Source organism: Lepisma saccharinum, chromosome 21, assembly GCF_977018435.1.
Source record: "Lepisma saccharinum chromosome 21, izLepSacc3.1, whole genome shotgun sequence".
Taxonomy (NCBI): Eukaryota; Metazoa; Arthropoda; class Insecta; order Zygentoma; family Lepismatidae; genus Lepisma; species Lepisma saccharinum.
Genome location: NC_139249.1, coordinates 13,712,689 through 14,001,046, shown reverse-complemented (window position 1 = coordinate 14,001,046; position 288,358 = coordinate 13,712,689). Strand labels below are relative to the sequence as shown.

The window sequence follows — 288,358 nt, the reverse complement described above, 5'->3', positions numbered from 1 at the left end:
ACTCACAACTCAAATATGATATTGGGATTATGATAGTTGTCAACCAGTTTCAGTAGAAGAACATTTCGGTGCTCAGTATAGTTAATACGAGGACACGGTATCGGGTCGTGGCCCGGCGGTTGAAAAACAATGCACTAGAGTACTTTACCATGTTGACTAATATATTTTGGACTAAAGTGCCCCCATAAGCTGACTTTTTCAAATAAAGGCAGTCAGGTAAATGGCCAAAACACTGCCTCTTTTCACGATGTTGAAGGCAAATTACAGTCAATAGATAACTGCATCAAAAAACTTGATAAAGCGAAATGAACATCGTTAAAACATTGTACATATCGATACTTTATTATATCAACATGTTAGAGGTTCAAACATAATGCCGGTTGGGCTCTCTTCTAGAGTCTAAATACAGCTTGTTGGAATGAAGTATTCGCTGCGCATGCGCGAACAACAAACTGAAGCAATGCGATGCACGGTATTGAGAAAACGGCACAGTCCGAGAAGCACGTAAGCGACACGCGACATGTGCATCTTGCCGTGTCTCTTTGGTTTGAAAGGTTGCATTGATTACTGAGTGTTGGCTTCCAAGAGACACGTGTTTCTTCGGTGTGAATTCTCCCTTAGATTTCGAATTGTGTCATTGTTGATCCACATGACTTTCATAAATCAAATTTCTTTACAAGCATCATTATCTGAATTTCTGGAATTGTATTAAAATTTCAGAAGCACAGAGATAACATTGCAGGTGGTGGCCACTATGCCAAGGGGGGGGGGGGGCGGGGGGGCATAGGTGAGGCCCTTCACATAGCCCCAGAGAAAAAAATTCTCAAGGGGTTACGTCTGGTGAACACCATATCGACACAGAATTGCTTGCACATTCGTTCGCTTGTAATCTGTCTTTAAGACCTGGATGCCAAGCTGTCGTCAGAGGACTTGTCTTTTTATGGACTTCCAGGAACTTTGCACAAATGTGTCCTGAACCTGCTCAACTATCTCGTCCGATACTGGTGGATGTCCAGATCCTTTTACCCTGCACAGACAGCCATCCTCTTGGAACTTTTTGTGCCATGTCCATATCTGCATGCAGTTGGTGCATTTCTGGCAAATTCCGTCACAAACTCACTCTGCAGTCTTCTTCGACTGTGTTCGAGCATACTCTAACAATCAAAATGCCTTTTCTTTTCCAGTGAATCACATGTCTATTTGCAATTAAAATTTAGAACAGGTGCAAGTGGATTAAGAGGGAAGATGAAAATAGTTTGAGAATGAATTAATGTCAAATGTAACCAGAGAAAAAAGTGGACATGCTAATGAGTATAGCCTGGTCATGAAATCGTGAATATTATTATTAAACCAGCCTTTCTCTTTCAAGAAAGAACTGCAACGATATGTTCACAATTTTCTCCTCCCAGCTTTTCAAGTACAGGTCAATTTCAATTCCTTTATTTTCAAATAATTTCCGAGAACCCCAGTTACAACATGACGTGAAGATGATACAGCACTGCACAGGACAACCAGTGCGTATACATAGTTTCGTCTGCATTTTCCGTGTTATTTTTGCCTATCATAATTAAATGCTTCGTTTTCAGTACAGCCTCACATTTGTTAGAGTACCTGGAATTCACATCGCATTCGCAATATTTAAAGAGAATGCGTAATTTAAACGTTTTCTACCATACCAGTCATGACAACATGCTGCAATTTTGTACTACTGCTGAATGTAAACAAAGATTTATCCTACTTAGAGTGGCCATATTGGAAGCGACACTAGCGCTTGGGTGGTAATTTTAATCGCGAGTAGCTGTAAAGACAAAAACATATCACACTATACCTGCCGCAAAATTACTTATAGTTTGGTATTGACGCTTGTGAAGCACGTGGAGAAAGTGGGTCTAGGCAAGGTCTACGTCACTGCGGGAGGGTGGGTTGCTGGCATGTGAGCCAATCAAAATCTTCCCAGTGCTTCACCCAAGCCCTGGTTACCTAGCTACAGAAAACGTTTATCTCGGTGTTGCCGCTCATCGGCCGATTCTTTCTGCGATCAGTTTTCAAGTTGTTGGGAGAGGACGTGTTGTTTGTTTGTTGCATTGCTGTGATATTTCAACCGATCCGTTTTTTAGTGTTTATTGAATTTAAAGTATTCTTTGTTGTATACATAAGCATTCCGAAAATTGATTGTAGTTTATGTCTCCGCCTACGTAGTCATCGTACGCGTGCTTGAGGTTGGTGTGATCTTGACGAAACAAACAAATGAAATTAGCGTTGTCGCGTAGTAACTGTTTTGGAATTTTGGAAAATCTTTGAGCTAAGTAAAAACAATCCATTCCTTTTTGACGACCTTGAGTGAAAAAGTTGCGAATTGCATTCTGGTTTTCCAGGATGACGTCGTCGAACACCACGACAGAATTTTCGTGACAATCGCCGAGTGGTTTTATTTCCGAAGCGAACGTTGCAATGTCCAGTCATCATACAGTTTCATCAGTTGCTGGTATTTCGTTTGCTCCAAACTTTCTGAGAACACATACAGGTGCCTGTTCTTCCAATCTTACCAATTCGGGGAGAGGAGAAAATTGTCCACCAGCAACGTGGTTTTCCCACAATCGGAAGGACCTACGATTAGACAACGGATGCTGTCGGGAAGCAACTCGCCGTTTTTTTTAGTTTGACGTTCCGAATCGGGTAGATGCTTCACCATGTTTCACGTACTCACAAGATCACTTCGTTCGCGTCCATCCAACTCTTTTCCGGAAGTCCCAGCCATTTGACAAACAGTTTGTTGTCTTTCCTAAGCAATATTTTCTCGATGAGGTACGTGTCGGCGTGTTTTGTTTTAGAGAGTTCCTCTTGGTAAAACCTTCCGCTACTATCCTTTATTATATACGTGTGACGGTTTCTGGGTAAAACTCGAACCACGGTAAAAGTTCCGTGCTCCAATTTTTGGTGAATCCTTTCTCGAAAGTGCATTTGAATTTGCTGATCCTCACCTGGTCTCCAACTTTGAATTTTGATTTCTTGGTCGTGGGACTGTATTTTGGACAATAAACCGTAGAAATTAATCGCTCTTCGTCGGATTGTTTAACGTCCGCTGGTTTCATGCGTATCGTACTGTGAACGGTGTGATTGTAATCGTCAACGAGTTCCGGCAGGATGTCGACCCACTTGTAATTTCCCCGAAGCGTGAATCGTTTCCACATGTGCGTTTTCAAGGTTCGAGGAGAGAAATCTGTACGAATCTAGACACCTCATCTCTACGGTTTCTTTTTTCCTGGAATCTTAACTTTCTTACTTATAGAGATGTAACGTTCTTCGTTTTGAGCAAGAATATCTATATTTGCGTGTTGTATCCAAGATTCCTAATTAAGGGATGGAAGTCGTAATTGTATCCATTGTGAAAAAATATTGGTACGAATTTAGGCTTCTGGATTTTAAGGTTGCAGGTGTTACAGATTCCACTGATGTAGTGTCCGGTGAAATGATTATGCTGAAATACTTTCCGGTTCTCATCAGTGAAAGGTTGATCACACACCGGACACATTTCAGTGGGCCCGTTCCGAAAGTCGTACGAATATAACGCGTTAAGCGAGTTAAGGAAACTGGCCGTTCCATAAGTGCATCCGTGCGTTTCGTGAGGTTCATTATGCTGTCCCAAAAGTCGCATTCCGTGGGTCTCGTGCAAGAACGAGATTCACCAAACTCACGGACCAGGAGGCTGGTTTGTTCAGTGAGAATCGTCTGCTGCCTGCAGACACCGCGGGTGCATGATGGCTTCAAACTGCACTAGTTCGGAAATTGTATTATAATTTTAACAGAGAGCGTATGAAGCAACATGCACAAGATGAGTGTGCCTCAACTGTTCTTACAATGTGATTAAAATGAGTAACAGTATCCGCAGTAGAGTTTATTTCTGTCAGAAGGAAAGCCCTTCCGCTGGACGCCTAGCGGACAATTTTTATAAACAAAACGCTGCGCCTGCGCTTTTGTCTAGAGCGTCCCATAAGTCTGTAAAATAACTGGTTTCACCAGGTTCACGAGCCCAGTTACTTTCGTTCGATTCGTTCGTTTCGTTATGACTTTCGGAACGCACCCAGTGTTATTATAAGAATGAAGTTCATCGCTGGATAATGGAAGCATTGGTTTCGATATTTGCAAGCAGCTGCCAATTTTCTCCACCTCTTCAACCATTTTTTCCAAGACGTTTTTGATTACGTCTGGTCCTCGGTATATGTATGCTTCATCTATTCTATCCTGCAACACGACAACATAACCAAAACTATTTGGTTCATGAAGCTGGTACGGTGTTGTGGAAGAAAGTTCTGGATCAGGATTACAATACGAAAGATGTTTGAGGAAGGCCTCAAAATCTGCAATAATGATGAATGGATGTTCCAACAAGGCCTTATGCATTTTAAATTCTTCCACTTCATTCGCTTTGGGCATCAACATGCGAGGCGGTCTGTTTACACCGCAATAGACTTTATGTTCGGCAAGTCTTTGAGCAGCAATTTGACGTCCGGTGTATTTTCTGTAGTCGACTTGTTTTTGATCGTCGAACGTGGTCAAGCACCTTGGACAGACCTCGATGTTGTTTGCATGCTTGCTTGTTTGACTTCTCACCAACCGTGACATTGAACGAATGAGACAGTAATGAAACTTGTCATCGTCAGCAATGAGTAGCAGATTGATTTCCACGGCTTCGTCATCAACAATATTAGTTATCCTGACGGGATGTACGAAATGCTTAACTGAAGTATATGAATAAACATTTATAGCTAATCGTTTTCCTGCCCTGTTTTCAAACTTTGTTATGTCAGAAATAGCAACAGGGTATTCGATGCCTGTCATAGCATATTCAATCTCGTCGATATATTTTTTATAGTGACTAAACCCCTTCGGATGATCTATCCAATGAACCGGGTGAAGTGTCGCTAAAACGCACCACATAAAACCATAGAGGAGTGATAAAACACTTATTGTCGGTGTTATGAATGTTCAGCACGGCTCTCTTATGCTGAATTTCTACCGAAAGTGGAACGTAGCTCGAAGCAGAAAAAGGCGTAAATTTGTTTAAATAAGCGATTAATGTGTGAGGACTTCCGCATAGAGACCAACATGATCCCTTAGCCTCGAATTCATCGTGTTTCCTAATCAATTCATTGGTAAGATTAGAATAGAAGTCGTTCAAATTATCAATGTCTGCCAAATAAAGAACTTGGTTTTTCGTTCTATGGTAAAACATATTCGTTGTACCCTCGGCTTTCTCGTATTCGGAGAACAGATAAACATAAACATTATGGAATTGTTTTTCAGTTTATTTTTCAGAATATTTATGATAGATGTTTTCATTTCACGCAAGAAACTAGAAATGTCACAGCCTGGTTTCGAAGTAAAAGAGAAATCTTTAAGCTGGCAGTCGAATGCAGATCTAATTGGTTTATGTTCATTGGATAACTTCATTTGCTTGGCAGTAGAAGCTTGCGTTTCTGAATTATCGATTTTCCTTTTCGTTGCGGTCGATGGTTTGCAAATTTTCAGATGCCTACTTAAATTACGAACGCTAATCACCTTTCCGCATCGAGCACAAGGCTTAGAAGGTAAGGAACGATTTTGAGTGAATTCCATTTTTGTTTCTAGAGGACAACAACGAATAATTACAAAATACGATAGAATTCTCAGGTGTTTTTTAAATAGAAGTTTCTCGGGGACAATCGATCAAACTTAGTTGAATGTAGCTTTAAAACTATGGTTGTAAAAATACTCGGGCGACAACACGTAAAACACTCGATCAAATCAAACTTGGTTGAAACTATGGTTGTAAAATTTCTCGGGCGACAACACGTAAAACACTCTATCAAATTAAAAAAAGTTTTTACCTGCACCAGGGATCGAACCTATGACCTTTTATGAGTATGGAGCGACGACACTACCACTGCACTATCGGATGCTCTCCACATCATCGCATTACGTCATTTTCAACCAATCACGTTATCGCAATTGCGCAATAGACTACGCTAGAATTAGGTCAACGTATTACGTAACAATATTGCGCAAGTCATCGCATTACGTAACATTGTGCAATAGATATGAGGCATCACATTACATGCGATAGACGTTCCAACATTTGCGCCTAGATGACTCTGTCATCCCTGACCAGATGTGCGTTCAAAAAGGGTGGGGTAACATAACACACGCACAACCTCTGAAAATTTTACAAGTCCAGCGTTAAATTGCGAATATCTCGAAAACGGTGTGAGATAGAGCAAAAATAAATCGAAAAATCTCCCCCGTTGGCCCCCTTGTCGATTTTGGTGATGTAGGTACGAAATTTTGGAGTTCCTAAAAGTTCAAGGGTGGACCAATTGCCAAAAATACTTTTTTTTTTTCATCGTCCAAGGAATGATCGTACCAAAAATTGATGTGGGTCGTCTCTGAAAATTTTCCAAGTCCAGCGTTAAAAATTGCAAATATCTCGAAAACGGTGAGAGATAGCGTTAAAATAAATCGAAAAATCTCCCCAAATAACACCGTTTGTCGATTTTGGTGATGTAGAGTACGTGTACCAAGTTTGGTGGTCCTAAGTTCAAGGGTGAGCCAATTGCCGATTTTTTTTTTTTGATCGCTCGTAACTTTCGATAGGATCATCGTAGAAGCATTAGGTTTTTTGTGTTAGCATCGGCTCGGTTATCATGGTTCCATATTTGACCCCTCTGTCGAAAGTTTTCCAAGTCCAGCATTAAATTGCAAATATCTCGAAAACGGTGAGAGATAGAGAAAAAATCTCCCCAAACACCACCCCTTGTCGATTTTGGGGATGTAGAGTATGTATGTCAAGTTTGGTGGTCCTGAGTTCAAGGGCAAGGGGTGTTTGCACCCCCCCAAAACTTTGATCACTCGAAACTTCCGAACATGTAGTCGTAGAGAGGTCGGGTTTAGTGTGTTGGTCGAGTCTCGGTGTCCTCTGTCCGCTCATACCAAAATTAGTATAGGTCATCATAGAACCATTTTTTTTTCATCAGTCGAAAATTTTCCAAGTCCAGCATGAACGTGTGCCTGTAACATCTCTCTTTGTCAACAGGTGGTGGGCCAAAAGGGTTTGGGGGGTAGAAAAATATCGTGTACCTCTCTTTTGCAAAAGTTTCACCATTTTCGAGATATGGCCCATGGTGATTCGGTAACTCGTAAAGTCCCGTAGACCACACTTAGGTTAATTTAGACAGAGAAACAAAAAAAATGATCAGTGAATAGGTTAAGTTATATCACGTAAGATCGTGGCACGAGGTGCGTGCCATGAAAATTGCACAAAAAAATCGTCATGAAAGGCTATCTATCACTGAGATTAAATCGTGAAAAAAATGACTTTCTTTTTCTGGGGTTGAAACAACTAATACACACTAATGTTATTACATTATGAAATGATATCAAATTTATTGAACACCCAGTAGAGTAAAGTGCTCCCCTGTGCTTTGCACCATGCCAGGAAGGTGTATAGAGGTGTGTGGAGTTAGGGCCCCCACACTTTCTTGATCACGAGGCTTCCTTTACCCCCCAGTTTCATCCAGGTACCCACTTTACACGACGCTGCCTGGGCACCAGAGCGCTTGAACAGTTGGAAGAAATCTCGTTTGTAATACATGTTTTGTTATGAATGAATCCTGTGACTCTCATGTATGAGTATGCATAACCAAGTTCATTAAGAAGCTTGTTCAGTACGCATTGATTACCATATTTTCTTTCGAGCCAATATCTAGTCGGTATTTTTCTTTTTTTAGTTTTTAATAACGGCAGTAATTCTTCAACAACGTTCTTCAAATTGCTCGTCCATCTTTTTAGATTGCTCTGCGCAATGTCTTGTAGAAACGAAAGTATACCGACAAATACGGTTACAAGTATCGTGAGAGGCGACAACTAGGAGAGTATCCAGTTCAGAGCCAAGATGCCAACTAGGGCATTCCTACTGAAAATTCAGTTCCGTGTGATTCAGGCCTTAGTCAAGAAACAAAGTTTGTAAATTTTCAAGAAAATAAATTAATATTTACTGGTAGCTCAGTAGGCCTGAAATTTACCTGTAATAATAATGCAAGAATGTATGCAATATAAAGCTTGATTATTTTACGTTATTAATTTTGATATTATTTTACTCTCGAGAGAGTACTTGACTCGTCGTTTTTATTCTACTTTTGGCTAATCACAACGATAAGAATATGTGGTGAAATTCTAGAAGGGACACTCACTCGAACGTGGCCGTGGTGCACTGTGCTAACCACTCCGCCACGGAGGTAGGCTGATACAAGGTAGTGTCTGCTGCCACGTTCTTTTTCTGCTGTAACCCAAAAGAGACATGCGCGTCGCAGCAGACTTGGTCTTTGTTTTATCGTGATTTCATCATGCTAAGTTATGTATGCAATTACATCTGTAACACATACTGCGAAGTTTTAGCGATTGCTTACACAAAAATGTTTTAAGATTAGGTCCCTTAGCATTCTTCTAATAATAAACCTAAATGCTCTCGTAGCTTCTAAATTACCTCCACATTCATTCCCACTAGTCATAAACTTGCATTTTTCTCGTCTTCATCTCTTCTTAAGATTTGTAGCATCCTCTTAGCAGAAGAATTACGTGGCAGGAGCAAATTTGACGCTTATTCTTACTGTTGACAAGCGCGTGGCAGCAACTCGGCCATTATAAAATTCTTGTTTAGCAAACATTTAAGAACCCTTAATAGACAGGCTGGGTTGACCGAGCCGGCCTTAAATATCTTAACAGCAGTATGTAGAATTCGAGTTTTCATATTGTCTGGAAATCGTTAACATATCACAAGACGAAAAATATTCTCTAGATTTTAAGATGTTGGTTTGGTCATGAGAACTGCGAAGTGGCCAGGAAAATCCGGACATTTTTATCTCAACTTTCTTCTTCTTTCAGATTCCGGATGCAGGAATAAAATAACTGATCACTATCACAGTGTTTCATTTACCCTTCTGCTTGTGATCGTGAATGTGTGCGCTGCACTTGTGTGTATTGAATTGAGTGTTTTAAAACTAGTTATCTGTCGGAAAAGATCGACTGAGATTTATTGTTTACAACGTTAATTTAATATTTAATTTTCTTAAATGGGAATTACAGTGAACAATGTAATCTTGGTGTGGTTATAATGATTATATACATGGTTATTTCGACGTAACCGACCATGTATCAAAATAATTTTGGGAGGACGCTACTTCAGTGCCAGTGGCAAGTGAAACCCCGATGGAAAAGTGATTATTACTTCTTCACACCTGCAAAGACCCTTAGGAACTACAATCGTTTAATTACTAAACATGGTCTACGTTCATTTCAATCTCATACTGTGGCAAGAAGAAATTTATCTAGTGGCCGTACAAGTGTAGAAAGGAACAAAGTTTTGGGGAATGCTTCTGTCAACAATTTTTGTTATTCTGTTTTTGAATATTTTAAGAGAGGATTTTTCAAGATACCGGCAATATTGAAAGACCATTCTGTTAACATCGTAAGACTGTGTACGCAGCAATGTGAGTGTGTAGTTGCACAGAAAATTAGAAGAGGGCAGCAGATGTTTAGTTTGTATACTAAACTTTGGGATGAAACTGCATTAAAGGAAATAGTGAAAAGAATGAGGCAACAGTTATCGAAGAGGGGCAAGGAATTTCTGTTGAGTGCATGTGGATTATCGGCCTATAATTGGGAAAATGGGAAAATACCAGATGAAAAATTGCTAAGGTGCGTTTGATTAACTGCTTTTATTACTTATATCCTATCTGCCGAACACGTCTCACTCGTTTATTTCGTCACTTTTTACGGCCTCACTGCAAAACATGAACTCCTTTTTTCCTCTAAATAGACTAACAAAATTTATATCCCCTGAAAGTACGTACCTTCTATTTCCATTTTCTGGTGTTACTTTTCCGATTACTATTATATTATTGCGCATAAAAAATGTTTTTCTTGCTGCTAAAAGCAATGCATTTCTCCATTCGTTCGTGTCCATATTGTTTACGCACAGTTGCTGTCATTTGTTTCGGGGTCTTCCTCTCCGCACAAGAGTTTTGCTACCTTGTGTTTCGACGTCAGACGAGAAATGCCTTCGAGGTTAGGTTGGGGAGGCCTGTTAGGATAAATACAATGAAAAATTATTATTTGGGCTAAGAGAACTAAACCAAGCTAGCCTACAATAAAAATGCTTTTTCAGTAACGGTTCCGATTGATGATTTTTTTTAAAAATTCTCCTAGGTACTACTTTACTATACCGGAGACACCTATCAATGATTTATTTCGCAATTTTTTACATTGCATTGCAGAACATTTCTTTAGGTGAAATAATGAATTTATAACGAAAATAATGTCTATTTATTACATTAACGAGTACTTACTGTTGTTCCTTATTTCCCACAAACCATCCACGGGTAGCCCCAAAAACCATTGACGTTAGCCCAAAATTCACGATAGCCTCATGAACCATCACGGGGACGAGGTATGCCTACTAGGTTAGGTTAGGCCTGTTAGGTTAGGTTCCATTAGCACTCCTTTCATTCAATTTAGCATATACGGACAACATCATGGTGGCAGCAGCAATAGCGCATCGGAAATAGATTTTCGTAGAAAACCACATGCATTCGCATTAAAATGGATCAAAACTACATTCCCGAACATCAATGACACTACAGATAATGATTTGCGTAAGTACTTTCTCCTGTAAATTTGAAGAAATCCATCTCCGGTATAGTAAAGTGTTACCTTCTCCTAACAGGAAGACTCATTCTGGTAGAATTTTGCCAATCATTGTCATACAAAATTTAAACATTACTTAAAGTAATGACCACTGTTTGGATTTTAAAATAAAAAACATTATTTACGTTGAAAAAACAACTTAAAAATTACCTTTCGCAAGCATGCACGCTTCTCATGGACAATGTTTTTTCCGTTGACAAGCGACTTAAGTATCGTAGACCAGTGGGAATTAATGTAGATGTAAATCAGAACCTTAGTACAATGCATTTAAGGAATTCATTTAAATGCTAAGAGAACCAAACCTAGCCTGCCTAACATAACTACGAAAGCATATACTGAAGAAAATCTTAAGTAATCGCTAAAACTCTGCAGTATGTATTAACAGAAGTAAATCGAAATGGAATCATGTTAAATTTGCATTCATAGCATGATTAAATCGCAATAAACCAAAAGGAACTTCGGTCGCTTTTTCCCGTGACGTCAGAACACAAGGTTTCTCTCAAGTGTTGTGCGATAAGTGAGACCCTTCGTATCGCGGAATTTGAGTTGATTTGTCGCTCCGGATTCCACCCACACACGCACAGTTTCTTTCATTATTTCAGACGAGGAATGCTTACAAGGTTAGGCTAGGCCTGTTAGGTTGGGTTCCAATAGCATTGAAAAATGTTTTTCCTGCTACTAAAACAATGCATTTCTCTATTCGTTCGCGTCCATATTGTTTACGCACAGTGTTTTTCATTATTTCGACGAGGAATGCCTACAAGGTTATGTTAGACCTGTTAGGTTAGGTTTCATTAGCATAAATACAATGACAAATTATTATTCAGGCTAAGAGAACTAAACCTGGCTACCTAACAACATAGGCATTTTTTGCATTCACTAGATTTGTGCAGGAATGTGCGCCACCATGTCACTTTTTCCTTCCAAGAGTGCCCAACCTGGATACGTATTTCTCGTTCTTTTTTAAAGAAAAATATTTTTCCGCACCTTCAAACTTACTTTTCCCGATTACTAACTACAAGACATTACCAAAAAATTATGAACCACGTTCCTCCTAAGCAGCCTATATTCTGTAGTCTTACCCTTTTTACATTCGTACTTACCTATTGTGCATTGTGAAACATTCTTTTAGGTGTAATTTTGCTTCTTTCTTGAAAATAACTTCGATTTATGACATTAACAGTTATTATTGTTCTTCCTTTTTTCCGCTTCACTAATACACAATATGGCTCCGCAGCTTGACTTGTGTAGTGGATATGCAGTGTTTCCAACATTACTAACCGAAAAATGCCCCACACACCATTCACGGTAAGGTTAGGTTAGGCAAACGTAGTTAAAATTTGGGGTTATAACTGGAAAATACCCCACACCATTCACGAATAGCCCCAAACATCATTCCTGCATAGCCCCCAAACCATTCACGGTAAGGTTAGGTTTGGTTCGGTTAGGCATAGATAGTTAAAAAAAGGGGATGTCATTTTCTTGTAAAACAACGGCATGGTTGGAAACAATGACAGGAGATTACGTCATGAAATGTGTGCGTTGGGTTCATTTAGAGGAAGCAATGGCAATTGGGCATCTGAGAGATATTTCTCTTCAAAAATACATGAATTCCCAGTCAAACAGATTCAACGATGAAAGAAAACACCTCCACGAACCTTCAAAATGCTACAGAAACTCATTTCGGTAAGTAGTTTCTTCTGTAAAAATGAAGAAATCCGTTCGGCGGATAGGATACTGTTACCCTGCTTTTTAGTAGGTGATTTGCATATTGGAAATTTATTTTGTCATTGCACGGTATACCGTCATGATTCTTAGTAACATTTACAGTATCTTCTGTACAATTTTATTCGCAAATGAGAGATATCACTATGTTGAAGCCAGTAATGATAGGAATCTGTAAATGCAGAGGTTGCACATCATTTCTCATCACTTGCTCTTTGGTTCAGAACCAGATGCTTGTAACTTAGTTAAATATTATGCACTATTTCTCCACATAATTTTTCATCATGACCCATCCTCTGCAGCAGTGTTTAATTTTTGTGTCATAGTCCATTCATCTGTGTGTAACCTGTAAACCTGTTTCCAAGCAAGCTACTATTCATAGTTATTTCCTGTGTTAAATCAATTCTTTAAATAAAATAATAGTTCCTCTAGGTTGTTGATGAATCTCCATTTAATCAGTAAATTAGCCTACCAACAAAATGCATACAAACATGTTACATAAATACCAGGTTGGATTCCTATCTGAGAGTTTCCTTGTCGGCAGACCTCACAGTTGTGGTCAAGATGATTCCCAATTAGTGTTGGGTGATATATCATCCAGGCAATATCAACTAGACGATATATTGGCGAAATATATCATCACAATATTTGACTATATATATATATATATATACTCATCACCTCCCCCACCCTCCTGATCCCTACAGCGGCAGGTGAGTTCACCCTTCACCCTAAGGGCACCTGCCACTCATCCAACCTAATTTACACCCTCATCTGTCAAATCTGCGGCAACTTCTACCTAGGCGAAACCTCCACCCCCTTGAATCTAAGGATAAATAATCACCGTTCCTCCACCCAAAACTCCGATTTCACAGTTGCCATCCACACCAACAGCCATAACACCACCTTCAATAACTGCTTCCGTGTTGCCATCATCCACCTTTTACCCCCCCGCTCTGACACATCTTTCCGCAGGCGATGGGAAAGGGCCTATATAGCAGGCATGCACGCCACTATCCCCCCGGACTCAACCTAGCCAACCAGTAACTCTTTCCTCTCCTCCCCGAAACTACCCACCCACCTTACAGTAAACACTGGCTAAAGTATTTCGTGTTTCCTTTCAACTGTTTCTGGCAACACTGACCGTCGCTCTGGCAACACAGTGTCGTCGATCTTTTATCTACAGTCTTGAAAATGCGACTCAGATCGCGAAATATTGAATTATTTCTATTCGTGTGGTGTTTACTGTCTCTTCCATTTGTATTTATCCGCCCTTCTGGCACCATTTCTAACCCTATTTCTGTGTCTTTTTATATATATATATATATATATATAACTATATATATATATATATAGCCAGCTTATATTGTGTTGGCAATATGTCATCACAAAATTTTGGCAATATATCTCGTGTCAGCAATATATCATCATGATATTTGGTGATCTATATCATGGAGATGATATATCGCAAATATCATGATATGGAAAAAATATCGTATTATCTGTGACATTTTCTTGACGATATATCGTGATATCAAATTCTGATATCGTCCATCCCTATTCCCAATAAATACAAAATTTACCCACATACATCTAGACCAGTGTTTCTCCACCACCGGGCTGCATCCTGGTACTGAGCCCCCCTGGCGATAATGATACCAGGCCGAGGGAAGCTGTAATGTACTTGGCAACAACCTGGGAAGATGGCCTTTCATTCAGGGTTCACAGTGATGAGAGGAAATCCTTTCTTGCCAATGGTGGTGAGAAATCAAAGCTCTTGAGAGGGGGCAGTCACCCGTTCAGCCTCCAAATTTTAATTTTAATGACTGGGTCGTTCTCCATTAAAGACTTTACTGTGTTTCTTGAAGATATACGTTTTGTATGGTCTTGTGTCTACAACAGTAATTTATGTTAATTATTGTAAGGGCGTTGAAAGAACATGATAATTTCAGACTGAAGCAGTGTTTTCGAGGGGGCATCACTATTATAGAGATACACATGCCTCCTTTGCCCTCCCCTGGTAAAAAAAATTACCTTGCTTGCCCCTCCTTGAAAAAAAACCTGCGGACGTCCATGTGTGTTGTGTGTCTACCTTTATATAAGCAAAGTACCTTAATGTTGAGAGAAAAATTGAAAATTCAGACATTTCTAGTAATCTTTGCAATTATGGAATGTATTACATAAACAAAGCACATTGTAAAGAATAGATTCTGAGACTATTGCATCTAGATATAAGTGAATGAAGAGCATCAAGTTATTATTTGTATTAATATTGTTCTAAATGAAATGTTGTATGGCTTAATTGTAACCCTATTGAGATAATAAATAATAATAATAATAATAATAATGGATATTTTGGCTGTTATGCATGGAAGTGACAAAGACAAACATTTAATTAATACAACAGAGAAAATAAACTTCTTTATGACGTTATAATATATTTTCAAAGAATTATTTCTTTTTCAGGCACATGAATGAAATTGATTCTGTATATACATTGACAGACAAAACCTTAATGTGTCATGCTTGTGGATGTCGATTGGTCATTGATAAGCCATTACCAAATAAGGAATACTGCAAGTGTGGACAGAATAATTCGTCCAACAATGGATCATCATCTGAGGAATGCTCTGGTATGTTTATTATTATTATTATTTGAAACTAAATTGCATATTTTTGAAATTTGATTGAAGCCACAGTTCACAATTAAAACCAAACTACATGTCATCAGTTCTATGTAAATATGGAAGACTGTGTGCTATATAATTTAACAAATATATACTTGACATAGTTGTATTTTTGTATTTGTGTTATTTATTTTATGTCACAGTTCTGCTAATTGTGACAATGAGGATGAGTGATGATTTGTGAATCATGTCCTTGCATAAAGTGCCTCTGGTGCTCGCCCAGTTTCTTATCATTGGGTGTCTGGGGCATGGGAAAAATAAAGTTGGAGCATGGTGCTGATCACATCATGTCCACAATGATCGAGAATGTGTGGAAATGCCCACTTCATGGCCATGATACAGTATGCGAGGGATAGTTTTTTTTTTACTTGTTCTAGTAGAAAAAGGAATTCTGTTAATTTTTGTTTAAAATTTTTTTTAAAAAATATTGTGTGTGTAAGGTGCTAATTTTGTTATACCTTGGTTTGCAGGTAATGAATGGCTTCCTTTCATCGAAAGACAAGATATCTTAATCTGGCGGCAAGAACATGAAAGCTTAAAGGGATTGTATGCTTATAAAGGTAAGCAAAAATGTCATAATGTGCTAGTTTTTCTTGTATGTACGCATTGCTTGCATGATAGAATTATTGTTATAACTTTATCTTTAGTCAAAATGAAAATAAATGTCTGATGAAAGGAGCGTGTGTTCTCCTGAAACGTCACAAAGAAAAAACTGTTTTCTTATGCTTGTAATAACCGTAAACTACAGGAAAATAATTAGTCATAATGTGCATTGTGTGTATGTTATTGTTTTGCATTCCAGGGGATCTTTAATACAGAATATGTAAGGGCATATTTATTTCAAAATTTACTTGATGTGCTTTGTGTCCCTGTGGACTCTATTTGGTTGATTTAATTTTACAGCGTTTAAAGTGTGTGCTTGTTTTACCTTAGGTAGGCATTATTTAATTATGAGTTTCTGAGGCATAATCATACTTTTTTCATATGTGGGGCGAAACTTTAATAGTAGATATCATGTTCACCATGGGCATCGCCAGACATTTTCCTAGGGGGGTCGAATCGAAGATGTCGAGAACACCCCCTCTACTAAAGAATATTGTGATTGAGACCAGTGGCATATGCAGAAGTTTGTCAGGGAGGGGTTCATTTTTAAAATTATTGCATTATCGGTATTGTAAATTATCTTATTATTATTATTATTATTACTACTACTAGTAGTATAGTAGTAGTAGCAGTTTTAGTTTAGTTTATTTTAGCATCCAATAAGTTTATTAAATGAATAATATAGTACTTGTTACAACCAAGATTACATAATAGTTACTTCTAACAGCAGTAGCAGCAGCAGCAAAAAAATGCAGTAGTATAAGAAGCTTCGGAATGTGTGAAAGTTACAAATTAATAGAGTTTCAGTGATGCAAATTATGGAAGTTTCATACCAAATTCGATATCTCAAGACCATTTTTAAACAATGATGCAAAATGGGGTAAAATAAAGTGCTTTGTTTATAAATTGCCATAAATTGAAAAAATGTAGATGGAAATTTTCCGGGTGGGGTCAACCGAACGTTTTGAGACCCCCCCCCGTGCTGACGCCCATGATGTTCACTCATTATTGTACATATTATCAGCAATTTTAATAATGCAGTACTTTTATAGAGACTTATTGAGTTGGCATTGTACCGTGTAACCAACTAGATGCACAAGTGCAGAGAGAATCAAAAGCTTCTAGATTTGATTATCATCGTGGGCATGGGTACATTTTGTGAGGATTTTTTTCTCACTTGCATCTAATGTTACTCTTTGGTATATAGGGTTATACTGTGCTACGATAACAGAAAAATAGGTTCCAGAGTATTGAGATGAGGTTTCTATGATGAGCAGTAGAAAAGACAATATCAGAAAATCCACTATCAGAGATCAACTGAAGCAAAAGAAAACGTTAATTAATACAGTTGAGGGGAATGCATTTCAATGCTTTAGCCACAGAGGAATATCCTAAGCCCAAATAGGTTCTAGAAGCCAGGGTTAAGGGCAAGAGAGAGGGATGGGTCAACCACGTATACAGTGGGAAGTGTACGTGGAGTTGTTTGTAAGGATAAGAAAACCTTATTTGAAATCTGGATCAAACAGCATACAAGAATTAGTTATTAGTACAGGCATGCATATTTCGTTTTTGACAAAAACACGAAATATGAAATAATACATTCTAATGTAAATTTTTCACGTTTTTGAAAGGTGTGAGGTGCATTTTCCTACCCTGTTTTGTCACGAAATAGTGCGAAATGAACTGCAAAATGCGAATAGACTCTTACACAGGAAATTTAGAGTTTATGTACCGACACTTTCTGAAGTCAGAATTATCCTGTAAGTTATGCAATTCACGGAAAATTGATTGACTCTGCTGTAAATATTTGAGATGCATAAATGGACCCTTTATACAGGAATAAATTTCATATTCTGGTAACAACATAAATGTGCTATTGGAAGGGATGTGTTATTTTGTGTAGTAAGTGCAGTTTTAAAATCAAATGTGGGATTAGCTATATTCACGTTTTTAAAACCAAAATGTCATTTCATATACTGCTTTTTCACAGCTATAACCGCAAAATTTTATTTTATTTACCGCTTTTGAACCCGAAATTGACTCAGTTCTTGTACCGAAATTTTGTTTTTTTATTTACCAAAAATATGTGCCTCTAGTTATTAGGGAACCCGATGTCTAATAACAAGGGAATGGAGAAGAGAAGTAGTCTAGCTATATTGAAAGTTTAAAAAATGTAAGATACTTGTGTATATTGTCACTGCAAGATGCATGTATATACTGGGTGGCCACAATTAACTCAGAGCCCTCCGGAGCCCTTTCGAAGAAACAAATTCTGCTGAAACATGATAGAAGCTATGTCCACCATGGGGAAGCGAATATTGATGAAAAAAAAGAGTAGTTCAAATTGTCAACACCAGGTTGAAATTGGCGCTGAAGTAACAATAACCAGTATGAAACATTTCCAGTGATGTTGTTATTAATGATCAAATGCTGTCTTTACAAGTCTGCTTTATCGATGGGCCAGCCAGAAGTCACAATCGGATACTATTTATAATGCAAGAATGTATTTTTTATAAGTGAAATTGACCTAAATAGTTGTAATTGGTTGAGAGGAAAGTTTATCCTCCTTACATACATTACAGGGTTATAATTTGTCTGTTTATCAATAGAGGGCATCCCCAATGGCACAGTGGTGGCGTCATCGCCTTATAATCAATGGGTCCCGAGTTTGATACTCGGTGGAGGCTCATAGTGGTTCGGATCCCAGTTTAAACTGTAGGTCCAGTGCTGATTATAACACCAAATCAATCAATCACTCAAACCAATAGAGGATAGGGGTGGTCGATATCGGAAATTTGATATTGTGATATATCATAAAGAAAATATCGTCACAGATGATACAATACGATATTTTTTCCATAGCATGTATCGCCAACATGCTACATCACCGACACAATATATATTGCCAAAATATCATGATGATATATTGCTGACATGATATATTTCGCCAAAATATCATGACGATATATCATTAGTTGATATTGTCTGGACAATATATTGCCCAACACTAATAGAGGCCCATTGAGAGCAGCACTGACATTAATCTTACATGTACTCTATTTCACTTATTAATGTATCTTGTTCAGTTCAATACAGTTTCTGCATTGATTACTGTATTTTCATTCAGAGTGGCAATGTTATATCAATACCTTATTGTGATTTTTGGCTCATCCTGAACTTTATGTTCATTGAATACTTACATTTTTTTATTGCCATTGCATACATGTATTTATATCCTTTCTTTCCATAGTGTATGGCAAATATGAAGACGTATCAGCTGAGGATTTTCTGCAGGTTCAGATTGACATAGATTTCCGAAGAGAATGGGATGACACTGCAGTTGAACTTCAGATAGTGGAATCAGATCCTTCGTCCAACAGTGACATCATCTATTGGGAAATGCAGTGGCCTGTATGTGTAGGCTTTTTCATGTTATTGCTTGTTTTTCATTACATAGATTGTACCTCACTCAGAACCTTGTTTTTTCTATGGATCTATGAAGCCATTTAGTGGTTCCACCAAATTTGCACTTCTGCTGTGCTCTGTATTATTGTTGAAATGTTCTGATTTGTACAGAGGTTGTTTCCGATCTATGGTGATGAAACTGCACACCTTTTGCAGCACCACCAAGCGTGAAGAGAACGAAGCTGCCAGTCGTGTGGGCACGTTAGATCGTTAACTATGCGTGACAGGTGTGGTCATTGCGTATCGGGAAGAATGCCGCCGAAAATCAGTGCCATTATAAAACTGTACAAGGAGCGTGGATTCACTCTGTCCAGAAAGGCATTACAGAGGTGTTGAAAGGGGCAGGTATAATGAGGCATGGGATGATTCCTGTGGGGCAGAAACAGGCCAACTCCTGGCCTGCCACTAACTGCACACCAGCTACAATTCGGGATGTCAGGGTGCTGGTCACCAGGGAGAATCCAGCTACATAGAGAAGTATCGCATACCAGCTACAAACATCACTGAAGAGTGCACACCATCATTGACCACGATTTGGGTTTGGAAAAACGATGCAAGGGGCATGTTCATAAGCTCTTGCCAAAACACATCCAGGAACGTCGCTCCAACTGTCGAAAGCTTTATGAGCGGCACCTGTCAGGTGAAAAATGGAAGTTTCTTGTTACATTGGACGAGGCATATGTTTATCTTGATGACCGTCACAAGCCACATGCAATGTTTTATCGATCGACAGGTTCGAGGGACTTTCAAAGATGGTTCACTGAATGTAAGGAAAGTTTTGGCACAGGTTTCATGATCATTGCTGGATACTCGTACAATGGCAAGCTGACCATACATTGTGTTGCCAAAAATACGAAGGTTAATTCCGATTATTATCAGGCTAACGTCCTGACACTAGTTTATCACCATGACATTCTCCATCTCTACGGGAGGGATCAGAATCGTGTGTGGGTGCATCAAGACGAGGCATCAAGTCACACATCTCGCTCAACCCGCCTCTTCCTCCAACAAATGGCAGAAGAAACTGGAATTCGTGTAATTCCTTTCACAGACATTCCAGTGAAGTCACCTGATGCTTCACCGATGGACTTTTGCACCTTTGGCCTACTGAAACGAGCCTTGTCTCAGAGAAGACCCCGTACCATTGAAGGGCTATGGAAAGCCTGTCAGGAGGAGTGGTTGAGGCTGGGCATGACTACACTTTGTGCCAGTCTCCTACAGTGGAAACTTCACTGTCTGGCAATTGCCAAGATGCAGGGCCACCAAATAGAGCACTCTCGATGGTGGTGACATGGTTTCTCTTAAGGTAGGAGCAGTTTGAAATCATCACCATAGATCGGAAACAACCTCTGTATTCATCCTTCGGAAACCATCAGCTTTTCTTTTCTTTTTTTAAAATTATTGACATGTTGTTGTTAAAAGGTGATAATGAGATGCATGCTTGGGATATTGATTTTTTTTATTTTCTGTACCATGCTTTCTTATAAGTGGGTTTCGTCCGTCACCATAGAATATACCGTTACCATGTTTGTGAGGATTCACCCTCCACTTTGCCTGCTCTTCACACTTGCTTCTATGCTTCCTGGCAACTATCACACAATTGCATCTTGTTGTGCAAGGAAGGATTTAAAGTGCTGCACTCCTAGGCCAATGTGAAATTGTTGCCTCTCCAAGGCTATTTTATTATTATTATTATTATTATAGAGGTGGGATTGGGTGGATGTGAATTACTGATGAATTAGTTGGGTGATTGAAGGGTGTCAACCAGTCTGGAAATCCTGGAAAAGTTGGGGGATTTACCTTTTCTGGAAAAATCATCATTTTTGTAGTAGTGCACTAGAAATAGGTTTATGAACAAGGGAAGAATAACAAACAAGACATTTTAAATTTATTGCAGACAAATTGTTCTTCCTTTTGGTTTACTGAGTGTTGCCAGTAGTTACAGGAGAAATTGCATATTAAATACTCCAGAAAAAAGAAACCTGTTTTGAACTATTTTCAAGCAAAAATCTACCTCAGTAAGTGGCTATTGGAATTTACCACTTTCTTGTTGGAACAATATAATAACCTGTGGCTCTACAGCTCGTAAGGGCCTTGGCCTATCTCCCGACTGCCAGTCTCCCTCCCACAATCCTACCTAGAGGTGTGGAGATCTTCAACCAGTAATGAGGTGACGTGGGATCAGCACATCAAACCCCCAGCTGTTATAGGAGATTTTTGTGACCAGGTTATGCTACTCACTCGTAGGTCCCCAGTTTTCTCACGATGGTGGGTTGCCACCGGTCCAATACCCAGAGACAACCCAGGCAAACATGAACCCATGCCGTCCCGCAGCCGCAGCCCAAAGCACAACACCTTCTATCGCACAGTCACGGAGTAGGACACAATTATGTAATATTTATGCTGTAGTTATGATTTTTTATGAGAAGGAATTCTTTGTTTGCCATTAGTCAAAATGTAACAACTAATATGCATAAGTTCATCCCTGATGTCCCTATCTGACAGTCGATTTATGTTCAATTTCCCTTCTTATTATTACTTGTAACATGTGATGTGAATATTCTAAAAATGTGGTTAACTGGGATGCTAAGTGTGGTGTTCATTTAAGATGTAATGACCTTCTTTACACATGTTTAAATCATGAATTGCCCTAATGACTTGGTGTGGAACATTTTGATTCTTGGCCGCCTCAATGGCGTAGTGGTAGCATCGTCACCTTGTAATCAAGGGGTCCCGGGTTCGATACCAGATGGAGGCACATAGTGGTTTGGATTTCACTTTAAACTAAAGGTCCAGTCCCGATTAGCCTTACTGTGCATAAAGTGTACTTAAAACATCAAGTCATCAATCAATTTTGATTCTTGGTCTCGAAAACCTGGAAAAGACGGGGAATTTTGTTTTACAAAATTGTAGACCCCTGTTGATTTATAATGTAGCAATAATAATGTGTACCATTGGATGAACTGTTAGTTGGAGACGGTTGGTTGATTTGGTGTTTTAAGTTCAGTTTATGCACAGTAAGGCTAATCGGTACTGGACATACAGTTTAAAGTGGGATCCGAACCACTATGTGCCTCCACCGAGTATCGAACCTGGGACCCCTTGATTACAAGGGAACGACGCTGCCACTGTGCCATCAGGGAGACCTTAATTGGAGACGGGAGTGTCCTGACCCTCGTTGAAGGTTCTCTAGTAGCATTTACCTGGAGAGACTGAAACAAGCCACTGAGAAACATCGGTCAGGATTGATTGATAGATTAGAAAAATAAAATTCTCTCCGAGCATGTTCTATGAAACCAAGACTTTTCGTATGGTTTGAAAGGAGCAGCAGCATTTTTACTATAGCTGAACCCCTCTTAAAATGCACTTGTGAATTCTCGAAAATACAGACAAGGGAAAGAAAATGCATATATGTGATTCTAATTTCAATTGTTTCCAGTGCCTCCCCAATCACAATGTGGCAACGTCGTCACCTTTTAATCAAGGTGTCCTGGGTTTGATACCTGATGGAAGTACATAGGGGTTCAGATTCCACTTTAGACACTAGGACCAGTCCTAACTTGTCTGTCAGTGCATAAAGTAAACTTAAAACTCAACTCTATGTTTTTTTTACAATAACGTGATCTGTAGCCAAATTGTTAACAGAAGAACTTGCTCCCTCATACTCACTTGAGTTTCCCACCCTTGCACGTATACCGTAACTTAACCTTAGGTATGTGGGATCGAACTGGGTGATGTAGCTCTCTGATTATTCGTCCTCTATAATGGAGCAACTCGCTTCACCATGGTGAGCCTGATGGTAAGGTGTGAGAGGTAATAACTACACACATATGAATGGCACAACACAACACTTGAGTATTAAATCCCCATAGACTGGATCAGCATGGTGAGTGGAAATACCTCTCTCACTGTGTGGAAGTGCTCCCTCGAGGTGTCGAACCACGTACTCCTTAAGACGAGGTGTCTGTTTATGGTGCTAGTCTGGTTGCCCAGACTTCACTCCCTTCTCCTAGACTTTTAGCTCATACTTCTGCACCCCTTGACTGATAGTTTAGAACTGCCCACTGACCTCTCTCTCCCCAGATATTTATTCAGATTGCTTTTGCTAAACAAATGCAGAGACACCTGTAGTCTCTTCCTTCATTGCCATTGTTTACATCTGTTTGCAACGATGGCGATCAAGGAAGCTCGGCAGTGTCTTACAGGACATTCCTTAGATGGTTCTAGCAATTTAGAAAGGTGATGGCTAAATGTCTGGGATTTTAGAGTTCGTTGTACATTACATTTTGAAGATTTTACAGATTGTTACGATACAATCGAATATCATTTTAATGTGACAATAATTGTACACACACATGCATAAAATATCTGCCTTGGTAGTTACAACACACAATGATCTGTTTAATTTTCATTCATAATGGCAGATTGACTAAACTACATTTTTACATGGAGATGATGACTATGTTCATCACTTCACGATCCATATTTGAGGGCCCACTACTGCAGACAAATTACGGTTATATGTGTACTACTGTACTTCGAGTGTACACCGTTCATTTTGCCTGATTGAGCATTATTCACTTTCAATTCCCTATGCTATCTAGCGTCGTCCGTACAATCTATTTGGTGCTCGAGCAAAATTCTGTCCCTGCAGCACTCTAAAAATGTTTTTAAGAAATGTCCCTATTTTTTCCCATCAAAACCTGATTTTCGGTACACACACTTAGAAGTAAAGTCTTGGACACTGTAATCAATCTTTCCAAGAGCAAGTTCATAGTTACATTCACTGATATTTAAGTCCTTAACCATTTCTACACAAAACATGAAACTCAGCACCACTGCAACTAATCATAAAGATAGGTTGAAGCAAAAATAAAATACATAAATGGAAAAAGTATCCAGATCACATTACGATGGGGTAATTTTGCCACCCCTAGACCTAAATGTAATCCTGTTGTCAACATAATAACTGGGAACTTTTATAAGTGTTTTTTATCCTTGCCTTCAACCTATATTCCTATATAACACTTTTTTACGTGATACCATGTTTGGTGTTTAGACATTCATGTGGACCTGAAGAAGGAGGAAGTATTGACCTCCGAAACGTCGTTTGGATAAATCATACTCACTCACATAAGTTGTGAATTCCCGATACTATCTAACGTATTTATATTTTTATATTCCTTTTGTCAATTATACAGGGTTAGCCTAAAGAAATAGACAGTTTAAACGCTTTATAAATTGAAATTTTTTCGTTACATCAGAAAGCATTTAGTACTGTTGTATAGAGAAAGTCTTCAAGTTTACGACCTCCGCTTTTCGTTTGTCTTCGTGATGTCAGCATCACGTAAGCACCCTTGACGTAAATCAAGCAGCCGCTAGCCAGGTGGAGAAGGCTTTCTGTATGATTGAATTTTCAAAACCAAATTCTGTTACTATCGTTCAGCATCATTGTAGAACACTGTATGGTAATCAACCACCCACAGGGCAGTCAATCTACTACTGGAGCAAGAAGTTGAAGGAAACTTGTTGTCTGTGCAAGGGGAAAAGTCCTTGGAGACGAGAACGGATCTATTGCATTGATATCTGTTGAGTTACAAAAGGGTCACACGTAGAACACTTGTAAATTTAAACTTCATGATGTACTCTTCAAACCATGTAAGCATTCCATCCCTATTATGATAACTCTTCTTTCTGTAAAACTTTGAAAGTGTCTATTTCTTTTAGGCTAACCCTGTTCAATGAAACTGCATTTTGTTTTTCAGCACATGTTTGCAAACAGAGACTATGTGTTCAACCGTCGGTACCTTGTTGATAAGAATAAAAAAGTCATTGCCATATGCAACGAAGGAATAGAACACCCTGGTGTTCCAGAAAAGCCAGGCAATCACAGGGTTAAAGACTACTGGTCTTACATGATTGTGAAGCCATTTTCAGAATTCAATCAGGTAAGAATGCCTTTGTGCACTGTTTTATATGTTAGATATCACTACTTACAATCAGGGTGAAAAATCATTGAAAACTGGTGGGGGGAGATAGTTCTTCATCTACAAACCCCCTCCCCCACAAACATATGTGTAAATTATATGATATACATATTTGTAATGTTATTAAAAGTAAAAATTAATTACTCAATTAAAAATATATTATTATTAATTACATAAAAGAAATTAATTTGTTACTTTTATACATATCAGATATTCCAAAGCAGCTAACGAATTCCTTTACTAATTGGTTAAAGATGTCAATAAATTATGAAATAGTTCAAGTAGTTTTATTATGTGTAAGTTTTTGTTTAGTTAATATAAATCAATTAGATTTCATAGTTATTATTTTCTTGCATTCTTGTTTTTCTTTTATTGTGCATATTGATGTAGATTTGTTAATGATCTCTTGAGAGAGATTGCATTCAATACTCACAATTACACTTTATTTGTGTGTTTTCGATATTATTGTTAGTAAAGTATATTTGAAATTAAAAGTAATTGCTTGTCTTTTGTTTGTTATAGCAAAAACTCTCACCCCAGGAAATTTTTGGTGGGAGGGGGGATCCCCCCAGGATTTCGCACCCTGCTTACAATAGTATCATATTTCCAGGTTCAAGTCCCTATCTGTGTATGGACATTCCTTTACGAGTGTCCATTCTTCAATTTCACATAATCATCATTCATCCTCATTGTTATAATTAGCCTAAACAGACAGAAAAATGAAAGAGTGAAAAATTAGGCTTGGTTCGTAGTTGGACCAGGATCTGGGCCAATGCTGTACTACTGGTTATCAAGCCAGTATTCTAATAGCTAATTCAGATTGGAATTTCTCTGACTACTAGTAGATCATTAACCCTAGGCTACCCTTGCCATTCGAGAAATTTACTTATCTGTAGGGGGATGGTGGGTGCTCACAGCCCCACACTTTTTTTATCAATAAAATTCAAGAAACCATTTTGTTATTGAATCGCTGCTTCCATTGTTGATTATTATAGATGTGTAGTTATTTATTAATTATAATAATTACAAAAATTATCATCATTAATAAGAAATAATAACCAATTATTGCATGATTATCATACACATATTTTACCATTCACTAAAACTCTCAAAAACAATAATTTTTCATTAATGCTTTTTTTGTTTTACACACATTCAAAGGTTTCAATTGTGCATTTTGCCTCGTATTTACATTACATGTTTATATGAATGAAATTAATACAGAAATATTGTGAACAACTTAGGGAACAATGTAATTTAAAAAAATAGAGGTGGTGGGGTTGGCAGTCTCCCCCTTGTTCCCTTGGGTAAGCTAGGGTTAATACTAACAGATAATGTAGTGAACAAATATTAGGACTGAGCTAATACTGATTCAGCCGATACCAGTGGTATTCATATTTGATGGTTTTGTGGAGAGTATTGGTTTGAATTAACCACCAATGCCTTTTTAGAGAGGAGGAAACTCTGGACCTCAATATCATGGAAATGCATCATTTTCATAATTTTTGGAAAGAGCTTTGTGGGAAGAAATAGATTTTGTGATTAAATAATCATATAATATTTTAAAGCAAAACTTTGATGTTCAATTAAATATTTTCATTTCAAAATTTATATTTATTCTGAAATACTCGTAAGTTGTAGTTTACATTCACTCATCGCCGTCAGTATCTGTGGAAGTTTCGAAGAAATGGCATCTGTATAGGGTCAGAGTGCTATTGATTCATCTATATAAATGATCAGTTGAGCAGCTCGGGAGTAAAATGATAACTCACATTCCGTTCAAAATTGAGTTAACATTAGATGCAGTTGATGCTCAATGAAGGTCCTTCAGTTGCCGCTGATGGCCAGAAATGCACCTCAACATCTGGCTAACCCATAAGCCATAATGTAATGGACAAACTTTGGCGTTTTTCAAGGTTTCATACTTTTGTTGGTTATGAAGTTTTACTCCCCAGCTGCTCAATAATTTTATGTGACCCTGACAGAAAAAGCTGCATATTTATAAAATTTTTAGTCATTCTTATTTGTTGTGTAGTTGTGTTGAGTAATTGTTCTTATGGATGCTCATTCTTTGTTCGTCATGCACCCGACCCTGTGGCCGAGTGATTAGCACACCGCGCTGCGATGCCAAGGGTCCTGGGTTCGAATCCCGGTCGGGCTTGGTTGTTTGTGAATGTCCATTCATCAATTTCATCATTTCATCACTCATCCCCATCTTCGCAAATTAGCCAAGAGGCACAAAACGCGAAGTAAAATAAACTAAATCAATCAATCAATCAATTTGTTCGTCATGCTTACCTTCATAAATCAACAATGTTCAATACTCCCTCAGTATTTCCCAAGTGTGATAGATAAGAATTGTTACTTGTAACATTTTTTGTTGACGTGACATGACAGATATGGGAATTGAAACAATGCGAATTTAAGAAATACAGTGCTTGTTTACATAATGTATGTGCGATTTTCTATTGTTATGAAGTATGGTATTATTAGGAATGTCTTGTTTTTCCATAGCTGCTTATGTATGTTATTTTGTGAATTTCAGCCTGGAATTGAGTTTGTATTAACATACTTCGACAATCCTGGAATATCAATACCAGCAACTGTATCTGGATGGGTTGCCATGAGTGGTAAGAATTGCTATTTACATTATTTATAGAAATAGCTGCTAAACCATGAGTCTGAATTGTAAGTTTGCTGCTTATAAAATATTTTTTGAGATGAATTACTTTGTTGGCTGGCGTATAAGATGCACTTTTATGCTTTAAAAATATGTCTCAAAAACAGAGTGCATCTTATACGCTGATACTTAGTTTCTTAATACCTTCATTTCTAGAATTTTTCTCTTGTTCTTAGGCGATTTCTTTCGTGCTTCCTTGCAGTGTGTGGCGAAGAAGATTAAAATGTATTCTTTCCTAGTTATATTAGATTAGATAAGTTATTTGTTGAAAGTATACCTACATATTTCTGTATATTTGAAATACTGTAAATTAATTATAAATTCAGTGATAAAGCTTTTTCCTCAAAAATGTGTACAAAAAAGAGGGATGTGTCTTATATGCCGGTGTGTCTTCTACGTCGGCAAATATGGTATATTGTTGAAATAATAATAATATAAATTATATTAGTTCACATATACTAATAAGATCCTGCTATTTACATTGGTTGTGGTGAATTTTACTTGGTAGTAGGTGATACTATACTTAAATCTACGAGTACATATCCTCCAATCTATGTAAAAATTCTGCACGAAAATGCTTGACTTGATTGGTAAATTTTTAAATTCCTACCCAGTCACCATAGTTATCGAGTGATTTTTAAATAGGGCACATTCACATATCTTCAGCAGTCAGTTCACTTGTTTCCAGACACTTGACACTGCATTCCGCCAATGAGTTTACCATGTTGCAAGTCATATGACGTTACTGCTACTCTCAAGCAGGTAATCAAGTGATCATCAGTTAATCGATTTCTCTCCTTTGATTTTATCACATTCATTGTAGAGAATGCTGACTCACATAGATATGTAGATCCGAAGAATGCAGTCAAATAAAATCCCACTTTGCGAATATTTGGATAGAAGTCTTCACACAATATACTATGACAGAGCACCGTGGGCTACCTCTCGCGGCTTGCCGGTCGACGCTTGGCCACCCCTGTAATAGGCAAAGATTGGAGAGTTTCTTTTTCGAGTATTTCTTCTTCAACACAGTGTCAGCGCCACTATTTTTGGATTAGGGTCTCATAGGCTTGTCACAGTCACTACACAATCAAAATTACTCATGATACACATCAAAAGCCCAGGTATCATACAAACTTAAATCTCCAGAATATTATCTCCACTGTATGTTCCCAAAGTCGACTTTAAAATTTCATTACATACTGGAATATACTGATATCCTAGATGGCATAGACACAAATCCTAACTGCATATATCCCAGTTTGTTAAAAGGTTAAAGAATATTTCTTCATTTTTAGGTCTTCCAAAGTTCTGTGAACGCCTGAGAGAGGCTGCAAAGAAGATAAGCCTGAAGAAAAAGAAGCATCCCATAATTGGGGACATGCCTCCTATACCTCCTCAGGAACCTGTAACAGGTGGTATCTATTTGCAGCATTTCCACGGATGTCCTTCTTATGCATGACAAAAATAGGTAAGTAATGTAATACTGTTTCAATTTAATGTTTTGAGGTTTATGTTAGCACAGACAATTAGAAAATATTGATATTATTTTCCCGACTAACTCATTTTCAAAAACTTTTATTTTTAAATTGATCTAGTCTTTGTAGCATGCAGATATGTAGAAGAGAGTCGTGGAATATAGGAAGTGGGTGGTATTAAGATGATTCACAGCAAATGCCCATTAAATTTGGACAGTGGACATTTTATAGTGATGTGTTTCTTGTTTTTATATTATGTGGCTTATTTTACTTTGCTTTTCTGCCATTTTGGCTAATCATGAAGATGAGGATGAGTGATGATATGATGAAATTGATGAAGGGATGTTACAGATAACACCCAAATTTGCATTTGAACCCAGGCCCCTGTTATCGTAGAGTGTTGTGCTAACCACTCTGCCACAGAGGTTGACTAAACTGATGTGATTATAAAAATTGCCTTATTGAATTTGACAATGTCAAGTTGCAGATTACTAAATAAAGGCCATTTTGTGCCATTTCGATGTGCAAATTACCTTACTAAGGTTGAGAAAGTTACGTAGCAAATTCACACATTAATTACATAACAAAGGCATTCTTCATTTCGAACATGAATCCAATGCATCAGAAGGTGAGGTCATTACAAAGCCCCTTTAATCAATGATTGCACCTAAACTGGAAGGGGTGAGTATGTGTAATTTTATGTTGGCAAAGATTATGAAATGTTGACACCAAGGCTTCACACATACAACATTTAGATTATGTACTCGTAGTCACATTAAGGCCATTTATATCACCGTACAACTTAAAAAAGCATTACACAATTGGAACAATGGCATCATATTCTTCGGTTGCTTTTGATTTGCAGTTACTTTTCTTAAAGCTAGGAGTGACCTTTTGTAAAGACATTCAGTGTCAACTTTCCTTCCACGTAGTACAACCTGGGTTACATTTTGCAGACTAACGATACTATGGCGTCCAGACCTACAGTATAATCATCTGGGAGTTTTGTTGTGTTTAATCAATCTCTTAAAGGTACATTGTAAATGTATTATTTTGCATTTCAGAACTGATATTACTTGTTTTTTTTCTTATTGTTATAATTTACATATTTCAGGTCGTTACGTGAGGGTATATGTATCAGCAGTGCACTGGGTGATTTGAACAATGAAGTTTGGTCATCTTGTACGGAGGACAGGTGCATCTAATGTAGTTTGAATATTTTGTACTCTATCCAGGATTAGTTATAAAGGAAAGAATTAGATGTGGGTATTAGAAAAAGGTACCTTCAACTTGTCCCACAACATTGGCAAAAAATACAGATTTGAGACATTGCTAATACTCAGGAAACTATCTGCTTGTCCGCCATTTGGATTGATGCTAAAAATGATCCATCTTTTAAGACACTGTACAAAAGTAGAATGTATTGTAAAATGAAATAAGCATTTATGTAATTGCCCCTGGTGATTTTTTTAGCATTGTAGCTTGGTTATAATGCTCTGATTTTTTTTATATTACTATTATCAGGATGAACTAGAATGTTAGGCAAGGCAGAAAATGTGTAGAAATGAATCAGGCCATTATTATGCAATACATTTTTATGTGTTTGCTACCTGAAGTAGTTGAACAAATGAAGTTGCTAGTCATGTTTTGAGTGTTGACTGTTATTTGTAGCTGTGATAAGAACAATGTTTAGTAAAACAAGAAAAAGAATCCTATTGAATTTGTTACATGTGCAGAATTTTTAGAAGGCAATGCTAATGAAGTTCATAGGCACTGTTAGTAAGGTAAAAAATATTCTTCTTCCCCATGTACTTTTCTATTTACTTGCTCATAAGGAAATATGTTAACCTAAGGAATTTTATAATAAAAATATCTTTTGTGCAGTTTGTTGTTAATCATGCATGGCAAATTAAGTTCAATGTGGTCAAGAAATATTGAATTTTTCAGCATGGAAATTATGTGAGAGGGTTTTCTTCTTTTTTAAAGCATTAAGTCCGCAAGGAACCTCAAAATGCATTGAGACAAAAAATCTTCAAGAGTATTGCAATTATCTCTGATATCTTCATTTTATTTTTTGCAGAGGTGCTGTTATGGCTTTCATTTTTCTGCCCATTCATCCTTCATGTAAGAATGACTGGTTATACGGTCTCCATTAATACAGGTTGCTGTTAACAGAAGTGAATAGCTCTTCTTACTGTCCATCATTGCAGAATCTTGTGTTAGAATACTTGCCTTTGTTAAATGTATTGCATTGGTAAAGTTGCCATGTTGGCTGCTCTAGTTAACTAGTGTAAATCATCTGTAGCATATCACTGTACAAGCCTCTTCATGTTAACTGCTGCCGGTAATGAAGGTTTGTAAAGAACCAAATTTCAGATCGAATCTCAAAATCAATCCACAAGATTACAAACAAACATGAAAAACTTTTACTCTGAATAGAAATGTTTCGTTTACCCTCATGAACATAAAAAGCCAAATTTATGTGTTGCTTCCACAAAAAGCACTTTGTGGAATTGTGGGAAAATTGTAGTTCCTTGCTAGTCTAAATTAATGAAAGACAGTTTTCAAGTGTTACTCATAATTTTGTGGATTAACTGTGAAAGTATCAAGCATGACTGAAAACAGCATAGTGCAGATACCAAACGTCTGTGTTTTGTAAAACTGCTTTGGGAGTCATGAATAATCAGTGTAACAACAAAACGATAATCACTTTGCATTGTGATGTCTTTGTATGTACAAGAAATGGAATTTCCATATAGATGAAATGACATCTGACCTTCATTCATAACTAGCATGGTCCAAATTGCAAGTGACAGTTCAACTAATACATATATTTTCTTCATTCTAATCTCTTTATCCTCTTAACTTGTTTTTCATTACATAGATGCTTACGTACTTTTTATGATGCCCTACATTCTCAGATATTTATTATAATGTAAGTTTTATTACATCTTTTATTAATTTATATAGGGTTACACTTTTCTACTATTTTATATTGTAGTGGAATTTTAGCTCAAAGGTATGAATCCAGTTTCAAGAAGTAAGGACAGTGATGAAAACTGTCAGGAGTATTGGCCCAAAAGGCCTTTTGTACATTGCAGTCAGCACGTGTATTCTTCATTATGAGTTTGACTGTAGTTTAGAGGAAGTTGTGGAAATATATGTGATTTGTTCGAATTATTTTGGCTTTAATGTGAAGAGAATCATATATTGCAAGAGTCCAACGAAAACCTTAAAAAGGCCAATAAATATTGTAGGGCAGGCTGTATACAGCTCAAATTTACATAAGGTATCAACTGTTATTTACAAAACAACCACAAGGCTGCAATATTAATCAAGTGAGCTTCAAAATACCATTTTTGTTATTTTAAAGATGGTGCCTCTTATACACACTTGTACCAGTGAAGAGGGGTGGTTACACAGCAATATCTGTGCATGCTTACCACACCAGCAAGTTTACTATTGGAGGAGAAAGTTCGACAATGGCCTCAGTTTGCAGGCAGATGGGTGGAAAGGCCTTTGCAGTGGCTCATAAGTGACTGCACGTGGACCCCAAATACTTATTCTTCTTAATGTATACAGGCACTAACTCAAAAGTTGAAAATATATGTAGATCAGCAAAAGGTCTGTGCTAAAATGCAGCTAAACTTGTGCAACCCTACATACAGAAATCCACTAGATAAGAAACAAAACAAATTAAGGTCTTCAGTTGACTCTTGCTTGTAGAATTATTAGAAACTTTAATGTGTCCCTAACAACTACGAAAGTGGTTGAGGCTTTTGCTCTACAACTGGAGAATAAGCACGCTGTCTCCAAACAGAAAGTATAGTGTGACCACGATCAAAAGAACCTGTGCATAGTACTCACGTGTGAAGGAAAGAGAGCGAGCAAGCCTCGTCGTGGGCCGAGCTAAAGAGACTGAGGGAAAGATGCACAATGGCTTCTGGTTAATTTTTTTTTGTTTGTGGTTTCACTATAGCGACACTTGCCATATGCTAATATTTTAGCACAAAGAGTGCAACTTTAGTGCTTGTTTCATGTTCACCTCCCTCCAAAGAAACGAGGCTAAAAAATTTACAACAGGGGTGGTTGTTCATTACCACCTTTATTTTTCCTTCCCATGTATGATCTCGTGGGAACATTTCTGCTAACCACTTTCCTTGTTGACAAGCTTTTTCTTAGGAAGGTAAAAACTTAAAACTTTATAAACTTCCTTTCCCATGGGGTTTGACAGTTATGTTGAACTGTTTGCACGAAGAAAACATTCACTAGTATTTTCTTTTATTCTTCAAAACTATGAAGTTTCAGTCAGTTTTAATATACAGCAGGTAAAGACCAATTAGAAATTTCGTATTTCCGCGTTGCACAATTTAATGGTTGATCCTATTAATTTCGAAGATCCTGTCTTTATTCAATAAGGGTATGGTGTCTCGAGCGGAAATTTCACGTAAGTAATTTTAAACCTTGTTTACTGCATCCTTCATGAACTTACTAGTCTGTTATCATAGTGAAGAATTTTAGCATTACTATATATTAGTAATAGAGGATAGACATTATCCTCTTTAAACATATAAATTATACATCAAATAACTAGAATAGAAAATAATTGTTTGCTTATGCTAATAGAATTCATTTTCTGTGTAGAATGCTCTAGTTGCTGCATATATGCTTCAATTGTAGCATAGAGATTGCAGCATAATGAATGTTATTTCAAAATTGTAGAATATAGAGGATGCCTCATGCTCCATGGATAAGCGTAATAAGACTTTTCTCGTATTTTCTGTCTCAAGGTTAAGTGTAGCAATATGTATACACGATAAGATGACCAAATAGATAAAAGAACAACATGGGGAAGCAACCGTGTCCCACTCAGGTCTAGGAAGGCAGTGAACAGTGACTAAGTGACTGCCATGAGAAAATTTCAAGCATGATTTAAAAGATGAGCAGAAATATTTATGTGAATAAATTGATTATTGCAGCTTGCAATATAGTAAGGAGTTTTACAGTGGTTTTTGTAGCAGATTTTGATACATACATCTATCTCCACACAGTGTTCACGATTGTTTTATGTCTAGGACTGTTCCACTTTCTTCCCATAACTGGGTGTATGTTTATGTTATGTATTGCACATGCAATTTTACATACTCTGTACTGCAGGAAGTGAACAGTAAACATCTACCAAAATATATATTTAATAACGTACTATATATTTCTTGCTTTTTATGTACATAGTTTGAGTCTATTACTTTCCGCTTTTACTCACCGATCTTGGAGGGTAAAGTTAACCCTCCCTTTACTCTACAATTTACCAGACGTTTCTGTTGATGCAACAGATATTCAGCTGATTCGTGGGTTAGCTGTGAGTTTACTCTTACTTGTGAGTAAATTGACATTGGTTCAAATGAACGTGAGTGAACCTTTTTCTATTTATTTTTCTTTTGGTTATTTTATATCGCTTTTCTACCTCTTGGGAATGATAAAACATGATACAACCATTTCTTACCTATGGTTTAAACCTTGAACCTCTGGCTTCATAGCACTGTGTGACCACTCCACCATAAAGGCTGGCAACATTCAATGTACCTTCATGTTTGAAAAATGCTACTTAACCCTCTGTTAGACCAGTGTCACCCATTGATATTCATTGCGAGTTTGCAACACTGTGAACCATACTGCACATGAGTGCTTTTTTGTAGCTGAACGTTCTTTCTTTGCTTTTGTTCTAAGCTCAGCTGCGTTATTCTGCTGCACTTCTACGCCACGTAATATTATGAAGTTAAACGTCAGTCACATGCTTTGGGGGCAGTTGTCCCCCACGTGCCTAAATATGTAACAAAAATATCTAAGCTTCGAAAGACAGAGCGCACAGCAGATTCAGATGTGAATTAGTAAGGAAGCGGAGGACAGGTGTATGTGACGAAAGTGAACATGACACTCCTTCTGTTGGTACATATTTAGGTGCGTAAGGGGCAACTGGCCCCGAAGCATTAACTTTATACTATTACGTGGCTTAGAAAGTGCAGCAGAAAATTGCAGCTGATCTTAGAAGAAAGACATAGAAGGAACGTTCAGCATGCATGTGCAGTATAATTCACGGTGTATTTGACACCTTAAAAATAGTTAAAGGTTTGGGTGACAGATTTACCCCACGTTCCTAAGAATGTTACAGGAAATGACACGCCTAAAGCAGGGTTAAATCTAAAGCTGAACCGATACTGATGTCGATAATATCACTGATTTTGTTGCTTGAAAATTTGTATTAATTAACAGTTATTCAAAATATTGATAACATTTGTGTATATGTATTCCACTCAAATCATATGAATCAATTTACCAAGAGTTTTACTTTAAAATATTCAAGAATTATAGCAGAATATTAAATTACATATTACGTTATAAAGAAAATTCATTTTTTCATACAAAACTGGTGCAAAATAAAAAAACTACAAATATTTCACAATTTCCAGGATAGTTTACACTTCGTAGCTTGCACAGTCCGTGAAAAATCAAAATGCCAGAAAAGGTATCGGCTCGTATCGGTTAATAAATTCCAACCGATACTAATACCACTGCCATTGGCTGATACATCTGGATCAAGTTAAATCTCATCTTTCTAACTTACTTCTTAGTAGAAGAAGTAACTGCACATTTGCTTACAAGGCATTCTATCTGAAGCGCAATGTAAAACCAAGTCATGTAATGTAGACTAGTAGTTTACCCTTAATATACTTACGGCATTATTTGCATGGAATGTGTAACATTTGTAAGTTCCCTCTTTAGAGATTGAAATTTAAAAATAAAATAAAAATAGCTCAATGTGGAGCACTGGCCCAGAATGCCAAAGAGTCAGGTTTGATTTCTGGTTGAGTCAGTTTTAGCATAACTTTTCAATAAATTATAATGTATCTTCCATGCCCATAAGTTATTTCATATTGCCTCATTTCCATTAGCAATGTGGCGTTATGTAAGAACTACCAAGCATAGAAAGTGAAATGATAATGCACACACAACCAAGACTCAAACTTAGTCATTGCTCTAGCAAGTGAGGTCAGCCATAGTTTTTGCTTCCTCTGTTTTTACCTGTGTGGAGTAGTCTCTTGTCAGCACTGCAGCAACAGGATCTGTTGCTTTAGAAACAGATAATGACGACGGTGCCTAGTATTTCCCAGCATGTATTTCAGTGTTTCAAAGGCAACAGATCCCGTTGCAGTAGCACTTAACAGGGACAATTCCCCACAGTAAAACAGCAAAAGATAAAATACAGGCTAAATGAAGCTGGTTCGGAACAGGAATAGGATGGTATCAGTGACATTGTCACCATGTATGTAAATAACTTATGGACTGGTTAATGTATGCCACTGATCATTCTTCATCGCACCCTTCTCACGACCGGGTTTCCTCCCCGAGTGTATGGGGAGAGGGTGAGGGAGTGGAAGAAAAAGTGGGTGGGTGGCTATTTAAAAACACACTGCTTGCCAGAGCTAGAAACAGCGTTGACAGGAGAAAACTGATTGTTCCTTTCTCTTTCTGTGACACCCTTGGCAGAGGCAGTGTTGCTACATGAAGATAAATTTCCCTTGGTGGATGTAAATCCAGGTCCAAATTTTATGAAATATTTCAAAATTGCCGGAAATTTGAAGTTGTCAGATTTTCCCAAGAACTGAAAATGTTCTCACATTTTCCAGTTTCCAAACCAAATAAAACTTATCGAAACTTTTGGTATTTAGACTCCTGTATTTGTTGTACTTGCATGCCTGCATTGGTGTTTTTTTTTTCTATTTTATAGATAGGAGATGTATATTAAACATATACAATATGTAAGAATTATTGTGGTAAGCCAGGACAAATTTTCAGGATATACCCCTGTGTGTAATGCCAAACCCAGGCTGTGCCTGCATTTTTCACTTAAATGTCTATGTAGTACATATCCTGCATGTGTTCCAAGTCATAAGGTAACTATAAAGCAGGTTTGCAAAGTTGTTATACGCTGAACAGCATATGGATATGGATTTGCATCTATTATCACATATGATCTGAATCAAAATAATTCAGCTTGACTTTGATAACTGTGCCAGAACCACAGTTGCAGCTGATATAAAGTAATTGTTATTAACGAATTACTAACTTGTGAAAGATATAAGCATTGATTGACTATCATATCTTTAGTATGAACTGAAATATAGTGAAAAATAATTGTTTGTGTGCTTGAATTTTTTTGTGTGTCTTTGTTTAACTGTAGAATTGTAGTCCAAGGAAAGACGAAATTAGGATTGAATGGAATTGAATGTTTTAACAAGGGTTCCTTGATTTCTGTGGAGTTCTGGTCCATACAAAAATGTATTGAGTCTCCGCAAATTGTTAATTGTGTTGTTAAAACAATTATATAACGTTGTTACTGTTAAGACCTACTTTCAGAAATTGTAGGGGCAATTTAACTTGTCTGTTTATTATTGCTCAAAACCAGACTTTTATGATTTATTTTCAGGGTTAACCTACAAGGAATAATTTTACAGTGTAGCATTCTTTATGATATGTCTTTTGTTTTGGTATTGTGAATTATTTGCTTTTTGAATAAATTTCACTCAGAGTACAAAGTCTATAATGCATTTTTCTTAAAAACTCATCTGAAGTTCAGTTACAGCTTGTAAAGCATGCATCCACAGTGGAGTGCCCAAGGGGGGGGTGAGGGGGGTTAATTTCCCCCCTTTGGCTCATTATTCCTAAAAAAAAGAAAAGGAAAAGATGGCAAAATGAGGGATGACTACCAAAAATAGTGTACGTCCCTTTTGAAAATCCTGGGCATGCCACTGCATGCATCAATCATTGTTGTTTGAAGTTATTGATTGACAATAACTGAAATGCTTACTATCTTTCTCTTCCTCTCTTCTCTGGTCTGAAAAAAAGAAACTCCCCTTTCATCTCTCTCTGGAAAAACTGAGGGGGAGAAAGAAATATAAATTATTATAGATGTTAAAAACCAATTATAGTACTGTATAACTGGGTGGATCAAAATTATGATTTTTATTTAATAAGTCATTTTTGATAATTGTGATAACTTAAATGTCCCCTTTAAGGGCGAAGCATGTGGCAACAAGGCAATGCCAGTTCTCGCTCGTACCAGTGTACAGCCTCAACGGTGCATGCTACGAGGGTCACTATTTATATTTTGAGCCTTGGCAACACTGATTGAAGTTAGGCGCGATTTGACGTTTGCACGGAATCGTCTGGCATTATTGACCATAACCTACTTAAAATGTTTTGTCAATAGCTTCATTTGTGTTGTTTATGTTGCCTTGGAGATTGCGCGACAACAATAAAATGGAATTAACTCGTGAACATTTTCGTGCGATGATTTCTTACGATTTTCGACGTGGATTATCAAGACAAGAGTGCATCGATCAACTTACTTCCACATTTGGCGATGAAGCCCCATCCTTTGCCACTGTGAAACGCTGGTGTAACGAATTTAATTGTGGCCGCCATTCGCTCACCGACGAGATTCGCAAAGGTCGTCCAAAATCAGTTGTTGTTCAAGAAAACATTGATGCTATGTAAAACCTAATACTGCAAGATCGTCATGTGACATACTGTGAGATTGAGGCAACCATAGGCATTAGTTCCACCAGCATATATAAAATATTACATGATAATTTAGCTGTGAGAAAGGTATGTTCTTGTTGGATCCCACACAATTTGACAAAAACTCAAAAAGACGCTCGCGTCAATTGATGCAAACAAATGCAATAAATACAATCGTGGTGCTTCAAAATACATATATAAGATTGTAACAGGTGACGAATCATGGATATATGCATATGAGCCAGAACGTAAACAGCAGTCGACTGTATGGGTGTTTCAAGATGAACCCAATCCAACAAAAGTTGTTCACGCTCGAAGCACATCGAAACAAATGGTCGCCTGTTTTTTCGGGAAAACTGATCATGTGGCAACTGTGCCTTTAGAGGAATGTAGAACGGTCAACTCTGAATGGTACACAACAATTTGTTTGCCAGAGGTCTTCGGTCAAATACGGAAAACAAACAAACGCCGTCGGATCATTCTTCATCAAGACAATGCCAGCTGTCACACATCTCGTCTAACAACCGACTTTATGAACTGTCAAAAAATCGAATTGATGGGTCATCCACCGTACAGTCCTGATTTGGCACCCAATGACTTCTACTTGTTCCCGAATGTCAAGAATAAATTGCGTGGACAACGATTTTCGTCGGCGGAAGATGCCGTTGATGCGTTCAAAAACCATATTATGGAGGTGTCTCAAGAAGATTGGAAAAACTGCTTTGACAAATGGTTCGAACGAATGCAAAAGTGTATTGACCATAAAGGAGAATACTTTGAAAAACAATAAAGCAGTTTTCAATGCCAAATTCCTGTTTTATCATTGTTAGGCTCAAAATATAAATAGTGACCCTCGTATGTTTAAAATTTAAGCACATTTTATATAAAACCTCATATTTCCAACAACTTTCCCATCTTTCGCCATCTGCACTAATAATGCGGTTGTCCTATGGGGTCGGACTTTTGAAACACCCTGTGTATGTATAGAGATTGTCAAACATTGAACTATTATTATTCCATGGGCTTAGTCTGATACTATTTTGGATGCTACCGTTGAGTTTTGAAACCTCCAAAACATAAGGTTTGATCCCAACATGATCACAGGTGATAGGGTTATTTTTAGGCTCTTCATGGCCATATTGGTCGCCATATCTAAAATTATTTGATAAAGTGGGTCTTTTTCATTTCTTATTATCATAATACAGTTATAAACTGCGAATTGGGTGGAAATAAGATGTCATGAATGATAAATAACTGCAATTAAGTAAAGAGTTTTAAGGAATAGAATCTTTACCATGACTGCCATTACAGACAAACGAGGGCTTAAAAACTTGGGGACTGGGGAATTTTAGGTTCAGGAATTAATGTAGTATACGTCCCCCAAAGGGCACGTTCTACGGCGGAAGTGAAATATTCTTCCATTATTTCTTGCTTTCCAACCGCACTATAAGCAAAATTTACTGAAGAACTATTTGCACTATTTATCATCAAAGTAAAATTTCCAGTGTAATACAGAAAACTTTGCCCAGGCCACGTGTGCCCTCCGCCCCCCTTAAAAGACGTTCCTGACCATTAGCAAATGTTCCAGCCTCCGTGGTGGAGTGGTTAGCACAGAGCACTACGCCAACAGGGTATGAACTTTCCAGCCTGATCATTTCCAGTGCGTAGTTAGAGATCAGTTACTTCATTGAACTCTCCAGCCTAACTATTGCCTATTTTTGGGGGGGAACAGGAAAAGGTTTTATAAGCTCTTGCCTTGACTCATCTCACCCAACAGACCGTTATATGTCGAGGCTTGCCCCGAGTTGATAGCTTCCTGGAGTTGAGGCCTGCTCGAAGAAAAGGTTCTTAAAGTTGCCAGGGGCCCCAGGCTCGAAACCGGGTCTAGGTAGATATGGGCATGGGCGTCCGGAAGGGGGGGCCATGCCCCCCCCTCCTTCCTGGACATTGAAAGTTAACAAAAATTATGTATTTCACACATATAATTTCATTTTAGCCACAATAATATGTGTTAATTATTGCATGAATACAATAAATTGAAAATTAAGCAATGTTTTTTTAGAAAACAACACTATTTTGGGGGGAAATGTGTTTTTTTGCCCCCTCTCAGAAAAAATATACCTTCCTTGCCCCTCCCTGGAAAAAATCCTGTGGACGTCCATGGGTATATGGGTGTTCTTTGTGAGCGGAGTGTCCCTTCATCTTCACGTTTAGTCAAGAGTGGCACAACAGTGAAGTAAAATAAATCAAATGAATCAGTCATTAACAAATGTCAGCCAATATCAGTGTGTAAAATAAAATTTGAACCATTTGCTAAAGGAATCCATTTGCTATTACATAAAAATATCGATACATATGGATGTCCGCAGGATTTATTCCAAGGGAATTTTTTTTCAGCCATATTACTCCCATAATAGCGTTGCCCCCCACAAAGAAATACTCCTCTGCAGTTTGAAGTTATCATGTTCCTGTAACACCCTCATTCATAATATAAAATAAAGTGTGTTCCCCTGTGCTTTGCACCATGCCATCAAGGCGTATAGAGGATGTAGAGTTAGGGCCCCACTCTTTCTGGATCACGGCCGAAGGTGGGGGTGATGTGATCAGCACCATGCTCCTGGCCACCTTTACCCCCGGAGTTCCCTCCAGGTACCCACTTTGTATGATGCTGGGTCAGGCCCGTAGCCAGGAATTCTTTGTAGGGGGGGTGAAGTCAATCCTAGAGGGAGCAATTTTTTTTAATATATTGTGTCACCTTAGCAATATAACAGGGTACACAGAGGCTCTTGCCCCCTTCCCCAAAAGAGATAAGTAACAGAAAAGGAATGATAACTTGAAACTCCAACGAACCAAAAAAACTTCGAGCAACATCAAATAGCAATATTTCGATAATCACCTTTCCAGATTGCCAAGGAATATAAAGACAAAGTTTAACATAAATAGGCTAATAGAAACTGTATCTACTAATCTAACGAGAATCCAACAACACCTTTATGTTGTGTTATGTAAGAAAAATCGAATTAATTAAATAATAATGGTTACATATTATCTACAGTTTGATGAATTGTGTAAAAATTTGTAATGCGTTTTTCTTGGACTTGCTAAAACATTAAAACATGGGTCCCATTAGTCTACCATGGATTCTATCTCCTTCAAAGGGGAGACTCTTGCATCACTACAGACAATGTTTGCCTACTGGTTACGTCAGCCATTTTGCAAAATATAGTATTAATTGTATTAAAATAGTTGAAATACATGTTTTGAAACATGACAAACAAGTAGGAATCCCTTGATTGATCACTGACATCTTGGATTACAGTGTCATCATTAATATTGTATATTAAGTTTCATATGAAAGAAGTTATTTTAATGGACGCAAATAATTTTACGGGGCACGATGGCATTCTCTTTATTTTCTTTTTCATATAGATCGTTTGGCTCCCAGGGCCGACTCCCGCCAAAATGTCACAACTGTTCTAGATACTGAAATTGCGAAATCATTTCCCGAAGTCTGAATCTGGAAGGGAATTCCCCCCCCCCCCAAATCCTGATACGACATTATACGGAATCCCATACACCCTAATAAATCACAAAATCAGTAAGTGTCTTTGTTATGTTGCTAGAGTAAGTAACACATGATGTAATTGCAAAGATTATTGAGAATTTCAGGCAAGAATGTTCAGTATTTGCCCCCCTGCCCCCTCTAGCTACGGGCCTGCGCTGGGTGGGCGGCGGAGCTTCTTGACCGGTTAGAAAATATCCCGGTTCTCATTCATAATAATTGATTGATTTATTTGGTGTTTTAAGTCCACTTTATGCACAGTAAGGCTAATCGGGACTGGACCTACAGTTTAAAGTGGGATCCGAACCACTTGTGCCTCCACCGTGTATCAAACCCGGGACCCCTTGATTACAAGGCGACGACGCTACCACTGCACCATCGGGGAGGCCCTCATTCATAATAAATAACACAAATTAGTGTTTAATATATAATTTTAGGTTGACAATTTTCCAAGTGGGCGTGCCCCCCCCCCGGAACGTCCATACTGATATACATACTGACACACACATACGATAGTAGTGTCGCCATACGAACCGGCCTCCATTCACAGTGCAGAACGATTATTTTGACAAAATGCTACTTCCCTGTTGGCTACTTTGGGAGGAGGGATTTTAATGTTGTCGCTTTTTGCGTGGCAACAGCGAGTGACTGCCATAAAAGCGTTCTCCGCGCTGGTTGTTACGGCGGTCTCACTATAAATACAGGTGTTTTTTTTTCGGGAAGAAAGTTTCCAGTACACTTCAACTTGGTTTTGTTATTGTGTTCATCATAAGAACTTACAAGACGAGCTCATGTGCGTCTCATTCGAATAAGGAAAAATTGCCTACTTCCACCCTTTTATTTGTAACTCTTTCCTTCCTTTTATCTTGTTTTCAACTGTCGACCATTTCTCACTTTTAGACTTTTAGTACCTAATCGATCTTATTTACTTCATCTCTTCTAGACCATTCGCCGCTCCCCCGTGGCGCAGTGGTTAGCACATCGTGCTACGACGCCAGGGATCCTGGGTTCGTAACCCGACCTGAGATGTTTGTGAGTGTCCATTCATCAATTGCATCATATCATCACTCATCCCCATCTTTGCAAATTAGCCAAAAGTGGCACAAGAAGCGAAGTAAAATAAAGCAAATCAACAACAACAACAATCTTCTAGACCAGTGGTGCCAAAAATGTGCGCCGCGAAATGCTTCATTATTTTCACTGAAATGATATGATTGTTCCAAATATTTGCTTATTTAGTACATTTTACAAGTACAATGTTTCTGAATTTGTAATATGTGTATATAACCACACTAACTGAGCGGTGCAAGCGTTAGGGCGAATTCACACCAAAGAGACTAGATGCACGCGGCAAGCGACACTGGTTTCCTTGCGATTGCATGATGGTAGAGTACAACACACATAAATTTGCCGTTGCGTGAATACCAATTTTCGTTTCGTCTCCCTCTCTCTTAGTATCACGTGTTCTACCCTGCACGAAAACCTTCGCTATTGTTGCCATATTGTTATTCCATTCCTGGACACACTCGCGCAAACATCATTGAAAACAATTGAATAGCGCTCCAGCTCGCGGTTCACACCGTTCGGCAGGGACGGTAATGTGGCAATATAGCACGGCGTAGTGCTTGCTTCTTTTATGCAGTGCATGTTCATTGGCTAGCTAGTAACTAGTGTTGCCAACTGTAATAATGAAGCACTATTTCTGTCACGGAAGGGGAAAGGCAGGTAAAATGACGGTGAGTTTTGTTGGATTGGAAGCAGTGGCGTAGCGTTATAGTACGCCCGTACGCCCGGCGTTCCCAGATTTAAAATTTCAAAAATGCTAAAATGCTGTGATTATAAAGTAAAACGTGACTAATTTCAAATATGTTTGACCTTCATGGCATTATAATAGCTATTTTTCGCGATCCGCTTGCAACGCTCCACTCTCAACACTCGTTCTAGCATCTCTTTTCAATGCCTTTCCCGGCCGGACGCCGATCAGGTTCCGCGTACAGGACTCCTATATTCCTTGCTGCCTTTATGGAGGGAAAGCTTCCATTTCTACAGCACGCGCATAAATGGGCTCTCTTACGCTGGCGTACGAGAGGTCTGCCGTGATTGGTCCATGTGACCCTTCCTGCCTTCTGAAGCAGACGACAGCGGTAGAATTCCTACCCGGTTCTTCGCTCTCATGCAACTCGTGCTATGTGATGCTACAATACGCAATATTGACTGACGTAACTTTACCAATCTCAAATATACTGCTTCTTAATGGTCACTGCATTGTATGATTTATCGCACGAACAGCGATGTGCATTAGAAACTAAAAGATCAACACAGTTTTTGTGAAGTAAGTTGGTGAAGTCCTCGTGGTAGAAATTCAACGTGTTGCTGCTCTACCACTTAACCCGCAAAACTATTATTTTTTTTATTGTATTTTTTCGTTATTATCTAACTGCTTAATATTGTGTTAATGGAAATGTTTAGCATTCATTTGAAAACTCTTAACATCGAATGGTCTCTGGACAAAATTATTTTAAAATGTTTATCAGCATTCTCAAGATGTAATAAACAGTGGTCTGAATTACTAATCGGCACTGTTACGTCAGTAGAGTGTACGATATTTGGATCATCCACTCTGCTTTGCACAGTGCGCCAAGACGACAGAGGTCCCTGGTTCAAATCCCAGCGTGAGCACGGGTGTTCTTTGTCAGTGTTCCTTCATCAATATCATCACTCATATTCATATTCGCGATTAACCAAAAGTGGTAGAAAAGCGAAGTAAAATAAACCAAATCAATGAGTAGTTGGATCAACCACAACAATGACGTCTGCTGTTGTTCAAAGGCGCTTGTGATTCAGGTAGGTTTTCTAATGACTTGCGTCATGCAGAAAGGTATAAAACACCAGAGTTCAAAACATTTGTGGCATAGTGAGGCATCAAATTGTCTAGCTAAAACATGCATGGATGATGTTTTATTGAAAACCCAGCTGACTTCAGGCAAATAAACAACAATACCTGTGGCGACTAATACCATAAGTAAGTTATTAAGCAAGAAAGGGCCGACCCTTCCTTCGGACTTGGCGTTCCCACCCGAAATGTCCATGCTACGCCACTGATTGGAAGCACCATATTTTTATTTCATACTAAGTATTTTACCGGTTTGACGTCGTGTGGGTGTATTGCGTGTGTGTATGTGAAAGTGTGTGTTTGTTAATGAACGTTAAATTCCATAATGCCTCCAGTTGTGTCAAAGTTGAAATCAAAAACCTTGCATAGGCAAGCTCGGGAAATTCTAAGCAACGTGCACGAGTTCATGAAGGAGGAAGCCAGTGAAGGTGTTATAGCCTGACAAGTTAAGTCCCGATATGCGCAGATCGCTGCGGAGCACTTCGTATTACGTCATCCTCCCCACCACTCTTCTACTCTCTGGTCTGGCGTTGAGAGTACCAGTGGTGCCAATTCAGCAAAATGAAGCTAAAACAAATATGACAAACAATTTTCACTGTTTAGCGTGACGGTGCATGCAGGCTCCTATTATATCAGTGGCTCATTTTATTTAATCCGACCTTTGAAAGTGCTTGCGGTGCGCTGATCGTAAACTGTAGTATTCCGCACGTGCGTTAAGGTTTATAACGAAGAGAAACTACAGGGCGAATGACTTTACTTTCTGAATGCGACATCCAGCAGTGTCCTTTTTTTTTTTTAACCTAGTGGGGTGGTGGTTCGTTTGTTTATCGTACAACAATCACCACGAGAAGGCAATCTGATAACACGCTTGCCTGTGTTCTTTTCTAAAGCAGTGAAATGTTCTTGCTCTTTACTCTTGGCTGCAAGATTCTTACTTTGAAAGAGATGGACTTATGGACGAGCGTGTAGATGAACTGATAATTAGACTTGGTGAAGCCGATTCAGACACGGACACAGATTCATCGTTAGACATAGACTCGGATGAGTTGGAGAGTGAAACTGATGAAGGAGAACTTGAAAACATTTAGAAGGTGAGCTCAGTTCTATCGTTTATATATTTTTCATTTTTCTATCGTTTTATTTCATACATTTCTTATGCTGGTAAGAAATATCCCTAATATAACTTAATTCATTTAAGGTTTAAAGGGAAAATATCAAAATGTATTTAAAATTTAGCGCAATCAATAGGTAGCGTAGGTGACGGGATACTAATTCATGCCTTTCACATTCAAATTTCGTTGAAAATTCTCAGAGGATTCAGCTCCCTCCAGTTTGCAACACTGCGAATGAACGTCGCCGCAGACAATGGAGTGGGGAAATGTGATGTGAGGTGCGCAAACAATGGATTGCAGCGTCTTGTTTTTAAACTTGTCAAGTTATAGCATCCCAATACAGCATTTTGGCAAGAGAACAGCGGCTGCGACTGGAGTTCCTGAACGAACAATCAGGGCTATCATGAACGAAAGACAATCTCTTGAGATGTCAGAAGGCCCTTCCACATCATTCCACACTCCCGGGATAGAATGACAAAGAAGTGCCGACATTGAAAAAATTGCATGTTAAATTACAGGCGGACATAAATTTTGCGGGAAGTCAAGAGAGTTCGCGACGTTTGCTGCGAAAGATGGGATTTAGGTGGAGGAAGAGGAGGCTGTCATTTTTGCTGCTTAATGCGATGCATATTGTTTTCTGTGTTAAAATTGCCATGCTTTGATGGGTGACCAAGTTCATAGCAGGGCCGGCGGAAGGGGAGGGCGAACCCGTGCCACCGGCCAGAGAAGAAAAAAATAAGCCTATTGAAAACTGTGGTCGAGCGAGATATTCTTTTGCGCTTAATAGTATTGAAATAGCATAAGAAGTCTCATTATTTATTTTATATTTTGATGTTTTACTTAGGAATATATTGATTTTCAATTTCCCGTTGCTGCGTAATGACGGGGGGGGGGGGTCGAAATGGAGCGGCATCTACCGCCACCGCCCAGGGAGGCAAAATGACTAGCGCCAGCTCTGGTTCATAGCAAAAGAAAAAGCCGCGCAGCTTATCGTCTAGGCAGTATATGTACTTGTTATTGTTGTGGAAGCCGGCATCGTTTGTAAATGTAGAACAAAGGCAACCGACTTTCGCCGATCACAGAGAGGAAATAATAATACTGCTTGAGGAGGAGGGTTGTGGTACAATTGTCGCGGTTTAACACGTTGGCATGTTGTTATCTGCCGTTGCAGTTCCGTACCAGTGTATACGGGTTTTGGGAGTGAACAGTTAGAACGCCACCAGTGCATTAATGCAATGAAAAATAATATTTTTTTATTTTGTTTGAAATCACTCAAATAAGGAATCGTATGAAGAAGTCTTCTTTGCAGCATTTTTGGTAATTTTACGTATGTGTTAGTTCATATTTTGTAATTTTTTAGTCCTTATATATGTAGCTACATACAAAGCCACTTGTTAGTACATATTAATCCTAGTCCTGGTATAATGCATGACGTTTAAAACTCAACGTTAGATAGACCTGAATTCTCTAATTTCCTTGTTGTACGTAACAGCTGTGCATCGGCGCACTGCAGCGATTTTTCTATCTGCTCCATTAGCAACACTGCTTCTTTAGTTCTGTCGCGCATCGAACGGCAGAAATATCTGTGCTGGACTCTACAGATATAATTGCATCAATCAGTTAGTCACCCGAAAAAAAAAAATGTAACAAGAGACATTGTTACATGTAAATTGCGTTGTAAAATTTGTGCAAGTTATTGAAACTTGGGAGAGACATGTTATGAATAATATGTAGGCTACTGACTGCAAACTCTATACACTAGACTTTTCAGCCTGAATAAAGCGAATACCTAAACACTAGAGAAATGGTTCTCAACATTCGTGAAACCATGTCACGGCATTCTTTTTAAGTCAATGCCCTTAGCCGAAGAATTTTCCTCGTAAATCTTTGTGGTATTTAAGATTTTATGCATGAATTAACATGTACGTATGAAATAAAATATTGATAAATATATTCTAGCTTAATCATAAAGAGTAATAATAGTTTGATTGCGTGTGTACGATTGTTGACAAATATAAAAATATGGAAGACAAAGTGGTAACGTCGTCTCCTTGTAATTAAGTGATCCCAGGTTCGATAACCGATGGAGGCACCGGGCAGATCCAATTCTGATTAGTCTATTTGTGCATAAAATGGACTTAAAAACGAAAACTCACAAGTTTAATATGATATATGGATTACGATAGTTGACAACCAACCACTTTCAGCAGAAACTTTCGCTGCTCAACATAGTTGATACGAGGACACGGTATCGGTTCGCGGCCCGGTGGTTGAGAATCAATGCACTAGAGTACTTTACCATGTTGACTAATATATTTTGGAATAAAGTGCCTCCATATGCTGGCTTTTTCAAATAAAAGCAGTCAGGTAAATGGCCAAAACACGGCCTCTTTACGCAATGTTGAAGGCAAATTACAGCCGATAACTGCATCAAAAAACCTGATAAAGCGAAAAGAACGTTGTGTTTAAAACTTAAAACATTGTGCATATCAATACTTTATTATATCAGCAAATTAGCAGTGGCGAAGCTCCTATGAGGCTTTTGAAGCTTAGCCTACCCAAAAAAATGTTGAAATTAAAATGTTCTTGTACCCTGTAACAATCAAAGTTCGTTAAAACGAATTATATTATGTAATCCGAAAGTTTGGTTCCGCCGATCTTTCCAGATATCTCGTCAGTCAGGCCAGAAAGAGGAGAGCGCCTTCGGTCCGAACTGTGAGGCTTTTGACGAAAAGCTACAGCGTGAGCTCTGCGTAGGTGGAAGGGGAGGGGACTGCCGATTCGCTGGGTGAAAGGTGTGTGTGTGTGTCACATAGTGTATTTATGTTATAAAAATATATTACTGTGAAATTTTGTGTTGAAAACTCTAAGATGATTTGCAGTGAAATAAATGTAAGTGAACAAGACTTCGTGGCTCTCAGATGCTTAACCTACGAAATCTTGGACACACTGACTGTACAAATGGAAATACGTTTTGGAGATCTTAAAAAGATAAAATTTGTTGAATTGCTAGACCAAAATAGCTTTGGGGGATATAAACTACATTTTCCTGTGATGAAATTAAATAACCTTCTGTCCACATATCCATTTTTCAACAAAGAACGATTAGAAAATGATTTAAAGAATATCTATGCTGATGAAGAAAATCATTTACCTCCTGCAGACCTTCTAAAATTCATAATTAGCAATGATCTTCAAACAATCTACAAAGAAGTAACACAACTTATCAAGTTGGTCTTGACATTCCCTGTTAGTACAACAGCTTCCTCCGAAAGAAGTATGAGCACCCTCAAGAGAGTAAAAAATTATCTCCGTAATTCAATGAAAAATGAAAGATTGAGTTCTCTCAGTACAATAGCCATTGAAAAAAAAAACTGGTTGAAGAACTTTCTATTGATCAAGGCTTCAAGGAAAGAGTAATTGATACCTTTGGGACCAACAAGAATCGGCGCATGGACCTGCTGTATAAAAAAATATAAGCAGATTTTTCAGCCTACCCAGTATTTACGCCTTACCTTCGCCACTGCAAATTAGAGGTTCAAATATGATCCCGGCTGGGCTATCTTCCAGAGTCTGCAGTGAAGCATTCACTGCGCATGCGCGAACAACAAACTGAAGCGACACGCTGCACGGTATTGAGAAAACGGCAGTACGGCACAGTCCAAGAGACACGTAAGCGACGCCCGACACGTGCATCTCGCCGTGTCTCTTCGGTTCGAAAGGTTGCATTGATTACTGAGTGTTGGCTTCCAAGCGACACGTGTCTCGGTGTGAATTCTCCCTTAGAGAAGCCCACATTCTGACTAGGGCGCCGCGGAAAAATCTTGAAACACTAGGGGCGCCGTAGAACGAAAAAGTTTTGGAACCTCTGTTGTAGACCATAGGTGCCGACTCCATGGGGCTTGGGGGGGCTCGAGCCCCCCAATGTTAACGATGTGGGGGCAGAGCCCCCAAATAATTTTGCTTTAGAGGATCTAATGTATTATTTTGCTTGTCTTGTAAAGTTTACTCAGAATTGTGCCACATGAACTTAACTTTAAATACACATTTGAAATGTTCTAGATCATCAATTTGGGGGGCTGAGTCCGCTAAACCATTAACTTTAGAGGGCTGATGCCCGGTTCGCTCAACCATCTTTAAAACGTTCTTAACGAGTTGATAGTTAACGCATCACTAAAATCTTAGCAGCCTGTTAAACTTTTAATGTTCGCTCAAGCGATTTTATAGGCCCGTTAACTAACGACATGTTAGAGACGTTTTGCTTTGATGCCTTGCTATTCTCATACTTTGATACGAGAAATGCAACGTTTTCATTGGTTGCACCGTGGACAGTAGACTGTGCGTAAGCGAATTTGGGCTTTTTTGTATGAAATCCCAGGAACAAAAATAAATAAAGTAATGTGTAACACATAAATATATGTTTAAGAAATGAATGTTAGTTAGGTATTTACGTCCGCACACCGAAAATGTTATGTATTAGCATTAACAGTTACATTGTAATTTCGTAAGTTAGATTTAAATGAGTGTCTACCGACCGCCAATAAAAGATCATAAATATATAAATAAAAACTACTGTTCTAGGTTAGGGTAATCTGTTTGAAGTTTGATAAATTTAATTATATTTAATGGCATTGCAAAAGAGGCCTAAAGTTGGAAATGAACGTGTGTTTGCTATAATAATTTTCCTCAACAAAAGAGAACATTTCACGAAATGTACACCATGCATAACTTAACTTACTGTGCCATGGCAATTAAATAATATGTAAATATTGCAAGTCACTTCTATTGGCATTGATGTGAATGTGACATTGCAAACAAGAAATCTACTGTTTCCATATAATCACTGACAAAAAAAGAAGGCACGTAAAATGTTTACCAGTATGATTACCGTTCATGCATATGTACAAGGGACGTTTCTGAATGGTTGTGTTTGTTTCGTACAAATATTTTTCAAAGAAAAAAAATATATATAATACAATACGATATTTTATATTTGATTTATCATAAATGGTAAAAAGGACAAGTACACTGTTAGACAGTATCCTCACCACTTGTACGAACGTACCGTGCAAAGAATAATTTCCGAATGCGTGGTAGTGTGTTTTACAAACAGATATGCATACTTTTACAATGTCCATGCACGAAATTACATTACCAGAAACAGCTTAGGATTAAGCTTTTTTCTTAATGAAACATACATGTGTAGTACGGTACTTTACATTATGTTTGATTATTCATTATGTGATGAAATTGTAGTCATTCAGAAAATGTACCTTGTACATGGAACGGTTGATTAATATATTTTACATTTGATTTATCATAACTGGTAAACAAAACAAAAAACAAGTGCACTGTTAGACAGTACCATTACAACTTGTACATATGTACAAGGAAAAATTTCCGAATGGATGGTAGTGTGTTTTTCAAACAAATATGTGTACTCTTACAATTTCCATGCACGAAACGACAACACCTTTAAACTGCTTAGGACCTGAAGATTTTTTCCTTAATGCAACATACATGTGTAGCACGGTTCTCTACAATATGTTTGGTTATTCATTATGTGATGAAATTGTAGTCATTCAGAAAATGTACCTTGTACATGGAACAGTTGATTAATATATTTTACATTTGATTTATCATAACTGGTAAAAAAAAAGTGCACTGTTAGACAGTACCATTACCACTTGTACCTATGTACAAGGAAAACTTTCCGAATGGATGGTAGTGTGTTTTTCAAACAAATATGTATAGTCTTACAATTTTCATGCACGAAACGACAACACCTTTAAACTGCTTAGGACCTGAAGATTTTTTCCTTAATGAAACATACATGTGTAGTACGGTTCTTTACAATATGTTTGGTTATTCATTATGTGATGAAATTGTAGTCATTCAGAAAATGTACCTTATACATGGAACGGTTGATTAATATGATATTTTACATTAAATTTATCATAACTCGTAAAAAATATAACAAGTGCACTCAGACAATATCATTACCACTTGTACGTATGTACAAGGATAATTTCCGAATGGATGTGTTTTATGTCACTGCACAATGTCAAAATGTTACAATGTCCATGCACGAAACTATGTACATGAAACTGCTTAGGACCTCAAGCTTTTTTTCTTAATGAAACAACATATGTAAGCTATATTACGTGATGAGATGGTAGTCGTTCGTAAATGTACCTCGTACATGTAACGGGTGATTATTTTTTTCAATTTTTAAGTGCTCTTTTAGTTTGTTATGAATACGATTTAATTTCCATTTGCACCGTTATATGTCAGCCCATTTTCAATATACTGCATAATAATTGTTTTGATTTTGTGATAATATTAAGACTCACGTTATATTAAACAACATGTTTTATTCTACAGTACTTACGTACAGCTACGAGCTAAATAAGTAAATAGGTTAGGCAGGTTTTCTTTATTTCTGTACTTGGTTAGGTTAGACAGGTCAGGTTTGGTGGTTTTAGTATCTCCAGTTTGCTACAGCTGTCCCTAGCCGCTTGTGATTCAGAATATAGAATGATGAACATTTGTGTCGAGCATTCTCGTCACTGCAAAATCATTTTTTTCCATTATGTTAATTGGAGTAGGTGGATAATAATTTGAAAAGTTCGAAAGAACAATTCCCTACTACTTTGAAAGATTGCAGGCTACATTGTGTAATGTCACAAACTTATTTTACATTAAATGAGAGTACAGGACGTGTATTGCCTATTTCTAGGACAGTTGCTTCATTTTAATTTTATCTCTTACGTTTTCTGACATTTTTCAGTTTAAATAACAACATAAAATTGGAATGGTAGTTATAAGCAGACATAAGCATAAACACAAGAAACCACGATTTTCTCCATTTTCTATGTGAACCACTGGAAAACGGCGTGGACGAAAACACCGAATATTTTGGTGAATAACTTCACCTTATATAAATTGAAATATGTAAAAGGAGGTTACATTATTTTTTAAAGTCATGCGATATTTTGTGTTTATGGTTACAGTGCATTGAAGGTGGAAGCCCAATATGCATTTTAAAAACATCAAGTTCGTATAATTAACTATAAGCATATATTTTTGGCTCGACAGGCAAAATTAATAAAATTTGAATAATGTGTGATGATCACGATGCCATTATTGACAAAACTTTAAAAAGTACATTGATACAATATTTCTCATTTAACTTACATGTGATTTCTGATTTGCAGTACGAATTTATAATATGAAATACGAAATGGGAAAATTATTTTTGCCGTAGAAAGAAATCGAACTAGTGTATGTTTTGCGATGGTATGCAAATAATTTGTTCAAATCGGTTTGGGATAACCTTTCAACACAACAGCTGGCATACGCAATATCGCCATCTTATTTCCGACACAACACAACGCGCTGTTAAGCACTTTAATGAAGCAAAAGAGTGCCTTTAGATTTAACGACGACATTAGAGGTCTGTTAGCCTTAACGAAGGTTGGAGAAATGCCTCAATGTGCTAATGTGGCGTTAACTTGATTTAACGCTTCTTTAAAATTTAACGCGTGTTGAGAGAACCGGCCATCTGAGACCGCTAAACCATCAACTTTGGGGGGGGGGGGGCTATGACCAGAGACAGCAAAGCACATGACTTATTACTATATACTAAGTATGTAATTATGAGTATTGTTACATTTTTTACTAAAAAGAGTTTCAAAAGACGATGTGTATGAACTAGGGGAGTGGATGCGACGTTCGGGCTACAAATGGCTCTCACATGACATTCAGAACGAGATCATTGATATATTAGGGAGATCTGTTTTGAGCTCCGTGGTAGCAGATATTAAAAGTCGGGAATATTTTGCTATTATGGTTGACGAAACTTGTGAAATATCCATTCGATGACAATATTAATATTCTGCATTAGAACTGTGAATAAAAATTTTGATAATTTTGAGGAATGCATGGGCTTTTACGTGATTCCGAGCACTGAGATCAAAACTTAAAAAAGGGAGTGAGTGAGTCACTCATTAATTTATTTCAGTGATCAGAGCCCCGCCAATAATTTTGACAAGTCGGCGCCCCTGTTGTAGACCATTCCTATTTCTACATTTTCTCTCCCTTTTTCTGTCAATTTCTTCTTTATTCTCTCTCTCTATCGATTTTCTTTCTCTTCCTTCCTCCTCTCTCTCTCTCTCGATCGCTTTTCTATTTCCTTCTTTTAGGCTTCTCTACTTCACTCTCTCTCGCTTCCCTATTAATCTCGCCCTCTCTATTTGTTCATATCTCGCTCCCTACCCCCCCTCTCTCTCTGTCTGTGTTGTCTTGCTTCTTTTACTTCTCTTACTTTATCGGTTTTCACTTCTCTTTTCTTTTCTGACTCTCTCTCTCTCTCTTTCTCTCTCTTTGTGGCTTCATTCTCTTCCTACCGTTTCTATCCCTCTCTTTTCCATCGCCCTAAAAACGTTTCTTTATGATGACATCGACATGTGAACATGATTCCAATATAAATCTAACTTAAGATAACTGTGTAAGAACCACTCAAAATATTGTGGTTTCCTCATTGCATGTAGACACACACACACACACACACACACACACACCATCACACACACACACACACACACACACACACACACTGATGGCGTACTGTTGCGTACCGCCAGAATAAGAGCACTGTATGTACATACAGGATGTAACAAAAATATGAGGCAATACGCGATTAAAATTAACCGATATGCCATCTGGTGGGATTTTCAGGAAGTACTCTAAGTAGGATACGTTGTGTTGGTCGTTTAAAGCATGGGGAATATGCGAGAGAGTAAAGGTCTACTGTTCAGGTTTTCTTTTGCTCTAAATCGTTTTATGGGTCAGAACAAATTAAAAGTTCTCATGTGTTTGCACCCCATGGAATCAACAAAATGAAATTTGTTAATAAATCAGGGAAAACGTAATTGACAGAAGATTGGTATGGGGGATATAACACTGTAATTCGGCAAGGAAATTACGAAGAATGCACGAGTCTGCTTACTTTATTTTCCGATAGATAAATATATATTACCATGAAAGTAAAGTTTCAAATTGTACTTTATAAATATAGCTATTTTTTTTTTTTTTTCAAAAATCATGAAGCATCTTACCCAATGCGTTCATGTATTACCGGTATTACGTATGTGTGAAATTTGGAACAGGTGCAAGTCGATTAAGAGAGAAGATGAAAATAGTTTGAGAATGAATTAATGTCAAATGTAACCAGAAAAAATGTGGACATGCTAATGTTACTGTTTCATTCAGTACGATGTCCTTTTTCAGTGAGTACCTATAGCCTGGTCATGAAATCGTGAATATTATTATTAAACCAGCCTTTCTCTTTCGAGAAAGAACTGCAACGACATGTTTGCAATTTTCTGGTGTCCCAGCTTTTCAAGTACAGGTCAATTTCAATTCCTTTATTTTCAAATAATTTCCGAGAACCCCAGTTACAATATGAAGTGCAGATGATACAGCACTGCTTTGGACAACCAGTGAGTATACATAGTTTCGTCTGCATTTTCCGTGTTATTTTTGCCTATCATAATTAAATGCTTCGTTCTCAGTACAGCTTCACGTTTGTTGCAGTACCTGGAATTCACGTCACATTCGTAATATTTAAAAATAATGCGTAATTTAAACGTTTTCTACCATACCAGTCATGACAACACGTTGCTATTTTGTACCAGGGGGTGCTCGTTGCTATGTGTACGTATGCATTACGTCATCTGGGAGGATCGGGTTTGACGGTGCTCGATCTGTGGTGCTCGTTGCTATGTGCAGTAAGTTTGGTGCGGGGTACATTTAGCTACTAACACGTCGCAAAAATCGGAACAAGCAGGTTGTTGATTTTGTAGCGTTCGATTTATTTTTATTGTATTTTTGTACTTCTAGACTGCAATCATGTCTAATTGTGCTGTAGCAAGCTATGAAAAATATAACCAGAAAACTAAAGGAACTGACAAAATATCATAGATTTCCAGTCGATAATTGCGTAAGTAAACAGTGGATTCATGCTTGTAGACGAAATGGAAAAAAATGCAAGTGTGCAGTGCCAATTATTGTGAAGAGGACTATGTGCGAGATCTAAAAGCAGAATTTCTGTATTTTCCACCAAAGAACGTGCTGAAGCCAACTGCAGTGCCATCGCTAAAATTACATCCAATTACTTTCTCACCGGGACCTTTGGTACATGACCTCTGTTTGACACTTAGTCCGGAGACCGAAGTCCCCTTCCTAGGTGTCGGGCCCAGCTAACGGTTTTGATTCCAGGGTACGTGTGACCGGATCGGTTTTTACCCCCGACGAATAGCCGACTCGTGCATAAAGTGACGTTGAATAATAATAATAATAATAATGACGTAGATAATAATAATTGATGTTAGCCAGCAGAAATGCTTTCTGACTTAACGTTGAACTAAAACATAAATACCAACAGTTATGAGGATTAGTATACTATTTGTTTGAACACAAATCATAGTCAAATCATAAATAACAAAAATGTATATTATATAACACACAAAAAATAGACACATTACACAACCCCTCACTATCATTCAAGCATTCACACACTCTCTCATACCGCAGGGGAAAAATTACATTAACATAAATACATTGGCCCTTTTTTAGACACCATGCAATATTTAGTTTTTCTTATGAATATTAAACTGCGCCCGAAGACGTTAATTTGCTTAGAATTAAAGATACTAAACTTTCATCTGCGCGTGCTCAATACATTCTGCCAACGGGCATGACACGTAAACTTTTTATTCTTGCAATTTATTTAGACATTTAAATAATTGTGGTAGAATTATCACTAATGCGCCTTGGAACTTCAATAACATTAGGCTTAGATATCAACTGCAAGGCACACATGTTTACAGAATAAAAAGTGAAGACACTTATGTATGAATATATTAAAAATTGCACGAAGTTAACTTACTTCCTCACTTAGCAAACTTGTGAGGTGATCTCTGCAAGAGATACACGATTTACGCAGTTTTAATCAAATATTTACCGAGTAAAGCATATAAGGTAACATAAATAAACATTATTACTCAACAGCTCGGCGCAGAGCGTGGAAAACAACAGTATGCTGTGAATATATCTTCCGAATTAGCAATTGTCGTGAAATTTAGATGATGCTGGCGAGAAATAATTATAATCAATACCTTCGCGACTTTTAATTTTAAATACTGGTATCTTTTCGTCCGACGGCCGATCTTTGGAGGCTTGGGTAGATGATCACTCACACATATAGAAAATTAACAGTAGTATACTATACCATCTCGACGTTCTAGACGTTCCAGCGACGTTTACCGTAGTCCTCTAAACGGCGGCGGGACGTCGATCCGCGGTTCTCTTTGCGACACTAACACTTCCCCACGCTACTTCTTTGTAGCGGCACTTCGCAATCTTCTTGGACACACCTTCCTTCTAAGCTTCAACATCACGGCGATCATCTTGTCGGCCTCGTAATGGAGCGATTAATTGCTTCGCATCGTCTCTCTCTCTCTTTCTGGGGGGACGGCGAAAAACGGGCGAAGTTCCTTTACCGGGGGTACTCGTGGATTCTCGCTGCTAATCTCACGCGGGACGTCGGCGTCGTCTCAAGACGCAGTAGGTGTCGCTTCATTATCTCAATCTTCTCTTCTAGACGGTAGATCTAAGTGTGGGCTGGTGTCGCTTCATCTTCCAATTTCTCTCTCTCCCTCTCTTTCTCTCTCCGTAGAATTCTCGTCGGGCGTCGGCGTCTCGACTGGCAGCTTTCGGCGGTATCATTTCATGACTTCTAATCGGGCTGTGGGCGTCGTTTGTGGCGATGTGGCGTTTTAGTGGTGTGACGTCGCGACGCTGAGCGATGATCTGCTGCGTTGTCGGCTTCATGCAGGCTAGGAAGACCCAAGGCCCTCCTTCTCTCGTGATTAGCCCGCCATAGTGGTATTAATGTTCCTCGTCACAAAACGAATAACGCGAATCCAGTGCACAGGTCACTAATTAACACTGCGTATTCGTACAACTAGTCACTGTCACTCACTCACGCAGGATAAAATACACGGCGCGGTAGAAAAAAGACAAAGTCCCGAATCTTTACTCCGACTGTCGCAGAGGTGTTGTCGGTTCGAAAACTGGCGGTAGACTGTACTTGTTTGTTCGTTCTGCCACTATATAAAGACAGCTTGAAACTTCGAATACAACGGACTGACTTTTAGGCGCGGGAATCTGAAGTTACGACGTTGGTGGTCAAGCGTCCATTTTTTGCCTGGTCCAGCTTCTTCAAGCACACGTGTTGCTTTAGAATGGGGTGAAAAGAATAGTTCTACCCTCATCCGGTACGTAACATGTTCCTTCAGTAATTGGCCTCCCAAGTTGACTTTCCGTCGCCAAATGCACAAAAGTCGCTCAAAAAACAGTGAAAGATTTATCACAGCACATTGTTGGTTCCGAGCTCCTACGACCGAAAGGGGGAAAAGTCGACAAAAGCAGAGAAACACAAAAGGTTCAGAAACGTGGTGTTTTTCTGCCGAAGCTTCAAGAGGATACGAAGGTTACAGAAAAATATAAAATAACGAAAACCTAGGATAAAAAAAAGTAGGTGACAAAAACTGATTGTCATAACTTTAGTACCAAATAATCGAGGAAATGGTGTAGTTCTCCTAAACACTTATCTTCACAATATGCTTCGCTTGTAGGACGTGCTGATAAGGTTTGCAGAGCTGTACGCTACGAAAGACACGCAATAAGGAAACGTGCCCTAAACAGGCTAAAGACTATGCTGCCAAAAAAGTGAAAAATATATAGACGTTGGTATATACACAAACTGCAAGCAATGTTTCGTTGTTGGAAAACATATTCGATCTATTACAAAGGAGAAATACACATCTGCATAATGAAGCAAATAAATTAAAGATTACAAACAACCTCTTTCAACCGCTTTAACCAAATAAAAAAGTTCAAAATCTAGAACGTAACCTAACCGACAGTACTACAAGAGAAGTCATCAATATCTTGAAAATGTGTTCAACTAGTGCGAAGTACGTAGTGAGCCTAACTGATTTGTTAAGTACATTTTATGTAAGTCGGATTTATAATTATTAACAATTTCATTTAACACACACCGATGTTGATTGTGATTTGTATGTTCACATTATTGTGAAAAACGTTGTCGGAAATGGGCATTTCCGTGTACTAACTTTCACGCTATTCGAAATGAAATTCACTTAGTACATCTTCAATTCGAGTTACATAGCGTTGTATGCACGATGGTAAATATTGCATAAGTGAATATTACACCCATCATTAAAGTGTTTGCAACTTTGTTCAAATTTGGTATTTCACAAATATATTGTGAATAATTTTGTACCCTTGTACTCAATATAAACCAATGGATGTTACATTATTTCTTTGTAGTACATTTCTGTCAAAAAGAGCAAGATCTAAGATTAGTGTAATGCAAGTTACTTCGTTTATATACAAATGTGTGTCGCATATCAGCCTTGGAGTATATTTTCCGGTTATACAACTCAGACACACATGGGAATGGAAATGGAAAATCTGCGGACAAAGTCCTTTAACGAATAATGATTCGTACAGTTGCACGGTCAATCATTGTGGGTTCATGTAACTTTTCTCCTTTATTGTTTAATTAAACTAAGATATTTTCATCGATATTCTCAAAGCGTTTCATTTACCGTGTGATCAAAAACCTATTTCTATAGGCTTGAATTAGTAGGTTAAGACATTTAAGTTTGATGCTCCTAGTACTCATCAAGTATTTCGAGTAGGTTAACTTAGTTAAATTAGTACTTGTACACTTTGACTCATCTTCTGCACGCGTTTGTATGTAAAGTTCTTAATACGAAAAAATACTTTTTAGAACTATGATAACGATAACTTGCAGCCAAATTTGAACCAGAGAAATTAAAAATATCTGCAAATTACAAACTGGAATTGCGTTTTCAAAGTCTGAAACTACTATCTTACAAACTATTTCATCATTCTTCCTCCACATAAAACTTTACAAAAAAATTTTGCATTTGGAACTTTGATCCGTACGTAAATTATTGTACAGTAAGTAAATATATGAAGAAGGTTGGGAATTCTTTCGAATTTAGAGTAAGTATCAAATGCAGAGTAAAATGTTATCTAGATTGTATATTGCTTCTTTCACTTGATAACTTCAAAAATAAAGTTACATTATGGTGAATGGTAAAGATTGGATTTTAAGTATATCAGTATAATTTTAATACTTTCTGATGTTCTGTAAAATTTGAAATGTTCCTGGAAATAATTGCAACGTTCTGAATGAATAAGAAGGAACTATTTAGTCAGAAAACTAAATATTAGGCATTTGTACTGCGTTGTGTTAAATGATGTAAATAGATTATACCGGACTACTATCGGATTAGAAATTACGGATATTCAAGTTTGGACTCCAATTAAAAGTTAATCAGTAGAACCACATAAAAACAAGTTACATCAAAATTCAGCTTATTCAATTCTGTGTCAATCTATAGTTACCAATTTATTTTTTATTATGCCTTCTATTTTTATTATCGTGAGAACAAGATAGGATTATTTTTTAGTTTGGCAAACTATCGCTCTCTTTGAGATTCTATAAATAAAGAATGGGTGTTTTTTTTATTTATAGATTATAGATTATATAATTTATTTATTTATTATCTAAACTCTAATATCCATAATTTATAATCCGATAGTACTCCTGTGACGTTCTGTGAGCCCGTAGTACCTCGGAGGCCTCTGTCGATCTCCTTGGCGTAGTGCTTAGCACATCGCGCTTCGGCGCCAGGGGTTCCGGATTCGAATCCAATCGGGCAAGATATTGATTTGTCCTTGAGAATTTAGTAAATGTGATAGTATATGTGAAAACAAATATTGATTGATTGATTTGCTTCATTTTACTTCGCTTCTTGTGCCACTTTTGGCTAATTTGCGAAGATTACTCTCTCAAACTCTCAAACTCGCATAGAAATGATAGCGGCCGTTTGCTTCTGCCAAGCCCCGAACGAACATAACCGAAGGGGCACCGAGCATAACTGATCCTCCCACATGACGTCACGCGTTCGTTCATGATCGGCAATTTTCGGATGGCGCTACCTTATACCGTGCGTCCATTTCGATCTGCAGCCGAGAGATCGGGAGAAGCGTGGCGGGCGGCGCTGGCGGAGATGCCGACATTTGCGGCCTGTAATGCTCGCTTATTTTTACGGACATATCCAGACATTTATATAAATATTGCAAGACGAGCACTAACCTGGGTTATAATTCATCATCTGTAATTCATCCAAGTTCTGTAATTATATACACAAAAAAATACGCTTTAGAAGTGACGATAAGAGTCACAGATAATAAAACATTTTAATCATAGTTTTGACCAGCAACGTCCTGCTTAAGTTTATATCCTTGAAAGAATTTTGTGTCGATGGGGATCGTTTGGAGGTTTCGAATGTGCAACACTGTATCAAGATTACGCTGCCTACGAAACCATTAAAAGTCAATGGTTTTCGTGAGCTTCCTCGATGAACTCGATGAAATTGGGGCAGCGTTAGAAAGTTATCCAAACAAACCTCTACGCCGTGTTTCACAGGAGATGGGAGTGTCAAAATCATCAGCACATACAGCCACTAAGCTACTAAAATTAAAACCATACTCTTATAACACAGGTTAGTGCTCGTTTTGCAATATTTATATAAATGTCTGCATATGTCCATAAAAATAAGCGGGCATTTCAGGCAGCAAATGTCGGCATCTCCGCCAGCGCCGCCCGCCACGCTTCTCCCGATCTCTCGGCTGCAGATCGAAATGGACGCACGGTAGTATATTAAGTTACCTTGATTTTGTACTACTGCTGAATGTAAACAAAGATTTATCCTACTTAGAGCAACCATATTGGAAGCGACACTAGCGCTCAGGTGGTAATTTTAATCGCGAATACTTCAGGAATGGATTCTTAATGCTTAGAGAAAAAAAGTTGTTATCAACATGTAGCCGGAAATGCATAAATTCTGAGTAATAAGACCTCCAATTCTAACAGGTGGTTACAATTAAAGTGCTCGTACAGAGCCTTCTGGAGCCCGTTGCAAGCATCGGATTGCGTTTAATCTTGGCGAGGACATGAAGATCATGAGGAGAATGCTGAATGAATGAAAATAGTTTACATTTTCACCACCAGGTGGAAATATGGCGCTCAAATAACCAGAAGTCGGACATGCAAAATTTTATTTTTAGTTTATGTCAGTACAGTATTCGCGATTAAAATTATCCGATATGCCATCTGGTGAGATTTTCAGGAACCACTCCACGTAGGACACCTCGCTGCACTTCGCCGTGTTCAAGCCGTTCAAAGCATGGGGAACATGCGAAAAAGTAGCGTATACTGTTCAGTTCTTTGCTCTAAATCGTTTTGTGGTTCAGGACAAGTGAAAAGCTTACACGTGTTTTCCACCCCGTGGAATCAACAAAATGAAATGTTTAAATAAATCAGAGAAAACAACTGATTGACAAGATTGGCATAACTGAAATGCGGCAAGGAAATTACGAAGAATGTTCGAGTCTGTTCACTCTATTTTCCGAAATAATCTTTCGGAAAGATGATTTTATTGCCATGAAAGTAAGTTTTAAATTGTTCTTTATGAATATAACATTTTTTTCGAAAACAATGTATTATGTATGTAATTTGGAACATGTGCAAGTCTATTAAGTGCAAAGATGAAAATAGTTTGAGAATTAATTAATGTCCGTAATCATAAAGGTAAGTCAGAAAAACATAATTGACATGCTAATGTTGCTGTTTCATTCAGTATGTTAATTTTCAGTGAAGACTGAAAATAGCCTCAATGAAATTGTTGTTATTGTTATTATTATTATCATTATCCGGTGTTATTAAACCAGCCTGCCTCTTTGGGGAAAAAACTGCAACAGCATGTTTTCATTTATTTCCTCCCAAGCTTTGCAATACAGGTGAATTGCTTTATTTTCAAATCATTTCTGAGAGCCCCAGTTAGGCAGTGACGTGCACTGAGGAGTAGCTAGTCTAGCAGAGATAGATCAATCAATCTCACATCTCGAATTATATTCAAATCACAATATTTATTGTCTTGTTAAAGCCACCACAGCTCATATGCAACACCTTTTTTTCCACGCTCTTCTCGTCCATCGGTGTTCTCCGCTTGCAAAGCTGGCTGGATACCCTAGCTCGCTCTTCTTCTGCCTGACCAGTTTCCAGGTAGAAACGGCGGCCCGAAAGAAAAGGAAGATTTCTACTTCTACCTCCCTTGCCCCCTCTCCCCGCTGCAATGGTTGAAAGCCCGTGCTTTCAGGTCCCCCAGTCTATCTCCTATAGGACAGATAGGGGATTGGTTTGTCATAGATTTTTTTGTAAATCCTCTAAAGAACTCAGGGTAAAATTTTCTGCAGTTCTCTATATTTACACAACATTTTACACGTTGTACAATATGTATGTATAATATGGGATGTAATTTTATTTTTTATGAAATGGGAACGTATTATGTGCAGACAGTAATGTTATGCTTTCTTTCTTTTTTTCTATCAAGTATGGAATATATAATGATTAAATTACAAATATGTGCTCGGACTCTCTCTCGCTCTCGTTTTAGTGGTGTTTTATATAAATATACTACTCTTGGCCTCTAACAGTCATAGATACGGATGTATTTATTTGGGCAAGAGAACGCGTGTTCATATTGTTGTTGGTTTGGTATATTTCACTTCGCTTTTCTGCCACATTTGGTTATTGCGAAAATGAGGATTACTGATGATATGATGAAATTGATGAAGGGACCTCATATGAACAATCCAGGCCATCCAGGCAGGATTCGAACCCGTGATGAGTGCACATTCTTGTCCTATGTGTTGTACTCTGCAGTGAATAATGAAATAATTTGGAATGAAAAATGTATCTCAGAACTCAAAAAGCCAAATGAATACGAGGGTCACTATTTATATTTTGAGCATAGCAATGAAAAAACAGGAATTTGGCATTGAAAACTGCTTTATTGTTTTTCGAAGTATTCTCCTTTATGGTCAATACACTTTTGCATTCATTCGAACCATTTGTCAAAGCAGTTTTTCCAATCTTCTTGAGACACCGCCATAATATGGTTTTTGAACGCATCAACGGCGTCTTCCGCCGACGAAAATAGTTGTCCACGCAATTTATTCTTGACATTCGGGAACAAGAAGAAGTCATTGTGTGCCAAATCAGGACTGTACGGCGGATGGCCCATCAATTCGATTTTTTGACTGTTCATAAAGTCGGTTGTTAGACGAGATGTGTGACAGCTGGCATTGTCTTGATGAAGAATGATCCGACGGCGTTTGTTTGTTTTCCGTATTTGACCGAAGACCTCTGGCAAACAAATTGTTGTGTACCATTCATAGTTGACCGTTCTACGTTCCTCTAAAGGCACAGTTGCCACATGACCAGTTTTCCCGAAAAAAAAACAGACGACCATTTGTTTCGATGTGCTTCTCGCACGAACAACTTTTGTTGGATTGGGTTCATCTTGAAACACCAATACAGTCGACTGCTGTTTACGTTCCGGCTCATATGCATATATCCATGATTCGTCACCTGTTACAATCTTATATACGTCTTTTGAAGCACCACGATTGTATTTATTGAGCATTTGTTTGCACCAATTGACGCGAGCGTCTTCTTGAGTTTTTGTCAAATTGTGTGGGATCCAACGAGAACATACCTTTCTCACAGCTAACTGATCATGTAATATTTTATGTATGCTGGTGGAACTAATGCCTATGGTTGCTTCAATCTCACAGTATGTCACATGACGATCTTGCAGTATTAGGTTTTGCACAGCATCAATGTTTTCTTGAACAACAACTGATTTTGGACGACCTTCGCGAATCTCGTCGGTGAGCGAATGGCGGCCACGATTAAATTCGTTATACCAGCGTTTCACAGTGGCAAAGGATGGGGCTTCATCGCCAAATGTGGAAGTAAGTTGTTCGATGCACTCTTGTCTTGATAATCCACGTCGAAAATCGTAAGAAATCATCGCACGAAACTGTTCACGAGTTAATTCCATTTTATTGTTGTCGCGCAATCTCCAAGGCAACATAAACAACACAAATGAAGCTATTTACAAAACATTTGAAGTACATTATGGTCAATAATGCCAGACGATTCCTTGCAAACGTCAAATCGCGCCTAACTTCAATCAGTGTTGCCAAGGTTCAAAATATAAATAGTGGCCCTCGTATTATTGAAGAAACTACAAAAAAGTGTGTTTTGTTTCTGTGCATAAAGTGGACTTATAACATCAAATCAACCAACTGTGCGGGAGTGGTTATCATAGCGCGCTACGACACCAGGAGTTCCGGGTTCGAACCCCGTCCTGGGCATGGGTGTTCTTTGTGTTTGTACCTTCATTAATTTTATCTTATCATCTTCGCAATTAACCAAATGTGACAAAAAAGCGACGCTAAGTAACAAAAATGAAATCAAATCATTGATTAATTGCTCGATTTGGTTTATTTTACTTCGTTTTTCCGCCACTTTTGCCTAATCGCGAAGATGATACGATAAAATTGATGAAGGGACACACACAGAGAATACCCATGGCCAAGCTGAGATTCTAACCCAGGATCTCTGGCTTAGTAGTCAAATCAAATCGTTTTTTTTTTCGAATGTGGGTGGGGTTTACATGTACTTTTTTTTGGGAACTCGTTCATCATTTTGTAATCTTTTCCTGTTATTGACATTCTTTTTTTAAGAATAATGGGTCCTAAAGGGGGAAGGGAGTGACTCACACAAACCCCACCCCTCCTTGAGCACGCCACTGTCTGCTACCCCATGTGTCGACGTCACTGCAGTTAGGCAGTTACAACCGAGGTGCAGTGCAGATGAAACAGCACCGCTTTGAAAAACCAGTGAATATACATTAGTTTCGTGCAGTGGCGAAGCGTCCTATGAGGCCAGGAGGCCGGGCCTACCCACGCCATTACTCTTTTAAATGTGTATTTACTTATTTCGTCAAAACATATGTAATGTAATGGAAAAGTTTGGAATTTTCATTTATGATAATTACAAAAAGATTCTAACCCTGTCCAGTCAGTATACGAACTTTCCACGGAGTGAGGCACATTTGCTGGGGCCTCTTCTCTTCACATTCCGTCCTACGGTCGTATATGCGGGAAGCCTAATCTTACGAGTACTGTACGTATGCTTATAACGTGCTCCTGAGGCCGGCCTCGCGGTGTTACCCACTAGGACGAACAGCATATCAGCAACGAACAGCATATCAGCAACACTGCATTTCCGCCAGGGTTGGAAATTCGTGGTGTACCGGCATTTTTTATAAACATTAGCCTGTGTTCGTGCAGAGAGACTTCTATTTCATTGTACATTCTCCATATTTTGTACGAAACTTAGGTTTCAAGTGTAAGTGAAATTGAAAATTACGGAGTAGGTGTAGTTCTGACTTCGTTTTCTGGTCAGAGTGCTGATTGTCTTGTCGATTCACCCAACACCGTAGCGTAAACAGAAAGTCCAAAGAACTTATATTTGTAAAGTAAGTCTTCATACCAAATTACGTAAATTAAAATGATAGTTACGCCTTATATTTACAAAGTAGTTTTACTTTCACTGGGAATAGAATAATTTATTTTTATCGTGAACGGGGATTCCCCTCTCGTTCACCCTCAGGGAAAACTTGCCTCCTGTTCACGACGCTAGAAGGGAGCTTGGCGCTTGGCTCGGAGCGCGAGGTTCGTGCCGGTAGAGCTTTCTTTGTGATTGGTGTCGTGTGCAGCGATCAGATTTATGCAAGAAGTGCTGGACTGAAATGCAAGAACAACAAGAACAATCGAGTTCTTAATTGAGTGAAGAAGTAATCATCGGTAAGGTAGGACCCACTTTTGGTCTTTCATGTTTCCTTCTTATAACAATCATTTCTAAAATGTTTTCAAGTATATTTTCCTTTGCAAGTAGCAGTGGCAAGTGACAGCAAAATATTTTAAAAAAATTCAAAGTTGTTGAAACGTTATTTAATGCGTTAACACTGTCGTTGAATAAATATTACAAGCAGATATTTTTTTATGCAGCCGACACAAGCGAAGAGGTAGGCAGTTTCGTTTACCCTGAAGGGATAACAAGAGCAGAGGGGGCCCAAATAAAGTACAATGCAAGGGAAGACTTTTTTTGGGTTTAGGACAAAGAGGGTTATGGGGTTATTGCGCGGGCCATGTCTGTTTCAGGTCTGGCGGAACATGCCAGTGTTGTCACATTGGATTGGCAGAAAAGAGCTAAATTGCACCTAAAATTGGGATTCTATTCTCTCAAGCAACTACATTTATTATAACCTGTTTATATGTTACATAGTAATCTGTCGTGTTGCCGGGTCCCAAACAAGGATCCTATGTTCTGTTATCACGTAAGGGTGTCTACTAACACAAGGGGTAGAACAAACTAGGATGCGAAGTATACACACTGAATGAGAGAGGTCACCTTTACTTATGTTTTTTTCTTCAAAGCCCCGTAGTCGTCATCCTAACACGTTACGAAGCCAGGTGACCTAATTGTGGTCATGTCAATGTTTCCTGGTCATCTTTAATTCATTCTCCATACATTCTCATCGTCACGATTAGCATAGATCAGAACAAATGAGACGAAAATATTCAAAATTTAAATTATGTTTACTTGCACATACAGGTGTCAGAAATTCATTTATCTAGAAAGCCAAGACTGGAATTAACTACAACCATTCCTTTAGTTAGACAACAGATAACAATGGTGTTTTCCTCGGTGCGAGGAAGTCTTGCTACAAAAACTAAGTTGGCAGCAATAGAACATACCAAACTGACAGTCGCTGAAAGTGCGGAATTCTGTCGTCTGCTCACGGCACAAACGTCAGACTGACCCGAAAATTATGGGGTTCTTCTAGCCCTTTTCACCTCAATTGCAAAATAAATAAATACATTTAGAAAAAAGTGATGAAGAATTGACAACAGGGCTCGAGCACTATTCGTTGGATTTTCGCGATGTCTCATGATTGGTAGTTCTTTCTGGAGTTGCGTGCATAAATCAGGGGTTGAAAAAATACAAACAAATAAAAAAAACAGAAGTGAACAAAAATCTAGATCGATGACATCTGGTGGGTGGGGGAGAACGTCTAAGACATAATTATCGTGCTGATGGCCGGTAACAACACTTTTGAAAACGTCACGCCACTGGCAAGTAAAGAAGCGATCTGGAGAGACATTGAACCACTCTCGATGACATAACCCCCCCTCCCTTTCTTTTTACAGATTTAAGCAACTAATGGAAATTATCGTACTTCTGTGCCTACCCTGCTAGGAACTCTACGCTTCGCCACTGGTTTCGTGTGCGTTTTCCGTCTTATTTTTATTATCATAATTAAATGCTTCGCTCTCAGCACAGCTTCACCTTCGTTATAGTTCCTGGAATTCACATCGGATTCGCAATATTTAAATATAACGCGTAATTTAAGCGTTTCTTCCACACGCTGCTATTACGTACTACTACTGAATGTAAACAAAGATCTACCCTACGTAGAGCGGCCATATTGGAAGCGACACTAGCACTCAGGTGGTAATTTTAATCGCGAGTAGAGCGACCACAAGGAAAGAACCTTGGACGAAAAATCTCCGCGCAGCTTTCCCTTCTTCCGTTCAGCTCGGCCCATAAGGAAGCATAGTCCACTCTCCCCCTTCCCTCCAAGCGGAAGTACGGTGCAAAAGAGTCGCGGGTCTGCGCAGGTTTCTTTGCTTGTGGTTCCACTAATGCGTTCAATATTCGCCTTGTTAACGTGAATGACTTTCGAAGCTTAAGACACCGTTATCAGTAATTCATCAGCAGCATGTTGTTCACTGTGCAGTGCATCATGCCAACCTTCGTGGCGGAGTGGTTAGCACAGAGCCAGAAGTCCCAGGTTCGAATCCCTTCATCAATTTCACCCCTCATCCTCATCTTCGCGATTAGCCAAAAGTGGCAGAAAAGAGAAGTAAAATAAACCAAGCCAAATCACTGTGCATTTATATTTCAGCGACACATTTCCACCTGGTGGTGAAAATTTGAACTTTTTTCATTCGCTTCACCATGGTCTCTATAGCCTCTATGCCAAGTTTCAGCACAATTCAATGCTTCCAGACCCATTTTGATGTAAACTTTCTTATTTGCTCATGAGGAATTCATCCATTACATATTTTTGTTACACCCTGTATGCAATGTACACACACACACACACATAATGAAACTTAATTTCTTCATATATTTGATAGTATATTTATTAATTTGCTTATATATTTTATAGCCCAATAAATATGTGTGTGTGTGTGTGTAGATGAAGATCCTCCTCCTCATCAATCATTCCTCATGATTTCACAATGTTCTATTAATGCGAATAAAAAAAAAATTTCATCTAGACATTACATTGTTCTAATTTTCTCTTCATTTTAGGGTGTACTGTCAATTCACGTAAAGTAGACAATAATTTTTGTCAGGTTTATATAATTTGACTCTAATACAAATACTAATGAGTTTTCCTTTCATTAGCGTGTCACGTAGGCCAGTTACGTGTCGAAAATTCCCAGAAAACGCCATATTGTTTCTTGCAGTTATGACCTATTCCGATTTCCTTTATAATAAATGGTCAAGAATATATCCATTGAATGTTGTAAGTTGCACATTAAAGTGTTGAATGGACTAATATTGATTTCTTAAGCCAATTTGAGGAGGTTATCATTGACAAAATAGGTATATTTGGTCGTAATTTTGCTGTACGCATGCGCACTGTCGAAATACACGCTACATTCCTGAAAAGCCCTAATCAACTTCACGAGAGCGGGTAACCTTCACGCTGAGGGGGTCTATAATTCTCCCAGCCAATATGGCGGACTCTGGGACCTGCTCACAAACAAAAATTGTGAAAAATTCTAAAATTTTAGTAAACGTGGAAGAAGTCCTTCAAGATATTTTAGTAGTGTCCTTCACACATGAAAGTAAACTATACCAAGGTGTTCTTCTGGACTCAACGAAGAAGTAAGTAGAAATTAATTCTTAAGTAAGGCACGGCCACGAAGACAAAGTTGCTTCAATGACAAAAAGTGAGTCAGCTGTTGCTATCTATTATGCCAAAATGGGCTGATTGCCACTGAAATTAATATGACAGAAAGAATCTATACATTTTTGTGCACTTGTAGCAATATAAATTTATTTGATTTCATGCGAAATAAGGAAAATAGATGTTTGGCGTTTTATTCACCTTCTGGTAACTTTCCATTTGCCTCAAAAAGCAGCCATGTTTACATCTCGGGTGTTTCTCCGTAAGAAGGGCGTGAATAATTTTGTAACTTACCAATAACCCATCCTCTGAATTTGAAGCTTAGTGTTATGAATAAGGTTTTCAAGGAATGTGTAGCAATATCATTATTATTTTAAACGTAAGCGTATTAACATTCATATAGAAATTTACGTTAGAAGTGGACCGTGCGAAATCTCGGAAGTCGGAAAATTCATTCATTGCGTGCGCCCCCGTGAAAATCTTTTTTAATAATAAAATGCATTACACACACTGAAGGTGTACTTTTCTCCTTGACTAACAACACTAGAGTTTACTGAGAACATTCTTACATAACCAACATTTGAATTTTTAATATTAAACATGCTTGGAAATTAATATTCCTAGGTCAATTAAATGCAATAAATGTGGATGACATGTTCTGTTCTCGTAATTCGTAGCTCGCATGCCTTACAATGCAACCTACAGCAATTTGTTTGTATTTTTTTTACATTAAATTGCGTATGTCAGATTTTAAGATCTATTTCAAATTCTTTTGAGTTGAGTCATCATGATTAATCATGTGATTAATCAGACATTAATTTGTAAATTATCGGACGATGGGATTGAAGGTTCAGATATATCACAATATTCAGTGGGTGGGACAGAAACAATTTGATTTACAGAAAATACGGTTAATTGAATTTGACTCAATATGTTTTTAAACTAATTCCCACTGTATTCTATGATCAGAAGCATTTGTCAAAATATTCAGTATTCAGCATGTGGGTGGGCAATCCTAAATAGGTACGGAGGTAACATTTTGATACTTTGAACTTATGTGTTCTTTAAACTAATCATACAAAGCTTTTATTTTTCATGCAAAGTTAGTACTGACATGTAATTTACACAGGCATAGTTTGGATTTTTAGGCTGTATTTATACTTTATACATCGATAAACAGATTCTAATGTTATGGGTGTAACTTCGAAAACATACAAAAACACACTCCCATTTAATAACTATCATGTTTATGTGTGATGAGGAGGCAAACAGAAAAAATTCTGACAGGAAAAGCATGAGAAATATCAAGCTTTTATGAATTGGATAGTAAAAATATTCAGTTGTTGCAACACAAGTAAAATGTTACAGATGTAATGTTTCTGGTGACAACATTACAGTAGCAAGAGATACTTATAGAAATACATATCACATAGTTTTATAGAAACATCTTTGTGAACAGAAGCACAAATAGAACAGATAATAGCAAATTTTTCATTTAGAAATTAATTTTTTCTGTTTATAATATCTAGTCCAAAAGTTCTAATTTAATGAAATACTGGTATCAAACACACTGAATAAACAAATTTTGCAAATCATAGGATATATCTTCATCAGATGTACGGTTGTGGAAAGAAATACTTCCCCCAAAAGACAACTGGTATTAAGGCTCTATGGGGGAAGTATGTTTTCCCATGACTACATTTTTATTTTTATTAGAGCAGATATACATTAAAATTATTTGAGCTATGGGGATGACACGATCAGTTGTGCATTTACTGCAATGCAGGACACTTGGATTTGATTTCTGGAGGGTGGGTGATTTTGGGCATAAACTTTCTGTTGTAGCCCCTCTTTAAGGAGCCTGAGCCTCACCAGTTTTCTTATTAATAAATACCCAGGAGGAGGAAGCAGCTGAAACATGGTGCTAATCACATCTTCAATGTGTCTGAGATCGAGACTTAGTCATAGTGGAGCAGTACACCCACTGACCCCTGTTGAGGAGTGGTTAGCACAGCAAGGTATGATGCTAGGGGCTCCAGGTCCTAATCCCAGCCTGGCCATAGGTGTTCTTTGTGAGTGTCCCTTCATCAATTTCATCATATCATTACTGATCCTCGTTGTCCCAATTAGCCAAAGGTGACAGAGAAGCAATTTCTAAATAACAATCAAATCACACTCACCTCCTATTAGTGCCTTCTCGTGTACCTTTTTCTATGTTATGTACAAAAAATTAGTGAAACAAATAAAATATTGAATGTAACATTGCAAGGAACATTCTTGTATTTTTACTTGTGCATTTATGAAATATATAAAACACAGGATGCTGTGTCTTTGTAGTAAAACTAATTAAAATAATAAAAGAAAACATAAAAAATATGGTATCAGCTCGTTATATCGGAGACACTTTAGAATCTGATATTTTGTGTTTCGTTTGGTTCGTACTTACCAATTGTGTATTGCGGAACATATTTGAAGGTCCCATTAAGGTTTTCACACGATTAGAAACATTTTTTACAGTAAAATAAGCCAATTCTTGAAGTGTTACGGAACGCACGTCATGGTGCGAGCCCCAAAAACCATTTGGGATCGTATAACCATCCACGAATTGCCCCAAAAACCATTCCCGGATAGCTCCACGGACCATTCACAGAAGGTTAGGTTAGGTTGTTAGGTTAGGCAAACAGTTAAAAAATGGCATGGTTACGTTTTCGCTAAAATTGAAACAAAGGGAATTGAAATAGATTGAAAGATGAAAGAAAATACCTCGAAGAACTTCGACAGTGCTACAGAAACTGATTTCCGTAAGTAGTTTCTCCTGTAAATTTGGAGAAAAGTGTGTCTGATATAACAAACTGTTACGAAAAATATTAGTTCTAAAACTAAAATGTCTTTCTTATAAATATAATGTGTGTGAGCATTTACACCCTTGAGGATTACATCAATATTTTTTAATATTTTACGTAATATAAAATGTTTCAAGGCATGGAAACCCCAAACAACTGGGATATTTGATCCCAAAGTATATCCCACATAAGAAAATAAAACCTCCTATCTAGAGTACTTTCACCATTGCTTATTCATTAAATAACTACTTGGATGCATGTTCAAATACTGAAAAAACACATGTAAAAGATAGTTACACCAAACTTAGCACTCCTAACCTACTGTTGTAAAATTTGACACCAATAAATCTAATGAAGGCCTCGCTCCTATATAAATTTAATTAATTTTAATCTTCCCTTTACTTTATTTTATAATACATTTTAATAGGAGAACAATATTTATTGTAAATTTATTGATTTTAGTTATCAATGTTTACTTATCTGAACCAGGTAAGCTAAGGTAACAGAGGTACATTACTTCACCAGAACACATCTCTTCGAGCTAAAAAAGAATAGCAAACATTCATAAACAACATAGTCTGCACAAACCATGCAGCATTTTCACTTTCTAGCGGGTATACAGAGAGTCAAGGCAACCAAGCCCTCTTGCTGTGTGAGAATGATTTGGACACTTCTATTTTGTTGACAGTTGTTAAAAATCTCTTTGGAAGAAAATCACAACTTGAGGTAGTTTTAAGTGAGGTTTTTGCAAGATTTGAAAATGTGAAAAGAAATAAACTAGGAAAATTGGTCTCCCTAGATTCTCAATTTGTCATATCCATTAATAATGTCAACTTGAACACCAAACATTAAGCACTTAATATAAAAAACTTCACCCACAAGAAGTATTTTACAATAGTGATTTGTATAAATTTGGTTGTTACATGGACTTGTCTAAATTCGGGAGGTGAGGTACAAATGTGTACCATGACCATCATAGATTTCACTGAAAGAAGTAGATGTACGTTATAGGGCTACAGACATACATTAAAACTGGATATTTTTTGCCTATGAGATGGTAGTTACATGCCTGTAAAGAAGAGAGGTGAAGTGTGTAATTCGGAAATAATATGAAAACATGCTAAGTTATGTCATGGAGGATGAAATGACACCAAGACTTGTAGTCTTCTTTTATTTGCTATTTTATAAAGCTACTACATGGGAGTAACAGAAATACAACTTTAGAAATGATGCAAGAAACTGGAAAAGAATTTAAAAAAATTACCCCCAAATATACAGGGTGACTGGTAATTCGATGTATTCCCTGAAAGGGGTTAAAGTAGAGACAATTTGCAATAAATTTGACCATATGATACCCCGTCCGAAAATTAGTAGTTTTCGAGATAATCGAATTTCAATTGTTTTTTAAAAAAATGACAATTTTCCACATAAAAAGATGAATTGAGAAAAAACTACTCATTGTATGGAACTTATTTCAGCGTTTTCTGATAGCTAACAAATAAGTGGTTCCTCTAAAAAAAAGTTTTTCCCAAATAACGATCACATGTAAGTAACGGGTGGGTCTAAACTTACAAGTCATGATAAAAAAAATGCACTCTTAGTTTACTTGGCAACGTATTAATAAAAAAACTGGTATGACACGAAGCGTACAAATTACTTAAATTACTTCCTTGTGTCATCTGCTATCCAACAAGGTACAAATGTTGCTAACATTCACATTTGTGTACAAGAAATAATACTTCATTCATCTTCATGTGCATGGAATCAATGAACAATACATTTAAAGAACATTACACGTCTTGCTCAAAGTGGGCACCTCCGTTACGAATGCAGGCACGCAGGTTTTTACGAACATTTGGTCTCTTACCTAGTGATGTGATGGTGTCCTTGATGTGTTGACCAGCTGTTGAGATCCTCTCCCTGAGCTCTTCTTGCGAGTTTACCGGTGCCTTGTCATGTGGCTCCAAATGTAAAAGTCGCAAGGCGTCAAATCGATCGGGGGATCGAGCTGGGCAGTCATCATGCTGATAAATCATGTCACATCTTGTAGCTAGAGGCACATCCTCCAACAACATTGCCATCCCGTTCCTCAAAAAATGTTCATAAGTGATGCCATTTAAGATTTGGGACAGGAGAAATGGCTGGATCAAATGATTGTTGATGACGCCCATCCATACTTCTGCCTGGGCGTGCGACAGTGGCTGGATGAAAATTACCCAAAGAAATGGATTGACCGAGGCTGCCCGATTCGCTGGCCGGCTCGATCCCCCGATTTCACGCCTAGCGACTTTTACATTTGGAGCCACATGACAAGACAACGGTAAACTCGCAAGAAGAGCTCAGGGAGAGGATCTCAACAGCAACACATCAAGGACACCATCACATCACGAATTAAGAGACCAAATGTCCGTAAAACCCTGCGTGCCTGCATTCGTAACGGAGGTGCCCACTTTGAGCAAGACGTGTAATGTTCTTTAATTGTATTGTTCATTGTTTCCATGCACATGAAGATGAATGAAGTATTATTTCTTGTACACAAATGTGAATGTTAGCAACATTTGTACCTTGTTGGATAGCAGATGACACAAGGAAGTAATTTAAGTAATTTGTACGCTTCGTGTCATACCATTTTTTTTATTAATACGTTGCCAAGTAAACTAAGAGTGCATTTTTTTATCATGACTTGTAAGTTTAGACCCACCCGTTACTTACATGTGATCGTTATTTGGGAAAAACTTTTTTTTAGAGGAACCACTTATTTGTTAGCTATCAGAAAACGCTGAAATAAGTTCCATACAATGAGTAGTTTTTTCTCAATTCATCTTTTTATGTGGAAAATTGTCATTTTTTTAAAAAACAATTGAAATTCGATTATCTCGAAAACTACTAATTTTCGGACGGGGTATCATATGGTCAAATTTATTGCAAATTGTCTCTACTTTAACCCCTTTCAGGGAATACATCGAATTACCAGTCACCCTGTATAAATAATATATTATGCATTGAAAGTACTCTAGGGATTGTGATGGATTAGTGTATTTCTGTGATTAGTGCAATCTTGCCAGGGAATTGGATTGGATACATTGTAGGATTGAGTACAAATATTCTTGTATACAAAGTATCAACCCAGGACCCCTTGCCCTTCAGTCGTGGCATGCTGTACTAACCACTCCATAATGGAAGTCGGCATGTCATACACACAATTACTTTTGGGACCAAATTATCTTAACTTTCATATTGTTGTTGCACCATATTCCTATATCAAGTATAACAGTTCCTGCGTACTGCATCTATAGATAACACTGCGCTGCTTGCACCAAAATGCTTTTGCAGAGATTGAGCCAAACAACTAATATGAAGGATTTTTAACTTATTTTGTGCCTTTTCTCATAATCTGCACACTCATCTCTTTAACTACTGTACTCCACTGCTGCACTGCCTATTGATACAAACGCCACAGATCACTCCGGAACTGCTCCACCATACAAAGCAACGACAGCACAATGTAGCTTGTCTATGTGGCTTGTGCAGGTTGAGTCATGTCTGGACAGGCACGGATCTGTTTCAAGCAGTGTTGCCAGCTCTCAACTTCATGACTCAGCTAAAGCTGGCTGCAAAGTGTGTGTGTGAGAGAGAGAGAAGAAAGAGGGATATAATCTGTCTTTTCTCATGGACACACATTGCTTGTGTCACTTGTTATAGTCTAAATAGGCCTATTTCACTATTAGAATGTCCTACGGTGCATGCACCAAATTTATAAAAAAATCATTTAAAAAAATAGAGCTACTTTGATTCCACAGTAGGAAAGTGTTGAGAATTTATTTCCTACATTTTTTTTAAAAAAAATGAAATCTTTTTTTGAGACCTCAATTTCAAAAAGTGCATTTTTTAAAAAAAGAGACATGTATTTTGGCCAAGTTATTGTTAAGGATAATAATTGTACTAATTGTGGAAATATACTATCCATACTCCAATCCGAGAGTACTTTCCATGCATAATAGTTTCTTTTTTGGGGGGGGGGAAATTTTTGATAATGGGAAAAAATATAATATTTCCCAGCTTCTCACATTGCTCCTACAATTTCCAAGAAGTAGTATTGTAGCTCTTTCAGATATAAAAAAGGCTGCAACTCTTGATCTCTTTTTCATTTCTTCATGGCATAACTTTGAAGAGAAGCAGGTTTTCATATTATTTCGAAAATATGCACTTCTTTACAGGCCTCTAACTTTATCTCGTAGTACAGGAAAATAATATTTCAGGTTTTAATGTTTTGTGTGTACATCCTATCACATAGATTTCTTAAAGGAAATTTATGATGATCAAGGGGCATCCCCAGCCTGATTTGAAACAGAATGGACCAGGACTTATTTTCATGTTGAAATTGAAATTGATAGAAATCATTTTGTCCTCTGGCATTCTTTCAATCTGTATATTTCATTATTTGGCGGAGTTTTTGGCAAACATAGTTCATATGCTGAATATTTTGTATTTTTAAATTGTTAATTTTTATCTCTTTGCAGAAATCTACCATGTGGTATTACTCCTCCCAAAGAATTCCTACAACAGAGTGGTTCAAAAGCTGAAGGTGAAGATGACAAACTATTTGGGCTTGGCCAAAGGTTTACATATTTTCAGGAGAAAGGAAAGCTTGACCTAGTTTCTCCTGCCCACTTTCATTTGCGAAGGACTATCCGACCCCCTGCTAGATATAAAAATTCTAGAATGACTGTTCGTCTCCGTCCCCGCCAAGTGTTGTGTTCAAAGTGTCGCAGCATTTGCAATGAAAACTCAGAAAATGTGGATCTTTCTAAAAAAAGGAAAGGAGTTGACTCGAATTCGCAGACAGAAAATGGAAAACTCGGTAAGACAGAAAACAAATTGGGTGCAGGGGAACTTTCCTCAAGAAGCCCTCGGCCATTACTTTCGGAAAACCAGAAAGAAAATCAACCTCGAAAAAGTCCTCCTGGTTCTACTGAACCCACTACAAAATTGTGCCCGTCTCTCATTCCTAAGATCCCGAGACTTCAACCTAATGAGATTTCCAGTGCTCTAAATGGAAATGTTAACAAAATAAAGATTGTAGGTAACTATTGGATTAGACCCACATTGGAAGCTCAGGGAGCAGGCAAGGATAAACCAATAATATCAACTTCGGATAAAGCATATTGTCTTTCGGTTGATTCGAAATCTCCCCTTGACAGGCACGATTCGTTGGAACCAATTTTAGAACATTCCACTGTAAATATGTGTGTGAGTGGGAAACCTGAACTTATGGATGATAAGTGTGTGTTAAACTTATATTCATCCTTGAGTCCAAAGTCTACGGCAAGTTTGCCGACGAGCAGTCTTGCTGGTGCCACGGCACCGCAATTTATTCATCACAGCATGTCCGACACCAAAGATGATAGCAACGACAGCGAGAGAATGGTGTTGCGGAAAAAGAGGAGCGTGGGATCGATGGAGGATTTGTGGGATGAAAGTGTTTTTGAAGATAGCATGAAGAAGGCACGTTCCGATGCAGAAAAGAAGGCGAAAAATGCAAGGACGACCCCGGTGATAAAAATATCATTTGGAAATTCTCAGGGGAAGGGGACAGTTCTTAAAATTCCTGCCAAGCTGCAAAATTATAATCCAAGCGAGAGCGAAACCGAAGAGAGGGTAGAAGAGAAGAAAAAGCAGAAAACAAAAGATGCGAGTGCAAAGGCTGCCAAACGAGCTTTAAAAAAGGCAAAAAAGGAAGCTAGACGAAAAATGTTAAGCGGTGCATCCCCTCGCTCAATAGGGGGAGCATCCCCAAGATCAATTAGCGGTACGTCTCCGGCGTATGCTTTGGGAGGTACGTCTCCTGCATACGAAGCAGCTCTGTATCGACGGAGGCATAAACACAAAGTGAAGCATAAGAAAAAGCACAAGGAAGAACGCAAGCATAAAGAAACCGAAGAAACCAAGTGCAAACCGAGTACGGGCAGTGAAGTGGTGCTTAAGGAAGATCCGAACGGGAACGAATGCTGGAACGTTGCTAGTGATTCATATAGTGCCATTAAAGAGAGATGCTTGAAGCAAAAATTGTCTATAAGTTTGAAAAGACTGAATGCTAATGCATACATGCGCTGTGATTCTACTTCTAGTTCAAACTCTAATTCGTCTGCGGTCGTGACCGGTACGTTCAATGAAGAATCCAAGAGCCCGGGAAGCTGCACTTCCGAATTTTGTTCCCACGATGATCAGTCAGACGAAGTTCCAAACTTTCCACTGGCTGCCTCTCCGTCTATTGGTGAAAAGAGTCACCCATTGATGATGAGGATTACCACTCAGGCAGTTAATTCATGCGTTATGGATGATGGCCGGAAAATGGCAGTTGGTGATGTTGTATGGGGAAAGATACATGGTTTTCCATGGTGGCCAGGAAAGGTAAATAACACCAAGCCTTTAATGTAAATGGGAATTGAACTTGAAGTTTATATTCAACCTGGTTCTTTAATATAATGTAAATAACTATTTTTCTACAAAGGATTCTTCATTGTACAGGAAACAAGTTTTTTTTTTTTTGTAATACATAATGTTAGTGTCTTCAAATTTTCAACACCCATCTCATCATTGGAAATATGTATAGAATAGGGTAGTTGTCATCACCAGAAGAAGTGCAATAGCTACACTAGCACCTTATGAAAGTGGGCAATTTATATTTAAAAATTGACCCCACCTTTAAAATGCCACATTTATTGTATTTCTACCTTGTAACTAAGTGTGTTACTTCAGGTTAGAACCAATGAAGCTAGTGGTGTGCCTTTGTAGAGACATGTAGAAGTTGCGAGTGTAGCCTTTTTTATCTTATATCTTACAATGTAATGGTGTATTTTTGATTTCCTGACAAGATAACAAATGTGACTGACTTCTGGCCATTAGTGTGGTGAAGATTTTCAAATCTATTTGGAAATTAAAATAACTGAAATAAACTTCTCGTTTGAAATTTGAACATTTAGTTAACCCTTTGTGGTCAGTGAAGACATTTTTAAAGGAAAATGTGTGTTACATTTCTGATCTCGAAAAGGATATTGTCACATGACAAAGCTCAAAAAAGATTATAGCAATACCAATAAGTATAATCACCATAGAAGTTTGGGCTCCACGCTGCAGTATTGAATGAAAATGTGTATATCCATGTATGTATGATGCGTATAAGTGACTACTTGGTTACAGTTGTCGGATAGAAGCTAGTCTTCATTTGTTTTCTAAAGTGGTGCTGCCATCTGCTTGATGTGGACAATTTATGTTGTTTGCTCATGCTTGTTGTGTAGTGGTAAGTGGTTTTGCATTTATCCATCCACAGTGGGTTAGGTTTTTCATAAATATGCACTTTTTTTTTCTCTTCTTGCACAGGTATATAATAATGTACCATAATATCCACCAATCGTACAAACATGTCTTGCGGAAAATTCACAATATAAATATATATATGTGTGATCCATGTTTTTTGGTTTTTTTAATTTATTTTTTTAAATACGGTAACATGTTTAGTTACTCAGTAGAAATGCAACGAATGTGGCATTTTAAAGGTTCCAAGGTGTTTACAGGTGTTACTCCTCTTCTTTTCCCTCGTACACACACATATACATATATGTAATGTAACTGTAAGTATGAATTAGATTACTAGTCAATAGAGGATAGGATGTTACGTAAAATTTCTTCAAATGTGAGATGACACTGTGTGCAGAAAAGTACGTGCTCTTGCTCCTATTAAATAAAAATTGTGATATAACACAATAGAGAACAAAGTATGAAAATAAAAAGAAGCCACAAGTGGATATCATTTCATAGGGTATGTTAATGACACAGAAAAAGCTTTTTGTTGCAATGATACCATTGGCGATGTTTTCTATAATCAGAGTGAGAAAAGCTGAAATACAGATTACACAGTAAGGACATAATGATTTTTGAAATCCTTATTTTTTTTTCTTTCTTTCCATCATCAAGAAGGGCTATACAAGATCAGACAATTTTACACTGACTACAGAAAGCATCAACATTGCAGCAATTCAGATTTTCCTATGCAACTTCTGGTAACTCTTGGACCAGATTCTACCGACCTGGTCTAGTCAAGATACTACCATGGTTGTATGGAGCAATTTGGAAAATGTTATAAGTTAAATCACTGCATGAATGTCAAGAATTTAGTTGTCCTGTGGATTGTTAATGGTGAAATTCCATCAATACTCTTATTAATATTTCTTTAGTATAAAATTACATTACCTTTTCAAGGTAAAAAAAGAGTTAAAATAGCTCAAGAAATGTTCACAAAGTCTAACTACTTTGGAGCGAATTTACAATATAGAGATTGTCTCCAATTTCATTAATATTTGGTATACTAACTAAATTTGGCCTTCTAATCACGAATCTGTTGTTAAAATGCAGGGGTCACATGTGGAAATTGGGAAAAAAGCCGATATAAGTGGAATTTTTTTTAGAGCTGTATTATCGCATTGTTTTACAAACAAAATTTTAACAGCTTGCCTAACCCAACCTTACCGGAAATGGTTTGGGGGGCTATCCGTGAATGGTTTGTGGGGCCACCCGTGCAAAATGTACAATTTCTACACGTGACCCCCCGCATTTTAACAACAGATTCATGATTAGAAGGCCAAAATTAGTATACCAAATGTTAGCGAAATTGGAGACATTCTCTATATTGTAAATTCTTACCACTACTTTTCCTAACAACTTCCATGTCATGCTTTATATATAAGCTATATAAAGATATATATAAATTATTAATAAAACTACTATTAAAAATGAAAATATAAAATAAATATTGAAATAATTAGAATTAATTAATTGTATATGTAAAGAACCACTCTTTATAAATTTATATATCCCTTGCCCACCAAGTAATTCACTTCACCCACAATTAATAGACTTAATATAGCCCCCTCCAGTAACAAATGAACTATTAATTAAACCACCAGAAGATGATAGGAGTTATTTCTCCTATCTTTTTTTTTTTAGCCTGACCACCAGGATATGTCCTTGAAACAAGGATAGCCTCTTGTCGTTTTATGTTGTTATGCCTTGCGAATTGTTGCTGATTTTAATAGCAGCAAGGGTATGTTACATTAGTGTATATAATATGAAATCAAAGATCAAAAGATGTAAATGTATCAGAATATTCAAAGAAACCTTAGTATTGTTTGTGATTAATTTTAAAGATGTTTCAAAGATCCACTTTCTTGTATGTTCAGATAAACACTGAAACATGTCCAGAAAATGTGGAAAAGGTGAACATACAGGTGGTTGAATTCAGATCTTTCTTACCCTCTTTCAGTGTTATCAAAGGGCTTGGTAAGGTCCTCAGCTTGTGAGCCAGTGTTGACTTTTTATGACCAACAGCATGATTCTCATTTCTCTCTTTTATAATTCAAGTAGGTACTTGTAAATACACCTTTCTCACATTTTGGTGTGGGGGTGAAATAAAAATTTCCATGTAAAAGAAGTCAGTCAGTTAGTAAACGAAATTTACTCTTGTACAACATAAATAATGATTATGAATATGTCTATTCTAATAGGTATATTCATAATCATCACCTACATTAAATGCATGGATTATAAAGTTTATTCCTTAAAGAAGCTCATTTTTCCATTACATATTTTGTCGTAGAATTAAATAATTTTCCTGGAACCTTGCACAATTTACAGTATAATGTAGACTTTTGAAAGTGTTGTGTCTAAATAAATTATAAATTTTATGTGTACAATCAAAGTTTTTTTTTGTCTTTGAGCTCCATTGGTTTTGGTAATTAGTCGAAAAGTTTGTGAATGTTGGAAATTAGTGAATGATGATGCATTTTCCAGCACAATACGCAAGAAAAGGGAAATTGTTTATTTTTTTACAAATCAACAACAAAAATTAAATTTTTGATCAAGTTTTAGTTGCAAATGTGATTAAGAACATAAGCATGTATTTTCTTAACCTATACTACAGTATCATGAGGGTAGTATGGTTTATGCAAGCTATATATCTTTTGTGTTTTGCAGGTTTTAAGTATAACAGTGTCAAGGAAAGATGATGGTGTCTGTTTAACACCTCAAGCCCATGTTGCATGGTATGGTTCTTCTACCTCGTCTCTTATGCCCTGTGATCAATTAAGCCCATTTCTGGAGACATTTAAAGTAAGTTAGCGCACTGTTAATTTAATATGTTGCATTTCACATTTTGATACATTCATCTTTTCCACAGGTATCACAATTCATAATGTTCTTCAGTTCTTCTAACAGACAAAACTTAATCTGATGATTTTCATTGCAATGTATGAAGCTACTGTGTTACTACTTCAGTATAATGCCCATTACAGTATGTTCATTAGAGTACTGCATTGGGCCACTTTCCCTCGCTCAAACTCGTTCGAATCTCCCAGGCTCGATCATGCTGCACTTGTAGAGGAATGGTTGGCAACGTCCCGTATTTCAGAACCTCATGAGAAGCACTGTCAGCCTAAAACCCATACATGGAAGGAAACCACTCTACGCATTTACAATTCTAAGTCATAATTTTGTATATTATTATGTAAGACTCAAATACAGCACATATGAAAGTATGCAATATCTACAGACAGAAACGTAAAATGGATACACATGCTGACAATTACAAATATCGTATCACAGTGCAAGAAGTACGTGCACATCATTGTTCACTTACCGAAAAGGATAATCATATTCTAAGAAATAATAAAATGCAGTTATAACATTCAATCGAACGTCATTTCAATTTGACAATAAACGTAGAAACATAAAATGTCAGCCTAAGGAGTTTCAGCCCATAATTATCTATTTCTTTTTCACATATTTCGGTAAGATACACACAACTACATTTTAACATTGAGATGATGTTCACTTATTTTTTAATTTCACTTCGTATTTTACTTCACGATCCATATTTGAGGTCCCACTACCATAGACAAATTATGATTATACGAGTGTTTTTCGCTCGAGTGGAAGAACTATCAATTCTGTATGCCATCTAGTGTTGCCCATGCAAACTATTTGCCACTCGAGCGAAAAACACTCATTGCAGCACTCTTAATGTTCATAGTTTTGATTAGTGAGACATATTGCATCCTTAACTGTGATTTAATTTTTTTAAAAAAGACCTGATTACCTGCAACATCTGTGGGGACTTTAACTGGGGAAAACATCCACAGCCCTCAACCTAAGGATCAACAACCACTTCTCCTCCAACCAAAATCTAGACTTCACTTTGTCCACACCAAGAACCACAACACTCCTTTCAGCAACTGCTTCCGGGTAGTGATCGTCCACCCCTTATCTCAAACCAGCAACATTAAAAAAAGTAAATAGTAAAGTGCTCCCCTGTGCATAGCACCATGCCATGAAGGCGTATAGGGGGTGTAAGGGTAACGCCCATACTTTCTTGATCCGGTCATGAGTGGGGGTGATGTGATCAGCATCACGCTTCAGTACATAATAGATGAAGAGTGCCTGCATATTAGTCATGAGTGCAACCAACTTTCCCAACCAACCCCATCTTCCTTCGTCCATTTCCACCCCCCCCCCTCTCTTCACATTGCAACCCCCACTCACCACACCCTACCACTCACAGTTTTCGACAAGCCTGGTGAGGGAACAAAGTTTTTCAGTACCAACCACAGTGGAACTCCGATTTTGAGTTCCCAGATTTTATTCCTCATTGTGCATTTAATCTTGTTGGTCCCAACATAGCAAAATGTTCTAAAATTTTCCCTCATTTTAAGTTTTCTCAGCTTGGTCCCCTGAGGAAACATAAAATCGAAGTTCCACTGTATAAATTTGTATAAATTTGATCTGGACCTGGCAACTTTGCAAGTCGAACACTCACTTCCGTTTGCACCATCATTTTTTCTATGTCTGAAGATGCAGCTCGTGGTCGCGAAAACTTAAATTTTTTCCAGTGTCTGGTGAGTTTCCTATTTCGTTCTTAGCTCTTCTGGCCCTCCTAACTTGAATTCACTATACAGTGTGTACATAAACTCCAGACCCACTTTGAAAAATTGATATGCAACTACCTATGAAATTTATCACCATCAGGAACACAAAATATTGTAGAGAATACATGAAAGTTTTTTTTACATGGCAATTTGGTTACAAATGCTCTATGTGGGAACCGTGGGTGACCCGACAAATGTCTACACGGTAATCAAACTCCTGCCAAACACGGCTCAACATGTCCTCTGTAATTGGCTGTTACTTGCTCAATTCTCCCCCTAAGTTCTACAACATCAAGTGGAAGAGGAGGGACATAAACAAGGTTCTTCACATATCCCCATATAAAAAGAATTGCAAGGGGTGATATCGGGGGACCTAGGGGGCCACTTCATCACCTTCACTCATGCCTGGACTACCACCTCCTTTCGTCGCACATAAGCACCCAGTGTTAACAAATTTTCGATACCAATAGAGGATCGCCTTTCTGGTAGGAGGTTCTTTCCCATACTTGGTACTAAATTTCTGTTGGACATCTGTAACACTTTTTGATTTCTCAGATTGTGGCACACAAAAGGCCTTCTCAGGTTGAGAAAGTGCCATGATGAATCTGGCACTCTCTAGCGGCAGAAAATGGAACTACTAGAAACACCTGCAATACAAAAAAAAATTCAACTTGACTCTTTCAAATAATCTACTTTGTTACTCGATAGTGCTAACATTTTGCCTACAATAAATTTTTCAAAGTGAGTCCAGAGTTTATGCACACACCGTATATATGTTTGTGTGTGTACAAATTATACACACTAACTATTTTTCCATTACGTTGAAGATGTTATGTGTACTTGGACCATCTTACAGTTCCAAGAATTGGTCACATTTGTTGCCATTTTTGGTGGTGATTTATAATGATGAAATAGTATCAAGACTATGTGTAGACAGGGTGGCCACTCACTGAATTGTGGGAATTATGCGTGAATTACTGTCTCTGGGAATTCTACGTGAATATTTCTCCGTAGACGTGAAAAATTGTAACAGTCATTAATCTAAACCCCATTGAATTTATACATATTTATAAATGCCCTGGTCAAGTTTTTCACAGTTTAGTTTTTATTTTTATCAAATAAGGAAAAGAAAAGAAAGCTGCGTGGAAAATGAAACTTATTTTCTCTCAATCCATTTACTTGGTTAGTGCCCATTACAGAACAATCTATCTGAAAGACGTAAAATTATTGCAGTTCAAAGTATATTAGGTCAATTTGAGTGGAATTCTTAAACAATTAACACTTTTTCATAGATTTTATATGTATATGGAGATGGATATATACAGGGTGTCGCAAAACTCTTCCAACAATGCTTGGGTGCTGGTAGATATCATAAAAACAAGTAACTTTTCCCTATAAAGTTTACCTCGAAAGCGCTTAGTTTCTTCGCTATAAGCTTAAAATATATCCTGTACATATGCAACCCAACACAGCAAACGCTTGCTCTGACATAACTACCAGGGGCGCGTGGCAGGGTTGCCACTAGCGTTCCTCGCTAAGAGAGATCACTTGAAAACAACAACTTGGGAGTCTTGCCTGAGCAAAATCCAAAATATTAATGATACTTGAGATGTTGTAAGAAGCATTGACAGTATTTATAAACTGACCAAGAAAAATAATGGGCAGACTGAAATTCAAGATTACTCATTCTGAAATATCTCCATGATTGATTGATTGATTCGGTTTATTTTAATTCGCTTTTCTGCCACCTTTGACTAATCACGATGATGAAGATGATATTATGAAATAACAAATGATACCAATGTCTAAACCAGGATTTAAACCCGACGACACCTGGCGTCGTAGCGAGCTGTGATATCCACGTCACCATGGAGTGTTTCGTGTATCATGCAATATCAACAATTGCAAGGGACACGTGAAGTAGGGGAAATCCACGAACGAACAAATGTAAATAATACGCAAATGTGCAATACGAGTGCCCTTTACAGTTTGGCGCTTGATATAAGTATGCATTTCTTGGCTTTGGTCTTTAATAAGCACTAGTTTTAATGTGTGAATTTAAAACGACGTTTTTCATTAAATTGAAAGACGGCCCCCTGTGGCGGAGTGGTTAGAACAACGCGCTACGTTGCCAGGGGTCTTGGATTCGAATCCCGGTTTGGGTATGGATGTTTGAGAGTATCTATTCATCAATTTCATCATATCATCACTCATCCTCATCTTCGCAAATTAGCCAAAAGTGGCACAAAAGCGAAGTAAAATAAAGCAAATCAATCAATCAATCAATCATTAAATTAAAAGAGCCTTGAAATTACTTCCTTATGAGACGAACACGATTTGCAATAACGCTAGCACAGATAGGAATAATTTTCAAATAAATTGTAATAACATTACAGTCTGCGTGTTCGAAACGAGGCAGCAAACACATCATGTTGTTCGTTCGTGGATTTCCCCTACCTTACGTGTCCCTTGCAATTGTTGATATTGCATGATACACGAAACACTCCACGGTAACGTGGTTAGCTCAGCTCGCTACGGCGCCAGGTGTCCCAGGTTTCAATCCTGGTCTAGACATTGTTGTCATTTGTTATTTCATAATATCATCTTCATCTTCGCGATTAGTCAAAGGTGGCAGAAAAGCGAATTAAAATAAACCGAATCAATCAATCAATCATGCAAATATTTTAGAATGAGTAATCTTGAATTTCAGTCTGCCCATTATTTTTCTTGACCAGTTTATAAATACTGTCAATGCTTCTTACAACATCTCAAGTATCATTAATGTTTTGGATTTTGCTCAGGCAAGACTCCCAAGTTGTTGTTTTCAAGTGATCTCTCTTAGCGAGGAACGCTAGTGGCAACCCTACCACGTGCCCCTGGTAGTTATGTCAGAGCAAGCGTTTGCTGTGTTGGGTTGCATACGTACAGGATAGATTTTAAGCGCTTATAGCGAAGAAACTAAGCGCTTTTGAGGTAAACTTTATAGGGAAAAGTTACTTGTTTTTATGATATCTACCAGCACCCAAGCGTTGTTGAAAGAGTTTTGCGACACCCTGTATATATAAAATCAGAGAAGGTAAAAGGAAACACTCACCGGACAGTAGAAAAATTCAAAATTTTCGCTAACTTCGTAGCATCATCGGTCTGAGGAGAAAGAGACGGTTCAGTCTCTGAAATTTTTTAATTTTTCTACTGTCCGGTGAGTGTTTCCTTTTACCTTCTTTGATTTTTACTTAGCCCTTTTGGCCCTTCTTGCTTTTATCCATTATATATATATATATATAAAAAATTTTATTTCAATTTTTGATAAATTGGAATCGCACAGACCCTTTATATTGTTAATATTTGTGTGGGTGGGTGGTGACAGGGTGGCTGAAATGGAGAAAACATCTGCTTGTACCCTTGAATTTTTGGAAATTTCACCTTGAAAACCGGGAATTACACTTGAATTTTATCAAGGTCCTAGAGTGGCCACCATGGTAGTGTGTGCATGTACATATAATTGTAAAAGCAACAATAGGCCATATTGGTTTGTGTGCACCACTCTTAAGTACTAACTTGACATGTTCTTTCCCTTGCAGACTAGATATAATAAAAAGAAGCGTGGTCCTTACAAGGAAGCAATTAGACAGGCAACCTTTGAAGCACAGCGTGAACCACAAAACGTGGGGATTCTTCCTGTAAACAGTTCACCACGTGAGGTAAATGTTGTGTCGTAGGACATCTGAACTTGTAAAAGGTAAGAATCTTAGCTACAAACTTGAAAGTTAATGTTTGTCACAATTACTGGATATCAGGAGTGTTGAAAAGTGATGATTTCATATTGTACGAGGGCAATTCGGAAAAAAAAACTCCGTTTGGTTATCAATGACATACATTCGTAGATACAGAACTTGTATTATATACATTTGAAACTTAAAACATGACATTACTTTTCAACATAATCACCATTCAAATTGAGGCACTTGTCATAACGTTTTACAAGGTTTGAAATTCCTTCTGCAAAAAAATCTGCCTCCTGGGAATGAAGCCACCTGCTAACAGCATCGTGAAGCACATTGTCATTGTCGAAGCGGTGCGATGCAAGCCACTGTTTCATGTGCCTGAAGAGGTGGTAGTCGCTCGGTGCCAAATTTGGGCTATAGGGAGGATGACCAAAAACATCCCAGTGGAACTGCTCCAAAAGTTCTTGAGTACGTCCAGCAGTGTGCGGGCGAGCGTTATCGTGAACCAACACCACACTGGAAGTCTGCATGCCCCGACGCTTGTTCTGGATGGCTCGTCTGAGTTGTCGTAATGTTTCACAGTAGACTTCTGAAGTGATGGTCGATCCACGCTCCATGAACTTCACTAACAGTACACCTTTCACATCCCAGAAGACTGTTGCCATAACCTTTCTGGCAGACAATGTTCGCCGATCCTTTTTGGGTTTCTTTGGTGAGTGCGTATGTCCCCACTCCATTGATTGCTGTTTGGTTTCAGAGTTCACGTACGACACCCAGGTCTCATCGCCAGTCACAATTCTGTTAAGGAATTGTTCTCCTTCTTCGGCATAACGCGACAGAAAGTCCAAAGCAGAGCCCATTCTGTTTTGTTTTTTTTGTGCTCCTCCGAAAGGAGTTTTGGAACCCAAGGAGCACAGAACTTGTGGTACTCCAACTTTTCTGTCACCACCTCGTACAAAATAGTCCGAGAAAGTTGGGGAAAGCACAGAGAAAGTTCCGATATCGTGAACCGACGGGTTTCAAGGACAGTTTTGTCAATTTCCTGCATGAGTTCGTTGCTGACTACAGATGGGCGCCCACTTCTTGCCGCATCGTGCACGTCGGTTCGTCCATCTTTAAACATGCGACACCATTCACGTACAACACTGTCACTCATCACGTTTGGTCTGTAAACATCACACAGTTCGCGATGAATCGCAGCCGCCGAAAGATTTTTCGCACACAGAAATCGAATTACGGCACGCACTTCACATTTGGCAGGCTTTGCTATTGGAACGTTCATTTTCAATTGTTGTAACGGACGGGTGAACTGCAACACAACCTTCTCCTTCCACTGCTCACTGTCTACTGGACTACTGCACATACTGCCACAGGACTGACGTCGCTCTTCCCGGACATTTCTCGCGCATGCTCAAACGGAGGTTTTTTTCCGAATTGCCCTCGTAATTGTTGTTTCCAAACCATTTATAGTAATTCTAGAAGAAACTTCATAATTAGTACTGCCTCAACATTGACAACTATTGGTTTATAAGTACAAATTGTTAGTAATTTTAATGAGGTGTTTTTCATACAGTTAATTCTATGTTGTTCTTAAATAAAGGCAAAATTCATGCATGCTATTTTTGTAAAATTTCCACATGGACAGAAGTATTACAAAGAAAACTTGTTCATTTTGATCTTTTGTAAATGTGAAAATTTGTTGTTTGTTGTGTGTGTTACACACACATGCAACATCACCTACAATTTTTCACAAAATCCCATTTTATAGTTGCCTTCTAATCAAGGGGTCCTGGGTTCGAGACCCACTGGAGGCACATAGTGGTTTAGATCCCACTTTAAACTGTTGGTTCAGTCCCAATTAACTTTTGCGGGTATCAAGCGGAAAATTGATAAATTCATGGGTATTGCATGTCCACATTCTGTGTAATGAGTGTCTTACCACGCAACATTATATTACTATATTGCAAATGCTGACAATAAATTAGACATATATGTAAATGGAAAAGGAGGCATTGGAATTATAAAAACAAAAATAAAAAAAATATATGCCAACAAATTTGGAAACCTTTGTTTCACGCTTGTACTAGCAATCCAGTCAAATATACAATCTGTTAGTATCATCTAGCGATATGCATTGCATTGCAGGACTGGTGAAATGAACATGTAAGTTTGTTTGAAAGAGCATTTGGAAATAATGTAGAGCCTTTTTTGTGATTTGAAGGCGATTATTTAATTTTGTTTGAAGCATTTTCTGGTATTTTATTGTGCATTAAAATTGTAGCCCTACTAATTAATTCTTTGAAATTTATGATGTGTTAAATAGTTATTTATAATCTTTTGAATTGTACTGTTCAATTGTTATTCTGGGCCAAGCTATATTTATGGGCATCATCTAAAAATTCGTCATTGCCAAAGTCCTGTCATAACCTCTGGAATACATCCATTATTAAAAATAATGTTAACATCTTGTCTTGTTTTTGTAGGATCTTCATTGAATGTCATGCAGTGTCTTCACCAATTCAAGGTAATGTAGGTGCATATTTGTTGTGGAACATTTTCTGCTTGTCAAGGACATGGGCTTTGCTAATGGCATCCAGGATCATAAACCAATATTAACTTATGAAAGAAAACGCTTGTAGAATTTGTAAATATATTTGTACAACACATTTTAACTATAAATTTTCGTTCTCTTGTATGCCATTCTAGCACTGGAGCGAATTCTTTGTGCTTGTAGATAAAGAAGAAATATGTGTGAAATTGTGCTAAGATCTCAACATGAAAGTCTGTGATGAAAAAGGGTGAAACATGATATTTTTGTCCTTGCTGTGTACCAGTGAGTTGGTTATTTGTATGAATTTATATTCCAATGATGTAGTGCATCCTTTAAAAAAAAATTGACGAGGCAAAAGTGAGATGGACCGTACTTTGGAGTGAGTTAGTTAGTATGATCTGTCACAGAAAGAGTATTTTTTATTACGATGGTAACCACATTGAGAATTTAGCACACGATGTACGTTTTCCATCTCTAACGATAGAATTGTGTTCAGGCAATATTTATTTTTGGATTGTCTAGATTCATTAATATTTATGTCGAAGTAGAAAGTAGGATTGTTGTGTGTGATAGTATATGCACCTGCAATGCAAAAAAATGTAAATAGTTCCATTGTGTGGTAAGGCAGCTTTATGTATATGAATTACATCATCTTGATTCTTCTTTATATGCTTGTTATTGTTTTGCATAACTTGTGCAGTGATTTTAAGTGAAGAAACTTGAAGTTCAGTATTATATACTAAGTGTATAAGACAAGAATTAGTTAGGACCACTTATGTTGAGTGCATCAAACTGTATGTAATTTACCTCAATAAATGCCCCAAGATATCACACGACGGTGCAGTTCCTGGGTTCGAATCCCACCCTGGACATGGGTTTTCGTTGTGAGTGTCCCTTCACCATGTTCGTCTAATCATTACTCATCCTCAAAATCAAACTTGAAAATAAACTTCAAACTTCATAGCCAAAAATAGAAGTGTGACGTCTAAATAAAGAAATGAGAGTGATTCATGGTGGCACAGTATATTGTATTGGCAATGTTCTGTATTTCAGAATTGCAAATTAAATTGGTTTTTGGGATTCATTTCGGACGACCACTACCTTCAGTAACAAAGGTTACAGCGTCTGCGATGAAGATGTTTGCTCCATCTCAGATGCCATAGCCTTTGTTACTGAAGGCAGTGGTCCTATGAAATTAATCAGAAAAAACAAATTTCTAAGGTAGAAACACAGAACATTGCCTATGCAAAATGAAACCGATATTATTGTTCATTTACATGCTGCATAAAGACATCTAATGTTGACTGCCTGTTTGTATGGTCCTCTGGTTTTTCCATACTTTCATAGAAAATTGCAACTTGCGGAACCAACGGTAACAGTGCCATCATTCTGAATCAGGAGTATCAAATTGAAAATTTGTACACTTCACAAGATACCTGCATTGGTATTTGAAGTGAATGGCAGGTACAGTCACTGACACTTCTGGGTTGCAGCGATTCTATTGAAAGTCAATGGGATTATTACAACGCAGAAGTGTCCGTAATTGTACAAAGTACAGAGGTTGGCGAGGATTTGTATCTTCTGGCATGTTCTAAAGTCTGTCTCTGTAGTTGATCCATAATGCCCCTGGTTGGAAAATTCAGCGTTAACTTGTTGGTACATTTTCCTTTTTTACCAAACAACTAGGAAGTAATTAAAAATTTTACAAAAGTAACATTTTGACATATTTTTTTTTCAGTGATGTAGTTGGTCTTATCCTGGTGTACAAATAGGATTTTTTAGTGTTGAATGAACTTTTTGCAATTGATTTGTTGCATAATTTTTACTTGATCTTCCTCAATTGTCGTGTCAGTAGTACTGAACTTCATATACTTTACACACCTTAATCATCAGGACAGTTTCTGAACCTACATAGTAGATTTTATAAGCCAATCCTACTTTCTACTTCAATATCACTTCCATTCACCACTCTCCAGAGTAGAACACTCTGAAATGTTCATGATGAGAAACGTGACGCTAATAGTTTCAAGAAATTTTGATAATTATAAATTTTTGAATGTCTAAATGTTGTGTTCAGTTTTGTAAATAAATATTTTCCTATATTGCTAGAATAAGATCTGGAATACTGCACTTCAATTACTTTTTGTATCACAAATTTAGCCTGCATTATTAATGCATTGCTGTTGTTGAATTTTCTCACTGGTTTTAATATTACCCAAGGCCACAGAGTGGGTATCGACTAAATAAGAAAATAGATGCTTTGAATTGTTACGACTATCTGGGCTTGATGGATAGCTATGGCTTTTTGGAAGGATGAGCAAGTGTACAAGGCTTCGACGAAACATTCATTTTACTTTTTTATAACACTGTTCCGTTTCTTTTTATATATTTTAGTTTGTTGGTTTCCAAAGAACACTGTATTTAGAAAGTTTATCCCATTATACTGCAGTCTCTTCCAGTTAACCTGAAGAAGTCGTTAACTTCTATTCTCATACGTGGCATTATAAGACTAGGCTCTTATGTAAGTTCAATACAAGCATATTTTTATCTGTGTTTATATATTTTTATATTTGGTGTTATTTTTGTAAGTTTTTATGTAATCATCAGGCTTCCGTATCCAGGCATTACTTTCAAGATTTAGCATTCAAACTGCACAAGGAACAATACACCGATATACATAAAATAATTGTACATTATATGTTGCAGTGTCTGATGAAGGAGTTCCAGTTATCATATAATTCAGTAATGTACATATTGTATTTATTTACTGGTGAATACAATAAAGTAGCTTGTATTTGAAGCTTAATCATGTATTTTAACAGTTCACATTGTGCTACTATATGTATTTGCAATTGAAAATAATTTTAAGGAGTGAAACACTCATGATCTACTAGTCCACAACTGATTACTATGAAATGCAGTAGCATAGCTTAAATGTGATTTGAATGAATTAAATCACAAAAATATCATTATAACAAAGGTTATATTGGAGAAAGTAAAAGCAGTTTACCAGTTTAAAAAAAATTCAAACGTAACATGTCAACAGGCATAGCAATTTTCACGTGTTTTATTATTTTTTTCAAATATGATTTTTTTAGGCTAAGTTACTGAATTTACTTACAAACTATATACATTATTTTAATGAATTATTAATTTAAGTTCTCTCATGTAATTTTTAATATACATCTGATAAATATAATATATGTATGATAAATATTTGTGTGTGTAAGTTATGCGCATATTAAAAAAGAAAAAAGAGCTTTTCTTGCCAGTCTTCCATAAAGCCAATTTAAAATTGCTTTGTGTTCAGTTTTAAATTAAAGAAAGGTATTGAGTGTATGTGTGAATATAAGATATGTACACAGCCACTTAAAAATGAATGCCGTGTAACATATCATCCATAATTTGCCACCTCAAATGTTTTCCTCATAGTTGAACCTTCCATTTTTTTCCTAATCATTAGTGTTCCAGTTATTATTGTCTGTACTTGGCATGCATGGTAGATTTGGTGCAAATGAAAGGAAAATTTGTTGAGAATGAGGGGAAACATTCCACTCTGGTGTTTCATTTCTGGGTAAATACAGAATTAGTGGGTCCAAAGGAACGCAGTGTGTAAACTACTTCCATAAAACATTTTCTCATTTTTTTTTTTTTTTTTGATCAATGCTGTATTTTTGTGGGAAAGTAACACGATGTGTTTCACTTTAGAAAATGTCAAGCTGTTTAGCATTTGTTCATGTGCACTTTTAGTGTTATTTAGTGTGGAATTGGTGCATATCATTGAGATGAGTGGTTTCGGCAAGGAGTTACTGCCAGGGTGGTGTTGCAAACTGCCACTTAAATGTGTGATGAGAAGTATTGAAACTGGCATGTTACGAATTCATCTAAGCCTTCAGAGGGCCATATTTTCACATATTCTTTTTCAAACAAATTTAACCTTGTAATGAGGGAGTCCTGGTAAAGGCACGTTTTGGTTTCTGTGTAGTGTTGGGTGATATATCGTCCAGACGAAATATTGCGATATTGAAAAAATATCATCCAGGCGATATCAAGTAGATGATATATCATCACGATATTTTGTCAATATATATCATTATTGTATTTTAATGGATAAAAGCAAGGAGGGCCAAAAGGGCTAAGTAAAAATCAAATAAGGTAAAAGGAAACACTCACCGGACAGTAGGAAAATTCAAAATTTTCGCTAATTTATAGCATCATCAGTGTGAGAAGAAACAGAAGATATTGTTGGTAAGAAAATTGGGACTGATTTTATCTGTGAAATATATTTATTCACTTTACACGATAGAATGCAATGACCTGAAGCTGTTTTGTTCCAGGTCCTAGATAAAATCGGCACTCCATTATAATTATACAGGGTGTCCAGGCTATAGATATACAAAAATGCACACACACATTTTAGCATCTGTAACTTTCTTGTCCTGGTTTTGTACAAAGTAACTCAAAAGTTTTATGTATGCTGGTACACCTCAATGTGAGCACCACTTGTAGCTTGACAGATATCCAAACTAGACTCAAGCTCGTGCCAAGTGTTGACCAGCATTTGAGACTGTATTAGTGCAACGATATGCTGTCTCAAATCACCCAAATCATAACCTTTCCTCTTGTACGCATCTTTGTTGAAGTCCCATGCAAAAAAGTCTAATGGTGGTAAATCTGGGGATCTTGGTGGCCAGGCAGTTTCTGCACATGCATGACTCAACAGCACGATTGATCGTACAAGTGGACTACTGAAATCTAGGATCAATGGTCTGTTGAGTGAGCTTCACTAAGAAACAATATAAGGAGTAGTTTTTGCATTATAAGCAGTTATTTTTGTAGACTTCTAGCCTGGACACCCTATATGTGATTCAGTTGCTGGCCTAAAAGTATCATCTAGAAGAATATGGGGATTGAAAAAGCTACCATCACAATTCTTGACATAAACATTGTTACGTTTGATTTCTTGAAGGGATGGTACGTAATGCATGTATAAATCTAGATTATTGAAGGAATAGTTGTAACGTCGCCTTGTAATCAAAGAGTGGAAGCACACAGTGCTTTTGATCCTGCTTTAATAAACTGTAGATCCAGTCCTGATTAGCTTATCTGTGCATAAAGTGGACTTAAAAGAACTCAAGTTACACTTGACAGTTTGCATCCAATAGAAACTGACTAAGTGTCAACAACTTGGGTAAGAACTAGACAATTCGTACATGCTTCCTTTGTAATTCTTGTCCAGTTTGGAGTGCACTTGTTCAACTGCTTTACAGCAAGACAACTATACATACATGCTAGTGTTCAGTATGTTTTTGTTAAAAAAAGATAAATGTCGTGTGAAAATAGTGTTATTTTGTGTGAATGAAAATGGATATGATGGAAACTTGAAAAAGTTGTGTTTCTGATTTCTAGTATACATGTATCAACTGAAGTTCTAGGTTTTGTCTATCTACTGTAATTGATTTCCCACGCTATGGGGCATGGTGTCAATGAAATTATAAGCAACCCATATTGTCCATAATGAATGATCGTTATTTTCATGCAACAGATATGAAACATTCACTGTAATGTGCAATTACTTATTGTGGTTGATATTTTGCATAATTGTAATTATTATAAAGAAACATTGAATATGAAATTTAAAATATACATAGCTGGTATTTCTGTGTGGTACAGTCACACTTATTTTTATTTCAAGTAAATTTATTGTACATTTAAATAGATATTAATTTTATTTGTGTGGAAGATGTGATAATATCTAATGCAGAGCTCTGAGAGCTTTGTTGTAATAGAAATGTTTTTTTTTTTCTCCAAGAATGAACTCTTGTTTCATTTTGGGGAAAACATATTTCAAAGATTATAGTAATGTAGACATATTTGAATTTCATTTCAACACACAGACTTCCCTTTTCCTAATAAAGGTATTTAGTATACAATGGAAAGAAAATTGTTGAACAAGAATAAAAATAACTTCTAAGAAGTTGCGGGTGTTTTAATTGTATTTTTTCTTCCAAACTGATGAACACATGCTCAGATTTTGTACTGTGTTGATAATGCAAACACAAAAGATTTTGTATAGCATGACTTGTATGTTACATAAATATTACTACTATGTGCTGACACTGTCACTAAATGGCTGTAAGAGAATACTTGTATTGTCACATAAAAGACAGTTGAATGCATAAATAGTGTTAATATCACAATTCACTTAACTGAAACTAAAGGTTATTTTTTAATATTATGTTGAAAGCTTTCTTTTCAGTTTCTTCAATTACATACATATATACACACACACATTTTACTTCTCCTATGTATTGTAAATGAGTTAAAGCAGGAAGGATTATATCACTCCCTTACCCTGCATATATTACATATATTTTTTTTTTATTTTTGGTTCCTAAACTAGCAAACACCTCTGTTTTGAAGTAAATATTGTTGATAATGTATTATATTTTTTTGTAGATAAATCAATAGTTGTATACATATGAATTATATTACCGCCTATATAAGGTGTGTGTATGTATAAAAGCAAATTATGTTTTACATTAAAAGTGCTAAGAAATGTTTGTAGATTGCAATTTATAAAATCCCTATAGAAATTTTAATCATTCGTATTTTTCAATTCAACCTGGAGTACAATTTCCTTCTCGTGCTTTAGATGAGAAACAGGCTGTCTTGTTCTGTACATGAGCTACAGTGCTGAAGTCATATTCATTTATTTATTCACTATCTTATTCCATAACAGTCTAAATTTAAATGTCACTCATAACTGACAGAAGCAGATGGATTGCCTGAGTAAGTACAGGTTCCTTAATTTCCAAGGTATAAGAATTCTCAGTGGTGTAGTGGGTAATGCACCATGACACAATAGGTTCTGCGTTCAACAAATTCAGATGCCTTTCTTTGCAGTTGTCGTTTTATCCATTAGTTTATCAATTCTCCGGGGTGTAAGGGGTGCTCCTTCCACGTAATGCACCCAATAGTCAACCTCTCTTCCACGTAATGCACCCAATAGTCAACCTCTCTTCCACATAGTGCACCCAATAGTCAACCTCACTTCCACATAGTACACCCTGGACTGCAGACTAACGAGGCTCTGGCGACTGGCCCCATGGCCAGTATAATTTTGTTTGTATTGTCCTGTTCTTTTGTCCTTATTTGTGCTGAGTGGTCCTTTACAGCCTCAGCTTTTAACGAAAGTCAGAAGATTTTAATATTTTATGATTTTAGTTCTGCAACGTTAGAGTTGTTATGTGTAACGATAAGGGGCTGGACCCCGTATAATGTGACAGGTGCAAAATAGCCTTAGTGCTGACGCACCCAAAATTTTAAATTCAAATTCAATTATCATTTCTTCATATATGCCTTTGCAGCCTGTTTTAATGTATGAATGTTATCTTGAGCTTTTAGGGCCTCCATGATGGTGTAATGGTAACGTTGTCGCCTTGCAATCAAGGGGTCCTGTTTTCAATACCCAGTGGAGGCACATGGCACAGTGGTTTGGATTCCACTTTGAACTATAGGTTGAGTCCCGATTAGGGTTGCCAGATTTCTAAAATAAAGGAAACTGGACATACAGATTATATAGGCATGGATATAGTTAAATTTATTTTTTATAACATTTTTAAACATTACATTCACTTATTATCTCTTTAGCTAAATGCGGGACACATGGGCATCCCGAGAACATTTTCCAGGATACCGGGACATTTCTTCAAATAAGGGGACAATCCCGTATATAGGGGTCTGGCAACCCTAGTTCCGATTAGCCTATCTGTGCATATAATGGGCTTAAAACAAATCAAATCAAGCTGCTGCTTTTTTTTGGGGGGGGGGGGGATAGGACATGTAATGCCTGAATCACGCGAGGCTAGATCTCCTGCTGGATTTTCCAGTTTGACTTGGAACTAGCTGTGTGGTACTTGTTCACCTGCTAGTTTTTGCCTCTCTCAATACTAGTTACCACGCTTTTTTCCCCACAAGATATTGTGCAGATAAGAGACTTGAAAAACATTGTAGAAAGGAATAGCTAGCTACTTCTGCTATTTTCCTCAAATTGCCAAAATTTAAAGAAAAGTATGGGGTAGAAATTGACTTGAAAGTAAATATTGTAGTCAAGATGCACTCAGCATATACTTTAATTTAGTTGGGTATGCATTCATACATGAGATTTGCATAATTCATTCATAGAAAAAAAATGTCAAACATTTAATACAGTGATGATAATACAGATTTTCATTATCGGCTAATCACATCTGTCGGTGTTCAAAGCTCATTGTTATGGACAAATTCCTAAATATTAACACAAATGCATCTTATATTTTATTTTGTTTTTTCAAGCAAGCAAACAAAAAAGAATTCGCAACAAATGTCAAAAAACAAATAAAAAACGGCTACCACTTTTCCTCGGCAAACTCTCGGATTATCTTCACATGACCAAACATTCACTCTGGTTGTTATGCCAGCTTCTAGCAGAGAAGCAAGTTGCAATTAGAACACAGTCTAGTCATTAAAACCAGTCTAGTAGTCATCATTTCCAGCCAGATAGCCGGTCCAGCACCAACTAGGACATTGCTACTGGAAATCCAGTTCTGCATGATTTGCCCTTAAAAAAAGATGGGACAATATGGAAATAGACTTGCAGGAAATTAGCAAGGATCGATCTTCCTACAGTTATAAAAAAAATAATTGCTCATGTTTTAGGAATGCCAGACCGTTAAAATGAAAAATAGAGGGGGATATAAGCAAAGTATAAATTTAGTAGTTTCTTTTAAGTTTTACATGTAGAAATATTTTAGACAGGAAACAAGTTCAATTTGCATGTTTTGCTGGATGTCATATTGGTAATTATTTACTCATTCTGATGCAGTTACATGAAAATGAAGAAACTTTAATTACCTCGGTAGTGACAGTCTTTACATCAGAAATTCTGTATTAAATGTCCTGGCCTGTATTTATTCCTACACCAACTTGGTTAAGCAACCAATGACGACATTAATATTTACATACAAAAATATCATTCGAGTGCACAATTTGCTTTCCCATCCACCTCTTAATGAATGTTATTAACACTGTTATCACACTTTCCAATATTACCAATTTTGTTATTCTGCAATAAAGTTTGCAGTTTTCCTGGGGAGTTTGGTATTTTATCATTTCTTGTAGCTTTACATGCAAACATCTGGAGTTTGCATCAACACTGTTCTGTGATTTAGTATTTGTCAAAACAGGCACATTTGTAATTCACTAGGGACTCCTGCGTAGGCAAATGGTTAGTGCTGTTGCCTTTTTTGGTGCGAGTGGTCCCAGTGGGAACCCCCCAAAATTTGGCATTGACCCAGTATTGTGAGGACAGTTGTGGAGCTACTTGAAGTAGCAGCATGCACCGGTCTCGAAAACAGCAGCGATTGGACTTTACGCACACACCATGCATCACAAAATGAAAAAGCCGTTCTGATAGACCTTGTCTCTTGGAGGGTTGTGGCATGGAGTTTTAGTGCTGTTTGGTAAACTTATATCTATAAAATACTTGCATAAAATTAATGTTACATTTTTTACTAGCAATTATGTGATTTCTTAAGAATACATGGTGCTAGATTCGTAATGATAGTCTCAATATATGCACTGACGACATTCGAAAGTACATATGTTTTCCAGTCACTGCACCAGATCTATTATAAGTATATCATTGGAAGACATTGACTCAAATACTTGGGTGGGTAAATATCAAATCACATTGTTGTTATGGTTTCATTTAAGGAAGGAGCCCATCATACTCATTAATATCTACGCTCCTTTATTTGCATATTACATTTTGATAGGGTGGGCCATGGCTCATCACACCAAGACATTTTGGGGCATTTCACTATAGTTCAGTGCACCGGAAAAATGTGTGGATTGGCAGAAGGCAGGCGAGTATATTTTCTGGGGAAGCTGAAGCAGGTACATTTAAAACACTACTAAAGGTCAAAATATGCATGTGTGGGTAGATTGACCTGGAGGCCCTGCTCAGCTTGTTTTCATTTGCTTACCCCACAGATTCCAGAGACAGAGTACAGGGTGTCCCATAAAAATTATACCCATTAATACGAATATCAAAATCAAGTTTTCATTGCATTTGAAAACATTTGCATTGGAAGAGTTACATTGCAAGAAGAGTCCAAGCTCTCAATGCAGACCATTCAGACTGGAGAGTGCAGTTTTGTGAATGGCACTTGAAAAAATGTGCCAATTGATTGGATGAAATGGTTCAGAATACCCTCACGCCACTACACTTTTTGTATAGGGATGCATAAAATATGAAGTTTACGGTACAAACCAGCAAGAGTATACGAATTGAGGACCGCCATTGAATGGGAATGCGCCCAAATAATGAAATGATTCATCATGTTTGCGATTCCATTGCTTCTGGTTTTCAGCAGTGCCTGGAAATGTTCTTTTGACAAAGAAAATTATTCATGTCTGTAGATTATTTTAAATTTTGAAAATGAACTGTATCTTAATAAGCACTGACGTTTTGATCATTCAAACTTCAAAGTGTGTATACATTTTATGGGACACCCTGTATATAACTTGGTGAAAGCTTGTTATACTATACAAAGTGGCTTCTTTGTCATCAACTTTTACATAATGGCAAATACGGCACATAACATTTTTTGTACTTATTTGACATAAATTAGTGTAAATTGATCTCCCTTGAACAGCAAAGATCACACTTTGAAAGCATGCATCGCAAGATGATTGTCAATTGTTATCAGCTGTATGCTGTATCTCGCTGCCGCGCCGCTCGTCAGCATTCCTGGAGGCGGTCATGATATAGTGGTCGTGTTCAATGCATTTTGAACATAGAAACACAGGAAGAACTGTGTACATGCACAATTCTGGTTGTTAAAATAAGTGTAGTGTTTGACCATTTTGGTGATTTGGAATTCAAAGCATGCATGCCGCTCGTAAGCGGTCTTGATTACGGTAATAGCAATAGACGTAAATTATGTGACTGGCCATGTATTTTCGGTTTACTACAGGTCTGATATAAAGAAGCACCTGAATTAGGTATGTAAAATTCTAGTGCATGTAATATGTGTTGTCCTGGTTTGTATTTTGTTATTTGAGGTGGCTTTTCTGCACTTTTGTCAAACCGCGACGTATGAAAGTGAAGAAACGCTCACTAAGCATTGTTTAAGCTTTGATTCGAATCCCGAACGACGAATATTCTAAAGCTACAGTTTTTTTATATATAGAGTAGACTGCTAGAGAATTACTACGCAGTGAGAGCTTCAGTTCAAGCGAAACAAGACTCTGGTAACAGTATGGTATAGTGAAAACACATTTCACTCGTTTATTTCCTAATTATTTACATTTGTACTTACCTGTTATGCATAGCGGAACATTTTTGAACGTGGGATTTTGCTTTTTTCACTGAAAAAAGCGTAATTTTTCACATTACAAGTATTTATTGTTCGTTGCTAATTCGCTTTCGTTACACACAATATGGCGGGCAAATCTTGACTCACGTTGTCTATCGTCAGCTGATATGCAGTGTTTACAAACTCATGAACCGAAAAATGCCGCACAAACTATACACAGAACGTTTTTAAGCGAAAATTGATTCACAAACCATTCACGGAAGGTTAGATTAGGCAAACAGAAAATTAAATTAAAAAAGGTAAAGTGTTCCCCTGTGCATAGCACCACGCCATGAAGGCGTATAGGGGGTGTGGGGGTAACGCCCCACAAATTGAAAAAAACAAAAAACCGCTCACGTCATCTTGTAAAATTACCGCGTGGTTGCTACACTAACACTTATTAACAGAAAAATGCCGCACAAACTATTCACAGAAGGTTTTTAAGCTAAAATTGATCCACAAACCATTCACGGAAGGTTAGGTTAGGCAAACAGAAAATTAAATTTGAAAAAAAAAAAAAACAGCTCACACGTCATCTTGTAAAACTACCGCATGGTTGCTACACTAACAGGGGGTTCCATAATCGAACGCACGGAACATTTGATTCACGAAGTCGACTGTAATGCTATCGTGCATCGGAGATACATTAATGTCGAAAAATAAGAGATTTACCAGCCGAATAAGTTCAACGAAGGGAGAAAACACTTCCACGAGCTTCCAAAAGTCTACAGAAACTCAGTTCCGTAAGTAGTTTCTTCTGTAAATTTGAAGAAATCTGTTTTCACTATACCATACTGTTACCTAAGACTCCAATCGAGCTGCTGACAAGTTCTGAATCAACATCAACAAAAATATGGGTATTGAAACAGGTATAGAGGATGTAGAGAAATGACCTCATTTAAATAATTTACATATAAATCCTGATAAATAAATACAAACAATATGCAATAATGGAATCGCATCCAAGTGGCAAATTAAGCAAATATATGTATGTGTGTTCTTAGAAAACTACAGAACATAATATTTTGGGACAATATTAAAAGTAATGCTGCAATATGTCATCATAATGTTTCTTCATGTGCTAAGCTGCATTTCCATCTAAAAAAGAATGTGGAACGACTTATGATGAGCGGACCCCTCTCAGATTTTCTTCACATTTGGCATACTCACTAATTGAGGCCTCCTAATAACGAATCTGAAGTTAAAAGTTGTTGGAAACATATAGAAATTGCAAAATAAGCGAAAATAAGGCGGTAGTTTTCAGAATGGAAACAGTCGATTTTCACGATTTTTTTTGTTTCACAAGGAAATATACAGGTTGACCTGTAATTAGATGTATTCCCTGAAAGGTGTTAAAGTAGAGGCAATTTGCAATAAATTTGACCATATGATACCCCGTTCGAAAATTAGTAGTTTTCTAGAAAATCAAATTTCTATTGTTTTTTTTTTAAATGACAATTTTCGGTGGCTCAGTCGGTAACGCGTCTGACTACCATGCTCAAGGTCCCGGGTTCGATCCATGGCTGGTTCAAATCCGGGAACTTTTCTAACGATGGAAGCGGCCCCGGCGCCTACCCAGCGTCGAATAACATGGGTACCTGGGGGAAACCCTGGGGGGTAAAGGCGGTCAGGGGCGTGATGCTGATCACATCACCCCCACTCACGACCGGATCAAGAAAGTGTGGGGCGTTACCCCCACACCCCCTATACGCCTTCATGGCGTGGTGCTATGCACAGGGGAACACTTTACCTTTTTTTACCACTTAAAAATACGAATTGAGAAAAAACAACTCATTGTATGGCACATATTTCAGCGTCTTCTGTTAACTAACAAGTAAGTGGTTGGTTGGAAAAAAGTTTGTCCCAAATAACAATCACATGTAAGTAACGGATGGGTCTAAACTTACAAGTGATGATAAAAAAATGCACTCTTAGTTTACTTGGCAATGTATTAATAACAAAAATGGTATGACACAAAGCATATAAATTATTTCCTTGTGTCATTTGCTATCCAACAAGGTACAAATGTTGCTAACTGTCTCATTTGTGTACAAGAAATAATACTTCATTCATCTTCATGTGAATGGAATCAATGAACAATACAATTAAAGAACATTATACGTCTTGCTTAAAGTGGGCACCTTCGTTACGAATGCAGGCACGCAGGTTTTTACAGACATTTGTTCTCTTAACTCGTGATGTGAGGCTGTTAGGATCCTCTCCCTGAGCTCTTCTTGCGAGTTTACTGGTGTCTTGTAAAGTAAGTCTTTCATGTGGCTCCAAATGTAGAAGTCTCGAAGCGTCAAATCGATCGGGGGATAGAGCTGGGCAGCCATCATGCTGGTAAATCATGTCATGTCTTGTAGCTAGAGGCTCGTCCTCCAAGATCATTGCTATCCCGTTCCTCAGAAAATGTTCATAAGTGATGCCATTCAAGATTTGGGGCAGGAAAAATGGCTCGATTAAATGATTGTTGATGATGCACATCCATACTTCTGCCTGGGCGTGCGACAGTGGCTGGATGAAAATTACCCAAAGAAAGGGATTGGCCGAGGCTGCCCGATTCCCTGGCCGGCTCGATCTCACGCTTTGCAACTTCTACATTTGGAGCCACATGAAAGGCTTAGTTTACAAGTAAACTAGCAAGAAGAGCTCTGGAAGAGGATCTTAACAGCTGGAGAGCACATCAAGGACACCATCACATCACGAGTTACGAGACCAAATGTCCGTAAAAACCTGCGTGCTTGCATTCGTAATGTAGGTGCCCACTTTGAGCAAGATTGTTCCTTTAATTGTATTGTTAATTGATTCCATTCACATGAAGATGAATGAAGTATTATTTCTTGTACACAAATGTGAATGTTAGCAACATTTGTACCATGTTGGATAGCAGATGACACAAGGAAGTAATTTAAGTAATTTGTACACTTCGTGTCATACCATTTTTGTTATTAACACGTTGCCAAGTAAACTAAGAGTGAATTTTTTTTATCATCACTTGTAAGTTTAGACCCACCTGTTACTTTCATGTGTTATTTGGGACAAACTTTTTTCCAACCAACCACTTATTTGTTAGTCATCAGAAGACGCTTAAATATGTGCCATAAAATGAACTGTTTTTCCTCAATTCGTATTTTTATGTAGAAAATTGTAATTTTTTTTCAAAAAAACAATAGAAATTGGATTATCTCGAAAACTACTAATTTTCGAACGGGGTATCACATGGTCAAATTTATTACTAATTGCCTCTACTTTAACCCCTTTCAGGGAATACATCTAATTACAGGTCACCTTGTATATATTCCTGATACTACCACGACACCAAATTTTAACTATGTTTGCCTAACCTAACCACACGTCAATGGTTCGTGGGGCTAGCGTCAATGGTTCACAATTATTTTGCAATTTCTAGATGTTTCCGACAAACTTTAACTTCAGATCCGTCATTAGCAGGCCTCAATTAGTATGTATGTCAAATTATGCTCCCCCCCCCAATTCATATTAAGGTGGCGCTTCTGACTCAGGGGACATAAACATTACAATCTCCATCCAAGAGAAACACATGTATGGACAATGTATTCACCACAATAAATTCCAAGCTCCTGTAAGTGTCGCACAAAGCCTCCAGGAGATAATTCTTTAAAGTCAGGTAAATCAGATGTTGGTCGCCTCGCTTACACGATTTTCATTTCTACACTTTTCTTCCTCGAGCTAAACGAAGCAGATATAAATTGCTAAATAATACACTCACCTCTTTGGGTTCCCCGATGGCATAGTGGTAATGTCACCTTGTAGTCAAGGGGTCCCGGGTTCAATACCCGGTTGAGGCACATTCAACGGTAGTTCGGATCCCACATTAAACTGTAGGCCCAGTCCTGATAACCTATCTGAACTTAATAACCCAACTCAAACAAACAGTAAAGCACCCGTGCTTTGCCGTATCAACCGCTCCCAAATTCATGTTCGTTTCGATTAATTCAGAACACAAACACCAGCAACAAACACTCACTTCCTCACAGATTCTTTCCCCAACTACAAAACATCCAAACAAGATCACTTTGAAAATCTCTGAAACAACAGAAAGTGATACCAACCTATTTCCTTAACTCACGGGAGAGAAGATATACGTATTAGTTTGGAGATAGAAATTACGCTGTGGAATCGGAATCATTACAACAGAAAGAGTATGTATACAATGCTTATGTAATAAAGTGCCATAATACTACAAATTGTTTCATGGTTCTTAATGTGTACAATGTATACGATTTAGATTGAGATGTTTACAAATATCAGAAGATAGTCCCTTTTTCAGATACTTTTTTCCACCCAAATTTCTATTCAAAAGCCATCAATTTATTGAATTAACTTGTAAAATTTTTTAAACATTTCACTTGAATTACCATGTAAATAATTTGACAGTTGCCAACACTGTAGCTCTCAACACTGGTGATGGTATGAATGTAGAATATAGAGATGTCTCCAATTCCTTTCCTACTTCTTATACTCACTAAATATGCAGTCCTGGTAACGTATCTGGAGTTAAGATTTGGGGGTCACGTGTAAAAATTGTACACTTACGTCTATATGTGTTGCAAAATTACATTCTTCTACGCAATCATTCTCCATACATAAATATAACAACCATGTTTGATGATATGAGCAAGTGATGTTCGGCATTCATTGTGCTGTCTACAGCATTGCCACACTGTTCCTTCGTTATTTGCAGAGAACGATGAGGTAGAAGAGCATGTGGAATGCGGACTTTGATTAGAGGTAGGTTTGGCAATGGTGTTCGAGCATTATTCTCGAAAAATGGCATCTTGTGCAGTGAGGAAGCTAGTGCTACAAAACTTATATTTTGTTACAATATGTGCTCATTGGGAAAAGATTTGGTACCAGTTTGGTATAAGGAAAACACATTTCACTCGTTCATTTCGTCATTTTTTACATTCGTACTTATCTATTATGCATTCCGAAACATTCTTTAAGGTGGGATTTCACTTTTTTCAGGAAAAAAGCTTCAATTTTCCACATATCGAGTAGCTAATTATTGTTCGTTCCTCTTTAGTTTGTGTTACACACAATATGGTGGGCAGATCTTGACTAGCATTGTCTATCATCAGTGTGTATGCAGTGTTTCCAACTCTTCACAGAAAAATTCCTACTTTCGTGTTACTGATTTTGTATTTTTTTCCGGTTCGAAAACCCCACAAACCATGCACGGATAGCCCCACAAACCATTCATAAATAGCCCCACGAACCATGCACGGCAAGGTTAGGTTAGGCAAATATAGTTAAAATTGTCATGTTCTGGCAAAACAATGGCGTGGTTGGAAACACTGGTGGGAGGTTACGTCATTGAAAGCATTGAACATTTGGTTCACGTAGTTGAAGGTAATGGAGGCAAGAGCTTTTGTGCATCGGAGAGACATTAATGTCGAAAAATACATGATTTACCGAATAAATTGAACGAAGGGAGAAAACACTTCCACGAACTTTCAAAAGTCTACAGAAACTCAGTTCCGTAAGTACTTTCTCCTGTAAGATTGAAGAAATGTGTTTTCCCTATATCAAACTGTTACCAAAGATTTAACTGATATCGCCACGAAACTTTTACCGGTAAGGTTAGGGTAAGAAAGTATCTTGAATTTCGTTAATATTTGATAAATTAACTAATTTTGGCCTTCTAATCAGTACATCATGAACGGGTCCCCACAAACCATTGACGGTTAGGTTAGGCAAGCTTAGTTAAAATTTTGTTCATAAAACAATGTGATACAGCTTTAAGAAAATAATTCTCAACTTACATCAGTTTTTTTCATGATTTTGAGACGTATTTTGCATTTTAACAACAGATTCGTGATTAGAAGGCCAAATTTAGTTAGTATACCAAATATTAACGAAATTGGAGATATTCTCTATATTCTACATTCACTCCCTGGTGATGTAATTCGAGCTGGATGCAGGGTGCAGACATTCCTCTTCCCAAAAACACAAGCACTCGCCCTTCCCATCTTTGCCTCAACCCCTAATGTCAAATTTTTTAGGCTTTTTAACTTTTGAGAAATACAAAATAACTTGTAATTTAAGTGACGTACATGGAATTTAGAGTAATGATAATGGTTACTTTCAGTTATTTTATGATTATTAATTATCAGTATCCTTGTGATCTTCTTTATGTGCTCATGAAGACACACATTGGTTATTGGTCTGCTGGCAATGTTTCCTTCTTCTTTCCGAGAAGCACTAAGAAGCTCAGCTTTTCTGTGAGTGTTGAGGCCTGTTTCACCAACAAGATTTCACGCTTCGCCATATGATCCTTTGGGTGCATAGGCTCCCCATATCGGCGGCGCAAGCAGACAGCGGGCTGCTGAAGGAGTTTGAGGCCATAAAACTTGTGAAATCGATTGCGATGGAAACTAAATAAGGCTAAAACATTAATTACATTAAATAAAATTTTAATAGTGCAAACAGTGCTTGCATTGTTTGTATTATATCTTAGCCGCTGACTAACAAACTATACAAAATTAATATTTTCTGCATCAATTTAATCTGAACTTGACATTTACTCCCAGAATCATTACACAATCGAATTTGTGACTCTTTTTAATCTTGTGTGGCCATCAAATTTTTGTTGTTCATTATTTTCCATGTACAATATAATTCATCTCACACTAATCTTTTGAAAGTACTTTCCAACATAAAAGAATTCATTTTAATTCTTCATATAAATAACTGATGGGGTGTAAGGGGTGACCTTCCACATAGTACACCCAATTGTCAACCTCACTTCCATGTAGTATGCCCTGGACTGCATTTTGCAGACGAACAAGGCTCTGGCACTATGGCCAGTATAATTTCTGTGTGTTGTCCTTGTGTGTGCTGAGTGCCCCTTTGCAGCCTCAGTTTTTAACGAAAGTCAGAATATTTTAATATTTTAGTAACACGACACTGCAATTATGCTATTTTACAGCGTCTCCCGCTTATACGTATAATAAAAGAAAGATTCATAACTTCTAAACAAACTGTCAGAATGATGTGATTGTTGTTTCAGAATTTTTTTTGCAACACATTCAGTGATACTTGCGCATGCGCAGTAGCCAGAATGTCTTGAAAACTGATATTATCAGTTCCTCAGTAGCCATTCGTCATGTGGTCGCCACAGGAAAAGGTGTTTTGTGTTTTAACGTTGTCTGAAGTGAAGTCTGTGACACTTGTGCAGAAACAATTTCGTGCACGTTATGGTTTGGGTGCTAAGGAAGTAGTCCATCGTACATTTCAACAAACAAATGGGAAAAGCAGTTACGCGAAACCGGTTCATTTCTCAAATCTCGTTAGAGATTTCCTGGACGAGCATTTCAATGGAAAATGGATAGGAAAAGGTTGGAATTTTATTGAATGGCCCCCACGTTCACCAGACCTCACTGTGTGTGAGTTTTTGTTGTGGGGTGTGTTGAGGACAAAGTTTACTGTACACCGGTTAGAGATTTGCAAGACTTGCGTGAAAGAATTGTGGTTGCAGTAAGCAACATTACCTCGCACATGCTTCAAAAGGTGTGGCTTGAGGCTAACAACCGGTTTGACATTTGCTGTGCCACTAACGATTCACATGTGGAAGTGCGCTAGTTTTCTTGATTTGTAAAAAATAATTCTGAGTTGTTACATGTTTGTACAAAGTTTGGACAAAAAATATTGGTAAATAAAAAGCTTGTGATTTTTTCTTTTATTATACGTATAAGCGGGACACGCTGTAGTTATGGTAAGGGACTGGACCCCGTATAATGTGAATGGTGCACAATAGCCTAAGTGCTGACGCACCAAAAATTTTAAATTCTAATCAAATCAAAATAACTGATGATATACAGTACTGATTTTGGTATACTTTCAGATGTGTGTGCAGCAAAATGTCAGAGAGAAGTAGTACAGGTGAGTCTTTAATTGTGACTGGTTATTCTTGATACTATGTGGAGATTCATAATAGCCTATATATGAGGGGTTCAGAACACAAGTGGCATAACTTCACTTTACGTGAAAATTGAGTTGCATGTATAACTTAGAACTGTGAAGGATCAACATTTCAGTGCTAGAAGTAAACATCTCTTAAGTTTAAAATTCTTGCTCAGAGGCACCACTATGTGCTCCAACAGCTAAACCTAGGACTAAGTTATTTAAATGTGCCTTTTTCCCAAAACTGTCTTGAATGAATTTTCACCACTTGTGCACTGAACCCTTCATAGTATACCAACCCTTGAATTATTGACATTCTTTTACAATATTTTCTGCAATTTACTGTTTTTGGAAATATATCTGATCAGTAAGTGTTTGTAGTATGCCAATGTGGGCATTTGTGTGTGATGGAAAATGTTCCATTAGGTCTGTATTTTTGCAAACTAAAAGCGTTATGCAGTTGTTCCTGTTATTTTTGGTCTATTTTTACATTTTCATATGATTTTGTACATAATGTTATTAGCACTTTACTCTTTTTTAAAAAACACACCTAACCAAAGCTCGAATGTCAATGTAAAAATCTGGAGAAGGAAGAAAATGCCGAATATTACGTGCACCTATGGGGAAGCACCATGAAATATATTAACTGCCAAAAGGAAAAAAAAATGTCATATATAAAACAACAATGCAATAAATTAAAATGAAGCAGATGTTATACTATACTCAAACCATCGACAATACTCATTAATTTACATGATTAACGCTGAGTAAATTATCAAATATGTTTTCAAAGACATCCAACACCATCATACTTTCAGCCTACTGTATTCTTTAAGTCCCTTTTATGCTTAAATAGGTTAATCAGGACCGGATATGCAGTTTCATCAATTAGGATACAAAGCTCTGAAACATACCCTTAGCGAAGATCACAAGAACCTGTGACTTCTTTCTTCCAATCAGAGTACTGCTGCACTGTTTGTGAAGCACATGTTCTTTTGTGTGACAAAGATTTGCCCATGTGTTGACTCCTCAGCTAGAGAAGTAAGGTATTAGCTTATCAAAGAGTTGAAATGTCATGACGTAAACACAGTCATTGTTGGGTTTAGCTGAAAGAGGCACCAAGGTAATGTAAAATGAATAAGACTGGTACAAATACAAGCTGCGACTCAATCCAAAGTTAAGTTACCTTGGTGACCGAGTCTAAATTGACTATCAAGCAGGGTGGTTTGATTTAAATCAGGTTATTTAAAGAAAAATCACTGATTTAAATCACTCTAAATAAATAATTTATAGAATAATGTACATAAGGATTTTCTAGATATCAGAAACACTTTTGGTGAAAGTACCTAGTCTGGCCATAAATACTGGTACACACTATTTTGTGAATAAACTGAATATGGTTCAGATGGTTAAATGTTCTTTTAGTATGATCCACTTACATATATTACATACAAATACACCAATCAGTTTTCAAAATGTACACTTTTTGCCCTCACACAGGCTCGAAGTCTCCCTGGCCAGGCATCTGTTGCAGCGTGGATGGTTTTGATGGGAAAGTCCGCCCCTGCTGCCATCAAGGAGTGCTTTTAACTTTCAATTATAGGGTGCCTCTTCTTGCAGACAGTCCCCTCTAGCTGTGGGCAAAGTTTGTAGCCCAAGGTACTGAGATCGTGGCTATCAGATGTCCAATCAAAAGTGGAGATGAAATCGAGTACACTGGTCTTCAGTCACGTCATCCTTGCCTTATGAGCTGGGGCAGAATATTTCTTGAACATCCAGGATTCAATGTGAAACATTATTTGGTTCAGCAGTGTCACGAGAGGGTCCAGGACACTTTCCACATACACTTTCGCATGGCTTTTAAGCCCTTTTCTCAAGAATGAGGCCTGGTGGAACTGTCATAGTTCACCCCCAACCAAACCATGACTGAGGGGAGCGGGTGGCCTATCTGATTTTTGGGAACTCTCTCACAAACTTCTCGAGAGTTTGAAGCATACACCCTTTCATTTTGGTGGTTAAAACTTTATTCAGTGGTGAACAATTTCTTATCAGTGAAGAGAATCCTGCAATGCCTATTGGCAACGTACTGCAGGAGCAATCTTGATTTCAGTTCCCTCTGCTTCTTCACTTGTGTCGTCAGGAAAGTTCCAGTACTCCACCGGTGAGCTCCAATTCCAAGGTCTTCATTAAGTACCCTGAACATTGATTGTTGTTAAATGTTCAGCACCTGTACCCTTATGACTTGCTTCCAGATGGGATTTCAGCGGATGCAAGCCATCACTGCTTTAACAGCTGCCGCTGTTCATACTGTGTGAAGTCGACCAACTCTTGGGCGATCTTTCATGCTACCAGTCTCGGTGAATCTCTGGATTGTCTGATACACAAACCTTTTGCTGATCTTCGGGATTTTTAGAGGTTAGAAAATCTCAGTGAGTGACTTACCAACCACATGCAGAGCAATTACGGCTACTCTGTTTTCATATTCGCCCCACTCCATGCTAAGCATAAGAAGATACACGCTTGCTCTTTCACAGCTGAACACACAATGGTCAGGAGTGAACTTCAGCACAAGCATGGTTCATGAGCCTGACTACCGGATGTACAGTCCAAGCTGAAAGTTTGTAACAGTATTTATGGCCAGGCTAGGTACATTACTCTCGTAATCACTTAATGGTGATTATTAGGTTCTAAGAAAGGAAATAAAATGTATGTACTGAAATGTAAACACAGGATATCTCCTGATTTAAAATTCAATAATTTTATGTGCAAAAATAGCAAACATTTTGTGTAGAAAAATATATAAAATACTAATCATGTTAATCCATAAATAGTGTCAATATCATTAAACTGTAAATAAATATGGCAGCTGATATTTTTCGAACTATCATTAAAAAAAATCTCCAAAATCCAGGTAGAAAGACTACAAAAATACTTAAGTTAATATTTTAAGTTACAATTATAGAGTACATCCAGAATGTTTTAGTTTCACTGGAAGAAAAGTTACTGATGTTATTATTAGTTTCATTAACAAACTCAACAAACATTTCCATAGTTGTTACAGTATCAGAAACAGAAAAATGTATACATATATTTTTTATTTGCTTTAATCAAACTGTTTAAATATTTTACAGTGCCATTTACTAGAAAAAGCATTTCTATAAAAATATATATCTATGTGCATGATGCCAAAAACCATGCAAGCAATTTTCAGCATGTTTTTTTTTTAAAAAAATTAAAAATCAACAAAAATGATTTTTATCCACCTTGCTATCAAGGCACAAAAGGCACAACAAAAAATCCATTCAACGGTACATTAAGAAATGCTGATGCTACAGTTTCTCCAAATGTATTTCAGATCACCCTAAGGTCCACTTCACAGAAGAGGATGATTCATTTGGAAGGGACAACAATGTTGTTGTGCTGCCTGGTGACGATGGGAAGATCTTAAATGTCCACTTGGGCTTCTTACAAATCAACCATTTGTATGAACTTCAATTGAGTGTGTCTAAGTCGGTGGTGTACGAGGGGCCTGCAGTCGATTTGGTGATTGCCGATGGCATCATACCTAATATAAACTGCAAAGTGGTGGGTATGCAGCAGGATGCTGAGAAAATAGACTTCTCTATCCACTTCTTGGCTCACAAGGAAAAACTGTTAAAGGAGAAACTTCAATTCAAAACATCATCAGGTGTTCCTGTAGCAATGGTATTGCAAGCAAGGGTGTTAGGTAAGTCACAGTTTTGTTAACTGCACGCATCTGCAATTCCCTGCCATGGACTGCCTCGGTGGTTCAGCAGGATGCTGTTTTGAGTTTATTTATTTTTTTTTTTATTTATTTATTTGAGAAATCCTGAATACAGAGAGGATCCATTTTATATCAGGATATCAACAGCTATGTTGTACAATTGTCATTCGTTCCCATCATCTTAATAAATGTAAGGACGCGTAGAGATGCGCTGTTGCAAGCTTTCTTGGCTGCGAATGATGAAGAGGTTTTGTCGGGATATCAAGCATGCGATTTCCGGATAGGCTTCTGAGAGCTAACGTCACACTTATCTTCAGGGATTGAAGTGCAGAGATGTATCGGAAGTAAGCTTTTATGTATTGCGTGTGGGAGAAGCCTGGTGTAGGTGGTGGGCCACTCGGGTGTTGTCTCTCCGATGCCCACGTTCTGTCAACTATTGTTAACCAGGCTGGGTCCAGTTCGAGCCCCGTGTTCCTGTTGGGGGTTTTCTTTTTCCCTTGAATGGCTGTTGCTTCTTTGATGATACAGTCCCAGCAATTGGATGACTTATCGATGATCTTAATTGTTGTGAAGACAATTCTATGGCCCTCATGGATGGAATGTTCCTGAAAGCTCGGAAGCCCATCTGGAAATCACCTGATTGATACCCAAGAAATATTCATCATGCACTGTTGCAGTTTCATATTCATCTCACGGTTATTTGTGTATGTTCACATAAAGTGGCATGCTTTATATGGTTGAACAGTTAAAGAATGTGCTACTTTATCTGAACAGGAGTGTACATGTATATGTGCAGGTTGTGTATTCAGTTCAGTATTTGGAAGGGTCTTCGTTCAAACTACTCAGAGTCAGGTTACTAGGTCAGTTTATAGTCTGTGACTGTCGGCTTGATGGATGGTGTATATGGATCTGTGTACTCCAACTGTTCACATTGTGTTCATGCAGTATGCATTTAGCTATGTTAGTCTCTGCCAAGGTAAAACCTTGGGACTCTCTTTGAATATGAAACTTAACAAAACTTGAAGCTTTCCTGGCGACGAATTACGAATAGATTCTCTCTGGCTATCAACTAGGTATTCATACTCATAAAAAGTTAATCTACTTGTTTCTAGTGCCCCCAAATCAAATTATCACTTTGAAGGTATTAAAATAATATTTTGCAGAAAAATTCATTCACGTTTTAGATCATATCAGAAAATGCACTGTCTCATTTACACACTCCAATAAAAATGTTGGGTCTCATACCTTGAGATAATTAATACCCAAAATCATCAATACATACTATCAGATGAAAGTGAACATGTTTTGTGTTGCATTTAGTACATCTTGCATATTCTCTTTTCAGTTCTGAAAACATTTCAAATTTGAAGTAGTTATTAAAATATTATCCTTTATTTTCCTTTTCAGGAAAAGGCAAAGGGACGCCACTGTTGAAAACTGGCATAAGGATTATTGGACGAAATGAGGAGGATGAATCGGAAGCATCTGATTGGACAGGATTTGAATAAGGGTTTGCAATTTTGAAAATGTGATGGATGCGAAATGGACTAGTCCTCCCTTGAAGTAGCAAATGTTTAGATCTGAGAGGTAAGGAAATTATAGTTGTTCTGCAACCTGAATAATTTTTCATGTACCACACTCTTTCCTCACTAAATATATGTAAAAAAGTACTTACATGCCTTTAATGAGTCTTTTGTCAAAATCTTAATCAGATATTTATGGCTATGCAATGCAGTAATCAGTTTTAGACTATTTTGCCAATAAGATATTAATTTATAGCTGAGTATTAAACATTAAATAAGCAGTATGGCTAAACAATATTGTTGTAATCCCATCTTACCAGGGATCTGAGGTCACAGGGATGCTTCAATAACACATTTAGGTAGAGCTTAAATATACTTGTGAGTTGAACCTGCTTCGACTAAGAGAAAGGAGATATGGAAGATTGAATTTATGGTTATTTATGCTTGTTCATACCTGGCAGGCGAATGATGTTCTTGTCCAGATGCTTCTAGCAGACCGAATCGTGACTGATGCCAAGATTCGATACTGTGACCCTTGACTCACTATTCCGAGCAATCCCGCGTGAATGGCTGCATGCTTATGCAGCTGTAAACTTTGTACACTATTGTCATAGTTTGTTCGTTGTAATGTGTACTAGTAATATAAGAGTAATGAGACCCAGCTCCAGGCTGAGCTTGCTTTTATAATCTTTTGCTTCGAAAGGTTATTACACCTTTCCAACATGCTGGATCATGTTAGATCCACGTATTTGCCTCTCAGTCATTGCTTCGAGGAAGTTACGAAGTTTGCACATTCTTGAGATTGCTCGGGTCGGACAATTCCAGTGAATAAACAAGCATAAAATAATCTCTTGACGAGGTTTTCTCGTATTTTTAATCACCATATCTCTACAATATGCATATCGTAGCAAATATATTTTCAGTTGAAAGCCTTTGACATCTGAATATTGTATGTACAATTGTAATTTGTTTCTCTAATTTTAGGTATAAATGAAGCAAGAAGAGACATGGGAGTCTGGAATCTGAAAGCCTAAATTAGTTTTCTGGTTTTAGCATGTATTGAACATGCATTTGTGCCATTATATATATATTAACATGTAAAGATTGCTCATCACGTAATTCATATATCAAGCCTACTGTATAATATAATATGTAAATGATTTTATTCATGATCTTGATGTTTATATAAATGTATCTGTGATTACATTAGCCTTTTATTAAATGTAAACCATGTACAGTATAATTTTAAAATTATTCTGTTATATATGAAGACTTATATATGGTATATATTGCTATGTCAGTAGTGAATTCTCACGAGAAAACTAGAAATAGTTATAGTAATTATTTGTGTGGATTTCATATGAACATACACATTTTTAACATTTGCCAAATATGCTTCAATTGAATTGCGATGAAATTCATATGTGATTATTTCTAGTGACAAACCAAGTTGTTTTAAATATATTCTTGCTCATGTTGTAGAATCAGGATTCCTGCTGATTTTACAAAATCAAATCCCATGAATTTTCCAAATGCATGTTCATCAAGTTAGTCAAGTTCCTTCAACATTTTTGAAAATAAGTCTGGGAAAATTAACCTTTTCATGTGTGTGTGTGAAATTCCTACAAAAGAAACCAGTTTGGATAAAAAGGTGAAATGCATTGTCGATTTCCATTCCTGGCAAGCAAAAATCATTTAGTTTTCCTTACTTTTCCAGGTTTTTGAATGTTTTTACAAAATTCCCTCCCCTTTGAATACCTGATTTCCCTGTTGTTTTTTTCAAGAATTTCCACACAGAAAATTTGGCATAGTTTGGGTTTCTGGCTTAAGAATTTGCATTACATAGATTTTCAGATGGATAATTTTGGTAAAAATGTTCCTTTTGACAATGCAGTCTACTACAAAATATGTAAACTTTCTCAGTTTTTAGTGAGTGTTCATATCACAATTTTTCAAGTTTCCATTGTGTGTTGTGTGTATTGATATATACTAGAGGTTTTTATACAACATAAAACTTGAAGACACTAGTTAGGAAAATTAACATTAATGTCTGTACAAAATATTTCTCCAGGGTTAAATATATGGATGTAGTTATAACACCATTAAGCCTTGTTTCCATAATATGAAAAACTAAATATGCTGACCAAGGCAGAAATATATTTTATTATAAAACATAAATTAAACGTAACGTTTCAGCCTTCTATCAAGGTCTTCATCAGACTCTGCACCAAGTACAAATGAAACAAGGTACAAAACAGGATGGTATATATACACAAAAATTACTCCCCTCCAGAGAAGACTATTAGAAAGTTGTTTTCCTGGAACATTCCAACAGGTGGCCTTCCCTTGTCAACTGTACTTTCACCTGACAGGCGATTTAGCTAAACATTTTCTTTCATCTGGAAGGTGGTTGGACTCTTTATCTCATGCTGTTTTTCCTTTCTTTCTTCATTCTTCTTCCTTTTTCTTCTGTTTAGCTAAATCACCTGTCAGGTGAAAGTGCAGTTGACAAGGGAAGGCCACCTGCTGGAATGTTCCAGGAAAACAACTTTCTAATAGTATTTTGTCTGGAGGGTAGTACTTTTTGTGTATATATACCATCCTGTTTTGTACCTTGTTTCATTTGTACTTGGTGCAGAGCATAGGCGTAGCTAGAACTTTATATTTGGGTGTGCACAAAGAAAAAAAAAATGAGGTACCTTTTTAATAGCATTTTTTGCAACACAATCACTTGGCTCTTTAACTGCACTGATGTTTGTAAAGGAATATAAATTCACTAATGACAGCATTGAAAATTTCTGAATATATGTAGTATAAAAAAAAATCAAATTGCATAGAAATTACACACACACAAAATGTTCGTAAATGTTACAAACAAATACATCAAAATATACGTCATCTATAACAAGAGACGTCTGTCAAAAGGTACAATGTTCTTAAACTCATCAATAACTTCATTTACATAAATAGACTAAGCTTTTTCCTGTTCCACAAATAGTAAGAGCAGGGCTTCCAATCTATCCTGCTTCTGAGTTGCTCTTAATTTAGTTTTAACTTGGGTAAGCTTGGAGAAAGCTCTCTCACACGTGCAGCTTGTGATGGGTATAGAAGAAAAGCGCTGTAGTACAGAGTAGAATGCAGTAAATATCTCCTTTCTCCAATGACATCAAAGAATCGAAAATCTATAGACACCCGTTTCATCAGCGATAATGCACACGTTTGTACCAAGTAATGACATTTTCAACTTCTTACAAACTGCCGCTTATTTTCTCTTATTGAAATATCTATCTTTAATTCTCTTTGATAAAGCAGCCCATTAGGGTGTGCCTAGGCACACCTGGCACACCCCGTAGCTACACCTATGGTGCAGTCTGATGAAGACCTTGATAGAAGGTTGAAACGTTACGTTTAGTTTATGTTTTATAATAAAATAAATTTCTGCCTTGGTCAGCATACTTAGTTTTTCATATAGATGTAGTGTTAATTGCAACCATAATTGTCATGAGCACCAATAATAATAATAGTTATATTTTTCAGTAAGAATATGGCCAATGATCCATCAGGGATTAGTTTTTCAGGGGAGCGGGGGTGATATGTTTGTAAGAAGAATAGTACAAAATTAGAAGTTGGTTGGAGAAAAGAAAGTGAAATGAATGTCCGCTACATGTGGATGGCAAGATATTTTACCCGTTGATAGTTATTAACGGCTTATTTTCTCTTGAAGAAATTACACAATTCTGTTTTTATTTGTGGGAGAGGCTATAGTAAGATCATTTTGGTTCTCGATAGACAGAGTGAGTCTTATATGTAGAATGAACATAACCAACTGAACATGCAAATACGAATTGTATTCTCCATGGAAAAACTATACATGAAAAGTATATGTATTTTCAATTTCTTTATACATTGTTGACTGGTATGTTTTTAGCTCCGTTTCACATGTATCCGTCCATTTTTCAGTATACATTAAAAACAGATTCAGATCCTGAAATAATAATAATAATAATGTATCTGGGTACCTGATACTTGGTTCTTATTTCAAGTACCAGGTTTTTGGTTCTAGATACTTCACATCTACATATGTATTTTCAGAACCTAGTAACTCGGATCTAAAATGTTCAGCTCCCTTTTTTCCCCACTCATCTCTTTACCATCAGTATCAATGTGGATAGTGAAAACTTACACCAAATTTGGAGTTCCCAGAATTGTCTTTATCCTGCTAACACACACACACACATACAAATCCATAACCATGTACCATCACTTGCAAAGCACAGTGATATGCAACATGTTGGCTCTATCAATTATGTAATCATTTACATGCAACTTATTGTTTTCTCCTGTTCAGTTATAATACACATCTAAGGCATATTTTGGAAACGTAATTAGATTTTTCCAAAAAGAAAAAAAATGTCTCATATCTTTTGGTTTTTATAGTATGTGAATTATTTACACCCTTGTCGTGTATGTACACAGATGTTAATTGAAGGGCTCGGGTGTAAAACATGGTAAGTGACATTTTGGTCATTTCAGAGTTCATTAAGGAATAAGGTTATTAGAAGCTGTACTGTACATAAATTAGTTTTTCTTGTATGTACGCATTGCTTGCATGATAGAATTATTTTCCTGTAGTTTACGGTTATTACAAGCATAAGAAAACAGTTTTTTCTTTGTGACGTTTCAGGAGAACACACGCTCCTTTCATCAGACATTTATTTTCATTTTGACTAAAGATACAGTTATAACAATGGTTAGTAATTTTTAAACAAAAAGAATCTGTTATATAATGGATGTTGTCAATGTTACATTGTTGTAATATAGCAACTTAACTGTGAAAAAAGCAGTCTATTTTATATATATATAAATGTCTGATGAAAGGAGCGTGTGTTCTCCTGAAACGTCACAAAGAAAAAACTGTTTTCTTATGCTTGTAATAACCGTAAACTACAGGAAAATAAATGTACATAAATTGTTTTCGTGTTGTGTTTACGAATTTCAGTCCAATGCAAATTGTATGACATGGCAATTCCACTCAAATATTGAAGAATGGCACATTTTACTTTGTAACTCAAAAATTACCAGTGTCACTTACCACGTTTTACACTCTAGCCCTTCAATTTATGCATGCACGTAGGTACTTCATAATATAATGATTATCACGAGTATTCATAAAAATAATGATTTAATACTAAATTTATAAAACCATTTCTAAGATGGCCGAACTTACAATTTCATAATAAACAACTTTACAAACATTTGATGTTCATGGAAAATTTCCGGTTTTAATCTGTATTGCTGCCCATCTAAAAATACATTCTGTATGATTGCACTGAAAGACCAGTAAGTCTAGTGTCTCACTTTGTGAAACCAGTAACAGATATCATGATCAAATCTGTCATGGTTGAAAATTTTTCACTTCCAACAGGCTCTACGAAGACTTCTGTTGTGATATTTATGCCAAAGCAATTCTTTGCAACTTACTCATCAGGATTCAGCATACTCTCCTATATTTTAATTTACATCCAAAATACTAGCCTGTGTTTTAGTGAAGTGATATTGATATAGTTTCTGAAATTTATTTTTCATTTTAAAGATGTTACATACCTTGTTAGAAAGTTACAGAGTGACACTATGTAATTTCAAAATATATATATATATTTTTTCTAAGGCAAAAACCTATCACAGCCATGATTACCTACATAGGTCAAGAATTTATATAAAAATTCAGATCCCTCATGAAATATAAATCATGTCAAATATTGGATTTGAACAAGTGTTCTTCGGTTACCAGTCAGGTTAAATTGGCAGTAGCATCCAATGTTTCGAGCAAATCCTTTCCAGAACTTACCTGAGAGAATCATTTCATAAACAGTTATGTCTTAAAAAAATCCGTAATAGTGTATTCATAATGCTGATAATAGTTCATAGTATTTTTTTGTCCTCAGGGAGGATGTAGTGGTAATATTGACTTGTAATCAAGGGTCCCAGGTTCAATACTCGGCAGAGGCACACAGTGGTTCAGATCTAAAGTGTATGTCCAGTTTTGGAGAGCCTATTTGTGATAAAGTAGGCTTAAAACAAACCAAGTTTGTCCTCTGAGACAGTAAAGGCTGGGAGGAGAGGATTGTAACATGTTTTATCTAACGTGCCCGGATTTAGAAAGATGCCTTTGTGCACTTGGAGGTGGAAATTATGGATAAATGAGAATTAAAGAAATGTGTGTGTGTGTCACCACCTGAAAGGGAATTTTATATATTATTTTATTATTTTGTTTCATAACTACGAAAAAAAATATACGCCTTTTGTTTATTTCCTGAAACACCCATATTTTGTAACTTTAGGCTCTGAGGAAGTATATTTAAAATTCCTCAGCAACTTATGGACCTTTAAGTGAACTTTTATATGAGTATTCTTATTTTTAAAAGGTTTACCATATTTTTTAAAACATTATTATGAAGAACTTGTCATAATGTAAACATCCACCTGCCAATGAACAAATTGTGATATTTGTGTTATAAGGAGTGAATAATGATGTGTGTATGATACAAATTGTAAACTTGTGATTATTCTACATTAGGTGAAATTGTCTATATTTACACTATTGTTCTTGATTATATAATATGTAATGTTAAGCAGTATTCCTTTTATATGATTTTGTTTGTTATACTCAGCATGTTACAAAAATAAACTTTCCTTACACAACTTTTTTTTTTTACTTGTGTTTTCCAACACGACACCAGGGAAGAGATCCCAAACATGTAGCCCACACCCTAATAAATGCCAAAAGTAAAGGAACAGATGCCATAATGTAAATATGAGGGCGGTTCAATTAAGAATGATCACTTTTTTTTAACAACATACCTTTACTTATTCTTATAAATTTCATGGTGTTTATCAAACTACTCTCCAGTGGGATGAGATGCACTTGTCCCAGCATTTTACCAGTCTTCCAAGACAAGCTGGAAGCCTTTTTTAAATACGTCCTTCAGAATCCAAGACCTTCACTACTGCAATTGATGATTCAAGATGCATCCTGTAAAGGAGTTTCTTCAAATTAAGGAAAATAAAATAATCGCATGGGCTAGGTCTGGACTATAGGGAGGATGAGGAACACACTTCCCATGGTTTTTCGTAAGATATTCAGTAGCAATATGTATTTACAATGCGTGGTCGTCCTATTGTTTGGGTGAGAGCTGTTTTGGGACCTACCAGGCCCAAACGCATCTCATGGGTAATTTTTCTGTTGCCAACATGTGGGTGGCGGCACCCAATGATTTTTTTTAGTTTTTCTGATAGTACTCTTAACCTTATTCGATGATCTTCTCCCACAACGACAGCAGCGGCATTGATGTTTTCTTCCTTAAGAGCACTAACTGGACTTGAAATTGGTTGTCCCCCCCTCTAAACATTTTAAAGGACATTCGAGCCATGCTACAGGGTTTGTCCGGAAAGTAATAGGACTGATTTTTTTTCGCCGCGACTGTACTTCGGAGCGCGCGCGCACTGACTGTATTCGGTAGAGGGGGTTCCTACCTAACCTACAAGCGGCTAGTCAGTTGTCTCCGAGCACCCGGAGAGTCAGGACAGGCTTTTTCGCGTGACGTGTTTCTGTGAGTGGTGCAAGCCGAAAATGCAGCGTTCGTTAGAGCAGAGGTACGCGATTAAATTCTGTGTGAAACTCGGTAAATCTGCGACAGAGACGTTTGATATGATCAAGCAGGCTTACCCAGATGATACTTTAGCAAGAAGTGGTGTGTTTCGGTGGCACAAGGCCTTTTCGGAGGGCCGGGAAGAGGTCGCCGATGAAGACCATGCTGGAAGACCTTCGACTTCGACAAACACTGACAATGTGACTCGTGTGCGCAAAGGCATCGTCCACCATGAATTTGTTCCTCCTGGACAAACCGTCAACGCCAAGTTTTATGTGGAAGTGCTCAAGAGACTCAAACGAAGGGTCAATCGGGTCCGACAAGACATCGCAGCCGACTGGAAGTTACACCACGACAACGCCTCGGCTCACACCGCCTTTCTTGTGACCAGCTACCTGACCAAGGCAGGCATCCCAACGCTTCTGCAGCCGGCCTACAGCCCAGATGTGCCCCCCCCCCCCCCCCGGACTTCTTTTTGTTTCCTCGCCTGAAAAGGCCGATGAAAGGCAAGCATTTTGAGACGACAGAGGGGATCCAAGCATCTTGCACCGCGGCTCTAAAGGCTATTCCGGAGAATGCCTTCCGTGACGCCTTCAATGATTGGAAATCACGCTGGCAGCGCTGTATCGACGCAGAAGGAGACTACTTTGAAAGTTTTTAAAGAATTGTAACGATTGGCTCAATATTTTTTTTTAAATCGACTCAGTCCTATTACTTTCCGGACAAACCCTGTATAGGGAAGATCACTCTCTCCATAGCCTCCTGTCGCATTACTTAGACCTGAACCAATGATGTGTTCTGACGAAATGTGCAAAAGTTCAATGCAGCATAATGTTCATCGCGTGTTACCTCCATTATTGTCACAGGCGGAAATGAACATGTCACAACTTGCACAGGTGCACAACTTACGTTACAACAATGAAACTAGTACTGCGTGTACATTATGCATTATGGCAACAATATAAGATATTACATTTTATGAGAAATTATGTGAATAAAAAAAATATCATTCTTTATTGAACATCCCATGTATAATGAAACATTGACAACGGACAGGTGCAGTAGATGAACTGACTGTGGCAAATCAGAAATCTAGAAACAGTGGAGATAAGAGTTCCCAAGTGGATGGTGGCAGTGGCCAATGAAATTGATTTAACAATAAATACCACTTCTGTTGCAAAGGTAAGTACCTCTTCGGAATATTAGACTGAATTAGTTAAAACAATCTGCATAATGTAGGGAGAATTTATAATGGAAGTGTATCATTCCACTCTTATGGTCTTTGATGCATTGTCACTATGATAGCAAAAATACCAGTGGTTAATTTAGCTACAAAAGTAAAACATTATTTATTGTATGTATAGCTTGTGTGGAACTCATTATCCCTAAACATCAGGGCCGGATTAAGATGAAATTGGGCCTCATGCTGCATCAATCGATAGCATTAACTTAAATTATTCGGTGAACATAAACACGACGACGTTATAGTTACGTCACAGCGCAAAGAATAATAATAACTGTATAGTAAGTAACGCTGTGTCTGGGAGTCAGAAACTGGGGCTCCAAATTTCATTCTAAGATTTATTTTCAGGTAAATGTAGCAAAAGAAAATTGTTCAGCTTTCGGAAAATCCTCGTCTGTTTTCATCTGGGCCTATTTCAGGAATGAGCCTAATGCTGCAGCATCAATAGCACCCACCTTAATCCGGCCCTGCTCAACATTGTGATTAACCTTTAGACGCTTGCTGGTCAGTTTGGCAAGATCAATTCACTCTTGACCAATTTCCTTCAGGTACATCTTAATGCCTTATTTTTATTAAATTATATACAAGTTCAATTCAATAAACTTTTATTATGTACAGACGTTATAATTTACAAAAAGAGTTAAATTCTTTTCTTGGTCTACAATTCAGTTATCTTTTGCTTATAAGATAGCGATAATCATTTATTTACAGGACACAAAAGAGCAGACTGGACACACTTTCAAAAGATTGTGGGAAACTTTACAAAAACTGGGCCATGGGGTCATCTTCTCTTCTCTTTTTCATGTAGTATGCCTCTATCTCTTCTTCTGTGGGTTTTGTTATCTCACACATGCTGTTGTAAGGCCTCTTCCGTTCATCCATCACCAGCAATTTATCTGCATGTGCCTGCTGGAGTTCTTCCCGTATAAGAGCCTGTGTGAGGAAGGAAATTTTAAATTGTCAGTTATGTTTTTTTTTAAAGTAATAATATTTTCTTCAACTGGGAAATTCCACAGCGATGCAGTTACAGTGCTAAAAATATAGCTTAGCAGATGTAATTTTCCATTTATAGCTTAGGGAGAATTCACATCGAAGCGACAGACGACACTTGTCACCTGAGGATTTCACCAATGGAATGCAAGCTTGTGGGGCCTGTCATGCCGCTATGGTGTAAACTGCTGCTGATGATTGGTTCGTTCCAAAGCAACATGTGTCGCCTGTTGCTTTGGTGTGAATTCTCACTTAACACTAGTGTACCTAAATTTACGTGCCCTTAGTTCCATTCCCTACCTTCCACCTCTCACCTACACACCCCTCCACCTAGCAGTGCCTCGAGCAGTCTGTCAGCCATAAGGTAGCACTGTGGTAAGGAGGGTGCAAACGCTGATCGTCTTGATTTGGTTTGTTATGTTGTGCACTGTACGTCAATTTTACGTAGATCTAGTAAAATGAGAAAAATCTTTCACGTAATTTTGACATTTGTAAATTCGATTTGGATAGTTAGATTTTGAAAACAAAAGTTTAGAAGTATGCACTATTTTCTTGTAAGACTTTAAAATTACATTAGTTCCTTATTTACAGCATTATTAATATTATTACTGTTTGTTTTCCATTGCTTGAATTTTTCGCCTTCATTCTTAATGTACGTACGGGCTTGTCAATCAAGACATTCTCTTAAAATATTCTATGTTTACAATAAAACCATGTTTATACATTTTAAAATGAAGAATGAAACTCCAATATAACGAAAATAAACAAAATAATGTTCACAAAGAATCATTATTTTGTTTTCATGATGTAGAGGTTGTTTTGAAAATCTGTTGATGTACGTAAAATTTATGTAGCGCTAGTTACACCGTAATATTGGAACATTCTAGGGTTAAACATTCTCGGATGACTCGACAGTGTTACCATCTTCATTCTCTAAATTGTAAGAGTACAACAATCATATTTAGTTTTCATGATACGGATATTGGTAACACTATTATTACCAACGAACTTGAGGCATAAGTTCATTTTTCCTTTCCATTACCATTACATAATTTACTGAAGTGATAAATTCTTTGAGGTTATAAGTAGAACTGAGCCAATACTATTTTGAACCAATACCAACACACTTTCAGATTCCCACTGATACAGACGCTTGAAAATTGTAACAATTAAAAGCTGTTCAAAATATTGGTTAATATTAGTGGATGAGTGCTCCACTTTAATTATAACATCAATTTACACGAAATTTGTTTAAAAAAATATTTAAGAATTACAGTAGAATGTTAACACATTGGGGTCTCACGACAGGCATAGCCCGCAGTGCACTTAAAGTCAATGTGGACGAAAGACGAGCATAGCCCATCCTGCGGTACGCAATCGCTTTCCCGATTGAACAACGGGCTATGTTTGTAGTTTGTCTCAAGCATCTTGGTTGAAATTCTGCATTCCATTTGTTCATTAGGTCAGTGGTGAGTGCGTATGTAATTTATAAGAAAGTAAACGGAAAATCATAATATGTCTCTGGAAGAGTTCATTATCCAAGATGTCAACTACAGCAGATAGGCTAACAGGCTGCCATTTTCCAAGGAAAATCCCCCCTACAGAGAAAAAGTCAAGGCCCTGTAGGTCATGTAAAGTTTGTGGAGACAGGCACAAAAAAGAAACTGGCAAGTGGGCAAGAAAAGACACAACATTTTACTGCTCCAGCAGTGACATTGCTCTCTGCATTCCTGAATGTTTCGAACTTTTTCATACAAAAGCTAATTACCTGTAATTTGTAATTATTTTTTGTTACGTGCACATCAGAAGTATTCTTATGCAAGATTCAAAAGATGTATTGATAGTTTATGTAGTTTTTGCATTGTTAATTATTGAAATTTCCAGATTACGAACTTAAAATATCTCTATATTAACATTTGTTACAATGTTGTACTTTTTCTTTTTTCACAAAACATTGCTGAAAAAAATATTCAAAAATGTCTGAAAATGAAAAGAGGAAGCTTTGTAGATTTGAGAAATGTGTGGTAAATAAAAACAAATTAAAAATATTTTTTTCTATGATTTTTTGAAAAACAACCAAAAACTGCAGGCCTGAGGTAAAAATGCTGTATTATGAGGCCAGACCCGAACATGTTAATATACCTGTTATGTAATCACAAAACAGTTTTACACACAATATTGGTGCAAAATAAGAGAAACTTAGAATTTTGCATAAATTCCACAAAAGTGTTGCATGGCATTTTTGTGGACCCTCTGAAAGATCAAAATGCCAGAAAAGTATCGGCTGGTATCAGTAAATAAAATCCAACTGATTCATTCGGACCGGTAACAGATCAGCCCTAGTTATAACATTGAAATGACTGTTGTTTTACTGAATCTGTCTTTGGGGATGAAAACAGTGGCTGCTTTTGGTGGAAGGGGTTCCAAGTCCGATTGCTGCTGGGAATTCCAAAATATCAGTGTTGATCCAGTAGTGCCAGGTCCACTGGGGGAATAGTTAAATAGATTAATTGGGGCCTCTGATCTAGAAAGCCAGAAAACAGCGATGAGACTCGGTCACTGCTTAACCCAGTGTTAATCCGTTTGGTAGGACTTGGTCTTAATAGGGCTGTTGAGCCACAAAGAGTGTCATTAGATTGATTGATTGATTGAGTTGGTGTTTTAAGTCCACTTTATTCAAGGTGAGTTATGCAAATCGTGGAAAACTGATTAATTTTGTGTAATAAGTGCAGTTTTTAAAGCTTAAATTTAGGATTACATTCACAATTTTAAAACCAAAATATAATTTTATATACCGCTTTAGATCTGATTTTTCACAGCTATAACACCAAAATTTTATTTTATTTACCACTTTTGAACGTGAAATTAACTGTTTTTGTACCGAAATTTTGCTTCTTTATTTACCAAAAATATGTGCCTCTTACTAATCGAAACTGGACCTAGAGTGGTATCCGAACCACTATGTGCCTGCACTGAGTATCGAACCTGGACACCTTGATTACAAGGTGACGAAGCTATCACTCCACCTATGGAGAAGCTCAGGTTATGATTGGATGTGGACAGTGATTCAGCATGCATCATTTTACAGAAATGCTAGAGAAACACTGCGAGCCTTCTAAACCTTGGTGACTTGACCACAGCTCATGATGTTGGTGTTAAAAAGGAGACTGGTTAGACAAAGGCTATGAATCTGCAGGCATATCATTGTCCTGAAGACATACTAGGTAGAGTGCTGCAATCAGCGTTTTTCGCTGGAGCGGCAAGTAGTTCACGCGGGCTACACTAGATGGCATGCTGAATTGATAGGTCTTACGCTCGAGCGAGCCAATTACACTTGAATTCTTGAACCCTATTAGTACACGTATTTCCATCATTTGTCTATGGTAATGGATCCTCAAATATGGATCATGAAATAAGACACAGTGAAATTGAAAAATAAGTGAACATAGTCACCAAAAAAAAAGGTAAAGTGCTCCCCTGTGCTTAGCACCACGCCATAAAGGCATATAGGGGGGGTGAGGGTAACGCCCCACACTTTCTTGATCGGGTCGTGAGTGGGGGTGATGTGATCAGCATCATGCCCCTGACCGCCTTTACCCCCCAGGGTTTCCCCCAGGTACCCATGTTATTCGACGCTGGGTGGGTGCCGGGGCCGCTTCCATCGTTAGAAAAGTTCCCGGATTTGAACCGGCCGGGGATCGAACACGGGACCTTTAGCATGGTAGTCAGACGCGTTACCGACTGAGCCACCACGGCCAACATAGTCACCATCTTGTGTTAAAATGCAGTTATATATATATATATATATATATCTTACCGAGATACGTGTAAATCAATACATGATTATGGGCTGAAACTACCAATTGTAATGACCGCCATGTTAGGCAGATTTCAGTCGTAAATTGGCATTTATCCTATTCGTATACTTTCAAGTTAAGAACTTGGATTAAATTATTTATACTTAATTGTTTTCATAATTCATGTATATATTTATGTTTTATCTTCGCGTGTTTTTGCAACATTTATTCAAAATTTATAGGCTAATAATTATCCCAAATAATACATGCAACGTTTTCATTGTTTTTCAAATCCAAAATAACTAGGATTATTAGTATCTTTCACGCAAATCTTGTTGTTTAAGCACAAGTGAAATACATTTCTTCTTAATATCAATTTTTGTTCAACAATGTACAAGATTGAAGTAATTTATCTTTGTTATAAACTAAATCTTTATTTAATCATTTTTATGTGCAATGGCAAATATGAATTATTTGATAAAATCAGTTTAGTTATTTCTATATAGTTTAATATTGTAATATTATAGCAAAGTATTTTTCCCTCGTTTTCAATAAAATATCGTTTTCCTATTGGCTATTTATGTTAGGAGTGGGGGAACCACATTACGTGTTTTTGGCGATGTAAAAACTTTCACGTTGGCATTTTTAATTGTTGCCAACCTGATCTTTAGCTTACTATCGCTAATTAACATTGATGTGTTACATAAATTATCAGTTTTTCTTGTGTTATTTTGTGTTATGAGTTTGTATTATTGTAAGATAGAACAATCTGTTATGCTGCGCCTTGCGCTTGAGGTACGCAGTTGAGTTCTTGCTATTAACTGTGATGGCGGTACACGGACTCTCGTGTTAAATAAGTTGCTTATCACTGCCTACGAGCGTGCATGACCCAACAAATTATAATTTTAACTTGTGTGGCGAATCAGTACGTACGCGCGCGATTCGTGATTCCAGATTTTGGACATTTTAATTATAAAAGTATTTGAATTTTATTTACTGTCACCTGTCGCAATTCGGTGGTTTCCTTCCTGGAGGAATGTGGATCGTCTTAATCCCGATCCCTGGGTGAGAACTGGTGCTTCCAACTGACCAGCCGGAGCAAGGAGCAGTGTGTTGCCAATTCGGATCTCCATACCCTGGAGCTACGAGTGGTGGCACATTGCAATATGTGTAAATGAAATAGATGATTATGGGCTGAGACTACCAAGGCTGACATTTTATGTTTCTATTGTCACATTAAAGTGATGTTGTTCGATTGAATATTATAACTGCATTTTATTATTTTGCAGAATATTATTATCCTTTTTGGTAAAGTGAACAATTATTACACGTATTTGTTGCACTGTGATACGATATTTGAAATTGCTTAGGCAGGTCTGTCAGCCAGTGGATCCATTTTACGTTTCAGTCTGTAGATACTGCATACTTTCACATGTACAGAAAAATATTGTATTTGAGCCTTACATAATAATATACAGAATTATTATTTAGAATTGTAATTGCAAGAAGTGGTTTCCTTTCATCTATAGGCTTTAGGCTGATAGTGCGGCTTATTAGGCTCTGAAATACGGTACGTTGTCAATCATTCCACTACGACGAGTGCAGTACGATCGAGTATTTTCGAGTGAAAGTGGTGCAATTCAGTACAGGTTATTAAAATTTTATTAAAACTTACAGATTTCAGCTTGTCATCTTTATTATTGGAGTCACTATCAGATTCCTCTCTCTTTTTACGTTTCTTGTCTTTCTTCTTCTTCTTCTTTTTCAGTTTTCTTTGTCGTGATGAAGATTCTGAACTGGATTTGTCTGAGGCAGCTACTTCATCATCTGACACTGGACGTTGCTGCAAAAAAATAAGTGAAACATGGCAATATTTTGCACATATTCAGAATTGACAAGACACAAACAAAACCACATTAATATGGACAAAGCAAAAAATATGATTAACGAAGTGCTCATAAAACTGGCAACATTATAGACATTTTGGAGCAGAAACAATAAGCCAACTTATTGGAAATTGCAGGTGTGCACCTGACACAATTGCAAAATCATTAATGTACAGAAGAGTAAAACATATTGACAATCAAGCTACATACAAGAATAAACCAATGATATAACAGATTATACAATTCCACAAAATGAAACTAATTCCTTTGTACTTCCTGATTTTCCATGTAAATAGTAAATATGACAGCATCCATAAAGATACTCAGAATACACAGAACAATAGAAAGAAAGAAAATAAAAATAAAAACTTACTAAAAACACACTTGTGTCAAATCCAAATGAAGGATTCTGATGTTTCTCTTCTGTAATCTGAAATTAAGCAAAAACAATTTCGTTTACATACGTACAAATAAATTTATTCATAGTAGTCTCCAAAGTTATACATTTTCAGGATGAGAAACAACACATTTGTCTTCTCAGTCTATAATAGTGGTAATTTCAAACACAGGACTATTATAATTATTTTTAAACTTGCAGCAAATGTAAAAATATGATATATGCCCAAAATGCCAACAACCCCTGCACACTAAGTTATTTTGGTCTGAAAACTACGTTCCGCTTGTAGCTCTTGCAGACATAATTAAAGGCATCTGATGTCATGGTAACCTCATTATACAACTTCCGACACTAATCTAGGCTAGGCAAATAAAGGACTGATAAACCTAAAGAATGTCGTAACATGTACGGCACTCAAAATAAGCATGACTGTAAAAAATGAGACTGCAATTCAATGAAATGCCAGAGTAATGAAATACAGTTAAAAACTTTGCGATACAGCTGAGCCGATATCTGTACCGATGCTCGTACTCGTAACTGATTCCTACCAATACTGATGCTTACAAATTCTATTATGCAAAAGTTGTTAAAAATACTGATTAACATTAGTGTGTAAGCATTCCATTCCAACCATATCCTTCAATTTATCAGGTTTTGCTTTAAAATTTCCAGAATAACATCAAAATATTAAAATACATGTTATGTAATCGCAAAATCCAGGTTTTTCCCCCTCACAAAACTGGTGGAAAATACAAAGTATAATTTCCAAGATAGTTAGACTCTGCGAAAGTGTCGTGCGGTATTTTTGAGGACACGATGAAATGAGAATATTCCTTAAAGTATCAGTGAATACCGATACATCGAAATCTGTATTGACTCAGCCCTACCTTGTAACCATAATAAAAATAGAATAATAATAAAATAACAATTACCTCTTGTGACGAATGAGCTTCTTCAGATGGCTGTTGTTCTTTGATCTGAGGAATTGTTTCCGAAGCAGCCACCTTGCCGGCCTCTCCAGTGCAGTACGAGTTCTGAAAGAAATAGAAGGTTCAATTTGGAATTTGGGTTTCTGCTTGAAGTCCACTATAGGCACAGATAAGTTAATTGGGACTGAAGCTACAGTTTAAAGTGGGATCCAAACCACTATATGACTCCACTGGGAATTGTACCCAAGACCTCTTGATCACAATTACAAGGTGACAACACAACGTTACCACTATGCCATTAGAAAGCCCAAAAGTTTCAATTTATCAAAATGCCATTCTGAAAATCTTAACTGGGTTATACAGAAGGTCGATCCGCGTATATGTGTCCGATTTTGAACCGTCACCCCTGTGCACAGAATCGACCGATCCAAGCGGTTAAAAGCATGGGAGGACGGTTAGAGCCTGTAGTATCGTGGCACTATCACGAGTGTGTGTTGTGTACATCATGGCTCCACAGGTGAACAGTTTTTGGGAGGGGTACGTAGTTACACTTTTCCATGCCAAATATTAAGTGTCAAAAATTCAGAAACAGTGCAAAGAGCATGGATGTGCCTTGGGTTCGACGACCATCAAGAACATAATCAAGCGGCATAAAAATCACTAGGTTCCAGATATTCAGTCGCTCACCAGGGGGACGAGGAAGGGAGCATGCACTGCAGTGATGCCACCCGTGTCTCGGAAGCTGCATCGAATGGCACTAAAGGAAACCTCCCGACGCAACGTGTGATGACCACAGGACTCCACGTGGCCCAGTCAACTGTGAACCACACCCTGTGTGAGAAATTAAACATCAGGAAGGATTTAAAAGCCGTACACATTACCTTAGTGAGGCCTATCGGTGTAAGGTCTCATCACATACATCTCGTTCTACTAAGAACTTTCTGCCACATATGGCGACAGACATCGGCATTCGGGGTATTCCATTTCACGATATACTGATGAAGTCACCGGATGCGAGTCCCATGAATTTCTGTGGGTTTGGTCTACTGAAACGGGCACTTTCCCCTCATCGTGTCACCACTCTCCGGGGTCTGTGGAAAGCCTGTCAGGAGGAATCGCAGAAGATTCCACTTCCTGTACTTCATTGTAGCCTCCTACAATGGAAGTTACGGTGCAGGGCTATTGCCAAGACACACGGTGATCACATTGAGGCCAACCGATGGTGATCCCATGGATTTTCATAAGGTAAGTGCTAGTCCAAAATCGGACACATATACGCGGATCGACCTTCTGTATTTATTGAATTAAATAATTAATTCTTTTTAGTGATTCAGATACAACATTTGTTGCATGTGTAATTCATTATCAACATTTGTTTGTAAAGTTGATTATGTATAAAAGTATAAGTTCAGACATCTTGGACATGGGTCTGTAAGTTGTGTATTAAATTCTTGTTATTTTGAATCCTCATGATAATCATTTATTCGATGGTGAACCTACATGTGTGTATAAATTACACACTGGGTACATACACGACAATATTGGTGACGTTCCATATTTCCATGTTGCAAATTTGTTTTATCCGATTAATTTGAAAGAACCATTTACCTTCATTGGCCTTTAGTGGACGGAGTCTCACGCAAGGGTAACCTCTCTGAAGACGGGACCTTTTCAAAATTACCACGAAGTACAAAAAAAAAATCGTAGCTTGAGAATTGATTGTCGTCAAGAGAAATCAGTTTTGTTTTCTTTCTTAAACACAGAGCTTTAGCGGAGATAAAATTTATACATAATACACACTAGAAGAAGAACAAAATTAAAAAAAATGGCCCCTGTGGCCATCACAATAGATCGAATCGAATGAAAAAAAATGTAGTATATAGCAGTCGGACATTTCTATAACCATGTAAAGGGTTCATTGAAAACAGGCCGATACTTTTTGTGCAAAAAAATAAATAATCATAACCATGTACAGCAGTGTTTGTAGCTTATCATCGAAAAAAAATCCAGAATCCCAATAGTGACAATGGATTCGAGTATGTCATACCTTTATACATAAAAGACAGAACTGAAATATTACATGTAGTTTTAAAGAAATGGCATGTTAATTGCTGCCACATGGTCTCGGCAAATTTCAAATTTTGGGCATTTGCTGCCACGTATATATCTTATATTGTAACGTAAATCTTAAAAATCTGGAGTGTACGAAGAGCAAATCAAAAAGTCTTTGTCCATAGGAAAATGCAGCCGACATATGGGGCACTTTGAGAACTGTGCGATGGTGGTTTTGCGAGTTCGAAAATGGCCAAGAATACCTTCATGACAATGCGGTTATTCTCCAAGATAACGCCAGGCCTCATGTGGCAAACAGGACCATCGACAGACTTCAGTCGTTTGAAAGTGATATTCTGGAGCATGCACCGTATAGTCCAGACCTCGCCTCCAGTGATTTCCACGTGTTCGGTCCACTGTAGAAGTTCCTGGCATGACAGAGGTTCATTTGGGACGAAGAAGCGAAGACTGCTGTCCGGCGGTGGTTCCACGATCAACCGGCCGAATTCTACAACTGCGGCACCTCTTAGCTAGTGGTGCAATGGGACAAATGCCTGAACTGCTGTGGTGACTATGTGGAGAAATAGTGCAAGGTACATGGAACAATTCCTCTATTTTGATCTCCCTGCATGTTTATTATTTCAGCTGTAAAAAAAAATAGGGGCAAAGACTTTTCGATTTGCCCTCGTACAAATAAAATAAAATTCATGCCCTACTCTTCCTAATTTTTGCATTTTTGCATCACTTGGCAAGGAAAGTAGAAATATCTTACTTTTATATAAGAGTGACAGCATTTGTAGCCCCACAGCCCATCCTTCCAATATGAGCCCCACACGGTGGTATGATTACTGATAAAAATATCTTCTTCATATTTCGAACGGACAACTTGCTTCTCCTGGCCCTGCAAAAGGATACAAATTGTTATGACATAAGAAAGCAGTAATTGACATTTCAAATCATACAAACAATTCTTATGGACTAAAATGTATCCTCCTGTATGTTACAAAACTACAATGCAAATTTTGATTTTTTTTACTCTACAGTTGTTTCATGACCGTCAAAACCAGCGTATCGTACCCAAGGTCTTGGATAGAAATGACAAGACTTATGTCATTCTTAGCATAGTAGGAAACAGAGATAGGAATGTGGAATAAGCAATGAGGCAAACGTGAGGTTACTGACTTGGGAGACGAGGAGGCTTTGAGTGTTGGAAATGACAGGGAGTGTGATCAGTTGGCGAGAATATGAGAGAGAGTAAGGTCTGTGGATTGTGAGAGAAGCAGAGTGGAGAACGATTATTGGACGATGGTGTGTGATTGAATCGATGTCTGACAGGGAGGTCAGACAAGTGACATCTGAGAGGACAAGTGTAAGAACAATCTAGGTTTATTTGTAAGGCAAGTAATATCCTTTTCTAAACCAATGCACATCGGTTCAGTCATGGAGACTATAAAACCCATATCTAACGTAAATCAATTTCTATCGCCATTCCTTTAAATGTAACCTCTTGCATTTATCACATTTAGGCCAAGCAAGAGATAACAACCTGAAAGATGAATGACGAAAAGCTACATCGCCCAAAAAAATCTAAAGGTTCTTGGTTCGATCCCAAAAGCAACAGTAGAGTTGCGTTACTCTAGGAAAAAATCCTTACGTTGGAAGCATATCAGCAACATTGGGATAGGGTCACAACTTTTAACTAATACAGAGGTTGTTCACTTTATATACGACCATTGTCGATTCGGTGCTGCCACCTGGCATATCATGCTGGAACTATGGGTCTGCTGGCAGGAGCAGTGTTGTGTCTGACCTTGTAGGTGCATGAGTGTTGGTATTGAATGTTATGAAATGGCGCCGAAAATCAACCGGTATTGGGAGGGTTACGTAATGGCCTTTTTCCATGCTAAGTTTTCATACGTATGCATTGTGAAACAATGTCGGGAGAATGGGTTAACACTCGGGGTGACTACTGCGAAAGCTATTGTGGCCCGTTACACACAACAGGCTCTCCTTGCAAAACATTCACCCACGAAAACCACCAGGAGAAGGGCTGCAAGCAAAGTGTCACCCGTAGTGCTAAGGGGGATCAGTCGATTGGCGTGCCAAGAAAATCCCCCGACTCAACGTGATATGGCCCACAGATTTCACCTCGAACCGTCAACTGTGAACAAAACAATTCGCAAGCACCTCAGGTTGAAGTGTGTACGGAAGGCCCGTGTACACCACCTTCTACCGCGTCACATTGCCGAACGTAACACGAACTGCAGGAAACTGTATGAAAAGTACCTGGCGGATTCCAAATGGAAGAAAGTTGTCACAACAGATGAATCATATGTCCATCTCACTGCTGGTGGTCACATTCGGGCGATCACATACTGTGACATTGATGGCAAGGGGCGGAGCAACTTTGTTCGTCAGTGCAGGGAAAGTTTCCCTTGTGGCTTTATGGTTGTGACGGGATTTGGATATGAGGGTAAATTGATGATATGCAAGGTGGACAAAAACATGAAGGTGAATGCCAGATACTTCCAAGACTCCATTCTGACACCTATCTATCGGAGAGACATCCCACAATTGTATGGAATGGACGTGAACCAGGTGATGATCCATATGGACAAGGCTTCGAGTCACACCACGAGAACATCACTACGTTTTTATCAGGAAATGGCAGAGGAATTAGGAATTCGTGTCATTCCGTTTGAAGACATTCCTGTGAAAAGCCCAGATGCCAGTTCAATGGAATTTTGCGCATTTGGACTGTTGAAACGACATCTTCAACATCGCCGCCCTCGCACCCTGGATGGTCTATGGAAAGCTTGCAGGGAGGAGTGGGACAGAATTCCCATGCCTGATCTGCGCCGGAGCTTCCTGCAGTGGAAACTGCGATGCCGGGCGATAGTCCACAATGCTGGGGGTCCAATAGAACATGATCGGTGGTGGCAGCATGGTATCTCTTAAGGTGAGTACCCGTCAAAAATGGTCGGATATAAAGGGAACAACCTTCTGTATAATGTGCTATACAAGTAATTATTTAATGTTATTTCAGAATTCATGTAATCTACTTAGTGCTTACACATTGCAAATATAGTAAAATTTTTCCACATCTGCTCTCACTTTTTCCTAAGTGTCTAAATTCCTTCTGGTTCTGTTAAATTTAGTACATACTCACCAACTGAACAAAAATTAATAAAAGCAGAAAAATTATGCTATATTTGAGTTCTTGTTTTTACTCCACTTTATGCACACAGATAAGGTAATTGAGACTGGACCTACAGTTCAAGTGAGATCTGAACCACTGTGTGCCTTCACTGGGTATCAAACTCAGGACCCCTTCATGACAAGGCAACTACTTTTCACTATATCATTGGGGTATTTCCGAAACTGTGCTATAGAGTCAACAACCTTCTGTGAATGGTGACAAAAGGACCAAAGTCGATAGGCAAATAACTAAGTTTTTCGAAAGTTACACAGAATTACTGTACGCTATATAATTACATGTAACTTACTTTTTAGTAATAAAGTGAAATCCCAGATATTGTTTTAAGTCCACTTTATATACAGGTAGGCTAATTGGGACTGGACCTACAGTTTAAACTGGAATCTGAACCACTATGGTCCTCCACTGTGTATGGAACTCGGGATGCCTTGATTACAAGGTGAGGGCATTGCCACTATGACATCCGGAGCCACCTCCTTTTCTTTGCATTCTCAGATGTGTTTTCTCATACAATACCCCTATACTTTGTGAACCCAATTCAAAAATGTTTTCTCAGAAATTACATTTTTCTGCTGTGAAGTGGGCTGCATACATAGAATCAGGCAAGATAACGAAATTCATTTACTTTGATTTGTTTGATGCAAGACTCAACATTTGAAATAAAATGCCAATTTGAAAATGTAGGATGTACAAAAAATACACTACGAAAGCTATGGATATTTCAGGGTGACCTGTCTAGGACCATGATAAAATTCAAGCATAATTCCGGGTTTTCAAGGCAAACTTTTCAAAAAACGTTACAAACAGATGTTTTCTCTATTCCAACCTTACGTATTACCACCTCTCATCACCCACACACAAATATATTAACAATATAAAGGATCTGTGCGATTCCACTGTATCCAAAAAATCTAATTCAATTCAATTGAAAGGTGCTTATATTTAAAATATTTAATTTAAGGTGTGGAGTATACATTTGGCATGTCACATACTCAGGCTCGAATCTCCAAACACAAGTCACAATTTGCACCCCTGACTATGTTTCTGTTCAAAGATCATTTTCAGCTTCTGGATATACTAATCTACAAAAAAAACGTCTGTCAGATAGATTGTTCTGCAAATGATACTAACAAAGTAAACAGATTGAGAGCATTCTGTTTTATTTTCCACACAGCTTTCTTCCTCTTCATCTATAAAAATAAAATCCAAACTGTGAAAAACATGCCTCAGGGCATTTATAAATTACATGGGATTTGAATTAATAAAATAAAAGTTGAAATATTTCACGTCTACGGAGAAAAATTCACACAGAAACCACACATAATTACCAGAATTCAAGGAATTCCCGATGAGTAGCCATTCTGATATCATTTATGGAGTCCATTGTACTAACTCTTCTTAAAAGTTCAGGTGACAACTTGGTAACAGGCGAGAATAACAGAAAAAAGTACCTTTATTATCTTCCCGTATCTTGAATATTCAACATAATCTTCAGTCTGCGCCAAGAGGAGGTTTCTAGGAGGGGCCTGCAGGTGTTCCTCTCCTCCATATCTCTTCACTATACTGCCTTGCACTTGGCTTTTGAACTGTTCCTTCTTCTTGTCGTACTCGTGCTGAAGCATCTCCAGCTTGGTAGGTTCGGCCAGCAAGTGCACATCCACCCCTTTGTCGTAAGCGTCCCAAGCGAAGAGCTGGGCTTTTGCATGCTTCTGAGTGTCTCCTGTGAACCTCACAAAATTCTCACCAGCATAATCCACACTGCGGAAGAATCAAAATGGATATGTTAAGCCAAAGTAGACATTCATTTACAAACTAAAATCAGGGTAGATAAAAAATCATGATTTTTATTTACTCTGATAAACTTACTTTTCATCTTTCCGCGTAAATTTCATTTGCGATTGATTTTGCCACCCGTCTGGTGGCTTCATCAGGCGATTGCAAAAGAAATTTATGCGGAAAAATGAAAAGTAAGTTAATCAGACTTAATTGCCTATCTCCACGTAACCGCCAAACAGATATCTTTAGATACAACATGATTTTTTTTAAAAAAAAAAAAAAACAACAACTTAAAACTGCTTCTGTGGTTCTTGGCACCATACAGATATTTTTTTTATAGAAAGGCTTTTACTGGTAAAATATTTAAACAGTTTGATTAAAATAAAAAAATAGAAGCAAATATACATTTTTCTGTTTCTGATACTGTATATAAGAACCTACTATGGAAGTGTTGAGTATATTAAATTCGCCACTGGGATTTGCTAAATGCTGAGGAGGAAGAGATTCTTGAAGCACTCTCAGACCAACATGTAACCGCAGTGCAGCGAATAAAGACGCGAAAGTCCGGAGAACTTGTACCAACTGCTTCAATTATACTGACCTTCCAAACGACCACTCTCCCAGATAGGGTACGGGCCTCGATACTTGGAAGGTTTTAGAATAACTAAACATGGCTTTTTATGCATCGTGCAATTTTGCTTCTTTTCACCCTACTTTTACAGCATTTCTTCCTAAGAATAGCATTCTACGAATAAACCATCTACAATCCCCTTAGCGATTTCGGAAAACAATAAAAAAATGTTTTACAGAAATGTGAGAAAGTAACAATCGTCAGAACATAAATTCAAATGCATGGAATGTGAGCATCGCATTTAAACTTAAATAATTCTGATGACAACGTTTTCTTGGGACTGACAAGGGGTTATCCATGTAGACTTTCTTACAGATGCCAGAACAGTCACTCCAGCTTTGCGGATAACAACGCAGTCATCGGCAGTTTTCGGGAGTGGATATGCAGGGTGTTGTAGAAGAATGAATGAACCTGGGGCTAGGAGGAAGGTGATAGAGGGTTGTGCTCTATACTTTGGAACCAGTGGAGCAAGGATGCGCATAACGGAAGAAATGGGGAGAAAGCAAGTTGGCAGAGTAAAGCAGTGTGCCCTGCTGCAAGTGCCTTGTATAGCTAGCTGCAAATGAAACTAATAATTTCAGTAACTTTTTTTCTAGTGAAAATAAAACATTCTGGATCTAGTATATAATTGTAACTTAAAATAATTTTTTTTGCCTTTATAGCTGAATTTCGGCATTTTTTTTAATGATAGTTTGGAAAATATCAGTTGCCATGTTTATTTAGTTTAATGATAATGACACTATTTACCGTTTAACATGATTAGTATTTTGCATATTATTCTACACAAAATGTTTGCTACTTTTGCCCATAAAAAAAATTGAATTTTAAATCAAGAAAAAATTAAGGGTGTTCCTTTCGTATGAGCTTCACCCCATCAGTACATATATTTTGTTTCCTTTCTTAGAGCCTAATAAACACTATTAAATGATTATGAGAGTAATGTACTTTCACCAAAAGTGATTCTGATATTACAAAATCTGCATGTGCATTATTCTATAAATTACTTCTTTAGACTGAAATGGACAGTAATTTGATATTTGCTTATTGAAACCAGTTGTTGCAGAAGTAACTTTTTTAAGAGTAACTGATTTATAGTTATGTTGCTTCTAAAGTAACGTTAAGTATAGAACATGTTGCAGTCAGTGATGTGCCCATGGAGGGGTTGATGGGGGTCACACCCCTTTTGCCCAGCATTCCTAAATAAAGAAGGTCAAAGTTAGAAAAATGAGGGCTGCCTACTAAAAAAAAGTGTACATGTTCCATCCATTCTTTTTCGAAAATCCTGGGCATGCCACTGACTGCAGTAAGGTGCTATTTGTTGTACTGATCATTTATTAGATAAAAAATCCAAAATAAATTTATAATCATGCTTCAGGAATGCAGAATTAAGTAAATCCTTTTCTGCAAAACTACATGCCTATTATATTTGATGCCCACTGGTATAATCCATGTTCCTGAGTGGACAGTGACAGTGGCCACTGAAAATGATAGAGCCACATACAAATACCGTATTTACGTGTGTACTATAATGCGCACCCTGGTTTTTGATGGGGAAAAATGTGAAACGATTATATATTTTGTATATAAAGCACAGTACAATTCAGGTTCAAGAAATGGCTTTCTTAGATGTAGGTAGTAAAGCTGTTGGTATGCTGATCAAGAGCGAATGACATCATACCTATTCAATGAGTCACCTGTTGCTATATGGACCAAGATGAGAATATTGTCTTGTGTATACAATGAGTCACCAACCCACGTCACGCAACCTCCCCCTCTCCCTCCACTGTGTATAGGATCCCAAAGCAATAACCCCCTTGTTTATTTTGTAGTAGAAGAAAGCAAGATCAAAATTATGTTATGGATTTGCAACGCACATGAAGTTGTTTTCAATTATTTGTTCCTGACAAATAATGCTGATGCACATCCCATGTGATGGAAGGTGCATGCTTGAATTCTGCCTGAACGGCGCTGCTTTTCTCTGTCGCAAAATGTTCCATTACAAAGTGAAAAATCATGGGAAATAACCATTTCACTTTTATAGTGCTTTTAAAAATAAATATTAGTACTGAAGAAATCCAATACGGTAATTTGTATTTGTACCTGTATATATATATATATATATATATATATATATACAGGAAAACCTCGTAAATGCGATATTGGTTAATATGAAGTACCCTTTAATCCGAAGTTCTTCCCATTCCCCAGCAGATAAGATAGGATTTATAATGTATTTCAGTACGGATAAATCGAAATACTGATAATTTTTAATACGAAGTTGTTTACAAGACCCTTCCGCAAAACTGGTTTCGCTTAATTCGAAGTAGACACCTGCGTAAGTCGACAAGAGAAGATCAAATGTGGAGAGAGCTTGGACGTTATTTTAACTTGACCTTGACATGTTTCCTTGTCCTAAGAGCTGCTGACAACTTAAGGGAAGTAGCCCGAAATGCCCGCTGGACATTGACATTCTTTGTCAATGTGCATGGGAGGTCAAGCTCATTCCCCGCTGAATGCGCCACCTTGGAAATATTCACCAGTGCTAGATGAGAAATGCGAGATAAGATCGCACGAATGTTCCAAAATACAAGACGCGTGGCGCCTGGAAGTCTCACCCATCTGTCTAGCTCTGAGCTCGAGATACAGCAATTTCCCGTGAGCGAGCAACTTTTGGCCTGGTAGCCGACAACTTCCGGTAACCACTTTCATTAAAAGCATGTTCTTTGTGCCCTGTAGAACTTCATTAAAAAAAGGGAAACTGTTCAACCCGCTTAATGCGTTGTCATCTAGGTTTCCCCCAAAAGCAGGCCCGTAGCTAGAGGGGGGGCAGGGGGGGCAACTGCCCCCCCTGAGAGCATGCTCTGCCCCCCCTGTGAAAATTACAGAACACATTCCTACCTGGAATTCTCACTAATCTTTACAATTATATCATGTGTTACTCTAGCAACATTACAAAGACACTTATTGATTTTGTGATTTATTAGGGTGTATGGGATTCCATATAATGTCGTATCAGGATTGGGGGAGAAAATTCCCTTCCAGATTAGACTTCGGGAAATGATTTCGCAATTTTCAGTATCTAGAACAGTTGTGACATTTTGAGTAGTATTGTATTAAAGGTGCCTAATGTATTTGGATGTTTTTCTTGGATGTGTTGCTATGAGCTTTGAATTGCTTAAATTTTTGTTTCCCAAATCTATCTTTTGGTAATAGTGTGGTAGAGAGAGGGAGTGGATATTTGATTTTTGTTACTTTGCGTTGCTTTTCTGCCACTTCTAGCTAATCGCAACAATGAAGGATGACGTGAAATTGATGAAGAGACACTCATAAACAGTGCCGCAACTATAGGGGGGCAGGGGGCATTAACCCCTCCCCCTGACCTTGGACAGAAGTCCATTCTAGGGGAAGCAAATATTTAAGTAAAAAAACAAGACTAGGAGAATCTAAGAATAACAGGACAATTGGATACTCATGATGGAATGTTTTTACGCGTTCCTTGCATTTTTCTACCAGACGGCCAAGGGCACTTGCAAGGGGAAATTGCCCCTCCTCGATTTCAAATTTTATACAAATAAAAAAACATTTCGTAAAATTTTCTTGATCGCTTCGCTCGCAATTTCTGCTGTTCTTATAGTCCAAGTTCAGAGCCATAGGTATGGGGCGGCAGGACTCGGCCCTGGGAGCCAAACGATCAATATTTAAAAAAAAATGTTAAAGAGAATGCCATGGTGCCTCGTAAAATTATTTGCACCCTATTAAAACAATTTCTTTCTATGAAACTTAATATGGAATATTAATGATGACACTGTAATCCAAGAAGTCAAGGGATTCCTCTTTGTTTGTCAGGTGTCAAACACATGTATTTCACCTATAATTTACACAATATTTTGCAAAATGGTTAACGTAACCAGTAGGCAAACGTTGTCTGTAGTGATGCACGAGTCTCCCCTTTGAAGGAAATAGAGTCCGTGGTGGACTAAGGGACCCATGTTTTAATAAGTACAAAAAACTGTATTAGCTACAACTTTTTACACAATTCATCAAAGTGTAGGTAATATGTAACCATTATTATTTAAATAATTCTATTTTTCTTGCATAACACAACACAATGGTGTTGTTGGATTCTCGTTAGATTCCCTTGTGAGTAAAAATCTTGCATACTGGAAACTAGAGGGAATCATTATGAAGCATGATTTATAAAGGGCTCCCTTAATCAGTTCTGCAGAGAGGCCCAAAGCTGTTGGTACATATTAATCGTCTATTAACATTATCGACCTGTAAATATCAAGTAGATACAGTCCCTATTAGCCTATTTATGTTAAACTTTATATTCTTTGGGAATCTGGAAAGGTCACTATCGAAATATTGCTATTTGATGTTGCTCGAAGTTATTTTGTTCGTTGCAGTTTCAAGATATCATCCCTTTTCTGTTACTTATCTCTTTTGGGGAAGGGAGCAAGTGCCTCTGTGTACCCTGTTATATCTGCCAATGTGACACAATATATTAAAAATTTGCCCCCTCTAGGATTGACTTCGCCCCCCCCCCACCAAGAATTCCTGGCTACGGGCCTGGACAAACCTTGTTCCAAAATACTAAGTTGGGAACAGTAGTACGTACAGCTGAGCATCCCTTCCACAAAGGAGCGGAGTTCTGTCGTCTGCTCAGTGCTCACCACACAAACGTCAAACTGGCCCGAGAAAAGTGTGGTTCTTCTTCTTCTTTCCCTTCACACATCATTGCAAAGAAACAGAGACAGATCAAGAATTGACAAGGGTCTATTACCATTCATTGGATTTTCGTGGTAACTGTCTCATGCGTGGTAGTTCTTTCTAGGAGTGTTTGTGGCTAAATCACTGCGCTGATTGCAAATCAAGAACGAAATGAACAAATATCTAGCTCGACGACATGTTTTCTTTACCGAAAAGGGGGGGGGGGGTTCTAATAACGGCTAGCAGGCATAATTGTCGTGCTGATAGCCGGTAACACTTTATAAAACGTCACGCCACGCCACTGGTGGAATGACATATGAGCAGGTACGGAAGAACATCGTCCGGATATTCATATAACTAGACCTCAAAAGATAGGTATGGCCTAGGCCTATATGCTATATACGCGGAGCTTATAACAAAAAGTTTTCAAAGTAAGTAAAAGTACAATTTTTGACTCTTAGTCATAAGTACAGGTGACCTACACAATCATAATATCAACATGATTGCAATTAATAAACATTTTTTTTATTTCGATAAGCAGAACATGTTGAAAGTTTCTTTCATGCGCAACTGTCTGACGTTAATTAAACTGGGCCTAATTTTGAGGGGTCAGAATTAAACTGGGCCTAATTTTGATGGAGGAGAATCAAACTGGACCTAATTTTGAGGGGCAGAATTAAAATGGGCCTAATTTTGAGAGAGGAGAATTAAACTGGGTCTAATTTTGAGGGTGGAGAATTAAACTGGGTCTAATTTTGAGGGGCAGAATTAAACTGGGCCTAATTTTGAGGGGTCAGAATTAAACTAAGCCTAATTTTGAGGGAGGAGAATCAAACTGGACCTAATTTTGAGGGGCAGAATTAAAATGGGCCTAATAATGAGAGAGGAGAATTAAACTGGGTCTAATTTTGAGGGAGCAGAATTAAACTGGGTCTAATTTTGAGGGAGGAGAATTAAACTGGGTCTAATGTTGAGAGAGGAGAATTAAACTGGGTCTAATTTTGAGAAAGCAGAATTAAACTGGGCCTAATTTTGAGGAAGGAGAATTAAACTCGGTCTAATTTTGAGGGAGGAGAGTTAAACTGGGTCTAATTTTGAGAGGAGAATTAAACTGGGTCTAATTTTGAGGGAGGAGAATTAAACTGGGTCTAATTTTGAGGGAGGAGAATTAAACTGGGTCTAATTTTGAGAGAGGAGAATTAAACTGGGTCTAATTTTGAGGGAGGAGAATTAAACTGGGCCTAATTTTGAGGGAGGAGAATTAAACTGGGTCTAATTGAGGGAGGAGAATTAACCTGGGTCTAATTTTGAGGGAGGAGAATTAAAATGGGTCTAATTTTGAGGGGTCAGAATTAAACTAAGCCTAATTTTGAGGGAGGAGAATCAAACTGGACACAATTTTGAGGGGCAGAATTAAAATGGGCCTAATTTTGAGAGAGGAGAATTAAATTGGGTCTAATTTTGAGGGCGGAGAATTAAACTGGCTCTAATTTTGAGGGGCAGAATTAAAATGGGCCTAATTTTGAGGGGCAGAATTAAACGGCCTAATTTTGAGGGGTCAGAATTAAACTAAGCCTAATTTTGAGGGAGGAGAATCAAACTGGACCTAATTTTGAGGGGCAGAATTAAAATGGGCCTAATTTTGAGGGAGGAGAATTGAAATGGGCCTAATTTTGAGGGTGGAGAATTAAAATGGGCCTAATTTTGAGGGCAGAGAATTAAACTGGGTTTAATTTTGAGGGCGGAGAATTAAAATGGGCCTAATTTTGAGGGGCAGAATTAAACTGGGTCTAATTTTGAGGGAGCAGAATTAAACTGAATCTAATTTTGAGGGCGGAGAATTAAAATGGGCCTAATTTTGAGGGGCAGAATTAAACTGGGCCTAATTTTGAGGGGTCAGAACTAAACTAAGCTTAATTTTGAGAGAGGAGAATTAAACTGGACCTAACTTTGAGGGGAAGAATTAAAATGGGCCTAATTTTGAGGGAGGAGAATTAAACTGGGTCTAATTTTGAGGGCGGAGAATTAAAATGGGCCTAATTTTGCCCCCTCTAGGATTGACTTCGCCCCCCCTCCCCTACAAAGAATTCCTGGCTACGGGCCTGCGCAAAAGTTGATGTTGATCTTGTTGCAACTCCAGTTTCCCGTTTCATACGTTTCCCAACTGTGCCGGTCATAAAATTTGCCAAAACAGTGTTTTGTTGTCTTCGTGACTTCTCCCCTTTTGCTATCAGCAAACGGGGGGGGGGGGGGGGGGGGGTCCGTTGCTAATTGTTTCGGCCACAATTTTCTTGCTCGTGTGCGCACACTGGCTCCCTTTGGCGTCTAAAAAAAAGCAAACAGTTCTGAATACCTTCTTCAAAACAAACAAAAACAGCATGATAAGTAAAAGAAAAGTGACCCCCTTCCTTCTCCTACAACAGCTCATTATCCGCCACTGGTGTGCATGGTAATGCGATAATTGCAGAATTCAGGTCCCTCTTTCTTATTTGAATGCAGCTGTCTGGATAGGAAATATTGCCCGTATTATTCTGTTGCATGGTAAAAGGTAAAACAAGGATAATTTTTTTTCCACACTGCTGATAAAAGTTGGATCTTCGACAACTTTAAAATGCCCATGATTTCCCTTCTGCCACCTGCTGCTCTAACTTCCAGCCGGTCTCATTGTGTTTACGCTGCAGCTGGCGCCAGTGTTTAGTCTAGCGTCTGGAAAGCTCTCGCTTGCCGGTAACTGCAATGACTCATCCAGTGCGAAGGAATAAGCGTCATTGTTTTGAATCTCGCAAAGCCATATAATCCCCACTTTTCTTCAGAACCATTAGCGTGCTGCTGTTAAAAAAAACAACAAAAAAACCCCGCAATGCTCAATGTAGGAATACGAGAGGAAAAGTTTTCGCGGAGCGAGTGTTTGACCTCCAGAATACTCCTGAAACCTACAATAAATTGTCGATTAATCTGAAAATACGCAAGTTTCGTAAAGCTTGTTTTTAGTTCATTTTATGCTAATGAGCTAAGCTGGATTAAATATACAGTTTGAAGTGGGATCCAAACCAGAGTGATTATCGAGTGCGGCACGTGTTCTAGGATACACATTCCGTGCAAACAGATCGCAAGTTATGTGTTTACCTTTTCAGAGTGGATTACAATGCAAGTTGAGGAAGAGTTTAAACTGATCCCTGCAAAGGGGGAGGGGGGGAGGCGATTATGAAGTTAACTGAAGCAAAGAATACGTGACTTTTTTACGATGTCTTTTTAACAGCCGAACCAGAACGAAATTTACAGCCCCGATTTTTTTGTTTTTTGCCAGGGAAAGGTTGTGTTCTCTCCCAACAGAATCTTCTCTTACCAGTTAATCCTGTAACGGACAATGTTCTAGTGAACGCACATAAAATCCAATATTCATTCTGTCCGATTATCTCCCGTCTCTTGCTTGCGCCAGTGACTACCGTCAAGATTCTTCCGAGTTTCACTTCTTGCAGTAAACGAGATTGTTTTCCTTTCCCTAGATCTCCGTGCAAACGGGTTTCTTATGAACTAAAATTGTAAGAATTTCGTGGAAGAGCAACGACTTTGCACAATTAAAAGAAAATATCGTTTGTTAAAAGACTTTTTGTCACAACATGCATCCCGTGCATAACCGGTTGTATAACTAGGCAGGATAAATGGTGTTAACCGTCTCCTTGGAATCTTTGTGTCCGCGTTAAGCTCCTTGTTCTCATTTTGTGTAACATTTTTTACACTTTCTTTAAAACGTACAATATTATTATATAGTACATATATATATATTCTGAGCTATCACCAAGTATAAAACATCCTTTGTGGGGGGAATTTATACTCTACTTTATTTACACCTGAAAACAGGCACCATCTTGAAAAGTTTGGATAACTCGAAGTCGTTTAATACGAAGTTGACATTTTTTGGTCCCTTGAACTTCGTATTAACGAGGTTTTCCTGTATGTGTGTTATATGCAGTGATATAGTGAAAACATGCGTGGATTCATATTGGCTGTCCGAATTTTTTTTTTTTTTTTTTTGGAAAAAGTGAGCATTATACATGAGTAAACAATATGGTAGTTTTGCAGGAATGTAACTAGAGTACTTAGCTTAAGTGTATTAATAAATCTTTCTACTTTAAAAAATCTCATGAATATTTGTAAGACATATAAAATGGAACAGTGGTGAGGAACAGGTGTGGACCACATCATGTGGCTTCTTTAGGAGTTAAGCCAAGAATAGTCAAAGTTAAAACATGGGAAAGATCAGTTGAAACTGATCATAAAAGAGAGTGCACCGAGTGTCCTGTCACTGTTTCCATTCTAAGGCTGGCAACTAGTTGTAAGAAAAAGCAACATGATGTGGTGAAAGCTTGAGCAAACAGTAAGTACATGCTAAAACTGGATTTCATCTTAGTTTTCTCATTAGATTTGGTTTCTTAAGCATACAGCTCTTACCATATACTCTTGAGACTTCAAAAACTCAAAGAATAGAGAAAAAGCAGTAAATTCATACAAAGTTAAACCTATGGATCTGAATTCAGGCACTTACTCATGTGGGTTGTCTCCTGTGTTTTTATTTGGGTTATCCCTCATTGACCTGGTCTTTGGATCGTAATATGCGGAGTTCGGATCCAAATTCCTCAAGTACTTTGCTGTATCTTCACGGATACGAAGATTCCTCACTGTGATTCGCTGCTTGCTGTCCACTTTTGTTCCAGGCATGTCAACTTCATCTACATACTTATCTTCATCATCATCTAGTTCTACCTCGTCAGACTGAAAGGTTAGAAGACAAAAAAAATATATTCTGAGGTGTAATGTAACAAAAAGTTCACTAAAAACAAACATACAAACTGTTCACCGATAATCCAATGTTGTGTGCCCAATCAGGAGTGGTGTATTTCACGTTTGACATATAATTGACGTGTAAACTTTCAGCTGCCAAACGCTGGAGATAACCTCAAAATATCAATGCTGGTTGCATGCAACTACCAGACGATACCATAGAGAAAAACAACTGTCATGGAAAAAAACCTAAATTTGTTTATATCTGGAGATAGTACATTTCTTGAGTTGGTGATTTAAGTCCACTTAATGCACAGTATAGCTAATCAGGACTGGACCTACAGTTTAAAGTGGGATCCGAACAACTATGTGCCTCCACTGGGTATTGAACCCGGGACCCCTTGATTAGAAGGCGATGACACAACCACTATGCTATCGGGGAGGCTTCCCACGGGGATGAGAACATGTCATGACTTGACAGACGTAACATGAACAGGTAGGCTCCTGCCATCATCTCAGACTGTGGACCTCATACGAGCAAGATTACAAAATTGACAGAAAAATGAAATGCACACATATGGTACTGTGAGGTTTGTTGTTTCACATTAACTATCTTTTGTGTCTAGATGCTCAGTAATTATCTGGCAATCCACATCAAGGTTTTCAGTTTCAGGAAAGAGCTGAAAAATAAGGTAAAGGTAAAAAAAAAGAAAGGTAAAGTGCTCCCCTGTGCATAGCACCACGTCATGAAGGCGTATAGGGTGTGTTGGGGTAACGCCTCACACTTTCTTGATCCGGTCGTGAGTGGGGATGATGTGATCAGCATCACGCCCCTGACCGCCTTTACCCCCCAGGGTTTCCCCCAGGTACCCATGTTATTCGACGCTGGGTGGGCACCGGGGCCGCTTCCACCGTTAGAAAAGTTCCCGGATTTGAACCGGCCGGGGATCGAACCCGGGACCTTGAGCATGGTAGTCAGACGTGTTACCGACTGAACCACCGTGGCCACAATAAGAAAAGTACAAATATAGATACAAGATTGATATGTGTGTATCAGTGCAAAGGCTGTTTTTACCATTCACACAATACGGGAATAAGCAACTTAACTAAAAAAAAAGTTGAAAACAGATCCCTAACAAGAAAAGAAAATATGTATCATTGTATCTAAAGATATCTGTTTGGCGGTTACGCGGAGATAGGTAATTAACTCTGATAAACTTACGTTTCATTTTTCCGCGTAAATATTTTCTCGCGATCAATTTCGCTACCCATCTGGTGGCTTCGTCAGGCATGAACTGTCTTGCTGCGGGCGGCGTGCTTCCTTCTTCTTCCGCTTGTGCTCGTGGCGGCGCTATTTGAGGCAGTCCTTTCACTTTCTGCAGTTCCCGACAGTTCACGCCTGACGAAGCCACCAGACAGGTGGTGAAATAGATCGCGAGAAAAAAATTATGCGGAAAAATTAAAAGTAAGTTTATCAGAGTTAATTAATTATGTCTGTTCAAACTTCCTTTCTCATTTTTTTAAAAACTATATTATTCATTCATAACTTAACAAGAACTAAAAACTATAGTCTCCGAGGACTAAAATCCCCTCCTAGTTTAAAAGCTGAGACTCTAAATGGGCACTCGGCACACAGGACAACACAACCCCACAAAGGATTATCCTAGCCATGAGTCCAAATGGCAGAGCCTCGTTGGCCTGTAAGTAGCAGTTACTGGAGTGCAGTACGTGGAAGTGAGGCTGAATTTTGGGTGCCTTACCAGAAATTCGTCCATTACATCCTAATAGATAAATGATTGAGTTGGTGTTTAAAGTCCACTTTATGCACAGTAAGGCTAATTGGGACTGGACCTACAGTTTAAAGTGGGATCCGAACCACTATGTGCCTCCACCGGGTATCGAACCTGGGACCCCTTGATTACAAGGCTAATAGATAAATGATTCTGGTAACAAAATTACAGGCATTGTGCGGTTTCCATATTATCATGGATGGGTCAATTACTGCCACTGCAAGGAAGAAGCACTGAAGCAGGGTTGGAATTGTAAATAAATGCAATGCCGGTCCAGGAGAGAAAATCAGCAAGCATAAATGAAACAATATGTAACTTGAACCAAATTTAAACTGTGGGAGAAAAAAGGTTCCGGACCTGTTATAGAATCCAATAGAACTGGTCTCTGGATCTTTAACAACCCTGCACTGAAGTGTTGCTATCAACAGTTTTTAAGGATCAAATGTCAGTATACATCCAGAACAAATCCCACATTCGAAGTATTGGTAATGAAACCACTGGATATATATATAAAAAAGGAACATCCACTGATGCAAACACCACAAGTATTACTTACCAATGAATCACCACCTGTGACTCCTTCTTTCAACTTCTCTGCTTTAAGTTGCCTCTTGGCTTCCTCTATCTTTTGGTACTCTTCGATTATGGCCTTGTGCTCCTCTGGATCGTAACCGTTCCACCTGTCCCTCTTTCCATCGTAGTCCATTGAGAGCTGAAGCTGCATGAATTCATCTGGGGCAATATTTGCTCCTGTTTCAATGAAATAAATAAATATAATTGGCAATCATTGGTGTGATTAGTATATCCGTTAAATTCTTAGTCAATTATGGTGGGAACCTGCTTTTATGTTCCTCAAGTCTGCATTTTTTCTTCATCGCGATCTCCTGAAAAGCATACAATTTTGCTTCCACTGTACATGCAAATAAATTAAAAGATACTGTAACCTTGGTCGATTGATTAACTTCACTTTTCTGCCACTTCTGGCTAATTGTGAAGATGAGGATAAGTGATGATATGATGAAGGGACACTCACCCAGGCCAGGATTCATACCCTGGATGCCGTGAAAACCACTCCCCCACGGAGGTTGGATGAGTCTGACCTTGGCTAATGGCTCTTTTTATACTTAGCAATAAACTAAGCCTGATAGATGGCCTCCGTGGAGGAGTGGTTATCACAGCATGCTACAATGCCAGAAGTTCTGGGTTCGAATCCCAGCCTGGACATGGGTGTTCATTGTCAGTGTCCCTTCATCAATTTTACCACTCGTCCTCATCTTCGCAATTAGTCAAAAGTGGCAGAAAAGCAAAGTAAAATAAACCAAATCATATTAATCAAACTAGGGCTGAGCAGATACTGATGTTGATGCATCGGAACCACTCAATACCAGTGGCATCAGTATCTCAAACTATCAGTTGAAATTTATTTGCTGATACTTTTCCTGCATTTTGCTTTTTTCCCAGGGTGGGAAATATGCGAGAGTTTCGTGAAGTCACATTATCTGGGAAATTGCACAACTTTTTTTTTGTACCAGTTTTGGTGTAAAAAAAACTTTGTGATTACATAATATGTAATTTAACACACTGATGTAATTCATCAAGATATTAAAGTAAAACTCTTAGTAAACTGGAGTGGAATACTTACTTACAAACTAATATTAATCAAAATTTGAACCAACTTTTAATTATTGCAATTTTCAAGCATCAGGTATCGATGGTAATTGTTAAGAGCATTTTTCTTAACCTTCATTTATTCGACCCCTACTTAGGTAAAGTTGTAAATTAGCAACTAAGAGAATAAATATTTATGTAATGAACCCCCTACCAAAAGGCCACCTAAAATGAAAACTGAAGTCGTATTTATCAAGAGAAATAGACTTGCTGTATCTATTAATGCATCCTGGACTGCATTGGGAAAACCAGCGAGGTGCTGAAATCTGGACTCACAGCCAGTATAATCTTATGTCGGGCTCATATTGCCGTCCATATATATTTGTTTGAGTTGATGTTTTAAGTCCACTTTGTGCACAATAAGGCTAATCGGGACTGGACCTACAGTTTTAAAGTGGAATACGAACCACTATGTGCCTCCACCGGGTATCGAACCTGGGACCCCTTGATTACAAGGTGGCGACGCTACCTGCACCATTGGGGAGACCCCACCATATATATTTGTGATTGTCCATTCATCCATCTCATCTTCGAGATTATCCAAAGGGGCAGAAAAGTGAAGTAAAACAAACTAAATCAACCAATCAGTCATTGTGATAGCAAAAATTCTTCACCACAAGTATAATTTTTTGACTTTCATGACCAGTAGACACCCTACATTAGCTCAACCTTATAGCAATTTTGGAGCTCCCACAGGGAATGAAACCCAGCATCGCCTGCACCAAAGGCAAGGATGCCAATTATTCGGCTTAGAGAGAACTCAAATTACGGTAATATAGAAAATTATGTTACTCAAATTGTGAGTGTTTTAATCACACATACTCTAATTACTGCAACTGACTGCTAATGGTATGAGATGTTGGTGGTTCCAATGAGTCCCACTGCACACTGTTATGTAAACAATATTTTCTGAACAGAGAATTGCCAAACTGAAGTCGCACGATTCAACCTCCTTTCTTTCAAGTACTGCATGCTGCTTTTCCTACATTTTGTCACGAGGTAATCACATTCCAGAGGTGGGAGACACAGTCCTTCCATAGAGCATACTATCTCTATATATGTTGTCAACATTCCCATCCTCAAGTATGTTTATCTTTAACCAAATCACACGAATAGCAAATTTCAAATTTACTACTTACCAGTAAACTTGGCTCCAACTTTCCGAGGTCGTTCCATGCAATCCTTTTTCTTGTGAGTCAATGCCCCGCAGTTCTCGCATGCACCCTTCCTATACTTGGTTGCAATGTGGGTCTGTAAATAAAAAGAAGCAATGAGATCCATCAACTACTACTTGGTACATATATCTTTTATCTTTCAGTATGTAGTTTTCATCAGCTCTGTGTTCACCTACTTGTGTAATTAAAAATAGTGAATTTTAATGACTTTTCACTATGCACTATGCTTAACCCTTAAATGCAGAGGCTGATTATTCCGTTGTTTGTGCCAACAGCGAGCATGTTTTCAGAAGGAAATTGAAAATTGGGCAATTTTTTAAATAAAATTTAATATCTTGGAGACTATGAATTCTATAGTTAGAAATTATACCTCATTTTGTTCAGTACAGATTAGGCTATAAGATTATAGCTTTGTTGACTCTTCTCCCTGAATTCCCCTCCCTTCAACCCCATTCCATTAGCACTCTTCTGTGAAAAGTAAACTCAGAAGGCCCTTGGAGGACATTTTCCCTTTGTAAAACTTATTTTCAAGCACTAGATTTGAGAAAAGAATGATGTTATCCAAATTCATGAAAAAAATACAAAAAAATATGCACACTATAAAATTCATGAAAAAAAAATGCACATTATCTTGAGTACTGTCCTTCCCTAGAATCAAAATAAACTTTACTAATTACTAAACATACCTCAAGTCTCATGTAGCACTCAAGACATGTATCTCTGAACATTACCTGAGTCACAGTACGTTCCAAAAGTCACGTTCTATGTGAAAATACTCTTTATGACATATTGCCACAGCTCGGCATTAGAGAGAGTATCTGGTGTTACTTTATGGCAATTTACATAAAATAACAGGTCTTGACGTGACCATCACACGAGGTGGAGCCTGGGTCACTGATTACACTCCCTGGAACTTTCATGTACAACAGATATTTGTGACCAGCAGACGAGGCGGAACCTTGGCCACTGAGAAAAATCATCCAAGACAACAATTATTCACTCTCCATAATAGACACTGTCGCAAAACACATCATGTGTCCAGGGACTGAACTATGATTTATTAGATTAACACCCTACCCTGAAGATGTAGGAAGAATCAACCTTCGAAACGTTGGTAATTAAAGATTTAATGCAGTGGTTAAAACTGCAACACTCAGAATTTATGGTGTTATGTTGCTTGTCTACATCTTTAGATTACTTACAACGAAAGAATAAATCAACCTTTACAGATACGATCTCTAACCTACTTTAATGTTTTGTAATAATTAGGAGTTGGCTATATAATTGTCTGATGAGATATTTAATTTGGAAGTACATGATATTCTGTGTTACTTTGCTTCCCTGCAACTTTTGTCTAATTGCAACTACTACGATGGAATTGATTTGGAAGTGACATATATAAATATATATACTTACAACATTGACTCCTCTCTTGTACCACTCATCGGTAGTGGTAAACTGTTTCTGTTTCTCGGGCTGTGGACGTTGATGCTTAAGGGTTGGTCCTCTGGCTCCAAAGTACCAAGGGGCTGATGCAATGTACTGCGGAATGTGAGGGTTTATGTCTTTTCCTTCCTCATCTACAGCTGCTGGAGCCGTACCAGCCTAAAACAAAATTGCAAATTTAGACAACACAGATACAAGCCATTTTTAAATATTCAACACACTGTTTATCGTTACCTTTACGAAACTAACGCTAATATCAGCATATGATGCATTTTTTTCTGAACTGCTAATTACTATACTGACACATACTAATATCAAAATTTTAACAGAGAAAATCAGTACATTGAAAGAGGAAAATGGCAAATAAAAGAATACGTGGATCACCCGTAAAATGGATAAATGATAAAACTGTCCGGATTCGGATATCTGAACATTTCGGATAATCCGAACATCAGATAAACTGGATTGTTCACATTAACTGAATTATCTGGATACCAGAATATCTGATATTCGGATTTGGGCATCTCTAATATTTACCTCTTTAATAAAGAAATCTGACAGGATGGTTCTGAGTGTTTTCTTTTTCTTTACAAGTATCTCCCTATTGTTTCATGCAAAGCAGTTTAGAATCAGAAAGAAAGGGAATCTAGGACTCAGCAAAGTCTGAGCTATCCTTTCTGCATGTTTTACATTGCATTTTATTTGACAAAAATTTCAGAACTGAATTGATCAACTGTTCATACCTTCCTAGCTTCTTCAAGTTCTTTTGCTTTCCTCCAGTCTTCGCGCGACTTTTTCTTTGGTTCATCATCCACAGCTTCCTTACTTCGCATTATTTCAGATACGGGTGTATTCTGAACTGCCGCCATATTTGATTTGCCTATCTACTTGTTCCTGTAATACCTACAAAATACATAAAAACAAATTACAAAGTAATACAAACACTGAAGTATCAACTATACACTTTAGAACATACTTGCCAATAAACTGAGAAAAATGTGACACTATTAGTGGCAGTAGCATGACACATTCACCCTCAGCCCACATTTTGCATACAATAATTGGTAACACTTTACTATACCAGAGACTGATTTCTTCAAATTTACAGGAGAAAGTACTTATGCAAATCATTTTCTGTGGCATTGTTGATGTTCGGGAATGTAGTTTTGATCCATTTTAATGCGAATGCATGTGGTTTTCTACGAAAATCTATTTCCGACGCACTATTGCTGCTGCTGCCATTTGCTTTCTGCATGAGAGCACAATACGCGCTATTACTGCTGCTACAAGATGACATGTCGAGGGTGCATCGTGAAGTTGTTGCCGGATGTGGAAGATGCCGTGGAATTTGTAATTTGACACGGAATCTTGAAGAAAGAAGTGGAATGCAGGACGTGAAAGGTTAAAATTAAAAGAATTCCGTGTATTTTCTTTCATCGAGAAAAACCGATGTTGTCCGTATATGCTAAATTGAACGAAAGGATTGCTAATGGAACCTAACCTAACCTAGTAGGCATACCTTGTCCCCGTGATGGTTCGTGGGGCTATCGTGAATTTTTGGGCTAACGTCAATTGTTTTTGGGGGTACCCGTGGATGGTTTGTGGGAAATAAGGAACAACAGTAAGTACTCGTTAATGTAAGAAATAGACATTATTTTCGTTACAAATTCATTATTTCACCTAAAGAAATGTTCAGCAATGCAGAATAGTACGTTAGCAATATAAAAAATTGCGAAATAAATCATTGATAGGTGTCTCTGGTATAGTAAAGTAGTACCGAATAATTTATACCCTTAATCCACTGTACTCCCTCGAGAAAGTGAAACATTTCGCACAGTTTGTGATAATTATGTTGTTTGTGAACATTTTCAGTTCCTTTAGCTCGCGGAGATGTGTTACTATGAAATAAAGTGCATCTGTGGCCTTAGCATGGTGCCTAGCGTGAAGCATTTAATCTCTTACACATACACATGCGAAAACAACATTGTCAAACATGTATATCGGTTTCCCTGAAATTGAAACTTACTTCCAAAACCATTTCTGGTATTCTAAATGTATCCCTCATCTTGCTGCAAAAGTTCAAAAACTGTTCTGGTAAGCCATCAGAAAACCTGTTCAGTATGTACTTACACACTTTTAACCTTCGAGCGGGCGTGCCTGCGCAAAATTTATGCCAAAAGCAATTTTCTTTAATTTTCTTGTGTTTCCTTTGAATTCATCGACCTGTGCTTTTTATGTATTCCTCAAAGAGGTATTTTGTGTTGCATATTAGCAGTCATTGTTACTAATCCATATGTTATACTCTGTCAATTGTTGTTTATTTCAGATCAAAACACCGTGTCGTAAAGTTTGCGCTGCGTGCCTGCTCCTGTTCTGTAATTATTTCGTCAGGTCATTGTTGAAAATGAGTCGACAAAACGTAGACGTTAGCGAAATTCAGCGTATCCTCAAGTTAATAGAATAGATTGATTGATTTTGAGTCCGCTTTTGAGTGCACAGAAAGGCTAATCGCGACTTGACCAACTTTGGTAGCAAGGCTCGTTCCCAGGATGTTTTGAGGAGAAGGACATATCCGAAAATGTGAAAGTAAGTTCTTATTATTTGGTTTATTTTACTTAGTTTATACGAGATATAGTGAGTGAGTGTGTGTGAGTGTGTGCGTGCGCGGTGAGGGATGGGGGAGGCGGGAGTGTGTACACAGGATATTGCCATAGTCTGCCCATAATTTTCATATGACGTAGAGAATTTTTACTCGACTCGGTCCCTCTTGAACTTGGAATGTAAAGTATTTGTACATAAACTTGTAATATTTAGGTTTTCAGCAGGAATATCTGTCGTAAAAAGTACGACAGGCGCCTGCTGATGAAAAGCGTGGTGCGCTATAAATATGTAATAAGTTACGTACTGTTTTTTTTTTTAAAAAAAATTTCAGCATTCTAACTTGTATTTCAATATGTTTCATTTATGTTAACCTCAGATATGATATAAATAAATGTAGACCCAAAAACATTTTCGTTTATATTATAAAAATTCTTGCTCGTAATGAATGATACTAAATGACGTAAAAAATGCGTCACGCGCCCGCTGGTGACACGATTATGAACGCGCCCGCTAGAAGGTTAAAGAAAAATCTACTCATGTACAAAACGCGTATGCGTCACGATGATATCGGAATTACACGATCTGAACTTGGGCCATTTTTTACTCAAAAGCAGCTACTCGAGTTGATTCCATGTGAAATTTTAACTTGCACGCTACGCACATTACTGTTTGTTAGTGATTTCGTACATAATCCATACAACAATCAAAATATATATTCACAAAGAATTGTGACAGTACATAAAGTACACAATTGTAAGAAACCAGTTAGTACGTATTAGTACATGAATGGAAATTGTCAATGCATTCTAGTTCATTACTGCAACAGATTTAAGATATCACTTGCAGACATTTCTTACAGTTTATCAAGTACGAAGAGAATACTCACATTAAGTTACAATTAATAATAGTTTCAATTTTTATGCCACAGGAACGATTACAGGTAAACACACATACAAACAGACTGCCATATTTTCTGTGCTTTCATTACTTTCAGATATTGCTACTAATTGTCCCCGATCGTATGAATTATGACAGAGAAATGTTGTGGCAAAATATAAATATTCAATTTTGAGTAAGATTGAAATTAATTAAGCAGCTTACGAATTATTCCTATATATTTATCACATGTATATCGAAAATGAATGGTATTTCTTGTAATGCTAGGCTTGTGCATCGCGGGATTAATCGTGAGACCTGTCTGATCTTCCGCCATTCGGTCAACTTCGGGATCTTCGGAATGGGTCGCTCGTGAAAGGACAGCAGCAGAGAATGATGGCTGCTCTTCTACAGGCTGCTGTACGAGGAAGATTAAGAACTGGAGGAAGATTAAGAACTGTTGCTTTATTCTGTTCTAGAAGGCAATATTCCGTCGCAGTGAACTCAGATTCTGATAAGGTATACAAGAAAATTTGTATTACAATATACTTCTCCTTATTTCTGTAAGAACTGCTTGTTATGTTCAGATTAGCTAAAAACCGGGATTGGAGGATTAAAATCTAAATTTACCATTTCGAATACATATACCAAGCGCATCCAACAAAACTGGGCGCGGAATTTATTCAGTGTGGGGCAAATGAGGCATTATTTTCTTTCAAAAGTATGTTTTTCTTTCTCCTCCAGAAGTTGCTTCAGTGTGAAGTTTTGCAAATCCTGTGACGAACACGAACCTGAAGTAAATTTTTATTTGCCGTTATCGGTCTCCTATCAAATTAATTCATTGAGTTGCAATCGAAATTAATTACATATGGTATATTAATTATGTAATTTTCGACTGGCATTCATTTCCCGAGGGACCCGTACCTTTCCGGACTCCCAAGGTGCCAGAACTGAGTGAGGAGTTAACGATGATGGCAAAAAAGAAACAGCAGCACAATAAGGAAACTATAGGGTACAGAGACTAATTCGAACATGTATGAATTGTTGGTGGGAAGGGATTTTAATTACCGATTACACAATACCAATAATAATAGGGTGACTTCCATAAAGGGGGGTCAACATAATGTGCTCAGTTGGACCCTAGATAAGGCATGGATGTATTATTCTACTTGAACATGTGATCAGCTGTTTAAAGCATTTAGGAATGTTCTTTTGATGCTAAGAGCCATAATCTTGAACCACAAGAACATTTAGCAATATTATTGCAGTGCAAAGAGCGTTACCGTCGAACCTATGTAACCAACTATGAAAGCTGGAAACAAAATAGCTCATCATGCACTAACAAGTGTCAAGCAGAAAACCCCTTCGTGCCATATGCAGATGGCAGCAGCAGTCTGTATCTAAGATTCTGATACATGAATGGCTGCTCACAAAGAAGTACACATTACCCCCGTCTGGTTCACTGCACTTTTTGACACACTATAGTGCAGGTGCAAGAAAATTATGTTCAACTAAGTAGATTAATAGTGATGTTCATATTCCGAAGATTCAACAATGCCTGTCTGCTGCTTTAAACGTTCATTTGATTACTTAGCATGCCCATGTGACAATACACCACACACTACACTGTTCCAGAATGTAGTGCAAATTCTCCATGAAACACTCAGTAAATAAATAATCAGTATGATGGTAGAGTGTCCTTCTCCGTGGCCGTGCAGACTAAGGCACCTTGCTTTGGATGGCGACTGTGGGATGGCATGGGTTCGATCCCGGGTTCAGTCTCTGGAAATTTTTCGGCCTGTTTATAGGACTGGTGGCAACCCACCATCGTGAGGAAATTGGGGAGCTATGAGTGAGTAGCGTAATCCGGTCTCAAATATCTCCTATAAGGACTGGGGGTTTGACGTGCTGACGCCATGTCACCCCATTATCGGTTGAAGAACTTCACACCTCTAGGTATGATTGTGGAGGGAGACTGGCAGTCGGGAGATAGTCCAAGGGTTGTTGCGCCACGGATTATTATTATTATGATGGTAGAGTACATATGTACAGACATGAAATCATGTTAAAAATGCATGTGTACAATTAGGAACTTTCTTGAGCAATGGCAACTGAAGAAATCCATGATTGATTCAACTTGTGTGTGTTTTTTTAAAATGTCACTTCTTTATACCTTTTGAAAAAGCTAGTCACAAGAATGAGGTGATACAAAACACAATAAAATATCCATATCATGGAGGCAAAAATCGCCAAATCCATCCCCAGATTGAAGTGTCGCTTCTTGCTCATGTATAGATCTGATTCACGTGTTTCACATGCACCAACAGAAATTGAAGAATTCTCTGCCAGTTTATCAGATGTTTATGGTATGTGCACCACAACTGCCACAATAATCCTTAGGAATTTTACACCCTTTGGAGTAATGGTAACAGTTTGTTATGTCGGAGACACATTTAAATCTGATATTTTGTGTTTCGCATGGTTCGTACTTACCGATTGTGTATTGCGGAACATAGTTCAAGGTACCATTATGCTTTTTACACGAAAACAAACACAATTTTTCACATACAGACTGATTTTTTAAATTCCTTTCTTCGCTTCCGGAACACACAATATGGCGGGCACATCTTGACTCACGTTGTGGGTATGCAGTGTTTCAACATCCTTCACCGAAAAATACCTACTATCGTGTTCGTTACCGGTGGAAATTATACATTATGCATGGGTAACTGCTGACGGATAGCCGCACGAACCATTCACGGATAGCTCCACGAACCATTTCCATAAGGTTAGGTTTGGTTAGGCAAGTATAGAAAAAAAAAGGTAGTTTGAAACACTGACAGTTGGTTACGTCATCGAACGTGCGGAACATGCAGTTCATGTACGGGAAACATGTCAATTGTGAGTCGGTGGGATATTTCTCTTGAAAAATGTATGATTTGCTGGTCAAATAGATTCCACGATGAAAGAAAATACCTCCACGAATGTTGGAAAGCTTGGAGAAACTCATTTCCATAAGTAGTTTCTTCTGTAAAAATGAAGAAATGTGTCTCCGATGTAACGAACTGTTACCGGAGTAATGATAAAATAAAACTAACTGGAAAACAAAATATTTTGTAGCTTACAAAAGATCATGAGAAATTCATAGAATTTTGCCAGTAAAGGACAGTTTTACTGTTGATATATCATGTTTTTTTATTATTAGTGCTAATTAGAATCTAGAAAAAATCTACCATTACGAGTCTGCATATTAGAAATCTGACACAAAATAGAATCCCTCTTCTAGAACTGTCATTTTGTTGAATTACATTCAGTTGTGTATATTGATATTTATTGAGCCTTAAGTCATAGCTGGCCAAACATTCTAAATTTTTATGTTTGACTATGCTGCATGCCTCTATACTAATTGGCATTGATAGGCAACACTTGATAGGCAACACTTCCAGAAAATCCATGCCATGTCACTGGACAATACCCAGAGAAAGGCAGGCTGCTTTAGTTAAGACATCTAAGAAGATACTCAAGGTGTGCAATGCTCTTCACTGGCAACAAGTGCTTTTTCAGAGCCAAATTTCTCCAAAATTATTGTCTTCGTGTATTCATGCTAGCAATATATTGCTAAATGCATTTTCCTTTTCATTTTTCTCTAACTGAAATTCCAATTATTATTATTTTTTTTTCAGAAAGGTCTTGTCCTTGGAGTATACTCAGATGAAAATAATGAAATCAAACTCACATTCGCTACGCAAAAATACAACAACGAAACCAATGGAAAGTTACTGCAGCAGCTCCAAGAGTAAGTTATTGCATATCTCATATTTACAAATTCTTTCTTTAATCACTTTTTCTGTAAACCACCTCAAAATTCTTGTGCCAATATGGACATAGCTAAAACTAACATTCATGTGGGTAAGTGTTTTGGGATGTCACTGCATAACAAAATGAGCAAATTCCGGTAAGAGTTCTGATTGTTTTATAATTTCTTTGGCCCAAGTTCCTTTTGTTTTATTGTGATTTCATCATGCTACAAATGCAATTTTTACATAGTTTGATTTCGATTTACGTCTGTTAACACATACTGCAGAGTTTTAGCGATTACTTAGGTTTTTGTTCAATACTTATATACTTTCGTGGTTAGGTTAGGCAGTTCAGGTTTAGTTCTCTTAGCATTAAAATAAAGTCCCTAAATGCATTCTACTAAGGTTCCGATTTACTTCTACATTATTTCCCACTAATTTACGATACTTAGAATCGCTTGTCAATAGAAAATACATTGTCCATGGGAAGCAAGCTTTCCCACTAGTAATTTTAAAGTTGTTTTCTTCAACATAAATATTTTGGTAAAAGTTTACTATTCCACAAACACATGTAACTTCTTTATTTTTAGGGTGACCAGACATCCTATTTCATCCGGACATGTCATCCGTTTTAGGTGTCTGTCCAGCATCCGGGCAGATTTTTTAGAAATCTGTAAATACTTGTTGCTTAGCAATCTGAGATTTGAACAGTTCCTTTTTGATTGACTGATATGGTTTATTTTAATTCGCTTTTCTGCCACTTTTGGCTAATCATGAAGATGAGGATGAGTAATGATATGAAATATGTTGAAGCGAAGCGTACTTGTTACATTTGCATTCACTTACGGTGATATATTGCATTCTACTATCCAAGATTTGTAGAAAGGGTAAAATTCTGTGCTTCAAACTATAGATATTCTTAGTTGTGATTGTCATGTGTTAAATAATAGATTAGGATATTGTTTTCGTTACTTAAACTAAGAGGAAATTACTGAGAAAATCTTCATAATTATCTGTGAGTGAAGTGTTGGTAGTTTCATGTATTGATTAAATTATGAGTAATGGCAAATGAAGTTGTCATTTTTTGCGGTGTCCTCTTTTTTATGACTTTGTCCTCCTTTTTCACCATGCTCCCTGTCCTCTTTTTTACATGTATGTGTCTGGTCACCCTATTTGTTTAGTCATTTTTAACATTCGTACTTACCTATCTGCTTTGCAGAACATTCTTTAAGGTGTATTCACGTTTTTTTTTTTTAAGGTAATTCCAATTTTTCACATTACGTAAGACACAATATGGCACGTACACCTTCGTAGATCATCGCGCGTGCTTGTGTTTTCTCGATGTTCATTGGGTATGCAGTGTTTCCAAACTTCTGTGTTTCCAACCAAAAATACAAACATAGTTAAAATCTGTTGAAATCCCATGGGTCCAGATTCGAGAGCCTCGTTAGTTTGTAAAATGCAGTCCAGGGTGTACTGCATAGAAGTGAGATTGACATTTGGGTGTCTAGAAAAAGTGTCATCCCTTATCTGTGCATGAAGTGAACCCGGAAATATATTGTGAATAGTGGTAAAAATAGTTTCATTGTTCAGGTATCAATGGTGTTGGGAATCGGTTAGTGTTGGAAGTGGCATCTGGACCTCCCTGATCACACAGCAGTATTGTAATTTACTTGTAATCAAGAGTTTCTAGGTTTGACACTCAGTGGGTGCACATATTGGTTTGGATTCCACTCTAAACTGTAACTCCAGTCCCAATTAAGCTTTCTGTGCATACACTCAAAATTCTTCCAAGTAGCATCAACTCAAAGTTAGAAATTATGTGTATAACAAAAATGAACTATTGCAAATAGCTATGAATACACTATTGCAATCTGCAAGATTATCCTCAATGCTTTGGACAAATTCTTACTGATGATTTTATTTGTTCCTTGATTCATTAATTAATGAGGCAAATGAATGAATTGAATTTGGTACACTTGACCCCCTGTAGCACTACTGGAAAGTTCTTTGATGGTTGATAACTATAGCTTTTTTTTTTTGGTGGAGTATCTAAACACATACATCGTGAATGTATATAACAGTTTTGGGCTTCTCTCCTTAAAGTTGTAAGGGAGTGCAGCCAGATTCATTAAGTTACAATCTCTGTATTTCTGAAATATGCTGAGGAGCATGTCTTTGACTTGACGATTTTAAAAAGATGGTCTCTAAAAATTGTATTCTTTTGTTAGAATAAGCAGTACTTTTCTCTGAAAAATTCCTGGTTATTTCATGTTTTAGATAGTGCACGCATAACTAAATTTCTTTTAACCTGAAATCTAATTGTCCTACTTATTAACCCATGCTAGAAGATTGTTCCAATAAGAACTTGCATAGGGTAAACACACTCGTGTGTTTCTCACATGATGAAAGGTTTGTTTTGATTAGTTAAACATAAAGTGCTGTATGAAAATTCAGCTTTGTAGTGACATGAACAGATATTGTATTTTTTTCTTATTTACTTTTTAACTTGCAGTAGTGGCCGTATGTTTGCTTAGTATCATTTCTCTGCTGTGATGCTATCTTGTAGGTTCATGTGGTATTCAAAAAGAGGCCAAAATGTTTAGAAATTTTGAGCTGCTTTTTTATTACTATGGGTTGTTTTTGAAAGTAATAAATCACAGGTTAATTGCAGTTTTGCTAACAAATAAATACATCACCAATAGTTTTACACATTTTATGTGGTTGAACAGTTGATTTATATGCCACTTTATGTGAACATGAGTATACATAAACACACACATTTATTATAGTTACTTCCATGCAAGGGTGTGGACAGTTGACCTGAAACAATTGCTATAATGCTAAGGCAGACAGTATATTGTAGGTTTTTTGTTTCTGGGCCTATCCATGGGTTACCTAGATCGTGGTCGAAGCATGTTGCAGCTTCATTTTTGTAGCTAAGGCATTATTTTTGTTGTTTCAGGTCAGCATGTGTTCAGTGAAGGCTAGTCACCTCCAAGCCACTATCTAATAAATCTGCTATGGCCTCTCGAAGTTCGTCCCAGGCCTCTTCATCTCAGTCTCGTTCCCGGCCTGCCAAGCGACAGCATCCCACCGTTTTCAACGGCATCGGAGATTCTTTCGAGGACAAAAATAACGATTACCTCTGCCCCATCTGTTTCGACTTGATCGAAGAAGCGCATATAACTCGCTGCGGCCACACTTTTTGCTATCAGTGCATCGCGAAGAACCTTGAAACTAACAACAGGTGTCCAAAGTGTAACTATGTTATAGGTGGCGAGGATCAAATTTTCCCCAATTTTCTTCTTAACGAATTGGTTTCCAAGTACAAAACAAAGCTTGGAGCTAGCGAATTGGGCAGGAGCGACGAGGGTGACGGTGGGCACGAGGATGGCTTGAGGCAGTACGTGGCGAGCGAATCTCAACATCTGTCGTTAACGGATGTGAATGTTATCCTTGAAGTTTTGACGCAGAGAAAGCAGCTACTGGAAGCAGAATCTTGCGTGGCGCAGAACAAGCTTTTGTATGAATTTTTAAAGCACCTGTTCCAGCAAAAGGAACAGCAGCTGGTTCAGTTGACCAAAGAGGTGGCACTCATCAAGAAGGACATGGAAGAAGTAGAAGGCATTCTGAAAAACGTGAAGAGCAAGTGTCCAAAGCTGGACGTGTCTGCCGAGACCTTGGCCTCTGCAAAAGAACTGTTGGTGACCGACACCATTGATACTTTAGTCGCTACGGAAGAACAAGGAGCTGGTAGCGATGGTTTCAACGGCAGCCATGGCCAGAACAGACAGAAGAGCGACTGTGCGACTTTCATGGCTAGGAAGAAGCGAATGCATGCTCATTTTGATGATTTTGTGCAGTGTTATTTCACGTCTCGAGCAAAGGAGCTGATGTTCGGTGGTGGCGAGAAAACTGATTCGCCAGGCTTGAATTTATTCAGAGAAAATCTAGTAAAGTTTTCAAGATATAATACCCTCAGGCCGCTTGCGACTTTAAATTATTCGAGTGATATATTTAACAACTCGACGATCGTGTCCAGCATAGAATTCGACAAGGACAATGAGTTCTTTGCCATTGCGGGAGTAACAAAGAGAATTAAAGTGTTTGAGTACGGTGCAGTGATTCGCGATACGGTCGATATTCACTATCCGTGCATTGAAATGATATCCAATTCTAAAATCAGTTGCGTGAGTTGGAATTCCTACCACAAATCAACACTGGCGAGCAGCGACTATGAAGGCACAGTCACGGTCTGGGATGCATCGACTGGCCAGCGGTTAAAGACTTTCCAGGAACACGAGAAACGATGTTGGAGCGTTGATTTTAACCATGTAGACACTCGTCTCATCGCGTCAGGATCAGACGACTCGAGAGTTAAGCTCTGGTCACTCAAAATAGACCATTCCGTTGCTTCACTGGAAGCAAAAGCTAATGTGTGTTGCGTGAAATTCAATCCGAAAAGTTCATGCCACTTGGCATTCGGTTCCGCTGATCACTGCGTTCACTATTACGATTTGAGGAACATGAAAGAAGCATTGTCAGTTTTCAAAGGTCACAGGAAAGCCGTGTCGTATGTAAAATTCTTGAATAGGGAAGAAATCGTCTCGGCTTCCACAGATAGTCAGTTGAAGCTTTGGAACATCAACAATCCACATTGTTTACGTTCCTTTGTTGGCCATATTAACGAGAAGAACTTTGTGGGTTTGGCAACTGACGGTGATTACATTGCTTGTGGTTCCGAAAACAATGCCCTGTACATTTATTATAAAGGATTGACAAAGCAGTTGTTCAGCTTTAAGTTTGATGCCGTGAGAAGTGTTCTGGAAAAAGAGAGAAAAGAAGATGATGTAAATGAATTTGTTTCCGCTGTGTGTTGGAGATTAGGATCAAATGTTGTAGTTGCTGCTAACAGCCAAGGCATCATTAAAATCTTAGAGTTAGTGTAAAACCACAGTAAGGTAATTTGTTTGCTGCCATGTTTAAGACTTAGGTTTTGGCTTGACTATTATTGTGGCTGTTCTGTAAGAGTTCCTTTTAATAGAAATTTTGATGGTTTTGATGTACATAATGTAACAAGTGCGAGTTGTTTTTTGGGAATATGTTAATGAGAAGTACCTGTGCAAACATTTATATGTTGTCAAGTAATCGTGTATGTAATGCAGTGTTCGTAATTTTTGCTCAGTTAGTTCATTGACACCTTCCAGTATTTGTCAAGAGACTGACCTCGTGAACAAATGAAAAGAATGAATTAAAGCTAGACGACTTTTCTACCAAGTTGTTAATAGCGGCAAGCATTCAAGTTTTTTTTTTCTTTCTTTTGCCTCATGTACCATAAATATTGTTCATTACAATGTATGGACATCAGAAAGTAATTCATGATGTTTGTTATCTTCTTTACTACATAAGTATAAAAGACATTCCAATGTAACAATTGGTAGCTGTTTACCCATGTCATTCCATGTTACCACAGGGTGTTTAGTTTTTTGATATGTTGTTTTAATGTGTAAATATAATTCTGGAGAGAGATGGTGTAATTCTTCTCGTAAATGTGTATTGCTTCCAGTTCCTTGTATTCAGCTATTGTTTGCAAGTACAAACAACAGAATTGGTTGCATTTTGGGAACAGTTAACATTTTGTACAGTGAAATTTGTGCTGAGTTCACTTTATGCACAGATAGGTTAATCAGGACTGGACCTGCAGTTTAACATGAGCTCTGAAGCCATGTGGGGATTGAACTTGGAACCCCTTGATTACAAGGTGATTGGTATCACCATGCTATCCTGGATGTGAGACAGTATACCTTTCCATTAAATAAAGTTCTATAACATCATGAAACCATTTTTTTGTGTGTGTACTTACAAACCATAGTTTAATGCAAGTGATGTAAACTGAAGGTAGCTTCTTTGTATGACAAATTAGAACTTGCTAATGTTGTCTTCCTACGTGAATTTGCTATGTAGTCTTCCTTTTCAGTAGGAAGTAGATGGTCTGTGAATTTTATTGTCTGTCTTTTATGCAAAGAAAGAACATGGGAATGAAATTATTGAACTGTAATAAAGTCTAGGAGTAAATGAAAGTGATTTCGTTTGAAAGTAGAAGATAAAGGAAGTGAAAACACTGATATGAGTCGAAAATAATTGCTTTGTTGCACAGACATACATCACATATAACGTACAGTACTCTTTAGTTTCCTTTTTGATTACTTTCTTTGATTTTGATATGAATTATTCAGTAGTTTTCGCTACAACAGCAGTAATGCCCATTATGCATTGTTTTTTATTACAAATCTCTAATTAAATACAATGTATCATCTGTTGTTTCAGTGACATTGGCATAATGCAAACACCACTTTTCCTTTGGGTTTTGCATCACATTTTATCCATTCCAATTTTTGTAGATGATCTTGTTAAAACATATTTCTGCAAATTTCCCTATTGGTGATAGAACTGTTCTCTTGATTTTCAGTCACTGTAGACTGACCCATGGATACTGAAGCATGCATTTGCATGAAAGTACTGTTTTCAGACCTACACCATAACAAAGAGCCTAAATTAGATAAAGACTCCTTTTTCATATGAATACTTTTCAACCACGTGACTTCTTATAGCTATATTAACCTGATGTTATCATGACTGCATATATGCAAATACACTTATGCAAATATGAGTACCTGCCCCATTTCTGGGAACTTTTATTTACATCAAAATGTGAGCATCTGCTTATGAGGGGAGTGGATGCTCTATGTGAGGAGAGTGTGTCTGTTCATACTGAATGAACTACGTGCTCCAAAAAGTTTGATAAACGTGTAGGTGCTCATTTTTATTCATATGATATATGACCTGAGAGTATGTACACACATGATACCTGGCGGCATATTTTCTTTCATTTTGGTTTACTTTCTTCGATTTTGATGAGAATTATTCAGTACTTGTCATTACAGCAGTAATACTACCCATTTATTGTTGTTTTCGATTCCATTATCTGAGGCATTGTAAATTAAATTAAGGTCTCTGGTGTAAAACATGGTGACATTTTGGTATTTTTTGAGTTACAAAGTAAAATGTGCCAACCTTCAATTTTCGAGTGAAATTGCCATGTCATACAATTTGCATTGGACTCAATGAAGCATTCTGAAATTGGTAAACACAACACGAAAACAATTTATCGACAGAATAGCTTCTAATAACCTTTTCCCTTAATGAACTCTGGAATAATAAAAATGTCACCAGGTTTTACACCCGAGCCCTTCAAATGAAACTTAGTCTTTTGTGTCAGAAAATGTATTTGTTAATGTATACAGATATTTACTGGTAGGGGTAATCTGGTATCGTGTAGCAATATTCATTGCCTGGTGTGCGAAAAGTTTTATGTTTATGTGCAGAAGCTAATTCAAGTTGGGCCTACAGTTTTATTTGAGACAATCCTGAAATTTCCACCCTACCAATGATTGAACTTAAAAATTTCTGATTGTAAAGTCTTTATGTTTGTTGAAGACCCCAAACCAGCTATAAGCTGGGAGTATGCATGCATAATACCTCTCATTTGTGATATTGTCAAAACGGGAAAGCATATAGTATACCATTTCTTAACTACGTTACAAACACAATTGAGAAATCATTCATATCCATGGCTTAGTCATCAAAGTTTGCCCAAAAGGGATGCATCCTTGTGGATTAACGAAGGACACTATAGGTGTGCTGGACAGAAAATTTTGGGTCGGGGCTGGAAATTTTTTAAATCCCAACATTCGGGACTGAAAATGTTCGAAATTTCCCGAAGCTCTGGAAATCTTGAACTCTACAAGTTATTTTTACCTTAAGTGATTGTTTCTGCATTTCTGGAATAAAAACTAACAATTTGCGATAAGTTTGAGACACTTACAATGCAGAAAACATAGAATTAACAACTTTTTAAAATTTACGTTCGGTATTTCCCGATCGGGATCACAAAAAGTCTGGAAGTAATTTCCCAAAGTCTGGATCGGGATGGGACATTTTTTTCCCGATCCCGACTTTTCGGGATCCCGCACACCCCTAAAGGACACCATTCTGAAACTGACCAACCTTACCGAGCTGAGGCAACAGCAGGCTCTTTTCCACTTGAGTTTTCATGGCATAATACTGTAATTTTACATGTATTAAAATGTTAACGAGAAACTTGCAGGTAGTTTAGATGTATAGAGTGGTCCAAATGTCAAGTCATTCCACTTAAGTTTCAGTGAAGTTGTGTATTTACATTTCACGAAAATGATAGTGCTCATACTGACATTGTGGTTGCGTAAACATCCGTCCTGGTGACAGTGAATCCATCAAATGTTTCTGTTTATTAGAATACCTTATGCTGTATTGAATTCTGTTGTTATTACATATTTATGTAGGGGTGACAAGACATTTGGACTACCCTGTACATTAATTTTGAACTTGGCAATAGAAATTTGGTCAAGTTTTCATTGTTACAAGTTCGATAGCTCTTTTTATGTATGACTTTTGGTTGTCTTAGAATATACTAAGTGTTCCTATAGTGGAAATTGCTTGAAAGTGTTATAAGATTTATTGACCTGGGTTACGACTAATGTTCTTATCAAAGGTACTTAGAACTGCAAGGCAATAGTTTAGTTTACTAACTGGTGACAAAGAAATTCGCACACCCCCAAAAACCTACTCCTAGTAATGAAATCGCAAATACACCACTGAGTGAGAATCAATCCCCCCCCCCCCCCCCCAAACAAAAAGCTTAATTTGCAGTGCTGTAGGTAGAGAAGTGTGACAACCTTCAAGTTATCCCTGCAACCAAGTGAAAAACTTGGGTTTTTAACTGTTGGTTGAAGTATGCTACTTACATAGCAAGTACTTACTTTATTCCAGTATACTTTATGAATAACCTTCTTTCAATACTTGAGCCACCAGGTTGATTGTCTAGAGAGAAGTTATGGAGTATATTATAGCCATTGTCTCTGTATTGTGGCACGATTGAAAAACATTTAGTAAAAGTTAGTCATCGTGAATGAAATCAGCATAATTGTTTCTTTGTATTGCAAATCAATATTGCAAAATAAGGGTTTTGTCTTTTAAGTTGTTTTCATCATATTTTTGGACCTCAAAACTTGATGTATTTTACCTAGATTTCCATGGTATGGTAATTGTTTTCCTTCTAATAATTATCAAATATATGGCATTAGTCATGGCAACAATTTTTTTATGAGAATTTGGGACCGGCACAAAAATCCAAAATATACAAAAGGAAGAGGGCATTGTATGGTAATGTGGAATATTCAAACAATGCAGATCATGTGTACAGTGGGATCCATGAATATTACCGTGCAAATTGTCCATGACTTTTCTGTTACGTCCTATGTGGATTTTTATGTATGATGCAGAAGTTGTCAACAGCTTGTTTTGAGTTTTCTTTTAATTCTTGCAGCTCTTACTGGGTCAAAGTGCACAAACATGGTGATGGACAATTAGCACGGTAATACTTATCAATCCCGCTGTACAAGTCCTAGCATAGGAAAGCTAGCAAAACATCCTTAAAGATAATATTGTGCCACATGTGTCTGAAAGCGTAGGAGCATTACTGAATAGAAGAGGTGCGTACTACGACAGGACACTTTTCTCCACAGGCTCCAACAGCTTCCTGTGGCATTCTCATGACTTTTCAAGAATGGCGATTCTGATACACAAATTCTATTCATGCCATGGAACAGCAGTTGTCTCAACAAAGAATTACCACTGCTCTCTCTACAGTAACCAGTCATCATACTGCTATCTAACTATGTGTGCACATACTATGTGTCTCATGTTCTCCAGGACATACTATCATATTGTGGTACCACCGTTTAACTTTGAGAAAAAATTTAGTTGTCATGACTTACGCCCTCAGAAGTAATTAAAATATTGTCTAACACGACTTAACCTCATACTATAAGAACAGCTGGAAATTCCTACAGAAGGTTCTGTTAGCTTCACATGACATTGCTATGCCCAATTTGACTTGATCATGTAGAAATAATTTCTGATTTTTCAGTGTTCATACATTACATAATTTCATTATTTATTTTGTAGTAAGTTACTTCTTTTGTGAAGTATGATTAGTAAGAAAAAAGTGAAAGTAATGATATTTTAATATAAAAAATGCCCCTGTCGTTGCTGTAGACAATTGGTTGCCTACTGATATCTGCACAACATTCTAGAGATGTTTACTTTGTGATGGCCTTAACATAAATGGTATGGAACTATAAGTCTTCCCTTTATTTCAAAAGGAAACTATTAAACTATAAAAGCACCAATATTGCATGCACATACTAAATGTTAGTATTTTATAAAGTCAATCCAGTTTCATTAAATCAACACTTTATTTAGAAACATGTTTAAAAAAAATATGAAATTGTATACTTAAAACTGGGACTGGTGTTGGCATCTGGGTGTTTTTTACCTGAAACAACTTCTTTTCTTCCTGCCATTCCTAAATCAACTGAATTTTCCACACTAGATGGCTGACAATCTCTGACATCTTGTCAAGGGAAGATGATGCTTTTGGAATTTAGAATGCATAGGATATAAAGAAAAAGAAATGTGCTGAAAAGATATGATGTTTTATATAACATAGGGATCAGGGTACACAGAAAAGCTTTATGAATAATCACATCTGATTCTATATTATTGACATTCTTGTTGAGATTCCCAATCTGTATTTATACTAGTGATAGCAGCCATCAACTCCCGAGACACACAGTCAGTGAAACACAAGATGATGTGTCGGCACAGAAAGTTACACGAGGGGTGGTGCGTAGGTTGACAGGGCCCAACAAGTTGTCAAAAATTCTTGTACCTGTGGTTCCAGGAATAGAATTTGTATCACAATGCAATATGCTGAAAGGGTTAATATGTGATTACTAGTTATGTAACAATGATCTGAATGTTTTATGTATGCCCAAACAATGGCAATTTTTGAATGTAATACGGAAATTAATTGTGATAAATATAACTATTTTTCATTGTTATATTTGGTGCAACCTTTTTATCATGGAGTCCTAGGTTTATTTTGTAGTGTCAATTTTTGCTAACTTTGTGTGCAGTTTAATTATAAACTTCTCATCCCATAATGTAGGCTTTTTACAGCCTGTATCTTCATACAGTATGCATTGAGTCTAATATTGCTTTAATTTAATAGCTGGAATTGATTTGTCATGTGTTAATTTAGTTCATTGTTGTGAAACTTGACCTGAAGGTTCTTTAAAATAAATTCAGTGAGATCTTTTAAACCCCATTACATTGCATTTGTTTGGAGTTGTGGTTGATGTTAAAATGCATTATGTCATGGCTGATGATGAGGCAATGTGTTTTTATTCACATGAAGAACAAGGTTTTGTAAATATTCTTTACATGAACAAAATTCATATATATGTAATTCTTGCATGTATAAATACTATTGTTCCTTGGGATGTTAATGCTGCTGAAATGATTGGATAAGTGAAACTGAAAAGAGTTTTATTTTGGCAGAGGCGGGGGGGGGGGGGGTTGTTTTTAAGACTGAAGTTTAGAAGAGAGAAAAGTTAAGAACTGAAACAAGAAGAAAACAGGTTTTAAAAACTGAAGTGAAAAAAGTCAAAAGAGGGGGTGGGGTTAAGTTTTCCATAACTGATTTTCAGTTATACTTGTAAATGCATCACTATTATATTGCCAAAGTGAAGAAGGTGATAACATTAGTAGTAAATATTTTTAATATTCAGATGCCTGGGTTCCCTCTGTGTTACTATTAAGGATTGAGATAATGGAGATGTTGGCTGAATGGTAGATATCTGTCTCCATTTTTCTGTTCTAGTTGTCATAGCTGTCAATTGTCATTGAAATCATACTCTTAATTGGTTACATAACATCATATATTTCCATTACTCTGATGAGATTCTGTAGTTAGAAATTGCATAGTTCTTGTATTGTCATTGTATCTTCATTTCTACATTTATTAATATATTTGTATGTAAGTCTACACGATAGTACCCAAATCAGTTTTATTTTTATTGAATACAGTTGAAGCCTAACCCTTATGGTAAGGCTACAAGATTGTTACGTTGTGGAGAGTGGAAAATTGTAATCACAAAGTGCGATCTTGTAACCCATTCACCTGTTTTAACATGACATGTCCCCTCATCATTCAGTTGGGTATTTGCATCATTTGACATGTCCATGTTGCATGCTTGCATCTATTAGGGACGGTGCTCACTGTACCTTTCCTGGCTCATACAAACAGTGTGCTTGTCTTTTCGTTCACCCTCTGAACATGTTTTCACACAAATATTGCATATTACTAAGTGTTGTTCTTTGTGAAAACCGAGGAAGACCTTTTAAGAGTACAAATACCCCTAAAGATAAAGAACTAGGTACATTTTACTATTTCTCATGCATATCTCAACTTCTTAGAATAAAAACCATACAAAGCATGTCTTTTCTACAATATGCAAGTAGTAGTTCCTTTTCATATCTCTGAATCTTTTGAGGTGTAACACCTGCAAATTCATTTTGAAATATTACACATTTTTCTTGGCCAATGCAAAATTTAGTGTCCAGTCCAAGGGAACTGTTAGTGGTGTAAATTTTTAAGTGAATAGGTTAATGGACTCCCGTGGAGCGAATTTATTAGTACTCTCTTTTTGCCAATGCGCTAGTGGTGGACTGTTTCTTCAGTGTGTGGGGATCCATGTTTACTCAGCATTGTGAGGACGTATGGGAAACTATACGAGAGGATTAATACACTAAAAGCAAGTACTAAATTATCTGCAAGAAACTTTTTCTGGTGTTCTCAGCAATAGTTGGCAGTACTCACTGAAGTTAATAGAACACTAGAAGAAAACAGTTTTGTCTTATTACCCGAAACACGCATGAGGGAGTAGTAGCATTTCCTTGTCTTGAAATCTAGGTTAGGGTGACAATGCCGACCACTTGCGATCCAATTGAAATCCACCTGGTTTGCGTTGGTTCTTAAGCGACAGCTGGCAATTTAAGATCTGTTCAGTATGTCACCTCTTCTATTCAGATATATTATTGCCATTTTTTTTTTTTTGGTCTACCCTGTTTTCTTCTTACTCTTCGATACATTGGATGTTCCTGTGCCCAAACATATGAGATTGAGTAATATTAGATTTTCTGATATTCTTAATTGAATGCAAAGTAATAAGTACTTAATTTGATTGTTTCTAGTTCACTAAAAGATCTTAGCTGGTCTATGATCATGGCATTCTTTTAGTGAAAAGAAACCATGTTCAATGTGTATTCTTGAGTAGATAATTGTAATTAGCATCAGCAATGTTACAGTTGTAGAAATTACAAAATGCACTCTTGATGGTCATAATTGCCCCTTTTACTAACACAAATATCTTGGTACAGTTCCCCATGCGTTTATTTAATAGTGTGTGCCCATCTGTAACTAGAGACTAGTTTTTACTCTACTTTGTGCTTAATGAAATGTTTGATATGAAACAACGGTTAGCTAATTGTCAGGAACTTGTGTTTCATGTAGGGTACACTTTGTAGCTGATAATTGTTCAACTCATTGTATTCGTGTTGTAATTTACTATTTTAATGATGGATGTGGTAAACCCAGTTCTAGTATTTCATGTGCAATGTTTGGTGAGTCCGCATTGCAAATGGATGTTTTTCTCATTAATTTTAAACACACACACTACCATCTCTGTCTCAGATGTCGCATCCTTAATGAAAGCAGTGGGCCTTAGGTGGAAAACATCCAAATTCACAATGTGGAAACACCAAACATTATGTAAGAAATTACTATTTGTAGTTAATTTCTTAAGTCTGCTTTCACACTATGCAGCATGTTTCATGAAAGCAGGCAATATTCCTTTAATATTTCTTTCCTATCTCTTTGGATTAATCATAATAATGAAAATGAACGATGATGAGATGAAATAGAAGAGAAACAAAGCGGTATCCATGCTCTGACCAGGAATTGAACTCAAACATTCAGGGGCGACGACATGAGTTGGACTTAACTTGTGTTACTCATTTTAAAACCTTCAGTAATAAATAAAAGTATTCACGCTGGGGTAGTGAATGATAGGAAACTTAGTCCTATGTCAATGTTTCAGTTTGTTTCTGAATGTACAAAAACAGCACATTCATAATTTCGTCTCAGATCCTATGATTCCATCGCATCACAGATGTTCATAATTTCAACTTTTTCTTTTTGCTAGATGGCACTATGTTTTCAATAGGCACAGCTGTCCCAAGGCTTTCCTACCATTCTCGTTAGCTTTGCTAATTAGCACATACAAGAAATTTAAAAAAACAGAATAGTTTTATGTTGTTATTATTACTGAAAATGATATTTGTACATGCCTACTTGTCTACACAAGTCACGTGCTAGTAGTCATCACTTGCTGCACTACATTTTGTCCCAATCATTCGTTTAATCCATCACATTCACTAGCATCTGTGCACTCACAGTGATGGCCAGTGATGAAATAACGAATGGAAATGATGCCTCCATGCCCCAGGATGAAAACTGACTTCTTGTTACGACATGAAATATTAGTTTGTTTGGGAACACAACTAGAAATACATCAGTACTTTTTCAAGATTTAACTTCTATTTGGGAAAGAAGTGCCAAGCTTAAGTGTGTATTTATCATTTTTAATTTTCTAGTGTAGTTTCGAAACATGTATATGTAAAAAAGTTACTGCTGTTCTTGTACCCAACAGGAAATTACTTTCAAATAGGAATTGTAGATTACAATTTCATTACATAAATAAATGTAAGCCATAGAGATCAATTATTGAATGATTCTTTACTTCAACGATGTTAGTTACCAAGAAGTATTGTATGTAAAATATGTGAAAATTATGTTCGTAGTTTACAGAACCAATGATCCTGATTGATTTTAGATAGAACAATTTCTTAACATTGTATGTGACTTTTCATACTAGTGATGTTTAGACTACTACTTGTTATCAGGGCTGTAATTCAAATGTGCCAATTTTGTAACTGTGAATACTGTCGGGAAAGTTGTGATGTACAAATGTAAGCCACTTGGAATCTATGCATTTACAAAATATTTGACTAACGTAACATTCTTCATTCTTATGCATGTTAATTAATTGGAATATTCGCTCTTGCTTATGGAGAAAATATGAACTAAAATTGTTGTGGTGAATTGTAGGAACCAATGTTTGGTAATTTGTATTGTGTTAAATTATAAGCATGATGGTTGTTTGCTGCTGTAGTGTTAATACAGTGAAACCTTGATTTTACGTTTTCCTGGATTACACGAGGCACATCCAGAAAGTAGTACCTGTTTGGTAATAAAAGAAAAAACAACTGAAAGAAGCTAGTTGAACAAACCCTTTTTGCTCTAAAAGCACATGCCTTGAACTATTTTTCTACATAAGCACTCTTGGCATTGAGGCACCTATCATACCGGGGGGAAAAGTTTGTGTATACCCTAGTGAACCACCTCTGTCACCAGTCCATTGAGAAATGCAGTCACCATGATCTCTTTATGCCCCCTTCAACTTTCTTCACCATAAACCTCCGTGATTTCACAAATTTCAACTCTCATTTTACACTTGGCAGGGTTCTTGATTTTCTGATTCATCTTGACTGGTGGATTGGTAGCATAAATACAGGGTGGTCAAAAAGAGATGCAACCTTATGGGGGAATGTAGTTTATTATTTTTACTAAATTTTTGCTTGTTAGGTGGTGAGTAACAATGAAAACTGCATTAGTTGAGGCTGTAAACTGCACAAACAGCTGATTAGGCAAAATTGTTGCTGTAGACTTGTGTTTTTGCTCAACGTGAAAACCTCATCAGCTGCACAAGACACCTCTCCACTCATCACAGAACCTTGGTGTCTATTGTTCAATGTCATGCAGTCGCATCTTCATAACATTTTTTTAATGACAGCGAACAGTGACCGATACAGATGGTGTGAGAGTTACCCACAGGCAGACAGGTTACAGCATACGTGATTTCAATAGGATAGTGCTACAGCCCATACTGCCAACAAAGTAATGGCATATATGTATACTGTTTTCATGGACAAGTAATCTCTTAGGAGTTGTGGCCAGCTCTATCTCCAGTTTTTTCACTACCTGACTTTTTTTTTTGTGGGGTAACGTCAAGGATGCTGCCTACGCAACACATCGCCACACTATTCCGGAATTGTAAGCAAATATTCAAAACTGTGTTGATGCTATTTCACAGCAAATGTTAAGAAGAGTTTAAAAACATGATACACGGTATTCATTTGTGTGAATCTTACAATGGTGACAACTTCTAGTACTTATTGTAAATATCGTACAATAAATTGTATGTGATGAGAGTACACAAAAAATTGTCTCCCTGTACGATAAGTGCCTCTGTTCCATGGGCACGTATGTAGAAAAATTACCTGAAGGTATTTCAGAGTGAAAAGTTTTTGTTCAACTAACTTCTTTCATTCTTCTTTTATTACCAAGAAGGGTTCTATTTTCTGGACGTGCCTTATATATTCAATTCTCATGGTCCCAGCATAGCGAAATGTTAAACTATTTTACATTTTCCCACAGTTTTGCATGATTATATACTGGATGCTCAATCATAAGTGCTCCCTTCAAACTTTGCAGCAGTGCTGTTAATGTAATGTAGGATATTCCATAGATGCTATTTTTTTTTCAGCACTCGTTCATTTTCATTGTAGTATTAAATTTATGAGATACGAACTGTTAACCTCCATTTAAAATATTGTTTTGAACTGGAAACTAAACAACGTTGCTGTCTTGATCGTAAAATATGAACTATTTGGATCTGGAGATTATTTTGTAGTCCTCTTCCCCTGTATTTGAAAATTTGAACTGGCTTTTTAATTTATTTTTTAACATTGCATTGCTTTTAGTTTCTGTTATTTATAGAATTCAGTCTAATAGGATCTACCATTGTACTTGATTGGCCTTGCTTATTATGATGTCAGAAGTGATGATTACCAATGAAATGGATGAGATGCTTCTTGAAGCTTATCCGATAAAGTATATTTTGATGAAAGGGCATTAAGCAAAATAATGCCTATTGGATGGTTTTTTGCAGTTAACCAAAATGGAAATGTATAGTTTTGTATGGTGTTAGCAGTAGGATGCTGGTTCATCCAACAAATGGAAAAAAATAATATTTTTGCATTGCACAGTAATGCATTTTTGGTTACATTTGCTCAAAGTGTTGTTTGATAAAGAGAGTTGTGTAGCAAATATATGATGATGGAAAATATAATGAAGAAAAAGGAGCAAGAGATAGTGTTGCAGAAAAATGTTCGGTATCAGCTGTGTAATGCTTTCAATGTACATATGTTAATGTATATTTGTGTATTTATGGTTGTACATGTTTCTCATGCAAATTGAAATGATTAATTTGGTGTTTTTTGTAAAGGTTTCTGTAAACGCACACCATATTGGACCCATGTGTAAAAAAAGTAAAGCAAGTGGACGTAACACCACAGTAGTGATATTACATGTGAAATACCTCGGACAGTTTGCTTCTATGGAGCGATGATTAGATTCAATTATTCATTTTAATAGCCCTGTACGTAAGTGTAACTTTATGATCTGGAAGAAGCAGCAATTTGATTGTTGTTGTTGTGTTGAAGTTTATCAGCCTGCTTTAGAGAGTTCAATAAAGCCAGTTGTATTTGTACTTTATCGTATAATTTTCTCCCTGTAAAATTATTGACACATATCTAATTTGTCAGTTCTCGCCAGACTCATCCTTATTTTATGATTTCCCCTTTACCACCCCTAACAGGAACTACACTGTAAACCCTAGCTTACTCATGCTGTAGGAGAAACTTCTTTATCTGAAGGGGGGCCACACTTTCTTTTTGTCACTAAAATACAAGACATCATTTTGTTTTTGAATCACTGCTCCCTTTGTTCTTCATACAGGTGTACTTATACATTAATTATGAGTTACAAAAATTATCATCATTAATAAAAAATAAGAATGAGAGTATCACACACATTTTAGGATTCACTAAACCTGGAAAAAACATATTCATGTCACGTCAGTACTTTTTTTGTGTATATACATTTATAATTACATAGTCATTAAAATAATTACAAAAAATGCCACCATTACCATCCAATTGTACACTTTTTCAATCATGAGTGTCATGTTGGAACACACACAGGCCCATCTGAAAGTGCCTGATAGACACACATGTGGATTTTGCCCCTATTTACGTTATCTTTAGGATTTTTTTAATCAAAAGTAATACAGAAATATTGGGAACAACCTAGGGAACAATTTTTTATAAAAATATTAACAGTTGAAAAATTGGGGTGAAAAAAAGAGAGAGTGGGCCTGACAATCCCCCCACTCTTGGATAATTTAGGGTTAATCGTGTGGCATAGTTGCTGTCATCTAAAAGTTGGGTGTTAAATAATCTTTATCATTGATCATGTATTTCCTCTTTGTCAGTTCATTCTGTCATAGTTTTTATTACAATAATATACATTAGAGACCTACTCATTTGTCATTTTTTGAAGCATGGGTTATAGTAATAAAAATGATCAGGTGCTCACAAGCTCTATATTTGTGTGGATAAAGTCCTCCCTTGCGTAGTTTCCTACCTAGCGACTTCTCACAGATAAATCAGTAGTTTTACATCTTGGCAATACATGTATATTTGCATTAGGCAGTACAGGGTGTTTCATAAAGGACTTGACAACTTTGTAATTATATATAAGTTTATTCACACTACTTACAGAGCTGGTTTTGGTGTCATTTTGTAGCAAAATACATCAAGTTTTTACCCTATAAGTTCGTAAGGTTCAATGTGACTGTCATTGGTAATTTGGCAGACATCCCATCTGAAGTCAATTTCTAGCCAAACCTGCTGCAGCATGTCAGGTGTAACTTCTCAACTGCAGCATAGATTCTTGCTCTGAGATGAGCGAGTGTAACAGGTAGGGGTGGTCTGAAAACTTTAACATTGATAAATTCCCAGAAGTAAAAATCAAGAGGTGTCAGGTCTGGTGAACGAGGTGGCAATTGGCCCACCTCGACCTATCCACTGATTTGGAAAGCGGTTACTGAGGAAATCCCGGACGGTGCACCGTCTTGCTGGAAGTGAATTTGCAAACTCTGCAAACACTTGCTGGAAACCAGTGAAGTCAGCCATTTTGGTACAACTGTTGCTAGCACTAGCGGTGGTGTGATTCAGAACTAAGCTACTACGTGAGTCAAAACTTTTTTTGGTTTCACTGAGGCCCTTAGGCTCGAATTTTAAGGAGTGTATATACAACTCTGCATGCGTGAAAAATATTGCTACCCCGTGCACATAGCAACATGCTTCGAAGGTGTGAGGGATGTGGTGATAGGATCCCATGCATTCACAACTTCTGGCATTTGTGGATGTGATCTGATCACAACCATGCTCTGGCTGCCTTTACCCCCTATTTGTGCCTCCAGGTACCCCATTCATTAGAGGCTGGGTGATCCTCAGAGCCTTGCATGCAGGGACATTGCTTGAATAGTTCCCAGCCCAGGAATCGAACCCAGATCTCCCTCATGGTTGGTTGATTGATTTGGTGTTTTAAGTCCACTTTATGCACAATAAGGCTAATTGGGATTGGACCTACAGTTTAAAGTTTGATCCCAACCACTATGTGCCTCCACCAGGAATCGAACCCCCTTGATTACAAGGCAACGACACTACCACAGCACTATCGGGAAAGCCTAGATCTCCCTCATGACAATTGGATGCCCTACCATGGCCGTAGGCAGGAAACATTTTCGGGGGGGGGGGGTCATTCATAATTGTTCCCATGGGCGTTGCCAGAAATTTGAATAATAGAAATAATAACAATAAATATACAATAATAATTAAAATATAATAATAAAACTATTTTTTCTAATAATAATTCTAATTATTATTATTAACATTGTTATATCCTTGAGGGGGTTTACTCAATCCAGAAGATGAGTGAATATCCAGTACAAGGTGTCTCTTTTGTTTTCTTCCTTTACGTTTCATATAGTGTGTACTGAAATGCACAATTATTATACTTTGTAAATAAATTTTAGATACTTTCAAGAAAAAGCTGTAAAAGTTAGATGGAAATTTTAGCCATAAAGTTTTGTTGTTTGACCTTAAAACTCAATTTTTGGAATTTTGAAAAGTGTGGAACCAGTTACATTTTTTTAAACTTTGCCTGGTGCATGGATTGTAACCTCAATCACTAACGTCATGCACTACGAAACTGGAGATTCTAGGTTTGAACTCCTATCAAGGAGGATTTTCGACTTTTACGGATAGGGAATTTTCAGTCTATATTCATTGTGACGGTATAGTACCGCAGGAACTACACTGGAAAGAGGACAGCAGAAGTGAAAATGGAGAGGTTGCAGGTGGGCTGCGATTCTGAGAATAAATTCCGTTTCATTCAAGTTTCAGAATTCCAATTGTATGAAAATTCTAGCTTGATCGTTTCAACATTGTCTCCTTGTATTTTTGTGATGCTTCGAAAAAAAATTGAAAATTAGTTACAGATTTTGGTTTCTGAACTTCCATTAATCCAACATGTCAGAAGTTTCGGGAGGTGGGTTTGAACCCTAGAAACCCCCCTCTAAATACGGCCATGTGCCCTACCAATTGGACCACCTCAATTGCATGTTAATGTAAAATGCAAGGGAACAAAACTGAATTGATTAAGACTCCATATTACATTTACAAAGTGTGATGCTCTGAATTTGAAAATCCAGTGTGTGTGTGTGTGTGTGTGTGTGTGTGTGTGTGTGTGTGTGTGTGCGTGTGCGTGTGCGTGCGTGCGTGCACGCGCGCACATTTCATCGCCCATCTCCACTGTTTTACCTAGTCGAGTGGAATACATAAGTGTTACCAAGCAAATTGTCCACCACCATGTTTATTCACTCTTTTTTATGTAATGAGAGATTCAAGAAGCTTCTGATGTCTGCACCAGGATGCAACAAAATCCATTATTTAACAAAACAGGATGCGAACACTTTGCCGACAATATTTTTACATCCCATTGTACCTATACTATTTTGAAGACAGATGCTAACTACTGTTGGCACAACTATTTTCCTGTAGTTTACGGTTATTACAAGCATAAGAAAACAGTTTTTCATTGTGACGTTTCAGGAGAACACACGCTGTATCTTTAGTCAAAATGAAAATAAATGTCTGATGAAGGGAGCGTGTGTTCTCCTGAAACATCGCAACGAAAAACTGTTTTCTTATGCTTGTAATAACCGTAAACTACAGGAAAATAATTCTACAATGCAAGCAATGCGTACATACAAGAAGAACAATTAGCACAACTTTTTATGGAAGTTAAAAGATCCTGCATGCATAACTCGGCTATGTAAAAATATTTTTTTCCCCAGAATTTTCAGTGTGAAAACCTTAGAACTGTATCTTAGTAGTGCAAAAGCAAAATAAATTGATTTCTCTCATGTACACAAAGGAACAGTGTGAATGTGACTCAGTAACGGCAATACTAAGTCTATTCATTTTTTTGTTTTAATAGTATTGCCCTTACTAAGTCACATTCACTTTGTTCCGTGGCTCTAAGAAATGTAAAATCATATTTGTAGGAGGCTATCCCCCCCCCCTTCACGTGCCAAATAGTTTTATATTCTGCATTATCTATTGATAATTATTTTATAGGGTATTAGGAATGGAACACTGTAACAATGGAGAGAAAGAGATAGTGATACTTTTGATTTATGAGTAGAATTAGAATTTTAGTCTCATAAAAATTAACTTTTAGGTGCCTAAAGTAGGCTTTAATATGAGGCTGAGTCAATAAATAACAAGTCAGAGGATATTTCACAGTACTTATGTAACTAACCTCAGAAGTATTACATAGAACTGTTAGCGAAAAATGCAGGCTCGGCCAGGACTCGAACCCGGGTCTCTGGAATTCTGTGCCATTGCTCTACTACTGAGCCACCGAGCGGGCCTGGCTTTGCCTGATTTTTCGCTTCCGCTGTTTTACCTGTGTGGAATCGTCTCTGTCAGTGCTACCGCAACAGGATCTGTTGCCTTAGAAACACAGTAGACATTGATGTTGCCTCTTTCCTCCCAGCGTAGAGATGTTACTTCATTAAATTAGGCACACACAGGAGATGTATTACGTAGAACTGTTAGCGAAAAATGCAGGCTCGACCAGGACACAAACCCGGGTTCGAATTTAATGAATTCAGAAGTATTGTCTGCCACTGTTTAGGCATTTATCCCATTATGACACCAGTCGCATAATGGCATGCTCGTAGAACTCCTTTAGTTGCTGTTGGAATCAATTACGCACGTACTCATTGAAGTCATCGTCTGATTGAAACCGTTGTTCCTGCAGTGTTTTTTTGAGCTCACCAAAGATGTGGAAGTCACACGGGGACAGATCTGGACTATAGGGGGGTGGCTCAGGACTTTACGGAACTTCGCCGGAGAGTTAGGCCACACACATAACGCATTGCAGGGAAACCAGTGTCTTGATGAGCTCATCCACCTGCACAACTGCTGGTCTGCGACACACTTCGGTGCTTCACTCCGCGTGTTGTCCTTCACGAGAGTGTTTGTTCCACTCTTGCCCAGGACATACAGTGCCCCCATATATCCTTTCCATTCCTTTATGGATTTCACGACCCCCTACACCTTCCGCTGTCAAGAAGTGCACAACAGCATGCTGCTCCTCTTCGGATGCCTCCATTACGCATTGTAGTCAAACATGGAATGACTGGGCACGGCCGCTCCTCGGTTAGCAGCCTTTGCACATACCTTACCAGACACGTAATGCCATCTAGCAGGAAAATGTGTGCGAATGAGTTTCGTCACACATGGACCTCCATTTCGGGCCCGTCGACCCATTTCTAACTACCATAGTTGTGGTGTAATATCCTCTGCCTCGTTATTTATTGACAGCCTAATAGTATGAAATTAGGCTCTAAAAATTAATAGTTAGGTCCTAGAGTAAACTGTATTTTATAAATACACATTCCACATATGATCGTAATAATCATATCTTGAATTTATTTGCCAAAGATCATACGCACAATGCTTACCCGGTATGTTTTGAAAGCAGGATCTGATCCCCTGAAATATGGTGGCAGAACATGATTTTGCGCAATGAATTGTGGAGGAAGTTGTTTGCTGAATATCATCCATATACATAAAGGTATAAAAGTTATTATATAAACCTACAGATTAAATGAAGTCTTATCCTTGCACTAATGTTCATGTCTTGAAAGAAATATTGTTAATAAAAAAACTACAGTGCCTCAGCTACATTTTTAATCCATCATTTAATTTTAATTACACAACCTGGTTTTCATAATTAGCATAAAAAATAATATTTTCATAGTACTGGAGTATTTATATTATTCAATTTTTGTTATTTTCAAATTTGCTTTGGTAAGAATACATCTTAGATTTTGTTCTTTTCTTTTTATGTATAGTAGTGGAGCTCTTCCGAAGAAGGGCGAAGCCCGTGTGCTCTTCTCTGCACATGAGAACTTCCCATCGATAGCTGTTGTTAATCTGGGGGACCACAGTGTAGGTTTTAATAGGGAAGAAAATGTGGACGAAAAGAAAGAAAATATTCGAACAGCTGTAGCAGGTAAGTTGAAAGAAGGAAAATGTTATGGATGAAATTAAAAGATTCAAATTTGGTTTCAAATTTTAAAGAATCAACAATAAGCATATGAATAAATAATAAATGAAAATAAAGTTCAAGCAGGTTGAACATTTAATTCAAATCTAAATCTTATGTTTGGTAATTATATATATATAAAACATCTGTTTGTAAATACAATAGGCTTTTACATGCATTTCCTTTTAGAGGGGTGCTAGATTATGGAGAAATCAGATATGTCTAGTTTAATTCTGTGTTAAATGTAATATTACAAGTTTATTTGTTTAAAAATAGATATGTAAATAAGAAACAGTCATATATTTCTTTTTTAAATGTAATCATTGGTTACCATACTGTCATGTACTCATCTCAGTGAAATTTTGAAGTATGTCAAAAATATAAACTATAATATCTTTGCATCTGGCAGTGCCAGCTGGGTTAGAAATATCCTTCTACACTGTGGCTTACATCAAAATTCTGTATCGCTTGCTTGTGACATCAACCCATTGTTCTTATTTGAGAGAAAGATGAGGTAAGGTGGTACCAAGAAAAGAAAGACCTTGGCGAACTCACAAACTAAGGGGCACAGTCATTTTTTTACTCCTCTCAGTTACTAGAGACATTCGTCTTTGCACCTTTGCTTCATTGTCAAAAATTTAACAATGCACAACGATAAATATTAAATCTGCTTTCTTTGTGTACAGTTTTCCTCTAACGCTTGCACCAAATAAAGGTGACGGTGATGGGTTGAAGAATACTTCATATTTTGGCAATGCAGGGGCAGGATTACATAGTAAGCAACTGATTGCATCACCCATACTCCCTTCCTAGTTTAATTTCTGAACCCCGGATGCCACTGTTCACTCAGAATCATGGAAACAAACATTTTTACTATTTTGTTAGTTTTATTTATTTATTATAATTATTATTTATTTTATAGGATATCAGTATTCCATAAGAAATATACAGCATATTTCAAAATGATCTTAATGATAGAAACATGTTCCATGAGCAATACAACATAATCGCTGATTGAATATCCTGTGAAATACATTTGAGAACATCCTTAAGTTGTTTTTTTTTTTTAATGGTCCCAGTAATTCTAAATTCTGCTGCCAGGTGTCAGGCTGGCCAGTTGTGAAATGACTGCCAGTGGTGAGGGGAAAGCATTTTGCAAGAGTAGGTCAGTCGTGAGTGTGCGGCACTATTTCATAAAGATCCACAAGCAAAGAACTATCAGATAAGTGCTGCGGTGTGACCAATTGATGAGAACATGCTGAAACGTGTCATTACCGTATTGACATGTGCAGAGTAGTGAAGGGTGCTCACATTGAGCATTTGCGAATTAACTTCATGATAACCATTGGCACTTAAACTTGGACAGTTACATTACATATGTGTGAAATATTTTGACAACTTTTGAATGAAATAAAATGAGTTTAAATCGTTTACATCATTTTAAAATGCTGTGTGTATGAATATAAAATTAGAAGTTTTATTTGCATATTTAATGCGATTTCAGCTGGCTGCAGGCAGCTGCAGGACTTGAAAATCACAAAAGTGGTGCTGGATGGGTGCGATGATGCAGAAGCAGCAGCAGAAGGAGCTGTGCTGAGTCTTTGGTCATTTCAAGAACTAAAGAGCAAAGACAAACATAAAGTAATGCCAGAGCTATGTCTTTCAGAAGGCAGTGACGGGTAAGCAAATCTAGTTGCATCTTTTTATTGTAGAATTACACTTTCGTTCTGTTAGTTGGAGTTACGAAACATTTCGTTGCACCCATGCCAAAACCAGGAATGTACTAAATCTTAATTTAACAAAAAAGCATTTTAATATTCAAGCTCCTAGAAAAAAGAACAGGTTTTATATTTGGATAAATGTTGTCATTGGAAAATGTGTACCCACGTATGGCTATTAATAACTCAAATAAGTTAGCATGGCAATCTATGAACAAAAATAGTCAAACTGCAATATTTGAAGCCAAAATTTAAACATTCGTGGTTTTGGCACTGGTGTGACACTTTACATTTTTCATAAAACCCAGATAAGTACATAAGTTGTGAAGAAGTTGTTGAAACTGTTCTGCAAAAATAACAAGGGGTAATATGAGGTTTTTCAATTTACAGCAGTCTAGATTTAGCCATCTTCAAAGCATTCTTAACCTCCTTTCTCTTTTACTTCGTATATTTTAAACATGAAAGTTTATGATACTAATATCAGCAATAATTGATCAAAATAATTAATTAGTAAGGAAAATATTAGTATATGCTCAGTTTATACAAACTGCCAATCTCTGAAAGGTGTGAGAGTGTTAACAGTAATCTGTTTCAATTTGTGTACATTATAATGCACTAATATTAGGGATGAACTGATACCATTTTCAGCCTATATCAATACTGACACCGATACTCGCATCTATTTTGCCGTTACTGATGCTGGTGCTTCAATGTAACATTTAATATTAGTGGGTTCCAGAGTTTTGCTTTAAAATATTAAAATAGTACATAAGAATGTTAAAATACCTGCTATAGAATCGCAAAGTATAGTTTTTTTTCACACAATATTAGTGAAAAATCAATGGAAACTTCGAATTTTATGAGGTCTGGCTAAAGAAAAACGAGACTGCCAACCCTGTCGGAAGTATACGTGCAGGAGTGGGGAGCGCGGGATATAAACCTTGAAGCTTCAAGAAGCTGACGACAGAACCCTGCTTCACTGTCACTCGTAGTTAGTCTGTGAGCAGTGCTTGAAGGTGGAAGTCCGCAATTGTGTTACCATAGAATGGCATATATGAAACTTGAGCAGCGCATTAGCCTCAATTCCTGCTGAAATTGAAGAAATCACCAAGCGAGTGTCCACCGACTCTATCGATGCCCACTATGTCTGCTATCATTCGAATCCTGACCTGGCAATCGTTCCGAAAAATGTCAGTAATTTTTGCCACATTTTCTTCTGTTGTTGCCGTGACAGGGCATTTGCCTTTTTATGGCAACACGATTACGGACCTCCACCTTAAAGCACTGTTCACAGACTATGAGTGACAGCGACCCAGGGTTCTGTCGTCAACTTCTTGAAGCTTCAAGGTTTATTTCCCATGCTCTCCACTCCTGCATGTATACTTCCGACAGGGTTGCCAGTCTCATTTTTTTTTTTTTTTTTTTTGCCAGACCTCGTACGTTACTTGTAGGATTATTAGACTCTACGAAAGTGTTGAATGGTATTTTTGTGACTCCACAAATAGCTGTTGCAGTAAATTAATCCAAATGGTAACAGTAATGGAACCACTCTGAAACTAGTAACTTACATGATTTAAAAACAAGATTTCCTCTTACCTAGGGTAGCTTGGGAGCAAGGCCTAATCAAAGCTAAAGCACAGAATTTTGCCCGTTGTTTGATGGAAACTCCTGCTAATTTCATGACACCAACTGCATTTGCTCAGGTCAGTATATTTGTGTATATGTTTCTGATAGTGATGTGATAGAGCAGGAAATGTAACCAAATCCAATGTACACTACTCGTAAATAATTTTTTGAACTTATTCTGATAGTTACCCAAATGAGTTATCCAAAGTAGCATTGTAATGCAACACTAGCACTGTATTAAGTTTTAAATCTAGGCTGCCAGATGTCATTCTACTCCACTCGGCTTCATTCAATTGATTAATTGAATATGTGACATGCTCTTGCAGTCAACAGGAGACTTACAGTGGTACGGAGTGCTGCTAAGTTGTGTGTGATTTCATGAAACACAATCGAAAATTATCGCCTGCCTCCGTGACAGACTAGTTAGCACATTTTGCTGTGACATCATGGGTCCTGCGTTCAAATCCCAGCCTGCCTATGCGTGTCCATTCATCAATTTCATCATATCATCACTCATTTCCATCTTTGCGATTAGCCAAAATTGGCAGAATAGTTAAGTAAATTAAACCAAATCAGTCAATCAACAATCAAAAATTATCATGCAGTTCTTAATCAGAGCCATGTGTTAGACAATTCTAACACAACTGCTTTATATGAAAGCCCTAATTTTATAAATGTCATTCTTTAAATTGATATGACTGGAGAACTTGGAAAAAGGGAGTCATCACTTTATGAACTTTGGAAAATAACACTTGAAACATCTGTTCCTCTTTGGTATAATTAGTATAAATACCTATCTTTACAATGACAAGTAAAATCATCATTGGCATCTCGTGTCACATATCTAGCCAACAAGAGACTAGTTGACCAATGTGACTGCTAGTATATTGCTTATGGTATACATAGCACAGGATACTTTAGTATTGGAACTATCAAAGAATTGTGATGTTATTAAGCTGTGTGTTTTGCAGGGCATTCACATTTCACACATTTTGTTCTTTTCTCAGTATCTCCCCTCACACACAATACCTTTATAACCTCTGATGACATGTATAATACCCACACAATTTTTTTTAGAATGTATTTATTTTCAGCATGTGGGCAGTGATCAGAACGCATTTTAAATGTACAAAGGCTGTCGCAGAGAAGATGAGACTAATTCCTGTATAGGAAAACAGCGACCTCCATTGGCTAGCAAATGTACTAGGATGAAAATTTGGTTAATTACCTGCCGATTGAGACCAAAATGAGCGCAATAGGTCAAAAAGTTGTGACTGCGTAGCAGTTAAAAGACAAGCATGTACATGGACCCCTCCAAGAATCATTAAAAATGAAACAAAAAATTACAAACCACAAAATTTTTATTCAGAATCAGCCATATCGAGTAGACGTATTTCTTTTTCAAAATAGGCACCATTGACAACTAAGCAAGCATCCATACGCTCCTGCCACTTTGTGAATGTTTTTGAAAATTCGTCGTCAGGTAGCAAACTGAAGAAAACTTGCGCTGCGGTGATCACTTCTTTGTTCGTCAAGAAATGACGACCACGTATTTCTATTTTTCTCTTCGTCACGTAATCCTGAAACGCCTATCATCACAAATAATTGCTGCAACAGAATTCATAAGTGTCTCGTTAATCACGGACGGTCTTTGTCCAGGAAACAAAGTGCCTGATTCGCGCCCATCTTCGAACAACTTGTGCCATCGGTACACTGTGGCTCTTCTCAGTCTCTCTTGATCGGCATATGCCTGTTGAAACATTGCATATGTTTCCGCAGCACTTTTCCCTAAACGCCAACACAATTTTATGGCATGTTGCCCATCATGACTCATCGCGAAAAGCAATGTTATACATAAAAAGCCTGGAGATGCAAACGAAACACGTTCCATGTAAATCAACACAGCTGCTCACTAACGTGGTTTCGCAACATGTTATAACTTGATACGGAAACAGAATGAGTCATCCTACATGACGTGACTAGTGCGGAAACCATAGGCAGTGTTGCCAAGCCAGGAAAAAATCTGTCTCACCTTCTCTGCGACAGCCTTTGTAGCTTCGCTACAGCTACATCTACTCTTCCAAAATGTAGCTTCACTACAGCTACACCTACATTTAACAAAAAGTAGCTCGCTATGCTACTCCTGTTCGCTACTCTCTACTTTGCTACTTTTGCGCTACTTCTGCATGAAAAACTTAAAACAACCACATGGATATTCAAGAGAAGCCCCTAGTATAATAGTTGTACTTACTGGAAAATAGATTCTGTGATTTATTATTATGATTTCAGTCATTCGATAATTTTGATAGCAGTGTTATCTCAGTTACTTATTTTTACTGTAGTGTTTGAGAATAACGTACCTATGTGAGTGACATATCAATTCAAATTTGATATATGACTATTGCAATTAGGTACTTACCCAAATTAATGATTATAAGTATATACAATTAAAATTTGTTAGGATTATTTATGTTTACATATCAACATATTTTTTCTTGAGAATAAATATTTAATTTTTTAATAGACTGATATGAAGGCAATATTTTGAACGAAAAATATATCGCACTGACTCTTTCGAGGAGGCTAATTGTTGTGAACATGATGGATAACCAGATTTTCTGATTGACTGATATCCATAATTAAGATAAAATAATTCTTCTGTAACTGACATTTCCAATAAAAGTTTATGTACACCAATTTTAGAAACTACGCCATAGAAACATGACCCCCACATGTACTCATGTTTCTGCCTGTTCAATTTAAGGTAAAAAACGAGACATCCAAAGTTCCGAGGCCGGTGGGGCACTCAAAACACGATCCACCATGTTGATACGTGACTGGTCCTTGGCTGTTTTGTCGTCTGCTCTTCGAGAGCCCATTTTACTATGTCTACGGAGAGACAATGTATGCGGTAGTTTTACCATTTGTGCAGGTTTAAATAATGAAATAATGGAAGAAGGAGCAATAATTGGAGAGTAAACTATGCTTTGTAATTATAATATTTATTAAAATATTACTGCTGCCCACGTGGAAGATTAATGAAAGGAGGTCTTACACGTGTGCATGTTCTCAAAAATGTTTGTCACTGATTACTTTTTAAAAATTAATTGGAGTTTATCATATGTATTGAAATTTACTATAATATGTTGCACAAAAGGGGAATAACATAAAAGTGTGATATTTATCAATTTTATCTTCTTAGCCTTAAATGGAATGTTAGTTGGGAGAGGTTTGATGTTTGCTCTGACATTGGGGATAGCTGGGAAACGCTTCTATGGTATGTACAAATGGAGCAATGCTTTAAGTAAGTTTTCCTGTTTGGAATGCTTCCCTGAAGACACAGTGGAATTTTCGTCACCTTGTAATCAAAGGGCCCCAGGTTCGATACCCGGTGGAGACACATTGTGATTCAAATACAGTCTCGATTAGCTTATCTACAATTAGTCAAAAATGGCAAAAAGCGACTCTAGATAAGATAATTAGTAAACAATCCATTCATCCTCATTGTCATAATTAGCGAATGCTACAGAAAAGGGACGTAAAAGTAGAAAAAATATGTAAATTTGGAATAACAAAAGAAAATCGTAATTTTTGCAGGAAAGTCAATAACTCGTATGTACTTTTTACAATCTCATAAAATATATTGAGGAAACTTACATGTAAACCTGAGCGTTCTAACTAACTCTCTAGCCTCCTTAAACCCAAAGGTTCATGGCTGCAGCAACACAAGCCTTCCACCTGTCCCTATCCTGAGCAAGATCTATATACCCTTTTCCATCCCTACCGATTTCCCTTAGGTCCATCTCGACGTTGTCCCTCCATCTTCGTCTTGGCCTTCCTACTGGTCTCTTACCATCAGGTTTCCCAACAAGAATCCTGTAAACTCCTCTTTCCTCTCCCATTCATGCCACATGGCCTGCCCACCTAAGTCTTCTTGATTTAATCATTCTAATAATATCTGGACATGAATACAAATTACGTAATTCTAAATTATGTAACCTTCTCCACTCACCTGTCTCCTCATCCCTTTTAGGTCCAAAGATTTTCTTAACGATCTTATTTTTAAATACTCTCAATTTATGTTCCTCTTTCAATGTAAGGAACCAAGTTTCGCATCCATTTAATAATACAGACAAAATTACTGTTCTGTATATTTTAACTTTCAGTTTCTTAGATCTTAAACGAGAAGACAAAAGTTTATGAAGAGAAAAGTAACATTCTGAGCATTCTGAACATATTGTAATTTTAAAATTTGTGAACAAACATGACGAAAATAATTGTAATTCCAGAAAGTGTATGTCTATCGTTCTTGTAACAATAATTTATTGCTTGTGAGATCCTATAAACTGACAATGATTAATGCTGTTAACACACTGAGCCATTGATTGCTGGCACTATTGCTTTGTCACTGTAGTGGAAAATGGATCACTCGCTTTAACACTGCAAGTTGTGTTTTACACAGTAATTAATGACATTGTTCTGTTTCTTACACCATGGATATCCACAGGATTTGTTCCGGGGGTGGCATAAAGGAGGCATTTTTTTTTCAGAGGTGCCACAAACGAGGCATGTTTGTGCCCCAAAATAGTGATGTAGTTAAAAATATGTAGATGTTAGCCGGAATATATCAATATATATCAGTTAGTTATCTGGATATTAGTATTATTCAGGGGGTGTAAGGGGTGACCTTCCACGTAGTACAACCATTTGTCAATCTCACTTCCGCATAGTACACCCTGGACTGCATTTTGCAGACAAACGAGGCTCTGGCATCTGGCCCTGGCCAGTATAATTTGTGTGTTGTCCTGTGTCTTGTTTTTATGCGTGCTGAGTACTTCTTTCCAGCCTCAGCTTTTAACCAGTCAGAATATTTTAGTTACGACACGACATTACAGTTATGTATATTTTAGTTCTGATAACCTAAGTCAGAATATTCTAGTCTTCCAACGTTACAGTTATGTTATTAGTTACATCTTAGTTCAGGTAAGGGGCTGGACCCCGTATAAAGTGACGGGTGGAAAATAGCCTAAGTGCTGCCGCACCCAAAATTTTAAATAATAAAAAAGTATTATTCAGTTACTAATGAAATAAATGACACAGATATCTATAATCTGCGATATCAAGATATTTATATATCTAGATTATCCGTATTTCCATGAAATATGTAGACTTTGTCTCTGTGAACCTCCTGCAAAAGTATGTGTTATTGTCGATTTTTTTTACGCTGTTTCCACATTCAAAATTTACCTCAAAATGCTCAGAAGATATGTAGCTGTAGCAAAAATTTCGCTACAACTACAGGAATATTGTAGCTTCGCGACAGCTACAATTTTCAAAATGTAGTGCTGCTACAGCTGCAAATTTTGTAGCTAGCTACAGTAGCGCGCTACTTCCGACCACTGCATGGGGGGGGGGGGGGTATTCTCAATTGGTTACCGATTATCTAATAATCTTCCGTAATTTATATCCGCACTCAAAATTTCAGAATAACATTGTTTCTTTCACAACTATTTTTTTCACAATGTTCACGAAAGTTCAACGTGGCTTCATTTTATCACTGCAGATATCCATAGCCTTTGTACAGTCATGGACACTTCTGGGTTGTAACAATCCCATTGGAAGTCAATGTGGCACACAATCTGTCTCAACAAATCAATCATACCAAGCTTTGATGGTATTTGCCTGAGAAATAGCTTTGGGATAAGTTGTTCTGTATTTTTCTTGCAATACTGTCAGTTCCAATGTGTCCATAGTTTTGTTTACAACAAAATGCTAATGTTTCAAATGAAGGATTCTTCCTTTCACCTATTTGTAGTTTTCTTTGTAATGTTTTGCATGTGCTGTACCTCCATAAAAATCTTGCTTTCCGATTTCTTTCAGAACACCATTGATGTCTTAGGGAAGCTTGGTGTTCAAGTTGAGGTGCGAGACGAGTCGTGGGCTGAGAGTAAAAAAATGGGAGCTTTCCTGAGCGTAGCCAAAGGATCAAGTGAACCGCCAATTTTTCTAGAGCTTGCGTATCATGGAGGTAGAGGTCCAGAACCAGCTTTAGCTCTTGTAGGTAAGATTGTATCATAATTTAACATTATTTGCGACTCATGGCAGCAAAATGAATGGAGCAGTCGCTCTACAGCGGCCTTGCCTTTATCAGAGATGCTTTGTTCAATTTTCTGAAATACTTATTGGGGGAGTTTTCATACTGAGGTGACAAGCAACACATGTCACCGGAAGGTCGACCAATGGAATGCAGGCTTCTGCTTGTATCCTGTGTTCTCTGAATGCTCTGGGATGATATCCCAACAGATCTAGTGTTTTTAAAATCTGAGTTATTAGTATAGAGTCCGGTGTCCAGTCAGTAGGCCACCTGACTGCCACGTGGGAGACCCAGGTTCGATTTTGAGGTTGGAATTTTTTCAACCATGTCTGTGTAATGTATGTCTTTCGGAAGGAGGGAGGCAAAGGCAACCAGAGCATGGTGCTGATCACATCATCTTTACAAATTGCTGCACCCTACCCTCCCAATATGCATACATGTCATGTTGCAATGTGCAGTAGGTAGCTTTATGTTTTTAGTTATCAGTATGGCTCTCAACATGGTAAAAAATTATTTTAGACCACTTTCTGAGACAGTAGTAATGTACAGTGGGATCCATGAGTATTACTGTGCAAATTGTCCATCACCATGTTTGTGTACTTTATTTGACTCAATAAGAGCCTCTAGAATTAAAAGAAAACTCAAAACAAGCTGTTGACAACTTCTGCACCAGCATGCACAAAAATCCATAACTTAAAAACACACAGGATGTAAGAGAAAAATTAATGAAAATAGTCATGGACAATTTGCCAAGCAATACTAGTGGATCCCACTGTACAAGATGGTTAGAATTAAAGTATCCCCACTCACAACCCTCTAGCTCGTTCAATAGCAACAGATTGCAGTGAAATGCGATATGAAGGCTATGCACTCCAACTGAATGTTGATGAAAAAGAATAGTGCAAATGTTTTCCACCAGGTGGAAATGTCATGCTAAAACAAGGACAACCAGAAGTCGAACATGCAGAACTCTTTAGTTGATATCAGTACAGCAGTGTTCAGTATGTGTGCCGTCAACATGATTCACTTGTTTGAAGCATAAGACAGCATGATCATTGGTTAGTCAAAGCATTTTCCTGGGAATGATAGTGACATGCCATATTACGAGGGTCACTATTTATATTTTGAGCCTAACAATGAAAAAACAGGAATTTGGCATTGAAAACTGCTTTATTGTTTTTCAAAGTATTCTCCTTTATGGTCAATACACTTTTGCATTCGTTCGAACCATTTGTCAAAGCAGTTTTTCCAATCTTCTTGAGACACCTCCATAATATGGTTTTTGAACGCATCAACGGTGTCTTCCGCCGACGAAAATCGTTGTCCACACAATTTATTCTTGACATTCGGGAACAAGAAGAAGTCATTGGGTGTCAAATCAGGACTGTACGGTGGATGACCTATCAATTCGATTTTTTGACTGTTCATAAAGTCGGTTGTTAGACGAGATGTGTGACAGCTGGCATTGTCTTGATGAAGAATGATCCGACGGCGTTTGTTTGTTTTCCGTATTTGACCGAAGACCTCTGGCAAACAAATTGTTGTGTACCATTCAGAGTTGACCTTTCTACGTTCCTCTAAAGGCACAGTTGCCACATGACCAGTTTTCCCGAAAAAACAGGCGACCATTTGTTTCGATGTGCTTCGAACGCGAACAACTTTTGTTGGATTGGGTTCATCTTGAAACACCCATACAGTCGACTGTTGTTTACGTTCCGGCTCACATGCATATATCCATGATTCGTCACCTGTTACAATCTTATATACGTCTTTTGAAGCACCACGATTGTATTTATTGAGCATTTGTTTGCACCAATTGACGCGAGCGTCTTTTTGAGTTTTTGTCAAATTGTGTGGGATCCAACGAGAACATACCTTTCTCACAGCTAAATGATCATGTAATATTTTATGTATGCTGGTGGAACTAATGCCTATGGTTGTCACATGACGATCTTGCAGTATTAGGTTTTGCACAGCATCAGTGTTTTCTTGAACAACAACTGATTTTGGACGACCTTCGCGAATCTCGTTGGTGAGAGAATGGCGGCCACGATTAAATTTGTTATACCAGCGTTTCACAGTGGCAAAGGATGGGGCTTCATCGCCAAATGTGGAAGTAAGTTGATCGATGCACTCTTGTCTTGATAATCCACGTCGAAAATCATAAAACATCATCGCACGAAAATGTTCACGAGTTAATTCCATTTTATTGTTGTCGCGCAATCTCCAAGGCAACATAAACAACACAAATGAAGCTATTGACAAAACATTTGAAGTACGTTATGGTCAATAATGCCAGATGATTCCGTGCAAACGTCAAATCGCGCCTAACTTCAATCAGTGTTGCCAAGGCTCAAAATATAAATAGTGACCCTCGTATGCTGGCTTTCAGTTCTGACAGAACCCTTACACATGATAAACACGATTTTTCAGAAATCTCCACAGCCACAAATCGCATGGGTTCAAGTCCAGAGAATGGATGGCCAAGCATCTGGAAAACCTCTGGAGATAACATGATCATCTCTAGGGCTCGGAAGTTGAAGACCTATAAATTGCCCAAAAAAGACCTATAAAAATACCTAAAAATATCAAAAAAAGGACCTAAAAACGGAAAAAAGGACGTATAAATGTGATCCAAATTAATTAAGAACTTCAGTTTTAACCTCCCCAGCCCCCTTGATATCTTTGCAGGCGTGTGCTGCCTGGTCATATACACCGTGCTGCAAGCTTCAAAACAAGAAAAAGTTGCCACTTACAGCACGACCTTCCAGACAAGGTACGGTTAAAGGATCTTGTTCATGATTCGAATTGAGAATGGGCAGTAGAAACCTAGTCGAAAGAAGTTGAAGTTGCAAAAAAAGCCGTTAAGACCTAAAAATAGGCTAGAAAAGGACCAATAAGCCAAAAAAACGCCGAAAAAGGCAAAAAAGGACAAATAAAACCCACCTTTTTCTGGCCTACAGTGACCCAAAATAAACATATATTATGTTGGGCCTTGTCTTCGGACACTAGGAAGAAAAAGGATTTTTCCTTAACTTCCGAGCCCTAATCATCGCAAAAGTTAACACGAAGCAGGTCATACTCTTGCATGAGGACAGTGGTTTCCAAACATCCTTGTTCTTCCCTAAAGGCATGACGATCAAGGGGCTGACTGCTTTTCCAGCACTGACTGCTCACATTTGATGTAGCATCATGATGTTTGCATTGAAACATGTTTCAGTGCTACATTTCAGCCTGGTGGTGAAAACTTTTGACTATTTTCTTCTTGTTTTTTTGGCATTTGCAACCCCATTTTCTGCATATCTTCTATACTACATTTCACCACAATTGAGCAAGTTCCAGACGGCTCTCTTGTACCTTTGTTACGTTGCTTTCTTATGAGGCAAGAAAGACTTAATTTGAATTAAAGAAAGTTAAAGAAAATAAACTTAAAATTCAGAATTTAGATTCAAAGAATACCATTTAGCTTTGAGTAAAGTAATTCATACTTTTCTTTTCAGGTAAAGGTGTGACCTTCGATAGTGGTGGTATAAATTTAAAGTCTGCATCTTCAATGGAAAACATGCGTGGAGACATGGGCGGTGCAGCTTGTGTTGTGGGAGCATTGAGGGCAGTGGCTGAGTTGAAGCTGCCTATTTCTGTTCGAGGTGTGTATCTGTTGCGTACACTATAACACATTTCTGTAGTCTAGTAAACAATACATTAAAATGATGCAGTCTGACACCAAAGAAAATATCTGCTGAAACATAATTAACATTTTTTCTTACAAAAATAGGAGTAATAACGTATCACAATGATTCAGTCACAATTTGTTAATACTGTAACGGAAGGGTGTTATTTATAAAAATACACCTTTCCGTACAGTTGTAATGTGAAGCATCTCCCGTATTTTGAACAAGTTCTTGGTATCACCGCCAGATGGCAGGCAAATTGGATATCTTTGTTATTGCTGCCTCCTGGTGGCTAAATCTTAAAAAAAGACTCGCTTGCTGTTTTTTGCATCGCTTTCCCTACCCACACTCGGCACCAAGGTGAATATCAGAAAACAGAACAATGAAACTATTATCATCGTTGTAAAGAAGAATGGATTTAAATTTACGAGGAAAACTAATTCCCTGTATGCACGCGAATAGATTGAGTATTTAGAAAGCAAGGTACTACTTTACTATAAAGGTGACACCAATAAATAATTTATTTCGCACTTTTTTACATTGCTAACGTACTATTCTGGAATGCGGAACATTTTATTAGGTGAAATAATGAATTTCTAACGAAAATAATGTCTATTTCTTCCATTTACGAGTACTTACTGTGACTCGTTATTTCGATTCTGTAACACACATTATGGCGATAGAATACTGGTTCATCACGCGTTGTGATAGTGTTTTGTCGATTTATGCAGTGTTGCAACCTTGTTCACCGGAAAATACCTACTTTCGTGCCCGGATTTGAAATTATGCTAATACCTTGCAAACCATTGACGTTAGCCTCACAAGCCATTCACGTTAGCCCCACAAATCATTCATGTTAGCCCCACAAACCATTGACGTTAGCCCCAAAAACCATTCACGTTAGCCCCACAAACCATTTTCCGTAAGGCTAGGTTAGGTTAGGCTAGGCAAGGCAAGCATAGTTAAAAAAAAATTAAAAATACTCGACACATCATGTTATAGTGAAAACACTGTTAGTTTGAAACACTGACTATGGGGTTTACGTCATCTAACACATGGAACATTGTGCTCTCGTGCAGAAAGCAAATGGCGGCAGCAGAAACAGCATGTCGGACGGAGATTTTCGCAGAAAACAACATGCATTCGCATTAAAATGGATCAAAACTACATTCACGAACTTCCACAACGCTGAAGAAAATGATTTGCGTAAGTACTTTCTCCTGTAAAAAGTAAGAAATCCGTCAATCCTATAGTAAAGTGTTACCGAAAGCAAATCTTTCGTTGAACGATCTTTGATAACCTGTCCTTTGACCTACGTAGTAGATGCTTCACTTTTTCCTCCACAGTAGCATTAGTTAGGAATGTTAGCATTCATTGGTAGATAAAATGTAATGTAATTACAAGGAATGTATATATAAGTATTCTCGTGAGTCTTACGTAAGAATTGCTATTAAATTGAATGTTGAATGAAATAAATGTTAAATGCATTTGTGGACACTGTCAAAATTAAATGTGGATCGAATGTTAAAATGCAGAATGCGCTTACGTTCGCATAGAATGTTGTGTATATATAATTTTTGTTCATTGTAATATATGCACGGCACGTGCATGAAAGCACGTATGAACTTTTACACGAAGACTTAAGAAAGTCAAACATCGAATTGTAATCGCATAAAATATTGTAGCCAAATATTTACGCAGGCATAAATTTGAAGTATGTTAAAGTTGACTTGTCTGATTTGATTGAATAAATCGTTGTTTTAATTGTTATGATAGTTGGTCTATTTTCGTCAACAGTAATTCAGGAATTCCTAATACCTGTGGCCTTGCCACTAAAGGATGCTCGTTAATTGTTAGCAAGTAAGAGTGTTATTTACAATTGTCTTTTCTTTTGCAGGAACTCACCTTTCGCTAAAATAAGAGAAGCACTAATTTGCCCATACGATAGAAGCATTATTTCGCTCTGTTAGTGTTCATTATTTTTGTTTTGCTTTTTGGAGATTACTGCTATAAATTAAGACAGTGAAATTAAAACAAGTCCACCTTTTTCTGTGAACATAGTCTATGTGGATAAACATATAATAATTTCTCTCCAATTTTAATGTACAAGGTTCATCACCTAGGCTAATCGAACTCGTGAAACAAGAGAGGATGAAGCGATTGAACCATACGATTGTGTCTGCGTTGTGTGAGTACTATCCTAAACATCCTTGGCCCTTAATTTTGCGCACGTTTTCCTACTTCTTATCCTCAGGGTGTTTAGTACAAAAACCAAGTGTCACAATACATAAATCAAGGTCCACTTAACATGTAAGTTTTATTTTATTATACGTGAATATTTTTCTTAGTATCAGCTGTCAACATTATGAACCAAAATGTGCATTTCCAACTGTATGTTTCATCCTTTTGCTTTCCATGTGAACCAGAATTCGTTTCATGATTTGTAGTTTTAATTGGGCTTCAATGCAGATAAATAGTTAAAACTCTTGCCTTTGGTGCAAATGGTCCCTGGTTTGATTCTCAGTGGGAGTCCCCAAAGTTTCAGTGTTGACAGCATCATGAGGACAACTGGGGAGCTACTTGAAAAGATGAAGAGCAGGCTCTGGGCTTAAAAGCCAGAAAGTATAAAATCAGTATTACGTTGACAATCCGTTAATACAGGATTTATGTTCAAACTTTTAATAGCATTTGTCTAGTTGTAGCATTTTAAGGCACCCAAAACTGGGGTAGGTTAGAACAAAAATTGATTGTTTAAATCAGGGTTGTTAGAGGTCCAGGAATTTTAAATAAATTCAATTCTGGTCCAGGAGAGAAAATCAGAAAGCGTAAATGGGTTCTGGACCGTAAAGAACCTTTTTATCTGTAAAGCATTTCAATTCGGTCCAGGAACCTTTTTTCCAGCTGAATTTAAATACGCTCCAGGAACCTTTTCTCCGGCTCAACTTAAATATGGTCGAGGAACGTTTGTTCTGACTCAATTTAAATACAATCCAGGAACCTATTTTTCAATTAAACAAAACACAACTTGGATCTAATTTAAATTGTGGGAGAAGAAAGATTCCCATCCTGTTACGGAACCAAATAGAATCCATTAGAATTTATGAGTTCCTGGACTTTTAACAACCCTGGTTGTACCTTCATCCACTTTTTTTATTATTTAACGATTACCATGTCACTGTTGGAAAGGCATGATATTAGATGTTTAAAAAAAGAAGAAAAGGTTAGAGAAATGAAATTTTAAAGACGCATGCGTGAAATTCCCTATTGTTCAAATATTATTTTTGACAAATACAGTAGAACCTTGATTTTACATTCCTAGATTTCCTGCATTGTACAGTGATTCTTCATGCTATTTCAATAGAACAAAATATCCTGTCCCCATGGCAGAGTGGTTAGCACATCGTGCTACGATGCAAGGGGTCCCAGGTTTGAATTAATGTTTGTGAGTGTCCATTCATTAATTTCATCATAGCATCACTCATCCCCATCTTCGCAAAGCCAATAGTGGCACAAAAATCTAAGTAAAATAAAGTAAACCAATCAATCAATGGAGCAAAATATAAAATTTCCCCAGATTGTAAATTTTCCTCCATTTTTAAGTTTTTTCATCTTAATACCCTAAAAAACAAAAAACAGAGGTTCCACTGTATACATTAACAGTAGCGCATCAGTGACTGTATTCTAGTATTATTTGAGTTTTAGGATTTTACCTCCACATATTTTTTGTCCCCATTTGAGATTTAAAATTTCCAGCATTTTACAGGCTACATTCCCCTGTGTGAAAATCTACCAAGCGGACGAGCAAACAAACAAACCGATGTTGTGACCGCAATGAACGGGAAGACTATCCAGATAGACAACACGGATGCAGAAGGAAGACTTATTCTGGCCGATGCTTTGTGCTATGCTGAAGCAAGCAAGCCGAAGATAATTATGGACATTGCTACTTTAACTGGTAAGTCCATTTATTCGAACAAGTGTTCTCGGGTTACCAGCCAGGTTAAGTCAATGTTGACTTCCAACATTTGGAGCACATCACTCACTCACACTCACTCACTCACTCACTCACTCACTCACTCACTCACTCACTCACTCACTCACTCACTCACTCACTCACTCACTCACTCACTCACTCACTCACTCACTCACTCACTCACTCACTCACTCACTCACTCACTCACTCACCAGGGAATATAGAAATGGAGACCAGTGTAGGGTTAAATATATGACAATTGGCTGGTGTCGTGATTTACGGAGAAGTGGGTTTCAGGCGTGACTGAGCTGGAGTCCCACGTCCCTGTTGAGATTGGTGCTTTCTCGTGATATGGCTATGGCTTCTTTTACTTGTCGGTCCCAGTAACCAGCACATTTAGCTATTATTTTGATGTCTGAAAATAAAACCCTGTGTCCCTCTGTGATGCTGTGTTCTGCAAATCCAGACTTTTCAGGTTGGAATAATCTGATGTTGTGTTGATGTTTGTTGTGTCGTCGTTCAATGGTACGTCCTGTTTTTCTATGTATGGTGTCCCACACTCGCAAGGAATACGGTATACTCCTGGAATCCGTAGCTCCAGGTTATCCTTGACTGAGCGGAGAGGAGCCTTGCTCTTGAGTGGTGGTCTGTGGATGGTCTTTACTCCGTGTCTTGCGAGAATTCTATTTAATTTCCCAGAGGTGTGCCCAATAAAAGGTAAAACTGTTGTAGTGGACGTTCTCCTGTGTTGCTGCTAGCAGGGGGGCTGTGTGGTGAAGAGACCACATCCTCATGTTCGGCTGGTTTGGGTGGTGAAGAATCGGCCCTTCTAAGGACCACACTGTTGTCCAGGGTTGGTTTCCGCTGAGATGTCACTGCCTTCTTGATTGCCCTGTGACATCAACAAACTTAGAATTAGAATCATTGTTTCAAGTAGTGTTAATTAGGTACTGCTGCTCATTTGAACTGTATCAAATTAATCAGTGTTTTTGATTTAAAATCATAGATTTACACATGACATAATGTGAATATTAAAATAATAATGATTTGATTGTCACTTTCACAAACAATATTGGTACAGATATGATGAAATACAAGGCACATTTCAAAAGTAAGGACCAACTGGCCATAACATAAAAATGTCAAGTGGTATAAGAAGAAGTTTGTTGATTGTACACATATTGCACAGCCACAGACCCTTCTGGGTTGTAACGGCCCTGTTGAGTTTCAGAGGGATTGATAGAACCTAGAAGTACCGACCTCCACAGCAGAGTGTTTAGCACAGCACCAGAGGTCCTAAGTTGGAAGGTGACCTGGACGTGGATGTTCTTTGTGAGTGGCCCTTCATCAATTTCATCTCTCATTCTCATCTTCGCAGTTAATCAAAATCAGAGTGGGTAAATATAATTATTTTTATATAAAAATCCGTGATCGTGAAACAACGATTTTTCTCAAATTGTCGAATTTGCATGTGTGATGTTTCTGATGGGACCCAATGTGCTATTTCTGCCTGTGGGGTTTTATCAAAGACCATGTTCACGTTCCTCTACTTCCACAGACATTGCCAGAATTGTGAAGGTGAATCGGCATCGCCATCGGAAAAATCACACAAGACATGCTTGACAAGGTTTGACTAGAATGGGCTAGAATGGAAGTACCACTTGGACACCTGTCCTGCCAAACATGGGGTGCTCTTTGAATGCATTTAAGGTTGTGTCAAACTCAAAATATTCCTCTTTCGAATGCTTGTAGTATGATGTATTTCTGTTCACTCTTAGTGAAAATATGGACTTACAAAATCAACCAGTAATTTCTGAACACCATGTATAAATTGTTGTATAAAAAGTAGGGATGGGACCGATTAATCGGTACTCTATCGGTATCGGCCAATATAGGCATATTGGTTTATTGGTAAAATTACTGATTATTTTACCGATCCGATATATCGATAAATATGTGGGTTGTAAATTTAAAAGCGGCAACACTGTCAGGAAAAGGTGACAACACCATGCATGTGCTATCAGCCAGTGAGCATTGTTATTTGAAGTCCATGTCGATGTGTGGAGTGCCAAAAGTGGTCAGTGCAGCGAGTACTGTTGTGTGTGCGCGAGGTTGAAATTACCCCATTTTGTGGACTGCCCTAAAGCATGTTTACACAGGGAGAACAGCGATTGTACACAATGTTACACAATGGTGACAATATAGAGAACCCAGTATGATGCAATTTTCCTCATCTTCTTACTGACACATCCCAACCTCCTCAAGAAATGCACTTACCCTTTGAACAACCATCCGATATGGCTAGGTATTGTTGCTGCAGGCTTCATGCAAGTCTTGATGACATTCTCGTACATTTTTGCCACAGGCCACCTGTATTTGGATCCACAATTGCTGTTCTACCTTGTAAACAAACATGCTTTAGAGCAGTCCACAAAATGGTGTTCATTTCAACCTCCCGCACACACAACAGCACTCGCTGCACTGACCACTTTTGGTACTCCACACATCGACATGGGCCCCAACTGACAAAGCTCACTGCCTGATAGAACATGCACAGTGTTATCACCTCTTCCTGACAGTGTTGCCACTTTTAAATTTACAACCCACGTATCCGATAATTTAGTGCAAAATTCTGCCATTTTGTTGTAATTTTTATGGATAATCTCCATGCCCTACTTTCTAAAAAAGTAAATGTCTAAATATGCAATTTCTTTTGCACTGCAGTCACCTTGAAACACATTTATTAAGGAGGTCAATGAAGCTTTCAGGTTCTTCAAGGACCATTTCTAATTTTATATTGAATCGGTAAAATATCGGTTATCAGTATCAGTAAATTTTATATCGGTACTTTATCGTATCGGCCAAAATTTCATATCGCCCCATCCCTATTAAAAAGTTACCCAAGTTAGTGTACAAATTTTGTAATTTCTCCTGCTTTTCATTACCTTTCTTAAATTCTTCATTATCTCCATCATTCAATCAATCACCAACTCTGTTTTGTTTCACATCTGATGATTTCTTGTGGGTCAGCTAAACTGAAGATGACCCCTTATCCTCTCCCAGGTAGTGTACATTTCAGTGAAAGAGCATAAAGAATTTTACAATATGATTCTGTAGGAGCAAGGTTGTGAAATTTGCACTGCATAGACAGACCTTCCATGATGTTATATTGTCTTAGGGAATAGAATAATGTCCAAATTATAGTTCTGAGAATGTTGTTCTGAATATTTTGCTCAATTTTAAACAGGTGCAGCTATGGTTGCGTTAGGAGGCAGCGCCACTGCAGTTGTCACAAATGCTGACGATTTGTGGCAAGGAGTAGAAAGGGCAGGAATTGCAACAGGAGATAGAATGTGGAGATTGCCTCTTTGGAAAATTTATTCAAAAGCAGTGAAAGGTAAGTGAATGCAGTTGCTTTATCTCTTAAAATGCAAAAGTCCGGGAACATCTTCAAAAAATTATTGTAGCCAAACGAATAGCATTACAAAGTGACAAAATGCATCATTTCAAAGAGTAAAGTTGTAAGTTTTTTCTCATTGCAGGTGTTACGTGTAGTTCCATGTATCGTCCCTAGGTGGTGTCATAATCAAGATGGCACTTTCTGTAGCTGAGAAGGCTTTCTGTGTGCTAGAATTTGACAAAGCAAAGACTGCAACGGATGTCCAACGAAAATTTAGGATGAAGTACGGGAAAGCAGCACCAACCAGGAACGCAATCTACAATTGGCATGTAAAGTTTGTTGAAACTGGGTGTTCGTGTGTCAAGAAGACAAGTGGTCGGCCAGGTGTGAGTGAAAAATGACATTGAGCGAGTGAGAGAATCTTTCACAAGGAGTCCGAGAAAACCTATACGCAGAGCTTCACGTGAGTTGGAAATGTCAACAATGACTGTGTGGCGTGTTTTGCGTAAAAAATGAAACATGAAACCGTACAGACTACAGTTAGTGCAAAAGTTATATCCTAAAGACAAAAACCAGCTCCAGAAAGCGCTATCTTGATTATGACACCACCTAGCGACGATATATGGAACTACACGAAATGCCTGGAATGAGAAAAAACTTACAAATTTACTCTTTGAAATGATGTACTTTGTTACTTTGTAATGCTACTCGTTTGGCTACAATATTTTTTTTTAAAGTGTTCCCAGACTTTTGTTACATGCTGTAGATTTGAAACAGCATGGTGATGCTAGTACATAATTACATTGTACGAGTATGAGAAGAACTTGACTGCATTGTTTATTAATGGTCTCTTATAGCATGTTCTTTACAATACTCCAGCTTTCATTAGTGTCAAATATGCATGTAGGTTAGTTAGAATCTTTGTTAGCGACACAACTATGAACCCCCACCCCCTTTCTCCACACAAACACAGACTAGGTGAATTGAATTGGTTTCTCTACCTATTTAGAACTTGAAATGTAGGATAGATAATGCCACTACTTTACCTATCATATCTGAAGTAGTAACATTAACAATGTGTAATTGTTAGAGGCATGCATATTTCGTTTGTGACGAAAACATGAAATGTGAAATAACACATTGTAATGTTGATTTTTCATGTTTCTGGAAGGTGTGAGGTGCATTTTCCCAAACTGTTTTGTCACAAAATAATGCGAAATGAGCTGCAAAATACACTCTTAAACACGAAATTTAAAGTTTATTTACCGACGCGACACTTTCAGAGATCTGAATTATCCTCAGAGTTATGCAATTCACAGAAAATTGGTTAATTCTGCTGTAAACATTTGAGAAGCAAAAATGGACACCTTTATACACAAATAAACTTAATATTCTGGTAACGACATAAAAGTGTTATTAGAAGGGATATGTTTATTTTGTGTAGTAAGTGCAGTTTTATATCAAATTTTGGATTATATTCACATTTTTAAAACCAAAATGTAATTTTATATACTGCTATAACAGCAAAATTATATTTTATTTACCGCTTTTGAAGCTGAAATTGACTCTGTTTTTATATCGAAATGTTGCTCTTTTATTTGCCAAAAATATGTGCCTCTAGTAATTGTAGGTACTATGATATAAAAGCATGTTTGTGTAAAACCATACATTATGAATTAATGAGATTTGACACATTAATTTTTCACACCATGCATACACATATCGACCCTTACCCATGGATGTCTGCAGGATTTTTTTCAAGTGGCAAGCAAGGAATTTATTGTGTAAGGGGCCAGGGGGCAAGTAAAGCATTTTCTCCGAAAATACTGCTACTAATTATATATATATGTGCAATATATAATTTTAGGTGGAAATTCATTTTATAGGTGAGGGACAATAGCCCCTTTGTCCCCCCTTCCCTGATGCTCCTTGTTGTACCTTTTTGATTTAAAAGTACTTGGTATGGTGCAAGTGCCAGGTCACTAATCTTCCATTACTATTTTTGCTATGCATTTTGATCTATTTCTTTGTTTCTTAATAAACAACAATATATATTTTGAATTTTATAGTGCTTCACATTATATGAGACAAATAAAAATATATTCACAGCTCAGAGAATTACAGAGTATCTTAAGAGTGTTCCAGTTTGACTGACTGCTGGTGCCAAAGTGAACTATTGTCATGCAGTCAGAGGCGTCTCGTGAACGCATGCGGTGAATGCTGCGCATGCGTCAATTGTGGGGAAATGGACAGCTTGCTCTGCGACGACATTCGTGAGCATTTCTACGTTCTAATTTCTTCATATAGGAGAAGTATTTATTTTACACAAGAGTGCTGAACTAAGCTTATACGAGGGTCACTATTTATATTTTGATCCTTGGCAACACTGATTGAAGTTAGGCACGATTTGACCTTTGCACGGAATCGTCTGGCATTATTGACCATAATGTACTTCAAATGTTTTGTCAATAGCTTCATTTGTGTTGTTTATGTTGCCTTGGAGATTGCGCGACAACAATAAAATGGAATTAACTCGTGAACATTTTTGTGTGATGATTTTTTACGATTTTCGACTTGGATTATCAAGACAAGAGTGCATCGATCAACTTACTTCCACATTTGGCGATGAAGCCCCATCCTTTGCCACTGTGAAACGCTGGTATAACGAATTTAATCGTGGCCGCTATTCGCTCACCGACGAGATTTGCGAAGGTCGTCCAAAATCAGTTGTTGTTCAAGAAAACATTGATGCTGTGCAAAACCTAATACTGCAAGATCGTCATGTGACATACTGTGAGAATGAGGCAACCATAGGCATTAGTTCCACCAGCATATATAAAATATTACATGATCATTTAGCTGTGAGAAAGGTATGTTCTCGTTGGATCCCACACAATTTGACAAAAACTCAAAAAGACGCTCGCGTCAATTGGTGCAAACAAATGCTCAATAAATACAATCGTGGTGCTTCAAAAGACGTATATAAGATTGTAACAGGTGATGAATCATGGATATATGCATATGAGCCGGAACGTAAACAGCAGTTGACTGTATGGGTGTTTCAAGATGAACCCAATCCAACAAAAGTTGTTCGCCCTCGAAGCACATCGAAACAAATGGTCGCCTGTTTTTTCGGGAAAACTGGTCATGTGGCAACTGTGCCTTTAGAGGAACGTAGAACGGTCAACTCTGAATGGTACACAACAATTTGTTTGCCAGAGGTCTTCGGTCAAATACGGAAAACAAACAAACGCCATCGGATCATTCTTTGTCAAGACAATGCCAGCTGTCACACATCTCGTCTAACAACCGACTTTCTGAACAGTCAAAAAATCGAATTGACGGGTCATCCGCCGTACAGTCCTGATTTGGCACCCAATGACTTCTTCTTGTTCCCGAATGTCAAGAATAAATTGCGTGGAAAACTATTTTCGTGGGCGGAAGATGCCGTTGATGCGTTCAAAAACCATATTATGGAGGTGTCTCAAGAAGATTGGAAAAACTGCTTTGACAAATGGTTCGAACGAATGCAAAAGTGTATTGACCATAAAGGAGAATACTTTGAAAAACAATAAAGCAGTTTTCAATGCCAAATTCCTGTTTTTTCATTGTTAGGCTCAAAATATAAATAGTGATCCTCGTATTACATTTCTTGGATTTGAAGTGAAAGAAAGTAATAATTCTTTCCCACAATTGATGCATGTGAAATCTTCAGTGAAAGAAATGTAATATAAGCTTAGTTCAGTGCTCTCGTGTAAAATAAATACTTCTCCTATAAGAAGATATTAGAATGTAGAAATGCTCATCAATGTCGTCGCAGAGCAAGCTGTCCTTTTTCCCACAATTGACGCATGCGCAGCATGCACCGCCGCATGCATTCACGAGATGCCTCTGCATGCAGTGTATTTAGTGATTATTAGTCATATGCCAAACACACCTTGTTTTTGTTTTCAGATGCTCATTTAGCAGATTTAACGAACAGTCCTAAAAGTGCCAGAGCAGGCTGCAGCTTAGGTGGAGCTTTTCTTAGGGTAAGTTTCTGCTATTCTAAAAAAATAATTTGTATAATTATAAAATGCATTTGCATTGTTAAGCTGGTAATAGATAAGTACAAGGTGTACAACTTTTCTTCCGCCGTTTTTCCCCAAAAATATGATGCTGTAATGAAAAACATTTCTTACCCAGGCATTATTCAAAGTATTGTCCATCGCTGGCCACTACTTTCTCCCATCTTTCGGGCAGCGTACGAATGCCACGTCTAAAAAATTGTTCATCTTTGGATGCGATCCACGAATCGATCCACTTTTTGACTTCTTCATAAGATCGGAAGTGTTGGTCAGCCAGTTCATGAGCCATTGATCTAAACAGGTGATAATCAGAGGAAGCGATGTCTGGAGAATAAGGCAGGTGGGGTAGGACATCCCATCTTAATGTTTCCAAGTACGTTTTCACCACTTTGGCAACGTGGGGTCGTGCGTTGTCATTCTGCAAAATCACTTTGTCGTGCCTCTCGCTGTATTGCGGCCGTTTGTCCTTCAATGCTCGGCTCAAACGCATTAATTGCGTTCGATAACGAGCACCTGTGATTGTTTCAGTTGGTTTTAACAGCTCATAGTACACGATGCCGAGCTGGTCCCACCAAATGCAGAGCATGATCTTGGAGCCATGAATATTCGGTTTGGCCGTCGACATGGAAGCATGGCCGGAATATCCCCATGATTTTTTGTGTTTTGGGTTATCATAAGGAACCCATTTTTCGTCCCCGGTCACAGTCCGAGGCAGAAATCCCTTCCGTTTTTGCCTCTGAAGCAACTGTTCACAAACACACAAACGCCGTTCAACGTCTCTTGGTTTCAGCTCATACGGGACCCAAGTTCCTTCTTTCTGAATCATACCCATGCCAATTCTTCTTGAGTTTGACGCGAGTCTTCACTCAGCAATGTCTCCAATTCTGCATCTTCGAAAACTTTCTGTCTTCCACCACTATGCCGGTCTTCGACGTTAAAGTCACCGTTCTTGAAGCGTTGAAACCACTCACGACAAGTTCTCTCACTTATAGCGTCCTCGCCATACGTAGTGGAGAGCATTCGATGAGCCTCAGCCGCAGTTTTCTTCATATTGAAACAAAAAAGTAGAACCTCCCGCAAATGGCAAGAATTTGGCTCGTACACTGACATTTTCAATCACGAACAACTTCACGATGCACACACCACTCGACTAATGTTTGAATGGGGTTATCTTGACAGAGGTCCAAGCTAACTGCGTGATGTCTGCGATCTGCTTCTTTCGAGCGCTACTTCCTGTTGTTGCCACCTGTCAGAAAACAGCGGAAGCAAAGTTGTACACCTTGTAGTTCTTGATAGAATTGAATGAAGGTGATGCTTGAAGCAATCAGCAGAATCTATACATGAAGTGGAATGTTAACCACTATATGCTTTGATTACATGGCAGTAGCATTAGTAGATTTATGAGAACTAAAGTAGTTCTGAGGTGTAAAGGTTGACCCTTTCTCAAGATACCCAAATGTCAACCTTCCCTCCTCATATTACACCTTAACTGCATTTTGCAGACTATCAAGGCTCTGGTGTCTGGACTCACAGCCAGTAATAATTCTTTGTAGGGCTCGTGTTGGGTCATCCCTAGATGTTTGTGATTATCGCTTCATCTACCATCTTATCATTCATCCTCATATTTGCTATTAGCCAAAGATTGCAGAGAAGTGAAGTAAAATAAACTAAATAAATAAAAAGGAAGTAGTAACTCTACGTTATTTGTATTAACAATTATAAAAATATATAAATAACTAGAAACGTTTCAGAACGACGTTTCGGAAGTCTGTACTACTTCCTTCATCAGGTACTAAAAAAACTGTAGGTGCCAAACATGGTACCGCGTTGTTAAATTGTAAGTTGAGGATTCAGGTTGAGGATAGAGAAGGTAAAAAACTTATGGTGACGACATAAAAACTCCGATGTAAGTCTTCGCTGGTTAAAAATCCCTATGTTAAAAACAACATGTGTGCTACCGAACACTGACGGAAGTAACTAGGGGACTGTAATAGGTCTTTGATTTTTATTGGTTTTAGTTGTGATTTTTGTTTTTAACATAGGGATTTTTAACCAGCGAAGACTCACATCGGAGTTTTTATGATGTCACCGTAAGTTTTTTACCTTTTCTATCCTCAACCTGAATCCTCAACTTACGATTTAACAATGCGGTACCATGTTTGGCACCTAAAGTTTTTTAGTACCTGATGAAGGAAGTAGTACAGACTTCCGAAACATCTTTCTGAAACATTCCTACTCACTCACATAAGTTATTTATATATTTTTATTTGAATTGATAGTGAGTAAAACGCACCATTGTAATATGTTTGTATTAACAATGATTACAGATAGAGACAAACTCAATAATTCATTTCCTCGGCAAAACTACCACAAGGATGGGAAATATTTGATCTAGAATGCTCTTGCTTTCTGTCCAGTAGTTAACTATTGCATTGTAACCAATAAGCCCTGGATATGATTTGCAGTGTTGACTTATTTATGTGTGTAGTAGTAAATCTAGTACGTATCGATTGCTGTGTATGTTTGTGTCTTTTAATATGTGGAAAAGGATTACATGAACATTTTTTTTATTCATTGTAATATAATGCTATAATACTTATAATTGTACTTAATCATCCCTTTTGGGAGGGGCACTTAGTTTAATCTGCCAATGAGTACATATATCACAAAACAAAACAAAGAATATAAGAAAAATCTCCAGTTCTCTATATTTTTGTAATATATATTGTTATGTTGTTTCAGGAATTTGTTAAAACAAAACAGTGGCTCCATCTGGACATAGCAAGTGTGATGTACAATACTAAGGAAGTGCCATACTTAGGGAAAGGCATGTCTGGAAGACCTACGCGAACTATTGTAGAGTTTATAACTCAACTTTCAGAGGAAGATAAATGCTGATCATTGTTATTTATATAATCAATAAATTGATTGTAGTAAAACATTTTGTCTCTTTTTCTGTGTACATGTTGTGAATTGAATTAACAGAGTACTATAAAAATGAAGAGTATTGTTCATTATTAATAGTTCATTTGCTACTGAAATAGTAAAGAATTCAGTAATGATCCCTAGTGGCAACGTACGTTGAGTGGTTGACTTATATCGCCACCAAAGATTCCAGATTCAAGTCCTGGCCTTGGCCTCTTCATCAATTTCATCAATCTTCATTCATCCTCATAATCCTAATTAACAAAAATAGGAAAAAAATACTAACCATTCTTTGTTAAAATTGTGTTTTTTTCTTTTTTCGGCTCAATGGCATGACCATAGGAAGAAAACCAAATTGTTAAATAAATTACATTTAAAATTTGATGATAACAATGGGAGAGATATGCAAGTTGATGTAGTAAACTATATCATAATTTAACATTCTTTAGCCTTTCATAATTCAAATTCTAAAATCCAACAATTTTTAATTGTTACTAATTGTTATGTGGATATATTGTTAACATATGTAAAAGCTAACCATTGTTCCTTGTGGCAAACATGTCACATGACTTGAAAAATACTAATGGAATAGTGAAACATAATAAATTTAAGAAATATAGTGCTTCTTTACGTTAAATTGTAATAGTTGTTATTTTTTGTTTTGAAGTATAAGTGTGACGAGCAATGCACACCATTAAGAAGAATTTTACATGATATATTTACCATTTTTATATGCAATCACTACATTAACGATTCCTGCTATCTATTTATAAATTGTATATTGTTCCTCTCTCTCAATATCAGTGACAGTGTTGAAAGCAGAGAAACACAGATGAAACTAAGATGGTCATCCTAATGTCATTGTAAATCTTCCCAAAATTATCAACCAAATTCTATTCAAGCACAACAGGTACACCTTCCACAGTTCACATTAAAATTCAGGAGCATGTTAAATAACCCCAAGGAATGATCTACAGTTGAAGACTACGAAGCATAGTTCATAATTGCAGAATGGATTATATTGCGCAAACAGAAAAGAACTATGTTGCATGGAATGTCTTTTGGTGCAGATATGAGTCTCACACCTCAAAAGGGGGGAGGTTTGAGACTCTACATGCATGGACAAGGTAAGTTCAATGTACCCATTAGACTTAAGCTGCTATTCTCAAACAAACAATGGCCTTTAATACATGTCAACAGTATTTAGCAATGCGCATAACACCACCACCACAGCATCTCGACCACTTAGACCAACGTAGCTTCCATCACATCAAACACCGGACTCGGTGTTGTGAGTAACAGCAAGCTTGGTGTTGGGATCATAACTGGGTGACGTTAGCTCATAGCCACTCGCTTATACTTAATCTTCATCTGGAGAGGTACCTAGATAAATGTTATTCTATACACGTCTTAAATGAATGGCGACACAGAAATCAGGTTTTAGGATCTTTAAGACTGGATCGGCAAGGACATAATTAGTGAAAGGTAATACCTACCAATGTAAACATATGTGGAGTAATTACAGTCCTTCAACAATGTTATCTTTTCATTTTTCAATCAAAATTATACAATATCATGTTGTAGCCCAAATGACAACACCCTCTATCACAAGTGACCACAACCCAGTGACCAAATCGAAGGAACTAAACTGAATATTTTCTCTATACTTGCACGGATCATCACTGCCACATAAAAAAAATTCTAGATAATGAAAAATATGGCTAGCTGATCATGTAATTGATTTAAGCTGAAAGAAATAATTGCTAAGTCATAAAGCTAACGATAAATCATTAAGGAGGCAATAGACATTGATAGGGGAAAAGAAAAATATTCATAATTCTGAACTGAATCCTGCAGTGATAGACAATTTATTGCCCTACACCAAGATCTCCCGCTCCATTCCCTCACAAAATACAGTTCCTGATAATGAGAGTAATGTTAGCTTTAAAGCTTGGAAACTTTCCAAAACTGGCCTGGTTGGTAGAGAAACTAATATATTTTTCATTTTTTGGCAGATAAGGTTCAGGATGTATTTTTGCTCATAGTTATTTATATCAAATGCTGTCTTCTATGTACAAGAATTCCTTGTAGTGTCCTTGAATTCACAAATTTATAAATTATATGAAAATATCAATTAGCATAGCATGACGTGGGTTGCACTTGGTTACTTCATTCTGGACATGAGTGAATGACCTTCATAAGGAATGCAAGTAAATAAGGTTCAGGATGTATTTTTGCTCATAGTTATTTATATCAAATGCTGTCTTCTATGTACTGATTTATTTTATAAGTTGTACATTTTGCAATGGATTACACACTTGGCACTTTTATGCATCATATGAGTCCAAATTCAAAATATCAGGTGAAGTTGAAGATGATGCGAAGCCTGCTACCTCCTTTTCGCATGGCCCATCATACAAATAGGTAAAACCTGGAAAATTATACATAAGAATATAGTTCCACAGATATTGTGTATGTATGTATGTCCTGTGTGTGCTATGTATGCCTTCCTTGATGTCGTGGTAACATTCGATCCCTGGTGAAGTTACATAGTGGTTCAGATCCCACTTTAACTGTAGATCCAGTCCCGATTAGCACCTCTGTGCATAAAATGGACTTAAAAACACACACAGACACACACAGTATCATTTATATCAATCATGGCCCACTCCCCCCCCCCCTGCATCTGTTTGTAGTCTGCTCTTCTGGTACCGATTACATAGTTAAAATAGTCAAAATTATGGAATCATGAAAACGTCATAAAATGATAAAAAAAATTGATAACATGAAGTAAAATTTATTCACTAACTAACTAACTCTCTAGCCTTCTTAAACCCGAAGGTTCATAGCTGCAGCAACACAGGCCTTCCATCTTTCCCTATCTTGAGCAATATCTATATACTCTTAGGTCCATCTCAACGTTGTCCCTCCATCTTCGTTTTGGCCTTCCTACAGGTCTCTTACCATCAGGTTTCCCAACAAGAATCCTGTAAACTCCTCTCTCCTCTCCCATTCGTGCTACATGGCCTGCCCACCTAAGTCTTCTTGATTTAATTATTCTAATAATATCTGGACTTGAATACAAATTATGTAGTTCTAAATTATGTAATCTTCTCCACTCACCTGTCTCCTCATCCCTTTTAGGTCCAAAGATTTTCCTAAGGATCTTATTTTCAAATACTCTCAATTTATGTTCCTCTTTCAATGTAAGAGACCAAGTTTCACATCCATATAATAATACAGGCAAAATTACGGTTTTGTATATTTTAACTTTTAGTTTCTTAGATATTAAACGAGAAGACAAAAGTTTATGAAGAGAGAAGTAACATGCATTTCCTGAATTAAGCCTACTTTTTATTTCCTCTTTAATATAATTTTCATTTGTTAATATTACGCCTAAGTATTTGAATTTGGAAACTGGTTCAAACGAGTTGTTATCAATAATTAGATTTTGATTATTACCTAACACTTGGTTTCGGCCTGTAAGTATATATTTAGTTTTCTCTTTGTTAACTTCCAAACTTCCCTCTCCCAATTGTAGCTGTGGAGAACATAAACAAACCCCCACCCATTTATTTTTTCAATGCCCGCAATGGAATACACAACGTCAGGCACTCTTTCACAGACTCCTTCGAAAAAAGGTTCCTTTTCCTCTCTCCTTGCCCTCTTTACTTTCATCACCTTCCCCCTCTACTATGTGGATTCTCTATGGATTTGCTCGACAGTGTGAACTTCGCTTTTGATATCATCCCTCATCATTGCAGTGTTATAGTGACAGTGAAGTGAAGTGAAACAAAATATTGTGCTGTTCATACTAGTGCGCGAATTTCCAGCCCTCAATGTTTTCAGACCGTTGGCCAGGACTGCTACCATACAAGCGGTGAGGGGCATGAAGAAGAAGAAGAAGAAGAAGTTAACTTCCAAACCTATCTCTTTAGCAGTTTTGAAAAATATTTTAGCATTATTCATAATTGTATTCACATCATCCCCCAGTAAGTCTACATCATCTGCATATGCTAACAACTGAGTCACATCATTTAATTTTAGTCCTTCTTTAGTTTCTTTTACCTTCCTAACAGCATATTCTAAGGCAAAATTAAAGAGCAATGGAGATAATGCATCTCCTTGTTTTAACCCATCATGAATTGTAAATTTGTCAGACATATTAATACCCACATGAATTTTACTAAAATTTATTCACTGGCAATGAAAAATCCCTAGTCTCAATATCTATTGGAGAAAACACTAGAACTTTTCAGATTATTTCTTCAGTAAGCTGCAGATATTGGATAAAGTAGTTTTTAGAGCAGAAATATGTTTAAATTTGCATACATATTTGCATTAGATATATTTAAAAACTCTTAAAACAGAAATGAGGTAATATACAGATCTAAGAAGCAAATAGAAGCTATATCCCCTCTTCATTGTACAGAGTTATCCAGTTTTAAGAAATTTCTGATTGCTTCTGACATGGATAAGTAGCAATCTGTAGGAGAATAATCAATTGATTGTGTCAGTATTCAGTTCAACTTGGTATCATCTCAACCATGACCTTTATCTGTTGATATTACATTGCGTAACAGTTTCAGTATTGGAACCCCTGTCCGCACCACAAACACACCCATAAACATAAGTGTATATGTTAATGCAGTTTCTATGGGTGCTGCTACTATGTTTGTTGATCAGCCCTCATAATTTATGGCTTTAAAACCAGCATTTGCGATGAAGTTACATGCTACATAGAGACTTGATACCCTTAGCAGTTCATCAATTCATCATTATCATCCTTATCAGATTAGACTAGTCATGGACGTCTGCAGGATTTTTCCAGGGAGGGACAAGTAAGGTATATTTTTGCACGAGTGTTAAAACAGGTATATTTTCCCTCATAATAGCATTACCTTCACAGAAAACACTCCTTCAGTTTGAAGTTGTCCTGTTCCTGCAATGCCTTTGCAGTAATTAGATAAAATACTGTGACTGAAATGATATTATATATGAGTGTGAAATATACAGTGTGTCCAAGAAGTCCCTGTACCCCTATTTGCATGTATCCTGTTGCGACTGTGTTGCAAATTGACCAGTATTTTTGATTTCAATTGCTTGGGAATGAATTCATTTTCATGGTTGGCATTCCTGCTCCTGTAACTTAATGTAAAGTTCCAAGCACGTTATAATGCAAATTAATAAGCATACATATGTTATAATAAATATGTCATATCTATAGGGTAATATGTATTATGTATTATAATGTAGGTGGACGGGGACTTCTTGGACACACTGTGTAATTGTAGGTTGGCATTAATTTTCCAGGGAGGGTGTGAAATCCCTATTGTAGAGTAAAACAACCCCTAAAAATAACCAACAACATATATACACAGCGTAATTCCATCAAGACAGCTTTTTATTTTCTTCATGCAAATATGCAATTCATTATGGAAAAGAGAATCAATATACTGAATTTGAGACAAGTGTCTCACACATACAAGTCTGAAAGAGAATCCTTACAGCTCATATTGTTTATATTATGTAAACAAAAACTGGAACATAACTTACTTTCATCTGTAGCCAATAGACGGCATTGTAGGGAACACATGTTCTCAAATGTAGACAGGTAGCCTTCTTCATCTTGCACACACACTTGTTGACAACTAGTTTCTTCAAGAGGTACACAACCGCATGGACATGATCGTATGCATGTTATTTCTGTAATGCAAATGCAAGCACTAAAAGAGACTTGCTAGCATAAATAATTTTTAAAGAATACCTTAGTACGAGGGTCACTATTTATATTTTGAGCCTAACAATGAAAAAACAGGAATTTGGCTTTGAAAACTGCTTTATTGTTTTTCGAAGTATTCTCCTTTATGGTCAATACACTTTTGCATTTGTTCGAACCATTTGTCAAAGCAGTTTTTCCAATCTTCTTGAGACACCTCCATAATATGGTTTTTGAACGCATCAACGGCGTCTTCCGCCGACGAAAATCGTTGTCCACGCAATTTATTCTTGACATTCGGGAACAAGAAGAAGTCATTGGGTGCCAAATCAGGACTGTAGGGCGGATGACCCATCAATTCGATTTTTTGACTGTTCATAAAGTCGGTTGTTAGACGAGATGTGTGACAGCTGGCATTGTCTTGATGAAGAATGAAACGACGGCGTTTGTTTGTTTTCCGTATTTGACCTAAGACCTCTGGCAAACAAATTGTTGTGTACCATTCAGAGTTGACCGTTCTACGTTCCTCTAAAGGCACAGTTGCCACATGACCAGTTTTCCCGAAAAAACAGGCGACCATTTGTTTCGATGTGCTTCGAGCGCGAACAACTTTTGTTGGATTGGGTTCATTTTGAAACACCCATACAGTCGACTGCTGTTTACGTTCCGGCTCATATGCATATATCCATGATTCGTCACCTGTTACAATCTTATATACGTCTTTTGAAGCACCACGATTGTATTTATTGAGCATTTGTTTGCACCAATTGACGCGAGCGTCTTTTTGAGTTTTTGTCAAATTGTGTGGGATCCAACGAGAACATACCTTTCTCACAGCTAAATGATCATGTACTATTTTATATATGCTGGTGGAACTAATGCCTATGGTTGCCTCAATCTCACAGTATGTCACATGACGATCTTGCAGTATTAGGTTTTGCACAGCATCAATGTTTTCTTGAACAGCAACTGATTTTGGACGACCTTCGCGAATCTCGTCGGTGAGCGAATGGTGGCCACGATTAAATTCGTTATACCAGCGTTTCACAGTGGCAAAGGATGGGGCTTCATCGCCAAATGTGGAAGTAAGTTGATCGATGCACTCTTGTCTTGATAATCCACGTCGAAAATCGTAAAAAATCATCGCACGAAAATGTTCACGAGTTAATTCCAGTTTATTGTTGTCGCGCAATCTCCAAGGCAACATAAACAACACAAATGAAGCTATTGACAAAACATTTGAAGTACATTATGGTCAAAAATGCCAGACGATTCCGTGCAAACGTCAAATCGCGCCTAACTTCAATCAGTGTTGCCAAGGCTCAAAATAAATAGTGACCCTCGTAATCACACATACAAACATATAAACATATTCTCTAACATCTACCTATAGTGAGCTCTTTAAATTAACAGTGCATGGCTTACATTTCGGTTCCTCAGAATTATAACATAGGGTTAATATGTGGTTTTAACAAGTTCACTAATAAACTGCTGTAATCTCGGGAACCACATTACAAAAAGAAAAAATAATTAATGAGTAGTCAAGTGATTTCAGTTATATGCCCTTATCGTCATCACGGAAAACAAAGTCCCATTTATCTGCTTTTATTTTCGAGCGAGTTATTGTATATTTTTACTGCCTCCACAATGGCGTATTATTGGGGGGCGACCCCTATCCAGATAATCTGTGACAAACTGGGCATAACTTGGAGTTAAATGTCTTTTAAAAATATATTGGGCAATTTTTTTATAATGTATAATATGATTTGTATTCCATACACTTCTGTGTTGTAACAATCCCATTGAAAGTCAACGAGATTGTTACAATCTAGAAGTGTCTTTGACTGTACATCCAGTGCTTGAAGTGGTGGTGGGGGACTGCCACCAGATGCTCCCGTTAATGATGATGTTTGTAATCAGAAGGCCCTAGGTCCAATCCCCATTGGAGATAAATTGCACATTGGTTCAAAACCCACTTTAAACTGTAGGTCCACACCGATAAGCCTATCTGAGCACAGAGTAGACTTATAAAAAAACTTTGTGTAAAGTATCACTATCGATGCTTTGTGAAAATTTTCTCCCTTTTCCTCCGATATTACCCCTCTCTCCCCTTTCAACTGCAGGGATAAATCATACAAGCGTACCTTCCCCAATACATTAATATCCCCAAGGCTTGGATACACGTCATCCAACCTAAGAAGTTGAACTTCAAGCACTGACATCACCAGCCAAAGAGTAACCACCTATTGCATTGCTCATTATTATTATTACATGTACTATTAGGTAAGCTGGGATGAGGAAGATGAGAGTACATGTAGGTTAGGAAATTGAAGGAAGCAATCGTAGCATGCTTTAATCCCAGTATTTACTTGGAACAGTGTAGAAAATGCACGGAAAAACCTGTCATAATGTCTGGCTGTGAAGTTCAAATTCGAGACAAGGCCAGCATCTTAATCATCAATGCTGTACTGGTTAGTTTAAAATCAAGAGTTCCCGGGTTCGATATCCCAGTGGAGACACATTGCACAGTCTCTCAGATCTAACTTTATATTGTAGGTCCAGTCCCGATTTTCCTATATTAGCATGAAGAGACACTTATGAGAGTGATTGACAGTGAATCAGATCCAGTTCTTCAACCACTAACATTTTCAAATGCTTCCATTAGCTCTGAACCACCCTATACATTGAATGTAAATGATGAATATGACAGTTATTGTAGCCATGGCCAATGCTATATTTTACTGTGTTCGAAGTATATTTTTCCTTTGTGTGTGTGTGCATGGTGGAAATGAGGGTTAGAACATATATGATCCCAACCAGTGGGCATTTTCATGCCCATAAGCGTAACTTGGCGGAGTAGGCTACTTGCCCCTCCTCCCGATTTTCATGATTATTAAAGTTAAGGATACTTTTGTTAACCTCCTGGGACCTGAGGGGCAAAGTAGTGAGTATTTTTATGATTTTGCAAATGTAACAGATATTTAGCAAAATAACTATTTCTATTGAAAAGAAAACCTTTTGATTTTGCCCCCTCCCCTTCAAAGTTAGGTTCTTAGTTCTCATATGGTCATGCCACCTACAGAGGTCTGCGGGATGCCGAAAAGTCGGTACCCTACCGGAAGAAAAAAAAATCCCGTCCCGATCCCGACAGTCGGGAAATTCCAAATGGTCATATATTGAAAAGTGGTTAGTTATCGATGTTCTCTGCATTGTAAGTGTCTGAAACTTCTCGGAAATTGTTAGCTTTTATTCCAGAAATGCAAAAACGAACACTTAAACCGAAAATTGCATGGAGAATTCGAGATTTCTAGTACTGAAAATTTCCCGACTTAAAGTTGCTAATTCTTCCCGTCCCGACTAAAAATTTCCGTCCCTTACACCCCTAATGCTAGCCCATATTTGTTGATTCTAGAAATGGGATTTCCTGTATCCCATTGTAAAATTCCTGTTATTTCGTTTCGGCAACACTGTTACCGCTGCATTTGGAACTGGTCGTGCGAGAAGTTGTTGAAATGGATAATTTTATTCGCGTTTATATGCAAGAATGTGGTGTGTTTTATTTTAATATTGTGTGGTTATAGTAGAACTCCGTGTAGACAGAATATTGTTTTGATAATCTGCAGAGAATGAACGAAAATTTTCCTGAAATCAAGCAAACTGGTTCTCGACTCGAGCAGCAGCAACTTCCCAGAAGGTAAGTAAACGTACAACTAAAAATTAATCAATTCCGTTTCTAGATCTGGGTACGTATAAGTTAATTCAGGTCCTTCAAGTCTAGTAAACTTTCCGATACTAGCCTATTTGCATATGTATGTGCTTCATCATGACAGGTTTCTTCTCTGTAGATGAATGGCGATAAGTGTTCATAACATGTTTAGTACGTCAGTTCATTGAGTACATCTACAGATAATTAGAATAGAACATATTTGTGGATTCTGCAAATCCACTAAAGGGGCTAGTGTATGCTGTTGTAGGAAGGAATGTTCACAGAAGCTGCGTTTTTAAAGAAATGATTCATTGCGCATGTGCACAACTTCGAAAATTTGCATCTACTCCCACGATCACGACTAAGGTCTAAATCACCCAGGGGGTGCTCGTTGCTATGTGAAGTACGTATGCATTACGTCATCTGGCAGGATCGGGTTTGACGGTGCTCGTTGCTATGTGCAGTAAGTTTAGTGCGGGGTACTTTGTACTTGTAGACTGCAATCATATCTAATTGTGCTGTATGTGCTGTGTCTATGGAAACTAAAGGAACTGACATAAAATATCATAGATTTCCAGTCGATAATTGCGTAAATAAACAGTGGATTTATGCTTGTAGACGAAATGTAAAAAAACGCAAGTGTGCAGTGCCAATTATTGTGAAGAAGACTATGTGCGAGATCAGAAAGCAGAATTTCTGTATTTTCCACCAAAGAACATGAAGAAGCCAACTGCAGTGCCATCGCTAAAATTACACCCAATTACTTTAGTACCAAATAATCGAGGAAATGGTGTAGTTCTCCTAAACACTTATCTTTACAATATGATTCTCTTGTAGGACGTGTTGCTAAGGTTTGCAGAGATGTACGCTACGAAAGATATGCAATAAGGAGACGTGCCCTAAACAAGCTTAAGACTATGCTGGCAGAAAATATATAGACGAAGGTATATGCACAAACTGCAAGCAATGGTTCGTTGTTGGAAAACATATTCAATCGTTTACAAAGGAGAAACACACGTCTGCATAATGAAGCAAATAAATTAAAGATTACAAACAACCTCTATCAACCTGATTTAACTGAATAAAGAAGTTCAAAATCTAAAACGTAACCTAACCGACATTACCACAAGAAAAGGCATCAATATCTTGAAAATGTGTTCAACTAGTGTGAAGTACGTAGTGAGCCTAACTGATTTGTTATGTACATTTTATGTAAGTCGGATTTATAATTATTAACAATTTCATTTAACACTTTAACACAGACCGATGTTGAATTGTGATTTGTATGTTCACATTATTGTGAAAAACGTTGTCGGAAATGGGCATTTCGAAGATCGTGTACTAACTTTCACGCTATTCGAAATGAAATTCACCTAGTACATCTTCAATTCGAGGTACATAGCGTTGTATGCACGATGGTAAATATTGCATGAGTGAATATTACACCCATCATTGAAATTTTTGCAACTTCGTTCAATTTTGGTATTTCACAAATATATTGTGAATAATTTTGTACCCTTGTACTCAATATAAACCAATGGATGTTACATTATTTCTTTGTAGTACATTTCTGTCAAAAAGAGCAAGATCTAAGATTAGTGTAATGCAAGTTACTTCGTTAATGTACAAATGTGTGTCACATATCAGCCTTGGAGTATATTTTCCGGTTATACAACTCAGACACACATGGAAATGGAAATGGAAAATCTGCGGACAAAGTCCTTTAACGAATAATGATTCTACAGTTGAATGGTCAATCATTGTGAGTTCATGTAACTTTTCTCCTTTATTGTTTAATTAAACTAAGATATTTTCATTGATATTCTCAAAGCGTTTCATTTACCATGTGATCATAAATCTATTTCTATAGGCTTGAATTAGTAGGTTAAGTCATTTAAGTTTGATGTTCCTAGTACTCATCAAGTATTTCGAGTAGGTTAACTTAGTTAAATTAGTACTTGTACACTTTGACTCGTCTTCTGCACGCGTTTGTATGTAAAGTTCTTAATACGAAAGAAGACTTTTTAGAACTATGACAACGATAACTTGCAGCCAAATTTGAACCAGAGAAATAATAAAATATCTGCAAATTACAAACTGGAATTTCGTTTTCAAAGTCTGAAACTACTATCTTACAAACTATTTCATCATTCTTCCTCCACATAAAACTTTCCAAAAAATTTTTGCATGTGGAACTTTGATTCGTACGTAAATTATTGTACAGTAAATAAATATATGAAGAAGGTTGGGAATTCTTTCGAATTTAGAGTAAGTTTCAAATGCAGAGTAAAATTGTATCTAGATTGTATATTGCTTCTTTCACTTGATAATTTCAAAAATAAAGTTACATTATGGAGAATGGTAAAAATTAGATTTTAAGTATAGCAGTATAATTTTAATACTTTCTGATGTTATGTAAAATTTGAAATGTTCCTTGAAATGATTGCAACGTTCTGAATGAATAAGAAGGAACTATTCAGTCAGAAAACTAAATATTAGGCTTTTATACTGCGTTGTGTTAAATGTTGTAAATAGATTATACCGGACTACTATCGGATTAAAAATTACGGATATTCAAGTTTGGACTCCAATTAAAAGTTAATCAGTAGAACCACATAAAAACGAGTTACATCAAAATTCGGCTTATTTAATTCTGTGCCAATCTATAGTTACCAATTTATTTTTGATTATGCGTTCTATTTTTATCATCGTGAGAACAAAATAGGATTATTTTTTAGTTTGGCAAACTAAATATACAAATTATATATTATATAATTTATTTATTTATTATCCAATCTCTAATATCCATAATTTATAATGCGATAGTATCCCTGTGACGTTCTGTGAGGCCCGTAGTACCTCGGAGGCCTCTGTCGATCTCCTTGGCGTAGTGGTTAGCACATCGCGCTTCAACGCCAGGAGTCCCGGATTCGAATCCAATCGGGTAAGACATTGATTTGTCCTTAATGAGAAAATTGAGAATTTAGTAAATGTGATAGTATATGTGAATACAAATATTGATTGATTGATTTGCTTCATTTACTTCGCTTCTTGTGCCACTTTTGGCTAATTTGCGAAGACAGGGATGAGTGATGAAATGAATGAACAATCACATATATCCATGTCCAAGCCAGGATTCGAAACCAAACCTCTGGCGTTGAAGTTCGATGTGCTAACCACTACGACAAGGAGGCCGGCTTGTGGAAACAAAGAAAGAGATTCTCTTATGGGTTTTCCTTTCATATTTAAAAAAGACAGAAAAGCAAAAATATACCAAATCTGTCAATCAATTCTTTCTTTGAAACTCTTTCACTATGCACTTCTTCTTTAGCATGCAACGTTTCTTATTAAAATCATAATACGATTTATGAAATGATGAAATCTGAAATTCTAATGAGAACACGGACAAACTTCTTTGTAATATGTCGGTCAGGTTTCAGAAACATGAATTTTTACAATACGTTTGCATGTGCAATTTTCCCTCTTTTAAAAGTAGCATGTTTTAATTATGTTACTAATCATTAAAGGAATACTTCAATACCATCCCGAAGTATGATAATTAATATTTACCCCTCTAAGTAATGAAACACTTTCCCTCTCTGAAACTCGCATAGAAATGATAGCGGCCGTTTGCTTCGGCCAAGCCCCGAACGAACATAACCGAAGGGGCACCGAGCATAACCGATCCTCCCACATGACGTCACGCGCTCGTGCATGATCGGCAATTTTCGGATGGCGCTACCTTATAGTATATTAAGTTACCTTGTAAATCACCATCCCTGAGACCTTCTGTAAACAAACGGTCTCACCGATTCGATGTATCACTCCGCGTCAGCTGATCCATGACCGCAATCATCTGCTGTTACACTCATAGTTCGCCGCACCTATTCATTTTATATAAGAGCCTCTGAAAGTGAGAACCCGTTCTCAAAACATCAGACGAATATGCAGCCGCATACATTGTTACTCTCCCGATCATTCTCTCTTTCATAACCCTTAAAACTGCAGACACTGACACACCACTGCACTGGGATACGAACTTAACCACTTCATTTACTGGTTTCTCAGGATACTACTGACAGAACGTTACATAAATATTGAGTAGAATCTGTTTCTCACCCCTTTTCAAAGGCTGTCCTTGCTGGTGTTTTGAAAACAAGCTCGGAGTAAACGGAGACTTTCCCTCACGCATAGAACTCGGTATGTTATTTTTCTAAGGCTAAGTCAGGCAATATTACTAAGTTGCACTACTTCCTTGCTGTTCACATGATTATTTTTAGAAAATAACCAATGTTATAAAATATCATTATGTACACAAATCTCTAAGCTCATTGAAAGTTATATTACTTCAAAATGTTCACACTTATCTTGCCTTGCCACGTCACCAAGTTATTTTACGAAGTGCACTATATTTGGCGGAACAAAAATCGTTATTAGGATGCTTGTCATAGTTTCCAACCGCAATAAATTTACGAACTTTTTGTCTTGTTTTGATCATCAATATATTTATTGGACTTACAGCAATGCATATGGCTGTTTATGCCCATTATATATTTTATTTACATAAGATACAATTTACATAAAATGTACAAACAAATTTCAAATACACTCCTATCTATATCAAACCTTAGAAATATACATTACCATGTTATATCATTTTGTCTAAAAAATGCAAGTAAAATATATTCAAAGAAAGAAGCCAAATTTATGGGAAATGATTACTGGTGCAAAGAGTTAACCATAAAGGTGAAGCAATAAGTAAAAAAAGAAAGAGCATTGGGTTTAAAGTGAGACATCATTTGCGGCAGGGTATTCCATACTACAAATTTGCCATTGTTTTACCTTACGTAATGAATCCTGTAACAACGCTGGATTTTCGTGTGGATTATTTTACTTCTATGAGTTTGCAATGCTTTCTGCATGCAGGTGGTTTTGTTTACAGAAGGTGTCAGGGTTTGTGATTTGAACTATAGGCCTATTCTTTTCGATCACGCCATTCATCGCAAGCAATCTCTGGTTCACGTTTACGAGACACTCTTGCGCGTAACAGGTATGTGTCTAATGAACCCAACTCGAAAGGGGAAAGGCCGTCACAAGCTTGAGGGAGTTTACGCGCAAAGATTTTACATTCGTGGGCCATACGCGATACCATCAATAGGAATTTAGATGCTATTCTCGGGCGACTAAACCAGGCGAGTTTGTTAAGATATTTGCAAATTAATGTAATAAATATTCCACGCTGTAGTTACAGTCTATCACTTATGATATACTCTTATGTGATCAGAAGTATCCGGACACCCACCTCAAAATAAAGTACAAGTTTGGGCAACCCTCCATTGGAAACACTGACAGTCAATACAGTGTGGGCCCACCCTTAGCCTTGATGACAGCGTTCACTCTCACAGGCATACTTTCAATCAGGTGCCGGAAGGTTTCCTGAGGAATGGCAGCCCATTCCTCGCAGAGCGCCAAAATGAGAAGAGGTATTGATGTGGATCGGTGTGGACTAGCGCGAAGTCTGCATTCCAAAACACCCCAGAGATGTTCTATGGGTTTCAAATCAGGACTCTGCGCAGGCCAGTCCATTAGTGGAACGTTGTTGTCAAACCACTCCCCCACAAGCCCTGCAGTATGGACGGGTGCTCGGTCGTGTTGAAAGACACAATGGTCATCCTCGAACTGGTCTTCGACGGTAGGCAGCATGAAAGCTGTTAAAATGTTAACGTAAGCTTGTGCCGTGACATTGCCATGTAAAGCAACAAGGGGGCCAAGCCCCCTCCAGGAGAAACATGACCACACTGTAACCCCGCCACCTCCGAATTTCACTGTCGGCACTATACAGGCTGGTAGATGTCGTTCACCAGGCATTCGCCACACCCACACCCTACCATCGGATCGCCACATTGTGTACTGTGATTCATCACTCCACACAACGGTTTTCCACTGTTCTATGGTCCAGTTTCGACGCTCCTTGCACCACACGAGGCGGCCTTTTTGGATTAGTCTGTGTGATGTTTGACTTATGGGCAGCTGCTCGGCCATGGAAACCAAGTTGCCGCACCTTGCGCCAAACAATAATGGTGCTTGGAGTAGATCCTGATGCAGTTCGGAATTCCTGTGTGATGATGGCGATGGATGATTGACGATAATGCTGTACGACCCTCTTTAACACTCGATGGTCTCTGGAGGTCAACGTGGGAGGTTGGCCTGCACGCTTTTGGATTGTACACATCCCTTCACTATAACATTGGGAACAGTGGACAGAGGGATGTTTAGGAGGGTGGAAATCTCACACACATACTTCCTACACAAGTTGCACCCAACCAACTGACCACGTTGAAAGTCTGCGAGCAGACCATCCCATACTGCTGTCTCACACTGTCTGCAGACTACAGAGTTCGCTGACTATGTGTTCCACGCGGTAGTTGGTAGTACTGTGTCGCCCTCTATGATAAACACACGTTTCCCGGTGTGTCCGGATACTTTTGATCACAGAGTAGTTGGTAGAGTTCGCATAACACCACAGTGATTGCAAATACTTATACCGCTTGTTTGGTCGTCTCGTTAATGCATTTTCATAAATACTTGACACATGGTCGTATACTCGTATTACACGTACGTACATCCTTTCAGCGAGTAGACAGCCCCGATCATATTGCTGCACAGAAAGATAATAGTTCATCTTGAGCGAATTTCTGTGCAGAAAGTTCTGTTCATTCCCTGCACAGGTTCTATTCGAGACACATTCGCGTGGTGCCTGCGCTGTACAAACAATCTGACGAAAGAAAACCCAATAATCTTACTTGTGTCATCTTGCCGCGCGGCTACCAGAAAATATAAAACAAGTCTGATGTTTGAAGGGCAATCCGATGTTGAATTTCTATAACATGAGCACACAATATTTTGGAAACATCTGGCTTAAAATTTCCTTCCATCCTAAAACATAAAAGTAACTCGTTACAGTCATCCATTCTCGAAAAAGTAACTGTTACTACTAGTAGCACGTTACGTAAAATCCAAATACACATGATATTGACGTATGAATGATGTCTTATATGTGTGCGGTAAAAGGTACCTAACGTTATATTCCCTTCCCAGTTATACGTATAATGAATTATTTAATTTCGCTACCTGAAACAAAGCGTGCATGTCTGCAAACAACTCTTAATTGTTTTGTTACAAGTTCCTCAGTGATTTCTGTCACGATTATGGGTTTTTTAGCCTTGAAGAAATAGTGAGACAACAGAAGCGTGACGTCATTATATACTTAATATAAGACAAGAGGTTTGTTAAAACGTGACTTACCGTTCCATAGAGCGAGGATAAAGATCAGTTTAAGAAAAAAGTCCATTTTACAGCAGTGTTTCCAAATATAGCCAACCAGTTACAGCAAAAATGTCTGTATAAACTACACGGTTATCTTCTGTACGCACCATTTACATTGTTCTTCTATTTGCACTCGTTTATACTGCAGTCTCCATATGACTATTACAATATTTGAATGAATATGTAAACATTGCATTTGCACAGCGTAGATGTGGTGAGTGCTGAACAAATGAATGACGGTTTCACTCTGTTCTTCACCCACAAGACTAATTACGAATGTAACACTAATTTGTGTTTCTGCGCTGAGGGAACAACCAGTGGCGCAAGAACAGTCTTCATTTGGGGGACCATGTGTGGGCAATTTCATTTGAGAACAGCACACATTGTTTCCTGTTTATTATTTTTAATGTTCCTTATTTCTTTTAGGATTTTTATGGATATTTTGAAGATTTTTAACACATAATTTCGGAACAGACAAAAGCTCCAGATTTCAGACATTCCCGCTCCATTTAAACTAGGATCGTTATCGAAATCAGACGAGTCAAAACTTGGCAGAGTGTCGTTTTGTCTCGTGTGTGATGTGGTCTGTCTCAGCATATTCTCCAAAGTTTGTCAAGTTTATTTTTAGTCCACTTAATGCTCAGATAGGCTAATCGGGACTGGACCCTCAGTTTAAAGTGGAATCTGTGTGCATTGTGGTTCTAATCGAGATCGAACTGCGGACCGCGTGATTTCAAGGAGACAGTGTTACGCAACTACGCTTTCGGGGAGGCCCATTATACCATCTTGAGTCACAAAATATATACTGTAAGTAATACAGGGTGTTTCGTAAGTTTACCAGTGAAAAGAAGGTGGGAAGTTCATGTAACGAAATTCCGGAAATGGCTTGTTGCCGAGTTATTGACGTTTGAAAACGTGGGAAAATGATTTTCCGAAGTGAATAATGGCAAAACGGGTGGAGAGAAGTCGTCGGTGTTGGGCGGTCCACTAAGAAATTGGGTACGCTCTTGTCAACAAATCACGCGGCAATGTTCTGCAATGTCGGCGCAAGGGATTCCCCAAAGGACACGACCGAAGATGTTGACGGGAGTGGGGTGGGTGTGCGTTCTGCGTGAGCTGATATCGACGAGAATTGACATGTGTTGAATGGCACCAAAAAACAAAGAAAATTTCCTGAGCGAAGGGCACCATGACGTAAAAACGAAAAAAATGAACTGTCATAGGTTGCATACCCTGAAGGGCACACAGTATGCTTAATGGAGATGTGAAGGGAACCTCATCACAGACGGTTTTCAAAGTGTCCACCATGTACTTCCAAGCAGAGGCGACAACGGCGAATCAAGGATTGTCTAGTTCGACCCAAGAACCCCGGCGTTTCTGCATCGATGCTGCAGCTACATTGATACGGGCAACGAGGTCCTCGGCTGACACGACAGGTGTTTCGTAAACGAGGCGTTTCATCTCTCCCCAGAGGAAGAAATCCAGGGGCGTAATATCAGGCGATCGAGGTGGCCATGGCACAGGCCCTCCCCTGCCAATGCACTGGTTGTGGAATACGGTATTGAGGAAATGGCGCACATTCCGATCGAAATGTGGGGTTGCACCGTCAAGTTCATAGGCGTAGCTAGAACTTATATTTGGGTGTGCACAAAGAAAAAATGAGGTCTTGTACCTTTTTAATAGCATATTTTGCAAGACAATCACTTTGCGCTTTAACTGCACTGATGTTTGTAAAGGAATATAAATTCACTAAATGACAGTGTTGAAAATTTCTGAATATATGTAGTAGAAAAAATCAAATTGCATAGAAATTACACACACGCAAAATGTTCATAAATGTTACAAACAAATACATCAAAATACACGTCATCTATAACAAGAGACGTCTGTCAAAAGGTACAATGTTCTTAATCTCATCAATAACTTCATTTATCAATAGAGTAAGCTTTTTCCTGTTCCACAAATAGCAAGAGCAGGGCTTCCAATCTATCCTGCTTCTGACCAAGCTCTCTCTCACACGTGCAGCTTGTGACAGTTAAGACCACTTTTTTATGTAAACGGGTCTTTCAAGATGTTGTGTACACTAACGAACTCTAGGGTTAAATATAAGAAGTAGAGATGACGTCAGGCGTGATCTGATTGGTGCTGCACAAGACGAGCTCGAGTGTTCAAGAGCTAACAGGAAGGCTGAGGCACTAGAGTTCTGGGTAGCACGCCGATCTGATACACTGCACGTACACTAGCGTTATTCATGTAAGGTAGAGTTCGTTAAGTCTAATTGGTATTTGGTATGTGTCTTTAATTTAACTTCGATGAATTAATGGAACGATAGAATGGTTCCAAAAGATTTTGTTAACCTTATTATATTTTTCAATTTGGTTTCAATACGTGCAATAAAACTCATGTTAATATATAACTTCATCTGGTTCCTTTGAAACATGCTGGTTTTAATTGTAACATCTGTATTTTTCAATGAACATTCTCGAGACGCATAGGACTATCTATAGCATGCTCCACTGCGCGGTCACATCAGCCTGGTTTCCTCACGGGAGTTTGGTTTTCTCGAAGGAACCGAGGGTGGTGATACAGTACAGAGTAGAATGCAGTAAATATTTTCTTTCTCCAATGACATCATAAAATCGAAAAACTATAGACACTCGTTTAATCAGCGATAATGCACACGTTTGTACCAAGTAATGACATTTTCAACTTCTTACAAACTGCCGCTTATTTTCTATCTTATTGAAATATCTGTCTTTAATTCTCTTTCATAAAGCAGCCCATTAGTTCACACCCTGTAGCTACGCCTATGGTCAAGTTGAAACCACAGTCTTTGTCTCAGTGCCAAGGGTACGTCCTCTAGTAGTTCAGGCAAAACCTCACTGAGAAATGCTTGATAAGTGGGTCCACATAGGCGAACAGGGAGAATTTACGGTCCAATCAAATGGTCATGCAGTATCCCGCACCACACATTCACTACAAATCTGTGCTGATCATGTGCCACTAGCAGTGCATGTGAATTTTCATGTTCCCACACATGACTGTTTTTACTATTGAACACACCAGTTTTCGTGAAGATAGCCTCATCGGTCCATAGTATAGTATTCTGAAAATTTGGGATAGTTTCAATTTTATGAACAAACCATTGGCAAAAGTCCTCACGTGGGCCAAAGTCCCGAGGTAAAAGGTCTTGCACTTTCTTCAATTTGTACGGGTGCATCCCCTGTGTGCCCTTCAGGGTATGCAAACTACGACAGTTCATTTTTTCGTTTTTACGTCATGGTGCCCTTCGGTCAGGACATTTTCTTTGTTTTTTGGTGCCATTCAACACATGTCAATTCTCGTCGATATCAGCTCACGCAGAACGCACACCCACCCCACTCCCGTCAACATCTTCGTTCGCGTCCTTTGGGGAATCCCTTGCGCCGACATTGCACAACATTGCCGCGTGATTTTTTGACAAGAGCGTACCAGTGGACCACCCAACACCGACGACTTCTCTCCACCCGTTTTGCCATTATTCACTTCGGAAAATCATTTTCTCACGTTTTCAAACGTCAATAACTCGGCAACAAAGCCGTTTCCGGAATTTCGTTACATGAACTTTCCACCTTATTTTCACTCGTACAATCACCTCCCAAGCGTTGTAAACGAACTTACGAAACACCCTGTATATACAACCATGTACATGCGGAAAGGGGAGCAGTGGTGCCCGCGGCCCTGCAAAATACATGTCAACCTAAATATGATACATTTCATAAATATAATTTCATTTCAGTCACAGTAATTTATGTGAAATACGTATTATAAAGGCGTTGCAGGAACATATCTTCAAACTAAAGGAGATACTCCCATGGCGTAGTGGTAATATTGTTGCCTGGTAATCAAAGGGTCCCGCATTCGATACCCGGTGGGGGCACATCGATTAGGATACCACTTTAAACTGCCGGTGCAGTCCCGATTAGCATATCTGTGCATAACATTGACTTAACACAAGAACTAAAACCGAAGGAGTGTTTTTTGAGGGGCCACGCTATTAGGGGGAGGGGGCGGATACCCCCAGGAATATATTTTGTTTGTCCCACCCTGAAAAAAAATAATCCTGCGGACATTCATGTTTACAGCATGTCATCTTACAGCGTATAGAGGTCATTAAGGCAAATGACGTTTCTCAGTAACAATTTTTTTTTGCTGACGCCTAATTCCAACGCTGTGAACTCTTGAAAAGGGAATTTTATCCAAAACACACGTCCATAATTGTCAGAAATGGATTAACTTTGCATTAGAAAGCCCGTTGACATTCAAAGGGAAAACACGGTAAATAGGGAAAATTGACGCATTCATTATGAAAAAAAAACGAATATATATTTAAAATTTCCATATATTTCAGATATTTGGCACACCTGCAATTGTTTACTGGCACGTGTATTTATTTATTCTGGTACTGATTATTCATTGGTTGCTGGCTGTGATTTGCGTGTCTTGACACACTGACGTTTACACGTTTATAACTTAAATACACTTCAAGTAATGTCCTTCCATTTCACTTCACCTTGGCGTTGTGGCATTGGTACAAGCTCCGTAGTGGATAAGAATTATATCTGAAAAGAGAAATAAAATGTGCATTAATGTTACTGTAAGAAATGGTATAGCGTGTTTAGATGTTCTGTACGATTATATACCCCTAACTGTGGTAGATGAAGATAACTATTGAGAATGTATACGAAATACTTGACTTTGCAACTTGATAGAAATGGAAAGGCAAAGAAAAACGGAAATAAACTAAAATGAAGGAGAGAGAGAGAGAGAGAGAGCGAGAGAGAGAGAGAGAGAGAGAGAGAGAGAGAGAGAGAGAGAGAGAGAGAGAGAGAGAGAGAATAATTATAACAACTTGGTGCATAGATTTCACAGTGGGGTAATTTTCAATGGCGACACCATTTTCTCTAGCAGCATATTTGTCATTATTAGTAGCGCGACTATGTTTATTACTTTTCAAATCCGTTATAAAATTAGTATCTCTATGTGATGATCATGCCAAACGTAACCTGGACTGAACCATCGAAGTCGGAATCACATAAACTCGACATGAAAATACGAGAAATGTGCAGGACAGTCAGTGAATTTCACGAGTATTTAAAAACCTGAAAAAGCCAGTAAACATTTAAATATTGTTGTTGTACAGTAGCAAGAATTACTAAGCAAATTCTCCATCATCATATCTATTCTATTTGTTTTACGCAACGAGAGCTTCAAGAATTGAAATGTATGCCAAACAAGCTGCTGACAACTTATGCACCAGCATACCATCCATTAAAAACATATACAATGCAAGTGAATGTAAATACTAAATAGTCATGGACAATTAACAAGGTAATACTAGTGTATGCCACTGTATTTGCGGTGAATATGGATTTTCACATATTCGGGTGTTCGTCAGTGAACAGAAATATGAATTATCGTGTTTCTTGTATCTGGAAGTACTGCTTCCATATTTCTATAAAAAAAATGTATTGTCGACATAGTTCAAGTTAAAACGTTTATGAATGGTTTGGAAAAATAATTCTGGAACCCTGATGGTGTATATTGCTGCTTAGCAACAACAACAACATAAAGGAACAACTGTAAATGCGTATTAATAACCTCTCCGAGCCATTTTAGGAAAATTATTTTCTCTCGTAACTTCGAGGAAGAACATTCACTGCTATCTACACAAAAACAACGCGTTTAGAGATAACATTCAGAAATCTAGCGGAAACTGCTCACCATGTAGTGTTGTTTTCCTGAATTTTTATCTTCCAGATAAGAAAAGATTAAAAAAACGCCATTATTAACACAAAAAGCAATAGATTTACCTTGTTTCGAGATGTATTTGACCTTTGGTAAAATTTGTCTCAACCTCTGTTTCTTTTTCTCGTGATTTTTCAAGTCCTCTATCTCTTTGTGCTTGTTTTACGTCGCTTTTTCTGCCACTTTTGGATAATCACGACGATGAGGATGAAAATATGATACATGAAATTGAGACACACACACATGGATGAAACCTGGAGTCCCAAGTAACACCGCCCCGTTAGCCTGCGAGAATGCAGTTTTCACGGTGTATTACGAATTTGTATTGTATTTTTACTCTTTAGCGTTGCCTCTCTGTCACTTCTAGCTAATGGCAACGATGAAGTTGAATGAAGCTGTATATAATTCATGAAGAGAGACACTCTACGAAATACACATGTCCAACCTGCTCGAACACGTAACCAGCCGAGCTATGTAACGAAGTGCTTTGTGCTACGATGCCAGCGGTTCCGGATTCGAATCCAGGCCGGGGTGTTCTTTTTACGTGTGTCTTCATCAATTTCATCATACCATCACTCATCTTCTCTTCCAGGGTGGCTACTCACCGGGAATTCCTTGAATTCCGGGAAATCTGCGTGAATTATTTGTTCCGGGAATTGTGCGTGAATTTCTCTCTGTAGAAGTGAAAAATTGCAACTTTTATTAATCCAAATCCCATTGAATTTATATACATAATTATAAATGACCTGAGTTAAGTTTTTTCACAATTTAGCTTTAATTTTTACCGAGGAGGAAAAGAAAGCTGCAATTTCTCGTAGATTATTAGCCTATGCCTATCCCGTAACATTTGTGACTTGTGTTTGTAGAGAGGGCCTCCCCGATGATGCAGTGGTAACATCGTCACCTTGTAATCAAGGGGTCCCAGGTCAGATTCCTGGTGAAGACACATAGTAGTTCGGTTCCCACTTTGAACTGTAGTTCCAGTCCCGATTAGTCTTCGTGTACTTTAAACACGAAATCAATCAATCAATTGTGTTTTTAGATTTATTTTGAGTCAGTATATGTGAGGTTCCAAATATAAATTAAATAGTTTAAAATACATATATCGTTTAATTGAATTTTTGAATATGTTGGCATCACACAGATCCTTTATATTGTTAGCGAGAGGCAGGGGCGCCGACTTGTTAAAATTATTGGGGGGCTCTGATCACAGAAATAAATTAATGAATGACTCATTCACTCCCTTTTTTAAGTTTTGGCCTCAGTGTTCGGAATCTCATGAATGCAGAATATTAATTGTCCACGGATGGATATGTCACAAGTTTCGTCAACCATAACAGCAAAATATTCCCGACTTTTAATATCTGCTACCACGGAGCGCCAAACAGATCTTGTCATGTTAGAGCCATTTGTAGCCCGAACGTCCCATCCACTACCCTAGTTCATGCACATCGTCTTTTGAAACTCTTTTTAGTAAAAATTTTAACAATACTCATAATTACATACTTAGTATATAGTAATAAGTCATGTGTTTTGCTGTCTCTGGTCATAGCCCCCCCCCAAAGTTGATGGTCTAGAACATTTCAAATGTGTATTTAAAGTTAAGTTCATGTGGCACAATTCAGAGTAAACTTTACAAGAGAAGCAAAATAATACATTAGATCCTCTTAAGCAAAATTATTTGGGGGCTCTGCCCCCACATCGTTAACATTGGGGGGCTCGACCCCCCCCCCAAAGCCCCATGGAGTCGGCGCCTATGGTGAGAGGTTAAGATGAAATATAGAAAACATCTGGTTGTATCCTTGAATTTTTGGAAAGTTCGCCTTGAAAACCTGGAGTTATACATGAATTTTATCATGGTCCTAGAGTGGCCACCCTGTCCTCGCGATTAGCCAAAAGTGGCAGAAAAGCGAAATAAAACAAATCAAATCAAACAAGTGCCTGGCAACCCCCTCGTTTGCGTAAAATATTCATCACCCTCTTCATCGTTTCCATAATGAACCATACAAGCATCCCTCCAGAAGTACCTATAATTTCCACTTCAAGCATTGCGTATAATCCATCAAAATTACATATATACATAATACATTTTTTTTCAGGAGCGTATATTCTAGGCTACCTAGGCTATCTGCGAAGCCTGAAGTCTAGAGAGTAAAATACAGGAGGAAAATCGAGTAGAAATTGTAAATAAAATTATTCATATCAGAGAAATGATGATGGTGATTCTGGTGTTGGCAACCTGATTTGCTATGAGTTGGCAACCTGATTTCCTATGAGTTGGTAAATTTATTTCTATTCATAGCCTACGACTATGTGACATACTGAGATAGCCCAGATCTTGGACTCAGTGTACGCCACTGATTTTTCTGATTATTTTGGGGGAGACACCCTACCTACTTACCAAGTTCACGTAATACACCACTTGGCCTGAATCTTTGGCTAGGAATTTCCTATATTCCTTTTCCGGAATGTCTGGAGTAAGAGAACGCGAACGCGTCCTTAGCGCACGTTGCGGCTGTGTGCCTCCTCCAATGAACGCGCGGAGGGGAGGGGACCGCGCGGAGGGGCGACTCGACTTGTCCAATAGTTCTGTAGTAAACATGACAGCTCGCAAGCCTACTAGGGAAATTCTGCATTCTGCACCCTTCCCCACCTAGTCTGGCCCCGCCCACAAGCTTTCGCCTCTGCGCGTCGCTACTCCGGAAAAGGAATATAGGTAAGAGTTCTTTCCTTTCTTCCTTTTTTTGGGGGGGGGGAGTGAATGCTACATATTTCATATTCTCAAGTATTCGACGGTGTCACTGTCACTGCCAACAGAAGTTACGGCAGTTAACACATTAATATTAATGTCCAGCCCTGTCCAGATGATTTTTTTTCATGAAAGACAGACGTAAGAAATACTTACTCTGACCACACTGTTGCGCACACCTAAGTTTCGCAGGGTTGCTGTACGTTGTGCTGTCCGATCCACAAACTGGGTTGTATTCTGAGGTTGTTGGGCAGTTGCAGCCAGCATTACCTCCATCACCCGTAGAAGGCCTTCTAGTAGTAGTGGTTGTTGTAGTAGTAGTACTAGTAATTGTAGGTCTTGGACTGTTACCGTTCGGTCTTCCTCCAGATGTGTTTGTATCTCCTGGGAAAACAAGACCGTTGTCCGAATCCTGTCCGGGTCTTCCCCCAGGGAAGTTGGGGTTGCCCGCAGGCGGCCAGCCACCCTGGAAGTTGTTATTTGGGAATCCCCCAAAGTTATCTTGGAATGGCCACGTGGGCCAGCGGTTGGAAAATTGACGTTTCCTCCTGGTGTGTTCCAAAAGCGATGCGACTGGATTTGCGTTCTTTTCGTATATGTTCTCGTCAACTACAGACCCTCCAAAGGATACTGGAGATCCGGATGCCGAAGTTTCATCTTTCTGAATCAACGAAGCCGTCTGAAACAGCAGGCAGCCTGAAAGATAGAGAGGACCATTGATGTATTGATTGTGAACTCGACTAAGCACTTTACATTGACAAGAACAGTGGCGTACGCAAGGGGGGGTTACGGGGTTTAAACCCCCCCCTTGAGCTTGTGAAATATTATGAAAAATGCTGTGGAAAAAATTTTAAATGGCCAATTTACCACAGTCAAAGATCTGGGACAATACTATTACTATCACTACATCTACTACTACTACTAATAACAATAATAATAATAATTTGAATTATTATTTCCATGTAGCATGGAGAAAAGCACAGCATTCCAAGCACACACGTCTTTCAGAGTGATGCCTTGAAAATAAGCACAAGTTCTTGAAAGTGAAATATGAGGGTAACTATGATTTAAAAGAGAAAAAAAATGTTTTGTATTTCAATACTCTGGCGTACGCAGTTTTTTTGGGGGGGAGGGGCCGGAATAGTAAATGTGGATAACACATGGCTTCGTTTTGGAGGGCAGGATGCATAATAAAATATTTCGTATTTTTGGAGCTTTTCAGTCTATTAAAATTGTATTCAAAGACAAAAATGGTAATCGGGACTCACTTTAAAAGAGGTTTCGTATTTACATATTTTGATTTTTAAAGTTCTTAACGGATTTTTATTTGAAAATTCTGATTTTCTCAAAATTTTGGTAGGAGCTGTAGCATCATCGGTAGAGGCATGCATATTTCATTTTTGACAAAAAGAAAACGAAATTTGAAATAACACATTGCAATGTTAATTTTTAAGGTTTCTGAAAGGTGTGAGGTGCATTTTCCTACCCTGTTTTGTCTCGAAATGATGCGAAATGAACTGCAAAATGCGAAATAGACTCTTAAACACGAAATTTACCGTTTATAGACCGACGCAACACTTTCTGAAGTCTGAAGTATCCTGTGTGTTATGCAATTCACGGAAAATTTATTAATTTTGCTGTAAATATTTGAAAAGCAAAAATGGACTTCTCTATACAGGAATAAACTTAATATTCTGGTAATGATTTAATATGCTATCAGAAGGGATATGTTTATTTTGTGTAATAGTGCAGTTTTTAAATCAATTGCGATTATATTCACATTTTTAAAACCAAAATGTAATTTTATATACCGCTTTTTCACCGCTATAACAGCGAAATTTCATTTTATTTACAGCTTTTGAACCCGAAATTGACTCTGTTTTTATACTGAAATTTTGCTTTTTTATTTACCAAAAGTATGTGCCTCTAACCATCGGCCATGCCTCTACGTACGCCAGTGTTCAACGAACATGTATTTTTTTTTGTGTGAACAATGAGAATTAACTAAAGAAAGTTCTTGGTTCGTTGTTAGAGGCTAATATATAGACAAAGGCTAGGCGGACAAGAATACAGTCACCAGTCTGCCTTCCCATTGTATTATTTACCGCAGCACGTTTGAATGTCTCTCTTTAAAATGTCTCACCTTGTTGACTAGACAATTATTCAAAGACAACAAGCTTAACTATTGGAAAATGTTTTGTTGGTAAGAACAGTGAGACAATCCAGATGTGAATTATCGGGGACATTTATGCGGGGAAGAAGCCGGAAAAATTCAAACCAATTTCGGGAATCGAATCCGGATCTCCCGCGTGATTGTCAGATGCTCTACCGACCAGACCACCGCAGCTTCTTGGATGAGTTCCATACTTTGATTATTTCAATTTATTTTAATATATTTTCTTCACCTTGAAATGTCTCACTTCGTTGACCAGACAAAAAACAAAAACAAAAAAAATGCTCCCAGGATTTGATAAAAATTGAATGATTAGAAAGTAATTTTTTTCTATTGTTTTCATAAATGGTATATTTATGTATATCTCTACTACATAATAGTAGTAGTGGTATTAGTAGTATTATTAGTAGTAATTCAGCTAATTAATTAATTATAAGTATTATTAATTAATTGTGATTATTATTATTTAATTAAAGTATAATAAATCAAAGGTAATATGAATTTGGAGAAAGTTTTAGAAATAACCCCCCCCTTGACGAAATCCTGCGTACGCTACTGGACAAGAATGATCAATGTACCGTGAGACTAAATTCGGAACATCTTCAGCTGATGAAACAACTCTTAACTAGCGAGCCTACCAACTAGGATGACCAACTACCCCATATTTATCGGGATTTCCCAACTCCCGGGTGCGTATTTACAAACCCTATAGTGCTGCAGAACCTCCAGCGATATGTGGCTTCTAATTGGCTCTCATTCCGGAAGTTAATCCAGTGTTCCCTCAAGGTAACGCTAGATGGCAGGGTTGAAATTGACAATGTTGATTTTAGAGATCCACCCCAACAAGATAAGAAAGCCCTTCAAACTGAGGTTAATTTTGAGCACATTTTTTTTTAAATTAAGGTTTTGAAAGACAGAAAATCAGAACTCTTCTAGAAGTTAAGGTTTTTCTTATTTAAAGTCACATTAGTGCAAACATTGTAACTACTTATGCATATATTTTCTATGTCACGTCCATGGTTGATTATACAGAAATGGATTTATTTAGTATATTTCAGGATTCCAAGATATGAAATTTCTCCTTTAACGCAGTAATCACTTCGTATAAGCTACAAGCGCTTTCAGAGATATCAACGTTATTATTCACGATGGCTTCATATTGATTTTTATCACCTGAAAACGATTCAAAAATATTTTTAACATTTTTTTCCATACAAATATATATTTCTTAATATAATTTCGACAATTTGATTATTACAAATTTTATTTCTAAATAATCACGAGTCTGGCCATACTTATCCTGTATACAGACAAATAAGGAACGACGGACAAGGAACATAACTCTTCCGGTGCGCACAGCCAATAAGACAGCGATATGTACCTCTGGTTCTGCAGCACTCTAGGGTTTGTAAATACGCCTCCCGGGTTAGAGTTATTTTTATTCTCCCGGTTCCGTATTGACGTTCTATTTCTCCTATATCATTAACGAAATTTCAATTCTTTCCGCTATGAGTTCGGCGAGCCATACAAAACTTCAGTCGACTGCATGATCTTGCACGTTTAGCTTTCAGCGGGTGTGATTGTGAATGTGGTTAAAACAGGAAGTGCAGAAAAGGTGGGTCAATATTTGCAGTGATTTACATGGCCGGGAAGGGGGGACAAGGGGAAAGGGGGAACGGCTCCTCCCCCTGGAAAATGAAAGTCAATCAATGCAATTTAATTTCAGTTATAGTAATACATCTTAGTTATTGCAAGGGCGTTGCAGAAACGTAACTTCAAACTGAAGGAATGTTTTTGAGGGGTCAATATAGCCCAGTCAAATTAGACAAAAAGATAACAATCCAGGAAAAAAAAATCTAAGAGTTTTGGAAATTGGTATGGTTGTTCGTTGGTACCTACAGTACAACATACTAAAAGTCCTGGAGGGTGGGGGGCGAGCGGGGGTGGGGGGAGTTGCCAATAAAGGCTTGCCCTTCCTCCTGTGCGCACGTGTATGGCAGGCCTCTTACACTCTTTCTGAGGAAGTTTTTTGAGTTTTTTAATGTCTTGCGTTTCTCACGTTCATGTCCCTTTATAACCTTGCACTTTTAACCTTTCTCAAGGATTTCCTTGCACCTTTTTTTAACACTAAGAAAGGTTTTATAGATAAGAGGACGTTTTCTCTTATACTTTGAAGGGTGAAAAAATGGCCATACGTGCCGACACATCCAAATATTTCAACAAATTCATTCAGTTTTTACTTTGGCTATTCCGTTCGAATATGAATGCAATGAATATTAAAAGCAATGAGTTGCAATTTTGACAAGACATTTTTTCTAACTTAAAATGAAGGATAACAATTTTTTTGGGGGGAGAGGGGTCGACCCCATTCCCTTCTCCACCCGACGCCCTTCAGTCTACGGGATATTCACCAAATCATAGTAGCCTTGCAATTCCCGGACCTTATTCTGTCCTCTTACGAGAAAGTGCATTCCAGTTAGAGATACATAGATACTGTTAGGGAATTTGAGGAGGTACCCATGACCCTCTGTACCCTCTGGAGAAAGTTAAATATTTTACATGGGTTATGAAGAAATGGTTGTTTATGAACGTTTCCCATTGATTTTAGCTCGCGGAAATGTGTCTTTGTGAAGTAAAGAACGTGTTACCTTAGCATGTCACTTTACCGTGTAGCAGAACAGCCCGAAGGCTTCGCGCAAGTGAATATAGCACCCAAAACGACTTTCCACAACCGCAGCTATAATTTTATGTAGTTAGGTTAGGATTGTTAGTTTTGGTACTCATAGTTTTTTTCGGTGTGTTTTTTCACTATTTTAGTGTACAAACAAACAGTTTTCACTACCAAAAAGCGGCGAAAGTACTCCGAAATTGCAGGTTTTAACTTACGTTGGCCATTCTTTGGGATCAAATATCTCCATTATTTGTGGTTTCCTAATACATTACGTAAAATATTGAAATTTGTCGATTAAAAAAAAACTACGAAATTCTTAAGGGGGTATAGTGGGTAAACGGCTCCCTTGAAGAATAAAATCCCCAGAAGTCACAACAGTGAAACTGTTTACGGAATGACAGCTTTTCAGCACATACTTTCTGTTCACAACCCTCTTTTACAGCGTTGTCAAATCCTCAGGGCTCTCACCATGACCTAGTAGTAACGTCGTCACATTGTAATCAAGGCTGTGTCCAAAAGGTACAAAGTACATACTTGAAGTACAGTCTTGACGGAAGTGACGTCACCTAGTGCAGTTCGAAAGCGCCAAGCAAACGAGTGTACAAGACCAGAGGACGCAGCACACGAGCGGTGCACACTTGCGATCTGTGCTTGCTTTTCATTTGTTAAAAAAATGGACGTCTGAAGTCAATCAGCTGGTAGTTGTAGTTCTTCCATTGTGTGGAAATGTAAGTAAACAAGTTTTTAAAATACTATGTAATTTTATTTATTGGTTTTATTCATATATGCGTGGTTTCTTTCTTCTATAGTGAGAAGGTGTTTAAAAGTGAGAAAACAATTTCTTTTCCCGCGATCGTAAACCATGTTGCGGAATGTGTGAAAATTAATTTGAAAGAGCAAATTTCTTTCATATTTCTATAATTAATAACGTGCTGTGTTATATAAACTGCACGCCGAGTCATGTGTGTGTTGTTCACGGAAAACAAGAGTGGCACATACAGTCGATGTTTGATAATTTTAGTTTCGAAGCAACTTTTGTTGCATTCCTCACTTGTGTTGGCGCTGCAGTCGAAGTGCAGTTCGAAAGCTTTCCGCTTCCAGGCTTCAAGACCGCACTGCGAGTATGCTCTCGAAGTATGCTCGCTTCAAGTATGGTCTTGCAGCTTTCGGACACAGCCCAAGGATTTTGATTTGATTTGATTTGCTTCATTTTACTTCGCCTTTTGTGCCACTTTTGGCTAATTTGCGAAGATGGGGATGAGTGATGATATGATGAAATTGATGAATGGACACTCACTAACATCCATGCCCAGGCCAGGATTCGAACCCGGGAGCCCTGGCGTCGTAACGCGATGTGCTAACCACTCCGCCACAGGGGCCAGCTGTAATCAAGGAGTCGTGGGTTCTATCTATACCACATAGTCACGAAGTGGTTCGGGCCCTACTTTGTTCAGATAGGTTAAACAGTGAACATACAGGTTAAAAGTGGGATACAAAACACACCCTCAACCGGGGATCGAATCAGGCACCTTTGATTACCTACCGGCAGCGTAGTCACTACACGAGGTCCAGAACATTCGATTTTCTGTGCAATACCAACAAGTGTTAAAAGCAACCGATTCTGGGGAAAATGAAAAATTAGCCTCATAAGTACGTATGACAATACACTTACCAACAACTGCAACAATTGCCAATCCGCACCAGCCCATGATGAACGTTGACGATTACACCGAGGTGCAGACAAATATCTTGTGCGGCAGGCCGTGAAAACTTCGAACCTTCCAGCAGGTGGCGTTCCTGAGGTAGAAAAAATACGTGTTTTGTTTCGAGGATATTGCGGGCAGGACGCTTGTCATGCTTCTACTCCACGTGAAGGTCACAGTAACCTGAGCTACTGGAAGGAAGATGACGTGTGTACAGCAGGAAATCCCCGCCTTTGACTGGTTAGGAAACCAGTTCGCAGTGGAGATGTTCGTCTTTGAGAAACAAAATCAAATGAAAAAACATATCTGTAACGATTTTTTTAAAAGTTTTAATCCGTGAAAGGAATACTTGAATCATTATTGTCCCCGATTAATTGATTTACTTCGTGTGATTGGGGACATTTGGACAGGAAGTAGAAGTCATGGTGTTTGCCGTAGAATTTCCCAACGTGTCATCTGCTTTTCTTCCTTTTCTGTTTCTTGTAGCTTGTTTGCTCTTGACCGCTCTTCAACATCCCTACGTTAATTGCATCGATGACAAAATTCTAATGGGATTTCAGAAACCCGGGTTATAGATAGCTATCTATTTTGTGAATATCCGGGTATTCGCCACCGGACAAATTGCTATGGTTGTAACGCTGTGTAATTAAGGCGTTCCGGGTTCGATCCTGGTGGAAACGCATTGCTCGTCGGTTTGGATCCCAGTTTAAACCGTAGCTCCAGTTCCGATTAACCTATCTGAGCATGAAGTGGACTTAGGAAAATCTTTTTGACCTGTGTGCGTGTGTTTCTTACTGCTAAAACTAAAATTTGGGTCAAACTGGTTGTAAGTAGTTGAAATGATACTTAGCTTAGCCACCGAGGTAACAGATCAGGCTCCTGAAAACTATTTCATCTAGGAAAGGCGTTCCAAGTCAAACCTGGATATTTTATTTTTCAAAGTAACAGAACACGTTTGGACGTATAGAAAGTAGTACATTTTCTCGATGTAATTCTTCTCTACACTGACACACGTATACCAGCACGTGCTTGGACACTAGCAGCGTGGGAGGATTTCTCATGTTGTTTGTCCTCTTATCAGCGTTGTTAAAGGTCCAGGAATTTTAAATAAATCCAATTCCGGTCCAGGAGAGAAAATCAGTTACGGTTCTGGACCGTAAATAACCCAGGAACCTTTTCCGGATCAATTTAAATCCGGTCTAAGTTCCGTATTGAAATAAAACAATACGCAACTTGGATCGAATTTAAACTGTGCGAGCAAAGGTTCCGGTGCTGTTGGGGAACTCCATAGAAGCCTTTAGAAGGGTTTCCTGGATCTTTAACAACCTTACCTTTCATATAAAGTTCTATTTTTTGGAATTTTTGAAAACTGTGGAACTATTTATTCTTTGTATTAAGAGTAGAATATGGAAACATAACCTCGTTCCTGACTTTAATATTCAATTTTTCCATACAACGTAGTTTTTCCTTGGTTCTTCTGCTCGAATACTAAACATTACTGTTATTAACAACAAAAACAACAAGCTTTCTGCTTGATGTCAATTTCCAAGGGTGGGAGGGAGCGATTCAAACCACCCCGACGATGTTCATGCCGATGCAGTAGTGGTTATGATGTCATCTTGTAATCAAGGAACTCCGGGTTCGAGCCCTGCTGAAGGCACATTGCACAGTGATTTTGATTCCACTTCAAACTGTAGATTCAGTCTCGATCAGTCTGCCTGACCATTAAATGGCATAAAGACAATGGAATTTATTAAAGTTTCTATCGAAACTCTCGGACAGTCATGATCTCGTCTTGATTTAACAGACATTTACATTTTATTGTTTCTTTCTTCCTCTGCCTCTGCCTCTGTCTCTCTCATTTTTTTGCCTCTGTTTTTCTCTCTCTTTTCTTTTTGCCTGTCTCTCTCTCTCTCTCTCTCTCTCTCTCTCTCTCTCTCTCACTCTTTTCTTTTTGCCTCTGTTTCTGTCTCCCTATCTCTCATTTTTGCCTGTTTTTCTCTCTTTTCTTTTTGCCTGTCTCTCTCTCTCTCTCGCTCTCTTTTCTTTTTGCCTCTGTTTCTCTCTCTCTCATTTTTTGCCTCTGTTTTTCTCTCTTTTCTTTTTGACTGTTTCTCTCTCTCTCACTCTCTTTTCTTTTTGCCTCTGTTTCTCTCTCTCTCTAATTTTTTGCCTCTGTTTTTCTCTCTCTTTTCTTTTTGCCTGTTTCTCTCTCTCTCTTACACTCTTTCTTTTTGCCTGTTTTTCTCTCTCTATTTTTTTTATCTCTCTCTCTTTCTCTCAGTTTGCCTGTTTTCTCTCTCATTTTTTGCCTCTGTTTTCTCTCTCTTTTCTTTTTGCTTGTCTCTCTCTCACTCTCTTTTCTTTTTGCCTCTGTTTCTCTCTCTCTCATTTTTTGCCTCTGTTTTTCTCTCTTTTCTTTTTGACTGTTTCTCTCTCTCTCACTCTCTTTTCTTTTTGCCTCTGTTTCTCTCTCTCTAATTTTTTGCCTCTGTTTTTCTCTCTTTTCTTTTTGACTGTTTCTCTCTCTTTCACTCTCTTTTCTTTTTGCCTCTGTTTCTCTCTCTCTAATTTTTTGCCTCTGTTTTTCTCTCTTTTCTTTTTGACTGTTTCTCTCTCTCTCACTCTCTTTTCTTTTTGCCTCTGTTTCTCTCTCTCTAATTTTTTGCCTCTGTTTTTCTCTCTCTTTTCTTTTTGCCTGTTTCTCTCTCTCTCTTACACTCTTTCTTTTTGCCTGTTTTTTTTCTCTCACTCTATTTTCTTTTTGTCTCTGTTTCTCTCTCTCTTTCTCTCTCTCAATTTGCCTGTTTTCTCCCTCATTTTTTGCCTCCGTTTCTCTCTCTTTCCTTTTTGCCTGTCTCTCTCTCTCTCTCTTTTCTTTTTGCCTCTGTTTCTCTCTCTCTAATTTTTTGCCTCTGTTTTTCTCTCTTTTCTTTTTGCCTGTTTCTCTCTCTCTCTTACACTCTTTCTTTTTGCCTGTTTTTTCTCTCACTCTATTTTCTTTTTGTCTCTGTTTCTCTCTCTCTCTTTCTCTCTCTCAATTTGCCTGTTTTCTCTCTCATTTTTTGCCTCTGTTTCTCTCTCTTTCCTTTTTGCCTCTGATTCTCTTTCTCTCTTTCTTTTCTTTTTTGTCTGTGTTTTTCTCTCTCTCTTCATTTTGCCTCTGTTTCTCTCTCTTTTTCTTTTTGCCTTTTTCTTTTCTCCCTTTCTCTAGTTTTAGTCAGACTGAGCTATTTTACGGTGGACCAGCTGTAGGCTTGCCAGAGCCTACCTTAACCCGGGAAACACGTAACGTCACTCGTCGCCAGCGAGCAAAACGTCATTTTATCGAACAATTTTCCTCGTCGATGTCCGTAACATCCTACGTCAGGCTTGCTTATTGATCTCGTGCACCATACGAGAAATTCAGTGCGAGGAACCAGTTCAGCAATGACTGACGGCACAAACATTCGAAGTTCCGTGTCTCGCGCAATCTTGATCAACAAACCGAGCATAGAACGTCTAACGGCAATGAAATTGAAACGAAACGAGACGGCAAACAGGGAGAAACTTCGTCACATAGACGCGGAACATCGACGATTCGTTTCTTTGCTCGAGAAAAGGGACACCACAAGGCAGAAAATTCACGACAGGCTGATGAGGACACTGGTTCTGCAAGAAGAGAAGAAAGATACGTCCTCTTCGGATGAAGACGAACCTGCGAATGCTGAGAGTGAACTTTCTGCTGCAGCAGCGAGGAAATTCAGTTTCAGGCCTCTCCCCGAGATGGCGCAGCGATCGCCGAGGAGGCAAAGCGCACCCGAATACCAACATCAAGCCATCTTCTTCGATACTAAAAGCTATTTATCCGAGCCTCTCAAAGCCAGCGATAAGAAAATCTTGAGTGCAGAATCAAAGCAAAAAGCACCTTCTCCAAAGTGTTCTTGCTTATCGTACTCTTTCACGTCATCAAGTATTTCGGCTAGCAGAAAACCACCAGAGAAGCCCCAAGAATGTGTTTCTAAACCGGCGAACCCGAGGATAGCACGGTTTTTGAAAGATTTGGAAGGAATGCCACGTTTCAAAGATTCTTCAATAAAAGAGTGGAATGTTAAGAAGAAAAGTGTTGAGGAGGAAGAATTAACAGAATTCATCTTCGTGCCCAGAATGTGAATTTTCTTCTTTAGTGAAAAGGTATTGTGTGTTTCAGTTTATTTAACTTGGGCCCGCTATCATTTTTCTTGACATTTTTCTTAACATTTATGCCATGACCAAAACGCTACCGTGTAAGATGAAAAACCTTATGTAGGGTCAATGGCGTGCCCAGGATTTTCGAAAGGGAGCGGTTACGTACACTTTTTCTGGTAGTCAGCTCTGTTTTTGCCATCTTTTCCTACCTCTGACGTTCTTTTTTTGGGGGAATACTGGGCCAAAGGGGGGTTATAACCCCCACCAACCCGCCTTGGGTACGCCACTGTGTAGGGTGCCCACCAGTCAAGAAAGTCATGAATGTCGGAGCAAATTGAGAATACCGGAAGTATCTTCAATTGCTTTCAAATTCGGCATACTCACTAATTTTGGCCTCGTAATCACGAATCTGCAGTTAAAATTTGGCGGCCACGTCTAGAAATTGCAAAATAAGTGGAAAAAAGTGGGTCCGTGAACGGAGAAAACACCCTTGATTTATGTTTACGATCACCCCTAATTTTAACTATGCTTGCCTAACCTAACCTAACCTTACCGTGAATGGTTCGTGGGGCAAACATGTTTTCCACCTTTACGCAAGATGCCATTTTCTCACATGCAAATCAACGCTCTCACTTATTGCACAACACTTGAGCAACGTTTGTAGCAAGACTGTTGTGCGGAAAGGACGACGTCTTCATATCATTTCCATGTTAGTATATGGAGAATCATAGCGGTAATTGAGAGACGTGACCGCCAAATTTTAACTGCAGATTCGTGATTACGAGGCCAAATTAGTGAGTATGCCGAATTTGAAAGCAATCGGGGATACTTCCGCTATTCTCAATTTATACCTGAATGTCAAGAAAAAGCAAAGAAATCAACAAGTATAGGTCAAGAAGTAAATAAAAAGTCAAGTAATTACACTTGTGGTCAAGAACTTTTGCCATCACAATGACTGATTGATTTGGTTTATTTTACTTCACCTTTCTGGCTCTTTGGCTAATCGCGAAGATGAGGATAAATGATGGTGAGATAAAATGGTTGAATTGACAATCACAAATACAGTATTTAGGGACGACAACACGAGCTCCACATAAGATTACACTAGCTGTGAGTTCAAACACCAGAGCCTCGCCAGCCTACCAAATGCAGTCCAGGGTGCATTAATACATAAAGCAAGTCCAATTCTTTTGTTAACTACAGGTTCAATTTTTATCTTAACTGGCCTTTTGGTAGGGGTGGTTTTCATTAAAAAATATATTTATTTTCTTAATTGCTAATTTCCAACTTTACCTAAGTAGGGCTTGTGTAAATTAAGGTTAAGAAGAAAAAAAGGTCAAGAAAATGTTAAGAATTTTGGATTTGTTACTTTTGTAGACACCCTGTTATGGTATTTGAGATGCCATGACATATTTCATGGCATTAATCAAGGATAACCAATCAGAAGCAAGCTCTAGGTCACGAGTGCAGGTGTAATGGCGGCATACAACGTATCACTTCAAATGTTTAAAAGCCAATAAGTATTCATCCGAGAGGAATGACGTTTCGTATAAAAAGGTGTTAGATACATAGCAATGGCGCCGATTAAATACATACTTTATACCCGAATACAGCGTACGTATGGAATAACATTTTAGATGTATCACTTGTAAACGCCCGTGCACTAATCATAGATGGCGTAACTAGGTGTACCTTTCATGCTGTATATATTATACATCGTAATGGAATGTTACATGAAAGGCTTCCGTGTAAAGTACTGTCTGCTGTAAGATTTTTGGAAGCATTTACATATCATTTATGCTAGCAAAAATATTAAAGGGCACGTTCCCCTGTGTTTCCCGCTACATCCGCCAGTGCTTGCATATTTAGGAACAGATGTCAAATTTTCTTTAGGCTTTACTCCCAGCTCAATCACCGTGGTAAATAATGTGCTAAATAAACTGCAAGCGCCGCTCCAAAATATTATAAAATAGGAAAATATGTGGTGAAATGGACAAAATAAAAGTTACTTAACACTCAAAACTAGTTTGTTTATTTAGTGGAATTACAAGCATCTAAAAGTTGATAATGTTATGCAACGTTGTTCTACGAACATAACCTTCACGGTTGCTCATGTACAGTCTTAGAAAAAAATACCTGGGCCACGGGACGTAGAATTTCGTAACGTCTTAAGCCTGTTGTTTATGCAACCCAAATAACAAAATATTCGCTTAAGTTTGCCTGGTGATTCTGAGTTCTCGGGAAGGATTGAGCTTTGATATTGGTGAGCCCAACTTAAGAGTTCAGTATGGGGCTTATGGAGACAGTGTTGCCGCATGGTGCGCAGTGGAAGAAGGCTCCGGCGTGCATCGAACTTCTGCTGTAGTACACGCCGCAACAAAAGTTAGTGATTAACGGAACGGGTACTGTTCAATACAAGAATACAAATCCTTTCGCCATGATTTGATGGGAAGCTGTTCTTTCATGCGGCTGTGGTACAGAGTAATGAGGGTCCATGGAGGGAGATTTGCAAATAACTGTTCCCGAATATACTTGTCATACGTCTTGCTGTCCATTTCATCGTGTACGTTGGCCGTGTTTTTTCCCTTTAAGTCCACTTTTTGCACAGAAAGGCTAATCGGGACTGGACCTACAGTTTAAACTGGGATCCGAACCACTATATGCCTCCAAAGGGTATCAAACCAGGACGTTACCACTGTGCCATCGGGGAGGCCTGTTTCACATTATCGGCACCCTGTCTTGTTTGAGACAAAACCGTGTTCATTACCGGCATGCAGCAAAGCAAATCTCTAACCCCGACCTGTAAGTGCTCGCAAACAACTCGTAAGGCCGCACAGAAAGTCTTGTTGTGTCTTTATTGTCTTGTCCCTCTATTCGTTTTGCACAGCAGCAGCTCGACAGTCATAGGCGGGTCTAGATTATTTTTTTCTGGGACGTGCACAGAATATTCTGTAAACATTACGTAATATTGGAAATATAATGTGCAGATTTGCAACTTATTCGACACATCAAAAAGTGCCCTTATATCTGTGTTGTGCCCAGTGTTTTCGAAGGGGGGGGGGGTAGTACGTATACTTTTTAGTAGCTGGTCCTCATATGCCATCTTCTCCTGCTGTTGACCCTCTTCTTTTAGGAATACTTATCCAAGGGGGAGTTATGACCAGCATATACGCCCATTGGACACGTCACGTCATTCACATCAATATAATTGCAAGGGTTCGTTCTAGGTGTAATTTGTGGTCAGATTAACTAATTGGAACTGAGCCTTCAATGTATAATTCATCCTAGAATGTACCTCCACCAGGAAACTGAACCCAGGGTCCTTCGATTATAAGGGGATAGCATTAGCAGAATTTCCGTCGTCGCATTATAATCAAGTGATCCAGGGTTCGATACCTGCTGGAGGCACATAGTACTTCGTATCTCACATAAAACTGTAGGTCCAGTCCCAACTAACCTATCTGCGCATAAAATTGGACTTAAAACTCAATCAATCAATTATTAGTAGAGGTGTGAAATAAAAGGAGTTCTATTGTATTTTTATTCATATGAAGGATAATTACAGAAAGGAGACTGACATTCTTTTAACTATCTAGGAAAAATGGCTCGATCATTTTTTTATCTTTTAATATAACGCTCTCAATACTTTTCATAATACTTAATCATCATTTTGGGAGGGGCAAGTGAACCTCCTCCCGAAAAATCCGGCAATGTATTATATACAATGTGCCTGCGAAGTTTCGCTGCACATCGCCTCGTATTAAAGTTATATTCGAAGTCGTTACCTCTTGACGTTATTTCTGCTCGTTTGGTGTTGCAAGAGGACCTTTAATCGCTTCGCTATTAATTTTGTAAACAGTTTTGAACGAAATTCCAGTCGTTTCAGCATTTTCGCTTGCAGTCCAACTAACACTTTTACCGGGATTTTTCTGCTTGAAGTATATTTATATTTATTACAATTTGTCTCTCTGTACTTGTAAGACTCTGGACACTTTTATGCTTGATAATACCACCCTTTGCCATTTTGCTGTTGTAGAATAATTATAATAATAAATTCCTTCAAGAAATACCCAAAATGAGAAAGCGCGTACGCAAACAACAAACCACTTGACACCCGACAGGAGCCTATTCACGAACTTTTGCCTGGCCATTCCCCGCCCCCTTCCCTCTCCCCAACACGTGTTTGCAGCAAGTGGCAACCGTCGGACGGCTGTTAGTTTTAACTCCCCAAATCGCGGTAAACACAAGAAAGGAAAACGTCTTGTTTTGATGGTCCGAATTGCAAAAGAAGGTGTAAACCATCAAAGCCTTACATTTCCTCTGGGTTTTGCTTATTTATTATTTTCTCTTCGAATGATAACGACTTTTGTTTCTGACAGAAACACACTTGTTTAGGGGTGGTGATCTCAAAAGTAAAAGCCCATAAGGGCCCATACTGAACTCTTAACTTGGGCTCCACTATAGCATGAGTCACATGACTCGTGCCCCAGCCACAACAAACAGCTGGGTGCTACGATGCCTCCAGAAGAAAATTTCAGGAACTGGTTTCTTGACGAAGCTACTCGTAAGGAAATACTATTCTTTCAAGTGATATTAGAGTCATTGTCAAGAAGGTTCGCTGAAATGATGGTTCTCATCACAGACCACATGCCACACGTTAATTGTTTAAGTCCAGTTCATGCACTGGACCTACAGATTAAAATGGGATCCGAACCAAATGCCTCTCTATTTGGTATTGAATTCGGAAGCCATTCATTACATGGCGAAGACGTTACCACTACGACATCAGAGAGGCAATGGAACCCCTTGAGAAAGAGATAAGCGAAAATTGCTACGTGACAAACCATATTTGCCCGTAAATTTTAAAAATAAGACAATATTTTGTACTGACAGTTTCGAACCGTGGGAGAGGCATATATTTTTTTGTACCATCGTCCATTTCACGAGTTTATAATTCTTCCTCACCGACACGAGTAACGCGAGTGGTAGAAGAAAAGCGAAGTAAAATAACTGAAATAGAAATAAAAGGAAAAAGCGAAATAAATTTTATTCATAATATTCTGCAGTCACTTGAGTTGTATTCACGGGATGCTATCTTTAAAGAAAGCCGTGGTCTCTTCCTTGTCTTTTTCGCTTCCTTTGTGCTCTTGCTTCCCCCGTCACGATTGGTCTAAAACTAATTAATGCGACGTTAATTAAACAATCCAAACAACGAAACAATGCACAATCAACTGCACAAAACAACATTCCAAATGTTTTCGAATCGGAAAACAATTGAGATGCTGTAAAATGACTTAAGATGCAGTAATAAAGTGGGAATTCGGTACCGTATAGAATTAAATCGGTAGAGATGTTCGATTTGATTGGATGTTTGTTATTTAGATTTGCTATTCTTTCACTTTTGGCAAATAGCGACGTTGAAGATGAGTGATGCTGTGATGAAATTGATGAAGGGACACTTACCAAGGACACCCACGCCCAAGTCGAGATTCTAACCAGGGACCCATGGCATCGTAGCGCGCTGTGCTAACCACTCCTCCATGGAGTGGACATTATAGCATATTTTGTGTGCTCAATTGGGATCAATCAATGGAATGAATAGGCATATTATATAATTAATAAATTCATATCATAATACCACGTCATATTATTCGGCACGAAGTAACATCGGAGACATTCAATCTTGCATTTTTGCCTTTCAACTAATTCTTTGAATTCAGGTTAAACACAACAATAAGATAAATTATGAAGCAAATGATAGTTATTACGAATTACCTGACAGAAACAACATTAAGCAGGCTCGGTGGTCAAGCTCATTAAGTGATTGACATTCGATATCGTCGCCAAAGTTCCCGGGTTTGAGTACCGTCCTTGTCGGGGGTGTTTGACTATTTCGTCATCAATTTCATGTAATGGTCACTCGTCCTTATCGTCGCGATCATCGAACAGGGAATAAAAATTATAAAAATAAATACGATGGAAGAGTACTTACTTCATCTCTCACGAAATCTCCTACAAAACCGGAATATATAAAATACATGTATATTCATTCACATACATTTTCGATTTCTATATTTAACTAATCGAGACCGAGAACGGGAGAGCAATTTTCAATTCGACAAACCGAGAGACGGAGAAACTGTCAAGTCTCGTTTCTTCTTGGCACCTCCGTAATCGAGTTGTTCTGTTTGTCATTGGCTTTGTATTGGCAATTATTGTCATTATTCTTCCCCTGCAGGTAAACCATAACGATGAATTATGATGAAATGAAGCAGATAAAAGGGCAAGAACAAGAAAGTCATGCCTGTTCGGGACTCCAACCCAGAACCTTATGTAACGAGATTTGAAATTCTGGAGAAGGCGTCCGTGTTTCGGTTGGTTTTCTCTTTCCTCTACTTCCCTTATATTATCATACATGTATAATAAAAATGGATCTGATACGATATGTTGCGATTCATAATTGTGCTGGTTAGATGCTACAGATGTGAACTCCAACCTGCAATATATTATTCCCTTTTGTTTCGTATCTGGTTGAACATGAAATTTTCTTACACTGTGATAATTTCTTTCTTAGTTTTGGTTTGGTGCACAGATATGCTAATTTGGACTCGACCTTCAGTTTAAAGTGGGATACTAACCACTATGTGCATCCACCGTGTATCAAACCCGGGATCCACTGATTACAAGGCGACGACGTTATCACTACGCCATCGAGGAGGCCCCATGACAAAATGTTATTCACTCGATCTCTACCATAATTTATTTCAGCATTTACATTTTCGATTTCTTCTTCTTTTTTCCTTTTGTTAACTACTCTTATACAACTCTTTTTGCGTCTTCGAATTTCTTCTTGTTTCAGGAAAAAATAATACATGCAGGCTGTATAAAAATCCCCCGTTCAAATAGATAAAACGTTCACTCTCGAGAACTAATTTACATGTTTATCACTAAAGTAACCATTAGGAAACTATTGAAATGTTAACTGATATAACTGCAGATGAAACAATACTTACAGCCACTAACGAAATATCTATTCTTGTGTAGCCTCACAGACAACAAGTATCTGGTGAGTCATTCACTCTTGCTGACTACGGGCGAAGGTCACTGAACTAAAGGGTGGTGGCAAGCAAGCAGGCTTTTGCTCTACCAAAGACGAGGTCACGTGTTCCAGTTATCAATGGCGTACGAAATAAGGAGGAACACAGCTATCTGACGTATGATTTGGTCCCGTCATTGCACGTAGAACACTTTATCGTCGTGGCCTTGAAGTTCCCTCAGGGCACTCCTACGTAAAGGCTTCTCAGCTAGAAGGATATCTTCCCCATTGAGTGGAGGAAAAGTGGGTGCGTATAGAGGTCCTTCAACTTTCGTATTCTTTTTCATTTCAGAACCCGTGCTGTATCGTCGACTTAATCCGATCTATCCGATGTAGGTTTTAGGTTCTGTTTCTGTTCGGTTATTTCACGTTGTCTTCCTGCTTATGATATTCGCGACGAAGGTTCTGGATTCGATAATCTGGACAATAACGGGATTGTGTTGGTTGCTTGATTTGGTGTCTTAAGTCCACTTTATGTCCTGTTAGGCTAATCGTGAATGGACCTACAGTTTAAAGGGGGATCCGAACCACTATGTTCCTCCACCGAGTATCGAACCCGGGATCCCTTAATTACAAGGCGCCCACGATCCCACTCCGCCATCGGGGATTGTGTTCGCAACGAATGAATCAAATTTGAGTGATATGATATGCAACCATTGGAAGACTATTGAAAGAAAAGCTATGGGAACCTGCCAGTTTTTCTACTGCAGACAGGAAACCATAAACATGGAAGAGAAGCTTATATTCTCTGAAACCTGACGCTATGTGCTCGAATACTGGCTAAATATAATCCATAGAGGCATAGCAACGTTAAACAACCTCTTATATGATACATATAGGTTTAAAAAGGTCGAAATACAAAGATTGTGTGCGCCTCACTGATGGCGTAGTGGTAAGGCCTTGTAATCAAGGGGTCTCGGGTACGATACCAGGTGATCGCACATAGTGGTTCGGATCCCACTTTAAACTGTATGCATTTCAGATTAGTCTATCTGTGCCGGTGACTCAGTCGGTAACGCGTCTGACTACCATGCTATACGCCCCGGGTTCGATCCCCGGCCGGTTCAAGCCCGGGAACTTTTCTAACGTTGGAAGCGACCCCGGCGCCCACCCAGCGTCGAATGACATGGGTACCTGGGGGAAACCCTGGGGGTAAAGGCGGTCAGGGGCGTGATGCTGATCACATCACTCACACTCACGAACGAATCAAGAAAGTGTGGGGCGGCGTGATGCTGATCACATCATCCCCACTCACGAACGAATCAAGAAAGTGTGGGGCGTTACCCCCACACCCCCTATACGATTTCATGGCGTAGCGCTAAGCACAGGTGAGAACTTTACCTTTTTTTTTGCATAAAGTGGACTTACAACAAAATTTAAACTTGCGATAAAGATTATGATAAGGTATTAAAGAATTGGGTCTAACACATTTTTTTATTGTTTACCAATGACATTGTTAACTAATATTCTTAATTTCAGTTTCAAGATGAAATCGGCTACGAAATAAAAGGAGTGGGTTCATATTTCTGTTACGAAATTCCACTTTTGTAGTAGACCTGTGCCACACTAAGATGTGACATAATAAACAAATCTGAGACACTTTCAAAGTATTAAATTGCTATCTACGTATTTGGGAAAAATCTTTCAATATAATACTTCTTTTGGACGCGTCAAATCATAGTATTTAATTCCTGTTTTAGCAGCTTTAAGAAACCTGATTTTTTGGGGGGGGGGGGTTACAAATACCCTTTCTGCTCACGTCAAGTTACGCCTATGACAAACAGGAATTCAAAGTAAAAGACTGTCCCGACTAAATCGGGAGACACGTCTGATAGATTTACAATTGGGAAAATCATAATTAAGCGTGTAGTTGAAAACAACCTATTTTCATATATTGCACGCAGCTCTACTTTTTCTGCAATGTGGATCAAGAACTGGGGACGTGGAGAAGCACAACACTCCACGTAACCAAGAGCCACGTGACCCTCTTTGCTTTCCTGCCATGTTGACCTTCGCGTGGAAGACATTTCTCGGTGTTAAGACAGGCAAAATCACCCGATCATCGAAGGGTGCAATATGTGTTGCCTACCCTCCTGCATTACTTGCTCCTATTAAAGCCTTATGGGGAGGAACTTTTTTCCATGACTGTACAGGGTCCCCAAACTGAAAAAAATAGGATTTATCGTCAATTATTACATATTACATAGAATTTTACGTCAGTCTTTGTGTGATGCGACTGGGTGCTGTTGTAGTGTTTATTTTGCGAAAAATGTTGAATATCTTATATGGGAGTTCTTGCAGTCTCATTTTCGCCTTCATCTCTGACTTATTACGGGCAGTAAGAGTGTAGTATTTTAAGTGCACAATGTAAAGTGATATGTCTACTTAGTATTTCTATTGGCACTGTCCTAATATCGGATAATACAGGGGTGCCATATTTCGGATATCCGATATTTGAACACCTCTTTCCAGTTTTTTCTTCTAAATGCCAACGAACATGTGGGACCCTGTATCAGAGAGAGACATTGTTGCTTCTCTTGCTTGATTTTCCCCTGAATTCTGGTAAAGTGTCAATTTCAGAGGGACCAAGTACAATCAAATCAATCACACCCAAAACACACACAAAAGCAATATTTTATGCTCTCTGGATGTTCTTTCCCTGATCTCTTAGACTTCACACAATGTATTGCACATTGTTTCTTCAGTTTGATTCGCATTACAATGTTGTTTGCCTATTATTAGGGAACATTTTGTGTGGATGTTAAATTTTGTATTGGGCTCTCTACGGAAAATAAGAAACTTCTCAATAAAACATACTTGGTACTTTGTAGTATAGGAATAAAGATGTCTGCTGAAAAAAAAACATGTTATTTAGTGGTTAAACTTGCATAGACAAAAAGCTTCCAATATTCGAGCTTGTCCTCTTAGTTATTGGCAATATTTTATTTTCTGTTCTTTCATCATAATACTTCAATTATTTTTATCAAAATAATCGAAGAGGAAAAGTATTGCTTCATGTTTCTGACAACATCAAACCGAATCGAATCTCCCTGTATCCATGCAATGAAAGGTTCCCGGGTTCTATTCTTGGTGTACACACATCCCACGGTGGTTTGATGGATTGATCTGCATTATTTAACGTCGGTTTTCTAATCACGAAGAAAAGATGTTCGAATTTCAATTTAAACTATAGGTTCAGTCCCGATTAGCTTGTCTAGGCATAAAGTTGATGTATTTTTGTCATCGGCAAATATTTTTTTGTTTGTATTTTGAGACAAAAACATCGACTTGAAGGCGACAACGAAACATGCTAGCCGAATATTATTTTCAACTGGTGTACTTACCCTCGCCGGTGCATATTGCTAAATCTCGTAAACATCCATTAACGAATTCTTTGCTTTCGCCTAGTTCGTTGCATAGAACTATGGGGTCATACAAAGGAGGACACTCCGTTGGGCATTCGAATTCTGGAACTTCGTCTGGAGACCAATCACCAACGACAAATGCATACCCTGATACTGGAATTCGAAGCTGCACATTAAACCTGTTGCCCAAGTTAGCCAAATTCCTTACTTGATCTCCATACTGGCCACTAAACTAGGTGCTAAACTGGATATGAACCTACTTACTACTTTTTCCAAATGGCTGCATAAGTGTCTTTACATGTTGGTATGCTTCGTCATAGAAATTTTTAGAGGGGGGGAGATTATTGGTAATGCAATAAATAATAAACGATTTAAAAATATTTTATTTAGTTTATCTACCATTTCTACTTCACACGGAGATGAGGGAGATTTACTTTTGGTTATTTACTGACATTTTTCTGCCTTCGAGTTAATCGTAACCATGGGGATGAGTGGATGATAAATGAAATGGTATAATGATTCACACAAATGACCGTGTAAATGTTGTCTTAGTAAGTGAATGTTGCTACAGTTAAAAGACAAAATACCCGGAAGGCTAGACCAAACGTCCCCTCCCTACCTAACATTTTCCACTTCAAGCGCTGCCTATACCTATTCTAGAGAGTTACTCTACTTTCGTTTTCAGATGAACAATTTCTTCAAAATAGAACATAAACACTGTCTAGAACGTCTACTAATTACTGTATAACTATTCTAACCTTGCGTTTAGAGATAGTGACTGATCTCTGTATTGAGGTGAACAATTTCGTTAATTGGAGATTATCCATTGTCTATTGCTTCTACTGTTTAAATCTATTCAAACACTACGTCTCGAGAGAACATCTCTTTTCTTGTCTTCAGGCGAACAATTCTAACACTACGTTTTAAGAGAGTAACTCTACTCGGCCCTTCTGGTGAACAATTTCTTCAATTGGGCATTGTCCATTGTCTAGTGCTTCTACTATTTACACCTAATCTAGCTCCATCTCTCTCGAGAGTAACTAATCTCATGCTTTGAGGTGATCAATTTCTTGAATTGAACATTAACCATTGTCTAGTGCTTCTCCTACTTACACCTATTCTAACAATACGTTTGGAGAGTCGCTCTTCTTTGGTCTTCACATGAACAATTTCTTCAATTGGACATTATCCATTGTCTAGTGCTTCTACTGCTTATATCTATTCAACACCACGTTTCGAGATTGCATCTCTTTTCTTGTCTTCAGGCGACAATTTCTTCAATTGGACATATTAGGGGGTGCTCAAGTACCCCTGACACCACCCGCGCGCGCCTATGATCCATTTCTTAACCAAGATTCGAACTAGGTATCTTTGGCTTCATAGCGCATTGCACTGATCAGCACTACAGAGGCTGGAGGTTAAGGAAACTGACGTGCTATTTTTAACAGAGTGAATAGTTTTTTTTAAAAAAATAATACTATTTTTTTGTAATTTTTCGTTTTATATAACGTCAAATCTTGTCTCAAACAGCGTAGGAAAAAGATACATACCAAGTGCAAGAAGGAGAAAGAGTATCATGTTTCTTGATCCAGTATATTCCTTTTAATCGACTCGAATGGTTCTGCCCCACTTTATACTTTGTTGTTAATACCTTCTTTAAACCTTGTTTCCACACGAGAGAATGTTGTGATTAATCAATTTCTATTGTATAGTGATGTACAGATATTTTAATGTACATATTACCAACTAACATTATCGGTTAAAAATCTTAGAGACAATTGATTGTGATTTTGTTCAAATAACATGTCACAATGTCATAATACCTAGGTAAAGACTTGATGCTTTGCAGTTCCGTGAATACTGTGTGTTAATTTGGAACCTAAAGCATCTTGGACACCAGGGTTTCTCTTAACAATAATTTAAAGCTTGAAAAGTTAAAATTCATATTGTTACTACTTTGTCACTCTCTGCGTACAGTATTCACTCTTTACGAATTCCATTATTTTTCCAACATCCGATTATAATTATGAAATATATTAAGTTTTTAAGGCCAACACAATTTGTCAAGCACATAGCAATTTGGCACGAATGTTACTCCCTATGAAATAACACAATTTTTTATAAATTCAGTTAGAATTATTGATAAGTTCAGATCAGACGAATGTATGAGATTGGACAAACAGTTGGAGAAAACCGAAAACCCCATATGATTACTACTATATTTTGAAAAGAAAATATCGTATTTCACATAAAAATTCCGAGTAAAGCGAATATATATTATTATGTAATGAGATCACATCATCGCATTGTTCACCAACCAGACCTCTAACAAGAAACCTGTTCAGCTTTCTGTAAATGTTACAGGTTCGTTTCTTTGACACACCACTAAAATTTGTGAATACTGTGTGTTAATTTGCAACGTAAAGCATTTTGGACACTTGAACAGACTCATCTCCACAAAAAAACTTAACAATTCTGTTTTCCATGGTAACAACCAACGATAACCCACAACGACGACTTAGTGCTTCTAAATAATATTCTCGTGAAGCGGGAAATTTAAAGTAAATTCTGCAAGAGTGAGACAATGGATCAAGGGCGCCCGCAGAGGGGGGGGGGGCACTTGCCCCCTCTGAGATTTGTGGAAAGAGTTGATGTAATTCGAATGGTAAAATTTTAGATATATTTTAAAACAAAAATATTGTTTTTTGTGACTTACAGGCCGTAGGTTATAACTATTATTATTATTATTTTACAGTACCCTTCGACACGTAAAACATGGATGAACCATGAAGGACAGTACTGGCCTCTGACTCTGATTGATATCTGTGTATTGTGAAAAAGTAGAATAAGACAAAGAACTGTTCATCAACAAAGTGATAATGTTTATTGAAAGGAAACAAAGCGAATCCAGTTTCTATCTAAATAGAATACTCGAGTCTGAACTTGTATACAGCGCCGAAGTATTTTCAAGTCAATTTGAATTTTATGATTTGTAAAGTAGTAGTAGTAGTAGTAATAATAATAATAATAATAAATAACAAGAATAATACCAGTTATAATATAAATAATAATAATAGTAATAAAGGTTTCCTCGTGAGAAAAAATCTGCGTGCGCTCTTGCAGTGGATCATATTCAGCGAACAATTTCCATCACAACTCACAGCGCAAAATCACGCTATGAGTGATTATTTTATTATTACATATTTCGGGCAAATAGATCAGATGAAAACATTTCAGGTAAGCATTGTGCGTATGATCTTTGCCGAAGTGAATCAAGGCATGATTATCGTGACCACATGAGGAATGTGTACCTATAGAATATATAGCAAATTTTCTCACTGCAAGAAAGCTTCTCATACCCTTTCCTTAGTACCCGCGAGTCTGTTTGCTGGACTGCGTGCTGTTTCTTCCCAAAGTGCACGGCGTGATTATGTCAAGTTGAATATCATCCATTCTGCGTTTCCAAGTAATTTTATTGGACAGAAACATTTATATTGAAAGCGAATCGACTGGTTACTTTATGTATGAGAAAATTACTGCGAACAGTAGCATGCCAAATGGCACAGGTACGTACTTACACAAAGAAAGTGTTGAAGATAGGGGATCTCCTGAGAATTCAAATTCACCCCCAGTTTCCAAAGTGGATGATATAGTTTTTATTAATTTTTTACCTCCCTACATATTCGATGGCTGCGAATCAGCTAGAGCGTCATAAATCTAAAATTTAACAATACTGCTCTACAGTTCACATGAATAACTGAGGACTAAAATTGGTAAACGTTGTAAGTGCCAAATGCGAAAGTGTTGGGAAATCGCATCGTTCCGCACATCAGCCCGTAAGAACGTTCACACTAGTGACCTCTTTACACGCCCTTTGAACTACTTAGAGGGCTACCAGCCACTTTTCATGTTTACCACATTATAAAGCATGGCACATTTCACAGTTTAACGTGGAAAACGGTGTTTAATTATTTTGGCACTTACAGCGTTTACCAATTTTAGTCTTCAAATATGTATTAATGTCTTAATTAGTATTACAAATATTTATTTAACACATACAGTACAGCGTTTTACAATATATCCACAGTCATATCGATCGTCTTCAGCAAATCCCATTATTTCTCAATGAATAACCTGAAAGGACAAGATTGAAGATATGTGAAATTATTACTTCTTCATTAAACATTTTGTTTCAGGGTAAACATAGAACAATGCAATACAGTATTGTATCGTTCTTATGCTGTTGAGCAGGAGAACTTACTCAATACAGCAATTCAGTATCATTAATTTTGATACGCTCTTTCTAAACTGTGTATTAATCCATAATTAAATAATATAAATAATCAAAAGCAAAACCCTAGCACCGACTCATCCAGGCAGAATCAATTTAAGAAAAACATATTATAAAAACAATTACCAATCAAAAAATAATTTTAAAAATTCATACCAAGAAAACAATAAAAAACCGCAGTACAATAAAATTTATAAAAATTTACACCCTAATAACTCAAATCACAATAAACAATATAGCAACACCCAACGTGGAAACTTCCACAAACAAAACTCACAAAATTCCTCATCCTCAGCAGGGCGAGGACAGAAAAAGAAAAAAAAAGAAAGAAAGAAAACCACACTGCTCCATTTATAACTATCCCAATCATTTAGCAACCACCTGTTTTCAAAACAAAAAACTTTAAACAAACAATAACTACCCATAAAAAAAACGTATATACAAATTTTATAAAAAAACAAATTTCAATCTCTACATTCCCTTATGAAAAACTTATAATGGTGACACCCATTGTGGAATGAACATTACACAGTTAATTGTACACCAAACTGTATTATTTTTGTTGTATAATGTGTGTGATATATTGCAATTTATTTTACATTTATTTATTTATTTATTTATTGCAGTTATCATGGAGTCGTGGTCGGTGGAACATCACGTGTTCATGTATGATGCCTATGTTGCAGCTCAGAGGTTCAGCACCTGGTTTTGTTTTTTGGAGTTACAGTGCCTGTGGTTCGAAACTGCTTAACTCATTTTAAGATTGTTTTGCATGTTGGAACTGCTCCATGCCGCCTTACGTGGAAGTGCCGGCGGAATAACCTCTGACCTACAACCACTGAGTCGCCGTTTCTCACATAGGCATCATACGTGAACACGCGATGTTCCACCGACAACGACTCCATGGCAATAAATAAATAAATAAATGTAAAATAAATGGCAATATATCACACACATTATACAACAAAAATAATACAGTTTGGTGTACAATTAACTGCGTAATGTTCATTCCAAAATGGGTATACATCTCTGTGTCACCCTGTATATATTAATACAGCTATAGAGAAACAACATCAAAAATTTCTTATAAACTCCAAAAATCAAATAGCAATAACTAACAATCAAAATATCCCCTCAACTACAAAACATTTTAAAATTCATACAGCCATAAAAAAAACAAAAGACAAATTAAAATTAAAAAAATTGTCCTGTTAGCATTTGCAATAAACAACCACAATTTTACCCATCCTTTTCGATTAATTCCAAATTTTAAAGTTTAAAGTTACATCACCCACTTCAATGGATAAGGTTCTTGGTTCGATCCCACGAACCACAGAGTTCGTTACGGCTGCCCGGTTGTGGAGGCCAGCGATATATTTACGTACAATTAAACATGCTCCCTTGAGACCAATGAATTTGATATTGCCAGACCGTATTAACTTAGCACACTGCGGTGGATTACACTTATTACGGTGGATGTATGGGCGTCGCCAGAAGGAGGGGGAGGGGCAAATGATAAAAGTTGAATAGCAGAAAAAATAACAATGAGTATTATTACCACGGTTATTAATGCCATTCTACAATAATAAATATAAACTAATATTTTTTTTATTCTAAATGAAAATGATAATAATAATAATGTGAAGACTCGATCCACAAAACGAGTGGATACAAGCACAACTATTTTTCATTATTTCTTTTGCATTTTATGCTGTTAGTATCTGAAATGAATTTTGATATTAACTTTTGTACGTCTCGTTCAAGAAAAGGCTTTAAATAATAGGGGATTTTTTTTCCATAAAGTTTGTTGTGTGACCACTCACGTACAACTGTAATTATTAGAATTTTGAAAACTGTTTGTTCCTTGGATGAAATGGTAGAATATAACCGTGTTCCTGTATATTCCACTCAATGTTTTCGATCCAATGCTTTTTACTTTGATTATTCTGTTCGAATACTAACTAAATAAACTTTTTTTCTGTTCTTAACAATTAGAGTAACTAACTTTCGGCTTTCTTGTATCTTTAAATGAACAATGTCACTTTCCAGGGGGCTCCACCTACCCGTTCGACCACTCCCCCCGTCCCGACGCCCATGGGGGGATGTGCTTTTTTCGTGCTCTTTGTACCATACCATGAAGGAACAAGGCGGGGTAGGGGAGATGTGAAGGTAGGGTCCAACACATTTACGATCTTTGTCATTTGTTGGGAGTGATGTGATCAGCACCAGGCGTTGGTAACTTTTACCCTCCCAAGGTTGCCCCCAGGTTCCCATTTATCTGAGCCGCTTTATGTGAGGACCAGGTCGGAAAAGTTCCAACATTTGATCACCCACTCCGAAACGAACTCGAGCCTTCCGAGTGACAGCCAGACACCTTACCGACTGAACCACGGTGGCTAACCATGGATATATTTATATATATATAATCCCAATGTAAGCTATCTAAAATCCTTGGGGGGCATTCCAGGAAAAGTAGTCCTACTTCATGTTAATAACAAAATGAATTAATATGGAAATTATTAATGTTTTTAAATAAGGTTTAGATGTTTGTGAATGGATACAATTTACACATTGCAACGATAAAAGAATCTGCAGCTTATATGCTTCACAGACAAATGAAATCAGAATTTCCTACCTTCTTAAAGTGTCACGCACGTAACGCACTTTTGTTAATGCATTCATCCTGTGCACCTCAAGTTATACTCAAGTTTATAAAATTTCTTAGCAGACGCCACAAGGTACTTCATTATTCCATGAAATCAGTTCATTATGAATATTTTAATCCAATGTCGTGTCTAGAATCTTCAATTTTGTGTGTAAAATGTCACACTTGAAACGCTGGAATGCTCCTTGGACAAATAATTCATAAATTCCATGATCATGAACATGATTCTGTATTGAACTTGCCTTACACAATAATTATAACACGGTAAAATATCACATAATTATACCAACTAGGCCTTGCTATATGCGTCTAATAATCTTGATACCGACCGATTGTATAATCTTAAAGTATGCCCCAAACAGGTTGTTGAAGGTCCAGGAATTTTAAATAAATCCAATTCCGGTCCAGGATAGAAAATCATCAGGCGTAAATGGGTTCTGGACCGTAGAGAACCTTTTTATCTGTAAAGTATTTCAATTCGGTCCAGGAACCTTTTTCCAGATCAATTTATATACGGTCCAGGAACCTTTCTTCAATGAAATAATACGCAAGTTGGACCGAATTTAAATTGGGCTAGAAAAAAGTTTTCGGTCCTGCAGCGGAACCCAATAGAACCCATTAGAATTTATGGGTTCTTGGAACTGTAACAACCCTGGCCCCACATCTTTTAAACGGACTGGGCTCTCTGATTACATGTACTTCATCACTCTATCAGAATTTTAATAGACATATGTGAACAGAATATTATACTGCAAAGTAATCAAAGAATAAAAAATCACTTACGTTTTGGGCAATTGTTGGCTGGATCGTTGGTGCAATCCATGAGACATCTGTTGGAGAAAACTTTAGTTACGCCATTTTCGTCAACAGCACAAACTGGTTTGAATTCAAAGGTACAGACGCAGGAACATTCTTGGCCAAAGGCTGTCGTAATTAGAATGGCAAGAAATCCTAGAAAAACAACAAAAATGCAGTATTTATTACGACCATGTGCAATGTAGATGATGTGAACTTTGTTGGTATGTAAACTTATTACAGCTGAAGTTTGTGGTACGCTGATTAGTTCGTTTATTGAAAGAATGAAACTCTCATGTCTGCCCAATTGCTTTAAGTAGATTGAGGTGATAATGACATTTGGTCAACTATAGGCCTACACGCAAAAGTATCACATGGTTGCTTTTCATGCTAAATATGTAAGGCAAATTATGTGAAATAATGTAAAAAATCAAAGAAGCAGCTTTCATAGCAATGGTCCAAAACACTATAAGTGTAGTATTCAAGCAAATATGGTTCCCTCTCCTAAAAATAATAGAGTAGCATAAATGGGGCAAAACATTAGTACAGAACTCCTGCGGGCGCTGTGGAGTCGTTGGTTAGAGCACTAGATTTTTGTAAAATCACAGGACTGTCATAGATTCGATCGCCATCACCAGCAAAAATAAATTGATCACCTGAAAATAAGAGAAGAGGCGCTTTCTCGAAACGTAGTGGTAGAATATGCAGTGTTTGGAAAATTACTTTTTAAAACAAGTTACAGTTATTTGCTTAAAAAGTAACAGAGTTATCGTTACAGTTACTCATTTTAAAAAGTAACTCAGTTACAGTTACTTTTACAGTTATTTTCTACTGGAAATTTTCTTGCAAACAAATTACACAAATGGATTACTAATTGTAATAGAAAAGAAAGAAAACTATCGGATTCTGCTTACACAAGGGGGACAATTATGTGGATACAGATGAACAAACTACAGAAACTAGACACACTTCACAGCATACAACTGACAACGGCAAACTGACAGGCAATAGGAAAGAATCTTCCTCCTAATCTCATCTTCCTGCTTCTGGGAAATCCACCCCTCTTCCGAGGTATGCATATCGCTTTAGAATTGGGGACTACCAAACAGAAGATGAAACATGCGATAAGTCACTCTGAAATGCCTGGAACCCAGTGTCTCCGACTGGCTGCGGATAGGAGACAAATTTAGTTCAACAACTTTCTCTTTCCCTCTTCTATTGTTTGCAGGAATTAATGTAACAGAGGATGGACATTTGTAACGCAGCAGAAACTAGTAGTTTATCAATGGTTCCGGATCACTTTAAGTCCTAAATCACCAATAATTTACGACACTTATATAGCAACTTAACTGGCATTAACTGTTGAAACGTTACTTCTATTGGAAAAAATTACTCTGTTACAGTTACAGCTACTTGGTTTTAAAAGTAACTAGTTACATTTCTTCAAAAAAGTAACTGTTACTTGTAACTAGTTACTTCCAAACACTGAGCATAAGCATAGTTAAAACCACTAGAAAATGGATAATGTCTAGGTCTCAGAAGTTGAAGACCAATAAATTGCCAAAAAAAGACCTATAAAAAGACATAAATCTATCAAAAAAGGACATAAAAGCGAAAAAAGGATGTATAAATGTGATCCAAATTAATTAATAACTTCAGTTTTAATTACATATTTAATGAATAAAAAATTTAAAAATTCTGGTGGTATGGAACACACAGTGCGAAAAAAACTATATGAATGAAATGCATCTTCTTTCACACATTATATATTTTTTAGATTAACACAATTTATAAAATCATATTTGGCCTAACCACACTAGGGTTACAGAAATAGGACTTCGGATCCTATTTCAGTCGTCCAAAAATGTTTTTATCTCGTTTCAGGGATGGTTCAAATACCTATTTATTTATTTTTTATTTATTTTCTACAGAAAGGATGTTTAAGAGGTGATGAACTGATGATGATTCGAATTGAGAATTGGCAGTAAAATGTAGTCGAAAGAAGGTGAAGTTGCAAACAAAAGCGGTTAAGACCTAAAAAAAGGCTAAAAAAGGACCAATAAGCCAAAAATCGACGAAAAAGGCAAAAAAGGACAAATAAAACCCACCTTTTTCTGGCCTACAATTACCCAAAATGAACATGTTGGGCCTCGTCTTCGGACACTAGGGAAAAAAAAAGGATTTTTCCTCAACTTCCGAGATATAGTTATGGCAATAAAGGCCTATTGTTCAACGGCATCCTAAATTGAAAAAAAAAAAAAAGAACTTTTGAAATACTCACCTAACACCAAAACCAGCTTGGTCGACATGTTAAGAGTCGTGGATTGTTTTCCTCTTGAAAGCGAAGCCAAACCAATCCTGCAGTAAGTCGTGCAGAGCAGTTTCTGACTATATCAATGCCTTTACTTCGACCACTGACAATTTTCACCTTCGATACTTCCGAGCAAAGCACACATGTGGATGACGTAAGAACACATTTCCCCGCTGACCATCCACCCGTATTTCGAAACTGGACCTTCACGCTTACCAATTAGCGCTGGAAGCGGACAAGCGGAAGACCTTGCACATGCTTAGATCTATTACACGCATGCTAGGGTTTGTTTATTATGCAAACTAAGGAAGAAGTCGTCGCTTAATGTCTATTGGCAAGTTCCTTTGTCGTTCCACAGCAAGACAGTGACTTCAAGACCAGGCCAGTACCCAGGATTATTTTGAGGGAGGGGGGGGGAGAACCTGAACTTTTGGAACAAAGGTTTTTTTAATTTGGTTTATTAGCTTTCATGCAGGGCACGAAATCATTGAAGACTCGGGGGGGGGGGGGCGGCGAGAAAGATCTTAATTTACTTTTATATATTTCAAATATTTATAAAGTAACAAACTAATTCTCTTACCAACTAGTTAGAATTGCAAATTGCAAAATGGTTGACATGGTTTTATTATGTTTAAGTTTTTTGTATAAATTTTGCTTTTCATTAATACAAATAAATTATATTGGCTTCATTTTATTTGTCTTGCATTCTTGTTTTACTTTTATTGTGCATATATTGTTATTGCTGTAGATCTTTACATGTCTCTTGTATGTGTGTGTGTGAGAGTAGAGCAAAAGGGAGAGCATGCAGTACTCACAAACACAGACATTATCCTTCGTTCTTTGTATGTGTTTTGAATATTTTCCTTATTGAGAGAAAACATTATTAGAATACAATGGTCATGAACTAAAATTACCAAATGTTGCAGACTGCAACCTTCTGGAGCTGGTGTTTCTCTCCACAAGCCATTTAATTTATGCAAATACAAAATTAAAGTTATTTCAAAATCTTAAAAATTCTCAATTTTTTGTCATAGGTCATTTCATGGCCTGAGGGGAGGGGGGCATGGCTCCCCTGACCCTCCCCCCTTGTGTACAGACCTGTGCAAGACAATGCAAGCAAGGTCTGGTGGGTTTTGCAAATTAGCCTATGTAGTGGCAGTGGGCAATGGGAAGCAAATGCACCAATGAATGCAAAGATGCGCATTAATTAATTATTTTAGCTTGAAGCAAATGTCTAAATGCATCTGATGTCGAATATGCACCTAAATTCAACTGATTTATTTATATATATATCATATTGCTTCCACACACTAAAATGTATTGTGTATTTTAAACACTTATTTACAAACAAATTTTTGAATTCACAACAAAATTGAATTCTTAAAATATAATTAGTCTATCCAGATGTTTAATGTTTTCTTCTTTGGAATGCAGCATGCAAAGCTATCTACCTGTTTTTAATAACACATTAAAGTGCAATACCAGTTTCTTATCAAATGATTGTTATGATCTCAAATTATGCATTTTTAGTGCATCACACGGAGCAGCAGTTGATTAAAGTACCTTTTGATTCATTTCTGTTTTTTTTTGATGCACTAGAAATGCATCATTAGCAGCTTATACACCTGAATGTGTTACTGTTGTGCTAATTGACACATTCTGTTCTTCTTGTGTGTGCATATCCTGGTAGTTACCTGAAGTTGGCTGAAAATCTATCTATTTCAATTTATAAGACTAATACATAAATCATACAAATAGCAAGCCAGTACATATAATTGAGTTATCAATGTTCAATGGCCTTGTAAAACAACTTTCACATTCATTAGAGAAAAAAATTGAGTGAGATTGTGACGTAGATACTTGAGATTTTTTGGAAATGAAAGATTTGTAGTTTCAAGCCAGGAAAGTTTTATTGTTGAACAAATACAGCTCTTGAATTCATAGGTAGAAACTTATCCATTAAGACTGGAAGTTGTGGTACTATGTCTCCTGACTTGCTCGTCTAGCAAGGACCTTCTTGTGTCAAGTTGTAAGCTGAAATATAAATATTACACCTAGACTTCGGATTTTAAGTTTTTAACCTATTTTTTCCTTAGCAGGTAAATAAGAAATAAGTTACCTCAGCGTTTCATTAAAAAACGCAACAACTGATGAAGTTTTATATTGCCTAAAATAACCTATTTTGCTTGTTAGAAGCTATTTTAGGTTTATGCGCCTAAATCGAACCTTTTTTTAGGTCTTCATATATTTTTCAAGATTTTAAAAGATTTTCATACCACACAGAGGTATTTCTTCTGTTTGGTGACGAGAAAATTCAATGACTAAAGTATTTGAAACATACTTTCTGTCGATTTCCCTACCTCCAAGTCCATGATGGTTTCTCAAAGCTCTAAACAAAGTAAAACGTCTGCTGCCATTGTTACTTACCTCCGTGTGTTCTTGCTCACTTTCACGTCAATTCGGTGCTTTGTGACATTCACACCTTGCGAAGTAACGTTTCCCGGAATTCATTGAATTCCCGGTGAGTAGTCACCCTGGTATTGTGCCGCAAATTATACATACCTAATTCATTCTTCATATCATCAGTAACTTTTGCTAACAGAACAAGTCTAGTATTACCATTTGTGGATAATTTTCAAAACGATGTATACAAATGAAAATTTGGTTAGAAAATTAATATTTTGTTGTTATTTATACCTTTGCATATACATATTAAAATTTCTTAAGGTTTTTTTTTTTAAAATTTTGTTTCTAACGATTGTACCTAATCGGTTTTCAAGAATTTTGAACCATCCTAAGTTTTTTGAAACCTACTTCAGGATTTTTAGAACCTAATTTGAGATTTTTAGAACCTATTTTAGGATTTTAAGAACCTATTTTAGGATTTTTAGAGCCTATTTTAGGATTTTAAGAACCTAATTTCAGATTTTTAGAACCTATTTTAGGATTTTTAGAGCCTATTTTAGGATTTTAAGAACCTAATTTCAGATTTTTAGAACCTATTTTAGGATTTTAAGAACCTATTTTTGGATTTTTAGGGCCTATTTTAGGAACATAAAAGCATACTTTTTAGAACCTAAAAATCCAAGGTCTACACATAACATACTGTTATAGAGGTAAATTATAATGACAATAGTGTATTTGTGAATAATTTTATAAGTATTTTTGATTTGCAATGTTTCTCTTCTTCCATTTCTGATTAGTCTACACAATGATGAATCAGTCATACGAACAATATTGTAGTACAAAAAAAATATTGTTCTTAACCAGAGTATGCATAGGCTTTGGATTGATTGATCTGTTGTTTTAAGTCCACTTTATGCACAGAAAGGTTAATCGGGATTGGACCTACAGTTTAATAAGGGATCCGAACCACTGTGTTATGTGCCTCTACCGGATATCGAACCCGGGACCCCTTGATTAGAGTATGCATAGGCGTCGCCGGAAATTTTTGTAGGAAGGTCAAGCAATTGATAAAACTTGATAATGATAATAATAACAACAATAATAATAATTATTATTATATCCTTGGGGAACTTTTATAACCGATCCACCAGCACATGTATTTTTTTATTATTTTTAAATAATTCATGTAATTAGTGTACTGACATGCATAATTATTCTATTTTGAATTTTATTAACTTTGACATATCTCGTTCAAGAAAAAGATTTAAAAGTTAGGGATAAATTTTAGTTAGTGTTTATGTTGTGTGACTTGTCACACAAAACTCCGTTTTGAACTTATGAAAACTGCAAATATACCTTCTTTGGTTTACCTGGTAGAAATGAAAACAGAAACTTGTTTCTGTATTTTGCCCTCAATTTTTCTTCGATTTAACGGATTTTTCGATTTATTCTTTTCGAATATTCTGTTAACAACCAAAAAAAATAATAACAAGCATTCTAATTTTTTTTTAAAAACTGACATGAACGATGCCTTCTTCCAGGAGGGAGTCGACGGATGTGTTCGACCCCCCTCCAGACGCCCATGAGAATATGGTAGCGATGTTCATTGTACCTCTTGTTGGCATATGACAGTCATTCCTGCAGCGTTATACTTTCTTTCGGAAGAACAACGAGTTATAGAAAGAAATATGGTTGATTGTCATACTCTTTTTCTGACACATTTGATTTTTGTTGGTTACCCAACGTTGTTCATGTGACCGATTTTATTTATGAAAGGGGTGAGAAAACAAGCACAGAGAAACGCCCATAGCTTATGCAGTATTCGAACCTATGACTTCTGAAAAGCCTGTTGGAACAGCAACGGGAACAAAATTAGTCAAGGGACCACAAAAGAAAAAAAAAAATAATGTTCAATTTCTCTTGGTTATTTTTATAAAATAATGCCACTATTAGCCTTATACATATGTAACTTTCTTTGTGTTTATATTATTGTCACTTTTTATTAATTCTGTAATTTTTTTATGTATTTCATTCATGTATTTTTAATATTTTTATTATATTTCTTTTATTTTATTCCTCTTTAATATTATCATCATTATTTTTACCATAGCTAACTAACTAACTAACTCTCTAGCCTTCTTAAACCCGAAGGTTCATGGCTGCAGCAACACAGGCCTTCCATCTGTCCCTATCTTGAGCAAGATCTATATACTCTTTTCCATCCCTACCGATTTCCCTTAGGTCCATCTCGACGTTGTCCCTCCATCTTCGTCTTGGCCTTCCTACTGGTCTCTTACCATCAGGTTTCCCAACAAGAATCCTGTGAACTCCTCTTTCCTCTCCCATTCGTGCCACATGGCCTGCCCACCTAAGTCTTCTTGATTTAATTATTCTAATAATGTCTGGACATGAATACAAATTATGTAGTTCTAAATTATGTAACCTTCTCCACTCACCTGTCTCCTCATCCCTTTTAGGTCCAAATATTTTCCTAAGGATCCTATTTTCAAATACTCTCAATTTATGTTCCTCTTTCAATGTAAGGGACCAAGTTTCACACCCATATAATACTACAGGCAAAATTACGGTTTTGTATATTTTAACTTTTAGATTCTTAGATATTAAACGAGAAGACAAAAGTTTATGAAGAGAGAAGTAACATGCATTTCCTGAATTAAGCCTACTTTTTATTTCCTCTTTAATATAATTTTCATTTGTTAATATTACTCCTAAGTATTTGAATTTGGAAACTGTTTCAAACGAGTTGTTATCAATAATTAGATTTTGATTATTACCTAACACTTGGTTTCGGCCTGTAAGCATATATTTAGTTTTCTCTTTGTTAACTTCCAAACCTATCTCTTTAGCAGTTTTGAAAAATATTTTAGCATTATTCTTAATTGTATTCACATCATCCCCCAGTAAGTCTACATCATCTGCATATGCTAACAACTGAGTCACACCATTTAATTTTAGTCCTTCTTTAGTTTCTTTTACCTTCCTTACAGCATATTCTAAGGCAAAATTAAAGAGCAATGGAGATAATGCATCTCCTTGTTTTAACCCATCATGAATTGTAAATTTGTCAGACATATTAATACCCACACGAATTTTACTTTCTGTTTCACTAGTGCATATTTTTATCATACTAACAAGCTTCTTAGGTATTCCAAACTCTACTAATATATTATATAATTTATCTCTTTTGACCGAATCATATGCTTTTTTGAAATCAATGAATAGCTGATGGACATTTTGATTATATTCCCACTTTTTTTCAAGTGTCTGTCTGATGTGAAAAATTTGATCTGTAGTTGATCTGTTGCGTTTAAATCCACATTGATAATCACCTATAATTTCATTAGCATATGGGGTTAGTCTTGTTAAAAGAATGTTAGATAATATTTTATATGTTGTTGAGAGTAGAGAAATTCCACGGTAATTATTGCAGTTCATTTTATCACCTTTTTTAAACACAGGAACAATTATGGATTCTTTCCACTGTTGAGGGATTTCTTCTTTATTCCATATTAAACAAATTAATTTATGAATTTGACAAATTAATGAATTTCCACCATATTTAATTAACTCAGCTGGTATTAAATCAATGCCAGGTGCTTTGTTATTCTTTAGCCTTTTAATAGCATCTTTAACTTCAGTCAAGTTAGGTTCTGGGACTAAAGGTTCTGCTGTGTGTACTTCATATATGTACATATTTTAAAGTATTATCATTCTTCATGTATTTTTTTAAAAAAATCTCTTTACTACTATATCCTATGGACAAGGGTTGGTTGTAACAGCGGCCCAAGAGGTCGAAACAAGCCTGCTTTAATAAGGACGATTATAATAATAATAATAATAATAATAATAATCATCATCATCATAATTTAGAATACACCTTGAAAACAACGTTGCCTTCAGTTCGGACCATATCGATTCCTGCAATAATGTTTTGGTGAAAACTCCTCACAATTAAAACTGTATAATATCTCGGTTGCAAAATAACTACTGAACAAGGGATAGATTTGCAGGGAAGGTGAACAATATCGAAGTTTCAAAATTTCTGGGTTACTATACTTACTTGGCGGGCACTTTTGTGTGCACTTCAGCATGCAAATGTTGTTAAATATTTTTGAGTTTCCTTTACCGTCAGTTCCACAAACGGGCATGCGCTCTCTGCTGCAAATACATAAGCAATCCGAAGGAGCAGTGCTGGAGTGAGGAATCAACATTATACCTGGAAAATAAAATTTGATATACATTAAGCTTGGAACCACAGGCGAAAACGCAATACATATTTGATGACGTCCACCGGAATTCTCCTGCACGATTGTTTTTCTTGCAGATGCATAACGCCTTGAATTTTCACTTGCATCGTGATTAAGATTTCCTCAGATGGCTTCTTGGCGTCCAGTTCAATGTTGATTAATTTGACCTTCGATATAACGTCGTCCAGTGATGTGCCGTATACTATAAGTTTACGTCTACATGCGTTGTCTACACGTAGATTACATTGGGTTGTAGTTTACATAGACTACGTAGACAATCTAAGGTACATTAAAATTAATTTTCAAGGCTTTCATATGCTTTCATGAAAGGTATTCAACTATCTTAGTTCCTAATGAACTGACAAGAATCCTATTTACAACAAAATTTCTCTTCTGTTCTATCATCTACGGAAGAAGATAAATTGTATGCAAAAAAATAGCAACAGATGGCAGTCGTGAGGCAAAAGTAGTCTTTTTCTCATAAAACACTAGAATATTTCCTATGTTATGTTTTTCCTACGTGAGAAATTGTTCGAATTTGCAAGGAAGACTATGAAAGGTTCTTCTCACACGTTACCAACTGATACGTAGTATAATTTTGTTTTACTTCCACAGCGCCCTTTGCTAAGTTATCACCTTTCGCCATGTTGTTTACATAGATTACATCATCTACGTGTATAAAATAGTCTACGTGTAGAATGTAGATTATCGTTGTTTATGCGTAAACACTCATCACTGACCATAAGTATTAACAAGCAAATTGTCCATCATCACGTTTACTTCCTTTGTTTTATGTAATGAGATCTTCAAGAACTGACACAGTACACCAAACAATCTGCTTACATCCTCTCAACCAGTATACGTAAAAATACAGTCCTAAAAATACGTAGGATGAAGATAAAACCCAACGAAAATAGTCATGGACAATTTGCTGAGCAATACTTATGGATCCCACTGCCAGCTAGGAATTAGTGCACAAGAGCTTCATGCTTTTGCATCGTGCATAAGTATGTATGTGTCTGATGTATGCATGTGTGTATTGTAAAGGGTGTCTAAAAAAACGGGACATTTTGAACGGAGGTATAGTTGCAATAGATTTAATCATGGAAATGAATAGTGTAAAGGATGCCATTACATAATCACATACCGCTGAAGAGATGTATAGGTTTATGACTTAATAATGACGTCCAGTAGATGAGAACCTTTTCTAAGCAACAATTCCAGCAGTCATCAAGGGACACATTCTGCATAACTGGACGTAACATATCCACAAGAATCTTAATATTTCCTCAGATCTTTCCAACTCGACCTGCTACAACTGAAGAATCACTCAGATTCATGTGGACATGTTACGTCCAGCTTGACGACTGCAGAAATGGTTGCTTAGAAAAGGTCATCATTTATTGGACGTCACCATCAAGTCATAAACAAACCCACCTCTTCAGCGGTATATAATTATGTCATAACATAGTCTACAATATTAATTTCCGTGATTAAATCCCTCGAAACTATTTATTCTCTTCTCTGAACTTCTATTTCAACATGTCCCGTCTTTTTGAGACACCCTTTATATACGATATATATATATATATATATATATATTTGTACGCACACACACACATACATACACTTCACTTTTCATGGAATTACCCATTTTAACCATACACACACATAACGCTTTTTTTCTAAGATAAATTCCGATACTCCGAACATTTAAAATTTCAAACAGTTCTACTATGCTTATTATAAAAAGTTTGGAGAAAGCAGTCAAAAAAATATTGAAAGATTATACTTCGGAGTAATTGTGGATAAATGCATTATTATTTCTATCACTTTTATGTCTTTTTAATAATAAATATAAAGTACTTACCAAGGATGAAAGTAATTATTACTATTTGTAGCCATTTCATTGTCAGGTAATCTTGCAACTATTTTGTTTTTTTTAAAAAAACACAACGCCTCAGTCGTGCACACTTTTTCAATCGAAAAGTGTTTCCATGAGCACATTTCTTAACTCTTTTAAATTCTACTGTTATCGCTTTTTCGTTAATTGCGAAAATCGGGTGGGATATGGCAATTGTCATACGCAAAATCTGGAACTAGCGTTCTTAGTATGAGTCATATTTTTTCCCACTTATGTATGTATATACACTGTGATTTATGGTTTGTTGCTGCCAATATTGATTGCGAGAGGCTGGGATTGGACTGTTCAGGGTCATTAATTCATTTCTCACAGATATGAATATTTCTTTTGAGTCGGTTATCACAATATTCTTCATTCGTTACAGTCCATTTTGAAATGACCAGTGAGAATGGGTTTGAAATGAACTTACAAAGCCTTTGATAGTTCTGGCCATTGTTCTGTCAGATCCCAGTTGACATTTTGAACCAAATCCTGTAAAATTTCTCATTTCATCATTTTTAGAATTGGGAAACCATCCACACAAATGCTGCATACTGTTAAAGAATAGCTCTGTTAGTTTTGCCATGAGGTATTCAAACTTCAGAGTGTCAGTTATTCTTGCCTAACATGCCTAATTTCCTGACAGAACATATAGCTATCACTGGCAACCTTGGTTTATACATACAGGAAAAAGAATACTTTTTTCAAAGAGAGACTTCAAAGAGCAAACATTTTTTTTTTTAAAAAAAAAAGATTAAAAATATACCTTCAATGTACACGGGAGAATATCCTGTTATATAAAATCTTTATCTGAGAGTTAAAAAAGTTGTGCACAGGACATAGCGACATATTAAAAAGGTAAGGAAACACTAAATAAACTTCTTCGTGTGGCCGCGGTGGCTTAGTCGGTAAGCGTATTTACAAACCCTATAGTGCTGCAGAACCAGAGGTATATAACGCTTTCTTATTGGCTGTGTGCACCGGAAGTGTTTATGTTCCGTGTCCATTGTTCCTTGCTTCTTCATTTACAGCAAAAGTATGGAAAAAATAAGACTTGTGGTTATATAGTAATAAAGTTTGTAAACAGATTGGCGAAATTATGTTAAGAAATATACGTTTATGTAATAAAATATAATGTTTAAAATGCTATACGTTGGATATACATAATTTTCTCAATAGTCATTGGTAGTAACAATGTTTGCGCTGATGTGACTTTAAATAGAAAAATCATTCACTTCAAGAAGAGTTCTGATTTCTGTCTTCTAAACCATTAATTTAAATAATCTTGCTAAAAATGAACCTTAGTGTAAATGGGTTTCTTATCTTGTTGGATGAATATCTGAAATCTACACTGTTAATTTCATCCCTGCCATCTAGCGTTAACTTGAATAAACGGTGCATCAACTTCCGGAATGGCAGCCAATCTATAGTCAAATATCGCTGGAGGTTCTGCAGTACTATAGGGTTTGTAAATACGCAGTCGGTAACACGTCTGACTACCATGCTAAAGGTCCCGGGTTCGATCCCGGCCGGTTCAAATCCGGGAACTTTCTAACTTTGGAAGCGGCCCCGGCGCCCACCCAGCGTCTAATAACGTGGATACCTGGGAGGTAAAGGCGTGATGCTGATCACATCACCCCTACTCACGACCGGATCAAGAAAGTGTGGGGCGTTACCCCTATACGCCTTCATGGCGTGGTGCCAAGCACAGGGGAGCGCTTTACCTTTTTTTTTTTTTAGAGAACATTAACATTAATTAAAACACTGTCATCATCTCCAAACATTGTCCGAGGATTGTCTGGTTGATTGATTTATTTTACTTCGATTTTCTGCCACTTTCGGCTAATCGCGAAGATGAGGATGAGTAATGATGTGAAATTGATGAAGGGACAAACATGCCCAGGACGGGATTCGAACCTGGGACCGGCTATGATGAATATTGGGAACATTACAGACACGGCACAGCGGGTAAAGCCCTTGCGAAAATGGCAATGTGTAAGACGGCTATGTCCGATTCGAAGCCGAGTTAAAATGAGCTCTTCTGGACATCTTCTCGGTCAAAATTTTAAAGGAACAAGATTACAGTTATAATTATTTTCTTGAATAATACGCACCTTAAAGTTGCGATTACTCAAAAACGTTTGCTATTCGCGATTAAAATTAACCGATATGCCATCTGCCGGGATTTTCAGGAAGTATTCTAAGTAGGATACGTTGTGTTGAAGTCGTTTAAAGCATGGTGAATATGCGAGAAAGTAAGGTCTACTGTTCAGGTTTTTTTTTCTCTCTAAATAGTTTTATGGGTCAGAAAAAATTAAAAGTTTTCATGTGTTTCCACCCCGTGGAATCAACAAAATTAAATTTGTTAATAAATCAGGGAAAACGTAATTGACAGAAGATTGGTATGGGGGATATAACACTGTAATTCGGCAAGGAAGTTACGAAGAATGCACGAGTCTGCTTACATCATTTATCGAGAGATAAATATATATTTCCATGAAAGTAAAGTTTTAAATTGTACTTTATAAATAAAGCTTTTTTTTTTTCGAAAAATCATGAAGCGTCTTAACCAATGCGTCCATGTATTACCGGTGTTACGTATGTGTGAAATTTGGAACAGGTGCAAGTCGATTAAGAGGGAAGAAGAAAATAGTTTGAGAATGAATTAATGTCAAATGTAACCAGAAAAAAAGTGGATATGCTAATGTTACTGTTTCATTCAGTACGATGTCCTTTTTCAGTGAGTATAGCCTGGTCATGAAATCGTGAATATTATTATTAAACCAGCCTTTCTCTTTCGAGAAAGAACTGCAACGATATGTTCGCAATTTTCTCCTGTCCCAGCTTTTCAAGTACAGGTCAATTTCAATTCCTTTATTTTCAAATAATTTCCGAGAACCCCAGTTACATGACGTGCAGATGATACAGCACTGCTTTGGACAACCAGTGCGTATACATAGTTTCGTCTGCATTTTCCGTGTTATTTTTGCCTATCATAATTAAATGCTTCGTTCTCAGTACAGCTTCACGTTTGTTAGAGTACCTGGAATTCACATCGCATTCGCAATATTTAAAAATAATGCGTAATTTAAACGTTTTCTACCATACCAGTCATGACAACACGCTGCTCTTTTGTAACTGCTGCTGAATGTAAACAAAGATTTATCCTACTTAGAGCGGCCATATTGGAAGCGACACTAGCGCTCAGGTGGTAATTTTAATCGCGAATTGCGCACATACAAGTGACAGTTCTACAAGTGACGTATTGGTCCAAAAATATTGTAAAATACATACACATAAAAAGAATTGTTTCCCCTTAATTATCGAAACACTTTATTTCAAAGAACATGTTTATTAGCATCCTGATTAATACAAAGAGTTACAAGTGAATAATTATAACTATTACAGAATTAATAATAGCTACATTTGATGCGTGATATATAATGTCACTTATTGACATATTTCGAGCATTCATACCGTGAATATCGTTTAATTGGCGAAATATGACAGGAAATCAGTTCTTACAATCCTAATGTTTTAGTGTTTAAACATGCAAATTGGAGAAAAAGAATCTTGCACTAAATTTCGGTAATTTCCAATTCTAGAAGATTGCATTTTGTCGGTCAGAAAGAAAGAACTAAGTCGAATTTACTCTTTACTCTGATACAAAATAATGAATGGAAGGAAACTGCAGTACACTATTATGCAAATTATCTAAATTACTGAAAGTAACGTAAAGCATTATTCAACCAGAAAAAACGGGGCGCAAAGTAATATGTAGGCATAGTGTTCAATGCTTACATTGTAGCTATACGTACTGCAAACACAAAGCGAAATTGTTTCTATTTTTTTCCATTCCTGTTCTACAAACCCACATTGAGTTTTTTTTCGTTTATTTTCTTAAAATGGAGTCTTATCGAATGTGAAAGGTGTTTCTAAAACCACATCCTACATAACCGTTTTTCAGCATATGGTTACGTTTCTAATATTTCTAACAACTTTACTATCACCATCCACGTTCCATGATGACATTAACAGAAACATCGTAAATAAACAAAATAGCAAATAAATAAGTTCCAGAAACGAAATTATTGACGTAAAAACATGCTGTTTCAAAAGTAGAACTAAGTTTACAACATATTTCTCAACCGATAGGAATATATTTTAACATCTTGAAAATACTCAAAAACTATAATAAGTCGTTTACTCTTTCAAATATTAACAATGTCATTTGTGCAAATATAATCACGCAAGTATATTGTTTTAAGAGTTTTTAAAATTAGATGTTGCTGATCGGACAACAAAATATTAATTTCGAAAAAAAAAATCTCGTTAACAGTTTGAATAGAAATTACTCAATGATACAGATAGATCCATGCATAAGTTTCAACATAAAAATAAATATTCAGAGTATGCCAAAGGTCCTTCACTCCTATATAAATCAATAAGCAAATGCATGAACAATTGCTCTGTAACATATTTTATGTACAACTTACAGCTTACAGTTTTGGGAACATATTAACATTCTTGCAATGGTACAGGTTAAATTGTCCAAATAATCAGTATGCGGTTCATCATAATCATCATCATGTTCATTACTAAAGATAACATGCTTCATGTTTCTTAATGTTTATAAACAATCCTTCCCCCGCCTGAAGAAATGGATATTTGTCTAATGTTTCACAAATGTAATTTGATTTCAATCAATTTTGCTTTGATAATAAAAGGGACTAATAAAAATTATAATGTCACAGGTTCGTCGAAAGAATGCTATACTTTTAAATTCAATTTTTCTTTTTTTTTGGGGGGGGGGAGTAACACTGTTTCGCAAAAGTAAGTGCACTGCTAACCCTTCCTGGAATGATACTTTGGATAATTAGGGTTGTACCGTCACAAGAATGAAAGTGATGTGCCAAAAAAAACAACCTGTAAGCTGAAAATAAAGTAGTACAGAAAACATTTGCTTGATTTATACAAGGGTAACGGCACTTTATACTCATCCTGTATATCAATAGAGAATAAATTGAAATGGATAAGTAAATAAAGGAGCTACAATTTATCAACCAAAATAATTAATTAAGATATGACTTTAGATATCACTGCTTCCCAGGATTCCCGAAGTGCGCCGTCTCGGAGGACCGGCTTAACATTCATACCAGCCTGAAAATAAATTACATGTAATTAATAGACCGTACATTTTCATGTACATAAATTTCATATAACTAGGGGGCTGATTTTTGCGAATTTGCACGGTTTCTTTTCCCTTAGGGAAAATTCACTTTATGCTTTCAACATATTAATTCATTTAATTTGATTTGGAACACTATGCTGAAGTTTAAAAGTGCATATTAATGCATATTTGAGATGTTATTACATATTCTATCTGAACGTGCATGCACAGTGCGTCTAGTAAATTGTTTAGTTTTCACATACACCCCTTCTAACTGCTGTACACACTGATTTGCACTGTCGAAATTGTATCTTCAGATGCAAAAATAACTTTCAAAATATTATGAATATCAACGAATCTGGTTACAGTTAGCACCATATTGTTCAAATGTCATACTTATTTCTGTTTCCTTTGCTCATGTATAAATATTTCTCAAAGCCAGGTAATATATATTTTAATATTTCGTACGTTTTTAGAAATAATTTGTTACCAAACTAGTTAGACAGCGAAATATTAATTTATTAATTGTTTTTTCTTTGTATCACGTATTAGATTTAGTACACATATTTCTGGAAACACTATAATAATTATTTGTGGAATAAATTTCATAATGTTCATTTACAGCATATGAAGGAAACAGAGGGCACTGTGACGTTTCCATTGCCTTTACAAATATCCAACTTGAATTTTTAAAAACAAAGCAGAAATATTGAAAATGTGTAAACCTTTTTTATAGCTATTGAACTGAAATGGCACATGTGATATACTCACTGCTGTATAGTCACAAAATTTTCTCAGGATATACGCTAACTGTCGTATACATTAAAGCTTCAAATACAAAAAGGTCCAGTCACGTTAACTATAATAGTTTCTCTCTGTTACGTACGTTCAAAGAGTGTAAACACTATTTTGAGACAAAACGAAGGTACAGTACAGTAACATTGTTATTCGTACACATAGAATTTCCGAGGAAAAAATGTCATATCTACTAGAAAATATAATAATTTTCATATGTACCTGGAAATTAATGTTAATGAAGGTTTCACCAACAAATGTCAATAAAAATGTATGTTCAAAGTGTATAAACAGAGCATATAATTTGTGTGAAAACAGAAAAATACGCTGTTTCATGCAACATTGTTATTCGTACAGGCAAGAATTTAATTCAATCTTCCTCGCATACAGCGCCACCGCTATTCGGGCGATTTCGTGCAGTTTGCAACTTCGTAACAAGTTTGAACAAGCAGGCGCGCTCCTCTTCAAGCGGAATGCTGGCGTAGGTATTGTTGTAGGCTTATCGTCTATCTATCAGCGTGTTCGAAATGGGCAAGGTAAAGGAACTTAGTTCCGATCTGAAGGATGTTATTATAAATTTGGCCCTTAGAGGTTATTCGTTAAGAAAAATTGGATAAACAGTCAATAAATCACACTCCACAGTTCAATACATAATAAACAAATTTAGATTTGATTTGTCCACTTTATGCACAGTAAGGCTAATCGGGACTGGACCTACAGTTTAAAGTGGGATCCGAACCACTTGTGCCTCCACCGGGTATCGAACACAAATTTAGAGAGAAAGGTTCAACACAGAATGTGCCGAGAAAAATCAAAGAAAGACTGTTGAATAAACGTGATGAACGCTTTATTTTAAAAAGAGTGCGAGGAAACCCCCGACTAAGTGTTCCTCAGTTACGATCGTTAGTAGAAAATGTTGCTGGCAAGATGATGTCCGATCAAACTGTCCGACGTGCCTTGTGGAAGCAAGGCAGAATACCACGAAAGAGGCCGTATGTAAATGAGGTGAATCGCAGGAATAGACTTTCATTCGCGAAAGAGCACATCCACAAGGGCCAGGATTTTTGGGATAGTGTCATATGGTCAGACGAGTCCAAGATTAATATATACGGGTCAGATGGGATAAATAGGGTCTGGAGAAAATCAGATAAAGACAATTATCACATTAACAGTTCCAACAGTTAAACACGGTGGTGGGTCATTATTGATTTGGGGCTGTATGTCGTCCAAAGGTGTTGGTACAGTCAACGGCAAAGATAATGGTAGGCAAATTGTTCACCACTATTTTCATTACTTTATTATTCTACATCCTGTGTTGTTTTAAGGAATGAAACTATGTTGGTTCGAAGTAGGCATTATTCTCTGCTTATTGACGTCATTATTTCAATCCATTGGCATCACATTGTGTAATACAGAGCGAATGAAAATGGTGGTGGACAATTCGCCTACTGTTTATTTCACCGTTGAGTGTACCATCCAGTTTATTGATGGTATCATGGATGCCTATGTCTATTTGGACATATTGAAGAACAATGTAAAGCAGAGTGCCCAGAAAATGGACATGCCGCCTATCTACAGATTCCAACAAGACAATGACAGTAAGCATAAGGCGCGAGTTAACATGAATTGGCTAATTTGGAATGTGCCCAAACTACTACAAACACCAGCTCAAAGTCCAGACTTAAATCCCATTGAGCATTTATGGGCAATTTTGAAGAGGCGAGTCCATAAAGCAGGCGTCAAGTCCAAACAAGAGTTGAAAACTGTTGAGCAAGCCGAGTGGAATAAAATAAGCTCTGGAACATGTCGGAGACTGGTTAATTCTATGAAGAACAGGTGTCAAGCAGTAATTAAAGCCAAAGGATACGCATCAAAGTATTAGAACTGTCAGTCAATTTGCTCTGAATATTCTTTTTTCTTTTATATTATTAAGTGTACGAATAGAAAAGTTGTTAAAAAAATGGCATGTTTCTCTTTGAGTTTCATTTAATTTATTATTGTCATTGGTTATACAGAATTTGGGTAAGATTGTATGTTCCTAATGATATTAGTTATTGAATTGTAAAGAAACAATTTCAAAAGAGTGTATTTCCTTTCAGATATTAATTCATTTTCTTTGAAAATCCGTGTGCACGAATAAGAATGTTACATGTACTGTAGAAGATATACGCTAATAATTAAAGTTAAACTTGCACTACAGGCCTGGATATACTTACCTTCACCTTTACAAACTGCAAGCTCAAATTCACACCTAGTCAGAAAGAAGATCTCTGTTTTATTATCATTGCAAGCATTGACTGGACTATATTCATACGAGGTACATTTTTCACGACAAGTGTTTATAGGAACATATGGAATTGGAATGCCACAGGAGACAAGCGCAACCCTGTAAAATAAAAAGAAATTAGAAAGTGACAACCAGTAGAGGCGAATGGGTGA

General features: G+C 37.5%; 8 protein-coding genes and 2 long non-coding RNA genes across 14 annotated transcripts in view; 5 read left to right on the top strand and 5 right to left on the bottom strand.

Moving 5' to 3' along the window:
* Window positions 1-8,982: 8,982 nt before the first annotated feature.
* Window positions 8,983-37,950, top strand: LOC146004413 (stAR-related lipid transfer protein 7, mitochondrial). 2 transcript variants are annotated; one of them, XM_083143258.1, is made up of 8 exons: window positions 8,983-9,729; window positions 14,929-15,095; window positions 15,620-15,709; window positions 19,003-19,163; window positions 24,983-25,165; window positions 27,750-27,834; window positions 29,183-29,355; window positions 30,477-37,950. In XM_083143258.1, the coding sequence occupies exons 1-7, from the start codon at window positions 9,182-9,184 to the stop codon at window positions 29,344-29,346; spliced, it is 1,398 nt and encodes a 465-aa protein (XP_082999384.1). In that variant the 5' UTR covers window positions 8,983-9,181; the 3' UTR covers window positions 29,347-29,355; window positions 30,477-37,950. The 2 variants fall into 2 exon arrangements, with proteins under 2 accessions (XP_082999384.1, XP_082999383.1); XM_083143257.1 differs by having other exon boundaries at window positions 19,003-19,169.
* Window positions 37,951-70,373: 32,423 nt separating this feature from the next.
* On the top strand, window positions 70,374-98,276 carry LOC146004361 (uncharacterized). Of its 2 annotated transcripts, none has more exons than XM_083143152.1 (5): window positions 70,374-70,578; window positions 77,964-79,854; window positions 83,473-83,607; window positions 89,000-89,157; window positions 91,627-98,276. In XM_083143152.1, exons 1-4 carry the CDS (start codon window positions 70,427-70,429, stop codon window positions 89,135-89,137), a joined length of 2,316 nt encoding a protein of 771 aa, XP_082999278.1. In that variant the 5' UTR covers window positions 70,374-70,426; the 3' UTR covers window positions 89,138-89,157; window positions 91,627-98,276. The 2 variants fall into 2 exon arrangements, with proteins under 2 accessions (XP_082999278.1, XP_082999279.1); XM_083143153.1 differs by lacking the exon at window positions 70,374-70,578 and adding an exon at window positions 70,875-70,979.
* A 4,201-nt stretch (window positions 98,277-102,477) lies between these two features.
* LOC146003901 (adipose-secreted signaling protein) lies at window positions 102,478-117,945 on the top strand. The gene is made up of 5 exons (XM_083142377.1): window positions 102,478-102,743; window positions 110,985-111,022; window positions 114,399-114,770; window positions 116,196-116,375; window positions 117,296-117,945. The coding sequence occupies exons 2-4, from the start codon at window positions 111,001-111,003 to the stop codon at window positions 116,294-116,296; spliced, it is 495 nt and encodes a 164-aa protein (XP_082998503.1). The 5' UTR covers window positions 102,478-102,743; window positions 110,985-111,000; the 3' UTR covers window positions 116,297-116,375; window positions 117,296-117,945.
* A 7,846-nt stretch (window positions 117,946-125,791) lies between these two features.
* Window positions 125,792-160,033, bottom strand: Slu7 (Pre-mRNA-splicing factor Slu7). The gene is made up of 12 exons (XM_083142533.1): window positions 159,937-160,033; window positions 157,193-157,352; window positions 156,420-156,608; window positions 154,968-155,079; window positions 152,717-152,910; window positions 150,135-150,361; window positions 139,923-140,229; window positions 136,027-136,155; window positions 133,206-133,307; window positions 132,250-132,306; window positions 131,666-131,833; window positions 125,792-126,136 (listed from the first exon to the last, which is right to left on the bottom strand). The coding sequence occupies exons 2-12, from the start codon at window positions 157,316-157,318 to the stop codon at window positions 125,963-125,965; spliced, it is 1,785 nt and encodes a 594-aa protein (XP_082998659.1). The 5' UTR covers window positions 157,319-157,352; window positions 159,937-160,033; the 3' UTR covers window positions 125,792-125,962.
* Window positions 160,034-160,279: 246 nt separating this feature from the next.
* Window positions 160,280-214,861, top strand: LOC146004375 (E3 ubiquitin-protein ligase COP1-like). 2 transcript variants are annotated; one of them, XM_083143176.1, is made up of 11 exons: window positions 160,280-160,445; window positions 163,610-163,722; window positions 187,186-187,346; window positions 188,884-189,058; window positions 190,698-190,800; window positions 196,604-196,784; window positions 200,318-200,464; window positions 204,252-204,443; window positions 207,709-207,858; window positions 211,816-211,892; window positions 214,671-214,861. In XM_083143176.1, exons 1-11 carry the CDS (start codon window positions 160,320-160,322, stop codon window positions 214,824-214,826), a joined length of 1,581 nt encoding a protein of 526 aa, XP_082999302.1. In that variant the 5' UTR covers window positions 160,280-160,319; the 3' UTR covers window positions 214,827-214,861. The 2 variants fall into 2 exon arrangements, with proteins under 2 accessions (XP_082999302.1, XP_082999301.1); XM_083143175.1 differs by lacking the exons at window positions 187,186-187,346; window positions 188,884-189,058; window positions 190,698-190,800; ... (4 more) ...; window positions 211,816-211,892; window positions 214,671-214,861 and adding an exon at window positions 166,689-171,966 and having other exon boundaries at window positions 160,423-160,445.
* Window positions 214,862-217,133: 2,272 nt separating this feature from the next.
* LOC146004389 (uncharacterized) lies at window positions 217,134-231,821 on the bottom strand. Its single transcript, XR_014443926.1, has 3 exons — window positions 231,584-231,821; window positions 220,410-220,559; window positions 217,134-217,284 (listed from the first exon to the last, which is right to left on the bottom strand). It is a non-coding gene; the product is annotated as an uncharacterized LOC146004389 (long non-coding RNA).
* Window positions 231,822-235,969: 4,148 nt separating this feature from the next.
* Window positions 235,970-246,866, bottom strand: LOC146003912 (uncharacterized). The gene is made up of 3 exons (XM_083142397.1): window positions 246,657-246,866; window positions 240,297-240,836; window positions 235,970-236,205 (listed from the first exon to the last, which is right to left on the bottom strand). Exons 1-3 carry the CDS (start codon window positions 246,691-246,693, stop codon window positions 236,153-236,155), a joined length of 630 nt encoding a protein of 209 aa, XP_082998523.1. The 5' UTR covers window positions 246,694-246,866; the 3' UTR covers window positions 235,970-236,152.
* Window positions 246,867-250,133: 3,267 nt separating this feature from the next.
* On the top strand, window positions 250,134-264,227 carry LOC146004339 (uncharacterized). Its single transcript, XM_083143127.1, has 2 exons — window positions 250,134-250,860; window positions 264,071-264,227. The coding sequence occupies exon 1, from the start codon at window positions 250,198-250,200 to the stop codon at window positions 250,837-250,839; it is 642 nt and encodes a 213-aa protein (XP_082999253.1). The 5' UTR covers window positions 250,134-250,197; the 3' UTR covers window positions 250,840-250,860; window positions 264,071-264,227.
* Window positions 264,228-265,102: 875 nt separating this feature from the next.
* On the bottom strand, window positions 265,103-280,223 carry LOC146003981 (serine protease inhibitor dipetalogastin-like). 2 transcript variants are annotated; one of them, XM_083142515.1, is made up of 4 exons: window positions 279,922-280,223; window positions 277,865-278,020; window positions 269,055-269,222; window positions 265,134-265,449 (listed from the first exon to the last, which is right to left on the bottom strand). In XM_083142515.1, the coding sequence occupies exons 1-4, from the start codon at window positions 279,959-279,961 to the stop codon at window positions 265,418-265,420; spliced, it is 396 nt and encodes a 131-aa protein (XP_082998641.1). In that variant the 5' UTR covers window positions 279,962-280,223; the 3' UTR covers window positions 265,134-265,417. The 2 variants fall into 2 exon arrangements, with proteins under 2 accessions (XP_082998642.1, XP_082998641.1); XM_083142516.1 differs by lacking the exons at window positions 277,865-278,020; window positions 279,922-280,223 and adding an exon at window positions 271,348-271,527 and having other exon boundaries at window positions 265,103-265,449.
* Window positions 280,224-283,292: 3,069 nt separating this feature from the next.
* Window positions 283,293-288,358, bottom strand: part of LOC146004526 (uncharacterized) — a 15,293-nt gene continuing 10,227 nt past the window's right edge. Inside the window, exons 2-3 of the long non-coding RNA XR_014443935.1 lie at window positions 288,136-288,305; window positions 283,293-285,114 (exon numbers count right to left, since the gene is read on the bottom strand). This is a non-coding gene — a long non-coding RNA (uncharacterized LOC146004526). The remainder of the gene's footprint in view (window positions 285,115-288,135; window positions 288,306-288,358) is intronic.

Excerpts from the sequence above, each read along its gene's own strand:
- LOC146004413 (XM_083143257.1), top strand. The coding sequence starts at position 9,182 with ATGTATCAAAATAATTTTGGGAGGACGCTACTTCAGTGCCAGTGGCAA. Across the intron at positions 9,730-14,928 it reads CCAGATGAAAAATTGCTAAG|GCACATGAATGAAATTGATT; the intron begins GTGCGTTTGATT and ends TTTCTTTTTCAG. Across the intron at positions 15,710-19,002 it reads GGGATTGTATGCTTATAAAG|TGTATGGCAAATATGAAGAC; the intron begins GTAAGCAAAAAT and ends TTCTTTCCATAG.
- LOC146004361 (XM_083143152.1), top strand. The coding sequence starts at position 70,427 with ATGGCGGACTCTGGGACCTGCTCACAAACAAAAATTGTGAAAAATTCT. Across the intron at positions 70,579-77,963 it reads CTTCTGGACTCAACGAAGAA|AAATCTACCATGTGGTATTA; the intron begins GTAAGTAGAAAT and ends ATCTCTTTGCAG. Across the intron at positions 83,608-88,999 it reads CATTTCTGGAGACATTTAAA|ACTAGATATAATAAAAAGAA; the intron begins GTAAGTTAGCGC and ends TTTCCCTTGCAG.
- LOC146003901 (XM_083142377.1), top strand. The coding sequence starts at position 111,001 with ATGTCAGAGAGAAGTAGTACAG. Across the intron at positions 111,023-114,398 it reads GTCAGAGAGAAGTAGTACAG|ATCACCCTAAGGTCCACTTC; the intron begins GTGAGTCTTTAA and ends AATGTATTTCAG. Across the intron at positions 114,771-116,195 it reads ATTGCAAGCAAGGGTGTTAG|GAAAAGGCAAAGGGACGCCA; the intron begins GTAAGTCACAGT and ends TTTCCTTTTCAG.
- Slu7 (XM_083142533.1), bottom strand. The coding sequence starts at position 157,318 with ATGGCGGCAGTTCAGAATACACCCGTATCTGAAATAATGCGAAGTAAG. Across the intron at positions 155,080-156,419 it reads ACAAGAGAGGAGTCAATGTT|ACCCACATTGCAACCAAGTA; the intron begins GTAAGTATATAT and ends TTTTATTTACAG. Across the intron at positions 131,834-132,249 it reads TTGACACAAGTGTGTTTTTA|CAACGTCCAGTGTCAGATGA; the intron begins GTAAGTTTTTAT and ends ATTTTTTTGCAG.
- LOC146004375 (XM_083143175.1), top strand. The coding sequence starts at position 166,747 with ATGGCCTCTCGAAGTTCGTCCCAGGCCTCTTCATCTCAGTCTCGTTCC.
- LOC146003912 (XM_083142397.1), bottom strand. The coding sequence starts at position 246,693 with ATGGGCTGGTGCGGATTGGCAATTGTTGCAGTTGTTG. Across the intron at positions 240,837-246,656 it reads GGCAATTGTTGCAGTTGTTG|GCTGCCTGCTGTTTCAGACG; the intron begins GTAAGTGTATTG and ends TCTATCTTTCAG. Across the intron at positions 236,206-240,296 it reads TGCGCAACAGTGTGGTCAGA|ATATAATTCTTATCCACTAC; the intron begins GTAAGTATTTCT and ends TTCTCTTTTCAG.
- LOC146004339 (XM_083143127.1), top strand. The coding sequence starts at position 250,198 with ATGAAATTGAAACGAAACGAGACGGCAAACAGGGAGAAACTTCGTCAC.
- LOC146003981 (XM_083142515.1), bottom strand. The coding sequence starts at position 279,961 with ATGAAATGGCTACAAATAGTAATAATTACTTTCATCCTTG. Across the intron at positions 278,021-279,921 it reads AATAATTACTTTCATCCTTG|GTATAATGTTGATTCCTCAC; the intron begins GTAAGTACTTTA and ends TTTATTTTCCAG. Across the intron at positions 269,223-277,864 it reads CACACAAAAGTGCCCGCCAA|GATTTCTTGCCATTCTAATT; the intron begins GTAAGTATAGTA and ends TTGTTTTTCTAG.